The 288,358-nt window shown below is 43.2% G+C and overlaps 1 protein-coding gene across 5 annotated transcripts; it reads left to right on the forward strand.

Moving 5' to 3' along the window:
- Positions 1–22,017: 22,017 nt before the first annotated feature.
- Positions 22,018–185,287, forward strand: LOC148041821 (uncharacterized). 5 transcript variants are annotated; one of them, XR_015691580.1, is made up of 29 exons: positions 22,019–22,500; positions 23,046–23,109; positions 23,203–23,278; positions 23,400–23,464; positions 23,542–23,586; positions 23,755–23,855; positions 23,944–24,085; positions 51,132–51,193; positions 51,312–51,391; positions 51,472–51,542; positions 52,435–52,522; positions 52,615–52,687; positions 52,769–52,864; positions 52,968–53,076; positions 53,286–53,379; positions 114,860–114,943; positions 116,928–117,084; positions 117,168–117,373; positions 117,462–117,506; positions 117,603–117,631; positions 127,636–127,757; positions 127,954–128,001; positions 128,088–128,212; positions 180,494–180,582; positions 180,715–181,834; positions 181,987–182,046; positions 182,132–182,230; positions 182,392–183,050; positions 183,202–185,282. XR_015691580.1 is itself a non-coding variant. In XM_087682805.1 (28 exons), the coding sequence occupies exons 1-28, from the start codon at positions 22,098–22,100 to the stop codon at positions 182,413–182,415; spliced, it is 3,777 nt and encodes a 1,258-aa protein (XP_087538931.1). In that variant the 5' UTR covers positions 22,019–22,097; the 3' UTR covers positions 182,416–185,283. The 5 variants fall into 5 exon arrangements, 3 of the variants coding, with proteins under 3 accessions (XP_087538955.1, XP_087538931.1, XP_087538943.1); XR_015691586.1 differs by having other exon boundaries at positions 180,715–181,001; positions 182,132–182,215; positions 182,392–185,287; XM_087682805.1 differs by having other exon boundaries at positions 182,392–185,283.
- The last annotated feature ends 103,071 nt before the right edge of the window (positions 185,288–288,358 follow it).

Genomic DNA, 288,358 nt, shown 5'->3' on the forward strand with positions numbered 1-288,358 from the left:
GAAAATCTATATTGTAATATCAACAAGCTTTTGTTTCATTCTTTTGAGAACCACAACAAGGAAAAGAACAAATCTTCACGCAGCATCATAGTAGATATCTCCCACAAATTTGATAGAATCAACCATAATCTTCAACATCTTCACAAAATCCATCAATAGAACAAGAAACACAAAAGAATACACCATTTTTTAATGCAAATAATCACATAGTATTCATCTTCATTGTTTTCATAGTTCCCTCTCTCTATCTCTCGTAGAAAGATACGTTGTTTTGATAGAATTGGCTATCTCTGACTCTCTCTCTCTCTCTCTCTCAATCAATCAATCAATCAATAGTACATCATCTCCTCACTACAATACTCAATAATCATTCTCTCTCTCTCTCTCTCTCTCTCTCAATCAATCAATCAATCAATAGTACATCATCTCCTCACTACAATACTCAATAATCATTCTCTCTCTCTCTCTCTCTCTCTCTCTCTCTCTCTCTCTCTCTCTCTCTCTCTCTCTCTCTCTCAATCAATAGTATATCATCTCCTCACTACAATACTCAATAATCACTCTCAATAATCATTCTTAGGTTGTGGATGCACCTCCCAAAAGGCTTAGGAGGTATGAAATGGCACTAGAGCATCTACAGTGTCTCTTCATGGCTCACTACTGTCACTTCACTTCAGTCTTCTCTTCAGTCTCTTCAACTGCTATTTCTTCCATTTGTTTTAGCTCTTTTGAACTTAGATTCATCCTTTCCAAAATGTAGAAAATTTTCCCAAAGTCACACATACATTCCACATAATATCTACAGACGATTTACAGAATAGAAACAAAGTAGGAATAGAGGCTCTACAGAAGGTTAACAGAAAACATCAGAACCTCATAACTCGTACTAAAACCATCCCAAACTATCAAAAACTATTCAATAAGCTTTCAAAAGACCTCAACCTTCATGGATCATCAATCCATGCTCCATACAGAAGAAAATCATAACAAAATAGAAGCTAAATAGAAGGTATTAGAACCAATCAAAACCTCAACAGAACACATGACAACATCACAAAACCTCATATTTCTATTGAGAATCATCATGAGCTTCTGAAACATAATCAATATCATCCAAAACACTCTCAAACACTTCCAAAACAACTAAACATCACTCAAATAACTCATAAATCAACCATTCAAACCTCAAAAACAACAAAAATCAACCCAAAAAATCTAGTCATTTCAGCATTCAATAAGTAGACTACTAATTCAGGTAAAGTATTACTTGTATTAGCCTCAATATCACATGCTAGACAACAACTATAATATTTGATGGTCTGTACACACTATTTTCCACATCCAACACATATAACATGTTTGCCAAATGACTTAGACTTCTTGAGCCTTACTAGATTTGCATGTGAATAGCCTCTAACTTCCAAATGGAAGTCGAAACCACACCTGAAACACAAATTCTTTGCACGAGTCTGCAGTGAAGGTCCATGATACTTTCTTAGCTATTACAAGATCGTGAAGATGGCTTGTCAATTAGAGATCATATGACAAAGATCTCCACAAGTATGTTGCTCCATAGCAAGACTTCCTTGTAGACTCTTGTACTTGTGACTCACGGATCCTTGCTTGGACAAGGCTTTGATACCATAAAAACATAAGGGAAAAGAGAGGGAGCTTGAGCTCTTACATAACACACGATATACAAAGCATGCACTCAAGATAGGAAGTTGAAAACCCTATTCTTTCATCTTTTCTTCTACTTCACAATAGCAATCTAGAAAAACATAAAGGGAAAATACAACATAGTAACATACAAGTGGTCCATGATATGAACATGCTAATTGAAAAGATAACTAGATAGATATCTCATAACTCAAGTAGATCTAGTTATAGAGTATCACTAAAAGCATATGGCAATCCACGCATAACTCACACCAATGATATGAATGTGAAAACATTCATCTAGGCATGTGAGTGTTAGTTTATGTTTAGCTTGACATCTCAATATCTAGTATTTAATGGGATCTTTGGGTTTCATTGGAGGTCTTCCTCTACCTCTTCATAGTATCATGACTAGGATGGGTTAGTAGTTCATAAGGACCATGCTACCTTCATCGTCAAATGTGACATGGACGGAGGTTTGTGTGATTTTCCTCCTTTGCTATCTCCTTCGTACAATGGACCAGTGCGTCAATTGGAGAACAAGTGATGTCAGAAGAGGCTGGTCAAGGAATGCCTAAAGGATTAGGTTTTTCCCTTTTGTATGGTTAGCTTTGCTAAATGAGAGATGGAAAGGCCAAATATGTGTGCCTTAGGTAGTACAATGCCCTAATTCAACTATGGTAAACATTTATTGCATACTAATTTGGTATGGTAAGTGCTTAAGGGATCTATAGCAAGTGGCTCCATGCCTAAAGAATCCATAACGTGTGCATAAACATGGGGGTCTTGAATGAGCACTCAAAAGGCAAGCGATCCCCACCACAACGTATGTAATGCATGTTCTAGTAATATGGTCTAGGCTACTTTAAATCCTTGGTAAGCTTGATTATCTCAAACCACTACTACTTGATGATGGTGAGTCTGGGTTTTGAGTGAAATTCGTCATGCAAATGGTCCTAATGGCAAACACTTAATGCCTAGAGGTGATTAGTCAAGGTAGAGAGCTTGTCTCCTCTTGACTAGCGAGGCTCGGTTGTTTACTCAAGCTTTTGTAGATTGAAGTGGGTTAATATAATCTCTTGAAGGCTCCTATGAATCAAGTTTAGGGTTGGAAGGTCGAGAGGGACTATCTCGAGTGGTTCTAAATTCATTAGTTGAGTTGAGCTATGAAGGTTTGTGCAATACCAATTCAATCGATAGTCAAGGAAGGTCAAGGCATACAAGATGTAGGGATGGTGTTGATGGCAATCAAGGTTGCAATGGTAGTAGCCTTTCCTTTGTCTAGTCACTTGTCTTGCCAACCCGACTCATAGAAATTTCTATGGTAAAATCAAGCAACAACAACTTGCACACAACCCCCACAAACTCTCTGTCTTTGCTCGCAAACTAAAACTCAACAGAGAGCGCAACTTCTATTTTGGGCCATGCCTTATGTATTGGCATGCAATTGAGTGCATGCACTTGAGAGGGAAATTGATTCTCTTGATTTCTTAACTAAGCTATTGTGGGGCCACTTGATGGGATAGCCATGTGGCCACACTAGGATTAATGCATTATAATCGCCTCAAGTGCTGCAACCTTACAATGGCGGCATTAAGCTATTAGTGTGAGTCAATGTCCAATTACTTATCTAACACATGTGCCATACCAAAATTTATTTCAAATCAAGCACTTGTGCACATTAATTTCTAATTTAATAGGATTCTTCTTCCCTCATATTTTATCCTTTAGAGCTTTTACCCTTTTCTTTTTCTATCGTTCATTGGCTTTGTCTCTTATCTTTCATGCTCTAGTGCTCAAGAACTTGAGTACTATTGCACTTGACTAAGAGTACTTGAGTAGGAGCATATTTTTGCTCTATTTGTTTATGCTAAAGCCTAATTTTGCCTTGATTATAGTCATTCCCAAGTTTGAATGCCTCACACAACATCTTTGTGCCCAAATGTTTCTCAATCTCTTTTCCTAAGTTATTTTCTACTAAATTCAAATGCAATAAAAAATCAAACAGTTAGATTTCTTAAAACAACCATTATCATTTCCTTTCACCTCCTACTCTAACCATGCTTGTTTTGGAGGCAAGATCCTATTCCTAGTTAAGTGGAAGAGTGAGCACCTAGGTCAATTGATTCCACTCTTGTCTTGGCAATTGAACCAAAAATGTCGAGGCACTTGTGCACCAACAACGGGACATGAGTGGAGCTCCTATTGTTTCAAGAGTTCAACCTCTTTTGGTTGACCAACTCTCACCTAGTCACTCTCCTCTCCTCTCCAAACCACCAAGTTGAGAGATCATTCTTATCTATGTACCAAATCTTCTTGCTCTTTTGCTCACATCAGCTTCTTGCTTGAATCTATTGAGAGAGAGAGAGAGAGAGAGAGAGAGAGAGAGAGAGAGAGAGAGAGAGAGAGAGAGTGTGTGTGTGTGTGTGTGTGTGTGCATACGTGCAAGAGAGAGAGAGAGAGAGAGAGAGAGAGAGAGAGAGTGAGTGAGAAAGTGACAAGGTTGACACATTCTTGACTTCTCCATATCCATCATTTTCATCATCAACATCTTCTTCTTCTTAGCTATGGAGTGGAGCTCAAAGTAAGGCAAATTTGGATTAAGCTCTTGGAGTAGAGGAGGCTACACAATGATTATGGGACCATATAACAAAATGAGAAATTTCTAAAACAATGGCTGGTGAGGTTGAATGTGCCATGATCAAAATTTATGGAAGTTTGCAATTCCTTTTCTTTGCTATATTATATAATTTACAATGATCGTTCATGGTGTAGAGATGGAAAAGGAAGAGAAGAACAAAGAAGTAACACTTTAGGAAATAAAAAACATAAATCTTATGTGGAAAAATTCATAGTGGCACATGCATCACCTTTACCATTATGAACACTAATATAAGCTTTGTTTCTAGTTGAATGTACTATCATTGATATGGAAGCACCCTTTGAGGTTAGCTCATCCCCTAATCTAGCAATGAGAAAGGTGAAGTGACACTTTGTCCTTTGCAACCCATTCAAAACAAAGCATGTCCTAAAGATTGATTAGTCAAGTGTATCATTATCTAGATTATTAGAGGCATGGGAGGATGTCAATCATGACAAAATGTGGGGGGTTGATTAAGATAGCACAAACATAACATATGATGTCATGGTTCACTTGCCTAGCAACAATACAATGTATGGTTTGAGTCCTAATATTCCATCCTTGAATACCCGCATAAAGGGGACTCTTTTGATGCATTGTACTTGGTAAATAACTTGCTTAAGGATGGGAGAATATTACATTGTCACTGCCATCATGCCATCCATACGAAGCTCATTGAGTAGGTCATGGAGAATGGGCATGGATAGATCAAGTTAGGGTAGAAAGGTTGAACTTTATGCATAACACAAGTAGTGTATAGCGACATATCATGTAAAGAAGGAGATAGGAAGGAGAGGGAATGACTAGAAATAAAGGGAGAAAGATAAGAAGAAGAGACAGAAAAGAGACGAAGCCATGGAAGCTGAACAAGAAAATTGGAGATGAAGAGAATTTGTATTATTGCATGAATGAATGAAAAATTAATCCTCTTACAACTTATACTCATGCTAGTGTGGCTAGAGTGTTTCTCTCACTAAAAAGAATTGCCTATTTCCCCTTTATTACACATCAACATCTATTCTTAGAGATAGAGAGGTTAGTAGTTCTAGTATGTGTTATGCCCACACCCTTTTTATGCTAGCATTTAACAATCTTGTCTTACCATTTTAATACTAACATTAGTCATTGTAGTTGTTTATGCAATTGCATGTCATGCATATACTATTATACATGTGCACAAAAAACAACTATAGAGGTCTCATACCATTAGAATTCCTTGTGGATGAATTTCATTCCAATCAAAACGTAGTTCTCGAATAAAAATACATTCTTAGACATTGCTATTAATTATGGTTCTTAAGCTTATTTTGCTTTGTGTAAGTGGAATGTAGCATAGTAATGCTTTTGGACAATGCTACAAACTTATGCAAAAGAAGGGGACATGATTTTGAATTATACTGCAAGTTGTGGTGATCTTGTATTAGTAGTAGTGCAAGAATGCAAAAAAGTCATATGCTTGTACTACTCCCTTAATGAGAGAAAATTTCTGAGTGAGGTATTATAAGAAACTAAACTTCTTTGATAGTAGTAGCTTATGGTGTTCCTTTTTCCCATCATATTATATATGCAACCTCACATTTTGTTATGTTATCTATAGCTACCTTCCAACTACAAGGAAGCTTCTTGTATTTGATCTAAATTGGGTGCTTCTACATAGACAACTTGAGTAAAGAGGGTCAGTGCTAGTCCTACCCTTGGAATTAAGCAAATGTTGGGTCATCCTATGGCCATGACTCCCCAAGCTCCTTAGAGATCTACATTATTTGTTTGACATTACTATCTCGACCTCAATTAAGGACAACAACTTGAGGGAGCTAATTAAACTTGTAAAGAGGAAATATATAAGTAAAGTGCTACTATATCAATATGTATCTTTGAGTATGGACATGGAAAATGCAGTACAATAGGCTTTCATTAATCCAAGGGAAAGAAGTAAGGGAATTCATAATTTTAAAAATGTTTGTATGATAATGAGTGGTAGTAGTTTACCTTATTTGTGGATGATACCGAGGAGAAGATGCAAAATGAGCTATCAGACTCTTTTATGTGATGCCCATCTTTTGAGGGAAATCTAATGGATAATCTCCTTTTGGATTTTATGATGTTGTATCTCTAAGGATTAGCCGTTTTTCCCGATGGTATCTAGGAGTTTGTTAGAGAAGATCCATTTCAATCTCCATTTACAATGTGGCCTGATGTTTAGTAATCATATTATTTTTGTTTAGTGACTATTTTAGTTACAAAGGTTGTATTAAATTCATCACAATGTGACTTCTATCCAACCAAGGTATACAATTTGTTCTTTACTAATAAGCACCACATGTTTATTTAATGCAAACACGAAGTAGTTTTCTATTCTGATAGACATGAATAGTATTTTCGTCACTTAGATTAAGAAGATGAAAGCAAGCATTGTAGGGAACAAGGTTGAGACATGTGATCAAGAAAGAAGAGACTATATTTGTTTTTCTTGTAAAGTGAGGAGAATAAAGGATGAGAGAATTTATGCTTGATTTTAAACATACGTGTGCCTATAATCAATGGATGCGTGAGTCTAATTTATGTCTCTACCAGAGAGAGAGAGAGAGAGAGAGAGAGAGAGAGAGAGAGAGAGAGAGAGAGAGAGAGAGAGAGAGAGAGAGAGAGAGAGAGAGAGAGAGAGAGTGAGTGAGTGAGTGAGTGTGTGTGTGTGCATGTGTGTGCACGCGCATGCGAGTGCATGTGTATGTGTGTGCATGCACATGTTTTGTTTCACTTATACTTTTTAGCCCTTTAATTGAAAGGGTATTTAGCCAAACTAATTAGTCATCCTTGAAATATGCGCATGTGAGACCATGCAACACACACACAATGAGAGTTTATGATAAGCCATGTGAAGCCACTTTAAAAGTCATATTTGAAACATGCCAAAATATAGGCCACCTACGTTTTGTAAGCATTCATATTAGAAATGTGCAATTAATGAGGTGGAACCTCCCATGAGCTATGATTCAAAGAGAGATGAAAATATAGTCTTGTAAGACATTCTCATCCATACATGCCAATCTAAGTTATCAGGGACACGCGTTTATTCTTCCCTTCTATCACACACATGCATGCATGCATGCATGTAGACTCTCAGATGCATTGAGCACAAAATCCAAACATGTTTTTGCATATTAACATCCATTCTTGCTATCACAACAAATAATCAATAGACACATAAGATATGTGTATGTGCTCGTGTGATGCATTGAGCGTAAAATTCACACTTGTTTTTGTTGATCGACATCCCTTCTTGATATTACAACAAATAATCAATAGACATGCAATATCTAATTTCGAGTTTTTGTTCTCAACCAATATTTTGTGAGCTTGCAAGAGCATGTGCGGATATGAATTGCAAATTGCTAATGGATGACTCTTATGGGCCTCACTTTCATCATACTGCCAGAGAAACTCATGGGCTAGCCAAATGTGTTTTGTGGATTTGCTTGATTGAACATGCAATAAGATACAAAAATAAGGAGCTTTTTTCTAAGGTTATGAAGGCAATCATAATGTATGCTTGTTTTCACCAATTAACACTACCATAGGAAAATAAGTTAGTGTGCAGGGTGGTGGTAGTCTCTAGACGAGCTTGAGAGAACTAGAGGAGGGTCGCACGCTAGCTTCCCTCGTCCCTTTTCAGACCAGTGCAGGGTCACACCTGACCTGCTTGCACACCGACACCTTCCCTCGCGGCTTTAGAATTCACTGGTTGACTTGAAGCCAGCTTGTCCTTCCTTTCTAAGGTGCTTGATTGAAAGAGAGTGCAGGACATAAACATTCCGAGGTCCAGATGGTTCACCAAAAACATATTGCATCTGATCTTCGGTACACCGATATGCAATTGGATTATCATTCATAAGAAGATCAAACACTTCATTGACAATGGCAGGAGTTAACTCAAGACGACCTGCAATTTTACAATTTGAGTGCCGCAAAATATCCATCTGGATTGAAGCATGCACATTCGATGCCCAGCGATCCCAAGGCATACGGGCATAATCATACAACCCGATTTTTTTTAACCATAATCGATGAACCTCAGCCTCAACATTCGTCCACGAAGGGAGTACCAACAGCACTAGGGTTGGAAAGAGCTGAAGCATTCGACGGCATTACCTCTTCATCTCCCTGTTGCACCGGTTTGTCATCATCGCTGGCCACATAAAGGTCATCATCGTCATCCTCCCGACGGCCGCGCTTGGTCAAAGACAACTTCCGGGTTGAAGAGTGATGGGTATGGGTCATGGCGGTGAGAGTTGCAGGCCGAAAATGAGTCGGGAGTGGAGAAGGGGAGAAACCCTCAAAAGAAAACATGCCCTTTTCCATTTGCATGCCAAAGTCCAAGTCCTCTCTCAGTCCACCCTGTTTTGTGCTACATGTCACTTCAACATCATGAGATTTAAACCATTCACACATGTAACTACCAATAACTGATTCTTTTATCCAATTTTGAATGATAACATGAACATTGGAATAATAAGGTTGTACCAATCTCTTAAGCCTAAATCCATTCACTGCTGCAGGTTGTAAAACCTTCCCTTGCAAGTCCTGCAACAAAAAGGTACCCTGACCCATATCTCTGAAAATGACAAAGGGACCTGCATACTTAAGCTTTAACTTACGATGAAACTTGCCAAGGCGAGAGTTATACACTACAACCCAATCTCCCTCCTGAAAATTTTTCTTCTTGACATGTCTATTAACCCATACCTGTCTTCTCTGTTGTGTAACTCCAGTAATATAAGCTACTAATATCCGGTCCTCTTCCAGTTTCAGAAGTTGCTCTAATTGATGCTGCACTGATTCTTCAGGATCCATCTTGCTCAAAACAGCAACTCTCAGACTTGGAACTACAAATTCCATAGGAACAACTGCTTCCAGGCCATAAACCAGCCTGAAAGGTGTAAGTCCGGTTGCAACTTTATATGCTGTCCGGAAAGCCCACAATGCTAAATCAAGTTTAATATCCCAATCTTCCCGATTGTCTTCAACAATTTTCTTCAAAATACAAAGCAAAATCTTGTTGGAACTTTCAGCTTGACCATTAGCCTGAGGATGATAAAGAGTAGACTTTTTGTGGAGAATCATATGCCTGATAGTCAGTTCTATGATCACTTGATTCAGGAAATGCTTCCCCCGATCACTGATCAACTCAATAGGACAGCCAAATCTGGTCATAAATTAGAGTACAAAAACTTTGCCACACTTGCTGCCTTATTATCCTTTAATGCTTGAGCTTCAACCCACTTAGTAGCATAATCAGTACAAACTAAAATGTATCTGTTACCTGTCCTTTTTGCAGCTGGTTTAATGGGACCAACAAAGTCAATCCCTCACTTTTGAAATGGCTCAAATGGCAACATAGGATGATCTTGCATCCTATCCCTGTCAAGTGGTTGACCTTCCTTGAGACACTGTAAACATTCTTTGGCATACTGATGAGCATCTTTCAACACAGTAGGCCACCATAACCCTGCTTGTAGTATTTTCCTGCCTGTAATCTCTCCAAAGAAACGACCTCCTGATAGTCTGGCACGAGCTTCATGTAACACTGCTGGTTGCTCAAACTCAAGAACACACCTTCTTAAGATATTATCAACTCCCCTCCTATACAATGTATTCATAATAACCTTAAACATTATGCTCTTTAGTGCCAACCTCCTCCTGTGATTTGTTGAAAGATATGCATGCATAATGCATGACTTCAGAAAATGCAACATCTGATCATAATATGAATCAGGATCAAGAACATGAACCTCAAAAAGTTTAGCATCAGGTAACTGATCGAAAACTCCAACTTCAAAATCATCATTTTCCAATTGACTTAAATAATCAGCTATAGCATGCTCTTTCCCAGGAGTATGAACAATTTTGAAATCAAACTCGTGTAACAGCAACATCCATCTTGCTAATCTACCTGTCAATTGAGGCTTATTTACCAAAAACAAGAGTGCTTGATGGTCAACATGAAAGATGACGGGGTTGCCCAGCAAATAATGTCTGAATTTTTGCACTGAAAAAACCATTCCAAGTGCTTCTCTTTCAGTTACCGAATAGTTCTTTTTAGCAGTACTTAATCTCCTGCTTGCATAATAAATTGGTCTGTACCAACCAGATACTTTATCCTGCATTAGAACACCTCCCACAGCCAAATCAGATGCATCAACAAAAATATGGAAAGGTAAATCCCATGCTGGAGGTTGCAAGATTGGAGCCACCACCAACATTTTCTTAAGAATACTGAAGGCTCTCTCCTGATTCTCCCTCCAAACAAATTGCATCCCTTTCCTAGTGAGAGTTGTAAGAGGAGAACAAATATGTGATAAGTACCTTAAATACCTACTGTGCCACTTAACTTGGCCCACAAACCTCATGACTTCCTGCACATTACTTGGAGCTTTAGCTTTCTGAACAGCTGCAATCTTTCTGGGATCAATACTCATGCTTTCTTCTGACAAGATATGACCCAACAACACACCCCTTTTAGCTGCAAAAACTGACTTGAAAGGATTTAATGACATACCAAACATTCTGCGTCTCTGAAAGCATAACCTAAGGTGTTTGAGATGCTCTCTCCTGCTACCAAATACACAAAAATCATCAATAAAGATCCTCATAAAAGTTGTTAGATAAGGCTCAAATGTCTTATGAGCAGCTCCCTGAAACTCAGGCGGTCCATTTTTCAACCCAAAGTTCATAAATGTGCTAACATAAGCTCCCCACTCTGTGATGAAAGCTGTCTTATCCATGTCTTCCGGATGCATCCTGGTTTGATTGTATCCTGAAAACCCATCCAAAAAACTATATATCTCATGACCTGCCACATCGTCTAAGAGGGAATTAGTAAAAGGAAGCGGAAAAGGATCAGTAATAGTAGCTGCATTTAATCTCCTATAATCAACACAAACTCTGATCTTCCCATTCTTCTTTGGCACCACAACAATAGGAGATAACCAAGTAACCTCATTGACTGGTTTGATGAACCCAACTCTCAGGAGCTTGTCAATTTCTTCCTTGACCTGTTTGGCATAATTAGGATTCATTCTATACCTCTTCTGAACAATGGGCTTAGCATCTTTCTTCAAATTTATCTTGTGCTAACACACAGCTAGGTCAAATCCATTCATATTTGTGTAATACCAAGCAAAGATATCTCGAAACTCTCTGCACAACTGAATTAGATCCTACTTGAAATTGTCCTCAATAAAAATACTAACCTTGATAGGTTTAGGCTCTCCTTCAATATTCAAGTCAAGCTCCTGAACCTCATCTTCAACAACTCTTGCATATCTTCTCATTGTATGCTCATACCTGAATTCAGCCTGCACAATAGCTTTCTGCCCCTCTTCATCCAATACACCTAAACTGTCCATACCAGCTTGTTGTTTTTCAGGTCCTTCTTGCTGCAAAACTTCGGGATAAACAATGCATTGATCCTGAATTAATTTATCCTGCTCATCCCCTGACCTGTCCTGAAATTCAGGATGCTCCGGACCTTTAGGAAGACCTTATGCTTGATGTCCAGACTGAGTAAGAACATTTCCAGCCACATGAGGCTGCTCCTGATACCCTTGTATAATGCCATCAACATCTATCTCAAAAACTGGAACCACAAAAGGATTTGCCTGAAGAAATAATTCCTCCTCATCATCTTCTACTTCATCTGCAAGGTTAATAGTCTGAGCCACCATAGGTCTAGCTGAACTTTTCAAGATAACCTTATTAACTGTAGATAACCTGATTTCCTTAAGTCCTCTTGGAATACAAACATAATCATTTCCCCAATCCTGCTTGAGTTTAGCCAATCTAAACCACGGTCTCCCCAAAAGCATTGCATAAGAGTCTCCAATTTCTGACATTCTCAGCACAACAAAGCTCACCCTGAACTTTAGACCAGGCACTAAAATTTGTTGATTCATTAAGATACCCAAAGGCTGTAACCTCCTTTGATCCGCCATCTGGACCTGAAATGGGGTTGGTAAAAGCTCCTCCTGCTTAGTTGCCAAATATGTATGTTCAGGAAGTATATTAACTCCTAAACCTCCATCCAACAGGACATCATCATGTTTTCTTCCTACATGCTCAACTTGAATAGTAGGTACTTGGTAATCCACAACCTCCTGTTGAGTTGGTATGATTGCCTTACAATCAGGAATTGCTTGTTCTTGATCCATTGTACCTTGAAGAACTTCTTGCTGCTTCTGCCTGATCTTCAGGAGTAACTTCTCTTTAAACCCTGGTATCAAATCCAAAACTTGCTCCAAAGTCAATTGCAGGGAACACTTAGCCAAAGCTTGAAACAACTCTTCTGAACCTCCTTGCTGTAATTTTTTAACATTTCTACTATCAAGAAACTGTTCCTGATGATCAAGAACCTAATCTTGATGTTCAAGAAGTTGGTCCTGCAGTTCAAGAAGTTGTATGCCTGAAGTCCTTACATCCCCAACTTGATCAAATTCAACTTCTTTAGCAAGTTTTTGCAACTTTCTAACTTGTTTGGTTGCCTTTTTTCTTGTCTTTTCTTGTTCCTGCCAATCAAGCTTCTTGCCAACTTGGCTTCTAGTGACCGCTAAAACCATTGGTTCATCCTGACATTCCTCTACTTCAATACAATTAGAACAATCACAATTAACATGCATACTTACAGCATTAGTGTTACCTAAGACCTCTTTTGCCTCTTCTTGAACCTTTTCTTGGTAAATTTACTGACAGCGAGCAATTCCTGTACCTTCAGGAGTTTGCCTATTCTCATATTGATCAGGTAACTCTATAAGGACTACTGCAAGTGGGGTAGGTGGATGTTGTTGATGAGATGCTCCTGCAGGTCTTCCGTCATTGCGGGATCTTGCTACCGGCATTCCTCTCTCAGTCCTATGCCTTGCCCAAAGCTCACAGTTTGGTCCAACAAAGTGTCCTTGACCTCCACAATAATGGCATGCTCCCGTTTGTGTAGTTTTGTTGTTGTGCCTGAAAATTTCCCCAAGGTTGTCTAGCTTGCATTCTTCTAGGTCCTCTGAAGGGTCTCTGTGGTATAGTGTTAGGAATAATCTGATTCACTGCAGCTGGTTGAATAGGTCTCGGTCTTGCTTGCATCACTGGCATCTGATGTGCCATCCTAACATTAGGATTATACCAGCAAGCCCTAGTTTCATGGCCCTTTCTCTGGCATATCTCACAATGCTTTTCCTTCTTCTTATTTTCAGAAATACCCAAATCCTTTAGCTTCTGTTTTAACATTTTATCTAACTTGCTATCCACTGACTTCTTCCTATCTTTTTCCTTTGCTTTCTTCTTTTTGGTCTTGGCTGATCCTAATTTCCTCTTCTTCTTCTTCTTCTTCTTCCTCCTGCTAAAATTATCTTCATCAGAGTCACTGGAATCATCATCAGAATCTGAGCTATAATCGCTGCCCTCATCTTCACTCTATGTATCAGAATCTGATCCTGAATCTGCCTCAGAATCTGAATCCAAAGAGTCCTCATCTTTACTATTCTTAGACCTAGAGGTACCAAGTCTTTTTTCCACTCTCATAGCTGCCCTAATCATTGTATCCAATGTATCATTCTGGCCCATCTCAACATTGGCAATGAGGTTCCGAATCTTGCCTCTCAAACCCTTCATAAAGTAGGTAATTTGCATTTCAACTGAAGGTGTATCATCAGCATGCAGCCTATTTAGCAGATTCCTAAACTTCTGAGCATAATCCTCCACCAACATAGCCTTTTGCTTGATTTTCTTAATCTTCCTAAGAATGTCTCCTGGAGTTTTACCTTTACGAAACCTGCCCAAAAATGTTATTTTTAAGGCATCATATGAATTTAAGGCTGCCATATCAAAACTGGCAAACCAGTCCATAGCTTTTCCCTGAAAGGTGGCAACAAACTGTTGCATTTTAACCTGATCCCCGTACATTTGATTGAACCCACTGCCTGTCCACCTGGTCTCAAATTGTGCCACATGGCAATCAGGGTCCTCTTTCTTCTTGCCTAAAAGTTTGGATGCACGAACCTTTGGATTAACCAACTGATTTGGATTCATTTCCGGTCTCTTCTTGGGCTTCCTTGGAGGTGGTAATGGGTTAAAATTCAAAACCTTCTAAGGTGGAATTCTATCACTTCTTAACAAAAATGTTCTTCCAAGCACTGCATGCTGTAACCTCTCAAATGCCTGTCTAAGAGGAGTATCATGCTGGTCAAGAGGTAATATGCCCTCATCATCGACAAAGTTGGAGATTCTGATGAAGTGGCAGGAGAATGATAAACTGCTGAGGTACCTGCAGAGGCACCCCCTTCCAAAGAAGTTTGCCCAACATCAATAAACTGCTCCTCATCCAGCCTGAACAAACCCTCTGTTCCACCCCTATCATCCAACCCTGCAACCTGTTGCTGCTGTCGTGCCAAAACCTCCCTGATTTTTTGGGACTTGCTTCTGGTAAGAATAGGATTGGATAGATAAGGGTAATTGGCTGACATAAAGACTGCCCACAAAAGGCACCTTACCCAATCCCAATGCCATCAGCATTTCTATCGCCTGAATCTCCTAGAACCCGATTCCATATATGCACCTGAATCAAGAAATCATGTTCCTGAGCCTGGCAGGGATCGCCAAAGTGTTTTGGCCTTCTAACACATCATGACAGTCACGAAACATCATTCTGCCTGAATACACAATAGTACTGAAAAGAAACTCCTTGAATAGATTTCTAGCCTTCATCTCCACATAATATTCAGGAAATACATTCAAATGCAGAGCAAACATTATGTTCAGCAACATAAAATTACTGATCGTTGAACACAACGCTGTTTTCGTTCACCATAATCATCATTGATTGAATAACATGAAAGAGAATAACATTAACATTCAAGACACGATAAGAAAATGATAGGATCAAACATCAGCAGTCATTCCTGAGCGCTGCCCACAGTCAATTCCATTCATGATCAGAAAACTAACTACTCGAATACAACTGCCTGACGTTTTGGACCTGCGCCCTGACTTTCAGGCAACACATCATATGAAGTATAAAGACTGCTTTACATATGCTGACCCAAAAGACTACATGCATACTAATACTAATGTATGAAATAGTACTAAATAAATGATAGAATCCGAGCCTTAACAGGCGGCATGTAATCTTTTTGCTTTGGCATTGGGTCTTCATATTAATACTTAGAAATCTACTCTACTCTCCTGTACAAAGAATGATTTGTAGGCCTTGGGTTGGAATGGAATTGTGATCCCAAGGGCCAATATAACCAGACACTTGGGATATCCTATTGGTGTGGACGTAGCTCCCCGTGCCTTGTTGGATTGGATGGACTCCTTGATTCATGATAGGTTCATGTACTGGAAATCTCAAAGGTGGCCTCTACATGTCAAACTAAAAGTTGCTCAATGTATTATGATCAATATGATTTTGTTTTTTCTGCCATTGCTTCCCTGGACTAAGAAGTCCCTTTTGGAATTGGTTCAGCCTATCAAATTCATGTTGTGAAAAAATAAAGGCTATCGTTTGGAACATGTGTGGATTTTGTGGCAGCATGTGACTACTCCTAAATGGAGGGGGGGTGTAGCTTTGTTGGATGTTAACTTGGATATGGCTGCTTTGAGGCTAACCCTTTTGCAGGCTTTATGTATACAGAGTCATCCTTGGTGAGATATTGCTAAAAAATTCATAGAAAATACATGTGTCTCTCATGCTAACACAATTATTCATGCTTCATGGTGGCACGTGCTTAATTCCATGAGGCCTATTAAGGTCTCCCAGTCTTTTCTCCTTTCTCATTTGATTGCATCCTGGCAAGAGATGCTATGTTTTCTAGCTTAGCGCCCTCCTGATATTCGTAAGGAGGAGAATTTGTGTAAGGAGAAGTACTGGCTTCCTCAAGGTTAGTGGATTGGCCACATAAAGATTTGCATTGTGACAAGTTTAATCGGATGGCTTGGTTGGGGTTGCAGATAGTCCTTGATGGTGTCATTCCTAGGAAGCCCTATCTTTATTCTTTCAGGCGTATTCATCAGCACTTTTGGGTGCCTCATGGATATAGTGACATTTGGTCATCCATACATGACAGACTTTAGAGGCTCTCTCCTTTGCAGGTGTTACAACCATTGTATCCATAGCTTTCATGTGGAGGTTGCTTATTGGAGGTCTTCCAACTGGGGATGTGCTGCGTGTCCAAAAGATCTCTACTGTCGTTGTGTATTCTGCACTACATGTGATGAGATAGTGCTTTATCTCTTTGTCTCTTGCCCTATTGCTTAATAATACTGGGGCTTTATTTCCCATGTGTGGTCCTTGGCGACTCGGCATTGCATACAAGCTCGTTCGTGGATTATGGGAAATATGTCCTCTATGTCTTCTTTGCATTCAGATTATTCTTGCCTTTTCCATTTCCTTAGATGGACAGCCTTGTGGCATATTTGGCGTACTCTGAATGCCCATATTTTTGATTGAGTATCAGGCATCCATGGTCATGTGGCCCATGTTTGTGGTTTAGTGATATGGTAGATCTCTTCTATGATGTTAGCTGACTTGGTTCTTCATGATATTGTTGCTCCCTGGTTGGCTATTGTTCGCTCTACCCTAGTTGTCCTTTTTGTGTGATTTCTTAGTGCTACTCATGTAGTAGGTTGTTTTGATAGCCTACTGGCTTCATTACAGTTGTTTCCATCCTATTTGGTTGGCCTAAATGCCTGATCTAAATATCTCCATACATTAATATACCCTTGTTCATGAGAGAGAGAGAGAGAGAGAGAGAGAGAGAGAGAGAGAGAGAGAGAGAGAGAGAGAGAGAGAGAGAGAGAGAGAGAGAGAGAGAGAGAGAGAGAGAGAGAGAGAGAACATTTTTAATTCAAATTTCTAAAATAAACCCTTCTTTCTCAAAGTAAAGCAGCATATCCACACACATAAGTCTTGTAGTGGGCAATCTAATTAAAGTTAACATTGGGTAATTTGTTTGGGATAAGCATTTCCTTGTCACCACACCATTATATGAGCATATGCCTTAAAGGGCAACACTAACAAATCTATTACTCGGCAAATCACTCACCTACATGCATACTCATATAATTTATTCTTAAACAATTTAACATGATTAAAAAATATAAGCATACATTACCGATACCTCCACTAATGATAAGAAACAAAATAAAAAAATAAAACAACAAAACACAAATCATATGGCCCATCGTCACTTGCTCAAATATTCCTTACATCTTAGTTCTTACTAAAAACTCTTATTAAAGAAAAAGAAAGGCCTCATGGTAAAACTTACCACATGTTCCATTCTCTTAGACAATGGTGCGGCATCTTGTATGATGTATAATGTATAATGTATGATGCAAGAAGTTGATTATGGTTCTAGTTAGCTGGTCACCAAGATGGATGATGTAATAGGACCACTTGTAAAATTTGCGGTCATACCCTTTGCACATGACGTACCACCAGAGTTAAGAAGGTAGTTTAACTTCACATTTAACACTGTTTTCCAATTTGGCGAAGATGATGCAAGGGCACTAGCATCTTCATTCCATCTCTATTCAAAATAAAAGAGTAAAAAAGCACCCTCTCCCTATACCACGTGTCCCAATTGAACTAGGAAACACAGGATTTCCATGTAGTTATCGGGCCTCCCGTGGTTGATGAGACGCGGTAAACCTGCCACGTGAAAGGGACTAAAAAGACAATCGGTGAAGCTTCCTAATAAAGAAAAAGCTGCGGTAATCGTCTATCTAGGAGAGAAGCTTCGAGAATAGACGTGGCAGGGAAAGAGCTTAGCACTCTGACATGGCTTGACGTGCATTTATGAGGAATAAATGTGACGTGTGCTGGGCCAGAGCGCATGCTGGTTTCTTAGGGTAAAAGACAACGCACAGAAGACATGCATGGAGATGCAGGAGCTCAAGCTAAGGAGTACAAGGTGATACTGCAACAACATGCTAAGGACATGGAACAGGTCGAGAAGGCGCTAAGAAAAGACCAGGAAAAACATAATAATGTATGTAGGGCAAAGGCAACTGAGGGTGCTAGGGTACACAAAGCGACGGTTGCCCTCTCTCATGACAGGGTGCGTGATAGGTATGCCGCTCTCCTTGCCACATGTGTATATCTGTACTTCATGGGGAGACCCTCCATGGAGGATGAGTTTCCTAAGTGGTTTGACTTCACATACCAGGGCAAGGCTCATCTTTGCTAGTTCAAGTTTATTGGTCTTGGCTTTTACCTAGCAATGTTGGGCTCAAGAGCAGAAAAAGAATGGCTCCTTGCATCAACAGTTGGCTATCAGGGCAATCTGGTGTATGCCCTGCATTGGTCGTCTTCTTTTTCTCTTGAAGGTGTTCTCAACCATGAATACCCAGTCTGGATTGAGCTGTCTGACATTCCGCCATGGATGGTCGATGAAACTCCTGCCATTGCGGCAACTCTTGGGAGAATATTATATGCTCCTACTCCAGCAACTCCATGGGGGCTCATTAAGTCTGTTAGTCGTGCAGGAATGAGCCTCCAGAATTCTTGCAATTGCAGGATCCTTCAGGCATGGAGGTTGTACTATCGGTTAAGTTTGCAACTTTTCCAGATGCTTGTTATCATTGCAGGAGAAATGGGCATTTTGCAAGAAACTGCCTGAACAAAAATGCAGAGGTCACTGATAAACCTGCACAGGAGAGTGAGAAAGAAAAGGAGAAGGAGACAACTGCAACTCAGCAGGCAAAGCAGTCGGTGCCTGAAACTATATCTAAGGCCCCGTAGGACCACTTCAAGCCACAATTGGTATTTTCGGCTGGTGATGGCAGTTGTGTTTGTGCCAGGGCTGAAGTCAATAATGAGGAATTTTTTGTCTGCTCAGTTTATGCTAGTAATTGCTTAGCCTCAAGGGCTAAATTATGGGCATTTCTCAAGCAACGTCTCCAAGGCATGAATGTCTTACTAGGGGGCGACTGGAATATGACCGAGAGACCCTATGATAGGTCTCATGGAGGTGGTCAGATGGTAATTGAAGAAAGAGATCCCTGGCAGCTTTTCTCTAAGTCTTGTGAACTTGAGGACCTGGCATTGATGGCAGGAGGGGAAGTAATGCAGAAAATCACATGGCATAATAGACATTATGGCTCGACACGGAGGGCCTGTAGACTGGACAGATTTTACGCCTCCAATGGGGCTTGGTGGTTAAGTGGAGGTATCAAGTACATGACGCTTGATGGCTGTATTGCTTCAGACCATATCCCAATTCTTACCTCCTTTAAGGTCGTTCTGTTAAGCGGTAATGAGCAAGGGCCGCTGCCCTTTGGACTCAACTCCTCCTTCTTGGAAGAGAGAACCTTTGTCTCTAGAATGATGTATGCATGGGAACAGGCCAGAGACCCTCATGTCATGCCTGATTATAGATGGAAGAAATGCTTGTTTGCAATAGTGGAAGTAGCAAAGTGGCATGGTAAGAAGAAGGCTGCCTGCAGGAAGGAGAATCTTGAGAGAGCGACACAAGCAAGAGGATGTTTGTTGCTGGCAGCAAGGAGCACTCTTGATGATGCAGTTATTCATAAGCTTCTCAGAAGCTTGGAGGAGTACCTGCAACTAATGGAGAATGAAGCTGTTCAAGCAGCCAAGGTACAACTCAAAGGACAGTGGGAACTTCTTGGGGATGGTCCTAATGCTTTTTACTTTGCTAAACTCACGGCAAAGCAAAAAAAGGAGTCCATAACTGGGATTATAAACCTGTAGGGTATCATGGTGCAGGATCAGGAATCAATTGCCAAAGCCTTCAGAGAACACTTGGCCTCCATTGTCGAAACACCTCCAAATGAGGCGCCTGGATTCCAAGAGAGAGTGGATAATTTTTTAAGAGGAACTGTAAACAGTGTTCCCATGGATCAAGCGCTGATGCTAGATAGGCCGTTTACTCTGGACGAAATTAAGTAGGTTGTTTTTGCCATGAAAATAGGGAAAGTTCCAGGCATAGATGGTATGCCAACAGAAGCCTTTCAAAAATTGTGGCCAATATGTGGTACAGATCTAGTAGATCTGCTGAATTTTATTAGAGCCTTTGGGATCATGCCTCGCTACGTAAACCAGGGACTCATTAAACTGTTCCCTAAAGCATAAGACATGACACTGCTCTCAAACTGGAGGCCCCTTACCATGCTTAACTTCAGCTACAAAGTGCTTACTAAAGCACTGGCAATGAGAGTCAAATTTCTTTTTGGTAGGATAATTCATTCGAAGCAGTATGGATTTGTTCATGGTCGCAAGATCCATGATGCAGTGTTGAACCTCATAATGTCAATTGATCATGCAATGAGTCTGAAGAAAGACTTTGTCCTGATCAATATGGATTGGGACAAAGCTTATGACAGGGTGAACTGGGCTTTCATCACAGCTGTGTTGTCAGCCATGAGATTTGGGCCAGTGTTTATTGGCATGGTGAATACTCTTTTTAAAGAAGCAACTACTGCTGTTAGCATCAATGGCACTGTAACAACATTCTTTGATTTGCATAGGTCTATTGGGCAGGGCTGTCCCCTAGCCCCGCTCCTATTTGTGCTCATAACAGACCCTTTGCTTAGGAGGATTGATAAAGCAATGCAAGATGGCACTATCAGAGGGCTCCCTCTTCCAGATGGCTCACAAACTGCGGTTCAATTTTTTGCTGATGATAACTCATCAGTGGTTGAAGCTGAAAGGCAGTCTGTGTCCAAACTAATGGAGATAGGAGACACCAAGATAATCTAAAAAATCCTACAGTTTTTTAAGAAGCATCAATAAATTCACAAAAAAAGAGAAACTCATTGCTGCAAGAAATTTTATGATCTCAAGACCCCTTCACCTGCAATATTGCTGGATTTGAAGCACAAATGGAAAAAGGAGTGCCCCATGACAGCAATGACTACTTGGAAAAGAAGAGCTAGTAATGTGTGGAAAACATTGCCGTCATACAGAATCAATGCATTAAGGTGGAGAATTATGGTCAAAAAGCTACCCCTGAGGACTCGACTCACAAAGAGGATTTGAGACTCTCCATTCTGTCCTTTTTGTGGAAGAGATGAGGAGACTGAAAAACATGTATTCTGGGATTGCTTGCATGTGAGGCCAGTGTGGTTGACCATTAAAAAATGGTTTAAGGAAGCTAATCTGAGGTTTGATTTTGGGATGTCAAATGTTTTCTTTGCAGACCGCTCGAATTTTGATGATAATACTTGGAATCTTATCAATCTGGTCTCTGGAGTGGCTCTGAAGTTTATATGGTCTAAGCGAAACAACATGGTCTTTATAAGGAAAGAAGATGAGCTTCCTAACAGGAATTTAGACCAGCTTAGAGCTGAAGTCTTGACTATTACAGGTGCCTGTAAGAAGAAGTCGTGGATCTATAGGCTTTTTTGGAGAAAGTTGAGCATTTTGGCTTGAAGCCTGTTGCATCTTTAAGATGCTGTACTCACTTTATTTCGATTATAATATAACATGACCGCATTATAAAAAAAAAAAACCTGCCACGTTAGAAAAGGTCTCACCACGGTTATCGTTTTGAGCCTATGGTACTTCATCTACGAACTCTTTCAAAGGGTTTGGGCGCGTCTTAGATTACAAGAATCGTTGTAAGCCCAATATTCAATTAGTATAAAGTTATTTTGCGTGTAAATATACGCGCGAGTAGAGAATTTTATAATATGAATATTTAAAAGTTTGAATACTATAGATTTTGTCACTGGTTCTGTCTCGGGCCTCGGCTATACTGCTGGCGGGAAGGTCAGTTGCAGGGGTGATCGATTGATAATGGCAGGAAGCGGGGAATGCAGTCCAGGCAAGTCACATGACAGGGTTTACAAAATTGGAGGCATCAGCGTGGAATTCCCCTACAGAGCTTATGGCTCGCAGCTCGCGTTCATGGGGAAGGTGGTGGCCACCTTGGAGAGGTCGCACAGGCAGCAGCAGCAGCATCCAGATCAACATCCTCATCACTGCCATGCTCTTCTCGAGTCCCCCACCGGCACGGGAAAGTCTCTGGCCTTGCTCTGCTCAACCTTGGCATGGCAAAAACATTTCAAAGCAGCCGCTTCCTTCCCCTGCGTCACTTCCCTGGTCGCCGACTCAGCTCCCTTGCATTCCCTCCCTCCCATCGCATCTGACGATTTCGCTAGGGGTGGTGGATTCATCCCAGAAACACCAGATGCTGCTGGTATTACTTGCTTCTCATAATTTCATTTCAAATGATCAGCTCTTGCGCTTTTTAATGGCGGTTGTATTGCTTCTGGTTTGCTCTATTACATTTCATTTCAATTGAATGAAGTTCGTATCGACTGTTCATCGTCATGTCTTACCTTGGATTTCGTTTCAATTTAATAAAGTTTGTATTGACTGTTTACCACTCTCTTATCTCTTAGCTTGAAGAAAATGCTACAATTGATAATGCAGCCACTTGGGTTGCGAAAGTGCTACTTTGACATCATGAGGCTGATAATTGAACTGCTATGAGTGTTATGGTAGCCTTGAATTTCATTTCACTTTAAAGAAATTTGTATTGACCGTTTATCATTTATCTCTTACTTTCCCTGAGTTGCTGCAATTGATAATGCAGTCACCCGGGTTCTGAAATTGCTACTTTGAGATCATGATATTTGATCTGTGTATGAGTACAGTAGCACTGTGACAATTGTTCTTTATCCAATGTTGGGCATGATGAAATATTCGGTGTTTCTATTGTGGGACATGGTTTTCATTCAGCAAGAAGTCAATGCAGCAAATCAGTTTCAAAGAGGCAGAAGGCTCCCACAATCTATTACGCAACGTTTGTATTCTCACCCATGTTATCTTTCTAGAAACCCATTCAGCTGTGCATTGGGTTTATCTCCAGTAAGTAATGGCTGTTCCCATTTTACAGAAGAACACATTCTCAAATTACTCAAGTTCTCCAGGAATATCGGAAGACCAGCTATAGAGTCTCTATGGCAGTGCTTGTATGTGCCTTTTGCCTTCACCCGCTTCCCAGCTACATAGTCTCTATGGCAGTGTATGTGCCTTTTGCTTTTGCAGGGAGAGGGTGCTTCTTGTTTCGTTAACAAGTGCTTGGTTTTGCAGGCAGCAAGGAAACATTATTGCAATAATAAGCATGTTTGCAAGAAGAAGAACATAGATGAAGAGTGGTAAGATGTCTATTTGTTATGGCATTAAGCACACTTGTTTTAATCTTTGTAGACTTATGAATCTCAAATTGTTTCAGCAAGCTTCTTTTGAAGGACCCAAATCGATCTTGTCTTCAGTTCAAGTAATCCACTCTACTCAGCTGCTTGCAATCCAGGGATGGGCTACAAAAATAAAATTTCTCCTTGTCAATTCTAATATTGTTCTTGGGGACATAGTTTTGTGAACTCTTTTGGTTGTCGAAACTGTCTTGCTGAGCTTCCATTCATAAAGTAAATGCCATGTTTTTCAGAAATGTGCACAAAGTGAAAAACCATTCATCTTTACGCAAGGGGGGAGCTTATGAAGTTCATGACATTGAAGACCTAGTCAATATTGGAAACTCAGTGAAAGGTTACTATGATTAAATTTCTTGATAGCTTTATGGGTTTTCTGAACTGACTTCCAAGGTAATTTAAACAAGTTAGTTGGTGCTATGCAGGGTGTGCCTATTTTGCTGCTAGGTCCATGGCTCTAGATGCTGAACTTGTGTTTTGCCCTTATAGTTACCTGCTGAATCCAGTGATTCGGTCTGCAATGGAGATCAACTTACAAGGTGCCATAATTATTTTAGATGAAGCACAGTACGACTCCTACTCTATCAAAATGTTTGATTTTTTTGTTCCATCAATACAACTTGAATGTTTATGATTAGTTACCTGAGATTTTTTAAATTTGTATGGAAATCTCAACCACTAGCTAGAAGGTACTTGTATGTTTATTAAGCTTAATACCTTGTTTTCTAATTGATATGAAGTGAGTGGAGGCTAGATTCCAGGTCGGTCATTTTGAGTAAGCCCTCATTATTTTACTTGAAATTTGGTTTTTTCTAGCATCTTAGTGTGTTCTTATCCATGTGTAGGACACAAAAATTCATAGCATTTGTAAAATCTTTTTTGTGATTGATTGACTCACCATTACATACAATGCATGGACTATTGGAAGTTGTTATACAGATTCAAAAGTGCTCAAGACTTATTTCTAGCCAATTGGTATGAGGGCATACCAGGGTTTGTTGAGTAAACACAAAGAGTGTATAAATGTGACTAACACAATGAACTCAAACAAAATGCAAATGAAGAAGAAGAGAATAAATGAATGCTGAAAACTCAATGAATAAACTGAGTTTGTGAGGTGTGATATGACTGATGCCCAGGGAGCAGAGGGCTGCCCAAGAACCACTATCTCATTGTAGCGCACTGAGTAACAGATTCCAAGTGCAGCAAACCAATGAAGAAGTTGGGATGGCAAGGATGGTTGAATGGACGCCGCACACAGCAGTTCCTGGGCATGGAAGAATGCAGATGATAAACATAGCAATGTGGAGATGATTGATTGGAAGACAGCTGAATGGCAGCATGAGTGTGGCTGGAAACTGAAAGGTAGCTGTCTGGAGGGCTGGGTCAGCAAAACACAGTATCCTCAAGGTCTTTGTGACAGAGGCTGACGGCTGGCATGCAAATAAAAGCTAGGCTGGAAATTGCAAAATGTAGCTACATGGATGATGGTGAAAGTGGCGACTGATAATGAGTGGGCTGGGTGGCAGCAATTTACAGCCTCTAGGCAAGGCAATGGCCATGAGTAATAGTAGAGGTGGCCCTCCAGGCAGCTAAGTGATGTCCTCCGAAGCAAGATGGCAGCCAGATGATAATCAGATGGTGACAGGCTGAAACAGTAGGGCAACAATATATATATATATATATATATATAAACAACATGTTTCGGGTTTGGATTCCCGTGGCAATGACGGGGTAGATGTGCGTGCCAAAAAAGGTAAAAGGTTTGATGCTGGCCTGGCGGATACTGGGCCTAGTGCTTCACAAGATTCCATGCGCACTTATATGCGCAGGAAAGAAATGTTGTCTTCAGAGCACACTGCTCCTGCTATGGTTTCTTCTGCTCCCCGTAATCAGTCTACAAGGAAAGTATATACGGATGGTCCAAAGGGCCCACCTGCTAAGTTGGCTTTTTATACTAGAGGTAATGTGATTATCCCATGGGATCGTCGTTATCCCCGTTCCATCCCCAAGACAGTGGATATACCGTCTACCTCTAAATTTGGCCGTCAGAACTCTTTTGCCGTGTTAGCTGATTTTTTGGATGAGGGAGTCCTTGACATTCTAGCAGAAAAGGTTAAATCGAGGCAAGTTGTGCCTCGTTCTTGATTTTCTTTTTTGAATACACATGAAGATAGCCACGTGAAATGTGCGAGGCATTTGTTCTCGCCATAAGCAACTGTCAGAAGTGGAACAGCGGTGGAAGCATAAACATGTGCTGAAATAAACTGCTGAAACACAAGACAAAAAGAGAAAAGAAAGAACACGATACAGATGAGAACTCAGATGTATGCACGGGAAATGGAATCCATATATCTGAACACGAGACAGTCGCATACAACAGTGAGTCACTGGCTGCGTGGGCACTGGCACTGGCTCCTCTCTCCACAGAGTCTGCAGATGGTGAAGATGAAGTAACTGATTGAGGAGGAGCCACTGAGTATAAATAGGGTGAAAAAGTGGGGAGCAATAATGCTGGTCGGACAGCATTAAAGCTGGCCGATTGGTGCATAAAATGCTCCACTGGCATAAAATGCCACACCAAAAAAATACCTAAAATACCTAGTAAAAATGCCCAGCCCAGATCAAGCTCAGACTCACACATGAGCTGACAAATACTCTGCTAACAGCAACATGCCATGTGGACTGTATTGCATGAGAATCAGTGGGATGTCTTGTGTGCTGTTGAGCACAAGAGTCACGATGAAGCAGGAAAAGTTGTGGATTGCCATGGGTTTCGCTTGTTTTATGCAAGGACACATGTCATGCATTATTATGGTGTGCTTATGATTGTACATGAGAAATATCAGCCTATTCTTATTAAAAATGATGTACATGGCTGTTTTGTGGTGATTGAAGTTTTATTTGAAGGAGAGATCTTATGGTTGCTGGGCCTCTATGCTCCGAATGACCCTTTATCCCGCCGGGATCTTTGGAATACTTTGCAGACCTCCTTGTCACTTGGCAGACGGGGTTTTTTGATGGGGGATTTTAATATGTGTGTTGATTCTTCACAGTCCACATCAGAGCATTCAGTGATGGACGCTCTGGAAAGTCGTGTGTGGAATGCGTTTGCTCTTGTTGTACTTAAGCAAGATCTTTGGTCTTGGCTACACCCTTCTTCTACAGGGTTTACTTTCCATTCTGCCCAGTATGCAACTACATGGTTGCGGTTGGACCGCATGTACATCATGCAGGATGATGATTTTCTTTTTGAGATGCTGGAAATGAAAGTGTTGCAGCAATATGGCTTGTCGGACCATTTCCCTCTACAGCTTGAGATGCTTGCACAACCCATTGCACCTTTTAAGCAATTTTTGGATAGACTCCCTTTGCGTTTCAACTCGTCTTATTTGAAGCATTCAATCTTTCAGGGCTATATGCAGCAATTGATTGATATATTTTTATTGGACTTCGCCTTTGAGGGCAATGTTTTTTTTGAACGATTGCTCTCTAATGTGCAGCGGGTTGTTCGGCAGTATGGGATCCATCATGCCTCTCTTTGTCGGCGGCATCGACAAGCAGCGGAGGATTTACTGGCTTTGGTTCATTCTCTGTTGGTGGACACTCCAGATGATGTATTTTTGCTGCCACTGGTGTATTTTTGCTGCCACTGGCGATGCGTTTGGCTGATCTTATTAAAGAGTTTCAGTTGAAATCTTATCAGCAGGCCAAATTGCAAAATTTGACTGAGAATTTGCAAGAAAGTGCTTGTCAGACTCATAAGTTCTTTCGAGCTCTACATGTATCTTCTGCTCGAGAAAATATAACTAAATTCCAGGATCGAGAAGGTCGAATGGTCATTGATCCTCAGACTATTGTGAATATGTGCATGAATTATTTTCTAGATCTTCTTGGTTCTTCTCCTTCACCTTCTGACCAAGTTACTCATGCACGCTCAGTTTTCTATGATCTGGTCCGTAATCAGGTTCCACTTGATATGCAAACTACTTTGGAGACAGATATTTGTGAGGCGGAGGTTATGGATGTTTTGTCACACCTGCCCAAGGATAAAAGTCCCGGTTGGGATGGTCTCACCAATGAATTCTTTGAGGTTTTTGCTACCCAACTGGTGAAACCATTGACGACTGTTTCAGCAGGTTTGGGAAACGGGGTTCATGCCTTTCTCATGGAAAGGTCTTATTAAACTGCTTCCAAAAGTTCGTCGTCAATGTTAAAACATTGGAGACCAATTTCTTTGATGGGTTCGATGTATAAAATCTTTTCCAAAGTGATGGCGAATCGGCTCCACAAGCATCTTCTGGCCATTATGCATCCTCTTCAATATGGTTTCATTAAGGGCCGAAACATTCTGCATAATATCTTGAATGTGTAAATGGCTATTGACTATGCAAGGCACTCTAATCAGGAAATGGTATTGATTCAATTGGATCTGGAAAAGACTTTTGATTATTTAGACTGGTCTTTCATTGCAAAACTTATGTCTACTATGGGCTTTGGTACTTGGATGTCTCGCTTGATCTACACCATTAGTGCTGCGGCTTCTTCGCGAGTTATGCTAAATGGTGGTGTTACCGAGCCATTTGTCCTTGCACGTTCTGTGAGACAGGGTTGCCCTTTGAGTCCTCTCTTCTTTGCCCTTGCGACTCATCCGGTTCTTTCGATGTTATCTTATATGGCAGCTTCTACTCGGTTGGATTGTCTCTTCCTTTTGGATAGTACTTCATTAGTCAATCTTTGGCTGATGACAGTTTTATGATTTTGCGTGCGGACAAGGATAATCTTCGCAAAGCATTAGATGTTTAGACGCTCTTTGGTCATGCTTCTGGTCTTCATATTAATGCTTTCAAATCAGCCATTCTGAGTTGCACGGAGTCAAATTTACAGTCATTGGGCTGGCAGGGACAAGTTGTTCCCCGTGGTTCGATTGTCAGGCATCTTGGGTACCCTTTGGGTGTTGATGTTCGGCCAAAGCAACTACTAGAGTGGATTTCACAAAAACTGGCAGCTAAGTTTCTGTATTGGAAGTCGTAGGCTTGGCCCTTCCATGTTCACCTCAAAGTGGCTCAGACAATTATGTTACCAATGCTCACATATTTCTTGCCATTGCTGCCTTGGGCTACTACTACTTTGAATGCTCTTACTCTGCACATTCGTTTCATGTTATGGAAGAAGGATTTCTTGTATGTAGGCATTTCATGGATTTCTTGGTCGCATACATGTACCCCCAAATGCATGGGTGGTGGGGCTATTTTGGATGCCGAAACTCATATGCTGGCACTTCGTTGGTGTCTTTTTCGTGCAATGTGCGTGGATCATCACCCGTGGGTCGTTATAGTCCGTTATTTTCTTGAGGATCACGGGCTTGTACATGGTAATACACAAATTTGGAGCTTCTGGTGGCATGTTCTTAATGCAGACTCTCGATTTTCTAGTCCTTCTTCATCCCTGCTTGCTCATTTGGTCTGCTCCTGGAAATTGGTTCTCCAGAAGGCGCGTTGGTATCCAGCGGAGGACCGCCTACATACTAACTCTTTTCAAGTGGAATTGTTGGCAGTCTCGCGATTACTTTCTTGGGAAGGCAAACATGAGCTCAGACCAAAATTTAACCGCATGGCACGTTTGGGCTTGACTTCAATTGCAAATGCCACCCTTGCCAGTCGCAATGTGTTGATATCGTTTTGTACAGCCAGGAGGCTTTTCAGAATCCCTCGTGGATACCGTGATTTATGGGAACAGCTTTTGTTAGTGCTCCAGAGTAGGCAACCCTTTCCTGCCCTTGCTTTGGATCGTCCTTGGCAGGACTGGGACCTTGCAGGTTGGTTGAATTTGGAAAAGGCCTTAGCTAACCGGATGTATGATCTTCTGGTTAAAGATCGTCAATGGCTGGTTACTAAAGCTAATACTGTATGGGGATTGTGGAAATCTCAGTCATGGTGGAAGGCAACTGTGATGGAGGGCTGGTTGAACAAGACACCTTTCAAATGCAAGGTCTTTCTTTGGAGGGTGATGATTGGTGGTCTTCCTCTTGCTTCAGCCCTTTCCAAGCGTCGAATCTCTAACGGCAATTGTTTCTTTTGCACCACTACTGTGGCATCGGTCCGTCATCGATTTATTTCTTGCCCTCTCGCTAAGAATATCTGGTCGCTCTTGTCAGCGGTTTGGCGAGCAGTGGTTGGTTTCTCGCTAAGCCCTTTTGATTGGGTTTTTGTACGGCCCAAATACCCCACACCAGCACAGTCGCATATGAAGATCTTGTTTCACTTTTTTAGATACTGGGGCTGCTGGCACAATTGGGCCACTCGGAATGCCTTTCTTTTTCATTCAGCCTCTAATGTTCCGGGACATATTGCGAGGCTTAAAGGTCTCTTGCATTCACTCCCTCGGGAGGACTTACTTCCTTGGCATATGGATGCAGATTGGGTTGGTAGCATGTCAGACAAAAGATCTACAAGTGGATTCATGTTTTCCCTTGGTAGTGAAGCACTTACATGGATCAGCAAAAGGCAACCTACCATTGCTTTATCGAGTATAGAGGCTGAGTATAGAGGTGTTGCTATGGTAGCATGTGAGGTGGTATGGTTGCAAAAGTTATTAGGTGATTTGGATGTGCAGGAATATAGTCCAATTGTCATTAATTGTGACAACATGAGCAGCATAGAGCTAGCTAGGAATCCAATGTTCCACGCTAGGACAACACACATTGAGGTGCACTACCACTTTGTGAGAGAGAAGGTACTTGCAGGAGAGATTGACTTGGTATATGTCAGCACACAGGATCAGATAGTTGACATTTTCACAAAGACATTGGGTGCAGAGAAGCTTCAAAAGTTTCGAAGCTTACTTGGAGTTGTAAAGAAAGAGTTTAGCTGGACTTCTCAGAAACTGGCGGCTAAGTTCCTGTATTGGAAGTCTCAGGCTTGGCCATTCCATGTTCGCCTCAAAGTAGCCCAGACAATTATGTTGCTGATGCTCACATATTTCTTGCCCTTGCTGCCTTGGACTACTACTACTCTGAATGCTCTGACTCAGTTTATTCGTTTTATGTTATGGAATAAAGATTCCTTGCATGCAGGCATTTCCTGGATTTCTTGGTCGCATGCGTGCACCCCCAAACGCATGGGTGGAGGAGCTATTTTGGATGCCCAAACTCACATGCTGGCCCTCCGTTGGTCTCTTTTCTGCGCCATGTGCTCAGATCATCATCGTGGGTCGTTATAGCCCATTATTTCCTTGAGGAGCATGGGCTTCGGCATGGCAATACCCAAATCCAGAGTTCGTGGTGGCATGTTCTTAATGCCGATTCCCGATTCTCTTGTTCCTCTTCATCATTGCTTGCCCATTTGGTATGTTCCTGGAAATTGGTCCTCCGGAAGGCTCAGTGGCATTCGGCGGAGGATGGCTTAGATGCTAATTCTTTTCAACTAGAATTGCTGGCAGTCTCGCGGTTACTTTCATGGGAAGGTAAACAAGAGCTTCGACCACAATTCAACCGTATGGCACGTTTGGGCTTAACTTCAGTCGCGGATGCCACCCTTGCCAGTTGCAATGTATTAATATCATTTCGTACAGCCAGGAGGATCTTTAGGATCCCTCGTGGATACATGCATTTATGGAGACAGCTTTTGATGGTGCTCCAGAGCAGACAACCCTTTCCTGCCCTTGCTTCGGATCGTCCTTGGCAGGATTGGGACTTTGAAGGCTGGCTGAGTTTAGGCAAAGCTTCCGCTAACCAGGTCTATCATCTTCTGATTAAAGATCATCACTGGCTGGTCACTAAAGCTAATGCTCTATGGGGATTACGTAAATCCCGGTCATGGTGGAGGGAAACTGTGATGGAAGGGTGGCTGAACAAGACACCCTTCAAATATAAGGTCTTTCTTTGGAGGGTGATGATTGGGGGTCTTCCGCTTGCTTCGGCTCTTTCCAAGCGACGAATATCCAATGGCAACTGTTTCTTTTGCACCACCAGTGTCGAATTTTTTCGTCACTGATTTATTTCTTGCCCTATTGCTAAGAAAATATGGTCATTCTTGTCAGCCGTTTGGAGAGCGGTGGTTGGTTTCTCGCTAAGGCCCTTTGATTGGGTCTTTGTGCAGCCCAAATACCCAACACCGGCACAGCCACATATGAAGCTCGTGTTTCACTTTCTTCGATATTGGGGCTGTTGGCATAACTGGACCATTCGGAATGCTTTTCTTTTTGATTCCGCCTGTAATGTTCAGCGGCATATTGCTAGGCTTAAGGGTCTCTTGTATTGGCAGATAGATTTTCTTCAGCATTCTGACTTACTTTCTCGGGAGGACTTGCGTCCCTGGCATATGGCAATTTCCTCTACATCTTTGCCATGACCTTGTAACTCTTAGAACTAGAACCGTTTTACATGATGGCTTAGTGCCATCATGTATCTTGTAATCAAGTAAACTTGTACTTTTTTCGTAATTAATACAATTACCTTTTACGAAAAAAGAGAGAGAGAGAGAGAGAGAGAGTGTGTGTGCCTGGAGATGCTGTCGCTTGCGTGCCAGGCCCTAATGACGTCCGTTTGATCTGCGTGTCACCTTCATTGCCGTTGCGTGGACTTGTGCCGGCTGTCGGATAGAGATGGGACTTGAAGCGCTGACCTCCTGCCTCGTAACGCTTCGCCACACTGCAGACATAGCCCACCAGATTCGACCGTCCCCTTGCCTCGTGATCGTGCTCGTCCAAATTTGGAGTGGCGCCGCACTGCAGTAAACCCTAGTCAGCAACTAACATCGTTTGAGAAAGGGAGTGCTTGATCACACAGGTCACGTGCATGCATACTTCATCTGCTGCCCCGTCAGCCATCAACACTGCGTCTGCTGCCCTTGGGCGCCTGTAGTGTGCATGTTGCTGTGTCGAGAGTGAGGGAGATATAATCTGGAAGCGCGCGACTGCGACCTTGCACAAATTAGAGAGCTGGCTTGCCCTTGCACACACACACACACACACACACACACACACACACACACACACACACACACACACACACACACACACACACAGAAGCGATGGCGCCTCCTCGCGACCTGCCGCCTCATCGCCATCCGTGGCTTGGTTCCCCCCGCGTACAGACGCCATAGGCCATCGCCTGCCCATCGTTCGTCTTGAAGGCTGGAGTCCCTGTCGTCGCCCGCCTGTATCGCCAGCGTTCGGCTCACGCGACCTGCTCCTCAGCACCGTCCTGGTCCTTGTGCCGTTTACCTGACCACTCCTGTTGCCACGCTTGCAGCCGTCCGTCTGCTTTCGTCTGCCCTGCAGTCTGCAGTCCCGTTGCCCTGTGCTACCTCGGACGCCTGTCTGGTCGTCGCCTGCCCCGTCGCCTAATCCTGACGCCCCTCGCCTGTCCCGTCGCCTGCCCCAGAGCTTGCCCCGTCGCCTGTCCCGCCGCCTGCACTGTTGCTTGCCTCTGAAGCCCCGTGGGCTCTGCGCCTGCGTTTCGCCCTTTCGCCCTGTGCGTTAGGGTTTTTGCTGACGCCTGGCCCCTGCTCTGCGCCCCCGACTGTCCCCCTTTGCCATCGACTGCCCGCCCTGTGCTCCACCCTCCTGCCCCTGCACTGTTAGGGTTGTGCCCTGCCGCGTGCCCTCTTGGGACAGGTCGCGACTGTGGAGGACAAGGTTGCGTTTCCCGCTCTCCACCGCGTGTCAGTCCTCCTTGGAGATCCAATCGTGATACAAGATGGCTGGTCTAGATCTGGATTTCATAGGGCAAACGGTGGCAGCACTTGGCCCGGATTCTGATACTGAGGAACCTGAGGATATGGTTCCGTGCACCGAAGAGATGTCCCTTGGTCCTGACATCCAGCCTACGGGTAAACGTACCAAGCATACTTCGGAAGAGACAGTGGTTCATCAAGATCGTTCTTATGCTCAGGTTGCTTCGGATTCTGTGGACTCTCAGGATGTTGACTAGGAGCATTTGCTGGAATTTGCCAACACTCTGCTTGGCGATTATGTTCAACATAATCAGGAAGTCTTTTCTGACTCTGTACCTGACGATGTTCTGGAAGCCACTGTGGACCCAAAAACTGTCCTACGCTCCTTTTCGGTGTTTTATGATCGCGCTGTGATACTCTTTTTTACTGGTCGAATCCCACTGCTTTCCCGTATTTGCCAGTGGCTGCACAGTTTGCTACAAGGGGAATGTGTTGAAGAGATTTTTGTTGGGCCCCGAGGTTTTTTTGAGGTCCTGTTGAAATCTGAGACGCACCGTGCTGCTCTCCTGTCTAAACTGCCTTTGTTTTTTGATCGCCGGTTGGTTCATGTTGTTTCATGGCGCCCAATGGCAGATTTTCAGCGTCTGCTGCAACGTGAATGCCCTGTGTGGGTAGAAGTGGAAAATTGTCTGGTTGTTTATTGGCCACTGTTGAAGGATGCTATGGCCGCTATGGGCACTGTTCTGGTCCCTCCAAGTCTAAGGGCTGTGAATCGCAACCGGTTGTGTATGTTATGGGACACCGCAAGGAAAAGGCCTGCTTGGTTACGTCTCAATTGCTCTGGCATGCATCTGTTACACTTTCATTTGAAATGTGGCAATTTTGCAGGGCATTGCTTTTCCTGTGGACAATTGGGGCATTTTATGGCCAAATGCCCGGAGCAGCAACACACTTCAGATGTTGGCCATGTTGCGCCGCCCATGGAAGATATGGTGTGTGATGCTCCGTCACTGGATACTATCCACCCACCTAAAGTTTTGGACAAAGCTAAACAACAAGTTTCGGGTCTGGATTCCTGTGTCATTGATTGGGTTGAAGTACGTGCAAAAAAAGGCATCAGGGTTGTTGCTGGCATGGAGAATACTGTGCCTACTACCTCACAAGATTCCATGCGTACCTATATGCGCAGGAAGGAAACGTTGTCTTCAGAGCGCTCTGCTGCTGCTATGGTTTCCTCTGTCCCCCGTCCTCAGCCCGCCAGGAAAGTGTATTCGGATCGTCCAAAGGGTCCACCTGCTAAGCTGGCTTTTGATACCAGAGGCAACGTCATTACCCCGTGGAATCGTCGTTATCCCCGTTCCATCCCAAAGCCAGTAGATATGCTGTCTACCTCCAAATCTGGTCCTCAGAACTCTTTTGCTGTGTTGGCGGATTTCTTGGACGAGGGAGTCCTGGACATTCTCGCAGAAAAAGTCAAATCGAGGCAAGCTGTGCCTCGTACCTGATTTTGTTTTGAATACACATGAAAATAGCCACGTGGAATGTGCGAGGAATTTGTTCTCGACACAAGCAACATGCCATGTGGACTGTATTGTATGAGAATCAGTGGGATGTCCTGTGCGCTGTTGAGCACAAGAGTCACGGAGAAGCCGTAAAAGTTGTGGATTGCCATGGCTTTCGTTTGTTCTATGCAGGGACACAGGCCATGCATTATTCGGGTGTGCTCATGATTGTACATGACAAATATCAGCCTGTTCTTATTAAAAATGATGTACATGGCCGCTTTCTGGTGATTGAAATTTTATTCGAAGGGGAGATCTTATGGTTACTTGGCGTCTATGCTCCGAATGATTCGTTATCTCGTCGGGAGCTTTGGCAGACTTTGCAGACCTCCTTGTCACTTGGCAGACGGGGCTTCTTGATGGGGGATTTCAATATGTGTGTTGATTCTTCCCAGTCCACATCGGAGCATTCGGTAATGGATGCATCGGAAAGTCGTGTGGCATGAGTTGGCTCTTGCTGTTCTTAAGCAAGATCTTTGGTCTTGGCTACACCCGTCTTCTACAGGGTTTACTTTCCATTTTGCCCAGTATGCAACAACATGGTCGCGGTTGGACCGCATATACATCATGCAGAATGATGATTTTCTTCCCGAGATGCTCGAAATAAAAGTGTTGCAGCAATATGCCTTGTCGGACCATTTCCTTCTGCAGCTTGAGCTGCTTGCACAACCCATTGTACCTTTCAAGCAATTTCTGGAGAGACTCCCTTTGCGTTTCAACTCGTCTTACTTGAAGCATGCAAACTTTCAGGGCTATATGCAGCAATTGATTGATAGATTCTTCTTGGACTTCTCCTCTCAGGGCACTGCTTCATTTGAAAGATTGCTCTCTAATGTGCAGCGGGTTGCTCAGCAGTATGGGATCTATCATGCCTGTCTTTGTCGGCGGCGTCGACAAGCAGCGGAGGACCTGCTGGCTTTGGTTCGTTCTCTGTTGGTGGACACTCCGGATGATGCATTTCTGCTAGCACTGGCAATGCGGGTGGCTGATCTTATTAAAGAGTTTCAGTTGAAATCGTATCAGCAGGCCAAATTGCAACATCTGATGGAGACTTTGCAAGATAGTGCGTGCCAGACTCATAAGTTCTTTCGAGCTCTCCATGCCTCTCCTGCTCGAGAGAATATGACCAGACTCGAGGATGTAGAAGGCCACCTTATCCTGGATCCGCAGACTATTGTGCATATGTGGAGGAATTATTTCCGCGACCTTCTTGGTTCCACTTCTCCACCTTGAGCCCAAATTACTCAGGCCCGTTCGGTTTTTTATGACCTGGTCCGCAATCAGGTTTCGCAGGACATGCAAGCTACTATGGAGTCAGATATTTGTGAGGCAGAGGTTATGGACGTTTTGTTACACTTGCCCAAGGATAAAAGTCCGGGTTGGGATGGTCTCACCAATGAGTTCTTTGAGGCTTTTGCTACCCAACTGGCGAAACCATTGAAGGCTTTGTTTCAGCAGGTGTGGGAAACGGGGATCATGCCTTCCTCACGGCAAGAAGGACTTATTAAATTGCTTCCAAAGGTTCCTTCGCCGTCTACGTTGAAACAGTGGCGCCCAATTTCTTTGATGGGTTCTATGTACAAAATCTTTTCCAAAGTAATGGCTAATCGGCTCCATAAGCATCTCCCTGCCATTGTGCACCCTCTCCAGTATGGTTTCATTAAGGGCCGAAACATTCTGCACAATGTATTAAATGCAGAACTGGCAATTGATTATGCAAGGCATTCTAATCAGGAGGTCGTACTGATTCAACTGGACCTGGAAAAGGCTTTTGACTATCTGGACTGGTCTTTCGTTGCTGAACTTATGTCTGCTATGGGCTTTGGTGCTCAGATGTCTCGTCTAATCTACACCATCAGTGGTGCGGCGTCTTCGCGAGTCATGCTGAATGGAGGTGTTACTGAGCCATTTGTCCTTGCTCGCTCTGTCTGATAGGGGTGCCCTTTGAGCCCTCTCTTCTTTGCCCTTGCGACGCATCCAGTTCTTTCGATGTTATCTCATATGGCAGCTTCTACTTAGTTGGCCGGATTGTCGCTTCCTACTGGACAACAATTCATTAGTCAATCCCTGGCTGATGATAGCTTTATGATTTTGCGTGCGGACAAGGATAACCTTCGAAAAGCATTGGATGTTTGGGCTCTCTTTGGTCAGGCGTCCGGCCTTCGCATCAATGCGTTCAAATCAGCCATTCTCAGCTGCACGGAGTCGGATTTGCAGTCCTTGGACTGGTAGGGTATGGTTGTTCCTCGTGGCTCCATTGTCAGGCATCTTGGGTACCCTTTGGGTGTTGATGTTCCCTCCAAAGCAGCTTCTGCAGTGGATTTCTCAGAAAATGGTGGCTAAGTTTCTGTATTGGAAGTCTCAGGCCGGGCCAGCCCTTCCATGTTCGCCTCAAAGTAGCCCAGACAATTATGTTGCCAATGCTCACATATTTCTTTCCATTGCTGCCCTGGACTACTACGACTCTGAATGCTCTTACTGAGTCTATTCGTTTCATGCTATGGAAGGACTCATTGCATGCAGGTATTTCCTGGATTTCTTGGTCGCATGCGTGCACCCCCAAACGCATGGGTGGAGGAGCTATTTTAGATGCCCAAACTCGCATGCTGGCACTCCGTTGGTCTCTTTTCTGCGCCATGTGCTCGGATCATCATCCGTGGGTCGTTATAGCCCGTTATTTCCTTGAGGACCATGGGCTTCTGCATGGCAATACCCAAATCCGGAGTTCTTGGTGGCATGTTCTTAATGCTGATTCGCGGTTCTCCAGTTCTTCTTCATCGCTGCTTATTCATTTGGTATGTTCCTGGAAACTGGTCCTCCAGAAGGCTCAGTGGCATCCAGCGGAGGATCGCTTAGCTACTAACTCTTTTCAATTGGAATTGTTGGCAGTCTCACGTTTACTTTCATGGGAAGGTAAACACGAGCTTAGATCACAATTCAACCGGATGGCACGTTTGGGCTTATCTTCAGTCGCGGATGCCACCCTTGCCAGTCGCAATGTGCTAATATCGTTTCGTACAGCTAGGAGTACCACCCAATTGTCAGGATCTGGGGGCGCGCGACTCTGATCCTGCAGATGTTAGGTAATGGGGCACGACTCTGACCCTGCAGACATCAGGTAACGGCAGCAACAGAATTACACAGAAAGGACAGTTCTGCGCTCCTAGGAGGACTGATGATTACTGTAGATAAGAGGTTGTAGACATGACATTCTCTTGTTGTACGTGCAATCTACCCCTGCACATTGAGACAGAGCAGACCTGCCTCTGTATATATATATATATATATATATATATATATATATATATAGAGAGAGAGAGAGAGAGAGAGAGAGAGAGAGAGAGAGAGAGAGAGAGAGAGAGAGAGAGAGAGAGAGAGAGAGAGAGAGAGAGAGAGAGAGAGAGAGGGAGGGAGGGAGGGAGGGAGGGAGGGAGGGAGGGAGGGAGAGAGAGAGACCTGTTCGCCATCGCCCGTTCGTCGCCTGCGCCTGCAGGCCCCGTCGCCGTCGCCTGTGCCTGCAGGCCCCGTCGCCGTCGCTGAGCACGCAGGAACACAGCTAGAAGGTCGCGATGGGAGGACGCGACGCTGAAGCTGATCGCGATGGCGGGGAGTTCGTCTGCGCTGGCGCCGCCTGTGTCTGACGACCTGCCGAAGGTCGTCTGACCTGCCCGTCCCGCCCTTCGCTTCCTTCTGGGCCCTGACAGTTTGTCTTACCCTGCGCCTGCGAACCTGCGCCCGTCTGGCCCTGCGTGCGCCCGTCTGCCCTCCTGCGCCTGTCTGGCCCTCCTGCCGCCGCTCCTCTGACCTGCGGGCTTGGCGCCGCCTTGCGCGCCGCCCTGCCCTCTCGCCTGTCGCTACCCCCTGCGCCCCTTCGTCGTCCCCTTGCGCGCCGTTCGTCTTTCACCCGCCTGCGTGCTGCGCCGCCCTGCCCTGTGATTTCTTCGCCTTCCTGCCCTGCGTGCCGCCTGGCCTCTTCCTCCAGGGCAGCGCAGGCTTGACTGGATCCTGCGCGAAGCTGGGGACCAGCAATACGTCCCTCCGCAGGATCGACCTCACCTAACCTAGCTCGTCCTCTGCCAGGACGCGTGTGAAGACAGCAGTATGGCTGGCCTGGAGTCGGAAGATATGGTGCCCTGTACGGAGGAGTTACCGCCGAGTTCTGAACAGCCGCCTGCCGGCAAAAATTCCAAGCATACGCCCGATGAGCCAATGAGTTCTCCGGAACGCTCCTATGCGCAAGTGGCCTCTGATCCTGTGGATTCGCAGGAAATTGACTGGGAGCACTTGCTGGACTTCGCCAATACTCTGCTTGGTGATTATGTCCAGCATAATACCGAATCTTTTTTTGTTGCGGGAACGGATGATGTGCTGGAAGCCACGATGGACCCCAAATCAGTCTTGCGATCCTTCTCGGTGTTCTATGACCGTGCAGTTATACTTTTCTTCACTGGCAGGATCCCAGTGCTTTCGCACATTCGCCAGTGGTTGCACCATCTATTGCAAGGGGAGTCTGTTGAGGAAATCTTCCTTGGACCTCGCGGGTTTTATGAGGTCCTGCTGAAATCAGAAACGCATCGAGCTGAGCTCCTGTCCAAGTTGCCGCTATTCTTTGATCGCCGCTTGGTCCATGTGGTGCCATGGCGCCCCATGGCCGACTTCCAGTGTCTGCTTCAACGCGAATGCCCGGTGTGGGTGGAGGTGGAAAACTGTCCGGCGGCCTATTGGCCCATGTTGAAGGATGCGATGGCAGTGGTGGGAACAGTGCTGGTTCCCCCAAGCCTCAGGGCGATGAACCGCAACCGTTTATGTATGCTTTGGGACACGGCCAGGAAAAGGCCCGCGTGGCTTCGCCTCAATTGCTCGGGCATGCATCCTTTGTATTTTCGCTTAAAATGGGGCAACTTTGCGGGCCACTGCTTTTCATGTGGTAAGCTGGGGCATTTCATGGCCGAATGCCCTGAAAAGCAAACGTCTTTGGAGGATGCGTAGGTTGTGCTGCCCAAGGACGACATGGTGCTTGATGCCACGCCCCCGGAAGCCTTTCAGTCTCCTCAGGTCATGGATAAAGGCAAACAACAGGTCCTGAGTGTGGATTCCCGTCGTACTGATTGGATTGAGGCACGTCCTAAAAAAGGTAAAAAGTTGGATGCAGGCCTGGCGGATCCTGGGCCTTCCGCTTCTCGGGATTCCGTGCGCACGTATACGCGCCGGAAAGAAATGGCCACTCCACAGCCGGCTGCGCGTCCTACGGCCCCGTCGGGCCCCCGCAATCAGTCTCCAAGGAGAGCCTATACCGACGGCCCCAGAGGCCCACCTGCCAAGCTGGCGTTCGATGCCAAAGGAAATGTTATTACACCCTAGGATCGGCGTTATCCCCGCCCCTCTCCCAAGGTAGTGGATTTCCCTTCTACCTCCAAAGCAGGTCGCCAGAATTCTTTCGCAGTATTGGTTGATTTTCTGGATGAGGGTGTCCTGGATGCTCTTGCGGAAAAGGTGAAATCGAGGCAGCAGGCGCCTCGTTCTTGACTTCCTTCCTTGAGGATACATGAAGATAGCCACGTGGAATGTGCGAGGCATTTGCTCTCGCCATAAGCAACATGCCATGTGGACTGTCTTGCACGAGAACCAATGGGATGTATTGTGTGCAGTTGAGCACAAAAGTCACGGTGAAGCAGGGAAAGTGATAGATTGTCATGGATTCCGTCTCTTTTATGCAGGGACCCATGCTACGCACTACTCGGGTGTGCTGATGATTGTCCATGAGAAATATCAGCCTGTCCTTGTTAAAAATGATGTGCAGGGCCGTTTTCTGGTGATCGAAGTCTTATTTGAAGGAGAGATTTTATGGCTGTTGGGCCTCTATGCTCCGAATGATCCCGCATCCCGACGGGATCTTTGGTCCACTTTGCAGGGCTCCATGTCACTCGGCCGAAGGGGGTTCTTGATGGGAGATTTCAATATGTGTGTTGACTCTTCTCAGTCCACTTCAGGGCATTCGGTAATGGATACGTTGGAAAGCCAGGTGTGGAGTTCCTTTGCTTTGCACGTGCTCAAGCAAGATCTTTGGTCGTGGCTTCACCCTTCTTTTCCAGGGTTTACTTTTCATTCCGCACAATATGCAACTACCTGGTCGCGACTGGACAGAATGTATATCATGCAGAGCGATGATTTTCTTCCTGAGATGTTGGAAATGAAGGTCTTGCGGCAATATGCGTTGTCGGACCATTTCCCCCTCCAGCTTGAGATGCGGGCACACTCTATTGCCCCTTTTGTGCAATTCCTGGAGAGGCTCCCTTTACGTTTCAACTCCTCTTATTTGAAGCATTCAATTTTCCAGGGCTATATGCAGCAGCTGATTGAGAGGTTCTTATTGGACTTCGCCTCTGAGGGCTTGCCTTCATTCGTACGGCTGCTCTCTAATGTGCAGCGAGTTGCTCGCCAGTATGGGATCCATCATGCCTCGCTTTGCCGCCGTCGTCGACATGCAGCAGAAGACTTACTGGCTTTGGTCCGTTCCTTGCTCCTGGATTCCCCTGATGATGATTTTCTGCTGTCTCTGGAGAGGCGATTGGCCCATCTTATTCAAGTGTTTCAGTTGAAGTCTTATCAACAGGCTAAGCTGCACAACTTGACGGACACAATGCAAGATAGCGCCTGCCAGTCTCATAAGTTCTTTCGCGCCTTGCATGCTTCTCCGGCCCGCAAAAATATGACCAGACTCCAGGATTCGGAAGGTCGCATGGCCACGGATCCGCAGACCATTGTCACTATGTGCAGAAACTATTTTATGGAACTTCTTGGTTCCTCTTCCTCGCCCTCTAGCCAGGTTACGCATGCCCGCGTAGTCTTCTATCATCTGGTCCGCCAGCAGGTTCCAGTTGATATGCAAGCCGCTTTGGAGACGGATATTTGCGAGGACGAGGTTATGGACGTTTTGTTGCGCCTGTCGAATGATAAAAGTCTTGGCTGGGATGGTCTCACTAATGAATTCTTTCAGACCTCGGCCACGCAGTTGGTGAAGCCATTGGTGGCCATGTTTCAGCAAGTATGGGAAACGGGGGTCATGCCCTCCTCATGGAAAGAAGGCCTTATCAAGCTAATTCCAAAGGTCCCTTCGCCGTCAAAGTTGCAACACTGGAGACCAATCTCTTTGATGGGCTCCATGTATAAAATCTACTCCAAAGTGCTGGCGAATCGGCTTCACAAGCACCTTCCAGCTATTGTGCATCCTCTCCAATATGGTTTCATTAAGGGCCGCAACATTCTGCATAATATCTTAAATGTGCAAATGGCTATTGACTATGCGCGGCACTCCGGTCAGGAAGTGGTATTGATCCAATTGGACCTGGAAAAGGCGTTTGATTATGTGGACTGGTCTTTCATTGCAAACCTCATGTCGGCTATGGGCTTTGGTACCCGCATGTCCCGATTGATCTACACCATTAGTGCTGAGGCTTCTTCCAGAGTTATGCTTAATGGTGGAGTTACAGAGCCATTTGCCCTTGCACGTTCGGTCAGACAGGGTTGTCCTCTGAGCCCTCTCTTCTTCGCCCTGGCGACTCACCCGGTCCTTTCAATGTTATCCTCCATGGCAGCATCTGCTTAGCTGGCCGGCCTGTCTCTTCCGTTGGGTGAGCATTTCGTTAGCCAATCTTTGGCTGATGACACCTTTATGATTTTGCAGGCGGACAGGGACAACATTCGTAGGGCATTAGATGTTTGGACACTCTTTGGTCAGGCCTCTGGGCTTCGCATCAATGCCCTTAAGTCAGCCATTCTCAGTTGTACGGAGCCTGATCTACAGTCCTTAGGCTGGCAAGGCCAGGTGGTTTCCCGTGGCTCCATTGTCAGGTACCTTGGATACCCGTTGGGGGTGGATGTACGGCCAAAAGACCTACTGGAGTGGATTTCACACAAACTGGCCGCGAAGTTTATGTATTGGAAGTCGCAAGCGTGGCCATTCCATGTCCGCCTCAAAGTGGCCCAGACAATCATGCTTCCAATGCTAACATATTTCCTGCCTTTGTTGCCATGGACGCCTACTACTTTGAAGGCCCTCACTCATCCCATCCGTTTCATGCTGTGGAAGGACTCACTGCAGGCCGGCATTTCCTGGATTTCCTGGCCACACGCATGTACCCCTAAGCGCATTGGTGGAGGAGCTATTTTGGATGCACACACTCATATGTTAGCTCTCCGTTGGTCCCTTTTCCGTGCCATGTGTGTGGACCATCACCCATGGACCATCATAGCCCGTTATTTTCTTGAGGATAGCGGGCTCCGCCATGGCAACACACGGCTTCGGGCCTCCTGGTGGCATGTCCTTAATGCCGACTCTCGTATTTCCTGTCCCTCTTCCTCTTTGTTACTGCACTTGGTCGGCTCTTGGAAAGCGGTACTCCAAAAGGCCCGTTGGCACCCAGTAGGGGACCGCTTGCAGACTAACTCCTTTCAGCTGGAATTGTTGGCAGTATCGCGACTCCTTTCATGGGAAGATAAACATCAACTCAGACCAAGATTCAATCGCATGGCCCGTTTAGGTGTGACGTCGGTTGCAGATGCCACCCTTACCACTCGCAATGTCCTCCTATCATTTCAGACTGCTCGGCGACTCTTCAAGATCCCGCGTGGATACCGTGCTTTATGGGAGCAGCTTTCGTCGGAGCTTCAGGGTCGGCAACCCTTTCCGGCCTTGACTGTGGATCGCCCTTGGCAGGACTGGGACCTTGCAGGCCGCCTGAGTCTGGAAAAGGCCTCTACCAATCAGGTGTATCATCTTCTGGTTCAAGATCACCAATGGCTGGGAGAGAAAGCTAATACTGTTTGGGGACTGCGGAAATCGCTGTCATGGTGGCAGAAAACGCTGATGGAGGGCTGGCTAAATAAGACACCTTTCAAATGCAAGGTTTTTCTTTGGCGGGTAATGATTGGTGGACTTCCTCTGGCCTCGGCCCTTGCCAAGCGTCGCATCTCGAATGGCAATTGTTTCTTCTGTACCACACCGGCGGAATCGGCCCGACATCGTTTTCTCTCTTGTCCGCTCGCCAAGAATATCTGGTCGCTCTTGTCGCACATTTGGTGCGCGGTGGTGGGGCCCTTGCTAACTCCTTTCGACTGGGTTTTTGTGCGCCCAAAGTATCCCGCACCGCCACAGTTGCATGAGAAGATCTTATTTCACTTTTTCAGATATTGGGGATGCTGGCACATTTGGACCACACGCAATGCTTTTCTCTTTGATTCGGCCTCTAATGTACCCCGACATATTGCCAGGCTTAAAGGGCTCTTGCATTGGCAGCTAGATATCATCCGACACTCCGACTTGCTCCCTCGGGAGGACTTGCATCCGTGGCATATGGCAATTGCCTCTGGGTCGTTGCCATGATTGGTGTATCCTTTTCAGTGCATTACTACGGGGCTTCCCCACACGTTGGCCTAGGGCCCTCGTGTATCTTGTAATCAGAAAAAAGAGAGAGAGAGAGAAAGAGAAAACCTCTTCACATGTTGGCTTTGTGTCATCATGTATCTTGTAATCCTGTAATCTTGTATTTTTTTCGTAATTAATATAATTACCTTTTACGAAAAAAGAGAGAGAGAGAGAGAGAGAGAGAGAGAGAGAGAGAGAGAGAGAGAGAGAGAGAGAGAGAGAGAGAGAGAGAAGGCTTGCCTAGGCTGCTCCATTTCTGACACTGCCTGCATCACCTTGACACTGCCTACACCTTCGATTTGATTTTGTAAGAATGACTTCTCCTACCAGCGACGAAATGGAAAGAGACACTCTAGCTCTGCAATCCAATGGCATCAATATGGCCTTTCTTGATCAACAGATTGGCCAAGGGAATGACAAAGACTTTGCTGATCCTAATGGTGATTCCTCGGCTGATGAACTCGGGCCGTTGTAGGATAGTGAAGAGATGGGCAAATGTCATAGGATGTCAGTCGAAAAACCGGTCTTGGGCCCAAATTTGTCTCAGCTAGAGGTTCACGTTTCGTGTTCACAGCCTGATGGATCTTTACAATTCATGCCAGCCATTGCCAATCATCTTATGTCAGATTATGTCCATCATAATGAGGATAAAGCTAACGCACTACCGGATGGGGATCAAGTAGTTGCGGTCATGGGAACCGACTTGGTTTTACAACAGATAGTAGCTTTCCATGAGAGGGCAGCCATATTTTATTTTACTGGAAGGACCCCTTTGATCACCAGAATTCGTGCTCGGCTGCAGTCTCTATACTTGACAATTTTGAATGGTGCTCTGAAGATATTTCAGGGCGTATGCAGGTCCCCTTGATGGAAGAGATTTATGATGGCCCGAAGGGATTCTTCGAGGTTCTTTTTCGTTCTGCAGAAGTACGGGCTCTTATTATGCAATGCATTCCTTTGTTTATGGATGGGCAGCTAGTTCATGTGGTCCCTTGGAGGCCCATGGCTAAGTTTTAGGAGGTGCTGAGACAGGCATGCCCAATTTGGCTAGAGGTAGTGGATTTCCCTGCGCATCTCTGGAGATGCCTCCCTCTGATTTTGAGAACCATTGGGGATGTTTTGGTGGCACCTCAGTTGGCTTCTCGGAATCGGAATAGGGCATGCATGCTTTGGAATATAGGGAAGCCTCACTCGATGAAGATTCGTTTTGAGGTTCCAGGGTTACAAACGTTGGTGTATGAGTTGAAATGGGGTACTTTTGCAGGACATGTTTCAGATGTGGCCAGTTGGGCCATTTCATTTCGGAATGCGACAAAAATATGGAGTTAGGGCAATGCTTTATGGACCCAGATATGGAAATGCAAGACCACCTCCCTTAGCAGACAAATTAGAAGCCTGTGGCTGATCCTGAGCAGCTTTTCGAACATGATCGTAATGAAGGCAATAAGGACGTTTCCCATGCTGATGGGGAGCATGCTTTGCTTGGGGGTGGGCGGAATTTGCCTCTTCAGGAGGATTCCTGGGTTACAATGGTTTGTTGTCATGCAAGACAGGATTCTCGCTTCACTCCTGCCCATCCTCCACTGCTCCCTATCACTCAAACCTTTCAACATAGAGGAAGGGGGTTTTACATGAAACCCCAATCTTCGTGTGCTCTAGTAGTAGAAGATAAAAGGCCTTCTGATTCTTGTTGATGTTATTCGAGATGAAATGGAGAGATTCCCTGCTGCCAAGGCTATTGATGTAAAAGGGAAAGGGAAAGTGGCGGCTTAGTAGTTCTTCTCATTCGTGATTCATTATGAAAATTGCTCTATGGAATGTGAAAGGTATTTCTTTGGTCAGAAAGCCGTACCGGTTGTGGAAAGTGGTGCTAGTTGGAAAATGGGATGTTTTCTGTGCTATGGAGCATAAACAACACGCTTTGGTTGGATCTTGATATGTATATCAAGATTATGCAGTTTTCTTTAGTGGTCATCCTCGGCACAGATCAGGAGTTATATTGACAGTTAAATCCTCCCTACATCCATTGTCAAGTCCCTCGTGGTGGATTTTTGATTCTTGAAATAATTTCTAAGGGTGAGGTTTTGTGGATTGTAGGCGTGTATCCTCCTTCTAATGCAAGGGAACGTCGTTAGTTTTGGGAAGACTTGCATTGCCTTGCCATGGCTCGTCAAGGCTTTGTTATGGGTGATTTTAATGCCTGTGTTTTTGCAGATTAGGTGACCTCTTCGCATTCGGTTATGGATGGTCTTGAGAGACAAGCTTGGGACGCTCTTGCAGCGGCATCTTTGAAATAGGACATGTGGTCTTGTATATATCCATCACAAGCCGGATACACTTATCATTCTTTTCAGCATCCAGACACTTGGGCCAGATTGGATAGGATCTATATCTGCCAATGTGACTATTTTCTTCCTGCAGTCATCGATATGCGCGTGGAAAAAACAGCATGCTTTGTCAAATCATTACCCTTTGGTCTTGGTAATGAGCCACAGACTTGTTCATACATTTAAGGCTCTCCTTGCCCGTTTGCCTCTTCGGTTTAATCAATCTTTTTTGCAGCAAAATCAGTTTTTGGGAGTTGTTTAGCAATTGATAGCCTCTTTTAGCTTGAGGGTCCTATCTATAGGGATGGAAGCATGGGCGGCGCGAGCGTTATCCCGACAATATGGTATTCAACATGCTTTCTTGTTTCGAGCTGAATTGTAGCATGCTCAATCCTTATTACCTCATTCCTTGTCTCTGTGTCACAGTGGGGATTCCAATGATGACTTGCTCACATGCGTTGAATGGCTGAAAGGCAGGGTCCAATCTCTTCAGGAAGAGGAGTATGCAAAATACAAACTGTAAGCCAGAGTTGAAGCTTTACATGATAACAATTATCAAACTCATCAATTTTTTGCTCGTTTGCATTTGAAATATGCCTGGGAAAATATTGTGTGCTTAAAGAATGGACAAGGTGATATGGTGACTGACCCTGCCTCTATTATTCGGATGACTGTTGACTTTTATAGGGCCTTGTTGGGTCCACAAGAGATTCTTTCCAATGTTGTTCTCTCTGCTCGAATATATATTTGTGACCTGGTTAGTAATCAGGTCAAACTACAATGGGTGAATCTAATGGAGACTGATATTTCTGAAGATGAAGTGGAAGAAGTGCTATCTCACTTGCCTTGAAGGAAAAGTCCAGGCTGGGATGGGCTTTCTAATGAGCTGTTTTCAACCCATGTGCAACTGCTTAAGGACCCATTAACTCGCTTGTGGCAACAGGTGTGGAACTCTGGTATGATGCCTACAGATCGGAAGATTGCTGTCATCAGGTTGTTGCCCAAGGTTCCCTTTTTGACCTCTTTGAAACAATGGAAACCCATTTCTATTATGGGATCATTATATAAAATTTTCTCCAAAATTATTGGCAACAGATTGCAAAAAGTTTTTCCGCACCTCATTCATCCACGTCAATACGGTTTAATTAAAGATCAGAATATAATACACGACATTTTGGATGTTCAGCTCGGAATTGACTATTCCAAAGCTTCTAGCTAGCAGGTTGTTATGCTTTAGCTGGATATTGAGAAGGCTTTTGATCATGTCAGAGCTGGTCTTTCTTGCAGCAATTAATGTCTACAATGGGTTTTGGGCCTAGTATCATTTTTGTAGTTGATACTATCAGTCAGGGTGTTGAGGCCCGCATTGCTCTTAATGGAGGGATTACGGAGGAAATTGCCTTATCTCGGTCCCTTCAGCAAGGCTGTCCTCTTAGCCCTTTGCTGTTTGCTTTCGTAGCTCACCCCATGCTCTCATTACTGGATAAGTTGGCAGCTCAAGGTGAGATAGTTGGCCTAACGCTACTCGGCGGTGAATAGCTTGTGGGTCAATCTTTGGCAGATGATTCTTTTATGTTTCTTAAGGCAGATCGTATTAATGTTAACCGGGCAATGGTGGCTTGGAATCTTTTTGCTTTGGCATCAGGTCTTCACATTAATACTCAGAAATCCACCCTTCTCTCCTGTATGGAGAATGATCTGCAGGCCTTGGGTTGGAATGGAATTGTGATCACATGGGGTAATATAACCAAGCACTTGGGATATCCTATTGGTGTGGAGGTTGCTCCCCGAGCCTTGCTAGATTGGATGGCCTCCTGAATTCATGATAGGTTCATGTACTGGAAATCCCAGAGTTGGCCACTACATGTTAGACGAAAAGTGGCTCAATGCATTATGATCAGTATGATCTCATACTTTCTGCCATTGCTTCCTTGGACTAAGAAGTCCATTTTGGATTTGGTTTAGCCTATCAAATTTATGCTCTAGAAAAAGAAAGGCAATCGTTTAGGGAAGGTATGGATCTCCTGGCAACATGTGACCACTCCGAAAAGGATGGGCGATGCAGTTTTGCTAGATGTCAATTTGCATATGACCGCTTTCAGGCTATCCCTGTTGCAGAGTCGATGTGCTCAGTGTCATCCTTGGTCAGACATTGCCAAATTCTTCATTGAAAAGACTGGCATCTCTCATGGTAGCACAGTTATTCATGCTTCTTGGTGGCATGCGCTTAATTCTACAAGTCCTTTAAAGGTCTCCCAGTCTTTTCTCCTTTCTCATTTGATAGCTTCTTGGCAAGAGATGCTTCATTTTGCAATTTGGCGTCCTCTAGATATTCGTAAAGAGGAAAATTCAATGCAAGGAGAAATACTGGCTTCCTCAAGGTTGTAAAATTGGCCAGTAAAAGATTTGCAGTGAGACAAGTTCAATTGGGTGGCTAGGTTAGGGTTGAAGGCAGTCCGTGATGGTGTTATTCCTAGGCAGCCCCGTCTTTATTCCTTTAGGCATATTCGTCAGTACTTTAGGATGCCTCGTGGATATAGGGACATCTGGTTGTCCATACATGACAATCTTCAGAGGTTCTTTCCTTTGCTTGTGTTACAACCATTGGATCCTTGGCGTGACTGGATGTTTGTGCTTCCTGATGATTTTGGGAAAAGGTTAGCTAATCAGATATATCATCGGATGGTGGAAACCAAGAGATGGGTCATGGGGAAAGTGAATAGGTTATGGCATCATAGCGACGGTAAAAAGAAATGGCAGGAAAGATTTATCCAACTTGGAAGTCTAAGGTCACCTATCATGGAAAAGTGTTTATGTGACGGTTGCTCATTGGGGGTCTTCCAACGGGTGAAGTGCTCCGTGCCCGAAAGATCTCTGCTGGGCGTTGTGTTTTTTGCGCTATGTGTGATGAGACATTGCTTCACCTCTTTGTCTCTTGCCTTGTTGCAAGATAGATTTGGAATTTCATTTCCCGTGTGTGGTCCTCGGTGACTCAGCACCACCTATCGGTTCGTTTGTGGATTATGGGAAATATGTCCTCTATGCCCTCTTTGAGTTCAGATTGTTCTTGCCTATTTCATTTCCTTAGATGGACAGCCCTGTAGCATGTATGGCGTATTTGCAATGCCTTTTTTTTTGATGCAACATCGGGCATCCATGGGCATGTGGCCTGTGTGCGTGGAATAGTGTTATGGCAAATCTCCTCTATGATGTCAACAGACCTGGTTTTTCCGGATATTGCTGCTCCCTCTGGCTGGCAATTGTTCGCTCTACTCTAGCTGTTCCTTTTGTGTGATATATTATTACTGTTCATGTAATAGGTTGTTCTGAGAGCTTGCAGGGCTCTTGTATATATCAGTTACACAGAGAGTGAGAGAGACACAGTATGCTGACCTGATGGTCTGATGTAATAGAAAGTAAGAGATACAGAGAGAATGTTGACCTGATGGTCTGATGTAAATATTCACTATCTAATTCAATTATCTTCACGAAAAAAGAGAGAGAGAGATTAGTCTCCTATGGAGGCCAAAAGAGATTAAGGTCCTATGGAGGCCCAAATTGACCTAAAGGACAAAATTAGATATATCAATCATCATTTGCACATTCCACTTCAGATGCCAAAAAATGCATAATCAATAAAATAGAAAAGTAAAAGTAAGCTATAAGGTCAACCTATCATTATAAGATAGGGGTATAATATGTTGAAAGGTCCACCCAAACATTTTCAGATGCTCACTTCCCTTCTGCCTTGGGTGTTCAAAAATTTGCATTGATGGCTCTACCATGTTTGTTGACTGCCCATTTTCCATGGCTTCAGGTTGCATCTTCTTTAGTGAGTTCTTGTTTCTTGTTCTTGAGCCATCAACTCACACCTACCTTGCTCAAACATGGAAAATTTGCATTGATGGCTCTACAATGTTTGTAGACTGCCCATTTTCCATGGCCCGTAATTCCTGTCCTTCTCGTCTTATATAACATGCTTTCATGATCGCTCATTTCCTCCTCTAAAAACTTCAGGTTAACAAATGCTCTCGCTTCTGCTTTGCTTTTGCACCTACTATTTATGGTTGAGTGCAACCAAATGTATTCATTGACTCCTGCGTGCAAACTTGAAAAGAATTGATGACTAGAGTATTAGTGTGGTTCACCCTCTTATAAAAAACTTGATTGTGTAGAAAGCAGACATTAACTATCATGAAGCTTATGTAGTGCAAGGCACTGTGCTTGAAGGCCACACTGAGCTTTAATTTCAGTCATATGAAGAGTTTAACACCTTTCTGAAGGTAGTTTTCTCCAAGCCTGTGTATCTAGATAAGAATTTTCTTACTAGCTAGCTATCCAGAAGGTAATATCAGGAAAAAATGAGTTGAAGTACAAAGCCTCTATTTCTGGCTTAAAACATTAAAAGGTTCGCTCGCATTTTTAGATTCTGAAGTGTCATATATGATTTACTAGAAAAATGAGATTCTTGCTTGAATTACATTTCATAAACAATCATGTCATTCAAACTTAGAAGACGGAAATTTTGTTTGGATTTCTTTCTAAATTAGTTCTGTGATATGTTTGGCACATGCTTTAAGTTGCCCTTTGGGTTCTTATGCTTGATTCCTTGTACTTTGCTAGCAATATCGAGGATGCTGCAAGAGAAGCTGGCAGCATTGACTTGGAGATGAGCACCTTAGAAGGTAATTTACCTTCGAGTCAAATCATCTTAAGGGCAATAAGTTATGCTGAAAGAATGACAGTTTGCTGGTGACTATTAAATATACATCACATCATAAGTAGAGCTGTGTTTTGTTATAGCTATGCGAATGGAACTGCAGCAACTCTCAGCTATTGGTGTTTCTGCTGAATTCTATTGTCCCTTATTAGATATGGTTCAGGTTTGTCATTTGTTACTTTCTCCTAGATAAGTTATTTATTTCAGTTGTCTAAGCATGATTTTGGACTGCCAACACTGCAGGACATGCTTAGCTGGGTCTACCAAAAGGCTGAGGTTTTGGAAAAACAGGATTTTGAACATTATAGTTCTTGGTAATGTCTTGAAGCCCTTTGTCTCTCTACTGCACATGCATCTTTGCTTGTACCATTTGTGCACATCCAGTCAAAATTTTGGATACTTTTACCTACAGTGAGAGCAGATCATACAAAAAAGGATTTGCATAGTGATGTGCTCACACTTCTGCCATGATTGTGGAGGCACGGTTTGCATTGATTGAAAATTCTCCTGTGTACATTGCTTGATAGGGTGAAGGAATATGATAAGAAAGCTTTGCTCTTGATATCTTAGAGACAAGAAGTACTTAATTATTGTTGAAGTAGCTCTGAAAATGAGGTTGCATGACCAAACGATGCAAAGACACTTCTCTGAGTTGGTTATGTTGATGATATTCCTTAGGGTAGACAACTTTTGCATGCACAGTACCAGCATTTCAGGGGATCTATTCATAAAGCAAGCGAATGGATCATGGGTATATCTTAGTATAATCAGCATGAAACTTTAGAACATGATGCTTTCATTAGAAAGCATTCTGCAATGCTATGCAAGCCAGTCCCATTGGGTATACATACTAAGAATATAGACCAGGGAATATTTCAGCCCTTGCATGGAAAATAATATGCGATGCAGTTGCTGTTTAAGTTTGGGAAACCCCCTCATGTTCTCTATCATGTTTTTGGGGTACCTCTAAAAAAAGAAAAAGATATAATGCGCCTCGACCCTCTCTTATCAACCATCTTATTCTTCATTTTATAGAACATCAATTCCCATGCCATAGTAAATGTATTCACCAAACTCTTGTCTCTTGATAGCAAAGATATCAAATATTCTTCTTTCAGTATTTATGTTAATATGCTTGATGTCGGTCATTCATATTGGATCTCTGTTGATTTTACTTTTATGATATCATCAATACCTTAATGGCAGCTGGTCTGGGAAAAGAGTCCTCCAGGAGCTAGAATCTGCTGGGATTTCTTTTCAAAACTTTTCAATCTTATCAGAATGTGCGAAAAAGGTACTACCCAATTGATTGCATGGTTAGATGGCTTGTCTACTTTTGTGAAGCTCATATCCTTCTCTTTCTAAACTTTTTAAAATTCATGACAGGCTGTTACTGCTGCTTCTGAAGCTGAGTCAAATACTGGTAACTTGAGTGGCTTTTCTGCTGGAGTAATTGAAGGTACATATATCTGAAAATTGGAAAAGGACTATGTATGATGCTGTTTCTAGAGCTATGCTGACTGGGTTCAATGCTTCCCAGGCTTGTTTACAGTGTTGAGCTATATGCTCAAGGACAATGGAAAGCATCTATGTGACTATCGGCTAGTGGTGCACAAGTTTGTGAAACGAGATGAAGGCTTGTGACATGAACTTTAGTTATTTGAAATCATCTTATACATGTGCTGATGGTCTGATGGGAATTCAAATCTTCTGTGCTCACCATGGCTATTTTTTGACAGAAGTTGGAGTGACTGGTTGGATTTGTCAGCTTAGCCTTTGGTGTCTCAACCCGGCAGTTATCTTCAATGAAGTTGCAACCAAAGCACAATCCATCATCCTTACTTCTGGGTAAAGCATTGGGTTGAGAGGATTTCTTAGTTTCTCACTGATTGACTCTGATTTTTGAGTTGGTGCAAGGTTACCTAGATATATTTGGTTCAATAGCCATTGCAACCTTACTCAAAGATGTGGTAGATGGATCATGCCTGTTTCTAACCTTTACAGTGGTGTCTTTAATGATAAAGGTTGTAACTTTGTCCTGTTTTTGGTCTCTCTAGAACCTTATCTCCGATTGGTTCCTTTGCATCCGAGCTTGGAGTTCCATTTGATGTTTGCATGGAGGCTCCTCATGTTGTTGATATGAAAACGCAGGTAGTTATTTGCATGTTTTTTTGTGATTGTGCAAGGGAGGGAGGGTTTAACATCCATAAAATGCCTAAATTAGAATGATTTGATGGGATTTCTGATCCTGGGAAAACAAAAAACAGAAAAATAACTTCATGCATAAGGGTTATGAAATCTCAGCAAAAACTACTCTCTTACTCCTCAAGGACGGCTTCATTTAGCAGCTTAAGTATGTACGTATGCCATAAGGATTGCTTAGGGATAGCTACAAGCAACTTCCATTGTCTCAGGACTGAAAGCAGCAAAGTTGCAAGGGTCTGTCATAATCACAAAACATGGAAGTGGAATACAAGATTGAAAAGCATAGTGATGAAACAAAAACACATGAAAGCATAAAAAACAAGTGTGCAAGTAGTGCACGTGAGCATTGCCCTTTTAGTTGTTTGGGCTGTATGGTATATATAAGTGGGAGAAGATCAGCCCACCTAAAATGGCTGAAATCTCCTCCAAATGGCTGAGAATTGCTGAGAATGGTTTGAGCATAGGTTGAAGGAGATAAGAGAATGTTGTAAAGAGAGAAAATTTTGAGATTTGTCACCAACAACAATAGGAGCATCAAAGACTTTGATCTTCAGGAGAAAGTGCATCAGGAGCAATTGCTAGCTTCCCAAGGTCAAGAATATGCAATCTCCATCACCAAAATGGTCTCCAATGACTGGGAAATGGCCCCAAAAGCTGGCAGCAACAATCCAACACCTCTTCCCAATAGCTTCAAAATGAAAAAACGAGATTTCCCTCTCCCTTCAGCCCTATTTAGCCTTTTCCCCACTTGCATAGGAAAGTTTTGCCAAGTGGCAGCTTTCTTAATCCATTTTCAGCAATTTCCAGCCATTTAATTAATTTTCAGAATTAATTAATTTTGAAAATTAATTCAGCCCTAAATCCATGCCTAGAAAATTGACCTTGTGTATCAAAAATTAATTGGCTAGGCCATTTGCAACCCAAAGTGGTCCAATGCATTAATTGACCCTTGGACAAGCCTAGTGTTACCATTGACACTTAATGGCCAATTAATGGTCCTAGGGGCAAACTGACACCAAAATTCACCTAGAATCTAACAAGTGTAACTTGTTACAACTTTTTCTTTTGACATCCATCTTTTTCACAGGGTCCCTCAGCCTTCAACTGTGAAAAAGTAGCTTGCACCTCACATGTGCAACACATGTGCATCTTTTAATTGCACATTTGATTAATCCTTTAATCAAATGTCAATTAAACATATGCAAAGCATCAAATTTTCACGTCCTCGTGATACTACATGCTAGCACCCTAACTGGAAGAGCACGGTAGAAGTTTTCGCCATGATAGCACCAAGAGAGACGTTGCACCCTCCGCCTTGGGAGGTGAAGCATCGGCCCTCCATGCTAGTAGAAAAGCAAATCTCCTAGGAAGATAAAACCATGAAAAGAACGGGGCGCAAACTAGTGCAAACCTGTAGATTGGCCCTACACTGAAATATAAAACCCTGCAAGAGAGATTAGAATATGTAAAATAGAGGTCAGTAGTGGAAAATGAAAGGTAAATAAAAGACAATGCAATGATCGTGTATGAATGAGTGAATGTAGCGGAAGACTAAGAAGTCGCCATTGCGTACATCATCAGTAGGTCTTTACTAATGAAACGCTTGACGAGGTGGAGAAGTGGTCTTAGATGAAGGTGCAGAGGATGATCTAGGAATGGATGCCAAGAGTGCGATGTGTGGGGAGCTAGCAAACCAATCAGCTAATTCTTCATGTGAGTACTGAAAGATATAGGCTACTGAGGCTCTCTGTGTGCCACATACCCAGAAGGAGCAGATGGGATAGTAGGGGGAGGTGTAGCCCCATTGGACTGCCTAGTCAGAGTGGAGGCAGTCACAACGATATGTTGGGGTTTCTTAGAAGGAAGACCTTGGGCCATATGTCACTCCTCATCCTCATGGCTTGATCTGTGGTTGTGTGCGCAAAACCTATTTTTCTTAGGGAGTTGTTGTCAGATGGATTTTGTTTATTTGGTTTCGTTGGAGGAGAGGTGCCACCCTTGTTTTGGCTTGCCTTCACATCTTGTAGGTTGTTGCCACCTTCCGGTTTCGCTTGTGAAGAAGAGGCAACTAGGCTTCTCTTTGAATAAGAGTATGTGGAGGATTTATTGTGGACTTGATCATGCAGCCCTGGGTAATGCAAGAATCAACACTTGAACTCATAGAAGGTTGGCAATCGGGGCAGCGAGATAATGTGTTGAATGAAATGGAAGTATTTTTATAGCTTATTAAAAAAAAAACGTAACTTGATCATTGTTTGACTTCGGGGAGCTGGTAGTGGCAAACTCAGTGAGTAGTTGTTGATATTCGACCAACTTGACTAATCATCGCCTTTCATAATGAAAAACTCTTGAAGCTCAAAATTGAGATTGATACGTCAAGTGCAATCTCGTGGCGCATAGTGGTCAATGAGAGGACTGTGATGCTTAGATGTGAGGGGGAAATGTTATAACTTAGAGTGAAACTTGGGATGCAACCCTTGCATTAACTCAATATTGGTGTTGGCATTACGGGCTCTCCATTGACGGATGTGATCAGAGTGAGCTAATCGAGTGTTCGCCATAGGCTCGGTACCAATCGGTACCAACCCCTGCAATAACTCAACATTGGCAGTGGCATTGTGGGCTCTCCAATGATGGATGTGATTAGGGTGAGCTAATCGAGGGTCCTTGGTACCAATTGGTACCAGTGATGAGGTCCCAAAGACCTTGAGATTCAAGCACTTGTTGCATGAAACTTGACCAAATGGTGAAATTCGACCCATTAAAATGAGTCTTATTGGTGAATGCATTCTTGGCCGTTGCAATAGGAGTGGTAGTGCTAGGAGATGGACAGGGTGTGTAATGGGGGTAGAGTGGATAGGGAGGCGGAATGGAGTACTCTTGGGAATGAACCCTAGAGTGCCCACCATGCACGCGGGAAGCATGCATAGTGGATCCAAATGTGAGCGTGGGCTGGACGGGCATGGGAATGGGCATGGTAACCGCATGAGGAGCCCATGGAGGAGGGCTAGGGACATGTGGGATAGAGGATGGAAATCTTTGCATAGGAGTGATCCAAGGACTGTGTGGCGATGCACCATAAGTAGATGGAAATTCTTGCGTTTGAAAGGTCGATGAATGGGGATGTGAGTGTGTGTGGGGAAAGCGAGGGGAATGTCCATCATAGCCATACAAGGGTGAAAAGAAGTGCTCACTAGTGGGTATGTGGAAGGCAACGTGGTAAAGGGTGGCATTCCCCCTAATGATGTACTGGGGTACAAAGGGATAGTGAATTGAGGGTAGGTAGAAGATGATGTGGAAAAAGAGAGAGTGCTAGGAGTGGAGATGGAGGATCCAACTTCTAGTGTGCTGGATGTGGAAGTGGAGTACAATTTGAGGTTTTGGAATGAAGAGAGGAAATCGATGTGTGGATTAGAAGAGGGTGGGATGGGAGGGATTTGAGAAGAGTGGTGTACATGCTCAAATGAAACATAAGATGTAGATATACTGATGAAGTATGTCTACTTTGAAAGCCCCCTCTATTGAAGTTTACATACAGAAAATCATCTGGATCGTACACACTCAAAGGAGAAACAAGAGAGGGTTTTGATTTATATGACTCAAAGGGGTTGTATGGACTTGACACTAGGCTTGACTGAGATGAAGAAGATGGGTCGCTAGTCATGCCAAATGTTGTATGTCCTCCATGATCAGAGAGCTAGTCAACCTCACCAGACGGTCTGGATGGTGTACCAAGGCTAGGAGGGGTGTAAGCTCGTAGAGAGAGAGAGAGAGAGAGAGAGAGAGAGAGAGAGAGAGAGAGAGAGAGAGAGAGAGAGAGAGAGAGAGAGAGAGAGAGAGAGAGAGAGAGAGAGAGAGAGAGAGAGAGAGAGAGAGAGAGAGAGAGAGAGAGAGAGAGAGAGAGAGAGAGAGAGAGAGAGAGAGAGGGAGGGAGGGAGGGACGAGAAGCTCGAAGCGAAGCGATGGCGGCGGTCCGCGTCCTGCCCCTGCGCCCTCCAACGACGTCTGCAGCGCCTGTCGCGTCGCCGCCTGCCTGCCTGTGAGGTGAGTGCCCTGCGCGTCCGCCTGTCGCCATCGCCATCGCCTGCGAGCCCGCCCTGTTCGCCATCGCCTGCCCTCGTTCGTCAGCGCCGGCGAAAACCCTGCACGTACCTGTTCGCCCTCGCCACCGCCTGCGCCCCGTCGCCCGCGTCTGCAGGCCCTGCCGCCTGCGTCGGTAGGCCCCGTCGCCTGCGTCTGCAGGCCCCGTCTGCAGGCCCGCCGCCTGCGTCTGCAGGCCCTCCGCCCTCGTCAGCAGGCCCCGCCGCCTGAGCCCCGTCGTCCTAGTCTGCAGGCCCCGTCTGCAGGCTCCGTCGCCTTCGGCTGCGTGCCCGATCTCTTGTCGCCCCTGCTTCGCAGCAAGTCTGTGGCTGACGGTTCAGCCCTGCCGTTGCCTGCTAGCCTTCTTCCTCGTACAGCTCAGCTTTTATTAGCTGTCTTTGCAGAGTACACCCTTGGACAGCGCATCTGTACAAACCAGCGGGCGAGAGAGAGAGCGGGAGAAAGACAGGGTCAGTCCTCTTTCACGATCAAATTGTCATACGATGGCTGGTTTGGATCTGGATTTCATAGACCAAACAGTGGCGGCACTTGGCCCGGATTCTGATGCCGAGGAACCTGAGGATATGGTTCCGTGCAACGAAGAGATGCTCCCTGGTCCCGACATTCAGCCTGCGGGTAAACGTACCAAGCATACTCCGGAAGAGATAGGTGTTCCTCAGGATCGTTCCTATGCTCAGGTTGCTTCGGATCCTGCGGACTCCCAGGATGTTGACTGGGAGCATTTACTGGAATTTGCCAACACGTTGCTTGGCGACTACGTTCAACATAATCAGGAAGCCTTTTCCGACTCAGCGCCTGACGATGTTCTGGACGCCACCGTTGACCCAAAAACTGTCCTGCGCTCCTTTTCAGTATTTTATGATCGCGCTGTGATACTCTTCTTCATTGGTCGAATCCCACTGCTCTCCCGTATTCGCCAGTGGCTGCACAGTCTGTTACAAGGGGAATGTGTTGAAGAGATTTTTGTGGGCTCCCGGGGGTTTTTTGAGGTTCTGTTAAAATCAGAGACGCATCGTGCTGCTCTCCTGTCTAAACTGCCTTTATTTTTTGAACGCCGCTTGGTTCATGTAGTTCCATGGCGCCCAATGGCAGATTTTCAGCGTCTGCTGCAACGTGAATGCCCTGTATGGGTGGAAGTGGAAAATTTTCCGGCTGTTTATTGGCCACTGTTGAAGGATGCTATGGCCGCGGTGGGCACTGTTCTCGTCCCTCCCAGTCTCCGGACAGTGAATCGCAACCGCTTGTGTATGCTATGGGACACTGCAAGAAAAAGGCCTGCTTGGTTGCGCCTTAATTGCTCGGGTATGCATCCGTTACACTTTAGATTGAAATGGGGCAATTTTGCAGGGCACTGCTTTTCCTGTGGACAGTTGGGGCATTTCATGGCTGAATGCCCGGAACAGCAACATACCTCCGATGTTGGCCATGCTGTGCCGCCCACGGAAGATATGGCGTGTGATGCCCCGTCGCTGGATGCTATCCACCAGCCCCAAGTTCTGGCCAAAGGTAAACAACAGGTTTCGGGTCTGGATTCCCGTGCCACTGATTGGGTGGAAGTACGTGCAAAAAAAGGCAACAGGGTTGTTGCTGGCATGGAAAATACTGTGTCTACTCCCTCACAAGATTCCATGCGTACATATATGCGCAGGAAGGAAATGTTGTCTTCCGAGCACGCTGCTCCTGCTATGGTTTCCTCTGCCCCCCGTCATCAACCCGCCAGAAAAATGTATTCAGATCGTCCAAAGGGTCCCCTTGCTAAGCTGGCATTTGATACCAGAGGTAATGTCATTACCCCATGGGACCGTCGTTACCCCCGTTTCAACCCCAAGTCAGCGGATATGCCGTCTACTTCCAAATCTGGTCCTCAGAACTCTTTTGCTGTGTTGGCGGATTTCTTGGACGAGGGAGTCCTGGACATTCTTGCTGACAAGGTCAAATCAAGGCAAGCTGTGCCTCGTACCTGATTTGGTTTTAACTACACATGAAAATAGCCAGGTGGAATGTGCGAGGAATTTGCTCTCGCCACAAGCAACATGCCATGTGGACGGTATTGCATGAAAATCAGTGGGATGTCATGTGCGCTGTTGAGCACAAGAGTCACGGTGAAGCCGGAAAAGTAGTGGATTGCAATGGCTTTCGACTGTTCTATGCAAGGACGCAGGCCATGCATTATTCGGGAGTGCTCATGATTATACATGACAAATATCAGCCCGTGCTTATTAAAAATGATGTTCATGGCCGCTTTTTGGTGATTCAAATTTTATTCGAAGGGGAAATCTTATGGCTACTTGGCCTCTATGCTCCGAATGATTCGTCATCTCGTCGGGAGCTTTGGCAGACCTTGCAGGCCTCCTTGTCACTTGGCAGACGAGGCTTCTTCATGGGGGATTTTAATGTGTGTGTGGATTCTTCCCAGTCCACATCGGAGCATTCGGTGATGGACGCGCCTGAAAGTCGTATGTGGCATCAGTTGGCTCTTTCTGTTCTTAAGCAAGATCTTTGGTCCTGGCTACACCCGTCTTCTACAGGGTTTACTTTCCATTCGGCTCAGTATGCAACAACATGGTCGCGACTGGATCGTATGTATATTATGCAGAATGATGACTTTCTTCCCGAGATGCTCGACATTAAAGTGTTGCAGCAATATGCTTTGTCAGACCATTTCCCTCTGCAGCTTGAGCTGCTGGCACAACCTATTGCACCTTTCAAGCGATTTTTGGACCGCCTCCCTTTGCGCTTCAACTCATCTTACCTGAAGCATGCACTCTTTCAGGGCTATATGCAGCAATTGATTGACAGATTTGTCTTGGACTTCTCTTCTCAGGGCACTGCGTCTTTTGAAAGATTGCTCTCTAATGTGCAACGGGTTGCTCGGCAGTATGGGATTTATCATGCCTCTCTTTGTCGGCAGCGTCGCAAGGCAGCAGAGGATCTGCTGGCTTTGGTTCGTTCTCTGCTGGTCGACACTCCGGATGATGCATTTCTGCTTGCACTAGACATGCGGCTGGCCGATCTTATTAAAGCATTCCAGTTAAAATCATATCAGCAGGCAAAACTGCAACATCTGACAGAAACTTTGCAAGATAGTGCATGTCAGACCCATAAGTTCTTTCGAGCGCTCCATGCCTCTCCTGCTCGAGAAAATATGACCAGACTCGAGGATGCAGAAGGCCACCTTATCCTGGATCCGCAGACTATTGTGCATATGTGTAGGAATTATTTCCATGACCTTCTCGGTTCCACCTCTCCTCCTTCGGCCCAAATTACTCAGGCCCGTTCGGCTTTTTATGACCTGGTCCGCAATCAGCTTCCGCAGAACATGCAAACTACTATGGAGTCTGATATTTCTGAGACAGAGGTTCTGGACGTATTGCTACACTTACCTAAGGATAAAAGCCCGGGTTGGGATGGTCTCACTAACGAGTTCTTTGAAGCTTTTGCTACCCAACTGGTGAAACCTTTGCAGGCTTTGTTCCAGCAGGTGTGGGAAACGGGGATCATGCCTTCCTCATGGAAAGAAGGCCTCATTAAACTGCTTCCAAAAGCTCCTTCGCCATCTAAGTTGACACAGTGGCGCCCAATTTCTTTGATGGGTTCAATGTACAAAATCTTTTCCAAGGTAATGGCGAATTGGCTCCATAAGCATCTCCCGGCCATTGTGCACCCTCTACAGTATGGTTTTATTCAGGGCCGAAATATCCTACACAATGTATTGAATGCTCAACTGGCAATTGATTATGCCAGGCATTCCAATCAGGAGGTCGTACTAATTCAACTGGACCTGGAAAAGGCTTTTGACTATCTAGACTGGTCTTTCGTTGCTGAACTTATGTCTGCTATGGGCTTTGGTCCACGGATGTCTAGTCTCATATACACTATTAGTGCTGCAGCGTCTTCGCGGGTCATGCTGAACGGAGGTGTTACTGAGCCATTTGTCCTTGCCCGCTCTGTCAGACAAGGATGCCCTTTGAGCCCTCTATTTTTTGCCCTTGCCACACATCCAGTTCTTTCGATGTTATCTCATATGGCAGCCTCTTCTCAGTTGGCAGGACTGTCGCTTCCTACAGGACAGCACTTCATTGGCCAATCCCTGGCGGATGATACTTTTATGATTTTGCGTGCAGACAGGGATAACCTTCGAAGAGCATTGGATGTTTGGGGCCTCTTTGGTCAGGCGTCCGGCCTTCGCATTAACGCCCTCAAATCAGCCATTCTCAGCTGCACGGAGTCGGATTTGCAGTCCTTGGACTGGCAGGGTCTGGTTGTTCCTCGTGGCTCCATTGTCAGGCACCTTGGGTACCCTTTGGGTGTTGATGTTCCCCCAAAGCAGCTGCTGCAGTGGATTTCTCAGAAAATGGTGGCTAAGTTTATGTATTGGAAATCTCAAGCCTGGCCTTTCCATGTTCGTCTCAAAGTGGCCCAGGCTATTATGTTGCCAATGCTCACATATTTCTTACCATTGTTGCCCTGGACTACTACGACTCTCAATGCTCTTACTCAGTCCATTCGTTTCATGCTATGGAAGAAAGACTCATTGCACGCAGGTATTTCCTGGATCTGTTGGTCGCATGCGTGCACTCCTAAACGCATGGGTGGCGGAGCTATTTTAGATGCCCAAACTCACATGCAGGCACTCCGTTGGTCGCTTTTCCGCGCCATGTGCTCGGATCATCATCCATGGGTCGATATAGCCCGTTATTTTCTTGAGGGCCAGGGGCTTCAACATGGCAATACCCAGATCCAGAGTTCTTGGTGGCATGTTCTTAATGCTGATTCACGGTTCTCCAGCTCTTCTTCGTTGCTGCTCACTCATTTGGTGTGTTCCTGGAAACACGTCCTTCAGAAGGCCCAGTGGCATCCAGCGGAGGATCGCCTAGCTGCTAACTCTTTTCAATTGGAGTTGCTGGCAGTTTCCCGTTTACTTGCATGGGACGGTAAACAGGACCTCAGACCACAATTCAACCGGATGGCCCGTTTGGGTTTGTCTTCAGTTGCGGATGCCACCCTTGCCAGTCGCAATGTGCTTATATCTTTTCGTACAGCCAGGCGCCTTTTCCGGATCCCTCGTGGTTACAGGCCTTTATGGGAACAGCTTTTGAGGGTGCTCCAGAGCAGACAACCCTTTCCTGCCCTTGCTTCGGATCATCCCTGGCAGGATTGGGACCTACAAGGCCGGCCGACCGTAAGCAAAGCTTCTGCTAACCAAGTGTATCATATTCTGATTAAAGATCATCAATGGCTCGTCACCAAAGTGAATGCTTTATGGGGAATACGTAAATCCCGGTCATGGTGGAGGGAAACTGTGATGGCGGGCTGGTTGAACAAGACACCCTTCAAATGTAAAGTGTTTCTTTGGAGAATGATGGTTGGTGGTCTTCCGCTTGCTTCGGCTCTCTCCAAGCGACGAATCTCCAATGGCCACTGTTTCTTTTGCACCACTGCTGTGGAATCCGCCCGCCACCGATTTATTTCTTGCCCCCTCGCAAAGAAAGTCTGGTTATTTATGTCGGCTGTTTGGCAAGGAGTGGTTGGTCCCACCCTGCGCCCCTTTGATTGGGTTTTTGGCCAGCCCAAATACCCCGCTCCTGCACAGCCACATATGAAGCTTGTGTTTCATTTTCTTCGATATTGGGGCTGCTGGCATAACTGGACCGTCCGGAATGCTTTTCTTTTTGACTCCGCCTATAATATTCAGCGGCATATTGCCAGGCTTAAGGGCCTCTTGTATTGGCAGTTGGATCTTCTCCGGCATTCTGATTTGCTCTCTAGGGAGGACTTACGTCCCTGGCATAGGGCAATTTCCTCTGCATCTTTGCCATGACATTGTAACTTGTAGCACTTAGAATCTCTTCGCATGATGACTTAGATTGTCGTCATGTATCTTGTAATCAAGTAATCTTGTATTTTTTTCGTAATTAATATAATTACCTTTTACGAAAAAAAGAGAGAGAGAGAGAGAGAGAGAGAGAGAGAGAGAGAGAGAGAGAGAGGGAGGGAGGGAGGGAGGGAGGGAGGGAGGGAGGGAGGGAGGGAGGGAGGGAGGGAGAGAGAGAGAGAGAGAGAGAGAGAGAGAGAGAGAGAGAGAGAGAGAATCGCAATGTTAGACCCTGGCGCTCCCATGACCTAACCGGGCTTGCCACCGAACCCTGTCGTCGACCATGGTCGTTGACTCTTGCCGTCGCCTGCTCGCGTACCACCGCCCCGTTGACTCTTGGCCTGCGCTCCACTCTCTGTTGACGCTTGGTACTATGCCGTTGTCTGTTGCACGCTAGGTTGCCTGGACCAGCGCCGTCGCTTCCTGCACCCCGCTTCCTCGTTCGTCTGTTGCGCGCTATTGGCAGCTGGCTTTGGCCACGACTGAGCTCGTCAGGCAGTCCCGTCGCCTCTGCTCGCTTGTTGCACACCAGGTCTATTCGTTAGGCTGCGCCACCTATAGTGAAACCCGGTACACTCTCGGTGCTGTCACGTCTGCGCTCTGTTCTCGGTCTGTTGCTGGTGGGAGCCTGTAAAGACCATCTTGTGGGGACGCGTGCGGGAGAGAGAGACATAATCAGGGAGCACGCGATGGAGTCTTGACACAGAGTACAGAACTGACCTGTCCTGATACAGCGAGCGAGAGAGAGCGAGAGTGAGAGAGAGGGAGAGCGGCCTGCGTGTTTCTGTCTCCCGTGAGATCTTCACTCGGTCTCTGTCCGGTATACGCAGTGATACAATATGGCTGGTTTGGATTTGGATTTTATAGACCAAACGGTGGCAGCGCTTGGTCCGGATTTTGATACGGAGGAACCCGAGGATATGGTTCCGTGCACTGAAGAGATGCCCCCTTGTCCTGGCCTCCAGCCTGCAGGCAAACGCACCAAGCATACTTCGGAAGAGACAATGAATCATCAGGATCCTTCCTATGCTCAGGTTGCTTCGGATTCTGTGGACTCTCAGGATGTTGACTGGGAGCATTTGCTGGAATTTGCCAACACTCTGCTTGGCGATTATGTTCAACATAATCAGGAAGTCTTTTCTGACTTTGCACCTGAAGATGTTTTGGAAGCCACTGTGGACCCGAAAACTGTCTTCCGCTCCTTTTCAGTGTTTTATGATCGCGTTGTGATACTCTTCTTCAATGGTAGAATCCCATTGCTTTCCCGTATTCGCCAGTGGCTGCACAATCTGCTACAAGGGGAATGTGTTGAAGAGATTTTTGTTGGGCCCCGAGGTTTTTTTGAGGTGCTGTTGAAATCTGAGACGCACCGTGCTGCTCTCCTGTCTAAACTGCCATTGTTCGTTGATCGCCGTTTGGTCCATGTTGTGCTGGCAGATTTTCAGTGCAAGCTGCAACGTGAATGCCCTGTGTGGGTTGAAGTGGAAAACTGTCGGCTGTCTATTGACCACTGTTAAAGGACGCCATGGCCGTTGTGGGCACTGTTCTGGTCCCCCCAAGCCTAAGGGCCACGAATCGTAACCGTTTGTGTATGTTATGGGACACTGCTAGGAAAAGGTTTGCTTGGTTACGTATTAATTGCTCTGGCATGCATCCTTTACATTTTCGTTTGAAATGGGGAAACTTTGCAGAACATTGCTTTTCGTGTGGAAAATTGGGGCATTTTATGGCTGAATGCCTAGAGAAGCACCACACTTCAGATGCTGAGCATGTTGCGCTGCCCATGGAAGATATGGTGTGTGATGCTCCGTCGCAGGATGCCACCGAGCCTTCTAAAGTTTTGGATAAAGGTAAACAACAGGTCTCAGGTTTGGATTCCTGTGGCAATGACTGGGTAGATGTACGCGCGAAAAAAAGCAACAAGCTTGTTGCTAGCATGGTGGATACTATGCCTATTGCCTCACCAGATTCCATGCGTACTTATATGTGCAGGAAAGAAATGTTGCCTTCAGAGCACTCTGCTCCTGCTATGGTTTCCTCTGCTCCCCGTCAACAGCCAACTAGGAGAGTGTATTCGAATGATCCAAAGGGTCCACCTGCTAAGCTGGCTTTTGATACTAGATGTAACGTCATTACCCCATGGGATCGTCGTTATCCCCGTTCCATCCCCAAGATAGCGGATATGCCGTCTACCTCCAAATCTGGTCGTCAGAACTCTTTTGCCGTGTTAGCTGATTTTTTGGATGAGGGAGTCCTGGACATTCTCACAGAAAAGGTCAAATTGAGGCAAGCTGTGCCTCGTACTTGATTTTCTTTTGAATACACATGAAGATAGCCACGTGGAATGTGCGAGGAATTTGTTCTCGCCACAAGCAACATGCCATGTGGACTGTATTGCATGAGAATCAGTGGCATGTCTTGTGTGCTGTTGAGCACAAGAGTCACGGTGAAGCAGGAAAAGTTGTGGATTGCCATGGCTTTCGTTTGTTCTATGGAGGGACACATGTCAGGCAGTATTCTGGTGTGCTCATGATTGTACATGACAAATATCAGCCTGTTCTTATTAAGAATGATGTACATGGTCGCTTTGTGGTGATTGAAGTTTTATTCGAAGGAGAGATCTTATGGTTACTTGGCCTCTATGCTCCGAATGATCCTTTATCTCGCCGGGAGCTTTGGCATACTTTGCAGACTTCCTTGTCACTTGGCAGACGGGATTTTTTGATGGGGGATTTTAATACGTGTGTTGATTCTTCACAGTCCACATGAGAGCATTCGGTAATGGACGCGCCGGAAAGTCGTATGTGGCATGAGTTGGCTCTTGCCGTTCTTAAACAAGATCTCTGGTCTTGGCTGCACCCTTCTTCTATAGGATTTACTTTCCATTCTGCCCAGTATGCAACAACATGGTCGCGGTTGGACCGCATATACATCATGCAGAATGATGATTTTCTTCCCGAGATGCTCGAAATGAAAGTGTTGCAGCAATATGCCTTGTCGGACCATTTCCTTCTGCAGCTTGAGCTGCTTGCACAACCCATTGCACCTTTTAAGCAATTTTTGGAGAGACTCCCTTTGTGTTTCAACTCGTCTTATTTGAAGCATGCAATCTTTTAGGGCTATATGCAGCAATTGATTGATAGATTCTTATTGGACTTCTCCTCTCAGGGTACTGCTTTGTTTGAATGATTGCTCTCTAATGTGCAGCGGGTTGCTTGGCACTATGGGATCCATCATGCCTCTCTTTGTCGGCGGCATCGACAAGTAGCGGAGGACCTGTTGGCTTTGGTTCGTTCTCTGCTGGTGAACACTCGAGATGATGCATTTCTGCTAGCACTGGCAATGCGGGTGGCTGATCTTTTTAAAGAGTTTCAGTTGAAATCGTATTAGCAGGCCAAATTGCAACATCTGACGAAGACTTTGCAAGATAGTGCTTGTCAGACTCATAAGTTCTTTTGAGCTCTCCATGCCTCTCCTGCTTGAGAGAATATGACCAGACTCCAGGATGCAGAAGGCCACCTGGTCCTTGATCCTTAGACTATTGTGCATATGTGTAGGAATTAGTTCCTCGACCTTCTTGGTTCCACTTCTCCACCTTCAGCCCAAACTACTCAGGCCCGTTCGGTTTTTTATGACCTGGTCCGCAATCAGGTTCCGCAAGACATGCAAACTACTATGGAGTCAGATATTTGTGAGGCGGAGGTTTATGGATGTTTTGTTACACTTGCCCAAGGTTAAAAGCCGTGGCTGGGATGGTCTCACCAATGAGTTCTTTGAGGCTTTTGCTACCCAACTGGCGAAACCATTGAAGGCTTTGTTTCAGCAGGTGTGGGAAATGGGGATCATGCCTTTCTCATGGAAAGGACTTATCAAACTGCTTCCAAAGGTTGCTTCACCGTCTACGTTAAAACATTGGCGCTCAATTTCTTTGATGGGTTCTATGTATAAAATCTTTTTCAAAGTAATGGCGAATCGGCTCCATAAGCATCTTCCTTCCATTGTGCACCCTCTCCAATATGGTTTCATCAAGGGCCGAAACATTTTGCACAATGTATTAAATGCGCAACTGGCGATTGATTATGCAAGGCATTCTAATCAGGAGATCGTACTGATTCAATTGGACCTGGAAAAGGCTTTTGACTATCTGGAGTGGTCTTTCGTTGCTGAACTTATGTCTGCTATGGGCTTTGGCGCTCGGATGTCTCGTCTGATCTACACCATCAGTGCTGCGGCGTGTTCGCGAGTCATGCTGAATGGAGGCGTTATCGAGCCATTTGTCCTTGCCCGCTCTGTCAGACATGGGTGCCCTTTGAGCCCTCTCTTCTTTGCCCTTGCGACTCATCCAGTTCTTTCGATGTTATCTCATATCGCAGCTTCTACTCAGTTGGCTGGATTGTCGCTTCCTTCTAGACAGCACTTCATTAGTCAATCCTTGGCTGATGACAGCTTTATGATTTTGTGTGCGGACAAGGATAACCTTCGCAAAGCATTGGATGTTTGGGCTCTCTTTGGTCAGGCGTTCGGCCTTCGCATCAATGCTTTGAAATCAGCCATTCTCAGTTGCACGGAGTCGGATTTGTAGTCATTGGACTGGCAGGGTACGGTTGTTCCTCGTGGCTCCATTGTCAGGCATCTTGGGTACCCTTTGGGTGTTGATGTTCCCCCAACGCAGCTTCTGCAGTGGATTTCTCAGAAACTTGCTAAATTTTTGTATTGGAAGTCTTAGGCCTGGCCCTTCCATGTTCGCCTTAAAGTAGCCGAGACAATTATGTTGCCAATGCTCACATATTTCTTGCCATTGCTGCCCTGGACTACTACGACTCTGAATGCTCTTACTCAGTCTATTTGTTTCATGCTATGGAAGAAGGATTCCTTGCATGCAGGTATTTCTTGGATTTCGTGGTCGCATGCTTGCACCCCCAAACGCATGGGTGGAGGGGCTATTTTAGATGCCCAAACTCACATGCTGGCACTCCGTTGGTCTTTTTTCCGCGCCATGTGCTCGGATCATCATCCGTGGGTCGTTATAGCCCGTTATTTCCTTGAGGATCATGGGCTTCTGCAGGGCAATACCCAAATTCGGAGTTCTTGGTGGCATGTTCTTAATGCTGACTCGCGGTTCTCCAGTCTTCATCGCTGCTTACCCATTTGGTATGTTCCTGGAAACTGGTCCTCCGGAAGGCTCAGTGGCATCCAACGGAGGATCGCTTAGCTACTAATTCTTTTTATTTGGAATTGTTGGCAGTGTTGCTGTTACTTTCATGGGAAGGTAAACACGAGCTTCGACCACAATTCAACCGGATGGCATGTTTGGGCTTAACTTCAGTCGCGGATGCCACCCTTGCCAGTCGCAATGTGCTAATATCGTTTCATACAACTAGGAGGCTTTTCAAGATCCCTCGTGGATATAGGCATTTATGGGAAGAGCTTCTGATGGTGCTCCAGAGCAGACAACCCTTTCCTGCCCTTGCTTCGGATCATCCCTGGCAGGATTGGGACTTTGAAGGCCGGCTGAATTTAGGCAAAGCTTCCGCTAACCAGGTGTATCATCTTCTGATTAAAGATCATCAATGGCTGGTTACTAAAGCGAATACTCTATGGGGATTGCGTAAATCCCAGTCATGGTGGAGGGCAACTGTGATGGAGGGCTGGTTGAACAAGACACCCTTGAAATATAAGGTCTTTCTTTGGAGGGTGATGATTGGTGGTCTTACACTTGCTTCAGCTCTTTCCAAGCGACGAATCTCCGACGGCAACTGTTTCTTTTGGACCATTAGTGTGGAATCTGCCCGTCACCGATTTGTTTCTTGCCCCATCGCTAAGAAAATCTGGTCTTTGTTGTCAGTCGTTTGGAGAGCGGTGGTTGGTTTCTTGCTACGCCCCTTTGATTGGGTTTTTGTGCAGCCCAAATACCCCACTCCGGCACAGCCACATATGAAGCTCGTGTTTCACTTTCTTCGATATTGGGGCTGTTGGCATAACTGGACCATTCGGAATGCTTTTCTTTTTGATTCCGCCTATAATGTTCAGCGGCATATTGCTAGGCTTAAGGGTCTCTTGTATTGGCAGCTAGATCTTCTCTAGCATTTTGACATGCTCTCTAGGGAGGACTTACGTCCTTGGCATATGGCAATTTCCTCTGCGTCTTTGCCATGACTTTGTAACTTGTAGTACTGGAGCCTCTTCACATGATGGCTTAGATTGTCATCATGTATCTTGTAATCCAGTAAACTTGTACTTTTTTTCGTAATTAATACAATTACCTTTTACGAAAAAGAGAGAGAGAGATGGTGACCAAGGTGGTCCCTGCAGCCGTGTGTGTGCTGCCTGCCCTTCGTGGCTTTTGCTGTTGCAGGACCTCCAGATCTGCTGCAACCCTACTGCAAATCTGACAGCTCTGCCCTCCCCCTGCCCGAACAGCTTTCATGCTGCCAGTCAGGTGGGGACCTGTTGTGTGAGGAACCAGACTTCAGTGCAGTCCCTGGGTGCTCTTTTACAGGCAGTCAGGCACATATTTTGTCAGGTACACCGCTCCTGCTTCACTTCAACACACGCCTGGGCAAGTTCCTGCAGGGTATAAGCACAGACAGTTACAGGTCCCCAGACCTACAGGCGTAGACTTGCAGTCAAAAGGCTTGCATACAGGAATCTGCAACGATAGAGAAATCTGATTGCAAGTACAGGTCATGTCAGTTTATCAGGGTTTGAAAACAGAGATCATAATTAGCATTAAGCTTGGTTATGGAGAATTTGCAGGAGTCAAATGGTATTGATATGGCCTTTCTTGACCAGCATACATGGAATGGGGAGGATAAAGATTTGGTTGAATTGGATGGTGATTCATTAGCAGAATATTCTGGGCAGTTGATGGATGGGGTTGAGATGGGAAAATGTCGTAAAATGTCTGTTGATGAACCGGGGTTGTGTGCTCAGAATTTGCCTCAGCCAAATGTTCATGCTTCATGTTCTCAGCATGATGGGTCTCTTCAGTTTATGCTGGCCACTGCCAATGATCTAATGTTGGATTATGCTCATGCCAATGAGGGTAAAGTGAGTTCTTTACCGGAAGGGGAACTTGTGGTAGCAGTTATGGGAACAGATCTGGTTTTACAGCAGGTTGCTGCTTTCCATGAGAGGGTAGCCATCTTTTACTTTACGGGAAGGACTCCCTTGATCACTAGAATTTGTGCCCTTTGGTTTTTTGAAGTCCTTTTTCGTTCCCCGGAAGTGCGTGCTTTTATTATGCAACGTATCCCTTTGTTTATTAATGGTCAGTTAGTACATATGGTCCCTTGGAGACCTATGGCATAATTTAAAGAGGTACTTAGGCAGGCATGTTCAATTTGGGCCGAGGTGGTTGATTTTCTTGCACATCTTTGGAGACTTGTACCTTTGGTATTGAGATCTCTTGGTGAGGTGTTGGTGGAGCCTCAGTTGGCCTCCTGCAATAGGAATAGGGTCTTCATTCTTTCGGATACAGGAAAACCTCGCTCCCAAGTCTTGTTTGAGGTTCCGGGATTGCAAATGTTGATTTACAAGTTGAAATGGGGTACATTTGCTGGTCATTGTTTGAGATGTGGCCAATTGAGCCATTTCATTTTTGAATGTGATAGAAGTCTTGATGTTTTGTAGAGTTCAATGATTCTTGACATGGATATGCATGAGCATTATCCCTAGCAAGTGGTTAGCAGTCATAAGCTGATCATGTGCCGCTTGTCCAACGTGGACACGATGATGGAAAGAAGGATGCTTCTCAAACTAGTATAGAGTGTGCATCGCTTTCGATTGGTCGTAATATGCCTCTACAGGATAATTCTTGGGTCACCGTGGTTAGACGCAATGCTAGACAGGAGCCTCGCTTGTTTGTTACCCACCCACCTTTGTAGCCTATCACTCAGAGTTTTCAACATAGAGGTAGGGGTTTCTACATGAAACCTCAACCCGCACGTTCTCCTACAGTCGCTGCTGCAGAGGATAAAAGGGCTTTTGATTCTGCTGTGTTTTGATGCGCGTGGGAGGCTTGTGCCCCCTCGTGATGTTTTCCGTTCTTAGCAATAGCAGTTTTCTTCCCGTGATTCGATTGCTAGTTTGCAGAGAATAGATTTGGCAGACATGATCCGAAGAGAGATGGAGAAATTTCAGGTAGCTAAAGCTATTGAACTGAAAGGAAAAGGGAAAGGATGGTTCAGTAGTTTTCTTTCTTTGTTTTATTGTGAGAATTGCTTTATGGAACGTGAAAGGTGTTTCTTTGGGCAGTAAGCAATATTAGTTGTGGAAAGTTGTGTTAGTTGGAAATTGGGATGTTTTTTGTGGTGTGGAGCATAAACAACATGCTTTGGCAGGATCTACCTTTGTATACAAGGATTATTTAGTTTTTTTGAGTGGTCGGGTTCCACATAAATTTGGAGTTATGTTGGCCATCAAATCCTCTCAACCTTCTCTGCTTTCTCAGGACCATCGCGGTAGATTTATGGAAATTCTATATGACGGAGTGGTTTTGTGGCTAGTGGGGGAGTATGCTCCTTCTATTGCTCGAGAACATAGTTAACTCTAGGATGATTTGCACTGCATTGCCATGGCTCGTCCAGGCTTTGTTATGGGTGACTTTAATGCATGTGTATCTATGGATTAGGTGACTTCACAGCACTCGGTCATAGATGGTCTTGAGTGACAAGAATCTTTGAAACATGACATGTGGTCTTCGATGCATCCTTCTCAGGTCGGATATACTTATCACTCTCTTGAGCATCCAAATGCTTGGGCTCGATTGGATCGGATCGACATTTGTCAGAGTGATTCTTTTCTTCTTGAAGTTATTGATATGTGGGTGGAGAGACATCATGCTTTGTCAGACCACTATCCTTTGGTCTTGTAGCTCAATCACAGACTTGTCCATGCCTTTAAGGCTCTCCTTGCCCGTTTGCCTCTTGGTTTCAATCAATCCTTTTTGTTGCAAAATCAGTTTTTGGAATGTATTTAGCAACTGATTGCTTCTTTTAGCTCCAGGGTCCTCTTTGAAGGATGGAAGTATGGGCTGTTTTTAGGGATAATGCGCAATCGTTATCGCGAGAGTATGGCATTCAGTATGCTTCCTCTTTACGTGCTGAATTGCAGAATGCACAATCATTGTTGACCCACTCGTTGTCCTTGTGTGAGTCGGGGGACTCCACTGATGACTTGCTCACATATGCATTGAATGGTTGAAAGGCAGAGTTCAATCTTTACAGGAAGAGGAATATGCTAAATAGAAATTGTTGGCTAGAGCAGAAGATTTACATGATAATAATTGTCAATCCCATCAATTTTTTGCTTGTTTGTACCAAAAATACACTCCAAAAAATATTGTGTGTTTGATGGATGATCAAGGTGTTATGGTCACTGAACCCACTTCCATCATTCAGATGTGTGTTGACTTTTATAAATCATTGTTGGGCCCACTCGAGATTCTTTTAGATGTGGTTCTCTCTGCTTGTAGATATATTTGCAATTTGGTTGGTAATCAGGTTAAGCTAGAATGGGTTGATTTGATGGAGGTCGATATTTCGGAGGAGAAAGTGGAAGAGGGTTGTCTCATTTTCCTCGTAGGAAAAGCCCTGGTTGGGATGGACTTCCTAATGAGCTGTTTTCGGCTCATGTGGAGCAACTGAAGGACCCATTGTCTCGTCTGTGTCAGCAAGTGTGGAATTCTGGTGAGATGCTTTCAGATTGGAAGATTGCTGCTATTCGCTTATTGCCTAAGGATCCCTCTCCATCCTCCTTGAAACAATGGAGACCCATTTTTGTTATGGGTTCTTTATATAAAATCTGTTCTAAAATCATTGCCAACAGATTGCAAAAAGTATTTCTGCAATTGATTCATCCACGTACGGGGTGGAATATAATGCACAACATTTTGAATGTTCAATTGGGGATTGACTATGCTAAAGCTTCAGTCGAGCAGGTTGTTATGCTTCAGCTTGATATTGAAAAGACATTTGATCATGTTAGTTGATCTTTTTTTCGGCAGCTAATGACCACCATGGGATTTGGGCCGCCTCGTATGATTTCTCTTGTGGATACCATTAGTCAGGGTGCTGTAGCCCACATCGCACTTAATGGAAGGGATCATAGATGAAATTGCCTTATCCCGGTCTCTTTGGCAAGGCCCTTTGCTGTTTTTGGACAAGTTGGTCGACTAAGGTGAGATTGTTGGTCTAACTCTTTCTAGTGGGGCCCAACTTTTGGGGCAATCTTTGGCAGATGATTCCTTCATGTTTCTTAAGGTTGATTGCTCGAATGTCAATCGAGCAATGGTTGCATGGAATATTTTTGCGATGGCATCGTGACTTTATATTAACACTCAAAAGTCTACATTGCTTTCTTGCATGGAAAATGATTTGCTGGCCTTGGGTTGGCATGGAATTGTGATTTCTAAGGGAAACATAATTAGACACTTGGGTTATCCTATTGGCGTGGATGTAGCTTCTTGTGCATTGTTGGATTGGATGTCATACCATATTCATGATCGGTTCATGCATTGGAAGTCTCAAGGCTGGCCTCTTCATGTGAGATTTAAGATTGCTCAATGCATCATGGTCAGCATGATTTCGTTTTTCTTGCCTGTGCTTCCTTAGACCAAGAAGTCTCTTTTGGAATTTGTTCAAACTATTCGATTTATGTTGTGGAAAAAGAAAGGGAATCGCTTGGGCCAGGTGTGGATTTTGTGGCAGCATATTACTACTCTTAAAAGGATGGGGGGAGCAACTTTGTTGGATGTTAACTTGCATATGGTAGCATTGAGGCTAGCTCTTTTGTAGGTACTATGTATAGAAAGTCATCCTTGGTCAGATATTGCAAAATATTTTATAGAAAAGACTGGAATCTCTCATGGTAGCATGGTTATTCATGCTTCTCGGTGGCATGTGCTTAATTCCACAAGACATGTAAAGGTCTCCGAGTCTTTTCTCCTTTCTCATTTGATCGCATCTTGGCAAGCGATGTCACGTTTTGCAGTTTGGCGCCCTCCTGATTCTTGTAAGGAGGAGCATTTGATGCAAGGTGAATTGCTAGCTGCTTCTAGGTTGTTGGATTGGCGTGGTAAAGATTTGCACAGAGATAAGTTTAATCGGATGGCTTATTTGGGATTGCAGACAGTCCTTGATGGTGTCATTCTTGGACAAGCTTGTCTTTATTCCTTTTGGCGTATTCGTCAGCACTTCCGGGTACCTCGAGGTTATCATGACATTTGGTCGTCTATACAAGACAGGATTTTGAGGTTTTCCCCTTTGCCAATATTACAGCCATTGTCTCCCTGGCGTGATCTGAAGTTTGTGATTCTTGATGATTTTGACAAAAGGTCAGCTAACCAAATTTATCATCAAATGGTGGAGGCCAAGAGATGGGTCACGAGAACGGCAAATAGATTATGGCATATTCGGGATAGTAAAAAGAAGTGGCAGGAAAGATTCATCCAGCTCTGGAAGTCTAAGGTTCCATATCAGGGTAAAGTGTTCATGTGGAGGCTGCTTGTTGGGGGTCTTCCAACTCGCGATGTGGTACATGCCTCCAAGATCTCTGCTGGTCGTTGTGTATTTTGCACTACATGTGATGAAGCATTGCTTCATCTCTTTGTCTCTTGCCTTGTCGCTAGATAGATTTGGAGTTTTGTTTCTTGTGTGTGGTTCGCGGCAACTTAACATCGGATATCGATTCGTTCATGGATTATGGGAAATATGACTTCTTCGTCCTCTTTGCACTCAGATTTTGCTTGCTTTTTCCATTTCCTTAGATGCATAGCCTTGTGGCATATATAGTGTACTCGGAATGTCTTCATTTTTAATTCAATATTAGGTATCCATGGTCATGTGGCCTGTGTTCGAGGTTTAGTATTATGGTAGATCTTCTCAATGTTCTCCGCTGATCTGGTTCTTCCTGACATTGCTACTCCCTGGTTGGATATTGTTCGCTCCACTCTAGCTGTCCTTTGTCAGTGACATTTCTGTGTTAAGATTTGTAGAATTCCAATTGCATTTTTTCTTTGCTGTTTGAGGGTTTGATGTAAATATTTTCTACTTAATTCAATTATCTTCACGAGAGAGAGAGAGAGAGAGAGAGAGAGAGAGAGAGAGAGAGAGAGAGAGAGAGAGAGAGAGAGAGAGAGAGAGAGAGAGAGAGAGAGAGAGAGAGAGAGAGAGAGAGAGAGAGAGAGAGAGAGAGAGAGAGAGAGAGAGAGAGAGAGAGAGAGAGAGAGAGAGAGAGAGAGAGAGAGAGAGAGAGAGAGAGAGAGAGAGAGAGAGAGAGAGAGAGAGAGAGAGAGAGAGAGAGAGAGAGAGAGAGAGAGAGAGAGAGAGAGAGAGAGAGAGAGAGAGAGAGAGAGAGAGAGAGAGAGAGAGAGAGAGAGAGAGAGAGAGAGAGAGAGAGAGTGTTTGATATGCAAGCCTCTTTGGAGGCGGATATTTGCGAAGAGGAGGTTATGGATGTTTTGTTGCACCTGCCTAAGGATAAAAGCCCTGGTTGGGATGGTCTCACTAATGAATTTTTTGAGCACTCAGCCACGCAGTTGGTAAAGCCTTTAGTGGTCATGTTCCAGCAGGTTTGGGAAACAGGGGTCATGCCTTCTTCATGGAAAGAAGGCCTTATCAAACTGATCCCCAAGGTCCCTTCGCCGTCAAAGCTGCAACACTGGAGACCAATTTCGTTGATGGGCGTGATGTATAAAATCTTTTCCAAAGTGCTGGCAAATCGGCTTCACAAGCACCTTCCAGCTCTTGTGCACCCCCTCCAATATGGTTTCATTAAGGGACGCAACATTTTGCACAATATCTTGAATGTGCAAATGGCTATTGATTATGCGAGGCACTCCAATCAGCAAGTGGTCTTGATTCAACTGGACCTGGAAAAGGCGTTTGACTGTGTGGACTGGTCTTTCCTTGCAGATCTTATGTCTGCTATGGGCTTTGGGATCCGCATGTCCCGATTGATCTACACCATTAGTACTGAGGCTTCTTCAAGAGTTATGCTTAATGGTGGGGTCACAGAGCCATTTCTCCTTGCACGCTCGCTCAGACAGGGCTGCCCTTTGAGTCCTCTCTTCTTTGCCTTGGCGATTCAGCCGGTCCTTTCAATGTTATCCTCCATGGCGGCTTCTGCCCAGCTGGCAGGGTTATCTCTTCCTTTGGGGCAGCACTTCATTAGCCAATCTTTGGCCGATGACTCCTTTATGATTTTGCAGGCGGACAGGGATAACATTCGCAAGGCATTAGATGTTTGGACGCTCTTTGGTCAAGCTTCTGGTCTTCGCATCAATGCCTTCAAGTCAGCCATTCTCAGTTGCACGGAGCCTGATTTAGAGTCATTAGGCTGGCAGGGCCAGGTGGTTTCTCGTGGCTCGATTGTCAGGCATCTTGCATACCCATTGGGGGTGGATGTACGGCCAAAGGCCCTGCTGGAGTGGATTTCACACAAACTGGCCGCGAAGTTTATGTATTGGAAGTCGCAAGCCTGGCCGTTCCATGTCCGCCTCAAAGTGGCTCAGACAATTATGCTACCAATGCTGACGTATTTCCTGCCATTACTGCCATGGACGCCCAGTACTTTGAAGGCTCTTACTCATCCCATTCGTTTCATGCTGTGGAAGAAAGATTCACTGCAGGCAGGCATTTCCTGGATTTCCTGGTCACATGCATGTACCCCTAAGCGCATGGGTGGTGGAGCTATTTTGGATGCAGAAACTCATATGCTGGCTCTTCGTTGGTCTCTGTTTCGTGCCATGTGTGTGGATCATCACCCGTGGACCATCATAGCCCGTTATTTTCTTGAGGACAGCGGCCTCCGCCAGGGTAACACACGGCTTCGAGCCTCATGGTGGCATGTCCTTAATGCTGACGCTCGATTCTCCAGTCCCTCTTCCTCTTTGTTAGTGCATTTCGTCGGCTCTTGGAAAGTGGTGCTCCAAAAGGCCCGTTGGCATCCTGTAGGGGACCGCGTGCAGACAAATTCTTTTCAGCTGGAATTGTTGGCGGTATCCACATTACTTTCATGGGAAGATAAACATCAGCTCAGACCAAGATTTAATCGCATGGCCCGTTTGGGTGTGACTTCGATTGCGGATGCTACCCTTGCCACTCGCAATGTCCTTGCATCATTTCGGACTGCTAGGAGACTTTTCAGGATCCCGCGCGGATACCGTGATTTATGGGGGAAGCTTTCCTCGGAACTTCAGGGTAGGCAACCCTTTCCTGCCCTGGCTATGGATCGCCCTTGGCAGGACTGGGACCTTGCAGGCCGGTTGAGTCTGGAAAAGGCCTCTACTAATTAGGTGTATCATCTTCTCATTAAAGATCACCAATGGTTGGGTGTGAAAGTTAATGCTGTTTGGGGCCTGCGGAAATCACTGCCATGGTGGCAGGCAACGCTGATGGAGGGATGGCAGAATAAGACACCTTTCAAATGCAAGGTCTTTCTGTGGCGGGTAATGATTGGTGGTCTTCCTCTTGCCTCGGCCCTTTCCAAGCGTCGAATCTCGAATGGCACTTGCTTCTTCTGCACCACTTCGGCGGAATCGGCCCGACATCGTTTTCTTTCTTGCCCGCTCGCCAAGAATATCTGGTCACTCTTGTCACAAATCTGGCACGCGGTGGTGGGGTCTTCACTGACTCCCTTCGATTGGGTTTTTGTGCGCCCGAAGTATCCCACACCGCCACCGTTACATATGAAGATCTTATTCCATTTTTTCAGATACTGCGGATGCTGGCACATTTGGACCACCCGAAATGCTTTTCTCTTTGATTCGGCTTCTAATGTACCGCGACATATTGCAAGGCTTAAAGGGCTCTTGCATTGGCAGCTAGATCTCATCAGGCACTCTGACTTGCTCCCTCGGGAGGATTTGTATTCCTGGCATTTGGCAATTGCCTCTGGGTCCTTGCCATGATAGTTGTAACTTTTTAGTACCCTAGTCCGGGGATTTCCCACACGTTGGCCTACGGCCCTCGTGCCTCTTGTACTCGTGTAATCATGTAATCTTGTACTTTTTTCGTAATTAATACAATTACCTTTTACGAAGAGAGAGAGAGAGAGAGAGAGAGAGAGAGAGAGAGAGAGAGAGAGAGAGAGAGAGAGAGAGAGAGAGAGAGAGAGAGAGAGAGAGAGAGAGAGAGAGAGAGAGAGTGGAGAGAGAGAGAGAGTGTGTGTGTGAGAGAGAGAGAGAGAGTGTGTAGATGGAGCTCGCGATGACGCTGCCTGCGTGCCCTGCCCTGTTGTCGACTGGTTGACCGTCGCGGCCCTGTTCGCCATCGCCTTCGCCTGCGGGACCTGCTCGTCGCGGCCCTGTTCGCCATCGCCATCGCCATCGCCAGCGGGACCTGCTCGTCGCGGCCCTGTTCGCCATCGCCAGTCCGCCACTTGATGCCTGACGCCTGTTCGTCAGCATACCCGTCGCCTGACGCCTGATGCCTGACGCCTGTTCGTCAGCATACCCGTCGCCTGACGCCTATTCGTCAGCGTGCCCCGCCCTGCCGTCGTCCGTCTGGCCTGCGAGCTCTGCTCCTGGTCAACGTGCGGCTGCGCTGCGTGTCAGAGCTCCTCCTGTCGCCATCGGACCTGGGCCCGCTGGACTGTCGCCTGACCCCTGCTTCGCAGCAAGTCTGCTGCTGACGGTTCAGCCCTGCCGTGGCCTTCCAGCCTTCCTCCTCAGCATTCTGGCCTTTGTCGCTGCCCGTTGGCCCTGGGTTTCGCCCTCTTGCATCGGCTCCGTTAGGGTTGCGCCCTGATCCACGCGCTATCTACACCCCCTCGGGATAGGCCACGGCTGAGGCCGACAAGTCTGCGGAACTTGCACAGAGAGAGAAGAGAGAGAGAGAGAGAGAGAGAGAGAGAGAGAGAGAGAGAGAGAGAGAGAGAGAGAGAGAGAGAGAGAGAGAGAGAGAGAGAGAGAGAGAGAGAGAGAGAGAGAGAGAGAGAGAGAGAGAGAGGGCGCGAGTGCGAAGACAGCAGTATGGCTGGCCTGGATATGGATTTTCTTGACCGGACGGTGGCAGCCCTTGGCCCTGATTCCGATGCAGAGGAGCCGGAAGATATGGTGCCATGCACGGAGGAGTTGCCGCCGGGTTCTGAACTGCTGCCTGCCGGCAAACGCCCCAAGCATACTTCTGATGAGCCAACGAGTCCTCCGGAACGCTCCTATGCGCAAGTGGCCTCTGATCTTGTGGATTCGCAGGAAATTGACTGGGAGCATTTGCTGGACTTTGCCAATACTCTGCTTGGCGATTATGTCCAGCATAATAATGAATCTTTTTCTGATGCGGGAACGGATGATGTGCTGGAAGCTACGGTGGACCCCAAATCAGTCTTGCGATCCTTCTCGGTGTTTTATGACCGTGCAGTTATACTTTTCTTCACTGGCAGGATCCCAGTGCTTTCGCATATTCGCCAGTGGTTGCACCATTTATTGCAAGGGGAGTCTGTTGAGGAGATCTTCCTTGGACCTCGTGGCTTTTATGAGGTGTTGTTGAAATCGGAAACGCATCGCGCTGAGCTCCTGTCCAAGTTGCCACTATTCTTTGATCGCCGCTTGGTCCATGTTGTGCCATGGCGCCCCATGGCCGACTTCGAGCGTCTGCTTCAACGAGAATGCCCGGTGTGGGTGGAGGTGGAAAATTGTCCAGCGGTCTATTGGCCCATGTTGAAGGATGCGATGGCGGTTGTGGGAACAGTGCTGGTTCCCCCAAGCCTTAGGGCGATGAACCGAAACCGTTTATGCATGCTATGGGACACGTCCAAGAAAAGGCCCGCGTGGCTTCGCCTCAATTGTTCAGGCATGCATCCTTTGTATTTTCGCTTGAAATGGGGCAACTTTGCGGGACACTGCTTTTCATGTGGTAAATTGGGACATTTCATGGCCGAATGCCCTGAAAGGCAACCGTCTTCGGAGAATGCGCAGGTTGTGCTGCCCAAGGATGACATGGTGCTTGATGCCACGCCCCAGGAAGCCCTTCAGTCTCCTCATGTCATGGATAAAGGCAAACAACAGGTCCTGAGTGTGGATTCCCGTCGCACTGACTGGATTGAGGCACGTCCCAAAAAAGGTAAAAAGTTGGATGCAGGCCTGGCGGATCTTGGGCCTATTGCTTCCCAGGATTCCGTGCGCACGTATACGCGCAGGAAAGAAATGGCCACTTCACAGCAGGCTGCGCGTCCTACGGCCCCATCTGCCCCCCGTAATCAGTCTCCCAGGAGAGTCTATACCGACGGCCCCAAAGGCCCACCTGCTAAGCTGGCGTTTGATGCCAAAGGTAATGTTATTACACCCTGGGATCCGCGTTATCCCCGCCCCTCTCCCAAGGCAGTGGATTTCCCTTCTACCTCTAAAGCAGGTCGCCAGAATTCGTTTGCAGTATTGGCTGATTTTCTGGATGAGGGTGTCCTGGATGCTCTCGCGGAAAAGGTGAAATCGAGGCAGCAGGTGCCTCGTTCCTGACTTCCTTCTTTGAGGATACATGAAGATAGCCACGTGGAATGTGCGAGGCATTTGCTCTCGCCACAAGCAACATGCCATGTGGACCGTCTTGCATGAGAACCAGTGGGATGTATTGTGTGCAGTTGAGCACAAAAGTCACGGAGAAGCAGGAAAAGTGATGGATTGTCATGGATTCCGTCTGTTTTATGCAAGGACCCATGCTACGCACTATTCGGGCGTGCTGATGATTGTCCATGAGAAATATCAGCCTGTCCTTGTTAAAAATGATGTGTAGGGCCGCTTTCTGGTGATCGAAGTCTTATTTGAAGGAGAGATTTTATGGCTGTTGGGCCTCTATGCTCCGAATGATCCCGCATCCCGACGGGATCTTTGGTCCACGTTGTAGGGCTCCATGTCACTCGGCCGAAGGGGGTTTTTGATGGGAGATTTCAATATGTGTGTTGACTCTTCTCAGTCCACTTCAGGGCATTCGGTAATGGATACGCCGGAAAGCCGGGTGTGGAGTTCCTTTGCTTTGCACGTACTCAAGCAAGATCTTTGGTCGTGGCTTCACCCTTCTTTTTCAGGGTTTACTTTTCATTCCGCACAATATGCAACTACCTGGTCGCGACTGGACAGAATGTATATCATGCAGGGGGATGATTTTCTTCCCGAGATGCTGGAAATGAAGGTCTTGCAGCAATATGCGTTGTCGACCATTTCCCCCTCCAGCTTGAGATGCGGGCACAATCTATTGCACCTTTTGTGCAATTGTTGGATAGGCTCTCTTTACGTTTCAACTCCTCTTATTTGAAGCATTCCATTTTCCAGGGCTATATGCAGCAGTTGATTGAGAGGTTCTTATTGGACTTCGCCTCTGAGGGCTTGCCTTCATTTGCACGGCTGCTCTCTAATGTGCAACGGGTTGCTCGGCAGTATGGGATCCATCATGCCTCGCTTTGTCACCGACGTCGACATGTAGCAGAAGACTTACTGGCTTTGGTCCGTTCCTTGCTTCTGGATTCCCCAGATGATGATTTTCTGCTGTCACTGGAGAGGCATTTGGCCCATCTTATTCAAGTGTTTTAGTTGAAATCTTATCAACAGGCCAAGCTGCACAACTTGACTGACACATTGCAAGATAGTGCCTGCCAGTCTCATAAGGTCTTTCGCGCCTTGCATGCGTCTCCGGCTCGCGAAAATATGACCAGACTCCAGGATTCGGAAGGTCGCATGGTCACTGATCCGCAGACCATTGTCACTATGTGCAGAAATTATTTTATGGAACTTCTTGGTTCTTCTTCCTCGCCTTCTAGCCAGGTTATGCATGCCCGCTCGGTCTTCTATCATTTGGTCCGCCAGCAGGTTCCAGTTGATATGCAAGCCACTTTGGAGGCGGATATTTGCGAGGAGGAGGTTATGGATGTTTTGTTGCACCTGCCGAAGGATAAAAGTCTTGGTTGGAATGGTCTCACTAATGAATTCTTTCAGACCTCGGCCACGCAGTTGGTGAAGCCATTGGTGGTCATGTTTCAGCAGGTTTGGGAAACAGGGGTCATGCCCTCCTCATGGAAAGAAGGCCTTATCAAACTAATTCCAAAGGTCCCTTTGCCGTCAAAGCTGCACCACTGGCGTCCAATCTCTTTGATGGGCTCCATGTATAAAATCTACTCCAAAGTGCTGGCGAATCGGCTTCACAAGCACCTTCCAGCTATTGTGCATCCTCTCCAATATGGTTTCATTAAGGGCCGCAACATTCTGCATAATATCTTAAATGTGCAAATGGCTATTGACTATGCGCGGCACTCCGGTCAGGAAGTGGTATTGATTCAATTGGACTTGGAAAAGGCGTTTGATTATGTGGACTGGTCTTTCATTGCAGATCTCATGTCTGCTATGGGCTTTGGTACCCGGATGTCCCGATCGATCTACACCATTAGTGATGCGGCTTCCTCCAGAGTTATGCTCAATGGTGGGGTTACAGAGCCATTTGTCCTTGCACGCTCGGTCAGACAGGGTTGTCCTTTGAGCCCTCTCTTCTTTGCCCTGGCGACTCACCCGGTCCTTTCAATGTTATCCTCCATGGCAGCCTCTGCTCAGCTGGCCGGGCTGTCTCTTCCGTTGGGTCAACACTTCGTTAGCCAATCTTTGGCTGATGACACACCTTTATGATTTTGCAGGCGGACAGGGACAACATTCGAAGGGCATTAGATGTTTGGACACTCTTTGGTCAGGCCTCTGGGCTTCGCATCAATGCCCTTAAGTCAGCCATTCTCAGTTGTACGGAGCCTGCTTTACAGTCATTAGGCTGGCAAGGCCAGGTGGTTTCCCGTGGCTCCATTGTCAGGCATCTTGGATACCCATTGGGGGTGGATGTACGGCCAAAAGACCTGTTGGAGTGGATTTCACAAAAACTGGCGGCGAAGTTTATGTATTGGAAGTCGCAAGCGTGGCCATTCCATGTCCGCCTCAAAGTGGCCCAGACAATCATTCTACCAATGCTAACGTATTTCCTGCCTTTGTTGCCATGGACGCCTACTACTTTGAAGGCTCTCACTCATCCCATCCGTTTCATGCTATGGAAGAAGGATTCACTGCAGGCAGGCATTTCGTGGATTTCATGGTCACATGCATGTATCCCTAAGCGCATGGGTGGTGGAGGTATTTTGGATGCAGAAACTCATATGCTAGCTCTCCGTTGGTCCCTTTTTCGTGCCATGTGTGTGGATCATCACCCGTGGACCATCATAGCCCGTTATTTTCTTGAGGACAGCGGGCTCCGCCATGGTAACACACGGCTTCGGGCCTCCTGGTGGCATGTCCTTAATGCTGACTCTCGTTTTTCCAGTTCCTCTTCCGCTTTGTTACTGCACTTGGTCGGCTCTTGGAAAGTGGTGCTCCAAAAGGCCCGTTGGCACCCAGCAGGGGACCGCTTGCAGACTAACTCCTTTCAGCTGGAATTGTTGGCAGTATCGAGACTTCTTTCATGGGAAGATAAACATCAGCTCAGACCAAGATTTAACCGCATGGCCCGTTTAGGTGTGACGTCGGTTGCGGATGCTACCCTTGCCACTCGCAATGTCCTCGTATCGTTTCGGACTGCTAGGCGACTCTTCAAGATCCCGCGTGGATACCGTGATTTATGGCAAAAGCTTTCGTCGGAGCTTCAGGGTAGGCAACCCTTTCCTGCCCTGGCTGTGGATCGCCCTTGGCAGGACTGGGACCTTGCAGGCGGGCTGAGTCTGGAAAAGACCTCTACTAATCAGGTGTATCATCTTCTCATTCAAGATCACCAATGGCTGGGTGCGAAAGCTAATACTGTTTGGGGACTGCGGAAATCGCTGTCATGGTGGCAGACAACACTGATGGAGGGCTGGCTGAATAAGACACCTTTCAAATGCAAGGTCTTTCTTTGGCGGGTGATGATTGGTGGTCTTCCTCTGGCCTCGGCCCTTGCCAAGCGTCGCATCTCGAATGGCAACTGTTTCTTCTGTACCACACCGGCGGAATCGGCCTGACATCGTTTTCTCTCTTGCCCGCTCGCCAAGAATATCTGGTCACTCTTGTCGCACATTTGGCGCGCGGTGGTGGGGTACTCGCTAACTCCTTTCGATTGGGTTTTTGTGCGCCCGAAGTATCCCACACCGCCACAGTTGCATGTGAAGATTTTATTTCACTTTTTCAGATACTGGGGATGTTGGCACATTTGGACCACACGCAATGCTTTTCTCTTTGATTCGGCCTCTAATGTACCGCGACATATTGCCGGGCTTAAAGGGCTCTTGCATTGGCAGCTAGATCTCATCCGACACTCCGACTTGCTCCCTCGGGAGGATTTGCATCCGTGGCATATGGCAATTGCCTCTGGGTCGTTACCATGATTGGTGTAACCTTTTTAGTGCATTACTACGGGGATTCCCCACACGTTGGCCTACGGCCCTCGTGTCTCTTGTAATCAGACAAAAGAGAGAGAGAAAGAGAGAGAGAACCGCTTCACATGATGGCTTTGTGTCATCATGTATCTTGTAATCAAGTAATCTTGTATTTTTTTCGTAATTAATACAATTACCTTTTACGAAAAAAGAGAGAGAGAGAGAGAGAGAGAGAGAGAGAGAGAGAGAGAGAGAGAGAGAGAGAGAGAGAGAGAGAGAGAGAGAGAGAGAGAGAGAGAGAGAGAGAGAGAGAGAGAGAGAGAGAACTTATGAGCCGCCGTCTTCTCAATAAACTAATGTACTCGCTCGATCGTTTGATTATGATGGCAGATTAAAGTCGAGAGACTCATTCTATCTGTCGAGCTGTTCAGCTTCTTCTTTGTTTTCTCCCAATCCTTTGTTTGATGATCCGAGACAAAAATGCAGGGATTTCCATCCTAGCAGCAGCTGCAATCTCATGGCTCGCCAGCCCCGTCGCCATCGCTTGGTGCTCTGTCGTCATCGCTTGGTCGTCGTCGCCTGCAGCCGCCTTCTTGCCGTCGCCTGCATCTGAAGGCCTGTCGGTTGCAGCTGCGTTCCCCGCCCTATTGTCGGAAGGCCCGTCGGCTGCGTCCCCGCCCCTGTTGTCACCCGCCTGAACTGCGGGCTCTGCGCCTGGTTGTCGCCCGTTCGCCCTCTGCGTTAGGGTTTCTGCCGACGCCTGATCCCTGCCCTACGTCCCCGACTGTCCAGCCCTACGCCGACAGGTAACGCTCAGGTTTCATCGGCTGTGCTTCTAGAATACGCCCCTAGACAGCGCCTCTGTATAGGAGGAGGGAGAGAGAGAGAGAGAGAGAGAGAGAGAGAGAGAGAGAGAGAGAGAGAGAGAGAGAGAGAGAGAGAGAGAGAGAGAGAGAGAGAGAGAGAGAGAGAGAGAGAGAGAGAGAGAGAGAGAGAGAGATTTACGAAAAAAAAAGAGAGAGAGAGAGAGAGAGAGAGATTTACGAAAAAAAGAGAGAGAGAGAGAGAGAGAGAGAGAGAGAGAGAGAGAGAGAGAGAGAGAGAGAGAGAGAGAGAGAGAGAGAGAGAGAGAGAGAGAGAGAGAGAGAGAGAGAGAGAGAGGAGAGAGAGAGAGAGAGAGAGAGAGAGAGAGAGAGAGAGAGAGAGAGAGAGAGAGAGAGAGACCCTGAGAGGGAGAGAGTCGCGATGGTGCTCCTGCGTCGTCCCGCCCTGCCATCGAATGATCTGGCGCGCCCTGTGGTCTGCGCTGTCGCTGCCTGACGCCCTGCCAGACGCCACCCCTCGTTCGCGCCCGCCCAGCCTCTGTTCGTTGGTAGGTCGCGCTGTCCATCGTCGAGGGCTACATCGCCGCCGCTGGTTGACGGTCGTGCCTGCTCACGGAGCCGTCCCGCCGCCCTGTTTCTGCCGCCCTAGCCACGGCAGCCTGCCCCTGCGGCCGTGAGTCAGCGGATCCGCCCCTGCCTGTCTCGCGGAATCATCTGAAGCCGCCCTGTCAAACGCCGCTGGTTGACGGTCGCGCCTGCTCACGGAGCCGTCCCGCCGCCCTGTTTCTGCCGCCCTAGCCACGGCAGCCTGCCCCTGCGGCCGTGAGTCAGCGGATCCGCCCCTGCCTGTCTCGCTGAATCATCTGAAGCCGCCCTGTCAACTTCACCTCTGTTGCGGCTCGAGGCGCCGCCTGCGTGTGCTCCTCCTTTCGTGCCGAGGCGCCCAGTTCTTGTGAAAACCCTGAACCTGACCTTCGTCAGAGAGGAGAGAGTTCGTCCTCTGTGTGAAGACAGCAGTATGGCTGGCCTGGATTTGGATTTTCTTGACCGGACGGTGGCAGCCCTTGGCCCTGATTCCGATGCAGAGGAGCCGGAAGATATGGTGCCATGCACGGAGGAGTTGCCGCCGAGTTCGGAACAACCGCCTGCCGGCAAACGCTCCAAGCCTACGCCTGATGAGCCAATGAGTCCTCCGGAACGCTCCTATGCGCAAGTGGCCTCTGATCCGGTGGATTCGCAGGAAATCGACTGGGAGCATTTGCTGGACTTCGCCAATACTCTGCTTGGCGATTATGTCCAGCATAATACCGAATCTTTTTCTGTTGCGGGAACGGATGAGGTGCTGGAAGCCACGGTGGACCCCAAATCAGTCTTGCGATCTTTCTCGGTGTTCTATGACCGTGCAGTTATTCTTTTCTTCACTGGCAGGATCCCAATGCTTTCGCATATTCGCCAGTGGCTGCACCATCTATTACAAGGGGAGTCGGTTGAGGAGATTTTCCTTGGACCTCGCAGGTTTTATGAGGTCCTGCTGAAATCGGAAACGCATCGCGCTGAGCTCCTGTCCAAGTTGCCGCTATTCTTTGATCGCCGCCTGGTTCATGTTGTGCCATGGCGCCCCATGGCCGACTTCCAGCGTCTGCTTCAACGTGAATGCCCGGTGTGGGTAGAGGTGGAAAACTGTCCGGCGGTCTATTGGCCCATGTTGAAGGATGCGATGGCAGTTGTGGGAACAGTGCTGGTTCCCCCAAGCCTCAGGGCGATGAACCGCAACCGTTTATGCATGCTATGGGACACGGCCAGGAAAAGGCCCGCGTGGCTTCGCCTCAATTGTTCGGGCATGCATCCTTTGTATTTTCGCTTAAAATGGGGCAACTTTGCGGGGCACTGCTTTTCATGTGGTAAATTGGGGCATTTCATGGCCGAATGCCCGGAAAAGCAATCGTCTTCGGATGATGCGCAGGTTGTGCTGCCCAAGGACGACATGGTGCTTGATGCCACGCCCCAGGAAGCCCTTCAGTCTCCTCATGTCATGGACAAAGGCAAACAACAGGTCCGAAGTGTGGATTCCCGTCGTACTGACTGGATTGAGGCACGTCCTCAAAAAGGTAAAAAGTTGGATACAGGCTTGGCGGATCCTGGGCCTCCCGCTTCCCAGGATTCCGTGCGCACGTATACGCGCCGGAAAGAAATGGCCACTTCACAGCAGGCTCCGCGTCCTAGGGCCCCGTCGGGCCCCCGCAATCAGTCTCCAAGGAGAACCTATACCGACGGCCCCAGAGGCCCACCTGCCAAGCTGGCGTTCGATGCCAAAGGAAATGTTATTACACCCTGGGATCGGCGTTATCCCCGCCCCTCTCCCAAGGCAGTGGATTGCCCTTCTACCTCCAACGCAGGTCGCTAGAATTCTTTTGCAGTATTGGCTGATTTTTCTGGATGAGGGTGTCCTGGATGCTCTCGCGGAAAAGGTGAAATCGAGGCAGCAGGTGCCTCGTTCCTGACTTCCTTCTTTGAGGATACATGAAGATAGCCACGTGGAATGTGCGAGGCATTTGCTCTCGCCATAAGCAACATGCCATGTGGACCGTCTTGCACGAGAACCAGTGGGATGTATTGTGTGCAATTGAGCACAAAAGTCACGGTGAAGCAGGAAAAGTGATGGATTGTCATGGATTCGGCCTGTTTTATGCAGGGACCCATGCTACGCACTATTCGGGCGTGTTGATGATTGTCCATGAGAAATATCAGCCTGTCCTTGTTAAAAATGATGTGCAGGGCCGCTTTCTGGTGATCGAAGTCTTATTTGAAGGCGAGATTTTATGGCTGTTGGGCCTCTATGCTCCGAATGATCCCGCATCCCGGCGGGATCTTTGGTCCACTTTGCAGGGCTCCATGTCACTCGGCCGAAGGGGATTCTTGATGGGAGATTTCAATATGTGTGTCGACTCTTCTGAGTCCACTTCAGGGCATTCGGTAATGGATACGCCGGAAAGCCGGGTGTGGAGTTCTTTTGCTTTGCACGTGCTCAAGCAAGATCTTTGGTCGTGGCTTCACCCTTCTTTTTCAGGGTTTACTTTTCATTCCGCACAATATGCAACTACCTGGTCGCGGCTGGACAGAATGTATATCATGCAGGGCGATGACTTTCTTCCCGACATGCTGGAAATGAAGGTCTTGCGGCAATATGCGTTGTCGGACCATTTCCCCCCCCAGCTTGAGATGCGGGCACACTCTATTGCCCCTTTTGTGCAATTCCTGGATAGGCTCCCTTTACGTTTCAACTCCTCTTATCTGAAGCATTCAGTTTTCCAGGGCTATATGCAGCAGTTGATTGAGAGGTTCTTATTGGACTTCGCCTCTGAGGGCTGGCCTTCATTTGCACGGCTGCTCTCTAATGTGCAGCGGGTTGCTCGCCAGTATGGGATCCATCATGCCTCGCTTTGCCGCCGACGTCGACATGCAGCAGAAGACTTACTGGCCTTGGTCCGTTCCTTGCTCTTGGATTCCCCTGATGATGATTTTCTGCTGTCTCTGGAAAGGCGGTTGGCCCATCTTATTCAAGTGTTTCAGTTGAAATCTTATCAATAGGCCAAGCTGCACAACTTGATGGACACAATGCAGGATAGCACCTGCCAGTCTCATAAGTTCTTTCGCGCCTTGCATGCATCTCCGCCCCGCGAAAATATGACCAGACTCCAGGATTCGGAAGGTCGCATGGTCACGGATCCGCAGACCATTGTCACTATGTGCAGAAACTATTTTATGGATCTTCTTGGTTCCTCTTCCTCGCCTTCTAGCCAGGTTACGCATGCCCGTGCGGTCTTCTATCATCTGGTCCGCCAGCAGGTTCCAGTTGATATGCAAGCCGCTTTGGAGACGGATATTTGCGAGGACGAGGTTATGGACGTTTTGTTGCACCTGCCGAATGATAAAAGCCCTGGCTGGGATGGTCTCACTAATGAATTCTTTCAGACCTCGGCCACGCAGTTGGCAAAGCCATTGGTGGCCATGTTTCAGCAGGTGTGGGAAACGGGGGTTATGCCCTCCTCATGGAAAGAAGGCCTTATCAAACTAATTCCAAAGGTCCCTTCGCCGTCAAAGTTGCAACACTGGCGACCAATCTCTTTGATGGGCTCCATGTATAAAATCTACTCCAAAGTGCTGGCGAATCGGCTCCACAAGCACCTTCCAGCTATTGTGCATCCTCTCCAATATGGTTTCATTAAGGGCCGCAACATTCTGCATAATATCTTAAATGTGCAAATGGCCATTGACTATGCGCGGCACTCCGGTCAGGAAGTGGTATTGATCCAATTGGACTTGGAAAAGGCATTTGATTATGTGGACTGGTCTTTCATTGCAGACCTCATGTCGGCTATGGGCTTTGGTACCCGAATGTCCCGATTGATCTACACCATCAGTGCTGAGGCTTCCTCCAGAGTTATGCTTAATGGTGGAGTTACAGAGCCATTTGTCCTTGCACGCTCGGTCCGACAGGGTTGTCCTTTGAGCCCTCTCTTCTTTGCCCTGGCGACTCACCCGGTCCTTTCAATGTTATCCTCCATGGCAGCCTCTGCCCAGCTGGCCGGTCTGTCTCTTCCGTTGGGTCAGCACTTCGTTAGCCAATCTTTGGCGGATGACACCTTTATGATTTTGCAGGCGGACAGGGACAACATTCGAAGGGCATTAGATGTTTGGACTCTCTTTGGTCAGGCCTCTGGGCTTCGCATCAATGCCCTTAAGTCAGCCCTTCTCAGTTGTACGGAGCCTGATTTGCAGTCCTTAGGCTGGCAAGGCCAGGTGGTTTCCCGTGGCTCCATTGTCAGGCATCTTGGATACCCATTGGGGGTGGATGTACGGCCAAAAGCCCTGCTGGAGTGGATTTCACAAAAATTGGCAGCAAAGTTTATGTATTGGAAGTCGCAAGCGTGGCCATTCCATGTCCGCCTCAAAGTGGCCCAGACAATCATGCTTCCAATGCTAACGTATTTCCTGCCATTGTTGCCATGGACTCCTACTACTTTGGATGCCCTCACTCATCCCATCCGTTTCATGCTATGGAAAAAGGACTCACTGCAGGCCGGCATTTCCTGGATTTCTTGGTCACACGCATGTACCCCTAAGCGCATGGGTGGCGGAGCGATTTTGGATGCACACACTCATATGTTAGCTCTCCGTTGGTCCCTTTTTTGTGCCATGTGTGTGGATCACCACCCTTGGTCCATCATAGCCCGTTATTTTCTTGAGGACAGCGGGCTCCGCCATGGCAACACACGGCTTCGGGCCTCCTGGTGGCATGTCCTTAATGCTGACTCTCGTGTTTCCAGTCCCTCTTCCTCTTTGTTAGTGCACTTGGTCGGCTCTTGGAAAGTGGTGCTCCAAAAGGCCCGCTGGCACCCAGTGGGGGATCGCTTGCAGACTAACTCCTTTCAGCTGGAATTGTTGGCAGTATCGAGACTCCTTTCATGGGAAGATAAACATCAACTCAGACCAAGATTTAATCGCATGGCCCGTTTGGGTGTGATGTCGGTTGCGGATGCTACCCTTGCTACTCGCAATGTCCTCGTCTCATTTCGGACTGCTCGGCGACTCTTTAAGATCCCGCGTGGATACCGTGATTTGTGGGAGCAGCTTTCGTCGAAGCTTCAGGGTCGGCAACCCTTTCCTGCCTTGACGGTGGATCGCCCTTGGCAGGACTGGGATCTTGCAGGCCGCCTGAGTCTGGAAAAGGCCTCCACTAATCAGGTGTATCATCTTCTTGTTCAAGATCACCAATGGCTGGGAGAGAAAGCTAACACTGTTTGGGGACTGCGGAAATCGCTGTCATGGTGGCACAAAACGCTGATGGAGGGCTGGCAAAATAAGACACCTTTCAAATGCAAGGTTTTTCTTTGGCGGGTAATGATTGGAGGTCTTCCTCTGGCCTTGGCCCTTGCCAAGCGTCGCATCTCGAATGGCAATTGTTTCTTCTGTACCACACCGGCGGAATCGGCCCGACATCGTTTTCTCTCTTGCCCGCTCGCCAAGAATATCTGGTCACTCTTGTCGCACATTTGGCGCGCGGTGGTGGGATCCTCGCTAACTCCTTTCGATTGTGTTTTTGTGCGCCCCAAGTATTCCGCACCGCCACAGTTGCATGAGAAGATCTTATTTCACTTTTTCAGATATTGGGGATGGTGGCACATTTGGACCACGCGCAATGCTTTTCTCTTTGATTCGGCCTCTAATGTACCCCGACATATTGCCAGGCTTAAAGGGCTCTTGCATTGGCAGCTGGATATCATCCGACACTCCGACTTGCTCCCTCGAGAGGATTTGCATCCGTGGCATATGGCAATTGCCTTTGGGTCGTTGCCATGATTGGTGTAACTTTTTCAGTGCATTACTACGGGGCTTCCCCACACGTTGGCCTAGGGCCCTCGTGTATCTTGTAATCAGAAAAAAGAGAGAGAGAGAGAAAGAGAAAACCTCTTCACATGATGGCTTTGTGTCATCATGTATCTTGTAATCCAGTAATCTTGTATTTTTTTCGTAATTAATATAATTACCTTGTACGAAAAAAAGAGAGAGAGAGAGAGAGAGAGAGAGAGAGAGAGAGAGAGAGAGAGAGAGAGAGAGAGAGAGAGACAGAGAGAGAGAGAGAGAGAGAGAGAGAGAGAGAGAGAGAGAGAGAGAGAGAGAGAGAGAGAGAGAGAGAGAGAGAGAGAGAGAGAGAGAGAGAGAGAGAGAGAGAGAGAGAGAGAGAGAGAGAGAGAGAGAGAGAGAGAGAGAGAGAGAGAGAGAGAGAGAGAGAGAGAGAGAGAGAGAGAGAGAGAGAGAGAGAGAGAGAGGAGAGGTGTGGGAACGATGTCGCCGCCTGTGCGTGAGGCCCTGCCGTCGGTCGTTTGACCCGTCGGCCCTGCCCGCCATCGCGCCTGCCTGCCGTCGGGCGTCAGACCTACGGGTCTGGGTCGCCGTCGGACCTGCACGCCGCCCCTGCAGACCTGCACGCCGTCGGACCTGCTCGTCGCCCCTGCTTGCCATCCGCCCGCCCCTGTTCGAACTGTTCGCCATCGCACCTGCACGCCACCGGACCTGCTCGTCGGCCCTCCTTGCCATCCAACCTGCCCGCTGTTCGACCTGTCCGCCACGAGAGAGAGAGAGAGAGAGAGCTGGCGCGCCCTGTGGTCTGCGCTGTCACCGCCTGACGCCCTGCCAGACGCCACCCCTCGTTCGCGCCCGCCTAGCCTCGGTTCGTTGGTAGGTCGCGCTGTCCATCGTCGAGGGCTACATCGCCGCCTCTGGTTGACGGTCGCTCCTGCTCACGGAGCCGTCCCGCCGCCCTGTTTCTGCCGCCCTAGCCACGGTAGCCTGCCCCTGCAGCCGTGAGTCAGCGGATCCGCCCCTGCCTGTCTCGCTGAATCATCTAAAGTCGCCCTGTCAACTTCACCTCTGCTGCGGCTCGAGGCGCCGCCTGCGTGTGCTCCTCCTTTCGTGCAGAGGCGCCCAGTTCCTGTGAAAACCCTGAACCTGACCTTCGTCAGAGAGGAGAGAGTTCGCCCTCTGTGTGAAGACAGCAGTATGGCTGGCCTGGATTTGGATTTTCTTGACCGGACGGTGGCAGCCCTTGGCCCTGATTCCGATGCAGAGGAGCCGGAAGATATGGTGCCATGCACGGAGGAGTTGCCGCCGAGTTCTGAATAGCCGCCTGCCGGCAAACGCTCCAAGCCTACGCCTGATGAGCCAATGAGTCCTCCGGAACGCTCCTATGCGCAAGTGGCCTCTGATCCGGTGGATTCGCAGGAAATCGACTGGGAGCATTTGCTGGACTTCGCCAATACTCTGCTTGGCGATTATGTCCAGCATAACACCGAATCTTTTTCTGTTGCGGGAACGGATGATGTGCTGGAAGCCACGGTGGACCCCAAATCAGTCTTGCGATCTTTCTCGGTGTTCTATGACCGTGCAGTTATTCTTTTCTTCACTGGCAGGATCCCAATGCTTTCGCATATTCGCCAGTGGCTGCACCATCTATTGCAAGGGGAGTCGGTTGAGGAGATTTTCCTTGGACCTCGCGGGTTTTATGAGGTCCTGCTGAAATCGGAAACGCATCGCGCTGAGCTCCTGTCCAAGTTGCCGCTATTTTTTGATCGCCGCCTGGTTCATGTTGTGCCATGGCGCCCCATGGCCGACTTCCAGCGCCTGCTTCAACGCGAATGCCCGGTGTGGGTAGAGGTGGAAAACTGTCCGGCGGTCTATTGGCCCATGTTGAAGGATGCGATGGCAGTTGTGGGAACAGTGCTGGTTCCCCCAAGCCTCAGGGCGATGAACCGCAACCGTTTATGCATGCTATGGGACACGGCCAGGAAAAGGCCCGCGTGGCTTCGCCTCAATTGTTCGGGCATGCATCCGTTGTATTTTCGCTTAAAATGGGGCAACTTTGCGGGCCACTGCTTTTCATGTGGTAAATTGGGGCATTTCATGGCCGAATGCCCTGAAAAGCAATCGTCTTCGGATGATGCGCAGGTTGTGCTGCCCAAGGACGACATGGTGCTTGATGCCACGCCCCAGGAAGCCCTTCAGTCTCCTCATGTCATGGACAAAGGCAAACAACAGGTCCGAAGTGTGGATTCCCGTCGTACTGACTGGATTGAGGCACGTCCTCAAAAAGGTAAAAAGTTCGATACAGGCTTGGCGGATCCTGGGCCTCCCGCTTCCCAGGATTCCGTGCGCACGTATACGCGCCGGAAAGAAATGGCCACTTCACAGCAGGCTCCGCGTCCTAGGGCCCCGTCGGGCCCCCGCAATCAGTCTCCAAGGAGAGCCTATACCGACGGCCCCAGAGGCCCACCTGCCAAGCTGGCGTTCGACGCCAAAGGAAATGTTATTACACCCTGGGATCGGCGTTATCCCCGCCCCTCTCCCAAGGCAGTGGATTGCCCTTCTACCTCCAACGCAGGTCGCCAGAATTCTTTTGCAGTATTGGCTGATTTTCTGGACGAGGGTGTCCTGGATGCTCTCGCGGAAAAGGTGAAATCGAGGCAGCAGGTGCCTCGTTCCTGACTTCCTTCTTTGAGGATACATGAAGATAGCCACGTGGAATGTGCGAGGCATTTGCTCTCGCCATAAGCAACATGCCATGTGGACCGTCTTGCACGAGAACCAGTGGGATGTATTGTGTGCAGTTGAGCACAAGAGTCACGGTGAAGCAGGAAAAGTGATGGATTGTCACGGATTCCGCTTGTTTTATGCAGGGACCCATGCTACGCACTATTCGGGCGTGCTGATGATTGTCCATGAGAAATATCAGCCTGTCCTTGTTAAAAATGATGTGCAGGGCCGCTTTCTGGTGATCGAAGTCTTATTTGAAGGCGAGATTTTATGGCTGTTGGGCCTCTATGCGCCGAATGATCCCGCATCCCGCCGGGATCTTTGGTCCACTTTGCAGGGCTCCATGTCACTCGGCCGAAGGGGATTCTTGATGGGAGATTTCAATATGTGTGTCGACTCTTCTCAGTCCACTTCAGGGCATTCGGTAATGGATATGCCGGAAAGCCGGGTGTGGAGTTCTTTTGCTTTGCACGTGCTCAAGCAAGATCTTTGGTCGTGGCTTCACCCTTCTTTTTCAGGGTTTACTTTTCATTCCGCACAATATGCAACTACCTGGTCGCGGCTGGACAGAATGTATATCATGCAGGGCGATGACTTTCTTCCCGACATGCTGGAAATGAAGGTCTTGCGGCAATATGCGTTGTCGGACCATTTCCCCCTCCAGCTTGAGATGCGGGCACACTCTATTGCACCTTTTGTGCAATTCCTGGATAGGCTCCCTTTACGTTTCAACTCCTCTTATCTGAAGCATTCAGTTTTCCAGGGCTATATGCAGCAGTTGATTGAGAGGTTCTTATTGGACTTCGCCTCTGAGGGCTGGCCTTCATTTGCACGGCTGCTCTCTAATGTGCAGCGGGTTGCTCGCCAGTATGGGATCCATCATGCCTCGCTTTGCCGCCGACGTCGACATGCAGCAGAAGACTTACTGGCCTTGGTCCGTTCCTTGCTCCTGGATTCCCCTGATGATGATTTTCTGCTGTCTCTGGAGAGGCGGTTGGCCCATCTTATTCAAGTGTTTCAGTTGAAATCTTATCAACAGGCCAAGCTGCACGACTTGATGGACACAATGCAAGATAGCACCTGCCAGTCTCATAAGTTCTTTCGCGCCTTGCATGCATCTCCGCCCCGCGAAAATATGACCAGACTCTAGGATTCGGAAGGTCGCATGGTCACGGATCCGCAGACCATTGTCACTATGTGCAGAAACTATTTTATGGATCTTCTTGGTTCCTCTTCCTCGCCTTCTAGCCAGGTTACGCATGCCCGTGCGGTCTTCTATCATCTGGTCCGCCAGCAGGTTCCAGTTGATATGCAAGCCGCTTTGGAGACGGATATTTGCGAGGACGAGGTTATGGACGTTTTGTTGCACCTGCCGAATGATAAAAGCCCTGGCTGGGATGGTCTCACTAATGAATTCTTTCAGACCTCGGCCACGCAGTTGGCGAAGCCATTGGTGGCCATGTTTCAGCAGGTGTGGGAAACGGGGGTCATGCCCTCCTCATGGAAAGAAGGCCTCATCAAACTAATTCCAAAGGTCCCTTCGCCGTCAAAGTTGCAACACTGGCGACCAATCTCTTTGATGGGCTCCATGTATAAAATCTACTCCAAAGTGCTGGCGAATCGGCTCCACAAGCACCTTCCAGCTATTGTGCATCCTCTCCAGTATGGTTTCATTAAGGGCCGCAACATTCTGCATAATATCTTAAATGTGCAAATGGCCATTGACTATGCGCGGCACTCTGGTCAGGAAGTGGTATTGATCCAATTGGACTTGGAAAAGGCATTTGATTATGTGGACTGGTCTTTCATTGCAGACCTCATGTCGGCTATGGGCTTTGGTACCCGAATGTCCCGCTTGATCTACACCATCAGTGCTGAGGCTTCCTCCAGAGTTATGCTTAATGGTGGAGTTACAGAGCCATTTGTCCTTGCACGCTCGGTCCGACAGGGTTGTCCTTTGAGCCCGCTCTTCTTTGCCCTGGCGACTCACCCGGTTCTTTCAATGTTATCCTCCATGGCAGCCTCTGCCCAGCTGGCCGGTCTGTCTCTTCCGTTGGGTCAGCACTTCGTTAGCCAATCTTTGGCGGATGACACCTTTATGATTTTGCAGGCAGACAGGGACAACATTCGAAGGGCTTTAGATGTTTGGACACTCTTTGGTCAGGCCTCTGGGCTTCGCATCAATGCCCTTAAGTCAGCCCTTCTCAGTTGTACGGAGCCTGATTTGCAGTCCTTAGGTTGGCAAGGCCAGGTGGTTTCCCGTGGCTCCATTGTCAGGCATCTTGGATACCCATTGGGGGTGGATGTACGGCCAAAAGCCCTGCTGGAGTGGATTTCACAAAAATTGGCAGCAAAGTTTATGTATTGGAAGTCGCAAGCGTGGCCATTCCATGTCCGCCTCAAAGTGGCCCAGACAATCATGCTTCCAATGCTAACGTATTTCCTGCCATTGTTGCCATGGACTCCTACTACTTTGAAGGCCCTCACTCATCCCATCCGTTTCATGCTATGGAAGGACTCACTGCAGGCCGGCATTTCCTGGATTTCTTGGTCGCACGCATGTACCCCTAAGCGCATGGGTGGCGGGGCGATTTTGGATGCACACACTCATATGTTAGCTCTCCGTTGGTCCCTTTTTCGTGCCATGTGTGTGGATCACCACCCTTGGTCCATCATAGCCCGTTATTTTCTTGAGGACCGCGGGCTCCGCCATGGCAACACACGGCTTCGGGCCTCCTGGTGGCATGTCCTTAATGCTGACTCTCGTGTTTCCAGTCCCTCTTCCTCTTTGTTACTGCACTTGGTCGGCTCTTGGAAAGTGGTGCTCCAAAAGGCCCGCTGGCACCCAGTGGGGGACCGCTTGCAGACTAACTCCTTTCAGCTGGAATTGTTGGCAGTATCGAGACTCCTTTCATGGGAAGATAAACATCAACTCAGACCAAGATTTAATCGCATGGCCCGTTTAGGTGTGACGTCGGTTGCGGATGCTACCCTTGCTACTCGCAATGTCCTCGTCTCATTTCGGACTGCGCGGCGACTCTTTAAGATCCCGCGTGGATACCGTGATTTGTGGGAGCAGCTTTCGTCGAAGCTTCAGGGTCGGCAACCCTTTCCTGCCTTGACGGTGGATCGCCCTTGGCAGGACTGGAATCTTGCAGGCCGCCTGAGTCTGGAAAAGGCCTCCACTAATCAGGTGTATCATCTTCTTGTTCAAGATCACCAATGGCTGGGAGAGAAAGCTAACACTGTTTGGGGACTGCGGAAATCGCTGTCATGGTGGCACAAAACGCTGATGGAGGGCTGGCAAAATAAGACACCTTTCAAATGCAAGGTTTTTCTTTGGCGGGTAATGATTGGTGGTCTTCCTCTGGCCTCGGCCCTTGCCAAGCGTCGCATCTCGAATGGCAATTGTTTCTTCTGTACCACACCGGCGGAATCGGCCCGACATCGTTTTCTCTCTTGCCCGCTCGCCAAGAATATCTGGTCACTCTTGTCGCACATTTGGCGCGCGGTGGTGGGATCCTCGCTAACTCCTTTCGATTGGGTTTTTGTGCGCCCGAAGTATTCCGCACCGCCACAGTTGCATGAGAAGATCTTATTTCATTTTTTCAGATATTGGGGATGCTGGCACATTTGGACCACGCGCAATGCTTTTCTCTTTGATTCGGCCTCTAATGTACCCCGACATATTGCCAGGCTTAAAGGTCTCTTGCATTGGCAGCTGGATATCATCCGACACTCCGACTTGCTCCCCCGAGAGGATTTGCATCCGTGGCATATGGCAATTGCCTCTGGGTCGTTGCCATGATTGGTGTAACTTTTTCAGTGCATTACTACGGGGCTTCCCCACACGTTGGCCTAGGGCCCTCGTGTATCTTGTAATCAGAAAAAAGAGAGAAAGAGAGAAAGAGAAAACCTCTTCACATGATGGCCTTGTGTCATCATGTATCTTGTAATCCAGTAATCTTGTATTTTTTTCGTAATTAATATAATTACCTTTTACGAAAAAAGAGAGAGAGAGAGAGAGAGAGAGAGAGAGAGAGAGAGAGAGAGAGAGAGAGAGAGAGAGAGAGAGAACAGTATGGCTGGCCTGGATATGGATTTTCTAGACCGGACGGTGGCAGCCCTTGGCCCTGATTCCGATACAGAGGAGCCGGAGGATATGGTGCCGTGCACGGAGGAGATGCCTCCGGGTTCTAAACTGCCGCCTGCGGGCAAACGCTCCAAGCATACTTCTGACGAGCCAATGGGTCCTCAGGAACGTTTCTATGCGCAGGTTGCCTCTGATCCTGTGGATTCGCAAGAGATTGACTGGGAGCATTTGCTGGACTTTGCCAATACTCTGCTTGGCGATTATGTCCAGCATAATAATGAAACTTTTTCTCACGCGGGAACTGATGATGTGCTGGAAGCCACGGTGGACCCGAAATCAGTCTTGCGGTCCTTCTCGGTGTTTTATGACCGTGCAGTTATACTTTTCTTCACTGGCAGGATCCCAGTGCTTTCACATATTCGCCAGTGGATGCACCATTTATTGCAAGGGGAGTGTGTTGAGGAGATCTTCCTTGGACCTCGCGGCTTTTATGAGGTGCTGTTGAAATCGGAAACACATCGAGCTGAGCTCCTGTCCAAGTTGCCATTATTCTTTGATCGCCGCTTGGTCCATGTTGTACCATGGCGCCCTATGGGCGACTTCTAGCGTCTGCTTCAACGAGAATGCCCGGTATGGGTGGAAGTGGAAAATTGTCCGGCGGTCTATTGGCCATTGTTGAAGGATGCGATGGCAGTTGTGGGAACAGTGCTGGTTCCCCCAAGCCTCAGGGCTATGAATCGAAACCGTTTATGCATGTTATGGGACACGGCCAGGAAAAGGCTTGCGTGGCTTCGCCTCAAGAAGCATGAAAAGTTGTGGATTGTCATGGATTCCGTCTGTTTTATGTAGGAACACATGCTACGCACTATTCGGGCGTGCTGATGATGGTCCATGAGAAATACCAGCCTGTTCTTGTTAAAAATGATGTGTAGGGCCGCTTTCTGGTAATCGAAGTCTTATTTGAAGGAGAGATTTTATGGTTGCTGGGCCTCTATGCTCCGAATGATCCCGCATCCCAACGGGATCTTTGGTCGACTTTGCAGGGCTCCATGTCACTTGGCCGAAGGGGGTTTTTGATGGGAGATTTCAATATGTGTGTTGACTCTTCTTAGTCCACTTCAGGGCATTCGGTAATGGATACGCCGGAAAGCCGGGTGTGGAATTCCTTTGCTTTGCGCGTACTTAAGCAGGATCTTTGGTCGTGGCTTCACCCTTCTTTTTCAGGGTTTACTTTTCATTCCGCACAATATGCAACTACTTGGTCGCGGTTGGACCGAATGTATATCATGCAGGGGGATGATTTTCTTCCCGAGATGCTGGAAATGAAGGTCTTGCAGCAATATGCGTTGTCGGACCATTTCCCCCTCTAGCTTGAGATGCGGGCACAATCTATTGCACCTTTTATGCAGTTGCTGGATAGGCTCCCTTTACGTTTCAACTCCTCTTATTTGAAGCATCCAATTTTTCAGGGCTATATGCAGCAATTGATTGAGAGGTTCTTATTGGACTTCACCTCTGACAGCTTGGCTGCATTTGCATGGCTGCTCTCTAATGTGCAGCGGGTTGCTCGGCAGTATGGGATTCCTCATGCCTCTCTTTGTCGCCGACGTCGACATGCAGCAGAGAACTTACTGGCTTTGGTCCGTTCCTTGCTCGTGGATTCCCAAGATGATGATTTTCTGCTATCACTGGAGAGGCGTTTGGCCCATCTTATTCAAGTATTTCAGTTGAAATCTTATCAGCAGGCCAAGCTGCATAACTTGACTGACACATTGCAAGATAGTGCCTGCCAGTCTCATAAGTTCTTTCGCGCCTTGCATGCTTCTCCGGCTCGCGAAAATATGACTAGACTCCAGGATTCGGAAGGTCGCATGGTCACTGATCCGCAGACCATTGTCAATATGTGCAGAAATTATTTTATGGAACTTCTTGGTTCTTCTCCCTCGCCTTCTAGCCAGGTTACGCATGCCCGCTCGGTCTTCTATCATCTGGTCCGCCAGCAGGTTCCACTTGATAAGCAAGCCACTTTGGAGGCGGATATTTGCGAGGAGGAGGTTATGGATGTTTTGTTGCACCTGCCTAAGGATAAAAGTCCTGGTTGGGATGGTCTCACTAATGAATTCTTTGAGAACTCGGCCACGCAGTTGGTGAAGCCATTGGCGGTCATGTTTCAGCAGGTTTCGGAAACAGGGGTCATGCCTTCCTCATGGAAAGAAGGCCTTATCAAACTGATTCCCAAGGTCCCTTCACCGTCAAAGCTGCAACATTGGAGACCAATTTGTTTGATGGGCTCGATGTATAAAATCTTCTCCAAAGTGCTGGCGAATCGGCTTCACAAGCACCTTCCAGCTATTGTGCATCCTCTCCAATATGGTTACATTATGGGCCGCAACATTCTGCATAATATCTTAAATGTGCAAATGGCTATTGACTACGCGCGGCACTCCAGTTAGGAAGTGGTATTGATTCAATTGGACTTGGAAAAGGCGTTTGACTATGTGGACTGGTCTTTCATTGCAGATCTCATGTCCGCTATGGGCTTTGGTACCCGGATGTCCCGATTGATCTACACCATTAGTGCTGCGGCTTCTTCAAGAGTTATGCTCAATGGTGGGGTTACAGAGCCATTTGTCCTTGCACGCTCGGTCAGACAGGGTTGCCCTTTGAGTCCTCTCTTCTTTGCTCTGGCGACTCACCCGGTCCTTTCAATGTTATCCTCAATGGCGGCTTCTGCTCAGCTGGTAGGATTGTCTCTTCCTTTGGGGCAGCACTTCATTAGCCAATCTTTGGTTGATGACACCTTTATGATTTTGCGGGCGGACAGGGACAACATTCAAAAGGCATATGATGTTTGGACGCTCTTTGGTCAGGCCTCTGGTCTTCGCATCAATGCCTTTAAGTCAGCCATTCTCAGTTGCACGGAGCCTGATTTACAGTCATTAGGCTGGCAGGGCCAGGTGGTTTCTCGTGGCTCCATTGTCAGGCATCTTGGATACCCGTTGGGGGTGGATGTACGGCCAAAGGATCTACTGGAGTGGATTTCACAAAAACTGGCGGCGAAGTTTATGTATTGGAAGTCGCAAGCGTGGCCATTCCATGTCCGCCTCAAAGTGGCTCAGACAGTTATGCTACCAATGCTAACATATTTCCTGCCATTGCTGCCGTGGACGCCTACTACTTTGAAGGCTCTCACTCATCCCATTCGTTTCATGCTATGGAAGAAGGATTCACTGCGATTTTCCAGTCCCTCGTCCTCTTTGTTACTGCACTTGGTCGGCTCTTGGAAAGTGGTGCTCCAAAAGGCCCGTTGGCATCCAGTAGGGGACCGCTTGCAGACTAACTCCTTTCAGCTGGAATTGTTGGCAGTATCGAGATTACTTTCATGGGAAGACAAACATCAGCTTAGATCGAGATTTAACCGCATGGCCCGTTTAGGTGTGACTTCGATTGCGGATGCTACCCTTGCCACTCGCAATGTCCTCGCATCGTTTCGGACTGCTAGGAGACTTTTTAGGATCCCGCGCGGATACCGTGGTTTATGGGGAAAGCTTTTGTTGGAGCTTCAGGGTAGGCAATCCTTTCCTGCCCTGGCTGTGGATCGTCCTTGGCAGGACTGGGACCTTGCAGGCCGGTTGAGTCTGGAAAAGGCCTCTACTAATCAGGTGTATCATCTTCTCATTCAAGATCACCATTGGCTGGGTGTGAAAGCTAATACTGTTTGGGGACTGCGGAAATCGCTGTCATGGTGGCAGGCAACGCTGATGGAGGGCTAGCTGAATAAGGCACCTTTCAAATGCAAGGTCTTTCTTTGGCGGGTAATGATTGGTGGTCTTCCTCTTGCCTCGGCCCTTTCCAAGCGTTGAATCTCGAATGGCAATTGTTTCTTCTGTACCACTACTGCGGAATCGGCCCGACATCGTTTTCTTTCTTGCCCGCTCGCCAAGAATATCTGGTCACTCTTGTCGCAAATCTGGCGCGTAGTGGTGGGGTCCTCACTAACTCCTTTCGATTGGGTTTTTTTGCGCCCAAAGTACCCCACACCGCCACAGTTACATATGAAGATCTTATTTCACTTTTTTAGATATTGGGGATGCTGGCACATTTGGACCATGCGCAATGCTTTTCTCTTTGATTCGGCCTCTAATGTACCGAGACATATTGCCAAGCTTAAAGGGCTCTTGCATTGGCAGCTAGATCTCATTCGGCACTCCGACTTGCTCCCTCGGGAGGATTTGCATCCTTAGCATATGGCAATTGCCTCTGGGTCGTTGCCATGATTGGTGTAACCTTTTTAGTGCATTAGTACGGGGATTTCCCACACGTTGGCCTAGGGCCCTCGTGTCTCTTGTAATCATGTAATCATGTAATCTTGTACCTTTCTTTCGTAATTAATACAATTACCTTTTACGAGAGAGAGAGAGAGAGAGAGAGAGAGAGAGAGAGAGAGAGAGAGAGAGAGAGAGAGAGAGAGAGAGAGAGAGAGAGAGAGAGAGAGAGAGAGAGAGAGAGAGAGAGAGAGAGAGAGAGAGAGAGAGAGAGAGAGAGAGTCCTGCGTGTTTCTGCCTTCCATGAGCTCTTCACTCGGCCTCTGACCAGCATACGTAGTAATACAATATGGCTGGTTTGGATCTGGCTTTTATAGACCAAACGGTGGCAGCTCTTGGTCCGGATTCTCATACCGAGGAACCAGAGGATATGGTTCCGTGCACAGAGGAGATGCCCCCTGCTCCTGATTTCCAGCCTGCGGGCAAATGCACCAAGCATACTTTGGTAGAGACTATGGATCATCAGGATCGTTCCTATGCTCGGGTTGCTTCTGATTCTGTGGACTCTTAGGATGTTGACTGGGAGCATTTGCTAGAGTTTGCCAACACTCTGCTTGGCGATTATGTTTAACATAATTAGGAAGCCTTTTCTGACTCTACAACGGAAGATGATTTGGAAGCCATTGTGGACCGGAAAAATGTCTTGCGCTCCTTTTCAGTGTTTTATGAACGTGCTGTGATACTCTTCTTCACTGGTAGGATCCCACTGCTTTCCCATATTCGCCGGTGGCTGCACAGTCTGCTACAAGGTGAATGTATTGAAGAGATTTTTGTTGGGCCCCGAGGTTTTTTTGAGGTGCTGTTGAAATTTGAGACGCACCGTGCTGCTCTCCTGTCTAAACTGCCATTGTTCGTTGATCACCGTTTGGTCCATGTTGTGCCATGGCGCCCAATGGCAGATTTTCAGCGCCTGTTGCAACGTGAATGCCCTGTGTGGGTTGAAGTGGAAAACTGTCGGCTGTCTATTGACCACTGTTAAAGGACGCCATGGCCGTTGTGGGCATTGTTCTGGTCCCCCCAAGCCTAAGGGCCATGAATCGTAACCATTTGTGTATGTTATGGGACACTGCTAGGAAAAGGCCTGCTTGGTTACGTATTAATTGCTCTGGCATGCATCCTTTACATTTTCGTTTGAAATGGGGAAACTTTGCAGGACATTGCTTTTCGTGTGGAAAATTGTGGCATTTTATAGCTGAATGCCTAGAGAAGCACCACACTTCAGATGCTGAGCATGTTGCGTTGCCCATGTGTGTGATGCTCCGTCGCAGGATGCCACCGAGCCTTCTAAAGTTTTGGATAAAGGTAAACAACAGGTTTCGGGTTTGGATTCTCGTGGCAATGACTGGGTAGATGTACGCGCGAAAAAAGGCAACAGGCTTGTTGCTGGCATGGTGGATACTGTGCCTATTGCCTCATCAGATTCCATGCGTACTTATATGTGCAGGAAAGAAATGTTGTCTTCAGAGCACTCTGCTCCTGCTATGGTTTCCTCTGCTCCCCGTCAACAGCCAACTAGGAGAGTGTATTCGAATGGTCCAAAGGGTCCACCTACTAAGCTAGCTTTTGATATTAGAGGTAACGTCATTACCCCATGGGATCGTCGTTATCCCCGTTCCATCCCCAAGATAGCGGATATGCCGTCTACCTCCAAATCTGGTCGTCAGAACTCTTTTGCCGTGTTAGCTGATTTTTTGGATGAGGGAGACCTGGACATTCTCGTAGAAAAGGTCAAATTGAGGCAAGCTGTGCCTCATACCTGATTTTCTTTTGAATTCACATGAAGATAGCCATGTGGAATGTGCGAGGAATTTGTTCTCGCCACAAGCAACATGCCATGTGGACTGTATTGCATGAGAATCAGTGGCATGTCTTGTGTGCTGTTGAGCACAAGAGTCACGGTGAAGCAGGAAAAGTTGTGGATTGCCATGGCTTTCGTTTGTTCTATGGAGGGACACATGTCAGGCAGTATTCTGGTGTGCTCATGATTGTACATGAAAAATATCAGCCTGTTCTTATTAAGAATGATATACATGGTCGCTTTGTGGTGATTGAAGTTTTATTTGAAGTAGAGATCTTATGGTTACTTGGCCTCTATGCTCCGAATGATCCTTTATCTCACCGGGAGCTTTGGTATACTTTGCAGACTTCCTTGTCACTTGGCAGACGGGATTTTTTGATGGGGGATTTTAATACGTGTGTTGATTCTTCACAGTCCACATGAGAGCATTCGGTAATGGACGCGCCGGAAAGTCGTATGTGGCATGAGTTGGCTCTTGCCGTTCTTAAACAAGATCTCTGGTCTTGGCTGCAGCCTTCTTCTATAGGATTTACTTTCCATTCTGCCCAGTATGCAACAACATGGTCGCGGTTGGACCGCATATACATCATGCAGAATGATGATTTTCTTCCCGAGATGCTCGAAATGAAAGTGTTGCAGCAATATGCCTTGTCGGACCATTTCCTTCTGCAGCTTGAGCTGCTTGCACAACCCATTGTACCTTTCAAGCAATTTCTGGAGAGACTCCCTTTGCGTTTCAACTCGTCTTGCCTAAAGCATGCAATCTTTCAGGGCTATATGCAGCAATTGATTGATAGATTCTTCTTGGACTTCTCCTCTCAGGGCACTGCTTCATTTGAAAGATTGCTCTCTAATGTGCAGCGGGTTGCTCGGCAGTATGGGATCTATCATGCCTCTCTTTGTCGGCGGCGTCGACAAGCAGCGGAGGACCTGCTGGCTTTGGTTCCACTTCGGATGATGCATTTTTGCTAGCACTGGCAATGCGGGTGGCTGATCTTATTAAAAAGTTTCAGTTGAAATCGTATCAGCAGGCCAAATTGCAACATCTGACGGAGACTTTGCAAGATAGTGCGTGTCAGACTCATAAGTTCTTTCGAGCTCTCCATGCCTCTCCTGCACGAGAGAATATGACTAGACCCCAGGATGCAGAAGGTCAAATGGTCCTTGATCTGTAGACTATTGTGAATATGTGTAGGAATTATTTCCTTGACCTTCTTAGTTCCACTTCTCCACCTTCAGGCCAAATTTCTAATGCTCGTTCAGTTTTTTATGATCTGGTCCGCAATCAGGTTCTGCAGGACATGGAAGCTACTCTGGAGGTAGATATTTGTGAGGCGGAGGTTATGGATGTTCTGTTACACTTGCCCAAGGATAAAAGTCCTGGCTGGGATGGTCTCACCAATGAGTTCTTTGAGATTTTTGCCACCCAACTCGTGAAACCATTGACGGCTTTGTTTCAGGAAGTGTGGTGTGAGAAGCCTCCCAGTTCTCTGGGACCACTCTATCGTAGCATAGACCCATCGAGGGTTCCGCCCACCTGCTTCCCTTGATAGCTTTAGTTTTCTAATTAGGTCCTATCACATTTATGTGTGACATTTAAATAAGCTTCATTAATTAAGCCTTTTAAGAAACAAGGTTCATTCGTGTAATTTATGGCACAAACACGAATACAAAGCAAGCAATCCTTTGACAAACAAGTTAAAAAATTTTCCTTAACTTATCTTCAAGTTAATCTTTGTCTCCTCCCCATACACAAGAAATTATGTATCCCTTCCAACAGAAGTATCCGGTCCAAATCACATGGCACCATACAATTTTGGGCTCACGGTAGTCTATAACTATGTTCCGGACTAGGCAAGGGATGTCCAAAGCTCCACCTAACCCCAAAGTAGCTACTACAGTGGATTTCACAGAAATTGGCGGCTAATTTTCTGTGTTGGAAGTCTCAGGCTTGGCCCTTCCATGTTCGCCTCAAAGTAGCCCAGACAATTATGTTGCCAATGCTCACATATTTCTTGCCATTGCTGCCCTGGACTACTACTACACTGAATGCTCTTACTCAGTCTATTCGTTTCATGTTATGGAAGAAGGATTCCTTGCATGCAGGCATTTCCTCGATTTCTTTGTCGCATGTGTGTACCCCCAAACGCATGGGTGAAGGGGCTATTTGAGATGCCCAAACTCATATGCTTGCACTCTGTTGGTCTCTTTTTCGCGCCATGTGCTTAGATCAGTATCCATGGGTCGTTATAGCCCGTTATTTTCTTGAGGATCACGAGCTTCTGCATGGTAATACCCAAATACGGAGTTCTTGGTGGCATGTTCTTAATGCCGATTCTCGGTTCTCTAGTTCTTCTTTATCTCTGCTTGTCCATTTGGTGTGTTCTTGGAGACTGGTCCTCCAGAAGCCTCAGTGGCATCCTGTGGAGGATCGCTTAGCTACTAATTCTTTTCAATTGGAATTGTTGGCAGTCTCGCGGTTAATTTCGTGGGAAGGTAAACATGAGCTTCGACCAAAATTCAACCGCATGGCACGTTTGGGCTTAACTTCAGTCGCGGATGCCACCCTTGCCAATCGCATTGTGTTGATATCGTTTCATACAGCCAGGAGGCTTTTCAGGATCCCTTGTGGATACAGGCATTTATGGGAACAGCTTTTGATGGTGCTCCAAAGCAGACAACCCTTTCGTGCCCTTGCTTCGGATCGTCCCTGGCAAGACTGGGACTTTGCAGGTGGGCTGAATTTAGAAAAGGCTTCAGTCAACTTGGTGTATCATCTTCTGATTAAAGATCATCAATGGCTGGTTACTAAAGCTAATACTCTATGGGGATTGCATAAATCCCGGTCATGGTGGAGGGTAACTGTGATGGAGGGTTGGTTGAACAAGACACCCTTGAAATATAAGGTCTTTCTTTGGAGTGTGATGATTGGTGGTCTTCCGCTTGCTTCAGCTCTTTCCAAGCGTCGAATCTCCAACAACAACTGTTTCTTTTGCACCACTAGTGTGGAATCCGCCCGTCATCGTTTTATTTTTTGCCCCCTCGCTAAGAAAATCTGGTCATTCTTGTCAGCCATTTGGCGAGCGGTGGTTGGTTTCTCGCTACGCCCGTTTGATTCTGTTTTTGTGCAGCCCAAATATCCCACACCGACACAGCCACATATGAAGATCTTGTTTCACTTTCTTCGATATTGGGGCTGTTGGTACAACTGGACCATCCGGAATGCTTTTCTTTTTGATTCCGCCTATAATGTTCAGCGGCATATTGCTAGGCTTAAAGGTGTCTTGTATTGGCAGATAGATCTTCTCCGGCACTTTGACATGCTCTCTCGGGAGGACTTACGTCCCTGGCATATGGCAATTTCCTCTGTGTCTTTGCCATGACTTTGTATCTCTTTGGTCGTCTGGTTCTTGTAGAGAGTCAGTGTGTACACATGATGAGGTAGAGCCATCGTGTATCTTGTAATCATGTAAACTTGTACCTTTTTTGTAATTAATACAATTACCTTTTACGGGGAGAGAGAGAGAGAGAGAGAGAGAGAGAGAGAGAGAGAGAGAGAGAGAGAGAGAATTTTACACACGTTGGCCTAGGGCCCTTGTGTATCTTGTAATCATGTAAACTTGTACCTTTTTTTCATAATTAATACAATTACCTTTTACGAAAAGAGAGAGAGAGAGAGAGAGAGAGAGAGAGACGAAGAGAATTTTGACCTGATAGTCTCATGTAAATATTTACTACTTAATTCAATTATCTTTACGGAAAAAGAAAGAGAGATATATTGTTCGCTCCACATCAGTTGTGCTTTCAGCGTGACATTTTTGTGTTAGAGTCATTGTAGACTTTCCTTCATGTCTGTTATTTTTAATGCTGACATGATGGTTTCATGTAAATATTTAGTACTTAATTCAATTATCTTCACAAAGAAAAAGATGGCGAATGTGAGTTCCTGTCTGTGGAGATGCTCCCCCTGACCAGCAGTCATGTGTTCCTGCTGCGCGCTGCTTCACACCTTCGGTCAGAGACCAGCGCAGGGTCTATTCTTCCTTGCTTGAGCTCTGCCCTGACCCAGCTCTGATCAGCCGCTCAACCTGTCCTGGAATGGGTATCCCTGGCGCTGACCAGAGCAGGGTTTCGTTTCAACCTTCCTGTCCAGTCGATTCGTCTCCTGTCCCTGACTTCCAGACACCTGTCTTCCGCCTGCAGGAGTGTGCTCAGTCCGAGCTCCTGGTAATCAGCGTCGACCTAATCTGACATCCCTCGAGGGTGTGACGATCTGCTCTAATCGGGGTAAGACAGACTGTGAGTGACAGAGATTGTAAAAGGTCTGTTTAATCTGAACAGCAGAGTTTAGATTGGGGCTGTGGTCCTGACATACAACGGCCTATTGAAGGAGACAGGTTCAGTTCTGTTCTGTGAAAGACAGCCACAGTTGGTTTCATCTGTGTAACCAGCAAAAACCTTGGATATGGCGAATTGGCAGGAATCTAATGGTATTGACATGGCCTTTCTAGACCAGCATATTGGAAATGGGGAAGATAAAGACCTGGCAGAATCAGATGGCGATTCGTCAGCTGAAGATTCTGGGCAGTTAATGGAAGGGAGGAGATGGGTAAACATCGCAAGATGTTGGTCGAAGAACTAGATTTGCGTGCCCTGAATTTGCCTCAGCAAAAGGCTCAGGCCTCGTGCTCTCAGATTAGTGAGTCTTTTCAGTTTATGCTGGCCTGTGCTAATCATCTGATGTTGAAATATGCTCAAGCTAATGAGGGTAAAGGGAGTTCTTTACCACAAGGGGAACATGTAGTCGCTGTTATGGGTGCTGATCTGGTTCTATAGTAGATTGCTGCCTTCCATGAGAGGGCTGCCATCTTTTATTTTACGGGAAGGACCCCATTGATCACCAGCATCTGTGCATGGTCGCTATCAATGCTTGCCAATGTGGAGATGTGTCCGGATGATGTTTTAAGGCAAGGTTAGGCATCCCTTTTGGAAGAGATCTATGATGGCCCGAGGGGTTTTTTTGAGGTCCTCTTCCGCTCCTCGGAAGTGCGTGCTCATATTATGCAACGTATCCCATTGTTCATGGATGGTGAGTTAGTCCATATGGTTCCTTGGAGGCCTATAGCCTGATTTCAGGAGGTACTGAGGCAGGCATGCCCAATTTGGTCAAGGTGGTTGATTTTCTTGCCCATCTTCGGCGATTTTTTCCCTCCGTTTTGAGATCTCTTGGTGAGGTGTTCGTGGAACCTCGGTTGGCCTTCTGTAACCGGAATAGGGCATGCATGCTTTGGGATACAGGGAAGCCTCGCCCGACTAAAGTTCATTTTCAGGTTTTGGGGTTGCAAACTTTGGCCTATGAGCTCAAATGGGGCACATTTGTTGGACATTGTTTCAGGTGTGGACAATTGGGACATTTCATTTCAAAGTGTGATAGAAGCCAGGAGGTAATGCAACCATCTTTGGATCGTGATTTGGATATGCATGACCATCTTCCCCAGCAGATGGCTCAGCAGCCTGAAGCTGCTTCTGAGCAGATTGTCCAGCAGGAACAAGTAGATGTCAGCATCCTGAAGTTGCTTCTCAAGCTGGAAATCAGTGTGCATCGCCCTCGGTGGGTCAGAACTTGTCTTCTTAGGATAACTCTTGGGTTACGGTGGTTCGCCGTAATGCTAGACAGGAACCTTGGTTTGCTATTGTTCACTCAGTTTCGTAGACTATTACTCAGACGTTTCAATGGCGAGGAAGGGGGTTCTATATGAACCTTAATCTATAGTTGGTGCTAATGAAAAAAGGGTCTGTGATACTGCATTGCACTTTGATTTGCGAGGGAGGATGGTGCCTCCTCGGGATTTTTTTAAATGCCCAGCAACAACAATTTCCTTCTCGTACTTCGATTGCTAGTTTGCAAAGGGCAGATCTGATTGATTTGATTGGAAGCGAGATGGAAAAATTTCAGGCAGCCATAGCTGTTGGTGTTAAAGGGAAAGGGAAGGTGGGAATTCAGTAGTTTTTCTTTTCTATAATCCATCATGAGAATTGCATTATGGAACGTTAAAGGTATCTCTTTCGGCAGTAAACAGTATCGGTTGTGGAAAGGTGTGTTAGCCAGCAATTAGGATGTTCTTTGTGTAGTGGAGCATAAACAACATGCTTTGGCAGGATCATCTTATGTATATAAGGATTATTTTGTTTTCTTTAGTGGGTGTGTTCCACATAAATCTGGAGTAATGCTGGTTGTCAAATCTTCCTTGCAACCATCTTTGATTTCTTAGGATCATCGAGGCAGATTCGTGATTTTGGAAATCCTATATGAGGGAGAAGTTTTATGGCTGGTGGGTGTGTGTGCTCCTTCTAATGCTCATGAACGTCGTCAGCTTTGGGATGACTTGCATTGCCTTGCCATGGCCCATCAAGGCTTTGTAATGGGTGATTTCAATGCCTATACATCTCTAGATCAGATGACTTCTCAACACTCGGTAATGGATGGCCCTGAGTGACAGGCTTGGGATGCTTTTGCAGGCTAAGTCTTTGAAACAAGACATGTGGTCTTGGTTGCATCCCTCACACTCAGGATATACTTATCGTTCTCTTCAGCATCCAAATTCATAGGCCATACTGGATAGGATTTATGTTTGTCAAAGTGATTCGTTTCTCCATGCAGTCATTGATATGTGGATTGAGCGAAAACATGTCTTGTCCGATCACTATCCTTTGATCTTAGAAATGACACATCGACCTGTTCATGTCTATAAGTCTCTCTTGGCTCGCTTGCCTCTTCTTTTCAATCACTCCTTTCTCCTGCAAAATCCGTTTTTGGAATGTATTCAACTAATAATTGATTCCTTTCGTTCTAGGGTCCTATCAAAAGGAACAGAAGCATGACCTGTTTTTAGGGATAATGCACGTATGTTATCCCGACAGTATGGTATTCAGCATGCTTCCATTTTACGTGTTGAATTGCTACATGCACAATCTTTGTTGGCCCATTTGTTGTCTTTATGTCAGTTGGGGGATACCACTGATGACTTGCTTACATGCATTGAATGGTTGAAAGGCCGAGTTCAATCTTTACAGAAACAGGAATATGCTAAATACAAATTGCTGTCTAGAGCAGAAGCTTTGCACGATAACAATTGTCAATCTCACCAATTCTTTACTCGATTACATCAGAAATATGCCCGGGAAAATATTGTGCGTTTGAAGAATGAGCAAGGTGTTATGGTGATAGAATGTGCATCCATCATTGAGATGTGTGTAGATTTTTATAAATCACTGTTGGGCCCTCCATAGATTCTGTCTGATGTTGTACACTATGCTCGTAGATACATTTGTGATCTGGTTAGTAATCAGGTTCAGCTAGAATGGGTAGCCTTAATGGAGGCGGATATTTCAGAGGATGAAGTGGAAGAGGTATTGTCCCATTTGCCTAAAAGAAAAAGCCTTGGTTGGGACGGGCTTCCTAATGAGTTGTTTTCAACCAATGTTAAGCAACTTAAGGATTCGTTGACTCGCTTGTGTTAGCAAGTTTGGAATTCGGGTATCATGCCTTCAGACTGGAAGATTGTAGCCATTCGGCTATTGGCCAAGGTTTCCTCTCCTACTTCTTTGAAACAATGGAGACCCATTTCTGTTATGGGTTCTTTATACAAAATCTTTTCAAAAATCATTGCCAATAGATTGCAGAAAGTATTTCCGCATTTGGTTCATCCACGCCAATACCGTTTCATTAAGGGTCGGAATATAATGCATAACATTTTTAATGTTTAATTGGGGATTGACTTTGCAAAAGCTTCAAGCTAGCAGGTGGTCATGCTTTAGCTTGATATTGAAAAGGCATTTGATCATGTAAGCTAGTATTTTTTGAGGCAGCTAATGTTCACCATGGGTTTTGGGCCGCTTATGGTTTCTTTGGTGAATACTATTGGTCAGGGGACAGTGGCTCGTATTGCTCTCAATGGAAGGATCACTGATGACATTACCTTATCCTTCTCTCTCTGACAAGGTTGCCCTCTCAGTCCTTTGTTGTTTGCATTAGTTACTCACCCGATGCTTTCTTTGTTGGATAAGTTGGCCAATCAAGGTGAGATAGTTGGTTTGTCTCTTCCCAGTGGGGCCCAACTTGTGGGTCAATCTTTGGTAGATGATTCCTTTATGTTCCTTAAGACTGATCGCTCAAATTTTAATCGGGCAATGGTTGTGTGGAAACTTTTTGCTATGGCATCGGGACTTCATATTAATGCTAAAAAATCCACTCTACTCTCTTGTACGGAAAATTATTGGCAGGCTTTGGGTTGGAATGGTATGGTGATTCCTAAGGGGAATATAACTAGACACTGGGGTTATCCTATTGGGGTGGAGGTAGCTCCTCGTGCCTTGTCGGATTGGATGGCATCTCGTATTCATGATCGATTTATATACTAGAAGTCACAAGGTTGGCCTCTTCATGTGAGACTTAAAGTCGCACAATGCATTATGATCAGCATGATTTCATTTTTCTTGCCACTGCTTCCTTGGACTAAGAAGTCCCTATTGGATTTGGTTCAACCTATCCGATTCATGTTATGGAAGAAGAAAGGAAATTGCTTGGGTGAGGTGTGGATTTCATGGCAGCATATGACTACTCCTAAAAGGATGGGGGGAGCAACTCTCTTGGATGTTAATTTACATATGGTTGCTTTGAGGTTAGCTCTTCTGCAGACTCTTTGTGTACAGACTCATCCTTGGATAGATATAGCAAATTTTTTTATAGAAAAGACTCGCATTTCTCATGGTAGCACGGTAATTCATGCTTCTTGGTGGCATATGCTTAACTCCACAAGATCTATTAAGGTCTTCCAGTCTTTTCTCCTTTTCCATATGATAGCATCTTGGTAGGCGATGCTACGCTTTTCGGTTTGGAGAATTCCTGCTAGATGAGGTATTGGCATCCTCCAGGTTGTTCGATTGGCTTGATAAAGATCTATAGAGAGACAAGTTTAATCAGATGGCTCATTTGGGGTTGTAGTGAGTCTAGGATGGAGTCATTCATGGGCAGGCCTGTCTTTATTCCTTTTGGTGTATTCGTCAACACTTTCGGGTGCCTAGAGGGTATCATGTTATTTGGACGGCCATACACGATAGACTTACGAGCTACTATCCTTTGACCACATTACATCTTTTGTCTCCTTGGCAAGATTGGATGTTTGTGATTCTTGATGATTTCGAGAAAAGGTCAGCCAATCAGATACATCATTAGATGGAAGAGGCCAAGAGATGGGTCATGGATAAGGCAAATAAAGTATGGCGTATTCGGGAAAGCAAAAAGAAGTGGGAGGATAGATTTCATTTAGCTCTGGAAATCTAAGGTTTCATATCAGGGAGAAGTATTTATGTGGAGGCTACTTATTGGGGCTCTTCCTACTGGGAATGTGCTGTGAGCTCGTAAGATCTCTGCTAGGCGATGCATATTCTGTACTATATGTGATGAGATAGTGCTTTATCTTTTTGTCTCCTGCCTTGTTGCAAGACAGATTTGGAGTTTTATTTTCCGTGTTTGGTCCTCGTTGACTCGACACCGGATTTCAGCTCGTTCGTGGATTTTGGGGAAGAGGACCTGCATGACCTCTTTGAGTTCAGATTATTCCTGCCTTTTCCATTTCCTTAGATGGACAGCCTTGTGGCATATTTGGCGTACTCAGAATGCCTTCATTTTTGATTTAGTATTTGGTATTCATGGTCATGTGGCCCGAATCCGGGGTTTAGTGTTATGGCAAATCACCTCTATGGTGTCTGCTGATTTGGTTCTTCCTGATATTGCTGCTCTCTGGCTGGACACTGTTCGCTCCACACCAGCTGTACTTTCAGTGTGACATTTCTGTGTAGACTTTCCTTTATGTCTGTTATTTTCTGTTATTTCTAAAGCTGACCTGATGGTCTTATGTAAAATATTTACTACTTAATTCAATTATCTTCACGGAGAGAGAGAGAGAGAGAGAGAGAGAGAGAGAGAGAGAGAGAGAGATCAATTGTTGTCAGGTATGGGCAGCATCAGTTGCCAAAGGACCAGGAAATGTACCACTGAATGCGAGCTACAAACATGCAGATGGTTATGCTTTCCAGGTTTGTGTACTAGTATTCACATTTTCTTTTGTAATATTCACTCTAAGCACCACTGAATGCTAGCTACAAACACGCATGTGGTTATGCTTTTCAGGTTTGTGTACTAGTATTTGCATTCTCTTTTTTTAATATTCATTCTAAGCAGTGTATGAAGTGGAGAGAGAGAGAGAGAGAGAGAGAGAGAGAGAGAGAGAGAGAGGACCAAACGGTTGTAGCTGAGTTGGTTAAGTTGAACAGAGTGGTGACTAGAATGTCTTCAGTTCAACTCCTACATCCTGCATGGCCATTTAGTATAGGCGTTACAGAAGGGAGAATTGAACGCGAATCATTGGGTTAATTTAAAAAAACCAGTGGCTTTCCACTTGGGTAGCTACTTGATTTATTTAATGTTCAGAAATTTGACCAATGTGAACTCATGGTCAGGGAGCCTTTTTGACAATGTCTTGGCTTTTTTGTTGGCTGAGATTGTTCATCTTCTAAATTCTGATGTTGTTAGGGAAAAGTTCTACCATGTTACCGGTTTGTGGTCATCACAATGGACATGATGTCGGTGGGGCTGTCATATTGGATGTGTGATTGCATGTCAGATTCATCTTTGGCACTGTTTTGGGCCTTTTGTTTATATAGCATCCTTGGGTATTCATGGTTAGAACCTTTGATTGAGCAGGTTGGAATAATTAGTGGTAGAACCTGTATAACAGCTATGTGGCCAAGTGTTGACACTTGATATATTAGAATCTCTAGCTTATAGACAGATAGCTAATGGCTTATTAGATGAGTTATTGGCAATCTCTATAGATTGGTGTGGGTAAAAGGATGCCAGAGTATAGTTTATTAGGATGACATGCTTGGAGTGGTGCACCTTATGAGTGTTCTCATGCCTTGTAGGGCACAGCTTTCATCTTTCAAGAATAAGGTGCTCTGAGCCTACAACTTGTTTAGGATTGCTTGACACCATGAAGTCTCCACTTTGGGAAAACATTTGATTGTTAGAAGCATGAGAGCTATTGGCTTCCTAAAAGAGCCATTTATGCAGGGAGGAACTAATGAATTTGCATGTGCCTTTCGAATCCAAAAACACCAATGGGGCATTGAAGTCAACAAGTTTATCAGGCTTATCCAAGGACCCTTTGTGCAGAGAGGAACTAATGAATTTCCGTGTGCCTTGCAAATCCAAAAATACCAATGGGGTATTGAAGTCAACAAGTTTATCGGGTTTGTATCCAAGGATAAAAGAGTTGGATGAAATTCTAAGAGAGAATTTCCTGATCTAGCTACACAACAGTTTTTCTCACATTAACATTGAGGATGTATTTCAAGTACGGAAAAATGCTACAATATTCTTGACTCCAACCATGAAAGGATCTGAAAACTTTGTTTTCCCAGATGCTACTTATCACATGGTGGAAGGTAAGTGTTGTAGAAAAAGCGAAGTAAGATCTGGAATATGATATGCCAAGGATAATGATGGAATGACCAGATTCTTAAATACTTGGGCTTCCAAATTCCTTTGAGGGTAAGATGCTTTTATGAAGACTTAAGGTGTGGTGGCCTCCTCGTGAATCTGAGGAATGGGCGGAGGGAAAACATAGTCACAGGCCCAGCATGTTTTGTATGACTTGGATAGAGACGAGTTTGCATTTAATCAGTCTTGCCTAGTGGCCTGTATGGTGTTGATTGTAGTTCTGTTTTACCTGATACCATTCCACGACGACTAATGATTGGCTATTTGGATGGGGAGGACGGGACTGAACTATCATGTAAGACATGCATTGATTTTTGTTGCAGATAGTTTCTTCGTTTACCCTTATTGTGTAGGAAGCCCTAAAGTTGCACATTTCTTCTGTTATATCGACAGGGTGTGACATGCATTTCTACTCGTATGAATATCTATTATTTCTTTTCCTTTTGGAACCCTTGTTATCAAGTTGGACATCTTCACATTGTCTTCTAGAGTATCTATGATCCACTGTTTTGAATGTAGGATGCTTTGGGAAGTGCCTTGGAGGAAGTTTTTAAAGTTTCTCCTGATGGTGCTTTGGTATTCTTCCCAAGCTACAAGCTTTTGGAAAAGCTTTGTGATCGCTGGCAGTCTACTGGTCAATGGGATCGGCTTTCTCAATTGAAGAAGCTGTTTATTGGTATAATAGTAAAGCTACCTAGGTTTGTGTATTAACCTTTAGCACATATTTTGATAAACTACTGTTATGTTGCCATTTGCTAGAACCTCGAGGCAAGATGGAAACTTTTGAAACAATGCTGGATGACTATTACACAGCAATAACTGGAAAACCGAAAAATATGGATCAGAGTTCAAAGTCAAAACTTTTCCGAAGTCGTAAAAGAAGTGCAAAGGAGCAGCATATCAATATATGCTTGAGTCAACAGTCGAAGGGTGGGGCAGCATTTCTTGCTGTCTGTAGAGGCAAGGTAATGTTACTGGAATTGGACTGCCTCTATGTTCACTATGAAAATTAGGTCAAGAAAATTCTGAATGTTCTTGTCTCTAAGTGGTCAGGTTTCTGAGGGCTTGGACTTTTCGGACAAGAACGCTCGTTTAGTGGTATCCAAACTTCTTGCTTCAAAAGAACACTACGCCTTTTACTGGCTTGTTTATTAATTACATTAAGAATTTGCTCTACCTTGACTTTAAGAACAGGTTGTTGTTGGAATTCCATTTCCAAACCAGTAAGTTTTCACCCCTTCACCAGTGTGTTGGAGCAACAGTGCGATAATACGATACTTTACTTATATTCTATCCTTTTGAGTGGTTCTTTTTGCCTTTGGGAAATAAAAATCAGCCGACTTTTAGCAGACCTACCACTTTGTTTTAACGGTCAAAGTTGCGATTTTCCTAATTTTGAATGCTGGACCTGTTGTTGTTCCTTTAGCAGAGTTGAAAAAAATGGACAACTGTTGCAGATGTTTCCTGTGTAACGAACTACAAACACAACAAAACTTGAAGTGCGATTTACTTGATAATTGGGTTGTGATGACTCTCCTGGACTTTGAAATGCAGTTTGCATAAGCATGGGCTTGAAAACACAGATTTGACAAGGTTGGAAGTTAATTTGGCACACTAACTACTATCAAACTGCATGATGGTGGATGGGGACTCAACTCCATGGCTACAATTGATCCTGCTTGGGCTGCTCTTTTAGAGTAGGCACTTGTTATTTATATGGACTTTGTCTCCCAAGAAATGATAAGAATACTAACTTGTCAATTTCCATAAGGCCTTTGATACAGTACATTGAGCCAGGCTGCTACACCAACTCTAAGATATAACAGACAATGATAGACAGGGCCTGGGCCCCATTTTAGATGGCTGAAATCATCGAAAGAATGATCTAAGTGAAGTAGGCGGCATGGTAGACAATGATAGGCAGGGTTTGGGTCCCATTTGGGACATCTGAAATGGTCCCAAACACAATTGAAGTAAAGTAGGCTTGAATCTACACTCTTTGGACTAGACATTGATGAGATTACTGATACCCTGGACAAAATTGATGGTCCAAGAGCAGCCATTGTAGGAGTCTTAATCCCTTGAGAATACACAGGATTCTGGTTTGTGTGGTTGAGGGACTGCGGGCATCCAAATGGATGCACTACCACCACTATAGTACAGCTCAGATGCACTACCAAGCAGCTCACTGAGCTCAGGCATGCCGAGCTGAACTGAGTCATTGGCATGGACATCACCAACATACACATTGAGAGGACATGAATTTCACCAACAGCATCACGTACCATTTCTCATTTCATCTCTTTGGGTACAGATTTGTCTCAGCAAACTAGGATACATGGACATGCATATGCCATTTAGGATGAAGGTCAATGTGACTTGAGTTGATACAGGTTGACACTTTGGAGAGGCATGAGAGGACAAGATATACCAAGAATGCTAGATGTAGGAGGTAGAGAGACAAGGGTATTTTATATTTAGATGCACTACTATGAAAGATGGGGTTGCCACAATTGCCTTTTCTAGGAGAGATTTGGCCCGAAGTGTCAAGTTATGGCATTCCTTGACCAAAGATGCTTTGGACTTGATGTTTTGGAGATTCATAGGCATTGAGATTCACTGAGCTAGCTTTGAGCATCAGTGCTAGAAGGTGTGCATGTCATTGACAGTGGACATTGATAGAATTCAAGGCATAGCATCACAAATGCAAGCTTGATCACCAATATCAGCTTGACCAGGTGGAGGACCATTGGGCGTGACCATAGACAGTTACAGAGCTATGCAAAGCCAAGAGGCCTTGTCCCCAAGCCAATGGACAGCTAAGAGATCATTTGAGGATTGAAGCTATCATCTCTCACCACTGTTGGATATTCCTGAGGTGATATACTTTAGCAGACTATCATGGAGGAGCTGAGATCACTCCACCATGATTCTACGATGATTGTGTAGGATGGTAGGAGGGAGATCTACCAATAGCTCTTACTTTGTTGTGTTTCATATATTTTCCTTTGTTCAGCCATTAAGAAAGAATCCGTAGATTAGTTGCAATCATTGTTTCGTCTCGTATATCACTTTGGCCTCTAGTAGTAAGCAACCCAGTCCTTGAGATCTCTCTTTGTTTTTGGGATGAACATCAGAGGCAAAACTTGAAGGCTGACTATTTGATACTGTCATTTCTTCTGCAGTGCAAATGCCTCTACCTTTTGATGAAACTACATCTATAAATGTATTGATGATTTGGAAGATGTGCAGCATCTGAGGAGGAGAGATGATCTTGTAAAGTTACTCAGCCATTAAAGGAGTTGTAATCCCTCGAGAATAACTAGAATGTGGTTTGTGTGGTTGAGGGACTGTGGGCTCCAAATGGATGCACTATGACCTCTAAAATACAGCCTAGATGCACCACCAAGCAGCTCAGCCACACTGAGCTGAACTGATGGATTAGGATGGACATCACCAACATACACACCAAGAGGACATGAATCTCACCAACTGCCATCTGCCATTTCTTGTTTCATCTCTTTGGGGACAACTTTATCAGCAAAGTAGGATTATTGATAGATGGTCATGCATATGTAATTTAGGATGAGAGGTGCTAAAAAGCCAATGCAACTTGAGTTGATACAGGTTGACGCTTTGGGGAGGCACTAGAGGACAAGATATACCAAGAATGCTAGATGTAGGATGTAGAGAGATAAGAGTAGTTTATACATAGATGCCCTACTATGAAAGATGAGGTTCCCACAATTGCCTTTTCTAGCAGGGATTTGGTTCAAAGTGTCAGGTTATGGCACATTCCTTGACCAAAGTTTCTTTGGAGTCTGGACTTCATGTTTTGGAGATTCACAGACATTGAGATTCATTGAGCTAGGTCTGAGAATCAGTACCAGAAGGTGTGCACGGCATGCAACAACAGACAGAATTCTTCAAGAGCATATAATCACAAATGCAAGATGGATCACCAATGTCAGCTCCAGCTAGTAGAGGACTATTGGGTGTGACCATAGACAGTTACAGAGCTACACAAAGCCAGGAGGCCTTGTCCCTGAGCCAACGGGCATCCATCAGATTATTTGAGGATTGAAGTTGTTATCTCTCACCACTGTTGGATATTCCTGAGGAGATATAGTTCATCAGATTATCATGGAGGAGCTGAGATCTCTCTACCTTAACTCTATGATGATTCTTGTACGATGGTAGGAGAGCCACCAAGAGCTCTTGTTTTATTGTGTTTTATGCATTTTCCTTTGTTCATCCATAATGAAACAAGTGGATTAGTTCTTATCAGTATTTGGTCTCGTATATCACTTTGGCCTCTAGTGAAAGGTGAGAAGGATCGAAGCTTGCTTGGAAGTGAGCTATGGCAGAGAGCAAGAGCAAGAAGAGAGAGAGACACAAATGGGAACTCCAACAGTCACAATGTGTGACAGGGCCTCTTTTATTCAAACTGTCACTAAAAGAATAAAGAATAAAGTGACAGCGATGGGCGCTCGCCACTTGCAGTGTGCAATGGCGGGTACTGTAAGTGTAGTAATACACGGGCGGCTAGGCAGAGGCGCCTTTATTCCCAACAACTTTCCACTTAAAGGTGAATCTATCCCCGTGAGGAGTGAAAAGAAAAAGAAAAGACAATATAATGTACACATGTACAATAGGATGAGGAAAAACGTCATCTCATCCAATGCCCATCAATCTCCTGAGAAAGGCAAAGTGCTTAGTAATGAGGCTTTTCGTGAGTAGATCTGCGGGATTTTTGTCAGTGGAGATCTTGACAAGGTCAACAGACTTGTCCTCCACGACCTCACGTATGAAGTGATACCTCACCTCAATGTGTTTCGTCTTCGCATGGAAGATTGGATTCTTGGCTAGTTGAATAGCACTCATAGAATCCGAATGCAGCGTAGGTATAGTATCAATCCCAAGGTCATGAAGCAAACGACCCAACCATATGGCCTCCTTGCAAGACTCAATGGTTGCAACATACTCGGCCTCAGTGGTAGAGAGAGCCGTACACTTTTGAACCTTGGACATCCAAGAAACAACACCTCTAGCATAGGTAAAGACATAGCCGAAAGTGGACTTTTTACTATCTGCATGTCTTGCATAATCGGAGTTTGTGTAGCCCACAACTCTTGTATCCTGACTGCCATAGCAAATACACATATCTGTTGTGCCCTTTAGGTATCTCATGATATCCTTTACGGCATCCCAATGCTTTTTGCCATGCGTAGCCATATAGTGTGTCACAACACCAACTATAAAGGCAATATCTGGACAAGTGGCTATCATGGTATACATCAAACTGCCCATGGCTGATGCATAAGGGATCTTGATCATCTCGGCCCTCTGCTCATCCGTGCGGACAATTAGCCTGTGAAACCTTCACATAAGAAGGTAATGGACAGCCGATAGGCTTTATGTCCTGCATGTGGAAACACTCAAGGACTTTATGAATGTACTCCCTCTATGAGAGGTAGAGTAGTCCCTGATGCCTGTCGCGCTTAATGCGCATACCAAGAATGTGAGAGGCTTGTTCCAAATCCTTCATTTCAAAGCTCTTCTTCAGTTGAGATTTAAGAGTATCCAGCTCATCATGAGTTTTTCCTGCTATCAGCATATCATCCACATAAAGTACCAAAATAAGCAATGAGCCATCACGGGCTTTCTTCGTGTAAAGACACGGATCCATAGCACTTCTGCTGTAGCCCTATGACTCCGTAAAGGCATCAAACTTATGAGACCACTTCCTAGGTGCCTGCTTCAAGCCATAAAGACTTTTCTTCAACTTGCACACTAGGTACTCCTTGCCAGGTTTTGCAAAGCCCTTAGGTTGCTCCATGTATATCTCATTATGCAAATCCCCATGCAAGAATGTAGTCTTGACATCTATCTGGTACAAGTCCAAGTCAAGCTGCGCGACTAAGGTCAAAACCAAGCGTAGGATGGTCATCTTGACCACATGAGAAAAGACTTTATCAAAGTCAACTCCATGCTCCTATTTAAAGCCCTTAGCGACAAGTCTTGCCTTATAAGCCGGATTGGGGTTTCCAGGGATACTTTTTAGCTTGTACATCCATTTGCATGGCAAAGCCTTCTTGTCCCGAGGCAGTGTAACCAAATCCCAAGTCATATTCTTGTGCAGGGAGTCTATCTCAGACTGCATAGCCCTCTCCCAGGAGTGACTGTCACCCCTGCGCATAGCCTCATCATAGGTGAGAGGCTCTCCTGCATCCGTAACCAAGACATAATGCATCGAGGGCTCAAATCTATCAGGTGGACGTCTATCTCTAGTAGACCGTCTCACGGCAGGCTCTGCGGCCGGTCCAACACCGTGGCCTCAACTGCTACTGTAGGTTGTCCAATTGGCTCTGCAGGAGCACGTGGCTCCTCCTGAAATATAACACTGCGTATCTCTACCACCTTCTCAGGCTGCCCATGCATCTTGTCTTCATGGAAGACTACATTATGGCTGTAGATGACTTTCCGCGCTTGCGGATCCCAGAGGCGATAACCCATCTCGCCTGCATCCCTATAGCCAGGGAAAATGCATTTGACACTTTTAGGATCCAACTTAGTACGCTTGTCTTTGGGCACATGGCAGAATGCCTCACATCCAAATACACGTAGATGCACATAAGACGAAGGTTTTCCAGTCCATATCTCCTTTGCAACCTAGAAATCCAAACCATTAGAATGTGATCTATTTATGATATGCACAGTTGTACTGACTGCCTCAGCCCAAAAGCTCTGTGGTAAGCCTGCATGGCTAAGCATACTGCGTACACGCTCTTGGATGGTTCTATTCATCCGCTTAGCCAAACCATTCTTGGGTGGGGTATAGGGGGTGGTCAACTGACGCTTAATATCCCTCTCGTCACATAGTTGCTCGAAAGCACGTGACACATATTCTCCCCCATTGTCAGTTCTAAGGCATTTCAGCCTATGCCCAGTTTGGTTCTCAATCAATGCAAGCCATCTCTGAAACACAGCTAAGACTTCGGACTTAAGCTTAATGGGGTAAGCCCAGACTTTACGCGAAAAATCGTCAATGAACGTCACAAAATACTTTGCACCACCCATAGACTGACAGGGCGTGGGTCCACAGACATCCGAATGTATCAATGCCAAGGGCTCACTCATGTGTATCCTACCAGACTTCTTATGCGTATTCCTAGTCTGTCTGCCATAAAGACAATCCTCACATAAATCAAAACATGCGTAGTCAAGGGGCGATAAGTAGTGCAAACTAGAAAGCGCTTTCATTTCCTTCAAGGACATATGGCCCAAACGGGCATGCCAAAGAGATACATGTGGGATGGAATCCACTGACAAAACATGGTCAACAGAGGACCCATCAACTACAAGAGGATAGAGGTTGCCAGCTTTGGCACCTTTAGCAAGCACAAGTCTGCCCACGGGTGATCTTCCAGGAAGAATTTCCAAAAGAAATATGAAACCCATCATCATCAAGCTGCCCTGTAGACATAAGATTGCGTGTAAGCGCAGGTACATGAGGTACATCTTGTAACAGAAAACTGCAGCTGTACGTTTTCAATGCCAACAATAGCAAGTGACCTGTCATCACCCAAGGGAACTGAACCAGAGATAGTGTGGTAGGAGTGGAACCACTCACGGCATGGTGTAACATGAAATGAAGCATCAAAATCCAAAAGCCAGCACTGCGCATACATAGAGTGAATATCGGTCAACGACGTAGCATCACAAGAACTAGCTGCAAGTATGGTGTAACATGAAATGAATCACCAAAATCCAAAATCCAGCATTGCGCATACACAGAGTGAACATCGGTCAACGATGTAGCATCATAAAAACTAGCTGCAAGTATGTACTCCTCATCGGAGTCGTCAGTCTGCATGACATTTATCTCCTCGATTTTCACACTGGATTTCGTAGGCATAATACTACGATCAAAGGACTTTTTTGTACGTTGTCTTTTCTCTTCTCTTTGCGCTTCTCATTGCGCAACTCATGACACTATGGGCGGATATGACCCTTTTTGCTGCAATGATGACATGTCACATTAGCATTTCTCCCACGAGACTTGTTGCGCGACTTACCATGCGACTTAGACCTAGATTTCTGCAAGTCTCTGCCACGGTCATTTCGACGGTCATTCTTGCCATTACCATCTCTACCTCTAACAGTCAAATCGTGCGACACACGAGAGGCATCCAAGTTCTTACGGTTGATCTCTTTCTGCAGAAGAGCACTCTCTACATCAGGCAAGCTCAAAATAGTAGCAAGAGCGCATAAGGCAGTGCGGAATACATCCCATGACTCACTTAGAGTCCCAAGTAAAAACAATGGAGTAACCTCATCATTAAAGGTAATACCTTGCGAAGTCAAGTTCTGGAGAATAGCATAGAATTGGCTCAAATGAGTAGACATTGTCATATACTCCTTCATGGGCAGGAGCATAAGTTGCTTCAGCCAATACATTTGACTTTTTGGACTTTTCTTGTCATAGAGGTTCTTAATTTTATTCAAAAGCTGCCAAGCACTCTGTGCTTCCTCAACCACATTGTAATGCACCTGTTCAGTGAGACACAAGATGAGGGTGGACTTGCATAACTCATCCAGCTTATCCCATTCGTCATCAGTTAGAGTTTCAGGTTGCTCGCCATGCATCCTTAGTGGCTTTATCTATGATTTTTGCACCAATACCTGTCAAACTTCGCTCTTTTAATAGGCATAATTCGTACCATCAAGCTTAGTGATGTGGAAGATAGCACTGCTAGTGAAAGAAGAACCCATAATGCAGTCCAAAACAGTGCAGACAATTCAAAATTGCTTGCTGTTTTTTGCTGTAAACAGCCAAAGGATACTGCCAAAACCAAGGCAAAATGACGAGGAACTGATAGCTAATGATGCTGCCTACCAAGTACCATCAAAAGTACATAAAATCAGGATGATTCAGCATGAAAATTCCACATTAGTCCATACGTAAGTGCTTGCTGTAGTAAATTACAGCCAGGTACAATGAGAGCAAACTGTAGGCAAAATCAATGCACCAAGTCAACCACTGACTGCCAAAGCATAACCAGCATCAAGTGGGCATAAATTAGCATATGACAGCTATACGGACATCGAGCAAACACCCAAGCATGTCAAACGAATCCGTCAGTAAGCCGGGACACCCCCTGTGTAATAGGGCAAAGTGTACACAACACTGGCAAGACCTGACACAAAGAGGTGTATGCTCAGTAAGTGCAAAGACCAAATCAGTCCAAGTACATGTATGCGGACCATGACATATCAACCATGCAACATCTAAGTGAAGAAGATCCCAGTCTCAGAAGACTCAAAGCTCAATAGCATAAACCACATGCTCAATGTTTGTCAAACATCCAACGATGCCCCCACTGGCACAAAAGCCATATGGATCAAGCCAAGAAGCTCAAGAGAGCCACATGAGAGCACTAATAATGAAAGATCCAAGACCAGACATCAATAAGACATCATGAGTATATAGGCTCTGTAGCCTCCAAGGATAGCATCGATAGACATCAACTATATCCCAGATACAACTCTGGCAAGCCAAGAAATATTCCAAGTAAGTTCTGGGAAGCCCAATGCAAGCCAAGTCAAGGCACTAGTAGCAATCGGCTCCAAACAATGTAACTAGCATGTAGTAGTAGCATAGGCCAAGCATGTCAAGACCGGTCAGACATAGGTAACATACATGCCATATGTACATCCAAGATGGAGCATCAAATGCATTCCAAAGCCGAGCTTAAGCTCAAATGAAGATCCGGAACCAAAGACAAGCTTGATGTCGTATCCCAAAGGTCAATACTTTATTGCATATCCCAAAGACATAGCCTGAAACCAATAGGCATAACCAAGCTGGAGGTAAAATAACCTGTCAACCAAGGTACCATAAATCCCAACCAACAACGAAATGTCCGCATCCAAATCAAGGCTCAATAGCTCTCAAATAGCATATCCGGGTATAAATCATGATGACCAAGCATCAATACATCCAACAAGACACCTGAATGTCAACAAAGAGCATTATGCATAAGCCGTTCCTGATAAAACCTTGCTGGCCAAACAATGTACAACAGTAAATCCTTGCATAAATCGAGCTATGGAAGCTCAAACCAAGTCCCAAAGCATCTCAAAACATTGGGCAAACATCCCCAAAGTATTTGGGCATCAAATACCAAGCCTCGGGAGCATCACATAAGCTAAGAGCATGACATTTTCTTGTTGTAAATCAACTCAGATCTGTTGCAGAAAATGCTGTGATCAGAATTTGGCAGATTTGACATCGTTATCTCGTCCAGAGCGTGCCAAAACCCGAAGTTGAACTCTTACCTTGCCTAAATCGGGTTTTGGATGCCCGAGATATGAGAAAAAATGGGATTTTTGAGCCAGATTTTGAAACAGGCGCAAAAAAAACATGAGCTGACTGTGGGGCCTGCTAGTTATGCTGAGGATAAGGGGGCAAATGGTGGCATACAAGGTGCCCAATGAAGCCAAGGAACACCTGCAATGAGCCTATGAGGGTCGGGAGAGGCAGGGGATGAAATCTTACCTCGGGGGGAAGAAGCCATGGTTGGCATTGAAGCTCCAAGCTCTAAGTCTTCAATCCGGGCTGAAGTAATGCCGGGCCAAGCTCCATGATCAAGCTCTAATCCAAAGCTCTGATAGCAGTTGAAAGGTGAGAAGGATCGAAGATTGCTTGAGCTATGGCAGAGAGCAAGAGCAAGAAGAGAGAGAGACACAAATGGGAACTCCAACAGTCACAATGTGTGACTGGGCCTTCCGTTATTCAAACTGTCACTAAAAGAATAAAGAATAAAGTGACGGTGACGGGTGCCCGCCACCTGCATTGTGCAATGGCGGGTACTGTCAGTGTAGTAATACACGGGCGGCTAGGCAGAGGCGCCTTTACCCCCAACATCTAGTAATAAACAACCCAGTCCTTGAGCTCTCTCTCTTAACTCTGGGATGAACATCAGAGCCGAAGATGGAAAGGCCGACTATTTGATAATCAAGTGTTACACATATTTCTGACTGCATGAACGTTGTGTTCAACTATGAATGTAAGTTTCAATGTCAACAATATATGCCTTTTAATATGATTAGAAACCAATTTGTTGACTGTTCTAGTTATTATACTTTTATCCATGTAGATGAATGCTTGCAAAAAGAAGACTGTTTTTATGAGTCTATTGATTGTATACTTAATTTCTTACAGGAAAGATCTTCAGATTAATATGAAGAAGCAATACAATTCTCAGTATAAATCCTCGAAAAATCTTCTCAGTGGTGATCAATGGTACTGTTACCAGGCTTTCCGAGCACTTAATCAAGCAGTGGGTTTGTACTCTAACTATTCTTAGGCTGCATTTGCAAGTAGACAAGCATTTGAGTCACATAGTTTCCATCATGAAATATGAATAAAGTTCATTGCCTATCAAAGTATGCTTAAAATTGAGAAATACTGATGTACTTTGTTGAAGCTTGAAAGCAAAATCCTGGCTAATTTCGGCTGATGCTTTTGCAAAATGAACAGGACGCTGCATTAGGCATCGCAATGATTATGGTGCTATATTGCTATTGGGTATGCAAGTTTGGTCAAAAGTATAATTTTGTTGAGCCTTTGTACATTCATTTTGAAGTTTTGAGCCTTTGCATATAAAACTGCAGATGAGAGATACAAGAGAGCAGGCAATTCAGAGTACATGTCTAAATGGTTACGAAATTCTATCCAACAAGTGGAGAGTTTTGGACTCTCTCTCAAAGGGCTACGATCATTTTTTGGAAGGTTTGAGGTGATCAATTCTTGCCTTAGCTTGGTCCTTTTGTTGTGATTCTTGATTCATTAAAAATTATAAGGGACAAGATTCTAGTGTAATAGTCGGTGACTCATATCTAGTATATGTGGGTAGTTACTCTATATGATTTTGCACATTCATACTTGAGCAAACCAGTGTTAGATACATACATGAAAGGTGACCTATCCAAAGGTATAGTCATCTCATAAGAAAAAGGTTTGCCTGTGTGCATTTGTGTGTGTGTATACATTCATTAGAGTACAATTTTTGATGACTTGCAGATCAAAAGTCATGTCATCCATTGAGGATGCACAAACCTATTTTGCCTTCACCATGGATTGACAAGCATGGCAATGCACTCTGGCACCTGGGCAAATCCCTAAAATGTTGGAAATCCAATCTTGGGAAAAATTGGCAAAGCAAAGTGTTTCCTTGGTACAAAAGTTGGCCAAATGCTGCATTACACCACCTGCATGTTTAAGATGTTCAGATGCATGTGAATTAGTACCACATTTATTATGGTACTGCATAGAAATTAGGTTTTTTTGGGATGGCCTTTCTGGATATAGCATGCTAGATTTCCAAGCCAATGATTTGGGAAAATTTTCTGGCTCTTTGAAGGATATTCTAATATTCTGATCGCTTCACCAGTTGAGACACTGGGCTCTCTTTGTTTAGACTCAGAAAAACCATGCTTTTACTGGCAAACTGTCATTTCAACCTTAAACCTAGTTTTTCCTTATGTTGCAGCAATCCTTATGTGATTGCTATGATGCTGGTGATCTAGATGCTATTGCTATGGATGCGTTTTACAAATTCTTTGGATTTTTGGAAAAGGTTTTTCTATGAAGTCTTTGTTGCCTGTACATTATTGTGAGGTAATGAACAATGGTTTCACAAAACAGAAGAAGTGTGTACTTAAAAATGCACACCAAAAGTTCGAGGCCTTATTTTTCTCTTGGATGAGATTTTAGACCCTTTGGATCATTTGGGAATGTTGTACTGTTGATACTTTTACTTTCTTCAAGTGAACTTTGCAGCCGTCCTTGTGCGACTGCTACAGACTTCAGGAGACATTCTGCCTGAGCCTATTGAGCAGGTGTTATCGATTCTCAGGCTCCCTTTTTTGGCACTGCCCTTGAGACCTCTGATGCAACTACTAGAGCATCACTGGCTGCACTATACAGAGAGGAGAAAAGTCCAGTCTGCAGATGGGTGGGATGCCTATTGTCAGAGCAGAGATTGATGCCATGAAGGAAGCCAGTTCAGAGTACATGTTTCATGTGAGACTTTCTTTTTGCACTTGGTCTGAAGATGAGGTTAACAGAGATTTATTTCACACCACAGCGCTGAAACACTGTAGACAGGGTGTATGAAGACTCGGGAGAACTGAGGGATCCATTGCACAGGACTCTCACGATTCGGGACAGGTGACTATTGTGTATTACATAGCTTTGTTAGGCTCTACAACTAGACCCTCGTGGCTATCAAGGCAGATGGCTATCGAGTATTACATATCTCTGCTAGGATCTACAGCTAGACACTTGTGCTATGAGAGGGACAATGAGATAGTATGGCAGAGCACTAGGAGGGTGGTTGTAGATGGATGAACAGATATCTGATGGCCCTTTTTACAGAGGAGGAATTAGAGAGAGCACTTTTGGCACTGCCCTCAGGCAAGTGTCCTAGAGAAGATCGTTGGATTGGATAAGTCCTTTTTGAGCTACTGGGATTGTTACGAGGACGTGGAATTTTATTGCTTTGCTTAGCATTTGATTAAAAGTCAACCAAATGTGCAAATGTGACTTGCACATATGCAAGGTTTTCACATCCGATAGCATCCGATTAGTACCATCCGATACTAGTACGGTACTAATCGGACTAATAAATCCTGGACTTATGTCCGATGAAAAAAAAACATATAATTTAAAGTCCATGCTTAATGTTTGGACTTGAAACATAAACTTAGAGATTCGAGCCAAAAGTAAGTGCAAAAGAGAGTTGAAACAAGACTCAAGACCCAAGAGTAGTATGATTTATGACTCATGATTCTTGAATAATGAAACCAACAACTTTATTGTGAGTCAAATTGGTAATCTCATACAAAAAGATACACAAAAATGGATTGAGATAAAAGCCATGGCTCAATCTGAATCAAGATACATAATCAAATGACAAATCCTTGGGCTCTAAGCACTCATATCACTATCGGCATTAGAGGTAGAAGCATCGTCGTCGTTGCTTGAGAAGCCATCACTCTCCTTAACAAAATCACTCTCACTAATGACATTGCCTCCTCCTTATACTCGGGCTCTCTAAGCTCTATGTGAGAGGTAATGATAGGTATATTCTCATGGGCCGAACTAGGAGTGCTTCTCGAGCCACTCCCCTGCCTCATATAGCATCTAAGGGCCTTGTGAGTATCATGGGTAGCTGATATGGATGCTAAAGTAGAAGCTCCACTACTAGCGGTGGGAGGGCAAACAACACTGGCTCGGTATGCACGAGCGCGAGAGACTTGCCGGTCTATCTTCTTGAGTTTCAAATAAAGCTCCCTAAATATTTGCTTCTCCTCCAAATCCCTCTCGTGAGTCACACTTTTAAGTGTGCTAGCAGAGAGCTTGAGCACATCCACATTTACTTGTACATTTACAAGATGAAAAACTTAGATTAGATAAGTGAAACATCTCTAAATATATTACATAATTTATGAATAAAGTTATGGATTAAAAAGTATAAAAATATGGTAAACCTGTCTTGCCATAGATATCTCATGCATATTATGTAGCATGTGTAAATTGGAGCAACGGTAAATTAGTGGCTCCAATTGCCGTGTGCTAAGCTTATTATGAGTTTTGATGTGCACGAGGGAATAGGTGGATCAATTTCTCTCATATACACCCGGCGAGCAATCCTAAACCATGGAAGAGAAAACAAGTTTAAACTTTAAACTTGCAAGTTGTAACTAGAATCAAATGAAAAAAAAGAAGAGATTTTCAAACCTATGTAAGAGTACCCAAGGCCCTTTTTTTGAGGCGGGGCAATTAGTAGCCAAATGGCTTTCATAAAAAAAGAGATATCACCAATGATATTCACTTCCAACAAATGGTGCATACGAAAGCGGTATCCCTTAGATCACTATAATTTATGAGCCCTTAGAGAAGGCACCATGGTGCTCTTTTGCTAAAGCCTTTGAAAGAAAGGTGCAAGGACATTGGCATTTATAAAGAGAGAGAGAGAGTTTGTTGAAGGCAGGATGCAAGAGTGCCGCGAAACCATGGATGGGTCGCTTCATCCAGTCCCATCTCTTATTCGTCAAAATGAGAATATCATCTCTTTTAGGGGTAGTATCTACAGACAATGTGAATCATAAATGCTAAAACTAAAAAGAAGCATGAATCATTAACAAAATTAAATAAAAGGAATACCATGAAGAAGAGGCCTCTTCATCCAAGATGATCGATGATTGTATCTTTTCCGTTGCGTCCGCCATAAGATGATAGAGGAGGCCAATAGTAGTCCCCTCCACGTCGTCATGCGAAGCACCTTGTAGATGGAAGTGATGGCAATGACAATGCCTCTTATGTCCATCCGAAATTCCTCCTTTAAGCAAAGCTGTATAACAGCCTTTGCTATTGCTCGGCTTGATGTGGACTCACCTTTAAGCCGCTCCTTGAATTAATTTGACACGACCATTTTTTGGAGCTTGTTGTGGATGTCATAGAGAGTCGATGACAAGTCACATGATCGCAAATCGAGTCTTCGAAGGCTTCTTCAACTCCAAGTTTGAGTACGAGTGATAAATTGTAAGAACTCGGATCTAGGAGTTGGCCGTTGTTGACAGTCTTGGCCACCCACTTCAACTTGCTTACAATCTTCCATAAGAGGATCTAGACAATGTGTAGTGCATAGTGTCTATACTATGGATGGAAACTCGGCCTTGATTTTTGGTTCCATAGATGCACAATTTGAGTTGTTGTTCGTGATAGCTTACACAACATTTTGCGGAATAATCTACAAGATTACACATGATGAAGTTAGAATAGATTTGGGAGGTCAACAGAAAAGAGAGATTGCAAGATAATGGATTTAGAAGCATTACCTCAATGATGACTTGCCGTATGTGCCAATACATGAAGGAGCTTGTGGTTGACCTTCTCTTTGTGTTGGCATACACAGCTTGTAGGAAGTATGTGCCAAGTGAGCAAGAGACGAGGATGTTGATGATCGCCCTTTATTTGCAGTTAGTCCATACACAGCTTGTAGGAAGTATGTGCCAAGTGAGCAAGAGACGAGGATGTTGATGATTGCCCTTTATTTGCAGTTAGTCCATACATATGACAGGATAGAGGATCCATACTTCACCCAAGTGGCACGCACAAGTGGCTTGCCCATCCTGTCTCTCTCCTCATCAAGTTTCTCAATACTCATGTCATTGTATGTGAGATTGTACCATCCCTCTCATGGACAAACACAACAATAGCTTTTACCATCCACTTCCATCAATCCACTTTGAGGATATGGAAATAGAGATTGCACTCAATTATGGTGTGTGCAATATCTATTTTTGCTTGCCTTTGCCTCTCCTTGAGAAAAAAGAGGACTAGAAACTTGCCCTGTTGCTTGGGCAAGAGTGGCTTGCCTCTCGTACATAGTTGCACCACTCGAATGGCTTTTTCTAGATGGGATAGAAGAAGCCCCTCCAACGGAGGAAATGGAGATGGTTCTTCTTCCATATCTGAGACCTCATGATCGGGAGAGACCACCTCCTCTCTCGCCCTTGAAAGGCCTTTGCATCACTTTACTGGCAAGTATTTCTGACGACAATCTTAATAGATATCATTAGGAATATCGGGGTATGGAGTGGCATTCCCTACTAATTTGCGAGGGTGGATGAGAAGCGAGTGATGGATGAGATTTGGAGCTTTGGGCAATACTTGCATTGCCACTTGCAAGTATTGGATTTCCCCTTCACTCGCTTGAAGTAGGCACAATGCAAACAAAAGGCCTCATGAAGAGGGGGTCTTGTTGATGATGTATGGAGAGAGGGTAAGGGGTGGAGGGGGAGATGATTGAAGATTGGAGTGGAAAGGGTAGAGAGCTTGAGGGAGTAGAGAGAGGCTAGAGCTTGATGGAGGAGGAACTTGAGAAGTTGAAGGAAGGAGAGAGCTTGAGAGAGTAGGAGGGATGGAGAGCTTGGAAGGAGGAGTGGAGAACTTGAGCTTGAGAGAGAGAGAGAGAGAGAGAGAGAGAGAGAGAGAGAGAGAGAGAGATTTCAAAATTTGACATTTGAAATTTGAATGGTAGCCCATGGGAGAGAATGGTCACATTGTGCCATTGTGTGTATGAGAGAGAGAGAGAGAGAGAGAGAGAGAGAGAGAGAGAGAGAGAGAGAGAGAGAGAGAGAGAAGGAGCATTCATCATCATCGTTTTAACGACAACAGCGACGATCGCCGAAGACAGTGCAGCCCAAATTCAAAGCATGGACAGGAAGGAGGGAGGCGAGCATGTGCAGTCTGATGGGGGCCGCCTTTCCAGCACCATCCTACCTCACATTCTTAATCTGTAAGAGAGAGATTTTGGCTCTATGTGTTGTTTCGTACCTGTCTTTGAGTCTGCCTGGTTGGCTAGAAGGCCCTTTGCAAATTTTTCAATTCAGTGATTCAAACTTGAGAGAGAGAGAGAGAGAGAGAGAGAGAGAGAGAGAGAGAGAGAGAGAGAGAGAGAGAGAGAGAGAGAGAGAGAGAGAGAGAGAGAGAGAGAGAGAGAGAGAGAGAGAGAGAGAGAGAGAGAGAGAGAGAGAGAGAGAGAGAGAGAGAGAGAGAGAGAGAGAGAGAGAGAGAGAGAGAGAGAGAGAGAGAGAGAGAGAGAGAGAGAGAGAGAGAGAGAGAGAGAGAGAGAGAGAGAGAGAGAGAGAGAGAGAGAGAGAGAGAGAGAGAGAGAGAGAGAGAGAGAGAGAGAGAGAGAGAGAGAGAGAGAGAGAGAGAGAGAGAGAGAGAGAGAGAGAGAGAGAGAGAGAGAGAGAGAGAGAGAGAGAGAGAGAGAGAGAGAGAGAGAGAGAGAGAGAGAGAGAGATGATCGCGGGGAGGTCGCGCCGCCATAGCCTGCCGGGTTCACGTTGTCGCCTATAGTCGCCGCCTCGCCTTCGTCCGCGTCGTCGTCCGTTGCCCACCGCCCGCAGGCCTGTCCCTGACGATCCGTCGCCCGCCCCTGACGATCCGTCGGCCGCAGCTCCCTGGCGCCCAGTCGCGTGTCTCTCACGCCCCGTCGGACGTGACTAAGTCCCCCGCCCCGCTGCTGGCTGGCCCTTCATCAGCGGTCCCCGCCCTGCTGTCGCCCGCCTGAGTGGCGGGCTCTGCCTAGTGCCTTGCTCGTCTGCCCTCTGCGTTTAGGGCTTCTGCTGGCGAGGCCTCTGCCCTGCGCCCTCGATCATCCCGCCATCCTCAGTTCTGCCGCCCTATCCACAGTAGCCTACCCTTGACGCTAGGCGCCCAGCGCCTGTGAAAACCCTAAACCTGACCTTCGTCAGTTAGGCAGCGTCCGGGATCGCGTGCCATCTGCTCTATACTCAGCAAGAGACAGCGAGAGAGAGAGTGCCGGTCAGGCCTTCTGTGAGATCAGTTCGTCATACACGATGGCTGGTTTGGATCTGGATTTCCTAGATCAAACGGTGGCAGCACTTGGCCCGGACTCGGATGCTGAGGAACCCGAGGATATGGTTCTGTGTACTGAATAATTGCCCCCGGGTCCTGACATCCAGCCTGCGGGCAAACGTACCAAGCACACCCCGGAAGAGATAGGCGTTTCTCCGGATCGTTCCTATGCGCAGGTCGCTTCGGATCCGGTGGACTCTCAGGAGGTGGACTGGGAGCATCTGTTGGAATTTGCCAACACTCTGCTTGGTGAATATGTTCAACATAACCAGGAAGCCTTCTCTGCCTCTGCTCCAGACGATGTTCTGGAAGCTACCGTTGAGCCAAAAACTGTCCTACGCTCCTTTTCGGTATTTTATGATCGCGCGGTGATACTCTTCTTCACTGGTCGCATCCCGCTGCTTTCCCGTATTCGCCAATGGCTGCAGAGTCTGCTACAAGGGGAATGTGTTGAAGAGATTTTTGTTGGATCCCGGGGTTTCTTTGAGGTCCTTTTGAAAACAGAGATGCACCGTGCTGCGCTTCTGTCTAAACTGCCTTTGTTTTTTGATCGTCGGCTGGTACATGTGGTTCCATGGCGCCCGATGGCAGACTTCCAGCGCCTCCTGCAACGTGAATGCCCTGTGTGGGTAGAAGTGGAAAATTGTCCGGCTGTTTATTGGCCGCTATTAAAGGACGCTATGGCCGCTGTGGGCACGGTTCTGGTCCCTCCCAGTCTCAGGGCGGTGAATCGCAACCGCTTGTGCATGTTATGGGATACCGCACGGAAATGGCCTGCATGGTTACGCCTCAATTGCTCTGGAATGCATCCGTTACACTTTCGTTTGAAATGGGGCAATTTTGCTGGCCATTGTTTTTCCTGTGGACAGTTGGGGCACTTTATGGCTGAATGCCCCGAGCAACAACACGTTTCGGATGCAGCTCATGTTGCTCCGCCCATGGAAGATATGGTGTGCGATGCCGAGTCGCTGGATCCTACCCACCCGCCCCAAGTTCTGGCCAAAGGTAAACAACAGGTTTCGGGACAGGATTCCCGTGCTACTGATTGGGTTGAAGTCCATGCCAAAAAAGGCAACAGGATTGGTGCAGGCATGGACAGTACTGGGCCTACTACTTCACACGATTCCATGCGAACATATATGCGCAGGAAGGAAATGATGTCGTCCGAGCGTTCTGCTCCTGCTATGGTTTCTTCAGTTCCCCGTCATCAGCCCGCCAGAAAAATGTATTCGGATCGTCTCAAGGGTCCACCTGCACAGCTGGCTTTTGATACCAGAGGCAACGTCGTTACTCCGTGGGACCGTCGTTACCCACGTTCCAACCCCAAGCAAGCGGATATGCCGTCAACTTCCAAATCTGGCCCTCAGAACTCTTTTGCGGTGTTGGCAGATTTCTTGGACGAGGGAGTCCTCGACATTCTCGCCGACAAAGTCAAATCGAGGCAAGCTGTGCCTCGTACCTAAGTGTGTTTTGTATACACATGAAAATAGCCACGTGGAACGTGCGAGGAATTTGTTCTCGTCACAAGCAACATGCCATGTGGACTGCATTGTATGAGAATCAGTGGGATGTCCTGTGTGCTGTTGAGCACAAGAGTCACAGTGATGCCGGTAAAGTGGTGGATTGCCATGGCTTTCGTTTGTTCTATGCAGGAACACAGGCCAGGCATTATTCGGGTGTGCTCATGATTGTCCATGCCAAATATCAGCCTGTTCTTATTAAAAATGATGTTCATGGCCGCTTTTTGGTGATTGAAATTTTATTCGAAGGGGAAATCCTATGGTTACTTGGCCTCTATGCTCCGAATGATTCGCTATCTCGCCGGGAGCTTTGGCAGACTTTGCAGACCTCCTTGTCACTTGGCAGACGCGGCTTCTTCATGGGGGATTTCAATATGTGTGTGGATTCTTCCCAGTCTACATCGGAGCACTCGGTCATGGATGCACCGGAAAGTCGTATGTGGCACGACTTGGCTCTTGCTGTTCTTAAGCAAGATCTTTGGTCCTGGCTACACCCGTCTTCTCCAAGCTTTACTTTCCATTCGGCCCAGTATGCCACAACATGGTCGCGGTTGGACCGCATATATATCATGCATAATGATGATTTTCTGCCTGAGATGCTCGAAATAAAAGTGTTGCCGCAATATGTCTTGTCGGATCATTTCCCTCTGCAGTTCGAGTTGCTTGCACAACCCATTGCCCCCTTCAAGCAATTTCTGGAGAGACTCCCTTTGCGTTTCAACTCCTCTTACTTAAAGCATACAATTTTTCAGGGCTATATGCAGCAATTGCTTGACAGATTCTCCTTGGACTTTTCCTCTCAGGGCACTGCGTCATTTGACCGATTGCTCTCTAATGTGCAGCGGGTTGCTCGGCAATATGGGATCTATCATGCCTCTCTTTGTCGGCGCCGTAGACAGGCAGCAGAGGACCTGCTGCTTTTGGTTCGCTCCTTGCTGATGGATACTCCGGATGATGCATTTTTGCTTACACTGGCCCTGCGGGTGGCCGATCTTCTGAAAGAATTCCAATTAAAATCATATCAGCAGGCCAAATTGCAACATCTAACAGAGACTTTGCAAGATGGTGCATGTCAGACCCATAAGTTCTTTCGAGCTCTCCATGCCTCTCCTGCGCGAGAGAATTTGACCAGACTCCAGGATGCACAAGGCCACCTTATCCTGGATCCACAGACTATTGTGCATATGTGCAGCAATTATTTTCGTGACCTTCTCGGTTCCGCTTCTCTTCCTTCAGCCCAAATCACTCAGGCCCGTTCGGTCTTCTATGACCTGGTCCGCAATCAGCTACCGCAGGACATGCAAGCTACTCTGGAGTCAGATATTGGGGAAGCAGAGGTTATGGATGTCTTGTTACACTTGCCCAAAGATAAAAGTCCCGGTTGGGATGGTCTCACCAATGAGTTCTTTGAAGCTTTTGCTACCCAACTGGCAAAACCTTCCCTGTTTCAGCAGGTGTGGGAAACAGGGATCATGCCTCCCTCATGGAAACAAGGACTTATTAAACTGCTTCCAAAAGTTCCCTCGCCATCTAAGTTGACACACTGGCGCCCCATTTCTTTGATGGGTTCCATGTACAAAATCTTTTCCAAAGTAATGGCGAATCGGCTCCATAAGCATCTCCCTGCCCTTGTACACCCTCTTCAGTACGGTTTCATCAAGGGCCGAAATATCTCACACAATGTTTTGAATGCCCAATTGGCCATTGATTATGCCCGGCACTCTAATCAGGAGGTGGTGTTGATTCAACTGGACGTGGAAAAGGCTTTTGACTATCTGGACTGGTCGTTTGTTGCTGACCTTATGTCCGCTATGGGCTTTGGTGCTCGGATGTCTCGTTTGATCTACACCATTAGTGCTGCGGCGTCTTCGCGAGTCATGCTGAATGGAGGTGTTACTGAGCAATTTGTCCTTGCCCGTTCTGTCAGACAGGGGTGTCCTTTGAGCCCTTTATTCTTTGCCCTTGCGACACATCCAGTTCTTTCCATGTTATCACATATGGCCGCCTCTTCCCAGTTGGCCGGACTGTCGCTTCCTACAGGACACCATTTCATTAGCCAATCCCTGGCGGATGATACTTTTATGATTTTGCGTGCGGACAAGGATAACCTTCGAAAAGCATTGGATGTTTGGGGTCTCTTTGGCCAGGCGTCAGGCCTTCGTATCAATCCGCTCAAATCAGCCATTCTAAGCTGCACGGAGTCGGATTTGCAGTCCTTGGACTGGCAGGGTCTGGTTGTTCCTCGAGGTTCCATTGTCAGGCATCTTGGATACCCATTGGGTGTTGATATTCCCCCAAAGCAGCTTCTGCAGTGGATTTCTCAGAAGATGGTGGCTAAGTTTATGTACTGGAAGTCTCAGGCCTGGCCTTTTCATGTTCGCCTCAAAGTAGCACAGATAATTATGTTGCCAATGATCACATATTTCTTGCCATTGTTGCCCTGGACTCCTACGACTCTGAATGCTCTCACTCAGTCTATTCGCTTCATGCTCTGGAAGAAGGACTCATTGCATGCAGGCATTTCCTGGATCTCGTGGTCACATGCGTGCACCCCCAAAAGCATGGGTGGCGGAGCTATTTTAGATGCCCAAACTCACATGCAGGCACTCCGTTGGTCCCTTTTCCGCGCCATGTGCTCGGATGATCATCATCCATGGGTCGCTATTGCCCGTTCTTTCCTCGAGGGTCATGGGCTTCGGCATGGCAATACCCGACTCCGATGTTCTTGGTGGCACGTTCTTAACGCGGACTCACGGTTTTCCAGTTCTTCTTCATCGCTGCTTACTCATTTGGTGTGTTCCTAGAAACACGTCCTTCGAAAGGCTCAGTGGCACCCAACGGAGGATCGTCTGGCTACTAACTCTTTTCAATTGGAATTACTGGCGGTCTCACGTCTACTTTCGTGGGAAGGTAAACACGAGCTTAGACCGCAATTCAACCGGATGGCACGTTTGGGCTTGTCTTCAGTTGCGGATGCCACCCTTGCCAGGCGCAATGTGCTTATCTCGTTTCGTACTACTAGGAGGATTTTCCGGATCCCTCGTGGATATAGGCCTTTATGGGAACAGCTCGTGACGGTGCTCCAGAGCAGACAACCCTTTCCTGCTCTTGCTTTGGATCATCCCTGGCAAGATTGGGACCTACAAGGCCGGCTGCCTTTGAGCAAAGCTTCTGCTAATCAAGTATATCATCTCCTGATTAAAGATAATCAATGGCTAGTTACTAAAGCGAATGCTTTATGGGGATTGCGTAAATCCCGCTCGTGGTGGAGGGTCACTGTGATGGAGGGCTGGGTCAACAAGACACCCTTTAAATACAAAGTCTTTCTTTGGCGAGTGATAATTGGGGGTCTTCCGCTTGCTTCGGCTCTTTCCAAGCGCCGAATCTCCAATGGCACCTGTTTCTTTTGCACCACTGCTATGGAATCCGCCCGCCACCGATTTATTTCCTGCCCCGTCGCTAAGAAAGTCTGGTTACTTTTGTCGGCCGTTTGGCGAGGGGTGGTTGGCATCACACTGCGCCCCTTTGATTGGGTTTTGGGCCGGCCCAAATACCCTACTCCTGCACAGCCACATATGAAGCTCATGTATCACTTTCTTCGCTACTGGGGCTGTTGGCATAACTGGACGATTCGGAATGCTTTTCTGTTTGACTCCGCCCATAATGTTCAGCGGCATATTGTGAGGCTTAAGGGCCTCTTGTACTGGCAGTTAGATCTTCTCCATCGTTCTGATTTGCTCTCTACAGAGGATTTTCGTCCTTGGCATATGGCAATTTCCGCCGCATCCTTGCCATGAAATTGTAACTTGTAGTACTTAGCACCTCTTCACATGATGACTTGTATTGTCGTCATGTATCTTGTAATCCAGTAATCTTGTATTTTTTTCGTAATTAATACAATTACCCTTTACGAGAGAGAGAGAGAGAGAGAGAGAGAGAGAGAGAGAGAGAGAGAGAGAGAGAGAGAGAGAGAGAGAGAGAGAGAGAGAGAGAGAGAGAGAGAGAGAGAGAGAGAGAGAGAGAGAGAGAGAGAGAGAGAGAGAGAGAGAGAGAGAGAGAGAGAGAGAGAGAGAGAGAGAGAGAGAGAGAGAGAGAGAGAGAGAGAGAGAGAGAGAGAGAGACGAGGACGCGATGTCGCCGCCTGAGCGCCCCCCCTGCCGCCGGCCGTCTGACCTGCGGGCCCTGGTCGCTGTCGTCGCCTGTCTGTCCCGCGGGTCCTGGTCGCAGCTGTCGCCGTCAGACTTGGGCGCTGTCGCCTGTCCGCTCGCCACAGGTAACAGATTCCCCCAAGCCTCCGCTCCGTTGCCTGCAAGCCCCGTCGTCTGAGTGCCCCCTCACGCCCCGTCGCCTGAGTGCCCCGTCGCCTGCGCGCCCTGTCGCCTGAGCGCCCCGTTGCCTGCGCGCCTCGTCGCCCACGAGCCAGGTTGCCCTGTCGCCATGTCGCCTAGTCCTGTCCCTGCCCTCGCCTGACCTGCGCACCCTGACAGTGCGCACTGTCGACGCCTGGAGCTTGCCCGCCTGTCCCGCCCTTGTTTGCCTGTGCCTGTCGGATCCGGCTTGCCTGACGACCGCCCACCTGCGCTGCCTGTGCTCGTTTCCTCTGCGTCAGTGTGGCTGTGGCCCCGTCGACGCCTGAGAGACGCTGCCCTCGCCAGTCAGCCCCCGTGGTGGTCGCCCCAGACTTTTAATGCCTGCAACCTGTTCGTGTGACATCCTGAGGGTCGTCCTCCGCCGTGTGCGAAACCCGCTTACAGGGGTGCAGATTTCTAACTCAGCCGACAGTGATCTGCACTGCGCGTCAGTCCTCCTTCGAGATCAGCTCGTCATACAAGATGGCTGGTTTGGATTTGGATTTCATAGACCAAACGGTGGCAGCACTTGGCCCGGATTCTGATGCTGAGGAACCGGAGGATATGGTTCCGTGCACTGAAGAGATGCCCTCGGGTCCTGACATCCAGCCTGCGGGTAAACGTACCAAGCATACCTCGGAAGAGATAGGTGTTATTCAGGATCGTTCCTATGCCCAGGTTGCTTCGGATTCTGTGGACTCTCAGGAGGTGGACTGGGAGCATCTGCTGGAATTTGCCAACACTCTACTTGGCGAATATGTTCAACATAATCAGGAAGTCTTCTCGGACTCTGCACCTGACGATGTTCTGGACGCTACCGTCGACCCAAAAACTGTCCTACGCTCCTTTTCGGTGTTTTATGATTGCGCTGTGATACTCTTTTTCACTGGTCGAATCCCGCTGCTTTTCCGTATTCGCCAATGGCTGCAGAGTCTGCTACAAGGGGAATGTGTTGAAGAGATTTTTGTTGGGTCCCGAGGTTTTTTTGAGGTCCTCTTGAAAACTGAGACGCACCTTGCTGCTCTCCTGGCTAAACTGCCTTTGTTTTTTGATCGTCGGTTGGTTCATGTGGTTCCATGGCGCCCGATGGCAGATTTTCAGCGCCTCCTGCAACGTGAATGCCCTGTGTGGGTAGAAGTGGAAAATTGTCCGGCTGTTTATTGGCCGCTATTGAAGGATGCTATGGCTGCTGTGGGCACAGTTCTGGTCCCTCCCAGTCTCAGGGCTGTGAATCGCAACCGCTTGTGCATGTTATGGGATACTGCAAGGAAAAGGCCTGCTTGGTTACGCCTCAATTGCTTTGGCATGCATCCGTTACACTTTCGTTTGAAATGGGGCAATTTTGCAGGCCATTGCTTTTCCTGTGGACAGTTGGGGCACTTTATGGCCGAATGCCCAGAGCAGCAACACATTTCAGATGCGGGCCATGTTGCTCCGCCCATGGAAGATATGGTGTGTGATGCTCCGTCGCTGGATACTATCCACCCGCCCCAAGTTCTGGCCAAAGGTAAACAACAGGTTTCGGGTCTGGATTCCCGTGCCACTGATTGGGTTGAAGTACGTGCAAAAAAAGGCAACAGGCTTGTGGTTGGCATGGAGAGTACTGTGGCTACTACCTCACAAGATTCCATGCGTACATATATGCACAGGAGGGAAATGGTGTCTTCTGAGCGCCCTGCTCCTGCTATGGTTTCCTCAGCCCCCCGTCCTCAGCCCGCCAGGAAAATGTATTCGGATCGTCTAAAGGGTCCACCTGCAAAGCTGGCTTTTGATACCCGAGGCAACGTCATTACCCCGTGGGACCGTCGTTATCCACGTTCCAACCCCAAGCACGCAGATATGCCGTCTACTTCCAAATCTGGTCCTCAGAACTCTTTTGCGGTGTTGGCGGATTTCTTGGATGAGGGAGTCCTGGACATTCTCGCCGACAAAGTCAAATCGAGGCAAGCTGTGCCTCGTACCTGATTGTGTTTTGCATACACATGAAAATAGCCACGTGGAATGTGCGAGGAATTTGTTCTCGACACAAGCAACATGCCATGTGGAGTGCATTGTATGAGAATCAGTGGGATGTCCTGTGCGCTGTTGAGCACAAGAGTCACGGTGACGCCGGAAAAGTTGTGGATTGCCATGGCTTTCGTTTGTTTTATGCAGGAACACAGGCCATGCATTATTCGGGTGTGCTCATGGTTGTCCATGCCAAATATCAGCCTGTTCTTATTAAAAATGATGTTCATGGCCGCTTTTTGGTGGTTGAAATTTTATTCGAAGGGGAAATCTTATGGTTACTTGGCCTCTATGCTCCGAATGATTGGTTATCTCACCGGGAGGTTTGGCAGACTTTGCAGACTTCCTTGTCACTTAGCAGACGGGGCTTCTTCATGGGGGATTTCAATATGTGTGTTGATTCTTCCCAGTCCACATCGGAGCACTCGGTAATGGATGCGCCAGAAAGTCGTATGTGGCATGAGTTGGCTCTTGCTGTTCTTAAGCAAGATCTCTGGTTCTGGCTACACCCGTCTTCTACAGGATTTACTTTCCATTCGGCCCAATATGCAACAACATGGTCGCGGTTGGACCGTATCTATATCATGCAGAATGATGATTTTCTGCTTGAGATGCTCGAAATAAAAGTGTTGCAGCAATATGCCTTGTCGGACCATTTCCCTCTGCAGTTCGAGTTGCTTGCACAACCCATTGCACCTTTCAAGCAATTTCTGGAGAGACTCCCTTTGCGTTTCAACTCGTCCTACTTGAAGCATGCAATTTTTCAGGGCTATATGCAGCAATTGCTTGACAGATTCTTCTTGGACTTTTCCTCTCAGGGCACTGCGCCATTTGAAAGATTGCTCTCTAATGTGCAGCGGGTTGCTTGGCAGTATGGGATCTATCATGCCTCTCTTTGTCGGCGCCGTCGACAGGCAGCGGAGGACCTGCTGGTTTTGGTTCGCTCCCTGCTGGTGGACACTCCGGATGATGCATTTCTGCTTGCACTGGCCATGCGTGTGGCCGATCTTATTAATGAATTTCAGTTAAAATCGTATCAGCAGGCCAAATTGTAACATTTGACAGAGACTTTGCAAGATAGTGCATGTCAGACCCATAAGTTCTTTCGAGCTCTCCATGCCTCTCCTGCTCGAGAGAATATGACCAGACTCGAGGATGCAGAAGGCCACCTTATCCTGGATCCACAGACTATTGTGCATATGTGCAGGAATTATTTCCGTAACCTTCTCGGTTCCGCTTCTCCACCTTCAGCCCAAATTACTTAGGCCCGTTCGGTTTTTTATGACCTGGTCCGCAATCAGCTTCCGCAGGACATGCAAGCTACTATGGAGTCAGATATTGGTGAGGCAGAGGTTATGGACGTCTTGTTACACTTGCCCAAAGATAAAAGTCCGGGTTGGGATGGTCTCACCAATGAGTTCTTTGAAGCTTTCGCTACCCAACTGGCGAAACGATTGCAGGCTTTGTTTCAGCAGGTGTGGGAAACGGGGATCATGCATCCCTCATGGAAACAAGGACTTATTAAACTGCTTCCAAAAGTTCCTTCGCCATCTAAGTTGACACAGTGGCGCCCAATTTCTTTGATGGGTTCAATGTACAAAATCTTTTCCAAAGTAATGGCGAATCGGCTCCATAAGCATCTCCCTGCCCTTGTGCACCCTCTCCAGTATGGTTTCATTAAGGGCCGAAATATTCTACACAATGTTTTGAATGCCCAATTGGCCATTGATTATGCCAGGCATTCTAATCAGGAGGTAGTACTGATTCAACTGGACCTGGAAAAGGCTTTTGACTATCTGGACTGGTCTTTCGTTGCTGAACTTATGTCTGCTATGGGCTTTGGTGCTCGGATGTCTCGTCTAATCTACACCATTAGTGCTGCGGCGTCTTCGCGAGTCATGCTGAATGGAGGTGTTACTGAGCCATTTGTCCTTGCCCGTTCTGTCAGACAGGGGTGCCCTTTGAGCCCTTTATTCTTTGCCCTTGCGACACATCCAGTTCTTTCCATGTTATCACATATGGCCGCCTCTTCTCAGTTGGCCGGACTGTCGCTTCCTACAGGACAACACTTCATTAGCCAATCCTTGGCGGATGATACCTTTATGATTTTGCGTGCGGACAAGGATAACCTTCGAAAAGCATTGGATGTTTGGGGTCTCTTTGGTCAGGCGTCAGGCCTTCATATCAATGTGCTCAAATCAGCCATTCTAAGCTGCACGGAGCCGGATTTGCAGTCCTTGGACTGGCAGGGTCTGGTTGTTCCTCGTGGCTCCATTGTCAGGCATCTTGGATACCCTTTGGGTGTTGATGTTCCCCCAAAGCAGCTTCTGCAATGGATTTCTCAGAAAATGGTGGCTAAGTTTATGTATTGGAAGTCTCAGGCCGGGCCCTTCCATGTTCGCCTCAAAGTAGCCCAGATAATTATGTTGCCAATGCTCCTATATTTCTTGCCATTGTTGCCTTGGACTACTACGACTCTGAATGCTCTTACTCAGTCTATTCGCTTCATGCTATGGAAGAAGGACTCATTGCATGCAGGTATTTCCTGGATCTCGTGGTCGCATGCGTGCACCCCCAAACGCATGGGTGGCGGAGCTATTTTAGATGCCCAAACTCACATGCAGGCACTTCGTTGGTCTCTTTTCCGCGCCATGTGCTCGGATCATCATCCGTGGGTCGATATAGCCCGTTATTTCCTTGAGGGCCATGGGCTTCGGCATGGCAATACCCAAATCCGGAGTTCTTGGTGGCATGTTCTTAATGCTGATTCGCGGTTCTCCAGTTCTTCTTCATCGCTGCTTACTCATTTGGTATGTTCTCGGAAACACGTCCTTCAAAAGGCTCAGTGGCGTCCAACGGAGGATTGCTTGGCTACTAACTCTTTTCAATTGGAATTACTGGCAGTCTCGCGTTTACTTTCGTGGGAAGGTAAACATGAGCTTCGACCACAATTCAACCGGATGGCACGTTTGGGCTTGTCTTCGGTTGCCGATGCCACCCTTGCCAGTCGCAATGTGCTTATATCGTTTCGTACAGCTAGGAGGCTTTTCCGGATCCCTCGTGGATATAGGCCTTTATGGGAACAGCTTTTGATGGTGCTCCAGAGCAGACAACCCTTTCCTGCTCTTGCTTCGGATCATCCCTGGCAGGATTGGGACCTACAAGGCCGGCTGAATTTGAGCAAAGCTTCTGCTAACCAAGTGTATCATCTTCTGATTAAAGATCATCAATGGCTAGTTACTAAAGCGAATGCTTTATGGGGATTGTATAAATCCCGGTCATGGTGGAGGGCAACTGTGATGGAGGGCTGGTTGAACAAGACACCCTTTAAATATAAAGTCTTTCTTTGGAGAGTGATGATTGGAGGTCTTCCGCTCGCTTCTGCTCTTTCCAAGCGACGAATCTCCAATGGCACCTGTTTCTTTTGCACCACTACTATGGAATCCGCCCGCCACCGATTTATTTCTTGTCCCGTCGTTAAGAAAGTCTGGTTATTTTTGTCGGCTGTTTGGCGAGGGGTGGTTGGTATCACCCTGCGCCCCTTTGATTGTGTTTTTGGCCAGCCCAAATACCCTACTCCCGCACAGCCACATATGAAGCGCATGTATCATTTTCTTCGATACTGGGGCTGTTGGCATAACTGGACCATTCGGAATGCTTTTCTGTTTGACTCCGCCTATAATGTTCAGCGGCATATTGTGAGGCTTAAGGGCCTCTTGTATTGGCAGTTAGCTCTTCTCCATCGTTCTGATTTGCTCTCTACGGAGGACTTCCGTCCCTGGCATATGGCAATTTCCTCCGCATCCTTGCCATGACATTGTAACTTGTAGTACTTAGAACCTCTTCACATGATGGCTTGGATTGTCGTCATGTATCTTGTAATCAAGTAATCTTGTATTTTTTTCGTAATTTATACAATTACCTTTTACGAAAAAAAGAGAGAGAGGGAGAACCCATTGCACCTTTCAAGCGATTTCTGGACCGACTCCCTTTGCGTTTCAACTCGTCTTACCTGAAGCATGCAATCTTTCAGGGCTATATGCAGCAATTGATTGACAGATTCTTCTTGGACTTCTCTTCTCAGGGCACTGCGTCATTTGAAAGATTGCTCTCTAATGTGCAGCGGGTCGCTCGGCAGTATGGGATCTATCATGCCTCTCTTTGTCGGCAGCGTCGCAAGGCAGCAGAGGATCTGCTGGCTTTGGTTCGTTCTCTGCTGGTGGACACTCCGGATGATGCATTTCTGCTCGCACTTGCCATGCGGGTGGCTGATCTTATTAAAGAATTCCAGTTGAAATCATATCAGCAGGCCAAACTGCAACATCTGACGGAGACTTTGCAAGATAGTGCATGTCAGACCCATAAGTTCTTTCGAGCTCTCCATGCCTCTCCTGCTCGAGAGAATATGACCAGACTCGAGGATGCAGAAGGCCACCTTATCCTGGATCCGCAGACTATTGTGTATATGTGCAGGAATTATTTCCGTGACCTTCTCGGTTCCACTTCTCCACCTTCGGCCCAAATTACTCAGGCCCGTTCGGGTTTTTATGACCTGGTCCGCAATCAGCTTCCGCATGACATGCAAGCTACTATGGAGTCCGATATTTGTGAGGCCGAGGTTATGGACGTCTTGTTACACTTGCCCAAGGATAAAAGCCCGGGTTGGGATGGTCTCACCAATGAGTTCTTTGAAGCTTTTGCTACCCAACTGGCGAAACCTTTGCAGGCTTTGTTTCAGCAGGTGTGGGAAACGGGGATCATGCCTTCCTCATGGAAAGAAGGCCTTATTAAACTGCTTCCAAAAGCTCCTTCGCCATCTAAGTTGACACAGTGGCGCCCAATTTCTTTGATGGGTTCAATGTACAAAATCTTTTCCAAAGTAATGGCGAATCGGCTCCATAAGCATCTCCCGGCCATTGTGCACCCTCTACAGTATGGTTTCATTAAGGGCCGAAATATTCTGCACAATGTATTGAATGCTCAACTGGCAATTGATTATGCCAGGCATTCCAATCAAGAGGTAGTACTGATTCAACTGGACCTGGAAAAGGCTTTTGACTATCTGGACCGGTCTTTCGTTGCTGAACTTATGTCTGCTATGGGCTTTGGTCCTCGGATGTCTCGTCTAATATACACCGTTAGCGCTGCAGCGTCTTCGCGGGTCATGCTGAACGGAGGTGTTACTGAGCCATTTGTCCTTGCCCGCTCTGTCAGACAAGGGTGCCCTTTGAGCCCTCTATTTTTTGCCCTTGCGACACATCCAGTTCTTTCGATGTTATCTCATATGGCAGCCTCTTCTCAGTTGGCCGGACTGTCGCTTCCTATAGGACAGCATTTCATTAGCCAATCCCTGGCGGATGATACTTTTATGATTTTGCGTGTGGACAAGGATAACCTTCGAAGAGCATTGGATGTTTGGGGCCTCTTTGGTCAGGCGTCCGGCCTTCGTATCAATGCGCTCAAATCAGCCATTCTCAGTTGCACGGAGTCGGATTTGCAGTCCTTGGACTGGCAGGGTCTGGTTGTTCCTCGTGGCTCCATTGTCAGGCACCTTGGGTACCCTTTGGGTGTTGATGTTCCCCCAAAGCAGCTTCTGCAATGGATTTCTCAGAAAATGGTGGCTAAGTTTATGTATTGGAAATCTCAAGCCTGGCCTTTCCATGTTCGCCTCAAAGTGGCCCAGACAATTATGTTGCCAATGCTCACATATTTCTTGCCATTGTTGCCCTGGACTACTACGACTCTGAATGCTCTTACTCAGTCTATTCGTTTCATGCTATGGAAGAAGGACTCCTTGCATGCAGGTATTTCCTGGATCTCTTGGTCGCATGCGTGCATCCCCAAGCGCATGGGTGGCGGAGCTATTTTAGATGCCCAAACCCACATGCAGGCACTCCGTTGGTCGCTTTTCCGCGCCATGTGCTCGGATCATCATCCATGGGTCGATATAGCCCGTTATTTCCTTGAGGGCCATGGGCTTCTGCATGGCAATACCGAAATCCGGAGTTCTTGGTGGCATGTTCTTAATGCTGGTTCGCGGTTCTCCAGTTCTTCTTCGTCACTGCTTACTCATTTGGTGTGTTCCTGGAAACAGGTCCTCCAGAAGGCTCAGTGGCATCCAGCGGAGGATCGCTTAGCTACTAACTCTTTTCAATTGGAGTTGCTGGCAGTCTCGCGTTTACTTGCATGGGAAGGTAAACATGAACTTAGACCACAATTCAACCGGATGGCCCGTTTGGGCTTGTCTTCAGTTGCGTATGCCACCCTTGCCAGTCGCAATGTGCTTATATCTTTTCATACAGCTAGGAGGCTTTTCAGGATCCCTCGTGGATATAGGCCTTTATGGGAACAACTTTTGAGGGTGCTCCAGAGCAGACAACCCTTTCTTGCCCTTGCTTCGGATCATCCCTGGCAGGATTGGGACCTACAAGGCCGGCTGAATTTAAGCAAAGCTTCTGCTAACCAAGTGTATCATATTCTGATTAAAGATCATCAATGGCTCGTTACCAAAGCGAATGCTTTATGGGGATTACGTAAATCCCGGTCATGGTGGAGGGAAACTGTGATGGCGGGCTGGTTGAACAAGACACCCTTCAAATGTAAAGTCTTTCTTTGGAGAGTGATGATTGGTGGTCTTCGGCTTGCTTCGGCTCTTTCCAAGCGACGAATCTCTAGTGGCCACTGTTTCTTTTGCACCACTGCTGTGGAATCCGCCCGCCACCGATTTATTTCTTGCCCCATCGCAAAGAAAGTCTGGTTATTTTTGTCGGCTGTTTGGCAAGGAGTGGTTGGTTTCACCCTGCGCCCCTTTGATTGGGTTTTCGGGCAGCCCAAATACCCCGCTCCTGCACAGCCACATATGAAGCTCGTGTATCATTTTCTTCGATATTGGGGCTGTTGGCATAACTGGACCATTCGGAATGCTTTTCTTTTTGACTCCGCCTATAATGTTCAGCGGTATATTGCGAGGCTTAAGGGCCTCTTGTATTGGCAGTTGGATCTTCTCCGGCATTCTGATTTGCTCTGTAGGGAGGACTTACGTCCCTGGCAGATGGCAATTTCCTCTGCATCCTTGCCATGACGTTCTAACTTGTAGTACTTAGAACCTCTTCACATGATGACTTAGATTGTCGTCATGTATCTTGTAATCAAGTAATCTTGTACTTTTTTTCGTAATTAATACAATTACCTTTTACGAAAAAAAAGAGAGAGAGAGAGAGAGAGAGAGAGAGAGAGAGAGAGAGAGAGTTTTTAAACTTGTTTAAACTTAGTATTCTCTTTGTGTGAGAGAGAGAAAGAGATAAAGAAGAGATAAGAGAGAAAGAAAAGAATAGAGAAGAGAGAAAGAAAGAAAGAAAAGAAAGAAAAGGAAGTGCAGAAAAAGGAAGAAAAAACGGTTTGGAGACCATCTTGGTGAAGGCAGCTGCATATTCTTGACTAGGGGAGGTTAGCGATTGCGGATGATGCACTTTCTCTTGAAGATTATAGCCAATGATGCTTTCTTTGTTGTTGGTGAATCCATTCTAGGTTGGAAAACCGGGTTAGCAGCTCGTTTTCACTAAATTCTTGTGACAAATCTTTGAATTTTCGACAACATTCTTTGTCTTTTTGCAACCATTTTCATCTTTATAGCAATTCGACCATTGGAGGTGGAAATTTTGGTGAATCTTTGCTGTAAGCCTTGATTTATAGGATTCAAGATGTCAGCTAGCCAGCATTGAATTTGGAATTGATTTATTTTCTAAGGAGCATGGGTGGAGGCCAATCCCCTAGCAAATCAAGGGGTAAATTGATTTAAAGATTGGCTAGTCATTTATGACAGCAAGAGGCACTTGGATTAGTGGAGGTTGAAAAATCTCTTGTATTCTATCCATTTGCAATACAAGTTAAAGGAATACCACAAGGGGCGCCAAGTTTTGGGGCCAACCGGGTGTCGAATGTCTGAGATTAAGTGGTGAAGTGTGTATTTCATTTTATGTGAGTTTAGTTCTTGCTATAATTAAGTGATTATCAGGTCATTGCCACTCTATTCGAAAAAGGGAGGCTGATTTCATGGTTCCATTGCTAGGATACCATCAAATCCCTTGACTTAGTGGGTCTAAGGCACTTGATTGAAGGTGAAAAGCTTTGATCTAGTGCTGAAATCGTGTTGAGCTGAGCATTTATCACAAGTATGTCATCTTATAGTGAGATGGGATCAAGCAGTGATGATACATCTCATTCTGAAAATGCACATAATGAAGGGAAAAATGCAATGCCTAATCTTGGAATAGGCTTACAACATGGGCAACAAGGAGAAAGTGTGATTGTTGATCAAGAAGCGGATCCTTTAAGGCCACAATATGCTAATGACCAGCAAGGTGATGAAGAATATGATGACTAGTTCAAGGCTGTGTTGAAGGCAACAATTCATTCGATTGGCCAAAGATCCAAAGTTTGAGAGATTTTTGAATTCTTCCAAAAAGGACAATGAAGGCAAGAAAAAGATGTTATCTTGAAAGGCCTTTGGGCAGCGTGAAGCTTTCAAAGGAATTGCAACTGCAGCTTAAAAGGTGCACCCAAGGTTGGGGATAAAAAAAAACAAATGGTACTAGTAGGATTGGATACCCAAATGCAAGGCCATCTTGGTAGTGCCAATCCAATGGGTTTTGGACAGTTAGGCATGTATGCAATGATGGGGTAGCTAGGATACTTTGGTGATGGTACTATTATTCATGCTATGATGGGTGAAGGACAACATATTGGAATGTATAGCATATGTTTCAACTACTTATAGTATACAATAACCAATGCATGGTGTCCAAGGCCAAACTAATCTTGGTATGTCTTGTAATATGTGTAACTCTATATATGAAGCATTGGCATGGTGCGTGGGGTACACAGTTGCATGTTTGGTAATGCATCTGTATCCCTAGGTGCTTATGGGGCTCAAGCCATGAGCGTTGATCAGGCAAATGCTTCTTTTGGTGTTAGTCATGATGTAGATATAGCAAATGCATCCTTTTGCAGTAGCCAATGTATGACAACTTGACTCCTAAAGGGGTAGCAAAACACTATGATGATGGTGGAAAAGGGTGAAGTTTGAGTGCTTTAGTGTTACACAAGATGGGTTGAAAGCCTCAACTTTTATGTAACAATTTGATGCAGCTTGTTTGTTGGGGGGGGGGGGGGGGGTTTGGGAATCCTCTAAGAGTCAAAAGATAGCCACTTTCTTGAAAAGGAATGCATTGCAGTGGTGCCACGCTCTTAATGCAAGGTAGAGCACTGTCAACATGGTACAATTCAAGCTAATGTTTGCATCGAATTGGTTGACTAGTACATTTGAGGCAGACATCATGACAACTTGGTACAAGAACTTGGAAGAGTATAATAAGAAGTTTTGCGATGCCTTGTTGCCAGTAACTTCATATCGCCCAATTCCTCTTTATGAGCGAGTGGAAAAGTATGCATGTGGGCTGCCTAAGGGAATCATGGATTTTTGCATTAAATTCACCATGTCTAGCATGTCTTAGCTCATGGAGATTGTTGCTATGGTTGATGCATTGCCATGTGGGAAAGACTCTGGCTTTCAAAAAAGTGGGGAGAAACCAAATAAGTTGTCAAAGGTTGAGAAAAGGGGAAGATCCAAAGATCAGCCCAAAAGGAGGTCAAAATAAACAAGGAAAGGGTTGGAAATCAGTCGCAAAACATAGGAAATTAAGGGCTACAAAGAAATGCTTTCTTTGTGAACAAGAGGGTCACATGGCTATGGGCTGTCCCAATAGAAAGCAAGCTGGAAAATAAAAAAATTACGGAAATCCCAAGGGTAAGAAGCCCAAAACATTAGTTGGATTGATACTAGATGTTGTTAATGATTAGCCCAATGATGATGCTAGTGAGTTTTGCAAGCGTGGGGCAAAATCAGAGATTAGCATGCTTTGATTTTCTTTGACGATGGAGCATGTGCTAGTTTTATCTCCTCAAACATGGTAGTCTAGGCATCAAAGAGGATGAGATGAGATCCATAGGAGAAGTTAGTATGTCATGGAAGAGCCATGTAGAGCTTGCCACACTGCTCATTGGAGTGCTTCAGCTACACATTCAAGGATATATGGATAGTGTAGAGTTCTTCGTTGCTCCACTTGACAGTTGTGATATCGTGCTTGGTATACCTTGGTGCCATGGTTTATATGCAGTGATTGATTTGCATGCTAAAGTGATTATTAATCAGCACAAGGGCAAGACCCATACTTTGGATGTAAAGTTGAAAGGGAAATTTGTTCTTGTTGTAGTGGTCCCTACCATTTCCAAAGTAATGAAAAATTATCTTTTAGCATACTTAGTTTTTAGTAAGGATAATGTTGATAATGAAAATGTTGTGAACATGTCAAAGTTAGTGAAAGATTGTGTTTCTTTTTGTGAAAATATATGTTGATTGCTTTTCTCAATAACTTTTGGGACAGCTATTGCTTGAAAGTAGCCCACCTAATAAGCCACCCTATAGAGTAAGTGCAGCCCAGTAAGGAGACGTAATGAGTTAGGTGAATGAGCTGTTGGAAAAAGAGTTGGTTCAGCCCAACTCATCTCCCTTTTGTTCACCAATGCTTTGAGTGTAGAAAAAGGACGGTTCATGGCATATGTGCATTGACTATCGTGCTTTGTATAACTTTGGTGGCCTATTAACGGATATTGATGAGGAGGAGGAAGAGGCAATAGCACTTGCTTACCTGTGCAGAATAGTCATTGCCCAACAAACACATATCTTCTACGCATTGATTGATGAGGGAGCCGATTTTAATATCTTAACTCATGATCATTGGATCCAAATTGACCGACCACAACTAAAATCCAACAGCGCTAAACTTAGCTCATTTGGGAGCCGATCGTATGCCCTTTTAGGAAAGTGCAAAGTCGCAGTCTCTATCGAGTTTGAAACCATACCCCTAATCTGTTATGTGCTACCGAACACAAAAGATGGCGGTAAGGAATCGTTGTTAGGCCACTCATTTAAAAAGCAAGCACATTGTAATGTCGACTATGAGTCATAGCGTATTCACCTTGCTATCATCAATGTACGAATAGTCACGGCTTTCAACAAGGGTAGCGCAGCTCCATCAAAGCTAGCAAGACCACCGGTAGAGAAACCCACCACCAAGTCTAAGGAGAGGGATTGAGACTTGTTACAACCCGCCACGCCACACTGCCAGCAAACCGCTGAGATCAAAGCTAAGGCCCCTGAAACACGGCTCAATCGGGTGCCTAAACATCAAGAATTGCCACTTAGGAGCATACGATGACGACCTTGCAAGCCTTGGAACTCATACTCGAAACCCATGAGACAATGAAGAAACTATAAGCATTGACGAACAGTCAAGCCGCGGTGGGTCCCCAAGACCTTATTGCAAGCACAAGGCTATTACAAGAGCAATGCTTGGATATGGGTGCCTAAAACCAAGGGGGCCGGCAACACTATTCAAATGCCATCCTCAAACTCAACCACACAAAGGCCACGAAAGATAAGGCACTAAAGTTGCAAAAGACTGAAGCTGTGAAGCCCATAGAGCCCAACATTGTTAAGCTTGCAGCGCCTCAACGAGTCTATTGACCGAAACCGCAGCTTGCCGATTGCAAACCAACCCAACCTAGCACTGAAAGTACCCCTAAAGCCTCACGTACATCTGACAACACACAGTTAGAATCTCAAACCACGCTTAGCGCAGAAGAGGCTAAACCGCACACTCGTGAGCAGCTGTAACAGCAGACATCAATTTGCAACCACAGACGTCAGTTGCTGAGTTGTCAAGTCTAGTCAACAAACCCTAGTCCCCATTAGATCTTAAACCCTCTTATGAATGATGATCGATTCTTACCTTGATTGCAGATTTAGTTGAAAATATAGGGGATGATTTGGTTGGTTGCCTTCATTGTCACTGAGATTTCTTGCGAACAAGTACACAAGCAATGCCTCATTACATCTGATGACAAGGGCATGATCCTTGCCATTGACGAAGAAATTGAGGAGTTGAAATAGTTGGCTATCAACGACTCCTCTTTCTTGGGACAATGGTATGTTCTCCGACTTCAATGGGAGCAAGAGGGCTACCAAATCATGACCAACACTGAGCAACTAAGACCTCAAAATACGACCCAACTTGTGTAGCCCCAACCTCCTATAGGGTGTTGATCACCATTCGCAACCAGCCCCTTGAAGAGCACATCATGACTCATTTCTATCTAGATCGCATTTTGACAGAGGAGGAGTTACACATTGCCAACATAATAGGCTCCAGTGATTTCCTAATGGATGTCCTTACCTACATCACACTCATGTAAGCATCTGACTTGTTGACATGGACCACTATGCTAACACGGAGTATAACATGAATTTCTATTCTTGGCTCATGCGAAAGTGAAACATCATGAGCATCCTGAATGGCCTTAACCTTCAACCTCTAATCCTAGGAAGGATTTTTTTCATTTTCCAAGGGGGAGGGGGTAAGGTGGAAAAACATACTTTAAGAAAATTCTCATGGACCTTCATTGGATTGTGCGAATTGTGAAGAAAAATTCCATTTCTGTACTTAAGCTTTTCATTTTTCTATGAGTATAATCACTCTCTACTCATTATCTTAAGAAAACTAATGGTGAGTTGTGGTGTTATAACATGGACCCACAATGGCAGGTCCGGAGAAGAGCAGTAAACTTCCGTTCTTGGAAGAGGAACAAGCTAAATATGGCCTCTCAGTGGAGACAAGGGCTTTCAACCAGTTCAGGTTCAGGCATGTCTTGAACTTGGAGGATGTGGCCATGGAAGAACAGGTCGTAAATAGATTGTGAAGCAATGCAGTTTGCAGATGTACGTGGAGAAAGTCGGGTAAGTTGTGGACTATGAGAAGTGTGCGGAATTCCTCCGAACCTTCGACAGGAATTGTGGCACGGTAACAATGCACCAAGAAAAGGAAACCCTTGAGGTGGAGGTCGGAGGTGAGCCTTGAGTTGGTGTAGAGAGCGTTGGGCTTGCCCAACAAGGTCGAGGGATGGCCCAAAAGAGATGTATATGACATGCTGGGAATGAACAAGATCCTAGTCCACACCAACGACTGCATTAGTCTTGTCAACATCCCAGATCCAGAAGTCGAGCTGCTAGCAAAGATGGTTTATGTCTTGTTCTCCAATCATAGATACAATGCATTGACGAGCCGAATCAACGTACCTATTTTGGAAAGCATTGCAGCCAAATCCTTGGACGAAGTAAACCTAAATGGCTTTGTGCAAAAGACAATAGAAACTTTAGCAAAAGTACTGGCTATAGGTGGAAGACCTGCGGGTGGAGGATCTTGGTCTCCAAGGCAAGGAAGAAGTCGTTGTCCAAGGCCTCAACCATTGGGTTTGGAGGGGTATTGACAGCCATCATCATAGAGGCTTTGGGGGAAGCGTAAGAAGATGAGGGAGTTGGCGAGACACCAGATAGGTCCCCTCCCCACCAAGAACAGGAACAATCTAGTGAGAGGACGGAGAGTGACGAACAAGAGAGCAGGAACAAAGAGAGAACAAACTTGCAAAGAGTCTGAAGAGAGTCCAAAAATGCCGAAGATAGAAGAAAGAGACAAGAAAAGGAGGAGGCAAAAAGGATAAAAGAGCCATCCAAGAGGGTTGAAGAGGAGAGAAGAAGGAAGGTAGAGGAAGAAGCCGAGGAGTTGAGGAGAGAAGAAGACATAACCCTGGCCATCCGCCTATTAGTGGAGCAGCCCTCAAGGAAAGAAGAGCTGGCTACCCAGATATGAAGGCCGAAGTTTTAGCACCCAAGTGCTAGAAGTTGTAGCACCACCTATTGTGGAGGGCAAGGATAAAGGTGTGTTGCACCCACTTCTAGCGAGTCTAGTGCTGACCACCCCAACAACCACAACTACCCAAGGCTCTACACCTAAAGTTGATGCGAGCAACATCATGACCTGGGTGCTATTTTTGGTTAACAAAGAAATGGTCTAGGAGGGAGATGGAGTTCTAGTGATAGGGACGAAGAGATTGGTAGCAACGGATATCGAGTCGAGGCACGATCCTAAAAGACAGAAAATTGAAACATCACAACCACTACCCCTACCTCATTCCACCGTCCAAGAACTACGATGACTAGGTTAAGGAAATTCTATCACATCTTGAGAGAGCAAAAGAAGATGGTTGTTGTTGAGTTAGAGGTTGAAAAGGAGACTACGACAGCCTTTCAACTAGAAAAAACCCGCTAAGTGGCCATGTGTCAAAGAAATGAGCTAAAGGAGGAGCTCAAGGCCAAGGAAGGAGGAGAACAAAAGGTGGGAAGCAAAGCTCATTTTGAAGAAACACATGCTCGCATGAGCATGCAACGATTGAATGAAGAGCTAGTAGTGATGTACGAAGAGCTGTAAGGGGACATGAAAAATGTCCCGGATGCCATGGAGTGTTTGGAAGGAGCGAGAGAAGAGAGGGTTGGAAGCTATCAAGAAGACATAGAAAATTTGAAGAAGAAGGTGCCTTAGAGCTAGAAGAGCAGAAGAGATTAGAAATGGGAATTGAGGAACAAGAGCGGAGGCTGATGATCCTAGCTCAAAGGCAGGGAGAAAGCTTCCAAGAAATGAAAAAGAACGCAAAAGAATAGGCAACTAGAAGTTAAAAAAGAGTAAAAGACTTGGGATGTCGTGTAGCTCGTGTAGAAGGGGACAAGGCGCCCGTTGAGAGAAGGGTAGTGGCCACACAAGTGAGCTTAGAGACCCAACAACGTACCTTCCTCAACATTATCATGGACGTCACCCAAACGGAAGAAGGGGAGGTCATTGATTCATTGAAAAGAAAGCTGGGGATTGCTTGCAAGGCCTTGAGACAGGGGATGCATATGCCACCACAAGCAGTAGGAGTCAGCCTAAGCCTACAAGACCAGAGAAACTATTTGTTGAGAGCACGCTTGATGATGCAAGAAGTGGATGCCCTGGGATTCACCGAAGGAGCACCACAGGAACGCATGGAGGAGGAAGAGATAGAACACTTTGAAATGGGACAACAAGAGGAGGGGCTAGTCTCACAATCTCCTTCCCCACGACTTGACGTGCAACAGTAGGTGGACACCCCTATTAACAAGAAAGCCGAGCTCAAAAAGAAGAGAAAGCAGATGCTAGAGCAAGCACAAAGAAGGTTAAATGCTCAACCGACAGTGGTGCCAGGATCGCCCATCCCGCCAAGGGAAGATTGCATCCCGGTAAATTATAACGTTGAACTCATATTGTGGGAGTAGAGAGAGAATAACTGTGAACCTTTCGACTTTGATTTCCGATTTCCCACCGCATTGAGCAGGGTATTATCAACCAAGGTGGTGGAAGAGGTGATCAATGTCAGAAGGAGGTTGGGAGATAGGTGGACCTTTGAGAGAGAGAAGAATCCTACCCAATGGGAAACAGAGGCTCCAAACTATTGGGAGAACAAAGTCTATGAAGTGCCCAAAATAGTGAATGGTTATGAGTGCCAACCGAAGTGGAGAAGGAGCATCTGGGAAGGCAACACGAACACCTGGATGTCGTTTTGTAACACCCTACCCTTCGAAAGAAATAACCCTACTTTCATGCCATATCCAAGAAGGGTAGGAGTGGATTACAATCCAGATATCCACGGTCAATATGACTTCCCCAGAATATACAATGTCAACGCACCAAGCCTAAGGAAGCTCTCACTTTCACACTGCAAGAGCTATACGACTCAATAATCCACTTCATTAACAAATTCACTTCGTGCCCAAACCTAACCTTCTTAACTACATGTAATTGTCTTAGATTACTTAGGGTACTATTAAAGCCAGAGCCTACATCACAAGAGTACCGGCTACCGCCACTCTTTTTGACCCAAATGGCATAGATAGTTGCACTATGACTAGGTTAATGATGTGAGCTACCTTCCTTCTCTCTTTTTGCGTAGCTCTCTTAGAAGATATGAATGATAGCCGCTTCACTCATTGTAATCATCCATTTCTTTTCACTACTCCTCTCCAAGCGCACGAATAAACCTTAAAGGATATATGCAAAGTTGGAGATTCCTTAACAAATCTCTTAATTTCCTAACTCCTCCCTCTCATGACTTTGATGATGAAGATTAGATTTTCGTCTATTCAAAAAAAAAGGAAGAAAAAAGAGAAAGAAAAAGAAAAGAAAAGAAAAGAAAAGAAAAGAAGAGAAAACACAAAGAAAAGAGAGAGAAGAAAAATAATAAGAGATCATGAGAAGAAAATCATAGGAGAAAGCAAACGAATCATCTTACTATATGTAGGCCACTATCACTGCACCTAAGGGTCCTCAAGTTAGGTGTGCCCGGTGGCTTTGGTCGGTCGGCTTTCTTTCTCGGCTTTGTTCTTAACCCCCTAGTCTATTTTGATTCCCCATATCACGCTTAGGGCACATCAAGGGTAAGACATAGCTAGGGAGGTCACCCTCGCCTATGGTTAGACCTCTCCCTAAGCCACACTCACCGCACCTCCCTTAGGCAAGAACTGGATCCTCAATTGTGGGACAACACCCAGGCTTGCTTGTGGTTCGAATTAGTTCCACTAGCACGAGCACAATGCACCACATGGTAAGGTAGACACATCCCCTAGGTAGTGCACATTTTTTTTCTTTACAGGTAAATACAAATACTAGAAACCACCAACTTCGGAGACCCCCTCATTCACTTAATCCACTCTCAGTCTCCACTACCTTAAACATGTGATCAGCTTCTCCCTAGGATCAATCCCCAACCACAAGGCCCTATCATCATTGACTCATATGACCACCCTTCAAATCATCAAACCCTCATCATCTTAGACCTGCAAGTGCCATGGGATTGGTACTCATCTAGAAGCAGGTAATGTTAATCCCGATGTAAGACAAGAAAATGAAAATTCAAAAATATGGAATAATGCCGAAAAAGGCAGCCAAGCAAAGGAATAAGAGAAGAAAGGCCAAAAGCGCAAGGGTGACCTCAAGGGCCAAGTTGAAGACAAAGGCACATCTTAAAATGCAAGGGCATCACTAAAATTTTGTAAAAGAGTGCCAGGCTTCCTCTTGTGTAAATTGTGAAGTCTAAATGGGCATAGGTGAAGTGATAATGCAACTAGAAGGGAATAGGGAAAGAGGACCTTTGCAAGATGCCCGGTCATGTAAAAAAGGGGATGGGTGTCCAAGGATTTAGGGCTCGTATATAAACTCAAAAAGTGAATGAGAAGCTCATTCTTTGGTATGTGGCAAAAGTGGTGACTTTTTTTTTTCTTCTCTTTTTCTTGCTTGCTTGTGTGTGCTTGAGAGAGGGAGTACGAGAGTGTGAGGGAGTGAGTGTGTGAGGGCTAGGGATCTTGATGAAGAAGCTCTCCATCGTCTCCTCTCTTTTTCCTCTCTTCTCCTCTCTTCTCGTGTCTCGCGCAGGGCCATGGAGGATGGAGCTTGGAGATGGAGGCTTGAGGTTACTTGAGCTTACGTCTCGAATCGTGGAGCTACCGGTTTACTTAAGGGAGGAGACTACTCATTTGGGCATCAAGGTGAGCTCACTACATCCCCATAGGATCGAAGGCACGCCGGTTATGTGAGAGATAGCCATTTGTGCTCACTTGAAACGCTTGAAGCAATAAGTGATCCGTGGGTCTTGGCAGATAAGCGTGAGCTTCCACTACATTTTGGTTCAGTTGTCGAGACCAATGGATTTAAGCTTGAGCACTTATGCGTCTCAAATCGAGCATCGAAGTAGGTTTTCATCATTGAACCGGTGCTTGATATAGGTAGGAGATTACAACAATAAATAAATGCACATAAAATGAAATACACACTTTACCATAACAATCTTGGACAGTAGACACCTTGTTGGCCCCAAAATTGGCGCCCCTAACGGTATTTCTTTAGCTTTCATTCAATTGAAAGGAGTATAACTTGAGATTCTTCAATTTCATATTGCTAATCAATTGCTGTCATAAATGACCAGCAAGCCTTTTGGGTCATTTGCCCCTTGATTCATCCAGGACTTCTTCTCCAATTTGACCCTTGGCTGGCCAAATGCTGTCCCAAATCAATTCGGGATAGGCTGGCTCCTGAAATCCCTTGATAATCTTCAATTATCAGCTGTTGATTTCAGTCCCTTGAGCCTTCAATCTCTAGCATGGATCCCAAGGTGGCTGCTAAACCCTAATTTCTGTTGTAAATTAGGGCTTACTGTAGAAATTATAGATCAGCCCACATAAAATGGCTGAAATCTCCTCCAAATGGCTTAGAATTGCTGAGAATGGTTGAGCATAGGTTGAAGGAGATGAGAGAATGCTGTAGAGAGAGAAAATTTGGAGATTTGTCGTGAAGAATTGATAAAAATCAGTTGTTGCCTTGCTGTACTAGCCCCAAACGGATGCACCAACAACAATAGGAGCATCAGAGACTGTGATCTTCAGGGGAAAGTGCATTAGCAGCATTTGCCAGCTTCCCAAGGTCAAGAATATGCAATCTCCATAACCAAAATGGTCTCCAATGGCTGGGAAATGGCCCCAAAAGCTGGCAGCAACAGTCCAACACCTCTTTCCAACAGCTCCAAAATGAAAAAAACGAGATTTCCCTCTCCCTTCACCCCTATTTAGCTTTTTCAGCAATTTGCAGCCATTTAATTAATTTTCAGAATTAATTAATTCTGAAAATTAATTTAGCCCTTAATCCATGCCCACAAAATTGACGTTGCTCATCTTGAAATTAATGGGCTAGGCCATTTGCAACCCAAAGTGGTCCCATGCATTAATTGACCCTTGGATAAGCATTAATCCATTAATTAATGCCTAGTCCCTAGTGTCACCATTGACACTTAATGGCCAATTAATGGTCCTAGGGGCAAACTAATACCAAAATTTACCTAGAATCTAACAAGTGTAACTTGTTAGAACTTTTGTCTTTGACACCCATCTTTTTCATAGGATCCTTGGGCCTTCAATTGTAAAAGAAGTAGCTTGTACCTCACATGTGCAACACATGCATCTTTTAATTTCACATTTGATTAATCCTTTAATCAAATGTCAATTAAACATAAGCAAAGCATCAAATTTTCACGTTCTTGTGACAATTTCAGTATTTGTGCATCAAATTTTCACATTTGATTTTTGATTGAGAGATTGAAGCGAAACGCTTTAGGGTTCCTGTTGTAAAACAGGTCCAAACAGGGCACAAGCAAGGGAAAAATGGGAAAAAAGAGCGCTTAAATGTGTTAATGCCACAATTGAAGTGATTGGAGAGGTCAAGGCTGAGCGAAACAAGGGTATAAGATCCTAGAGAGCAAGGGGGAAGCTCATTTTCACCTTTAGCATTGAGAGAGAGCTTGAGAGAGAGAGAGAGAGAGCTTGAGAGATAGAGAGAGAGAGACCTTGAGCTTCCAGCGGATCCATCATCTTCCACAGGCGTTGTTTGCGCACACCAGGCATATAGAATTCTTCATTTGTGTCCTTTCTGGTATTTTGGAGCTCAGTGTATGTTTGTGTGATCAAAATCATTGCGGTAATTTGATTTTTCCACATCATTTTTTTGCACCGCCAGAATCGGACAGGGCTCGCAGGGTCGGATTCTTGGAATTGGACACTCAGACGTTTGATTCTTGGCAATCAGACGCTTGGACTACCTTGGCTTGTGTGATCTGACGCTACCTATCCGATTTAAAAAATCGGACGATGACCTACAATTGGATACCTCCAAAATCGGCTTTGGACACTCTGCCATCGGCCACTCGAAGAGACGATAATCGGACACACTACAATCGGACGCTAGAATTTGACAAGTCAATTATTTCACAATGTGGGACATTAGAACCTTGAGATAGGAGTTGGTGCCAAAGGCAAAAGTTGTAATGAGTTATGGTTGACAATTACTAGGTGGTATTGGGTGTCAGAACTTGGCTTTAAATATTTAATTAGCGATTAGTGTTAGTGGTGACACTAGGGAATCGACACTAACTAATTAATGAATGCAAATTCCGTGCTTATCAGTACTTAGGATCACTTGGGTGATAAATCGGCCTAGGCAATTTAATTGTTGGATGGTTAGATTATATTTTAAGGCATAGAAATAATTATTAAATTAATTCTCAAGATTTATATTTTGAATATTAATTTAATGGGATGGATAATGTTGGAAATTCAATTTGGAAGATTGTCACTTGTCAAAACTTGCCTATGCAAGTTTTGGAATGTTGAATTGGGGCTAAAGAAAGAAGAAAATCTCGTTTTTGCATTTTGGAGCTGTTGGGAAGAGGCATTGGGATGTTGTTTGCTAGCTTTTGGGGCAATTTCTCAGCCATTGGAGAGCATTTTGGTAAAGGCAACTGCATATTTTTGACTATGGAAAGTTGCCGATCATAGATGATACACTTTTTGCTGAAGATTATAGCATCTAGTGCTCCCTTTGCTGTTGATGAATCCATTTTGGATTGAAAAACTAGATCAAAAGCTCATTTTCACCAAATTCTTACAACAAATCTTTGATATTTCTCCCTCTACAACATTCATTTTCTTATTGCAACCATTTTTTTCAGCTTTGCTTTATAGCAATCGAACCTTTGGAGGTCGAGATTTTGGTGAATCTCTGTTGTAAGCGCTAATTTAAAGTAGGGATTAGGGTTTGCAATCACCTCAGGAAGTGTGCCCAGATTTAAAGGCTTTGTACTTGAATTTTTAGAGCTGAAATGAATGTATTTCAGGAGGATTCAAGAGGCTAGCCAGTCAACATTGAAACATTGGAGGTGGAGATTTTGGTGAATCTTTGTTATAAGTCTTAATTTATAGTAGAGATTAGGATTTGGTGATCACCTTTGGAAGTGTGCCCAAATTTGAAGGCTTTGTACTTGAATTTTAGAGCTGAAATTAGTGTATTTGAGGAGGATTCAAGAGGCCAACCAACCAACATTGAATTTGGGGCTAATTTAGTCATTTATGACAGCAAGAGGCACTTGGATTAGTGGAGGAGGTTGAAGAATCTTTGTTGTAGTCCATCCATTTGCAATACAAGGTAAAAGAAATACCGCAAGAGGTGTCAAGTTTTGGGACCATCGATTGTCCAAGATTAAGTGGTAAAGTGTGTATTTCATTTTATGTGAATTTGCTTCTTGTTGTGATTAAGTGTTAATCAGGTCATTACCACCCTATCCAAAGAACGAAGATTGGTTTCAGAGATCTTATCAGTGAGACCTCATCTAATCTTTCTAGGAGATTATGGTATGAGGGAATATGCAAGAGAGACTTTCTGAAGGAGTGATTCACCTCATTCGCAAAGCAAGTGGAGATAGAGTGGAGATCACGTAGTGGAGGTTGATCAATTTGTTTTGAACCGCTAGCAAAATCCTTCTGAAGGGCGATGAATCTCGGACTAGCCCCATTCATACTAGACATTATGCATCCCATCCAAACTCATTTTGTTCAAGAGCACAACATCTTGAACATCTTGACCTTTTGGAAGTCCACAACTCTTGCTCATTCTATGAACCAAGATCTTATTGTGCTTCTTCTTGACATCAAGAAGGCATATGACCATGTGGATTGGGAGTTCTTCGTGGCCAAGCTACTAAGGATGGGGTTCCTAGAGCAATGGGTCAAGAATGCTATATTCTTGAGAGATAGATCCATGGGTGTCAAATACATCAGGTTACCCATCCTTGAGTTAAGCTTCTTGATGTGGAGTTTGTCGATGACACAATAGTTTTTTAGATGGGGACATAGTTGCCAAGAAATCCTTTCATAAGGTTAGGAAACTTGTTTCTGGGTGTTTCATATAAACATATTAAACTTCGATAGTGAGTACTATCGTCAATTCATTTGATATAAAGACATGGATTATGTTAATCATTGGTATTGATTGGAAGAATTTTATGTAAGCCATTGTCCATCCATGCTTGTATATTTAGAATTAATGTTGGTCATGGATAATGGACCATGATACATATAAATGTTGATGTTATGTTGAATGTGGATTTGTTTAGTATAAGAATCATAAATCATCATCAATCTATTCTAACTATGTTACATCAGTCATACTCTATAGGTGCATGAAATTGTGAGATGGAGAGAGGATTGAAGCTCAGCTCGGAGTGCAATAGAGAGTGTGGAGAGTGAAGTACGACACCCAATGCAATAGATTGAAAGAGTGTAATTTGAAAGTACAAAGTACAACCCTTAAACAATAGGATTTTAGGAGGTGTTCACACCCGAATACGATAAGTGCTCGTAAGTGTGTGTTATAAGCACATACGAAATAAGACCATAAGTATGGGGGAAAAAACCTCTTATACCGAGAGTAAAAAGTGCCCCAGTGTCCTATTAATCACCGACACTCCTATGTGGCGTAAGCGTAAGCGAAAACCCAACAAACCCCCCTGGAGTGAAGAAGGATCAAAAGTACAAGAATCATCCACCACCAAAGGAGATCAAATTTAAAGCATTGCAAAATGCTTCAATTTTGTCACGAGGAAGAGCTTTGGTGAAGATGTTTGCCACATTACTGATGGTAGGACAATAAACAAGGTTGATATCGCCTGTATGTAGCCTCTCTTTGACAAAGTGATAATGTATCTCAATGTGTTTCGTGCATGCATGAAACATTGGGTTCCATGCCATTGCAATGGCACTCTAACTATCAGTGAACAAAGGAGTCGGCTCCGTAATAGATACATCCAGATCAGCTAGCAAGCATCTAATCCATACGCATTCAACTGTGGTAGTGAAAGCTGCCTTGTATTCAGCTTCACATGACGATGTGGCAACAATGGATTGTTTCTTGCTAAGCCAAGATATGCAAGATGACCCAAGAAATAAACGCTTAACAGCTTGCCAATGTGACATGCGTGGCTGATGCATATATCTGCTTAGGGCTGAAATTGCAAACTATATATCTGGCCTAGTGTTGTATAGGTAAATAAGACATTCAATTGTTGGAGCATATGTGTGTATATCAAACAAATCACTGTCATGATCGGCATGGATCCCCCCTCTTTACATACGTAAAGGGTATACTCAGATGAGCTGTTTATAAACCCTTGGCTGAGTAAAAAGGCATCTATCTTTGCATACCAAGCTCTAGGAGCTTGTTTCAAACCATATAAAGTTTTTTTCATCTTGCAAACCAAATGTTCGGATCCCTCAACTGCAAAACCAATGGGCTGTTGTACATATACTTCCTCATTAAGTCCCCCATGTAAAAATGTAGTTTTAATATCCAATTGATTTACAGTTCATCCATAATGGGCAGCCAAAGCAACCATAGACTTGATGGTCGTTATCTGGGAGGTAGGAGCAAATGTCTCCTCATAGTCAATGCCTTTCTTGTGTGCATAGCCTTTAGCTACAAGCCTTGCCTTATATTTGTCAATGGATCCATCTACATTCCGTTTCAGCTTGTGGACCCATTTGGTTCCAATGGCTTTCTTTTCGAAGGGCAAAGACACTAAATCCCATGTTTGATTTTTAGTGATAGAATCCAATTCAGCTTGCATTGCTGCCATCCAATGCACACTTTGTTGTGCATCCTCAAAACATTCAGGCTCCTCATCATCAATTGTGCTTGTTGCCATAACAAATTCCATGGTATGTGTAGTATCATGCATACGAGCTTGCCTTCTAGTACGACCAGCCATGGGTGCATCTAGATGACTATCTTTCATAGTCTGTAAATACCATCTAGGCATTTGTCTTGCCTCTTGATTGTGCATAAGCTCTTGTTGAATTTCAGTTTCAGCACGTTGCTGATTATTCAGATCAGCCAATGGCTGATTTTCTGCATTTTCCAATGGACCAGCTGGCTGAACGTTAAGTTCACTTGTTGAAACTCCATCTGATTATATCATAGGCAGCGTGATGTGTTAAAACCAGCAAGGGACAATTCAGATTTTTCATCAAATAGTACATCCCTATTGACAAACACCTTTTTAGAGACAGAATCATAGTCTGTAGCCTTTGCTCTCACTACTATATCCCACAAAAATGCACTTGATAGCCTTGTTATCCAACTTTTTTCCGAGTACCTGTGGAATGTGTGCATATGCAAGACACCCAAAGGTACGAAAGTGGCCAACAGAAGGTTTCAGGCTGTTCCAAGCCTCAAAAGGTGTAATTTTCTTTAATACTTTGGTGGGGCATCTTTTTAAAACATGGCAAGCATACATTACGGCTTCTATCCAAAAACTGTGTGGCAAGCTCTTTGCTTTAAGCATATATCTGGCCATCTCCATGAGTGACCAATTCTTCCTCTTTGCAACCCCATTTTGCTGTGGAGTATAAGCAGTAATGAATTGATGAACAATGCCCTTCAGCTTCAAAAAAGAATTCAGCATACAGGACATATATTTTCCCCCTCGATCAGAATAGAGAGTCTTTATTAGAAAGAAAATAGGCTGTGTGAAAAGCCAAGTACGAAGGAGGTAATGAGTTCAATGTAGTAGATATCAGTTGTGCATTTGAATAGTGCTTATCGACATTCTTTTTTTTTTTGCAAATAAAGTGTGGCTAATTATATTACTTTAGAAAAAAACCCGAATACAAAGAAGTGCTCTTGCTCAACTGACCAAGCTAGAGTTGGTGAAAGTCACAGATACATTATATATACAAGCCTCTCAAGGTAGTTTGGGGGGGATAAGGGCAAGAAGCCATGGAGGGGGGGTGTATCGTCATCTGGGCCTACCTGCGTGCATCACAAAGAACAGTTCTTGGCCGCCCCAAGTGCGCATGAAATGACCTCGGAGCTCGTGACGAGCCCTAGACTTGCCCTGCACCTAATCCCATCGGCCTCGAAGGGAGTGGATGATGGAGATCCAGAGCTTTGCTAAGGTCGCCTATATTGAAAGTCTCTCTCCGCTGCTGAAAGCCACCTGATACCACGCCTTCCAGATTTGCCAACCAGTAAGACTCCCTATGATTTCCCATACCTCAGAGCGGTCTGCTATGGGCTCCAGTACTTGGTGGATGGGTAGGACCTCTAAACCCACCACTGCACACGACCCTACCTCGATAATGAATATCGTATCTTGCATCCCGGCCTCATATAGAAGGTGACGGTCCTGGCTGACCGCCTACCAGCAGAAAGCACCCCAAGAGATACATCCAAGGCTGGGTGCTATGCGGCGCAGGGTGCGGCATACTCCTCTCCACACAAGCTGTGCCGCCTCACACGACCAAAGGCAGTGCTTTGGGGTTTCTATAGACTATTTTGTGCAGCACTTACAAACTTCCTCCTGTATTTGGGCAAGCCAGCTTCCCACCACCAATCCTCCATGTGCCACCAGCCATAAAACATACGATACTCTCCTCGGCCTCCAGCTATCCCATGGGCAGCGCCAGAAGGTCCGTCGGAACGGCTCCGTGATGTTGTGCTCCGTCCAGTGCCTGCTACGTGATGGCGCCCAATCCACGTCCTCCTGCATCAGTCTGTGTCTTCCAATCCTGGCGGTGTACTCCAGGATCCTCGGTGGCTTCTTGGCAACCGTAGTGGCTGGCCAAAGCCACTCTCCTGGATCCCACTCCAGCTCATCAAGTGGCCTTTCTTCCCAGATCCAAAGGCGCCACTCCTTGAGCTCATCAAGTGGCCTTCCTTTCCAGATCCAGAGGCGCCACTCCCTGAGCTCTTGCCAAAAGACCAAAGGGTCCAGCCGCCATGTCTTCTCCTGAAGGCCAACCATTCGGATCCTCTTTCATGAAAGGACAGCTATCCCCTCGTCCTACTGCCCTCTGTCAAGAGCGAGACGTCCCCCCTCTTGCACTGTGAAAAAGATCCCAGGTGGAGCGCCACCCACTCTTCCTACCACCTGTAGGGGGATGCTTGCTGGTGAAAACCTAGCGGCCCATACCTCTCCGGGCTCTATCGGCTCTCGGATCGGGGGTGCAAGCCACTCTTGAGGTATCGTTGCATCTATCTCCCTTCTCCTTGGCTCCACTTCTCGCTAGCAGCCTGATACTTGCTTCAACACCTCCTCGTCCGCCATCCTGTACACCTCCTGCCGTGTCCTGATGGTACGAGCCGGGCCAGCCTCCCAACCAGCCCACTGGATGTGGGGGCGCTCGTCAATCTGTGCCCCTTTCCGGTCCCTAACCTGGGGGTTCCAAATCACCTGCTAACGGTCTATCTCCTCCTAGCAGCGTGGGGGGCTCTGGATTAGGGCCTTATGGAGGCCTTGCCACATGTGGAGCAAGCTACGTAGGAAGGGTGATCTAGGGGGGGTGATCTGGGCTGATGTGAAGATCCATCTCAGGGATGGCCTCCACTCACCGTCAAGCCTCGGTCTACAGTTCTAAAGACCCTCCTACAATAGGGCCTTCCAAGTTTGCCCTCTCGGTGTGAGGCCGCGGACAACTAGCTTGCCCAGGAGGGCCATACTCTGATACTCTAGGTCTATGATCCCAAGCCCTCCCTCTGACCAATGTCGTATAATGGTCGCCCATGCCACCTTGGCCCTAGAATCCTTGGAGCCGTCTGACCCGCACCAAAGGAAATTCCGCACTAGGCGGCGAAGTTGCATTATGGAGGAGGAGGAGAAGCACCAACATGAGGTGATGTACCAGGCCATCGCTAGGAGGACTTGGTTAACTACTAGGGCTCGGTTGGCTAGTGAGAGGCGAGCCGTACTCGAGTAGGTCAGCTTCCTCCGAATAGAATCGAGGATTGTAAGAAACTGCTGGGCGGGAGTGATGTCGAGTCCCACCTGGAACCCTAGGTACTGGACGGCCTGTCCTCTGCTCACCTATCTAAATCCCAGGTGGACGCTCCACTCCGTACTAGAGTCCGGGTCTGTGAGGAAACCAACCGACTTTTGCCAGTTGATTTTTGCTCCCGGTGCAGAATAGAACACCTCAAGAGCCAACCTCACTCTGCCTAGCATCAACTCGTCATCCTCTATATAGAGCGCTCTATCATCTACATACTCTGAGTCTGACAACTCGTTCTCCTCTCTTACTGGAAGTCGAAGGCCACGTAAACCGCTCACACATGACCTGAGGAAGTGAGACATCGCCTCTGCAAAGAGAAGGAACAGGTACGGGGCTAGGGAGCAGCCCTGTCGACCGATCTCTCCAGCTGAAACTCCTCCCCTCGCCTCCCTCCTATGAGAACCCTGGTGATGGCCGATCTGTAAAGTGCGGAGACCTTGGAAATCCAAGCCCGGGGAAAACCCAACCTCACCATGGTCCCCTCTAGGAAATCCCAGTCCACCTTGTCATAGGCTTTCTCAAAATCCAAGAGTAGTACGGCCAATCTCTGCCCGCCGCTGTACTGGGCCCACTCTATCGCCTCAAAGAAGGTGAATACATTGTCCAGGATGCTCCTATTCTGGACAAAGCTTGTGTGTGTGTCATGAATGATGTCTGAAAGCAAGGGACGTAGTCACCTACCAATCATCTTCGCTAGTGCCTTATAGACCATTGACAATAAGGTGATTGGTCTCCATTGGGAAAGCTCCAACTGGTCTCTCCCTTTGGGGAGAAGATTGATAAGGCCTACCGATAGACTCCCTGGCATCTACCCTGAAGTGAAAACCTCTTGAAAGGCCATCAGTAGGGGGTCCTTCACCACTTCTCAGAAGGCAGTGAAGAAAGCCTTAAAGAGGCCATCCTCTCCCGAGCATTTGTGCTTGTCCTGTGCATGGAAAGCCTCCTCTAGTTCCTTCTCTATGAAGGGGGCTAGGAGGGAGCGTCCCATCTCCTTTGTGATGAGGGACGGGATGTTATCCCAGACCTGTTGTCTACATAGCTGTCCTCTAGCTGAGGCTGTCTCCTACTAGAAGAGGCGACTATAGTAGTCCATGGCAATTTCCATCACCTCGTCTGGGCTAGAACGGGTCCTCCCATATTGATCTCGGAGGCTGCGTATCTATTCTCCTGAGGTGCGAGGTTGGTGCACCTGAAAAAACTCCTTGCACATCGTGTCCCCCTTCCGCGCCCAGAAAGCTGCTGAGGTGCGGAAAGAAAACTTAGAGCGCCTGTCCTCTAGGCCAGCAATGGCTGCTCGCGCATGCACCTCTTGTGCGTGGAGAGTGGGATCCCCTGGTTCCTGCAAGGTCTCGCCGGAGTGCTCTCTCCTCCTCCCAGCTCTGCTACTTGGCCTGTATGGCTGCCTCTTGGCAGATTCTGCTCGACTCAGCTAGGGCCTCTACAACCTCCTCTGCGATCTAGTCCCTCTTGCCCCACTCTCTGGTCCAAATCTGCTCTATCTGTCTCATCACCTCCTCCCTACTGTAGATCGAGTTAGGGATCCGACAAGATCGTGTATCTAGGGCAGATGTTGGGGGATCTAGTGTCAGGAGAACCGGGCAATGATCGGACAACGTGGTGCCTGCCAAGTGCCCCATCTGGCCTCCCCACTCTCCCACATAAAATTTGTCCAACCGCTTCAGCAGGACTCCACCTAGCCGCCTGTATCCCCAAGAGAAGTCCACCGACCTCTCCCTCCTGCGGAAGGCAGGATCTCTCCAGGCATCACATGCTCCTACTGCCAGTAGAAACACCTCCCATGCCTCCTACTCCCCGGCCATGCCTTGGTAGTTTCTCCCTCTGCCCTGTTGGTTCTTCAAAGCCTCCAGGTTGTTGAAGTCTCCTCCAACAATCCAGGAGTCCACCTCTAGGAGTCCTTCCACGATCTCCACCCAGAACATGCTGCGTGTCCTAACCTTCGTAGGGGAATAGATATTAAGGACTCCAAGGCACGAGTCCCCAATATCCAATCTGATCCATAGAACCCTCCTTACCACTATCATCTCGTGGTCTCGAACACAAGCGGCAAGACTCAGACCAATAGAGGTGTATACGCCTCCACTCCTACCGTGGGCACCTATGGTGTGCTCCGAGTAAGTGTGCGAGCTGCTTGGGAGTACCTTCCTTACCCGCTGGGCCTAGGTGGGGGTGAGCTTGTGCTCCTGTAGAAGTAAGATGTCGATCCGTGCGGCAAGGGCAGGTTGCAACTCATGCCGAATAATCTATTTCCTGGAACCACGTGCCCCACTGTAGTGGAGGCTATTCACATTCCAGGATGCAAGGTGTAAGCCCATGGGGAAACTTGTGACTACCCAAACAGGCATGTGTTTGGTGTGGAGGCTGCTGATGACGAGGAGGAGCTATGAAGCATGCAGGTACGCTTTTGCCGTCAGTCTGGACGGGGAGCTCCATTCCCCCATGGTGGCCCTCGGCCAGACCATAGGGGTGATAGAAGTTCCAGGTGGTACTATCAATGCATCTATTAGCCATGCTGAGAGTGGAGACTCTATGCATTGGTAGAAATGGGCCATCTGTGCCGCGGGCCACTCGATCACATCCCTCGGAGCTCTCCACTGTGGAGGGGCTCGAAAGATAATGCTCAGGTGAGGGACCTCGGCACCAGCCCACCAGTTAATGTCCATTATGCAACCAGGCCATTGCTGTGCAAACAATGCTAGTCCTTCTTCTCTCATCCACTGGGAGATGTGGTCCGCCACTTGACTCTTCAACTCTTCCTCTATTTGTGTCGTCCACTCTCCTGAGTGAGAGGACTGAAGAAAAAAAGCATAGTTTGGTCCATCTGGTGGTGCTAGTAGATGGACCTTGCCCCTCCTTGACTTACGAACCACGAAGATCCCCACCTCTAGAGATAGTGGGAACTCTTCGTGCTCCGCAACTCTCAAGTAGAACCATGGGTCACTGCGGAAGAACTCCTGTGGCAACAGGTGTGTCTGTCTCGAGAAAGTGTGACGGGCTGCATGGGTGGATGAGCTGGTGGCTGTATGGGAGGGGGAGGACTGCTGATGCGAAGAGGATGTAGGCATGTGTGGCTCATCACCTCCTGTGGGAGGAGGGGGGGTGGGTCTGGGGGGGATCGCCTGAACTAGGTGCGGATCAGAAGGGGTGCTCGGTACGGGAGGTGGTGGGGGGGAGGATGATCGAGGGATGGTGGGATGGACGGAAGTACATGGCGGATGTTTGGGGGGGGGGGGGGGGGGGGGGGGGGGTTGGTGGTCCTGGAAGTGGGGGGCTGTGGGCCAAGGTCAGTGGGGAGGGGAGCATGGGATGTGGAGGGCGGTGGATGTGGGGGTTGTGACTCAAGAGAGGTAGTCTGTGGCGTGGGTGGTGGATGTGGGGCGTTGCAATCCTATCGGGTGGGGCGGGCTGTGGAGTGCTCTGTCGAGGGGGCGTCACACGCCCACCTGCTCCTTGCTGTCGAGGCTAGGTTTGAGACGCTGGCTGCATCCCACCCCCTGCCGTCTCCCTCTCTGTCGTCTCTGGACCCATGTGAAGCTATTAGCGTCCACCTGCGGGCTTGTCGGCAGAGCCACCTTGGCTCCGAAACACGTGCAACCTGCTGCCTGATGCCCAAAAGTCGTGGCAGTGCAAGCATTGCCCTGGCTGCCCCGTCACAATGACCTGCTGCCTAAAGGAGTGCCCGCACGTCTCAGTCTTTAGAAATTGTGGGATATTCTTGACCTCTTTCACTGCCACCCGTACCTTTGGGACTCCTGCAGCTATCACTGCATCCGCGAAGGACGTTGGAAGGATAGTGTCGAAAAGCCATCCAAAGTCTTTAACTGGCGATACTCAATCGCCAAGCCGGGGAAGAGAAGGGTGACCAGGTGCCGAAGAAACTTGTTGTGGAGTGCAAATGCCACCACAATAAAGCCCTTGTACCAGGGGACCATGTGTATGACCCCCTTCGTGGACGCATATGGTGAGCTGGCGAGTAACTTGCGAGCTGCGTCCGCCGAGCTGAGCTGGACCCTGAAGATCCCTTGGCCCAATAGGACTGCCTCCTCGATCTGCGCTGTCTCAATGCACAGCATGGAGTGTAGCTAGTTCCGAAGCTCAGCCTTGGTTGGAGAATGTCCTACTACCTGACCATAAATCGTTGTTTCCATTAGCTCCAGCTCCTTAGCTCGGACGGCTAAGAGCTGTGCCTCAGAGAGGACTACGCGCAAGGTGTTTGATTGGGGGCACTCGCTAAGTGCGCCGACGTCTGACCAAAGGTTTCCATTGCACGTCCCTATTGAAAAATGTGCCGATCACACTGTTGAACTGCTGGAGGGGGGGAGCGTTGCTACAAATGGAGGGAGCAACCGGGGTGGGGTGGGGGTGGTGTGCGATGTTGATGAAGGGGGGGGGGGGGGGGGGGGGGGGGGGAGGGGTTCTGTTTTCTGATGGTGATGGAGGCACCGAGGGCCACAAAAGATGTTTCCAGACTGAAGTCGTGCGGGTGAGGGGGCTCGAGCTGCTAGTTGAAAGGGAGGGGGGATAGCGCGGGAGTTGGGGGGGGACTGGGCGTCTGATTGGGGGTCAACGCAAGATTTTGGGGGGGGGGGGGGGGGGGAGAGCTGGGCGTGTGCTCGGAACCAGGGCGGAGGGAGGTTGGCACGAAGAGGTTTTTCTGGCGGAGCCAGAGCTGGGAGGGAACGGGTCTGGGGTAGTGCTATTGAAAGCAGCTCGATGGCACGGGGGGGGGAGAGGCACAACGCATCGCGGGAGGGGACAGGCGGATGGAACGGATGACATTCATAAGTTGCTCAGGCAAGTCCCGAATTTTATTCAAGTGATCTTGCATAGAATCACGCTCATCCATCTTCAATGTCTCAAGCTCTTTCTTTAAGAAAGAGATACGGGTCTCATTCTTACCACCAAACATCTGCTCCAAAGTTAGCCAAGCTTCTCGTGAAAAAGTTGCCGGACGAATGTGGGGGATGATGGACCGCTAAACTGCCAATGCAATCAGCGACAAAGCGTGTGCATCTCATGTATCCCATGCTTTTTGAGCTACTGATCTTTGGGGAAGTGGCTGAAGTGGAGTAGGTTGAACAAGCTGAGGTGCTCGTTGTCCACATCCTCCTTGAGGAGGAGTAGCAAGAGCCACAACTCCAGGCCTAATTTCTTCTCCATTGATGTAGTCCCAAAGATTTTTCGCAACAAGCATGTTCTTCATCATGAAGGACCAAAGTGAGTAATTGTTACCATCCAATCTGTCCTCCTTGGATACATAGGTAAATACATCTCCTTGATTTGCCATGATAATCAATACTAAGAGAAGCAAAAGAGCAATGTCCAAGCTGGACTAACCTGGAAATCTCAAAATTTCCGGAAATTACAGCAAACAGCTTGCTGCAATTAGTACACTGAGGTACACTCTGTCAAAACTGTCTGTAATGCACGCAGTCCAAGGTGCATTCTGTGTTGAGCAACACTGTATGAGCAAAAAACCCAAATTTTCTTTGCCCCAAAATTGTCCAAAACAGTCTATCTCTGACTGAGACTATAGTACATGTGCCAATGTCTTCAAAAAACTCAAAAGCCCCAAATTTTTTGATAAATTTCACATGAAATTTGCATCAACCGTGTCCCAAACACGTACTCAGAGTTCTGTGCCTGCCCGGGCAGAAGCCCCCTTTTCTAGAGATTAATTCAGAATAAAAAAGTAATTTTTACTTGAAAAAAATTTGTATCTGACACAGAAACCAGTCACGCTGGTGGCGAGCGGCCTGAGCAAGTGGCGGACAGTGGCCGACTGGTGGTCTAGGCGTTGAGGCTGCAGGGGCATCGCTGGCCACAGACGAGCGTCTCAGGCACAGGCCGGGCTACGCTCGTCAGGAGTAGCAATTAGGCACAGTTGGCGGGGCAGCTAGCACTAGCACTGGTACAAGCTGCAGGTCGTTGGCTCACAGGCGGCGCTGGGCATAGCGTTTGTATTTTGCAGACGAGCTGGAGGAGGCGCTGGGTGGTGCAGTTGGCAAGAGCTACGGGTTGGGCAGGGCGCTGCTGTGGTGAACCTGGGGGGCAATGGTGATAGGGACCAAAGTTGGACGAGCAAGAACTCCTGGAGGTCGAGCAGAGCTAAACTGAGCTGAACTCAGCTCTGATACCAAATATGAGATGGAGAGAGGATCGAGGCTCAGCTCAAAGTGCAGTAGACAGTGTGGAGAGTGAAGCCCAACACCCAATGCAATAGATTGAAAGAGTGTAATCTGAAAGTACAAAGTACAACCCTTAAATTGTTTTGGCATGCATCCTTTGCATTTTCGCTTGAAATGGGGCAACTTTGCAGGCCACTGCTTTTCATGTGGTAAATTGGGGCATTTTATGGCCGAATGCCCTGAAAGGCAACCGTCTTCCGAGGATGCGCAGGTTGTGCTGCCTAAGGATGACATGGTGCTTGATGCCTCGACACAGGAGGCCCTTCAGCCACCTAATGTCGTGGATAAAGGCAAACAACAGGTCCTGGGTTTGGATTCTCGTAGCACTGATTGGATTGAGGCACGTCAAAAAAAAGGTAAAAAGTTGGATGCAGGCTTGGCGGATCCTGGGCCTAATGCTTCACAGGATTCCGTGCGCACGTATATGCGCAGGAAAGAAATGTTCACTTCACAGCCGGCTGCGCGTACTATGGCCCCGTTTGCCCCCCGTAATCAGTCTACAAGGAAAGTCTATACAGACAGCCCCAAGGGCCCACCTGCTAAGCTGGCGTTTGATACAAAAGGTAATGTGATTACACCCTGGGATCGGCGTTATCCCCGCCCCACTCCCAAGACAGTGAATTTTCCTTCTACCTCTGAAGCAGGTCGCCAGAATTCGTTTGCAGTATTGGCTGATTTTCTGGATGAGGGTGTCCTAGATGCTCTTGCGGAAAAGGTGAAATCGAGGCAACAGGCGCCTCGTTCCCGACTTCCTTTTTTTGAAGATATATGAAGATAGCCACGTGGAATGTGCGAGGCATTTGCTCTCGCCATAAGCAACATGCCATGTGGACTGTCTTGCATGAGAACCAGTGGGATGTATTGTGGCATATACGAAATAAGACAATAAGTGTGAGGGAAAAAACCTCTCGTATGGAGAGTAAAAAGTGCCCCAGTGTCCTACTGATCACCGACACTCCTATGTGAGCATAGGCATAAGTGAAAACCTAACAGAAGTAACATAGTTATTTTCCATCTCGAAGGAAACCTGTTTCTAATGCTTTATGAAACTTGTATAAAACCTATGAAAGCCATTTCATACCTCCCATTTCAGAAACCCCTAGCAACTATGGATGGGGATGAAAGTAACTTTAGGGCCTTTTTTATAGCAGCCATGGAGAAATTTTGGAGAGTAGTAGATGCCTTAATTAATTGGCACAAGTCCTACGGATTTTGGATATGTGACACTTGGTTGTTAGAATGGTGACTGCAGGAGGACTTCACCTTGGTTCCCCAATGCGTTGAGCGTCATCGAACCGATACAAATTAAAGTACGCTGTCCATTTGGCCAGTTTTCATCTCATCACATTTCTTCTTCTTCCCTTTAAAGGGATGAGGTTGAAATCGAAGAGGCAACATCCTCATGCTATAGATACAAATGGAAAATGGGGAGTGTGGAGTTCGGCTAAGTGGTGCTGCATTTTTTTCACTTGAGCTTGGAGAATCACCACATTGGACGAATCTCCTTTGGATTTGAAAGAAGAAGCAACTATGGGATGTTGTCCATATGTGTGTTCAGGTTCGGAAGAAGCAAGATGGGCATTTTGGTTGGATAGGTGGTGGGAGGTTGAAGGCCTAGCTTTAGTCTTTAAGTTAAAACTAAAAAGAACGGATTGAATGAGTGGGTATAAAGGAGGAGGGTTAAATATAATGAGGTTAAGTGTTCACACACGTTAACACCTAAATTAAGTAATACAAAATGTGGATAGTCGTTTCTTCTCCTCTTTAATCCATGCAGAGAGATCGTGGCATTTGACTAATTGGTCTCATCAACAGCCATCACATCATATGTTAGATTATTGTCAATGGAAATTCTCTGATGTTGATTCAGGCCACAAGGTTTTCAGTTTCCAATGATGGTTTGCCATAGCCTTGAAGTTGCAACTCCCTGGACTCCTCTAGTGAGAACAACTGAAATAACACTTGTGCTCCAGCATCATCCCAACACAAAACTTGAGCATGGGAGGAAACATACCTTGCTCTCACACCCACCACTTGCAACATGTGCCCCCCATGCACGCCTGTCTCGCCAGCAGTGTCCCATACCGCCCTTAATGAGAAAAAGGCGTACTTATCGAACACGAACCATCACAGTTTTGTGGAACTCGCCGAGTCTGGTGCCCAATTGCAGGTTGATGCTTTGATACCAATAATGAAATGTCTCCCTAGGATCCAACCTACACACGAGACACAACACAAGCCAAACTCAACCTAAAAGAGATTGCACATTAGACTCACCTCCAAGCCGTAGAGCCAAACAGGCTCACCCTTGAGCCTAAGATCCCGAAGTGTACTTGATGCATGTCACTAAGTCACTTCGTAACCACTGTGGCCAACGCTACTAGCACCCATTTGGATGTCCTGGGATGCACCCTCCCCACCCTGGCCCCCATGGAGCCGCGGATAACATTTGAGCAGGATGCCCACTTCAGATTACTCCGAGGAACAGTGAATCTTAGGACACTATCACAGATTGTGGCGGATTGCAAGTATTATATACTCGTAAATTTGGACAGCGAGGTGCAGCCATGCTATAGACCTTCAGGATGTATCCACAACAGAGAGACTTTTAAGGATTTGGACATAGATCATCCACACTCTTTGTGGGAGATGGGAGAGGATGCAGGGTGACCTTGAGAGGAGGAGAGAGGCCATTTTGCGGACTTGAGACTCTAGCAACTTCCTCAATACCACCCCTCAGATGGTCAAGCATTTTAGCCCACCAAGTTGGTTGTTCATAATCACCATATTTGTGATGTACTCAGCTAGTCTTTACAGAGTTTCTTGTATTCTGTAGTTTACCTTGGGTGGATTTTCTCTGATGTTTTATTAATAGAACTTTCTTTTCTCTGTGTCTTTTCCTCAGAGTCAACCATGTCCATGCTAATTTTGAAAGATATCAAGATTGAGAAGAAGTGCTTGTGTGATAGAGAATCAGGAGTTGTTCTTCGTAGTTCTTGTTGTATAGAGACAAGAGCGAGTTCCAATTTGACAAAGCTTACTTGGATGATCTTCTGGCTAGTCATAGAGGGTACATTGAATAAAACTTTATAGGACATCATGGTTTACTGTTTTTATCCACACATTTGCTTGAGTATGCAAAAGTGCAAATGTATGTTATTTTCAGAGTATACTTGATGAAGACATTCTTGACTCTCTCTCTCTCTCTCTTTTTTTTTGGGGGGGGGGGGGGGGGGGGTTTAATCCGTTGGAACATGTTTGTGGCTATGGGAAGTATGTTCAAATGAAATATAGTTGTCTTTTTGACTCCGTTGTATAATCTGTTTGTTGTTTCTTTAAAAGTGGGTTTTTTCTTGCGTGCTGTGTGGCTGTTGCAAACTCTGTGGTTGTCTACAGCCATGGTTTTCAAACTGTGCAAAATAACAGCTTTGAGGCTGTTTATGGCTATTACTTAACCTTCTCTCTCCAAAGGGCTCTGTTTTTCATAATATTGGATATATTGTAAAATAATCAGGCACACATAAGACTGTCTGGTTAACATGCAAGTCCTATGTCAGTGATGTAAGAGAGGTACACCAGTCACTCTACTATCCTTGATTACATGAAACAATGGTTGCAGCTTGTCTTTTTCAATCACCCTAGGTGGTCCTGAGTCCTAGGGAACAAAGTTCCTGGAGTAGTAATCCTTGAACCCTTGCCATATGCGAAGAAATGCCCACTGCAGGATAAACAACAAAGGCGTTTCTTGTCAATCATATCTGCTATAATCCCTACCGGTGTACAGATTGAGAAAACATCTTTCTTTTATTCTTCTTTCAAAGGGCCTCCTGGAAGGCATTCAAAGATCTAATCTCTTGGCTTCAAAATTTGATGACTTCCCAGAGATAAGACCATACCTTATGAGCTATTGGGCATGACTCAAATAAATGCAATGTAAGTCTCCATGCAAGTTGTATAGAAGACACAATAACCATGATTAATCTTCCTTTTGCTCATCAATTGATCACTAATTGGTAATCCTCACATGAGGAGTCTCCATGCAAGTCGCATGGAAGACACAATATCCATGATCAATCTTCCTTTTGCTTGTCAATTGATCACTAATTGGCAATCCTCCCAAGAGAAGTCTCCACATGAACACTCTTCCACTAGCATGCCTTGATGTTTGAGCTTCCAAACCTTATTTGCTCTTAGTTATTCAATGCTTATCTGGCATCAACACGGGATAGACCATATCAGCAGATTGACCATAAGGGCCTGGCCTTTGAATCCTTAAATTTTCAATCGGTCCATGGTTCCTGCTTCTTAAGGGGACGAATGGAACCTAGATTCTGAATTTGCTGAATCAAACAGTCTTCCTGAGAGAGAGCAAGTGGGCTTTGTGAGCCAAAATAGCATCTTTAGATGCACAACTCCTAGCCTTCCCATTCTACAGAGCTGCTCCAAAGTGCCGCACCCTAATGATTTTGACTAGAATTGAGGGTGACATGTTTTAGCCTGAGGCGTCCAAAAATGTTCAAAACATTTATATCTGAATTTGCTTTGTGTATGATAAAAACTGTGTTGGACATGCTATGTGACAAAACTTTGTCAATGGATTAATGTACATAGCTGCTCCAAAGTGCCGCACCCTAATGATTTTGACTAGAATTGAGGGTGACATGTTTTAGCCTGAGGCGTCCAAAAATGTTCAAAACATTTATATCTGAATTTGCTTTGTGTATGATAAAAACTGTGTTGGACATGCTATGTGACAAAACTTTGTCAATGGATTAATGTACATAGACACAGCAGATCAGTTGAACATTCTTATGTAATGCTTGGCTTTGGGTGTAGGATCTAAATTTCATGATGACTTAAGCATAATGGTTGAAGCAGGTATCACATATTGAGGGTAACAGCCAGAGGCATGTAGAGGACGTGTGCTTCAGTGGTAGTGCTTGTCCCGGTTCCTTGATGAAGCCTAGGTATGTTAAGCTCAAGCCTTTTCCTTCATGTTTCTGAAATCTCGGAAAATGTTGGTTGGTACTCAATACCTGTTAGAAATTCTCGAGCTGGTGAAATATTTACAATTTACTCTCAGAGCTTGTGTCTTGCAGATCAGTGAAGTGCCTGCAGTCTGACAGAGGTGTTGGTTGTGATGATGAAAGGCGGTTGTTTGGGGATTTTACAAATAAAAAGCCTGGCAATAACAAAGAAAAGACTATGAACCTTTGCCCCATTGGAGCTGTCTTCAACTCTGAAAACAGCAATTTCCCTGCTGGAGCACCATGTGCATCTGCACATGAACAGTCTCCTGAGACAAGATATAGATCAACAACTGTGGGATTCTCAAAATCCCCCAAGACAACCATGCCGTGGGTGATATCTAGAACTCCATATGCAGGTGATGTTGAAAGCTCTTGCTCAAGAGATGGTTATGCTTTTACTGAGAAAAATGCAGAGGTGACTTCTCAAACTTTGACATTGACAAAAGCATCAATGCTTGAGACACCTCCTGAGCAGTCTTCTCATTTGGATTCTCAGTTTGAACATTCTGCAGTAACTGGGTTTAGAACTTGTGAAGAAAAATGTGCCACAGCAGCTTTCTGTAACCCATTTGAGAAAGTTGAGCAAATCACAGTGAAAAGCACAGCCTGTAAATCGAGTTTAGAGATGGCATCTCATCTGGATCTACCTGTGAGGAGATTGTCATCTGATTTTGTGGCTTGTGTGGAGTCAGTGGGACAGATTGACCGCAATAAATTTAGTGGTTCAAGTTTGGAAGAATCGGTGGGTAAAGCATTGTCAATTGAAGACGAATTATCATCAGAAAGGAGATTAAGTATCAACGCACAAAACAAAAATCTTGAACCTGACATGCTATGTTCCAGTTGTGGGATGTCTCTGTTGAAAGCAGGATTGCAGAATAGCAGTTTTAGTAGGCAGAAGCTTAGAGTGAAAAAACTATTTCTCCTTGATTTATTTAATTCTTTGAATGCCTCCTTACCTGTGAGTTACGTTGAAGTAATGGTTTATCAGATGTCATTGCTTCATCCAAGCATATGGGAACCCAAAAATTCATCAGAGAGCGGTAATCATTGTACCAAGTCTTCACAAGGTGTATGGGTGGAAAATGATGGATGTGTATTTAAGACACTTTTCTGTCCTTGGTGTGATCGTTGTATTGGTGCGTATGTAGTCGCAGCCAATCTTGGCAATATAGAGTTAGTAAACAAGGTACAGTAGAGAATTCTTGCCATCTTCTTCCTCCTTTTTTTCCTTATTTTTTCTGGTTGGTTTTTCTGGGTTTTTTGGGGGGGGGGGATGATGTGAGTTTGGTTTCATGATTCTGTTCCTCAGCAGCCTCAACATTTCCTGTGCTTCTGCAGGCTCTGCTGTTCAATGAAGCTACTGTGTTGAACCAGGAAATGCCTAAAATCAGTACTGAAGTGAGTGCAATGTCAAACAAACAGTACTTAACTTTGAGCTTACAGATAGCTTTCTCAAAAACTAAAGTTGTGGTGTACTATTCAGGGAACAAAAAATAATGGCCAGATTGATTGCAAAACTATGGCCAGAAGCAGCAGTCAGGCAATTGAGACATCTGTGAGACCCAAGGTGGAGGTTTTAGGGGTCACAAAACTTTTCCTTCATAAATCCCTCTAATCTTATTTGTTCTTTTTCTGAATTCTAGCTAACTGGTTCTGTTTGTATTTTTCCTGCTACTGTTGTCCTTTTTTTTTTTTTTCCTTTTGGTGGTGGTGGCGCGGTTTGTGGGTGTTGCTGCTGTGCAGTTAAAGCTTCCTAGACACGATTGATGTTAAGCTTCTGCTGATGTATCATGGAACGACTGAAGTTTGATGCCCTAGCAACTATTAGTTGCATCCCCTCTAGCTAGGTAATTGATGTCATGCTTCTGGTGATGTATCATGAAAGGAGAGTGATCATAAATTTTCACACAATTTGTGAACAAAACTCACATGGTTCTGCAGTGCACACGAGGGCTGCAATGCAGCACTTCTTGATGGCTTGCTGAACATATTTCATCTTCTCATCATACGGTTCTTGAATATCTGGTTTACTAATGTTTTTGCCTTGTTGACTTGATAATGAAGTGGCAGTTAATAGTGGCAGTTAATAAAACATGTCTCTCAAACTTTCAAGGTTGATGTGAAGCTTTCAAGTTGGGATCTCATAACATACTCTCTCCTCGAGTTGTGAAGTCGTTCCACCAATGGTTGCTGACTTATGAAGTGTCATAGAGAAGATGTGTCTAAGTATCGCTCAGAGCATTACAAAACTAATTCATGAAAAGTATCAGAAGCATGATACAAGGCAGTTTCTAATGACAATTCCATCCAAAATGGGTGGTCTATTCAAGGTAGCAAGGTAGCCATTCAAGAGAGCTCAAGAGTGATCAAGACCACCTACCTACTGTCTTCCCATCATTCAAGTAAAGGCAAATATCCCTTCTTGTATGTCACATTGATTCTGCCATTGAATGGGATGTGAACCAAAGGAGGGAGAATGCTCAGTGAAGAGATTTTTCATATTTTCATATTGTTTTCCCTTTTTCTTTTTGTGGGGATTTGGGATTGATGCAGGAAGGCTATAGATAAGTTATAATCAAGTATAGGAACAGGCTTACTCATGAGGGATTTTGAGAAGCATGATACAGTTTCTACTGTCAACTCCATTCAAAGTGGTGTTTTTCCCTTGGAAATACTCGAGGCAGTGATTTCAAGAGCAATCAAGAGAACAAAGAATGCTCTCCTAGTTAATAAACCTATTTCCACGTCATGTTGATCCAGAGGCTTGAAGGGAGGAACTTATGAGTGACTACTATGTTCAGTCCTCAAGAATTCTGGTGATGGATTAAGTCTGGGTTTATCGTAGTGGTTCGATTGGGACAGTGCGATTCCAAATATGTTTATACTTCTGAGGCAATGATGCGATCCCACATTTTCAATAGCTACTTAGGGCTCACAGGGAATGAAGATCATGAAGACCCTCTGTAGACTCTGGATTGCTCGTCTGCCTTCATGTGAGATGTTGACTAACACACGTTGTTAAATGCTCATACAAAGTTGATTCCCTGTTTTTCAAAGGGCTACTGCATAATAATGGTAGTCTTTCATCTTGGCTTTAACCTGGAGAACTTGCCTCTGGATCATTGATGGGTGTGGGGTGGCATGGCTCTTGCAGTTTGATTCATGTTGTGGCTACATCTTTGCTCATGAATAAATGGTATAGATCCCAATATTGTGCCTCCACATATGCCCAACACTTAACTGTGAGTCAGGATCCTCATTTGCCTATGGGCCTCCCACTCTGCGATGACCCTAGTCCTCTCTGGATCCAGAGATGTCTATATAGGTCTTTGCACTCACCATTGTACCATCTGTTTTCGGGCATGGTCCCAGGCCTACAGACTTTGCTAGTGTGTGAGGAGTGTGGGAAGCTCTAGAGAGTGGCTGAGTCTAGGATGGAGGTGAGCGTGTCTAAGGAGGTGGTATGCTCAAATTGTGTAAGCCCATCATAAACTTGATGGTTGTATATGTTGGCTAGCTCATGCATGAAATAGAAAGTGGTGGGCTGTGTTGGCTTAAAGGTTGCATGCCTAGCCGCCTACATTTACTTGTATATAGACTTGCACACCTATACATTACAAGTGGCGGGTATCCATCACTGTCACTTTATTTTTTATTCTTTTAGTGGCAAATAGAATAAGGGAAGGTAGGTCTTACATTGTAATTGTTGGAGTTCTTACACACTATTCTCTTTCTTGCTTTGACTTGTACACAGATCTAGGATAGACGTTCCTTTACTTTTTGAGCTTTGTTGATGCTCGTATACTTAATGTATTCTTGAATCATTTGTGTGTGCATTGAGGTGATATTTGGGATGTTTTGAGCTTGTTCAACAGGGTCTTTTATTACTGTAACAGTGTGGATAGCAAGTTTTTTCGCTCAGAACATTTATGCTTATGGTCCCTACATGGTATTTCAAGTATACTACATGTCTAGTTGATGTCTAGCATTGATGTATGCATCAGGATATGCTTATGACATGTTTTGGTACTTGGATTTGAGCTACCTTTGATGCACTCGGGGTTTGGTTAGCTACTTTGAGCTTTAGTGATTACTCACTTATGAGCATTGAAGATTCCTTGGATACTTATTACTCTCGAATGTATATTTGATATAGTTGGGCTTTCTTGATGCTTTGATGTATATGTCTTGAGCTTTGTTTGCTTTGCATTTCGGATTTGCTTTGAGGGGGAGATACTTGTACTTAGTTGGTAGAGCTTGCTCCCTTGAGACAATGGGACACTCTTGATTGACGCTTATGCTTTTATGTATGCTACTTGGTGCAATGATTTGTGCTTGTGGGCTAATTTGATTGCATATGCTTTAGACACTAGCACTTATCACTATCTGTACTTTGTTAGTGATATGCATAAGCATATTTATTATGTATTGAGTGCCATTGCTCTTTGCTTAATCCATTGTGCATTTGGTAGATCTCTGTAGTTGCTCTTGAGATCTTTTATATCCATGATGTATATACTTATGGGATGTATGGTTTCTTGACACTTTGAGTTCGTGACAGTCTTTGATACTGTTGGTCTATACTTATTCATTGCTAGTTATATTTTGTATATCTTTGTTGCTACTTGGATATCCTTAGAAGTGACAACTTGCTTTTTTGTTTATTTCTCTACAGTTGGATTGATATACACTACTATATTTATTATAGTAGTGTTGTAATTACTATTTTGAGCATTCTTTTACAACAGAGTAGATATTTAGTTTTAGCACTCTTTTCATCACAATTTGTGAATATTTATTCTCATTTGTTGTTATTTCTTTACTTTTTTTTGGGATTAATTTTGTGGCTATTTTTTAAGCTCAAAGAGAAACACCAAGAAAATGGAGAATCAATTTGTAAGAAAATCTATATTGTATCATCAATAAGAATATTCTTTTCAAATCTTCACGTAGCATTATATAACAATTCTTCCATGGGTTTATTATAACAAAACTTAAAGATATTTTTCATATTTTTTATCAAAAAAAGAGAATATAAAGGAATGCTTAACTTGAAATGAGAATCATTACATAACATTCATTTTCAATACTTTCATTGTTTTCATAGTCTCTTATAAAATTTTCACTTATAGATATATTATTTAGCATAAAAAATTGGCTCTCTTTTTTACACATGCTTTTTTTGAATGGTACATTGGAATAATGAAAAATCATCCATAATTTCTCTTTGATCGTGGATAGTCTTCTTAAGAGATGTTTGATATGAACGGTCACCAAAGTCACTACAATGTTTTTTTGTAGCTCAATAGTGGCTTTGTCACTTCACTTTTTGCTTGAGTTTTCAATAGCTATTTTTTTCATTTCTTTGAGCTATTTTTTAGCTTGTATTCATTTCTTTTCAAGGTTAAAAAACTTTTTCTAGCTACATTCTCACTTAACAGAATATTTACAGAGGTATACAGAACAAGAGGAAAATAGAGACCTAGGTTGTACAAAAGCTCAAGAGGATTAATAGAAAGTCAACAAAAAGCATTTGGCTAAGGTGAAATCATTCGAATTCATTAATAACATTCAATGAGCTTTTAAATCATCTTAAACTTTATTAATCATTATTTTATTTTCATACGTAAAGAAAACAAAACAAAGTAGAAGCTCAACAGAACAAAGCAAAACTAATTAGACATTATCAAGACATCAATACAATATGTTAAAATATTATAGATTTTTAAAAAATTATCATGAGTTTTTGAAATTGAATTAACCTTATTTAAAACTCTCTTAAATACTTTAAAATCAATTAATCAACATACAAATCATACAAAAATCCAAGAAATTTAATTTAAAAATTAAGCCATTTCGATAGGCAATATATGTTCATACTCAATCAAGGAGCATCCTTGTGACTATTGAAAAAGAGAATAAAAGTTTAAAATATAGCTTAGGTTGATCTTTGATAGCATATTCAATAAATGGAATCCAAGCACAATCTCAACTTATAACTTGCGTTTAAGAAAGAATACAATGAAAAGAAAAATAACTTTATTTATTAGCACAATTTAAAAACAGAAAAATAATATAAACTTATAAGGGATATAAGGAATTTTACATCTTGAGCTATCCATTCATCATTTTATTTTCATAAATCTTTAAAAAGATAGCTTTTTTATTCTATCACAGAGCAAAATAACTTGTATATGTATACACACACATAAAACATAAAACAATCGTTTGAATGGTATCTCCAAAAGAGAGATTATCATGAATCATAAAAATATATCCACGTGTATTAATGAAGATGATTTTGCTAAAAACTTGGTAATCATAGAAATGTTCAATGGATAATGATTCATCTACAAAAATCTTAGAAAGATTTTAAGAAAAGTATAAATAATGTATCATTTTCACATGTATAAGATATTGATTAGCTAAGCAAAGGGTATGAAAGTACAATATATCTAGTTATTGGAAATTGATATTTACATTTGTATTTATGCACAACTTTGGGATTGACTTTTGATCGTTATGTGAATGTCGGTGTATGTATGTATAATATTAAGCAAAGTGACCAACGAGTCTCATTAAAAGATTTGAAGATTGAGAATATTGTTAAGCAAAATACAAATAATTTTTAAAAGCTTGGATAGTAGTCATCTATTTCCTTGAAATCAATGGTGGCCAATTTAATTGAGGTTCTATAAGAGAATCAATTTAGCTCTATTTTTATCGTTTAGGAATGTTCTTATCAAAGCATCTATAACCACTAATCAACTAAGGGAGATGAGATATGAAAGTAGTAGGAGAGGGAAGATGAACAAATAAGAGAAGATAAAGGGATGGATAAGTAAAATCATTAAATGAAGAATAAAGTAAAGAGAGATTAATTGAAAATTTAAGAGAATCAGTTAAAAAAGATGTTAATAAGTATGTTAGAAAAGTGGAAAAAATAGTTGTAGATGGGAAAGTATAATAATGAGAAAAAACACGATCCTTAATTAAAAAACAATAAGTGAATAGGAATCTAAGGAGCACCTTGGGATTGAAATAGAAGGGATAAAATAACTTGTGGATTAGATTGATAAAGTGAAAGATATATTTAATATCCATGGGTCGTTTGTCAATAATAAGATAAACCAGGCATTGATGAACCTAAGACAACTTTGCGATGAAAAATGAAAATGAGATTTTTTAAAATTAGTTGTCAATTTATTTGAGGTGTTGTAAGAGAATATGTTAAACTCCATTTCCATCGTCTAAGAATCTTTTTATCAAAGCATGTATAACTACTAACAAACTAGAGAATAAAAGGGGTAGGAGAGGAAATAGGAATAAGAGAAGATGAAGGGATGGGTAAGCAAAATTATTAAATGAAAAACGAGCTAAATAAAGATTAGTTGAAAATTTAAAAGAATTTGTTTAAAAATATATTAACAAGTATGTTGGAAAAGTGAAGAAAATAGTTGTGGATGGGGATTGACAAGGAGAAGGGAAAAAAGCACGATTCTTAATAAAAGAAATCTCAAGACAGTCCGTCACTTTGAAAGAATGTTTGGAATATTTGATCTATTTGCAACTCTAAATGCTTGACACACAAAAATAGCTTGTAATATATTTCCTACATGCCAAGCTAAGTCTTTATCATTTGGGATTAACAAGTCATGTTCCAAGTACATGTAAGACATATAAAATATTTGTAGATAGAATTCTAAAAAACCATTCTGATCACTTTACTCAATGAATCAAAAGACCAAGCTGCACTTTGAAGGTAAATCCATCATGGAAAGCTTAATATAAAATGCCAACTTATGTTGGTGATAATGCACACATTAGTGATCTAAAGGAACAAACTCTTGAAATTGCTCAAATGAAGACTACAACAAGTCCATTCTTGATGGAAGCCTTTTCACCTTAGCTTGGAATAAAGGACTTAATGTGGCATTTCTTTGAAGGATAGCTAAATCTGTAGGAAATAAGTAAGAAATTGGTTGCACATAAGGACTTTGTGAAGCAGAACGGGATTGAGTCAATTGTTCCTTGAGCTGTTGAGTGAATAGTTGTAGGTGATTTGAGCTTTTCTATCTGGGCAACTATCAAAGCTTTTAGTTCTTGAGCTTTCTTTAATAAGCCATCTCTCTCCTCAATCATAGTAATAACTTGGGATTTAGTCTTTGCCAAATGAGCTTGGAAAGAAGAGATCTCTGTTTGGGTATCAATCATCTTAGTGTGTTGCTTCATTTTATATACACAGGTCAGAGAAGTTCTCTATAGAAGAGGCTAGCTCAATATTAGCTTTATTCAACTCCTCCTTGGATTGTTGTATCTCTTTATAAAAGGAAAAATAAAGTTGTTGGATACAAGCAACAACTCAGAGTTTAATAGAGCTATAGATGGCTTTCCGCAAAAAGAGAAGTGGATCTTTTGTACTAGAGACGTTGCACAGAAAGAATGAAAATATTCAGAGTATCGTCTTTATGTGCTTTGAAAAAAATTGGTATGTTAAGGAAAGCAGATAGCTGATTACAAGATTGAATATGAATTGAAATTGGAGGAGTGGAAACTAGTATTGCTTGAGCCACTCACTTAAGACACTTTCTTTGAAGAATGACCATATGAGGGGAAGGATCAATATTCTTAATGATAACATCATCATCTTTAGTAGGATGAGGAGGAACCTTTGGAGGATAAACTAGTAGTACAAGAATTTCCTTTGTAGGGGTAAGATACGTCGAGAAAATATAAAGATAAGGACCAAATGTTACATTAGTCGTATTATCCCTTGTGGCTTTGATAAAATAGTGATCCATTTTAGCTAGGAGATACTCCAATCAATGGTGATACCTTTTAGCACTATGTGAGAAGTTGTAAATAACTCCTTCAAAAGACAATTAGAAGGGATTTTGACAAGCATAAATCTGTCTTGAAGAAATTGGTACAATTGCTTTTAAAAAGGATTGAAAATAATGGACAAACTAACTCTTAAAGTAGTGATATTCCACTTAGGATCTAACACATCTTGGGTTTGTTTTTGTAACAACTTCAAAATATCCTCATTAGAGAACCATTGACGTGCAGTAGAAAAATGTTTTTCATGGTATAGTAAAGAAATAGCTTTGCCCAGGCTCTTAGGCGTCATGAGGATAACTGTACCATGAACATGGCAAGACCTCTTGTTGTAAGAGGTTAATAATTGATCACACATGTCAAAATCATCTAGGACAAGTAGTAGAGAAAGTGTCACAAATTTGGATAACCCAGCCTTAGCAATAAGGTCTAAATCCAACAGTAGCGAATAATCATGTGATACCAAGGGAACATACTGGACTGGGGAAGGAGTACAAGCCGCCATTTAGATGGTTCACACACACACATACCATACTCACACACAATCACAAGGAATGTCTGCAAAACAATAAAATAAAAACAGTTAAGATATCGACAAAAAAAATAACTGACATGGACTTGACTAATTGACTGATCATCCCCAGAAATTCACATCTTAAGAAAAATTCGACATGACCTCTTCATTTATGCGATCAAAAGCTTCATATATGCATATAAATAGGCACTCAATATCCCCATATCAGGCAATCCAAATAAAATATAATCAAATCAATCGTATCCTTGACTCTAATCAAATGATCAACGAAACAGGGACTAAGAAAATGGAGAATCAACTGCAAGAAATTCTATCTTGTATTATCAACAAGCATGTTCTTCATATTTTAATCAAGTACAAGAAAAACAACACTAATCTTCTCAAATCTTTGCGTAGTACCATATAACAATTATTCCACGGATTTATTATAATAAAATTTAACACATTCTTCATATTCTTTATCAAAAGAACAAGAGAACATAAAGGAATTCTTCACTTTGAATGGAAATCATCATATAGCATTCGTCTTCAATAGTTTCATTGTCTTCATAGTCTCTCTCATGATTGCTCACTTATAGATATATTGTTTTGCATCAAAAATTGACTATCTCTCACTCTCTCTTTTTCTTACACATGCTCTCTCTCAATGGTACATCAGAATAATTAATAATCATTATCCATAACCCCTCTTTGGTCGTGGATAACCCTCCCAAGAGGTATATCTTATATGAAGGGTTACCACAGCCACTACAATGTCCTTTCATAGCTCAACAGTGTCATTGCCACTTTAGTCTTTACTTGAGTTTTCAGTAACTACTTTCTCCACTTCTTTAAGCTATTTTGAACTTTATTCATCTCTTTTCAAGGTTATAAAACTTTTTCAAGCTACATCCTCATTTCACAGAACACCTATGAAGGTGTATAGAGAACAAGAGCAGAATAGAGACAAAGGCTCTACAAAAGCTCAATAGAGGGTTAACGAAAAGTCATCAAAAAGCATTTAACTAAGGTAAAACCATTCAAAACTATCAAGAATCATTCAATAATTTTCCAAATAATCTCAAACTTCATCAATCATCATTCTATCCTCTCATACAAAAAGAAAACATAACAAAATAGAAGCTCAACAGAACCAATCAGAACTAATTAGACAGTATCAAAACATCAACAAAACATGTCAAAACATCATATCTCCTCTAGAAACTATCATGAGCTTCTAAAACCTAATCAAACTTATCTAAAACTCTTCCAAATACTTCCAAATCAACTAATCAATATACAAATTATAAAAAAATAACAAAAAGCAACCAAAATATCAAGTCATTTCTACTGTCAACAATTTTGTTGTAACTACAATAGCACATACTCTTGTCATTTACAATCATTATAGCAAGTGCTTTTCATGCATCAATCAATAGTGCTATTTTCGACATTGAAAAGTTTGATGGTAATACCTTGTAATATTGGAAGATGCAAATATGGTAGGTCTTTGTGTAGAAGCAGGTTAGGCTATTGAAGACAAATGGTATAAAGCCAAAAGTTTGGAACAGAGATGATTGGGATGAGCTTAATGAGTTACGCAATTCCACTATCATACTGTCTTTATCAAAGCATGTGTATTTTAATGTTATCTCTATTGAGGATAGTACTTATGAGTTATGAAAGAAGATCCTTGATCTTTATGACAAGTAGAGTCTTGTATCTCAGTTGTATTAGTTAAAGAAGCTTGTGAACCTTTGCATGAAGGAGAGCACGCTTATGTCTACTAATTTAAATGAGTTCAACTCTATTTTCAGTGAGCTTGTTTCATTGGACATTAAGTTTGAGAATAACACAAAGTATTTGTTTTTGCTTGTCACACAGTTTGAAGGATGGGATACTTTTCGTAGTACTATGATGCTAATCTCCTTGAGAGTGATTTTAAATGCACTCATGCAGAGAGTGCTCTAATGAGAGAAGAAGTAAACATAAAGAACATTGATGCAACTTGCACTTCTTTATGTATTGATTGTTAAAGGTAGTAATGGTGGAAATGGTAATAATAACAACGCTTACAATCTAACATGGGTAAGTCAATCCTCTTAGCAATTTATAGTAAGTCTCGTGATCGTGAGTCCTTTTTGACATGTCACTATTGTGGCTAGCAAAATCATATTAGTTGTAGTGCTAGAAAGGATCTAATGAGAAAGGCAAGGGGAAAGTATCAGAAAATGCAAAGTTCATTGAGATTGTATCTAAGTTTTATGTGAAGATAGAGGAGATAAACATATTAGAGTATACTTCTTATGAATACATCCTTTGAGCTTCATCTCTTGATGCCATTCGGTTTATTGATGAACCATGTTCTTATTCTCAGTGTTGGCTTTTTGATTGAGGGGCTTTTTTTTATATTACCTTGTATCACTGTTGGTTTTACAACTATTGTACCTCACAAGTTCAGTTAGATTGGGAGATGAAATTGCATTGGATATCATTTGTATATGTGATGTTAAGACTATAATTTTTTATATTAGTGCTCTATTTATATTCATAATGTATGTCATGTCTCAACTTTGACGAAAAGTCTTATTTAGTTGAACAATTAGATGATGACATGTACCATGTATCCTTTGGTGATCCTTCATGGAAGGTTTCCAGCTGTAGTCTTGTTTTGCTAGAGTTGCCAAGGTTGACACTCTCTATCCTTTGTTTATTTCTGGATATGTTGACCATGTATTGGTTGTGATTGATATTTTATATGTATCTTTATGTTATCGTCGGCTTGGGCAAGTCTTTTAAGGAAAAGAAACTATTGATCCATTTGCAATATCTCTCATCTTTGGATTACTTTTATTTTAATTCATACAATTATTGTCTTTATGGCATGCAAACTTGTAATTCGCATAAGAAGTTTGGTTCTACACCCTGTCAGTCCTTGGATGGTGCAAATTCTTTGTTATGTTCATAAATGATTTTTCACATAAGATTTGGGTCTATTTCATTAACTAGAAATAAGATTTTTTGTCTACATCATCTCAGTGCTTTCTCATGTCAAGATTGTGGGAGAGAAGGAAGGAGTCTCACTTGTAGCTTTCTTGCTTGCACAATGGGGGAATACACACAAAGGTGGAGGCTGAAAACAGTTTTTCCTCTTCTTAGTTGTGTAAGCCAAAAAGAACTCAAGTACAAAGAAATAGAAGAACCCTATATATGGGTCTCAAACCAAACTCAACTAACTAAGGTGGCATACTAACTGAGCCACGAACTAGAGTAGATAAGGATAGCTATCATGTAGCTATTATTCATGGGCGGTGTACCAACCGCGTCTGCAACTGACAAGTCGGTGACATAAATACACAACGGTCACCCTAGCGTATCACGAGTGGAGCTCGATATCTCAACACTCCCCCTCGAGCTCAATCCCAATTTCTGCACACCAAGCAGGTCTCTGAACTTGCGCAGCTTCTCTGCGCCCAATGCCTTCGTGAATATGTCAGCTACCTAATCCTCTGTGCTGACATAAACTAGATCAATAAGACCTAGTAAAACCCTCTCCCGCACATAGTGATAATGCACCTCAATGTGCTTTGTTCTAGCATGATAGACTGGGTTATTTGCCAAGTGTATACTACTCATGTTGTCACAATAAATGACAACTGGCCCATCTGTAGGCTGATGCATATCATAAAGTAGCTTATGCAACCAAGCTACCTCACATGCAGCCATTGCTGCGCCCCTGTACTCAGCCTCTGTGCTGGATAAGGCAACTATAGGCTGTTTCCAGGTCCACTAATATTTTGTGACTGCTGCTGTGAATTCTGTGCAGCATTACCATTTTGTGCATCTACATCATCAATCACATTTACTGGTTTATACCAGCTACTCATCTCATCAAAAACAACATCTCTGCTCACTGTAAACTTACGAGTAGAAGGGTTATAGCATCTATACCCTTTTTGCTGCAGAGAGTAACCAATAAGGATGCACTTCTCAGATTTTGGATCCAACTTGGATCTCAACTCATCTGGCACATGTACATAGGCAATGCAACCAAAAATTTTCAAATGAGAAATATCTGGTTTCCTACCAGTATACCTCTCCTCTGGAGTCATCCCATGTATTGCTGCAGTGGGAGTCCTGTTCATTATGTAGGCTGCTGTAGCAACTGCTTCAACCCAGTAAAAATCTGGCAAGTCTTTTTCATTGAGCATGGCACGAGATACCTCTCCAATATGCCTATTTTTCCTTTCTGCAATTCCATTTTGTTGTGGGGTATGACTGCATGAATATTGCTGCTTTATGCCATGCTCCTGCAGGAACCTTGCAAACTCATTTGAAAGGTACTCTCCCCCTCCATCTGACCTTAGGCATTTTATTTGCAAACCGGTTTCTTTTTCAACCATAGCTTTAAGAGTTTTGAAATGCCCAAAAACTTCACTTTTCTTTTTCATAAAATACACCCAAACTTTTTTGCTATAGTCATCAATAAAAGTGACAAAATAATGACAGCCTCCAAGAGATGCATCTTTAGTAGTCCACACATCAGAGTGGATTAATTCCAATGGCTTCTTACTCTCTTGAACATGTCTAGGAAATGGTTTTCTTGCCTGTTTTCCAAATTGACAGGCTTCACATATCTTATGCATTCCTGCAACCTTAAATTTGGGCAATCCTGCAATAATATTTTGGGCCTGCATTGATTTAAGTCGCTGTACATTAACATGACCAATGCGTTTATGCCAAATATCAATATCTGCAACTACACCGGTCCCATGTGCAAACATTGCTGCACTCAATTCAGACATGTCTACATCCAACGTAAACATTCTGCCCTTCTTCTTTCCTTTTGCTATCAAGCGACCTTTATTTTTCATATCCTCAACAAAGCATCCATGAGGATTAAATCTGACCTGCAAGCCCTGTTCAACCATTTGACCAACAGAAACTAGATTCTTGGTGATATTCGGGACATGAAATACATCGGACATGTATTTCTTTTTCCCATCCTGCATAGACAAAGGAATTTTTCCAATCTGCACAATAGGATGTGCAGTATCATCACCAGTCTCCACAAATCCTGGTTTTTCTATTTTCCTTGCATCCTCCATCCATTCTGCATGACCTGTCATGTGGTTTGATGCACCTGAGTCAACATACCATACATCATTGCTTTCTTCTGCACTTGTCACAGAATTGTTCATGTGCTGCACCATGAACAAATGCTCATTTCTGTCATCACCCTGTCTACTAGAAGATGCATAATTCCCTTGTTGCAGTTTTCCATTCATGATGTCATTCTGCTTTTTATAGCAGTCTTTAGCCATATGACCCATTTTACCACAGTAGTAGCATTCAACATTACTGTTTGCATTTTGGCCTCTTTGCCATCCACCACGACCTCTTTGGCTCCCCCTGCCTCTAGAGTTACCACGTCCTCCTCCATAGGACTGGTTTTCTTGAGTTTGCTGCATATTCTGATTTCTACCACGGCCTCCAAATCGGCCTCCTCTACCTCTGCCTCTACCTCTTCCAGCATTTGAGTAGAAGACAACTTCTTTTGAAGTTCCTCCTGAAGAAGATGCACCACCATTTCTCTGCTCCTCAGAAATTAGAAGAGCAATCAACTCCTCAAAATCAGGAAATCTTTCACGAACTGAAATGGATGTCCGAAACTGTGCATAATCCTTTCCTAGACCATTCAAGGTCACAGAAACTAAATCATCATCTTCCACTGGTGACCCAATGGAAGCAAGTGCATCTGCAATCTTCTTCACCTTCATGTGGTAGTCGTTGATGCTCATATTTTCTCTTTGCACATTGTGCAACTCTTGCTTGAGCTGCATTTTCCTGGCTTGCGTATTTGTGCTATACATTTTTGACAAAGTATCCCATGCCTCCTTTGGTGTACTTGCATCTTGTATATGCACAATCATAGAGTCTGAAATGCTAATAGACAGCCTGTACATAACTTTCTTGGCTCTCTCATGCCATGCTTTAAATGCCTGGATTTGCTGTTGATTGGGAACATCAGGAAGAACTGGTTCTTCTTCATTTCCTGCAACAAATTCCCAATATCCTTTTCCCATAAGGAAATTCGTCATTCTAAACTTCCATGCTTGGAAGTTGTTCTTGTCAAGCTTTTCAGTGACAATCTATGAGAGAGAATCAGACGCCATTACAGAACACTGCAAAAAGTTCTATCACTGCAAAGAACACAGCTTCAGCCTCACAAAGGCAAATCTGCAAAACTGACAAAAGTGGTATTTGACCACACAGTCACTTCCTAGTGATGATTTTGCATCAACAGGCAACAGGGATGATTCTGTAACTCCCAATGTCTCTGCGCACAAGCATACGATGCAATTTCTACAGTAACTTTTCACCGACCTGTAGAACAGTGGCTACACAGCATAAAACTGGACCTTTTCCTGAGTGCGTGCAGAAAACTTCCGCCTCCAAAACAGGCCCCGAAATGGCCTCAAATCAAAAAAACAAGGTTGCCAAGGGCTAAATCCCTCTCCCGCAGCATATACTGCCGTCTTGCTTCACCGCAAAGGGCGTCTCAACCTGAGACAATGCACTCCTGCACTTTCCGGCTGTGCTACCTGCAGAGATCTGCTCCCAAAACAGAAAATGAAAGCAACACTGCTCCTCTTACCAGAACACCGCGAGCTTGGCTTGCTTTCTTGAGCTCCTTACCACGAACAAGGCTCTGATACCATGTCAAGATTGTGGGAGAGAAGGAAGGAGTCTCACTTGTAGCTTTCTTGCTTGCACAATGGGGGAATACACACAAAGGTGGAGGCTGAAAACAGTTTTTCCTCTTCTTAGTTGTGTAAGCCAAAAAGAACTCAAGTACAAAGAAATAGAAGAACCCTATATATGGGTCTCAAACCAAACTCAACTAACTAAGGTGGCATACTAACTGAGCCACGAACTAGAGTAGATAAGGATAGCTATCATGTAGCTATTATTCATGGGCGGTGTACCAACCGCGTCTGCAACTGACAAGTCGGTGACATAAATACACAACGGTCACCCTGGCGTATCACGAGTGGAGCTCGATATCTCAACATCTCACCCTTGCTGAGAACTAGTTTGGGTATAGGTTGAAATGCCTACAATTTGACAATGGGAATGAATGTATCAAAGGCTTTTAAACAACTGTGCAATGAGAGAGGTATTAAGTGTTATTTGATTATGTTATATATCTCATCCCAGAATTATATTGCAAAGTGCATGAACTGGATTATTCAAGAAAGAGACCATAGTATGTTTAGTCAAGTAGGCTAACTACAACACTTTTGCGTTGAGGCAGTTATCACTCCTGTGCATCTCATTAATAGATTGCCATACATTTTTGTTGGTAGTAGAGTTGCAGAGGAGACATGGTTTGGGAAATCTCTCATATATACACTTGGGACTCTTTGGATGTGAGGATTTTTACCATATTTTCAAAGACAAGTGTAATCAGTTGGATTTAAAGTCTGTCAAATGCATTGTTCTGGAATATTTGGATGTGTGTGAGATGTGCTATCATCTTTGGGATTCATCTGTTTGGAAGGTTGTTTGGAGCTATGATATCATCTTCCATGAAGATAAGATGCATATGAGACTAAAACAGGTGATTAAGATATGTAGGGTAATCTCTCATGAAGAGCCTTCTGTCATTGTACAACCAAGCCTAGTGAGACAAACTAATGTTGTTAATGATGTAGTTCCCCATTGTCTGCATGTTGTGGAGGATCATGATGTTGGACAAAGAGGACATAATGTACATGTTCCCTAGAGAGTTTTGAGGTACATTAGAGCTTTATATTCTCTTGATCCTTGAGTCTTTTATGGATTATGTCATGGTGATAGACTTTGTTGAGCCACTTACTTATGAGGAGGCCATGCATAGAGGTGATTTTTACTCCTAGGAGAGGGTTATGTAGTTTGAGTTTGATTTGTCGCAAAAGAACCATACATGGGATTTAGTTTTTTGGTCTAATGGAATGTGTACATTGCTATGTAAGTAGATGTACAAGTTGAAGAGTACTTATGGTCACCCTAGGATAGTATATAAGGCCAAATTGGTTGCTAAAGGCTTTAAATAGAAAAAGGGAGTTGGTTTTGATGAGATATTCTCTCCTGTGATTAAGATACACTTGGTCTTAGCCTTCTTGGTCAATTGGATTTAAACCTTTAATAGATGAATGTTAAGATGACTTTCTTACATGGAGCCCTGCATGAAGATATTCATATGCAACAACCTAAGGGCTTTGTGGAAAAAGATAGGGAACATCTAGTGTAAAAATTGAAGGGGAGTTTTAATGGGCTTAAGTAAGCACCTAGGAAATGGTACCATAAGTTTGATACTTTCATGCATTTGTAGGGGTATTCCTACATTGATATGGATTTGTGTTTACACATGAAGAAGGTTTGTGATGATAACCTTATTATCTTGGTACTTTATATTCATGATATGCTTATAGTTGAGAATGCTCATGTCGAGCTGGATACTAGAAGACTCAATTCATGTCGAGCTGGATGCTAGAAGACTCAATTCAAGAAGAGCTTTGAAATAAAGGACATGAGATATGTCTCACACATACTTAGTATATGCATTATATACAATCGCTTAAAGGGAATTTTTCACTTATCCCAGAAAGAGTACATGCACAAAGTAATTGAGCGATTCCATATGCTTGATGGTAAGCTTACTGGTTTTCCTTTACTTTTTTATGTGAAGGTTAGTCATATCAATGATTATGAGAGGGTACATATGGTTAAGGTTTTTTATGCATCTGTAGTGGGTAGTTTAATGTATGCCACGATAACTACTCATCCTGACATAACATTTATAATGGGAGTTGTGGTATATTATATAGTTATAGTTGATAGTAGGTGACATTGGGATGTCATAAAGGGTATCATGGAACACCTTACAGGAATTGTAGATATGTGCATTTGCTATGGTAGCCAAGATAGAACACTCGTGGGTTACACTAACTCAGATTATGTATGACATGTAGACAGTAAGAAGTCCATCTTTGGGTATGCCTTTTCTTATGTTGAATGTGTTATTTCTTGGATATCTAGGGTGCAAAAATGTACAACCTAATCTACTAATAAGGTTGAGTATATTGTAGCCATTGAGGTTTGCAAAGAGGCCCTATGGTTAGGTCATCTGATTGTAGGTTTTGGTATTACTATGACTACAACACATTGAGGTGTGATATCACTTCATCAGGGAGGTATTAGAGGAGAAGTCCATTGAGCTTGTCAAGATCTCTACGAATTCAAATCTTGTAGATCTACTCATGAAGAGTGTCCAGTAGAATGATATGCCTTCCTTTAGAGATTGATGGGCATAAGATGAGATGGCATCTTTCCTCATCTTGTTGTACTCTATGTACATGTATTTTTCTTTTTTATTTTTACTCCGTACTGAGGCACATTTGCCTTTCAGTGGGAGGTTGTTGGGGTTTAAATGCCCTTGTGCCTAGTTGCCTAGATTTACTTGTATATAGACTCACACACATGTACACTATAGGTGGCGAGTGTCCAAATTTATCACTTTATTTCTTATTCTTTTAGTGAAAAATAGAATAAGGAAATCTGGGTTACACATTGTGATTGTTAGAGTTCCCACACATTGGTCTCTCTTCTTGCTTAAACCTTCATAGCTCTTGCTCCCTTCTTGCTTCTGCTTGTGCTTTCACCTTCCCCTCACCTATCAAGGAGACGAGATCTAGCACTTGTGGGGTGGAAGGTAGATATGGTGAGAGATAAATAGGTATGTTCTACTTTAATCAAGAAAGGGGGGATGGTGATGAACGATCGAATTAGTCCCATCATCTCAATGAAATCTAGTACATAATCGACCATGCTAGAGCTAGTGGGTTGGAAACAAGTCAATGCTCTAGATCTAGGCTTATTTCTCATCCCATTGTAGATAATGAGATGGTGTTGTAGCTCTAGCTTTAGTAGGTATTGGCCATAACAAATATTATTTGCCTCTATATGAGTTGATATCCTATATGTGTTCGCCTCCTCTACATCCATCACTTGTAGCTACCTTGGATCCTCAAAGTCATGTGTCACTTTTTGCTTTGTATCCTAGGGTTAAAGTCTCCTACCAAGATAATATCTCCCAATCTAGAACAATATACAATCTCAGTTTTGAGAGGTTTGTGAAAGGGGATTCTCCTTCTCCATCTCACTTTTTCTCCTATTGCTCGGGCTCCTTGGTAGCATATCTCTGCCCTTGCAAGGGAAAGTAATAGAAGGCAATGTATAGCAACTACTCTTGAGAGATCTCCACTTTGATGCACATGTATCATGTGTGAGTCTCGTGCCATGATGGAGACTCTATTTTTGAGCTCCTATCTAATCAACACCTCCTAATCCTTGGGTGGTACCTTGATGTCTTGTGTAGCTCTTATGTGTGGACTCCCAAACATATCCCTATACTCTAGGCAGTTCCCTCTCATGACTTTGATGTGTCCTTAACTAGGATCAGCTCATGGCTCTCCATCACTTTCATCCTCCTTGGATGTGTACATAGTCTACCATTATAGTTCCATAGTGTCATTCATATTTTTGATATATTTGTCTCATAGATTGTGCATCCATGTTCAATTGCCTTGCCATTAATGATGACTCAGTTATATCTATACATTTCTTTTTTCCCTCTTTCATGGCTTTGATTGTTTTGGGCATACTTGTGCACTTGTGCTCCACTTGCATCGAGGTAAGATCATCATCCAAGCAGATGGGATCCCTTGGGAGTCCACATTGAACATGTGTGCATTAAAAATTTTGGTTTCATTGTTGAGTCACAATGGAGCTCTTTGCGGCACTTTAGTACTTCATTTTGTGGACAATAGTAAGTGCTTTGTACTACTTCTTTGCATACTCTTTTAGCTCAATTTTGGGGCTATTTGATTGAAATTATAGCGTCCCGTATTCTCTTTATGTTGAAGTCATTATGGCAAGTGCTTCTGGGAATAATGCTATCTTTAACATTGCCAAGTTGGATGGCAATAAATTTAACTATTAGAAGACATAGATTGGCAAGTCTTGGTCCAAAAGAAGTAGGTTAAGCCATTGAAAATGCAAAGGCATGTACTCATGGGTATGATGTTTATCCTTTATACATCGATGAAATAGGGGGTGAGGTGATTGCAAGTATTGGATTGAGATTTCTCTTTGATGCAATGAGCATATCACTTAGAAATCAATGTGGATAGTTTACGATAAGGTTGTAGATGTGTGAAGAAGAAAATCAGACTAAGACAAATAGAAAAGAGTAGGTTCATATTTTAAATCCATTACAAGTTGGACCTTGTTCTCTACAAAATGAGTATAGGGTTGTAGATGTTGAGTGGCTCAAATAGAAGAAAAACTATTTTTGTGATCAAATTTACATTATCTACCAACACAATATGTCATAGTATTCCTTAGAAACCTTAGCTTCTATAATAAACATCCCAAGCCTAGTCTCAAGTGGAGTTTGTTGAGGATCAATCCAAAATGTATCTATCATTACACTGAGCACTTTGCGAAAAGTAAGAAACCTTCAAATTTAATGTTTATCCAAGACCAACATTGATATGATAGTAGTACCCAAAATACTAAGTCTACATACCAAAGACACTCCAATTTCAGTTATTAATTATCTACTTGCTAGAAATAGGAAACACATGAACTCCCTATTTATTTACTTAAGACAATGTAACTAGTGCTACACACATACATATAGAATGCCATTATTATGTGATGAATAGAAAATAACAATGAAAATAAACAAAGTAAATAAGCAATGCTTAATATTCATAGTAATAGATCAAGTATCATAACATTGCTTGGGGATATCCATGTTATCGACTTTCATAATTAACCTTAAATTGATAACACACAAGAGAGTGAGGGTATAAGAGAGAGAAAAGCACACGATAAGAAAATGGGTACAAACTTTCCACGTGCATGAGTGAGCACCTCTCTCATATACGTATTTAATTATCTTTTTTTTAATCGTGTTAAAATTTTATTAAAATCATTGTTTTGGGATTTTTTATTTCCTTGTTGAGCGACTTATTTTGGCAAATAATTTCTAGGTCTATCTAGTTTTTATTAAGTTCTAAACTATGAATATAACCTTATGAGAATACAAAGGTTATAATAATAGAATATAATATCACACATAAGCACACAAATAGATCCATGTAATACTAGCATTCAAAATAATAATTCCATGTAGCAAAGGCACTCCATTGATGAATACAAAGACTATAACACCTATATTAATCAAGTTACTAAAAATATGCTTTATCAGAAAAAAAAATCACAAAAGTTCCCTATATATCTATTTGGAAAAAAGATCGCATCAATTTCTTATCTATCTATTTGGGAGAATTGGACTAGAGATATGCATACATGTTCAACAAGCCATTATTATTGGACATATAGATAATAATAATACTAATCCATAAAATAAATAAGGAATGTTTTACTTCTATAGTAATAAATTTAGTATCATAATATTTCTTAGGGATACTAATATTATCTACCAAGGATTGTGATGACATGATTACAATTTTGTGATCTTGTAATAATAACACATTATTTACTTTGAGGTTGTATGTTAATAATGTTAAAATAAATATTAAATGCATACAATTCATTATGTTGGTTAATGCACTGAGAATATCTCACAACTTGATGGGTCATTGGGCCTTGCATTTTTCCTAGTAAGCTTGGTTGGCTATTGAAGAAGCCCACTAGTGTGCCAAACATGGAAGAAAACCTTTATACCTAGATAATCTTGACTATATTTATCTTTTTCCTAGTTGTTAGGTGAGTCTCATGGAAAGGGAGTCTGTCTTGGGTGACGAACTCTCTTATGAGACAAAGCTTCAGGAGTATCCCATGCATTGAGTGGATGATTCTGAAAATCTTTTAAAAGCTTGGTTGCATTCTTTATATATAGTTGATTAAAGGCAAAGAACCAAAGTGTGTGGCAAACAAGATTGGGTTTTTTATTTCAATGCAAGCAAGAGGTAATCCTTGATTGTTTGGTAGTCTTGATTTGTGTTTTTTAAGAGACTTTGGGACAATCACAAAGTGCTTTATATCTTGGATATTTTGTCCTCTTTTGGGTTGCACTTATGTTAGAGATGAAGCATTGGGTTAGACAGTGGTAGTAAAATATATACAATATTTTTTTTATGTATCAATGTTCTAGCTTAGGAAATGTTAGTTCATCGTTCATTATTGCTTAGTGTTAATTGGACTATATTATCTCTTATTGTGCAAAAATAGTTCACTAGCATTTGTTGATCATTACTTTAACATGTGTTTTAATATCACACTTATTAATTGTTAGTTGCATTTGATTTTATCATTTAGTTTGGAACATATTAGGCCTTGAATAGCATTATGTTCAAAGCTTATATGCATATAAATATAGTTACTTAATAATATAAATATGTGTATATACACATGTTAGTGGATTTTTGTAAGGTGTAAAATAATATTAGATTATTATTATATGTTTACTTGTGCATAACAAAATCCATTCATGTCATGCACTAGGCATTTATGAAAATTGGATAAAAGATTCAAAATCAAATTATTTTCATTTTTCATAAGTGAGTGTAAATATTTTGATCTTTTATTGTCCTTAATTTGGCATATTTATTGTTAAAGTTTAAATGATTGATTGTTCCATGGATTCTTTATTGCTTGTTTGTCTGTTTTGTGCTATTATGAACATTCAATGTGGCTAGTATCATTATACACATTGATGATCATTGATCATTACATGTTAGCTCCATGTATATTGCAATATTTGAGAATATGAGGCCATTGATTTCAAAGCTTTCAAAGATGATTGATGCTTCTTCTTTTGACCATCAAAGTGTAAAGTTAGGTCCCATGTGTAAAAAGGAGCCATCATGGATAGAATAGCAATGTGAAAAAAGCTTATTAGGTGGGTATATGCATTGGGGGTGCAATTTTTGTCAGATCATAAAGTTTGGGGGTACACCTTGCATTAGGTTTTGCTTTCTTAGTAGTCTAAAGAAGTCCATGCATATGTATCAACACTTAGTCGCCAAAAAACTAGCCAAAGCCATTTTGAGCACTATGAAAGTAAGAGGGATTCCATTGCAAAAGTGTCATGCATTGAGGTGGATATGTTTGGATCGCATAGTGGCATTGTCAACCATGAGAATGTTGCATGTCTCAATAAGTAGACCTCCAAGTGCCAATTATGTAATACATCCCATACTACTTGGAATTTAAACCAATTAGGTGCATTTAAAAATGCACGTTTTAGTTAGTCTCAATAAACAAATTACTAAATCCAATTGCGAATATATAGAGATACAAGTCACGTGCTAAACTGATCAGATTCACGATCAATTTATGTAACATAGATGAAAAATGCAAGGTACCATTAAACTCATAGAGACAATGAAAGTTCTCAAGTTGTATTTCCATTATGTTTTGTTTGACAAAAAAATTGGGGCTCGTTACAAGGCATGGGATAGGGTTTTCCTAAGATGTACAAGAGGTAGTGTGCAGCCATTCATGGCAATACATTTTTATGCCTAGCCACATTGGCTATGGTTTCTTTGGCATATTTGGTGTATTCTTGTATTTTCTTTTCCAATTATTTTGTTTGCTGTGAGAATTGCCTCTTTTACATTGGTATCAAAGCATGGACTTTGATCCATGGAAAGGGTCATTTTCATGGTGGATCTAGTCACAGACTTGGTACAAGGTCACTCGGAGGACAAAGTTTGGTCATAGGACTAGTTACAGTTCAAACCGTGACTAGCCATGGCTATTTACATCAAGTCGTCACTATTTTGGAGGTTCATGGAGGCTTTATGGTAAAAATAGCAGCTCATGGTCAACTCATAGGTCATTTTGGAGGGAGATTGGACTAACTAGAGTTAAACAAGGATTAGGGAGGAGTAAACAGGGTTACTTTTTGTTAACCAAGGGTTTCTTCTTCTCTTTCCTCTTTCTCTCAAGCTTCCCTACAAGCTACCATGGAAATCTCTACTCATATCTCCTTCCAGGAACTTCCATCCATCAAATGGCTTGGTAGGATTTTTCTACAAGTCATGAGCTTTATGTAGAGTACCCATATGGTATATTTGGACTCCATTTGATGCTTGTTGTAGAGGAGTATGTCAATGGCAGATTTGCACCAGTTTTCAACATGTCTTCTTACTACATGATCAAAACAATTTGATGTTTGAGGCCTTGAGCACCATGGCAAGGCTAGTTGGAGCACTATAGTGGCATCAAAGGCATCCTCCTTTCCCTTCTCTTCAAGATTGAAGCTTATCTCTGTGGGAGCTTTCGCTCAACCGCCAAGACCCTCGAACCGGTTATTGTTTCAAGCGTTCCAAGCCGAGCACTAATGGCTACCTCTCACATAGTTGACGCGCCATCCATATCTATGAGTGTAGTGAGCTTACCTCTATGCCGATCGAGTTACCTCCTCTCCCACACACTCTGGTAGCTCCACGATCCAAGTGCAAGCTTCAAGCAAGCTCCACGCTCCAAGCTCCATTGCCACGAGCAAGAGAAGAGAAGAGAAGAGAAGAGAAGAGAAGAGAAGAAGAGAGGAGAAGATGGAGAGCTTCTCCTCCCCGGGTCCCTCACCCTCACACACTCACTCCCTCACACTCTCACACTCCCTCTCTCAAGCACAAGCTTCAAGCAAGCAAGAACAAGAATAAGAAGAAGAAGAGGAGAGCTACTTTTGGCCACACACAAGAATGAGCTTCTCGTTCACTTTTCAACTTTATATACAAAACCCTAAATCCCTTTTGGGCGGTCATCCCCTTTTCCCCTTTTTTACATGGTCGGCCGTAGCCTAGGCCCTTTTTCCCATTGTCCTTCTATCTTCCTAGCTTCCTTTCCACCGCATATCTACATTTACAAATTGCACGGGTGAGAGCCCAGTGCTCCTTGAATTAAACCATGACGCGCTTGCGCTCTTTTACTAAAGTATTGGCTTGCACTTTTCCTTGCGCACCTTTCTCCCTTAATTAGGGCTTTTCTCCTTGTGCGTCTTTGTCTTCTGTTTCTCTTTGCCTTGACCTTTGTCTTTGTCTTCTGCAGCACGAAGACTTGTGTCATCCTGCATCCACTTGTCACTTCATGAGAGTATATGCAAGTCGCATGTGTCAAGTACAACGAACAAATGCAATCATGTCAAGATATAACTTTTCAAAATCCTATGATGGTGATTGCAATGCCTATTCCAGTGCTTGTTAAAGACGTGGCATATATTAACGATAGGTAAGGGAAGTGTGTACAAGTGGGGAGCTTGCCCCTTTAATCATCAAAAGACAAAAAGTTGTGGCAAGATGGCTTGTTAAGCTGCTTGTATATCATAGGGGCTACTCGATTTGCGCAAGGCGAGGTGAGTTCGGGTGGTCAGGCGACTGAGGCTCTGTTGGTGAGGGGCTCCTGTGAGGTTGGGCACGGAAGATGTCGGCCGGGACCTGAATGGTGTAGTCTCTGGCCGCCACCGTTTCCAAAATGATTTTGAACAATGCATCGAATTCTTCTTTGTCTCAAGCTGCCCTTTCTACCTTTGAGCACATGGTGTTCGAGCGTCTGTTGGGAGCTTGCACAACCGGTGTTGCCACACCTTGTGTGCTTCTTTGAGCTTCTACTCCCTTGGCCTGGGGATTCTTTGGCCTACGTTCGGGATGGTGTTGATTGGGACCTCGTTTCTTTGCATACCTTTTGAGGATAGGCACGTAGCGCACCGGCGGAGGAGCTTGTGCTGCATGTTTCCTTTGACAGCAGAGAGTGTCTTTGCAAGCCAGCTGCCCTAGGTGCTCCATGTCTTCCTCGTAGGGGGACCTGCAAAATGCGAACCAAGGATTAGGCCTTGATATAGGATAAAACCATTCGCATGAAAAGGGATTATAGTGTGGGTTATCAAGCGCATATGACGAGAAGGGGAGAGGTGAGGCATGCAGTGGTTGTAGTAGAGGGATGGCCCCTATGATTATGTTCGTTTGGCCTCTAGGCCATTAGCAGATCTTGGCTTATGCTAAGTTACGTGGATTGGTGGTCATGGAGTGGGGCGGGGCTCATCCTCGGAAGGATAGACCGAAAAGGGGGAAAGGTGTATAGAAAGGGATGGGTACCCCATCTACACCATCAGAGATGTTGGTCAGGGCTTCCTATGGTGGTAATGAGGGTTGCATGCCCTCCACCTGGAGGCGGGAACGGTCACCCAACTTCTAAATGTGTGGTGAGAGAGGGACCTGAGGAGCTTAGCCTATTGAACCCAACTCTTCTCCCTGCGCTTGACTATGATTGCTTGTGTGCATTGATATTGTCTATATAGGGTCACAAAATTCATTGTTTATTTATATACATATCTATGAATCCATGTCACTTCACGAGGATAAAAGCCAATTGTAGAACTCTGGATTGTACTGGAGCGTGGCACACACATCTAGTGCTCGTGGCAGCTTACTCAATATCGATAGATATTTTGCAACATCGAGTAGCATGGAACCTTGTCCAAGTCTAGTGGCAACATATAACTCCTCCTCAGTGAGAACCTTATCAGACAGAGAGTTCTCTTGGCTAGTTTCAGCAAAGTTTGTACCCCGAATGGCAGTCAGCACTCGAAACGAAGTTGGTGCCATAGGTTGGGTCTCTTTGAGACAGCAATTTGGCCAATTGCTCCTCTGAGACTGTCATGATCTGGGCTCCTAGTTTGGCCATTGCAACGCGTTTTCACACCAACGTTGTTCAAATTGACTTCGACCCTCTGATAGTCGCTTTAGTTGCTCTATCTCTAAGAGATTTGGTTGGCAGAGCACATAATTGAATGTGACAGTTAAGCGCATTTTGTCGGCTTCCTCGTCAGAGATGAGTTGCATGCATTCATACAAAAGCTTGTTATAGTGCTCGTCAAGATGTTCTTGCTCTTCCCAAGTTAAGGGAAATGGCAAGTATTCTTCGAGCTGCTCTTTAGGGAATGCACCCATGTCTGCTATAGGACATAGACATGTGTGAACATCGAGTTACCTCCTCTCCCGCGCACTCCGGTAGCTCCACAATCCAAGTGCAAGCTTCAAGCAAGCTCGATCCTCAAGCTCCACACTCCAAGCTCCATTGCCACGAGCAAGAGAAGAGAAGAGAAGAGAAGAGAAGAGAAGAAGAGAGGAGAAGATGGAGAGCTTCTCCTCCCCAGGTCCCTCACCCTCACACACTCACTCCCTCACACTCTCACACTCCCTCTCTCAAGCACAAGCTTCAAGCAAGCAAGAACAAGAATAAGAAGAAGAAGAGGAGAGCTACTTTTGGCCACACACAAGAATGAGCTTCTCATTCACTTTTTAACTTTATATACAAAACCCTAAATCCCTTTTGGGCAGTCATCCCCTTTTCCCCTTTTTTACATGGCCGGCCGTAGCCTAGGCCCTTTTTCCCATTGTCCTTCTATCTTCCTAGCTTCCTTTCCACCGCCCGTCTACATTTACAAATTGCACGGGTGAGAGCCCGGTGCTCCTTGAATTAAACCATGATGCGCTTGTGCCTTTTACTAAAGTATTGGCTTGCGCTTTTCTTGCGTGCCTTTTTCCCTTAATTAGGGCTTTTCTCCTTGTGCGTCTTTGTCTTCCGTTTCTCTTTGCCTTGGCATTTTTCTTTGTCTTCTGCTTTAGCTTTTCTAGATTTTCCACCTTTGTTTGTTTGAGGGTTAACAATCTCAAACCCTAGCTATTGCTGGAAATGGACATCATGAAGATTTCAAGAAATTTTTAAAGTATTGATGGGGATTTCAAGATCTATGGCTTCCTAGAGATGAAGGCAAGCTTCTATGCTTGAAATAGAACCGACATTGGAGCTCTTTGAGGAGATTTGAAACATTCTTGCTCTCTTGAATTGGGACAAACAGGGGCAGCCACTCAATTCTTTGAAAATTTTGGTCTTATAAGGTTCAAGCCATGGGGCTTTTGTGCTCTACAACTCCAAGAAGGTTTGATTAAAGCCACTCCATCAAGAATCGGTCTACATTGGGGCATTTCATCAAGATTGAGAGCATTTTCACTCTCTTGAATGCTTGAGTGTATGGTATCTTCATCCATTCTTGATTCTATCAAGAATTTGGATTCTTCAAGGCTCAAAGCATCTTCTCCTACAAGCATTATGGATATTTCTTCAAGCATTGGATTCTCTTGAATCATTGGAGCTCTCTATTGGAAATAATGCTTATGCTACATGGAAGCAACCATTATGAGACAAATTTTTTGCTTGAAGTTGAGCCTATACCTTTCAATTTGGATCAATTTGATGATGGATTTTATGGAGTATTAACCGATTGTGGTTCATCTACCATTCTTCAACAACAATCAAGAGGTAATTCTTGTTCTCTACTCTTAAATTCCCTATTAATCCACTTATTCAAGCCTTCCAATTGCTAAAAGGGAAGAAATTAAGAGTAAATCATTGATGTCATGATCATATAGTACCTTACCTAGGGCTGATTGATTTTGTTTACTGATTTCCAGCTCTATCCATTCATAAATTGATGCCCAAATGATTGCATAGAGTGATTCATTACTCATATTTTGTGCCTAACTTGTACTTGACTTGGTTGAGCTAACATTGATGCTTAGGATTGAAAAATGCCAGTGAAAATGGTAAGTGGGATATTGTAAAAGCAGTGAGTCACTGCAAAGGGTAATTCCCTATCCATAGCTCTTTCAATTTTAGCAAATTTTCCCATTTTCCACTTGCATTTTATCAAAGAATCAAAGGCTTTTTCCGTCTATGCATAGCATCACTGTTTTCTTAGCCTAGAGTGTACTTGCCATGTTGATACCCGCGAGGAAAAGCGGATGCCAAGCGAGTTGGGAAGATAAAAGAGAGGTGACCCTCCCTTCCCGATTATGACCCTGACGGGGTGCACAACCCGGCACGTGAGGAACTTTGCACACCTCCCGTAGTCTCAGAGCCCACTTTTCAAGTTTAGGTGCAGGTGCAGGTACATCCATTTGATAGTGATTGGCAGATACATTTCAGTTACATCAGGGAATTACAGGTGTTAGAAGTTCTATTGGCACAAACAAGAACAAGGCATTTCATACTCTCTTGATACCTACAGGGTCACAGTTTTTTACAGGTTTGTACATCAGGTACCCACTATTTACAGGTCATTCTTGAGCCCTACAGGTACCCCAATACCTTCTCCAATTACCTATAGGGATTTGCAGGGTTTATTCTTACACAGGGAACTCTTACAGGTCCAAACAGGGCACTTACAGGTTGTTAACAAGTTGCAAAAAATTCCAGGATAGCAGTAAATATCTTATTACAAAAAATTATGTATAGATTCATAATTGGAGTTTGATAGCTTGTTGGGTAGAGGGCATAATAAGATTTGATTTGAATCAAGAAGTTCAGCGATCTGACATCTGTAGCTCAAGATATTTTAGTTTTAGTGACAGTGGGTACAATTGGACAGCACCTGGACAACATAACAAGGACTCACTGTTTTTTAGTATTTCACCTAAGTTCTTTATCCCAACTTGAAATCTCTTCAAATATGGTATATTTCTACATCATAATCTTTCTTTGGAGCTATTAAGTATCGGGATTGAAGCAATACTTTGAGAGATACAAGGGATTTTGTGATTGACAATCCATTATTAATGCAACCATTTCCAATGGCCAAAGGTAAAAGGAAAGACCAAGTGATGGAGGCGATTCAAGAAGACATTAGAGAGTATGCCAATCAACAAAATAACACTATTGAAACCCGAAATCAAGACCAACATGATGATGGTGTAAGTGTTGGTAATGCCCATAGTGTGCAACTTGGAAATGAAGAGAACCAAGCATTCCATGAACCTTTTGGGGATCCTACACTTTCAAATGAGTTACATATGATGAGCATTGGAATGCATGATGGATTTGAACAACTTTCTAAGTCAATGGGGAATATGGAAAAGACAACCAATGCAATGAATGAGAGTATTCAACAATTGGTCAAGTTCATGCAATATGGGTTTGAAAATATAGTAGCAAAGACTATGAAAAATGGGTTTGATGAGGTATTATCAGCCATCAAGGTTCAAAATACACCCTCTTCTCCAAATAGACCTACTACTCATGGTGAAAATAGTTCAACCCAACCATCTAATGTGAAAGGGAAAGGGATTGATCAACCAATAATGTCCACTTTTGAGAGAGGAGAGCCTTCTACATTGAAGAATACCTATGGTCAGCATCAAAGTATTATGCCTGTCCACATTTTAATCCAAGACATGAGGCAACTTATGTAGGGGATGAAGACTTAAGAGAAATGGAGAATGAAGAGTTCCATGGAAGATTTGAAGAAAGAAGGTCGTTTTTCAAGACATCACTAACAAAGAGAACACAATCTATGGTCAGCCCACTAGTGGACAGCATCATTCACTTGGATTTAATCAACAAAATCAAGGTGGTAATGCTTCTAGGCCAAATTCCTTTGGAAGGGATTCAATGCATAGAGAATCTTGGAGACAACCATCTTTTGGACAACATTATAACAATTTTCAGCCAACATATAATGAGAGGGAATACAAAGAGAAAATCACTATTTCCAACTGCAAGGGGAATAATGCATCTTCAACAGAGTTAGAAGAATGGATAAACAAACTAGAGATGTACTTCACTCTTTTCCCTCACCATGATGAAGCTAAGATCTACTTTGTGGCACTCATCTTAAAGGGTACGCTCATACATGGTGGAGATACATGCAAAGAGTTGGTCATACTTTTGCTTCATGGGTAGATTTTAAAAAGGCAATGTTTGAGGTGTTTGTTTCTCCAATGGAAAAGGAAAAGTTGCAACGAAGATGGTATGATCTTCAACAAAGAGGCATGTCCGTGCGTGACTACTCCAATATGTTCCTCAACCTCTTTATGTACATTGATAGAATTGATGATATGGTAAAATTAAACAAATATATCTTTGGTTTAGATCCGGTCCTTTCTTCAAAAGTAGGTGCAATGTAGCCCAAGAGCATTCATGATGCTATTCAATATGTTGAAAGGTATGGACAGAAATATAGGAAAGATTCAATGGGTTTTCAGCCTAAAGGTGCAAGGTATTCCTCATCAAATTATTCCTCTAAGTTTGGAGCTTATTTCAGCTATCCAAATGACACTTTTAGGCAAGAAAATAGAGGGTATAACAATCCCAATAGTTATAACAGCAAAGTACCAATCTTTCCTACTGTTTATACCTCAAAACAAGGTGGAAATTATGCACAAAAACAGGGGCAAAATTTCAAAAATATAGCTGAAGCAAAACAAAGGGCTGAAAATACACAAAAGGGATCTCAATACGACACTTATAGCAAGGTCCTTTCTAATGATCAAATTCGGGATATGTGGGCCAAAGCTTTATGCTTTAAGTGTGGTGAGAAGTGGACACAAGACCATAGGCTGAAATATAAATCTAAAAATAGCAAGCTCAATTTTGTCATCATTGATGAACCGGATGAAGATGAAGGACAAGAGAATGAAGAGGCAAATGTGTTTCAAGTGGATGCAAACCCTATGGTTGAAGACATGCATGATGAGGATGGTGGAACCAATGATGAGTTTTATGACATTGCGGACAGCTTTCCTTTTGATTCGGGTGGTTCTTTATGTGTCATTTCTCATGATGCATGGACCGGTTGTAAGGGAGAAAATACCCTTCGACTTGAAGGGCTAATCAATGGCAAAGTGGTTCATCTCTTGATAGACATGGGTAGCACCCATAGCTTCATAAATACCAAATCTTTACATGGGCTAAAATTGTTACCTCAAAAAATGCAAGTGCCATTGAAGATCCAAGTTACGAATGGAGCTTATGAGTCAAGCAATGAAGTGTGCCTACAAACTCTTATTACTCTATCTCCTTCATGTACCATACAAGTGGACTTGATTACTTTGGAAATGGGACCTATTGATATTGTCATTGGCTGCAATTGGTTAAAGTCTATTGGAAAATTTTCATTGGACTTGGAGAATATGCAAATGGAGTTCAAATGGAATGGACAGCATATAGAATTGAAGGGCATTGGTAAAAAACAATTGGAACTCATATCCATGAAGAAGTTAAGAAAAGAAATAAATGCACGATCATGTATCTCCACTCTTTTTCTTACGAAAGTAGATGAAGGGCAGCCACCAAATTGGCCATCTTCTTCTTCAAAGAAAAAGGATCCAAGGTTGGAAGAGCTATTGGAGGAGTACAAATATTTATTTAAGCCACCATCATCTTTGCCTCCAAAGCGAGAGATTGACCATCCTATCGACTTGTTGCCTAATACCAAGCCCATCAACAAACCTCCCTATCGCTTGTTAAAGTTTGAAAGGGAAGAGGTGGAGTGACAAGTCAAAGAGTTGTTGCAAATGGATCTAATTTAGCCAAGTCAATCTCCGTTTGCCTCTCTTGTGCTCTTGGTAAAGAAGAAGGATGGATCTTTCCGCATGCGCATTGATTATAGAGGGTTGAACAAGTCCACGGTGAAGAATAGATACCCAATTCCACATATTGATGATATCTTGGATGAACTTAAGGATGCAAAGGTCTTCACCAAGTCTGATCTTCGTTCATCGGGCTATCACCAAATTTGAATGAAGGAAGGAGATGAGTATAAAATAGCCTTTAGGACCAAAAGAGGGTTATACCACTTCTTGGTCATGCCATTTTGGCTCTCAAATGCCCCTGTCACTTTTCAAGCTCTCATGAACAAAATATTGCAGCCTCTCTTATACAAAACAGTCCTTGTATTTTTTGATGACATTATCATTTATAGCAAGTCCAAGGAGGAGCATTTGATGTATGTATGAGAGGTCTTTGTGGTGCATAGATCGGATGTTGTAAGCGCACGTAGTGAGCCTCAGAAGGTCCCTAAGAACAAAATAACTCTACTTTTTGCACACAAATCAATGTAGAAAGCTTGCACGACATGAACAAGAGACCAATTGGGTGCAATCTCCCCCCATGCCTTGTGTGAGCGCTCCACAAAGCATGTATTTCATATATTAATCATCTTTAAGCTCAAATAATAGCCCAAATTTCATATATTAATCATCTTCAAGCTCAAATAATAGCCCAAATTACAAAATAGCACGCTTTAGCTTTTGAGTTTGCTTTTGTGCCAAATAGAATTAAAGCTAATGGGTGCCCAAGAAGTCAGGCGGTACCCAAATACAATGTCCAATATAAATATCTAAATCGTACGCCCATGCGCATACAAAAATAATAAATAAGTACTTTGATAAATAAGCGTGACAAAATATAGGCGCCATGCCTAAGGTATGTGCCCATCAACATATTGACGATAACTTTGAATACACGCTATCCTCCAATGCTTTTCACTGCCACCGCTGCTATCTCTACACATCAACTGAAGCATTCACAATTGTTAGTAAAATAATACAATTAAATCGACAAAAGTGAATACCTAGCAGTATTCAACTACATAAATAAATTGGTTAGAAATCAATCCTAACCTTAATTTATCACAAGTGTGCACTCTAAACTCATAAAAGTTTATTAATTTAAATATGTATTTTGCAGAATCACCCGCTATGAAATCACCCATGTACACATAAAATTAACAAAACGCCCGAAAAAGATAGGCATCCCCATCAACTTCTCTCACAAAGAATCCACTTTGTGTATGAGCCCCGGTAATAAAATCTTACGGAATCCACCGTAAAACCTCATGGAATCCACAGTGGCACGGAATCCACCGTGGAATATGCCTCCTGGCATCATATCCCTGGGGTGGGATAGCAATTTTCCTCAATTGCTATTAGCTCAATGTGGAGATAACAGAGTGGGGAAAGCATTTAAGTACGTAGCGTGCATCCATTGGGCCTCTTCAACAGGATGGTTTTTAAACTTGACCAAATATCTAGAATATCTACGGTCAGTTCTAGTGGTCATAAAGTCAGTATCTATAATAGTTTCAGGCTCAAGGATTTCAATTTCATCATCTAATAAAGGAGGGTTTTCATAGACAGGGTGTACAGGTAATTGGCCTCTAAAGGGTCGTAATAAGCTGATAGGGAAGGTGTTGTGGATTTTCCAATGTTGTGGTAGTTCTAGTTTAAATGCATTGTCATTGATTTTGTGTATGATCTTGAATGTTCCATAGAATCTAGGTGCTAATTTCACAACTGGGTGTTTATCTACAGTTTGTAATCTACGTTTTTCTATGCGTAACCAAACATAATCATCAACTTTAAAATTCATAGCCTGTCTTTTTTTATTTGCTTGTTTTGTATATGATTGCTGGGCTTTGGTAATCATATATTTAACTTCATCAAAAATAGTGGCATGCATGTTAGCAATATCATCAGCAGTTTGAATTTTGTTTGATAATGATGCAATAGGTGTAGACAATCTATATCCATAAATAACTTCAAATGGTGCTTTCTTTGTAGCTGTATGTGGTGTATTATTATATACAAACTAAAATAAATGTAGATGTGTATCCCATGTGTGTGGTTTTGAAATGGTGTAAGCACGTAAAAGATCTAAAGTAATACTGTTAGTAGCTTCTGTTTGATCGTTTGTTTCAGGATGAAATGCAGATGAAAAATCAATCTTTGTTCCTAAGTTAGCAAACAAAGTAATCCAAAAATTATTACATAATCTAGAATCACAATAAAAAATAATAACTTTTGGTAAACCATGATTAGTAAACACAGTTTTCAAAAACAATTGAGCAGCTTGAGATGCAGTTAAAGTTTTCTTGCATGGAATGAAATATGCTTGTTTGCTAAACCTGTCTACAATAGTCCAAATCATATCATGATTAGCTTTAGTGTTAGGTAAACCAGTAATAAAATCCATTGAAATATGCTCCCATGGTCGTGATGGAATAGATAGTGGCATCAGTAAACCATATTGTTTACCATGGTGTCTTTTAACTCGTTGACAAACTAAACATTCAGATACAAAGTTAGATATATCAGTGTCCATATGTGGCCAATAAAAATCTTCAGTCAATGTGCGCAAAGTAGATATAATACCTCTATGACCTTGGTATGGAGGACAATGAATCTCATGCAAAACAAACGATCGAAATGGAACTGTTACACATAATCTCTTTTCATAAAACATGAATCCATTATTGTAAGACAGTGAATCAATAGAAATCCAATTATTTACAACTAGTTTATTCCAATCAACTTGAAAAGTAAGATCCTGATGATAAGTATCTTTCATAGGGATAAGGGAATCAAATGATATCACAGAAATATTGTATAAGGGGATGAAAACTTTGAATAAAAGCTGCCCATTTAATGTGTTGGTCAGATATTTGTGGTTGACTAAGGAGATATCTAATGCTTTGTTGGTCAGTTTTAATCATAAATTCAGAACCCATTAAATAATGTTTCCATTGACGTAAGGCTCATACTACAACTAGCAATTCTTTATCATATGTAGAATATTTAAGTTCAAATGGTTTGAGTTTACAGCTTGAGTAGGCTATGGGATGATTATCTTGCATAAGGACGGCTCCTATTCCAGATCCACTAGCATCAATAACTACTAAAAAGAATGGTCTATTGAAATCAGGTAGTTGTAATACAGGAGCATGGGTTAATGCATGTTTCAATAAATCAAAAGACTTTTGTTGATTGTCAGACCAGTTATACACAATACCCTTCTTTAAAAGTTTTGTCAAAGGTAAGGCAAGTAATGAGAAATTTCATACAAACTTTCTGTAAAAACTAGCAAGACCTAGAAAAGAATGTAACTCATGCACATTTTTGGGTATGGGCCAATTTAAAATTACTTCTATCTTTTTAGGGTCAACTTTAATACCTTCTGATGAAACAATATAACCTAGATATTCAATTTCTGTTTGAAAGAATTCACTCTTTTCTGGATTAGCATATAATTGATTGTCTTTTAACAACTTAAAAACTAAAGACAAATGTTCATAATGCTCATTCTCATTTTTACTGAATACTAATATATCATCAAAGAATACTATGACACAATGCTGATGTTTTAGAAATATGTGATTCATCATACAACTAAATGTAGCTGGTGCATTAGTTAGACCGAAAGGCATAACTAGAAATTCATAGTGTCCAAATTGTGTTCTAAATGCCATTTTGAATATATCAAATTTATCCAATCTTACTTGATGATAACCAGATTTAAGATCTATCTTACTGAGTATGGCAGATCCTTGTAGTTTATCCAAAAGATCATCTACCCTAGGAATCGGATATCTATTCTTAATAGTAATTTTATTTAGGGCACGATAATCAATGCACAAGCGATAAGTATTATTATTTTTCTTTACTAATAAAATAGGTGCGCCAAATGGAGAACTACTAGGTCTAATTAATCCTCTATTAAGCAATTTCTCTATTTGATTTTGAATTTCTTTATGTTCAATTTGGTTATGTCTATATGGTGCTTTACATGGTGGTTGTGTTCCAGGAATTAAATCTATTTTGTGATCTTCAAGACGTGAAGGTAGTAGTCCATGTGGTAAATCATCAGCAAAACAATCTTGGAATTGTGCAAGAAATTGTGTATGTCTAGGATGCATTTGTTTTTCTTTAGCTTGAAGTTCATTCACCCATATTAAATAAGATTTGCTACTTTTACGTAATGCACGTTTAGCATGAGTATGAGTAAGCAGTGAAAAATTATTGGAAGCGTGTATACCATGCAATGTGATTTGTTTTCCTTGAAAATAAATTTTAATTGAATGCGTAGAATAATCTATGTCAGGGTTATATTGATGACGCCAAGGCATTCTTAAGATAATGTCACTAGACTGCAAAGGTACAACTAGGAAATTCCTTAATTGAGTATATTCACCAATTTTAATTTCTAAATTATGCATCTCTTGTGTTCCATTATATCTTGTGTCTAGGAATGCAGCTTTAATGTGATAATGTGTAGAAACAGTTTGTAATTTCAATTCTTTCACTAACTTTGCAGAAATAAAGTCATGTGTGCTCCCATCATCATGTAAAATAGTCTTTTCTTTACCATGCACAAAACATTTCATTATGGGGAGTTGGCATACCTGGCAAAGTATTCGAAGTAGTACCAATGTCGTCATCATCTTCTGTAAAGTCAAGCATTTCCTCACGTTCTTCTTCTTCCATTGCTCCAAGATAATTGATATGGAGAGGTGGCTTTTTGGTTTGGCAATTGGCTGCTAGATGTCCAAGTTGATGGCATTTGTAACTATCTATGGGTTTTGCTTTAGATACATTATTGGTAATGGCAGGAAGTTTAGGAATGTTGGGATTTGGCTGTGAGGATGGCTTAGGGTTTGGATTGGTATTTGATGGCAAAGCAGGTGGTCGTGTCCAAGACTTACGGAATGAAGATGGAAGAAAATGACTTTGATTGAAGCTTTGAAAATTTGAATTGAATTGTTTGGAATCATAGTTACCATTAGTTGAAAATTGTTGTGGTCGCTTGTCTCTTCCGCAAATTTTTTCTTCAGTGTCCTGAGCCAAGGAAATAGCATCTTCAAGGGTTGTTGGCTTGAACATATTGACTTTAGCATAGAAATGTCCAAGTAGGCCAGACATAAACTTGCGTTTGTGAGTCCTTCAGGTACATCTTCGAGCATGCATAGTTGTAGTAGGGCATTCCAGAAACGTTCAGTGTATTGGGAAATAGGTTTGCGATCTCTTTGCTGTAGAAGATCCCATTGCTTGATGGCTTTTTCATGGAATTGAGGAGGAAGGAAATTCTGCAAAAACTTCTTTTGGAAAGTCTCCCATGTAGTAGGGCAATCAGCGCTCTTGCGAACCATAGTCCACTATAAAGATGCTCGATTGACTAAATGGTTAGTGACACATTTAATTTTGTCTTTCTCAGCATATGTTTCTTCATGGAAGTAATCATCAAATTGACTGATAAATGCAAGTACAGTCTTTCCATCTCGAAATCCATTGAAAGTACGAAATTTGAAGTTTCTTTTACTTATCTTTGTTTCTTTGTGGATGGATTGGGCTTCAAGTGTCACATCAATGGTACGTCGTATAAGATCTTCAGGTTGCGATCCATCTTGGTCGGTGGTAGATCGTTGCAAATTGGCCAATTGAACTTGCAAAGCTTGTCAGGCTCTTCGTTCTTCATCAAGTTGCATCATAATCAAATCCAACTTTTGCTCCATCGTTGGTTCGGGTAAATCACTTCAGCCATAAAATCGTCCATGTTTTGTTCAGTCATCCTGTAAAATCCAAAAAAAAACCTCACACTCTCGAAATCTTATTAGCGGGATGAGCGTAGCTCAAAGGTGGGTATACAAGACTTGTAAATTTTTTGTTTGGCTTTTATGGTCTTTGTCCTTTGCAATTGCGGTATTCGTTGTCACAACCATCTTCGTAGAAACAGCGTATAATCTTCGTATGACCTGCGTATGACCTTCTACGTTTACTGAAACTGGTTCAGCAAGTCTGCAAGTGTGAATAGAGTCTACCAGAGAGCAATAGACTAGTTCGTAAGCTTCTGCATGTGAACTGCCTTTATGGGAGTTGTTGAATAAGTCTTTTATGGACCTTGTGACTTGCAGGAATTAGTAGACTTGGAAGACTTGGGGTAACTTAGTAGTTTAGGAGCTTTGTGATCAAGCGTGGATTTCGTGGACTTCAGGACGTCCTCAACGGATTCGGCGGCCGTCAATTCATACTGACACCGCTAACGAAAAAAATCGTGGGGCTAAGCTTTTTGTTAAGCTTACTATTAAGCTTTTTAACCTTTGAGATAAAGCTTTTTAGCTTTTTAGCTATGGAGCTTACTGTTTCTCTGTTTGAAGATGACTTGAAGAATGAGCTATCCACATGGTCCTTCACCTACACAGACTGGTCCTTTGCGATCAAAGGGTGCAGATGGGGGTTCTTGACCGCCAGGAACACACTGGTATTGACCGTTCGCGACGAAACTGACTGTAGAGCTTGATTGTTCTAGGAGCTCCGCCTTCGCGCAAGATGGTAAGCGATTGGAAGCTCTCGATCTCAGCTTTGCTCTGATACCACTGGTGCACAGATCGGATACCGTAAGCGTGCATAGTGAGCCTCAGAAGGTCCCCAAGAACAAATGAACTCTACTTCTTGCACACAAATCAATGTAGAAAGCTTGCATGACATGAACAAGAGACCAATTGGGTACAGTCTCCCCCCATGCCTTGTGTGAGTGCTCCACAAAGCATGTATTTCATATATTAATCATCTTCAAGCTTAAATAATAGCCCAAATTACAAAATAGCACGCTTTAGCTTTTGAGTTTGCTTTTGTGCCAAATAGAATTAAAGCTAATGGGTGCCCAAGAAGTCATGCGGTACCCAAATACAATGTTCAATACAAATATCTAAATCGTGCGCCCATGCGTATACAAAAATAATAAATAAATATCAAGCGCTTTGATAAATAAGCGCGACAAAATATAGGTGCCATGCCTAAGGTATGCGCAACATATTGACGATAACTTTGAATATACGCTATCCTCCAATGCTTTCCACTGCCACTGCTGCTATCTCTACACATCAACTGAAGCATTCACAATTATTAGTAAAATAATACAATTAAACCAACAAAAGTGAATACCTAGCAGTCTTCAGCTACATAAATAAATTGGTTAGAAATCAATCCTAACCTTAATTTATCACGAGTGCGCACTCTAAACTCATAAACGTTTATTAATTTAAATATGTATTTTGTGGAATTACCCGCTATGGAATCACCCATGTACACATAAAATTAGCAAAACGCCCGAAAAGGATAGGCGTCCCCATCAACTTCTCGCACAAAGAATCCACTTTGTGTATGAGCCCCGGTAATAAAATCTTACGGAATCCACTGTAAAACCTCATGGAATCCACCGTGGCATGGAATCCACCGTGGAATATGCCTCCTGGCATCACTTTGACATATTAAGAAGACACATGCTCTTTGCCAAAATGTCAAAGTGTCATTTCATGGAAGAAGAAGTGGAATATCTAGGTCACATTTTGGGAGAAAAAGAGATAAGAGTGGATCCTAACAAAGTGAAGTGTGTCAAATAATGGCCTACACCGACTTCTTCTACCTCTTTGCAGGGATTCCTTGGATTATCATCATTTTATAGAAGATTCATAAAAAATTATGCTCATGCGGCAGCTCCTTTAATCGATAGGCTAAAGAAAGAGTCTTTCTTTTGGGAATCCATAGAGTTTCAATGAGTTGAAATCTCTCTTAATTTCAACACCTATTCTTGTTTACTCGGATTTCTCTAAGGAATTCACTATATGTGTGGATGCTAGTGGAAGAGAAGTTGGGGTTGTTCTCTATCAAGACCATGGAGTTATAGCATATGAGAGTCGCAAGCTTGATGATAAGGAGCATCAACTACATGTCTATAAACAAGAGGTGTTGGCAATTTTGCATGCTATTAAAAAGTGGTATCATTATATATATGGCAGCCATTTCAAGGTTAAAAGTGACCACCGTATGCTGAAATATTTCCTTTCCCAAAAAAATTTGTCTCCTAAACAACGGAGGTGGCTAGCTACTCTTCAAAGCTATGATTTTGAAATATCCTATATGGCTAGAAAAGACAACATTGTAGCGGATGCTTTATCAAGAATGTGGGCATGCTCCATCTCTACAATTTCAATTGTGCATAAGGATTGGATCAATGATATTCAAGAAGAGTATTTGCTTGATGAGCAAGCATCAAAGATGATGAAGGAATTTTAGTAAGGCAAAGAAGAAGAGTATTCCAATTTCAAATGGCATAATGGTCTTCTATGGTATCATGGTAGAGTCTACTTGACACCACAATCTTCTTTCAAATACCGTATTTTGCATGAGATGCACTCTTCGCCTTTAGCAGGACACCATGGGCTATTCAAAACCTTTGATAATATCCATAAGAGCTTCTATTGGAAGGGTATTTGGAGGGATGTTAAGAATTTTGTTATGCAATGTCTTCCATGCCAACAAAACAAGGACTCTTCTCTTCTACCCGGTGGCTTACTTCAACCACTTCCTATTCCTCATGGTAAGTGGACTGATATTACCATGGATTTTATTGTAGGATTACCTACAACAAAGCATGGATGGAATAGCATTTATGTGGTGCTAGACCGGTTGACTAAATTAGCCCATTTCATCCTTACCAAAGCTCAATTTACAACAAAGCAAGTGGTTGAACAATTTATGGAATCTATCTTCAAGCTTCATGGAATGCCAATGAAGATTGTGTCCAATCGAGACACTAAGTTATGGGCAGCTTTTGGAGGAGTTTATTCTCTTCAATGGGGACTCTATTGACTCCTAATACAGCATACCATCCGCAAACCGATGGGCAAACAAAAAGAGTTAACAAATGGTTAGAGGTATACTTGCGGCACTTTTACCGTGATACACAAAATGCTTGGGACCATTGGCTTCACCTTGCGGAGTTTTGCTACAACAATACTTATCATATGAGTATTGGAATGTCTCCTTTTGAATCTCTATATGGTTACAAAGTGCAAGTACCCTTCGCCTTATATCCATGAAGATGTGAATCCACAAGCTGTGAGGAGTTAGAAAAGATGGAGGCTCTTATGAAGCAATGCAAAGACAACATTCGGAAAGCTCAAGAGACCATGAAAGCCTATGCGGATGAGAAAAGAAGACATGTGGAGTTTGAGGAAGATGATTGGGTATTCTTGAAGGTTCCCAAGTCACGATATGCTTCTCTCAAAGGAGGGCACAATAAACTTGCTCATAGATTTTATGGTCCTTACCGCATTGTCAAACAAGTTGGGGATCTTGCTTATCAGCTCAATTTACCTTCAAGCACAAGAATTCATAATGTTTTTCATGTGTCTCAGCTTAAAAAGTATGTTGGTCCTCAAATCCAAGTTCTTGAATAACTCCCTCCCTTGGATGATGATGGTTTGATCATCTATGAGCCTGAAAAGATTATTAGTAAGAGGGAGAAGGTTCTAAGGAACCAAATTCTTGTGGAATACCTTATCAAATGGAAAGGTTTGCCTATTGAAGAATCTTCTTGGCAACAAGCATCATACTTGGAGCAATTTCCATGGGTTTTACAAGAGGACAGTTCAAGAACAGAACAGTAAACAGCTTGATGTAATAATTTCCCGTCAGAAAGTTAAGTGCCTTATCTTCATCAAAATTTGATTTTGAAGGCATGGTTGGATACCTCATGTTGTCCTCTACATTTCTATATATAAGACATGAAAATCGGACATTTCTAGCTCAAGATATGGCCAATTTTGTATACAGCTTATTTTGGACAGCTTACAGCAATGTGTTCCATTTACATGGTCATTTCTTCATCAACTTCTTGATTCTTCATCAACATAAGCTCTACTTCAGCATGATTCCATATGCTTCAAGCTATCCTTGTAATCATCCTTATAATTTGTTCCCAATTCAGCTTTGAGGACAAAGCTCTTCTAGGCTAGGATGGCTTGTAATAAAGCATAAAATACCTTAGTCTAGGATATGCTAGGGTTTGGTATAGAAGGTGGAGATGTAACATGTGAAGGATCTTTTTGCCATTTCAAGAATACAAGATTGAGGGATCCTTCCTCCCACCTATCATAGGGGTGTGTACCTACGTCCACCATAGCAAGAGGTGAGTATCTTGTTGCAACATTCATCTTTGATTCTCAGCCATTCATAGCAATACATTTTCATGCCTAGCCACCTTGGCTATGGTTTCTTCGGAATATTTGGTGTATTCTTGTATTTTCCAGTTATTTTGTTTGCTGTGAGAATTGCCTCTTTTACATGGGCATTGGATGAGACGACGTTTTTCCTCATCCTATTGTACATGTGTACATTGTACTATCTTTTCTTTTTCTTTTCACTCCTCACTGGAGCAGATTCGCCTTTAAGTGGGAGGTTGTTGGGGGTAAAGGCACCTTTGCCTAGCCGCCCGTGTATTACTACACTGACAGTATCTGCCACTGCACAATGCAGGTGGTGGGCACCCGTCATTGTCACTTTATTCTTTATTCTTTTAGTGATAGTTTGAATAAAGAAAGGCCCAGTCACACATTGTGATGGTTGCAGTTTCCATTTGTGTCTCTCTCTCTTCTTGCTCTTGCTCTCTGCCATAGCTCACTTCCAAGCAAGCTTCGATCCTTCTCACCTTTCACCAACCATCTCCATCAGCATTCTTTTCTTTTTCATCATCAAATCTCTCAATTTCCCTATTTTCTCATTGTTGTTTTATTGGACAGTATTCAATGTCTTCCTCCACTTTTAAGGTAAAGAAGAAAGCCATGCGAATGTTAAGTTGAACAACTATTAAGAAGGATTGATTTTCTCTCAATCTTACTCTCATCTTAAAAAGAAATTAGGTGTGGTGTGTATGTGATGCATGTGTACATATACATCTTTCACATGATCTTGTGAGAGTGAGAACTACTTCTCCTTGCTCTCAAGTTTATTATAATGGAGCTCATTTCTATGGAGCTTGGGTAGAGCAAAATCACATTCCTTCGAGGGGAGAGGAGTGCCTTGTTTTTTTTGGGGGGAAGGGGGAGTTCTATATTGTTTGATTGTTTTTGCTTTTGGGGAGAGGGGGGAGCATCTTCGACCCTCAACTTGTCTCCATTTCTTTATGTGTCCATGGTTGTAACTATCTAAATAATTACTATACCCAGCTTCAAGTATTCATTTTGTCTATTTTTCTTGAATGGTTACACCCTCAAAAATAAGCAAATATTTGAATTGTAATCATATTACGTTGTTCAAAGTGTTTGCACATGGAGGGGGATCTTCGACCTCAACTTGTCTCCATTTCTTTCTATGTCCATACTAGTAGTTTTCTAAATAATTATGATATTCAGTTTCAAGTATTCATTTTCTCTATTTTTCTTGAATGGTTAAGCCTAAAAAATAAGAAAATATTTGATTTGTGACCATATTACATTGTTCAAAGCGTCTACACTCGAGCTGGTCTCGAAAACTCTATTATGAGTGTTGCAAATGTGTTGGTATGGTGTTTTATGCAGCCACCTGGCAATTTGCTGCCTATGGGCAAGGCAAAAGATTATAAGGGAGGTGGAGCAACAACAAAATTTGAATTCAATCTAAGGATAACTATGCAAACAAAGGGCTTGCAAATGTGTCATTCTCAAAGATATCATATGAAGATTGGCATTCAATAAAGCAACTCCCCCTGACCATTTTGTAGTAGTAATTTGCCACCAAGATATCCACACATGACCCAAATGATTGCCTTTCTTTTTCCATAACATAAAGCAGATGGGCTACACCAATTCCAAGAGAGACTTCTTACTCTAGAAAAGCAAGGGTAAAAAATAAGAGACTATACTAATCATGACAAATTGAGCCACACATGAAGAGGCCAACCTTGAGATTTCAAATAAATAAACTTATCATGAACTTGGGAGGACATTCAATCAAGAAATGCTTGAGGAGGGCCATCCACACCAATGGGATATTCCAAATGCTGGGTTATATCTCCTTTAGAAACAACATGTCCCTACTAGCCCAATTCTTCCAAATCAATCAATGTAGATTTTGAAGCATTAATATGAAGGCACGAGGCCAAACCAAACAAACTACAAATAGCCATTGCTCTATTGACATTGGTTCAATCAACCTTAAGGAAGATAAAGGAATCATCTACCAAAGATTGACCTGACAATTTGGAATCACTAGGTAGAGATAAACCAATAATCTCCTCATCATCCAACCTATCCAACAAAGAGAGCATGGGGTAAGTCACGAATGCAAACAATAAAGGACTGAGAGGGAACATATCACTTGCTAGTTCATCAATCACATAATATTCTCATGGGAATATTTCTAGCATAGACAAGCAAAAAAATGATGACTTTGACAATTATTATCATCCAAAGCATCCAAACAAGCCAGCAATTTGAACTTAACATATTCTCCCTCTTGAAGAGCTTGAACTTTGCATTTCAGCCATTTGGAACACATGACCAAGTCATCAATGGTACACCCAGCTTGTTGCATACTGAGACTAACAATTCCAACAAAGAGTGCAAATACTGCAATTCAGCATGAAAAGTAGAGGCATGCCGAATACCATATTGTTGGGACAAATCTCATCCATTATTCCTAAAACCAGGCCATGCATCAATACCCCCAGATAGAACCTATGTGCTAAACTCACCAATCAACTTTTGCATGCACCTAAAAAACTAATCATTTAACTAAAAAGACTCATTAAAATGTAACAGCAAGCAAGAAAACAAAGCCTTGAAGGCATGCACTAGCCGATGAGTCATTTCCAAAACCAAGGGGTAATGATCAGTCTTCAAAAAGGACATGTTGCAAAGGTACATTTCGTCTCCAAATAGGCCCAAGTTTTCGAATGTTGAAGACATCGATATACAAATCCACACTTATAAGGATAAATCCATGACCACATGTTATGTTTCAAAGCTAGGGCAGCCATAACATCCCATGATTGACACTTAGTACCATCCATAATGGAGTGTGGCAAAGTCACCTGATCCATTAACACACAAACATTAAATTCACCCATAAGAAGCCCCTGATAGGCCATGGAAAGGGGTTGCAAATCTCCCCAAAGCTAACAATTGTCTCGGGACGTATTAGAGAAACATACACACCCACCAACCACAGGACCTCCCCCTCATACATTATCTCCACAGCTAGGAATTTGAACCAAACATCATAATGGACCACCAAAGGCTATAATTAAGACCACACAACCAACATAACTTTGGATTTATGAGGAGCCCGACTACTAAAGAACACGTTAAAATCCATATAAACATAGATATAGAACCAGCCAATGGATGCTGCTTATACTATATTGCACAAAAATATCCCAATCATTGTCTTCAATGTGAGTAGGCTATGTTTATTGAGGATACTTCTTTAGGAGCTGATTCAACAACATGTTGGTAGGAGAGTGGGCTTTATAGGCTTAATTCCCCTTCTCTTATGCATGGTCCTCTAAGGCAGTTGTCTATTACTACACCCATTCTTGCTTGTGCACCATCCATTCCATAGGTTCCTTGCCATGAGGACATGTATTTTTGCAAGCCTCACTTAACATGTGGATTAATTTTTAATCACATGTTTAAGTAAATGTTGCACAAGTAAGGTGCAGCTGAGGTTAGTGCAAATTAATGAGCTTGAGTCCCGAGGGATTCGGTAGATGTCAAAGGCAAAAGTTGCAATTAATCATGTTGCAAAGATACTAGGTGGTATTTGGTACCAATTATTTGCCTAAGTAATTTATTCGGCTATAAGTGTCAATTGTTGGCAATACTAGAGATGTAGCATTTAATGGTACTTAACGTCAATCTAATGGTCAAAAATGGCACAAGGACACTTGGGGGATGAAGTGACCTAGCCAATTTAATTACTGCCTAGTTGGACTATTTTTTTGGGCATCTTATATTAACTTTTAGTAGTTTTAGACTGAAAATCAATATAATAATGTTGATAATGCTAAAACCTTCATTTGGAAAAGTTGCAACTTGTTAAATTTTCCAAAGGGAGGCTAGGAAAAACGTGGGGAGGTTGGGAGAGTAAAAATGAAGGCTTAGGGATAGAGAGAATCATTCGTTCTGACTAGAAAACACATCCTAAGCAATTGGAGTAGCCATCGTGAGCTAAGTTTTAGTCATTACTAGCAAGTGCTTGTAGATTGGAGCAACTCATAGCTACATAAGATCCTAGGTAGCTCAATGACAACCCAAATAATAGGTGGTGGTAAACCCACGTAGTGGATTAGAAGAAAGATGTACACACTTTCACCTATCTCACCCTGATTGGGCACTGATGACCACAACTCAAGCATGTCAATGCATGACTTGCGAACAAAAAGAATTAATGTGTTAGCATGTAGGCTAGTTCCATCCAAATAGATAATTACAATCAACAAGATGACATGATCATGAAAAGTTTACACAATGTGCATATGAAACCAACCTTCCTCCTTGGATAGGGTGGTAATGACCTGATTAATCAACAATTACAGTAAGCATAAAATTCACACAAACTGAAACTGCACACTTTACCACTTAATCTGGGACAATGGACAACCTTTTGGCCCCAAAATAATGGTAGAATAATGTTAAAAATTAGGTTTAGAAGGTTGCCACTTGGCACAAATAACCATGCAAACTGAGAAAACGTTTTTGGGCCTAGTTTTATCCATTCAAACTAGTTTTCAGCTAGAGAAGGAGAGAGAGAAGGCTGTTGATCCATTTTTGAGCAAGGAACAATAGATTATTGCAAGCAACAGCCATCTGGAGCCATCTATAGGCAGACAATAGCAAAAGAAGACCTAGTAGGGCTTGGCAACAACATCTGGAGGTTGGCAACAGTCATTTTGGGTAGCTTTGGTAGTGGTGACTACATTCTGGGCAATTTTGATAAACAACAGCCATTCTAGAGGGTTTCTCCACAAAGAATCTTTGAATTTTCTCCCTCCGACATTCTCTCACCTTCTCCAACCCATTCTCAAAAGATCTCAAATTATCTCAACCATTTGGAGTAGATCTTACTCAAATTTGGTTAACAATAGAGGAAATTCTACTATTAACCCTTATTTTTTGCAAAGATTAGGGTTTAGCAATCACCTCGGAACCCACACCATAAGTAGAAACCATCGCACACTGAAACCAACACCTTAAAATTGTAGATTTGTCATGAATTTCAGATGCCAGTCCATCCATTGTAAATTTGGGCCAGCATTTGGCTAATCGGTTTTGTAATAAATCCATTTGCAATTAAAGATAAAGAAATATTGAAAGGGACACCAGTCTTGGGGCCAACAAGGCGTCCACTATCCAAGATTTTGAAGGTAAAGTGTGCATTTCATTTTATGTTTATTTTTATTGATTATTTTAATTAAGTGCTTGATCAAGGAATTGCCACCTTATCCAAGAAGGAAGGCTGGTTCCATGGTTCCATTGCTCGGATACCACTCAATCCCTTGATTGGGTGGGCCCACGACACCCTGGTGTTGATTTGTGCTCTCAACTCAGAGATTAGAGCAAGATATCTTCATATAGTGAGATGGAATTAAGCAATGATGATGCCTCTCAATATGGACATTCACATGGGGAAGAAGGAAATGCAATGCCTGATCTTGGACAAGGTTCAAACCATGGACAACAAGTTGAAAATGTTCTATCGGGCAAGATGCATGGCCATCAAGGCATAATGAGGCTGATGAACTAGTAAAGTGAAGAGAAATTTGATGACTAGTTAAAGAATTGAATGAGGAAAACAACAAATCTCTTTGATGTATTGTCAAAGGATCCTTAGTTCACCCGATTTTTGAATGCTTCTAAGAAGGACAACAAGGGCAAGAAGAAGAAGTCATCTTCTACACCTTTGAGATAGCAAGGTGCACTGAAGGTGACGCCAAACCCTTCACTTGAAGCTCCTAAAGAGGCAAGTGAAGCAAAACAATTGGTATCTACAAGGCAAGGAATGCAAATGCAAGGCCAATAGGGAAGTGCCAATCCAACGGATTTTGCATAGCCGAGCATGCATGCTATGATGAGACATCCATAATCAACTGTACAGACTTGAAAAGTGGGCATCATCAGGTACACACTAGACTAGAGGATGTGCCTAAGACAAATTTTAGGACATATTTTGTGTTGTACAAGTTTCTTGTCATGCCTTTTGAACTTACGAATGCTTCTACCACTTTTAATCAGATGATGGATCACATCTTCAAGCTACACGAAGCATTTGTGGACACTTTATTTGATGACATGATTGTCTATTCAAAAAATGAGGTAGAACATAGAAAACACTTGGACATTGTGTTCAATGAGCTCCATAAGCACTGCTCATTAAAGAAAAAAAAAAGTGAATTCTTTTTGTATGAAATCCACCTTTTGGTTTGCAGAAGAAGAATGTGCCATGATGGACAATAGTGAAATTTTTAGCATTTGAAAAGTTGAAGGAAAATATGACTTCAAATCTTGTTCTTGTGTTGCTAGATCTAAGAAAGTCCTTTGTGGTTCAATGTGATGCATGTGGTAACAACATTGAAGCTATTCTTAGGTAGCAAGTGGCCAAGCTGTGGTTTATAAGAGTCAAATTCTCCACAGTGCAAAAGAAAGTTTGTAGGTGTTGAGCTAAAATATGCTTTACAAAATTGATTAGCATTTTTAAACAACCCCAAAATACACTTAATCAATGAAAAACCAAAATTTTGTGTGTGGGTTGAGAGAGTTTTAGTGGTCTCCCAAAACCCTAAATTTTTGGGGCACCCTTCAACATCTATAAATAGACGGGTTGCCAACCATTCAGCCTTATCCTTTTGTGTAGGTTTCTCACTCTACCATGCAGTTTTCAACCATCAACCACATACCATTTGTTGTTGTCTAGCCATCATCGATTGTAGCCCATCACTATCTAGCCCTAGACGAATTGTTTTAAGCCATTGCCCTGCTATTTGGAGGTCTTTGTCTGTTGTACCATCATAGCACTTGATTAGCCTACATTTTCAACATCTAGTGCCAGGCGATAGGTTGCTGCTATCTCTCCCATTGGGCAATTGCTATAGTACCTGCGTTTTTGTTATCCAATAGGCTATCTACATTAGAAACACCTCTCTTGTTATCACCGAACAATTCTCTGCCTCGGGTGATCAATTTTCAACCTTTGTCTGGTGGTACACTACCACATTTACTAGATTTCAACCTCCGATTGCTATGGTTTGGTGACCAGCCTGTTGCCCTTCATTATTCTAGGCTCTCTCATCTCCAACTTGTAGTTACTATACTTGGGATCCGTCTCCAGTGGACCTCACTCTCTGACACTACATTGCTCTGCCTTTGGACATTGTGCACACTCTTACATTCATTCATAGCATTCATTCACTTCAAAGTTTCTTCTCTCTATGTTTGTCTTTGTGTTTGAGTTTTGAGTTTTTGTGTTTTACATTTTGCATTTAGGGTTTTAGTTTTGCTTGTCTCTGTTGTCTGAGTTTTTTTCATTCAATCTTGGTCATACAAGCTACATTTTCTCAGTGCAAACTCTAGCATATCTTCACATTGTATCAAAGCTAGTGCTCTTCTAAAGAGTATCCTACCGTGATTGTGGAGGCTAGTTTTTGTGTGAGAATCACATGTGACTCGATTTTGACTCATAATGTCTCAGGAAACTTCTTCTTATGAGCTGATGATGCCCTATCAAGCTTCTCCATCATTGGAGGCTCTGAGAAGGCATTATGGTCTCAAGGAGGAGGTATACACACCTTCACCTTCACCATCTTCTTCTTCTCATTTTGGACATCTTACAGATGAAGAGTTTGAGGAGTACTTGAACATCACATATAGTTTGGTTTACACTCCTCCAATGAGTGCTACTATTCCATTTTGACTGATTGGTGAGACTAGCCATCACCCTGATCTTGAAGGGACCACAACATTCAATGCGACTAGCATTCCATCTCCTTTATCTTAGCCAAGCCTTGTGTCAGGTTTGTATAACCCTTTTGAGTCATATGAGCCAAAACCCTCTCCTATTTCTTATTTTGTTGTGTAGGATCTAGAGGATGATTTTCCATATGTTAACTTTAATAGAGGAGACTCTCAAAGTAGATACCCTTCATCAAGCATATCTCTACCATTTGTTTCATTTGAACAAGTAAAACCACACTTCTCAACTCCCTCCCATCCCACCACTATCTTCTCCACATTCCAATCTACTCACATCCTCATTCTAAAATCTTAGATTACATTCCACTTTCGCTCAAAGCACATTAGGGTCTGGATCTTCCATCTTCGCTCCTAACACTTTCTCTTTCTCCATACCGCAATCTACCTACCCTCCATTCACTCCACCTCTTGGTGCATCATTAAGGGGAATGACACCTTGTAACACTGTACCTTCCACATACCCCCACTTTACCACATCCTTCCACTCTAGGATGCTTGTGACAATGCACCTTCCACATACCCCCACTTTACCACATCCTTCCACTTTGGGATGCTTGTGATGGGCATCCCCCTCACTATCCCTAGACACTCACAAACCACCCACATGACCTTTCAAACATAGGGATATCCATCCTCTGCATATGGATTGTCATCCCACATCAAGAGGTGAACTATAATCAGTGAGAATCTCGAGAATCTCAGGTAAGAGGCATGTTTGTGGTGCCCTTTAACATTTAAGGAAGATAAGTAGCCCATCCATCTAATGCTTGTGGAGCACTATTGAGTGTTAAATACTTGAAGCTTAAATCAGCAGCAAGCACATGTGGATCAATCCTGAAGTTGCACATGTTTCTTGGAGGAAAGCATGGCCAACATTCAAACACTAGAAGGGCTGCCATACCTAGCCATTAATTGATTGAGACATTACTTATGTTTCACTAAATATTTGGCATTATTGTGTGACATCAGAGGCATCATTTGATGCTGGAAACAACATCAAACCAAGCAATTGTAATCCATGTGGAGAAGTTTGCATGAATGTAGGGAATTGTGCCTGTCATTGGAGCATTGCATGAAGTACTTGGTAGCTCATTTGGAAGCTAGAACAACATAGAAATTTGAAGATCCTCCTAAGTATTAGCACCAAAGTATGTTGGTTATGTAGTGGAGTATCCCTTGAAGTGGACTAAAGGTCATCTATTTGATGTATATGACAGACTATGTGCTATCATAAAGTTTGCAATAGTTATACTTGTTGGTTTGGAGCTCACTAGAGCTTGGGTTGTTGGCCATTAATGCTTGGATGATGCAACATGGTTGATGGATGGTTATGGATGCTTATGAGCATTGAATGCTCAATTTTGGATTCATATATAGCTGGATTAATAGGTTTGTTGGCTGGTAACACCATGTGAGAAACTTCTTAATCACTCCTACTTGATGTATGTACAAGTATTGATGCTCATATGTCCATGTACCGACTTCCAGAGGTTATAACACTTGTCTAATATGTCTAGAGGCTATTTTAAGTAGAGAATACCTTGCTTATGTAGAGATTTTACTACTAATTGCTTCAAACTGCTTATCTATTAGTGGACATAGGAAGGTTCTTCTTCTTATATGCATAATGCTTTATGTAGTGAATGATATCTACATGATATGCTACTACTTATAAATGTTATGGCAGATGTTTGGAGATGTCTTTGTATGCTTTTGAGCTAAAATACATTGGTTGTTGTAGAGTTTTCATTGTCATTTACTCTAGGACTGAAATTGTCTTGTTTGAAAAGTGGCACACCTATGCTACTTGAGTGAAGGATTTTGGGATTCTAATTGAGGAACTGATACCTATTGCATGTCCAAGAATGAGTTGGGATTGAACTGGATATACTGAATACTTATAAGTGTACTTGTGTTGCTTGAATGGTATGCAATCATTTTATCAGTGAAAAGACATCTTGGTCTGTAAGGAGTCAAGCATTGATAACTTGAATATTGCATTAAACACATAGAATTGCAAACATGGAAAATGCTAATAGGACAAACAATATCACATAGATAGTGGGTGAAAAGCTGTATAACAACAATTATGCAATACAAATATTTCATATGGAGAATTTCTTGATTGAAAAGGATATTGGGATCTAATTTCAGGTGATGAGGCTAAGAACCTAAGCTTCCAAAAAGAAATCCCACTGTTGAACAACAGAGAGTGTTAAAAGATGCGGATCTACAGCATGGCAAGGAGCTATGGTGGATGGAAGATGAAGACCAAACTCATGATGACATAGACAAGTAGAGACCAACTGTTACACAAGTGAATTAGGTTCCAAGATGGTAGCTTGGACTCATAAACACAATCTTGTGTATTGGGCTGACAAGTACAAGACTGACACTAATTGATAAAGAAAAGCATCATCATGTATTCATTCATATGTGTGTAAAAGTGGTAGTCAAGTACAATGAATTATAGTTGTTGGATGGGTACAGTTTTCCCTCTCTGTGCATATGGGATTCCTGCAGCCTGCATGTCCTAAGCCCAGAACTGCCTCATACAAAGAGGCCACAGTGGGTGTGATTGTAAATATCTCAATAGAGAGCACATTGTGTGTGGCTTAAATGAGCTCATAGAGTCTTGCAGTAGCTTTCAATATGTATCTCTAATGCAATAGTTGTGCACATCATGAATTGCAAGTCACCAAAAGATGCATGGGACATCTTGATGTGGTTCTATGGTACAACTACAAGTGCATTGAAAATTTAGCTAAAACATAAGTTTAACACCATGGATAAGAAAAGAAAATCAATACAAGACTATGCCATAGTGATAAAGACCATTGCTAATTAGCTAGCATCTGTTGGAGCTGAAGTCGATGATGAAGATTTGGTTGTAGTTACCTTGAATGGCCTTGGACCACAGTATAAGTCATTTGATACATCTATATTAGTATGATAAAAAATGCTTGAGTTTAATGAGTTGGTTGCTTTGCTTGTTTAGGCAGAGGTTAAGCTTGGATTAGCTATAGACTCAAGTAGCTCAAAAGGTAGAGATGCAAACTTATACTCAAATCAAAGAGGCCAAGGTAGTCGTGGTTGAGGGACTCATTAGAATGCATCTCAAAATGTGAATAGTTAGCAGGTATAGAATGCTAGATGTGGTGGATACTTCCGAGCAAGGGGAAGATCCAACTCTAGAGGTAGAGGTTCATGGCAATCTCTGAATATGCACATGGGAATGCAGATAAGAATAAGGACTGCCACTACTGTGGAAAGTATGGCATATTGTTAAAGAATACTAGAAGAAGCAACCAAATTAGAGAGGCAAGCAACATGGACATTATGCTACATCTAGTCCTACTGAGGATGCTACTACAGATAGGTTGTTTGCTATGACTTATGTTCAAAAGAATATCACTAAGGTTGATAAGTTAGATGATATATGGTACATTATTTGATGCATCCATAACTCTAGTTTCTTAGCCGTTCCAAGTGTCAATCATAGAAAAGCATTAATTCAACATAAACCATGGTTGAAACTGTCAATGGCATTTACTAACATGTTGTGTTGAGCATAAACTGATCACTTTGCTGAATTTTAGAACTGATCACAAGTTGCTACAAATGTAACCCCAAAGTTGTTGCAAAAATTGATTAGTAACTTATGCAAAGACTAATGCAAAAATGATCCCAAAAGTGACCATAAATTGTCCTCAAAATTGATAAAAATTTGAGTTGAAACTCATTAGAATTTTGTCTCAAAACTGAGGCAATACCTCATGCCAAATTGATCATAAACTAATGCAAAAGTATTGTTTCAGTGCCCAAGTGAAATTCATGCTTATTTGCATACATCTGACAGTGACTAGTACATTGAGTAGTGATCTCATGGTAGACATACTGTTAGCACAATACCTTGGATGTATGTTAAATACATCCAAGATCCACTTCATACGAGAGATGTCCACAACTAGTGGAGGTGGAAGTGCTACCTCAAAGTCCCTAAGCATAGGCATTGCTCAAGACCCATGCTTTGTTAAACTTGACTGAGTGCAAACTAAACCTAGCTCTAATTGAAAGGCATATAGGTAAAGGTGTAATAACTGAAATCTCATCCAACTCCTCAATCTCAAGCTAAATTTCAACAAATACATTCTCTAGCACATTACCACAAAAGGCCTCAACAAAATAACATGAAAGCTAATGTGGAGGTAATTTCAGCCGATATGCCATATCGCTAATTATTTCCGACACTTGGAAGGGCCCATAATATCTCAATACTCAACTTTGGATGCAATTCCTCTCTTCCTTTCATCTTTCTTAGTCTTGCCTTTTCAAAATGTAGCAATATGCCCATCGCCTCTATAAATTGCAAACCACGTCTATGGCGATTAGTTGCCCTCTTTTGAACTTTGAAGTGCATACTTTATCTTGGCATAGGTTGCATCCAAATTTTCCACATAGTGATCAGTCTCAAATATTTTATCCTTAGTATGCAAGATAGGTGGTACCTTCTTGCCACTCTCAACCACCTCAAAAGGAGCTTTACCAATGGAGCTATTCACAGTGTTGTTGTAAGCAAACTCAACCAATGATAAATGCTACTCCCATTGTGTTTTGTGGTTTGAAACATAGCACCTCAAAAGATCCAACACTGTGGAATTTGCTTCCTTAGACAGACCATCTGTCTACGAATGTAAGGATAATGAGAATTTCAACATGATACCCATATTGTTAAACAATCCCTTCCAAAATATACTGATCATTCAAGGATCTCGATCATTGACAATTCACTCTAGCATACCATGATACTTAAAGATGTGTTGCAAAAATAATCATGCCATATGATTAACCTTTATTTTCTTTCTCATCGGAATAAAATGGGCTTGTTTGTTAAACCTAGAAATAATAGTCCATATCCCATCATTCCCTATACGTGTCCTAGGAAGCTCAAAAATAAAATCCATTGCAATGCTTTGCCAAAGCTTGTTCAGAATAGGCAGGAGCTATAACAAATTGAGCATCTTTTGCCTATCATGCTTTACCTTTTGATATACAATGGATGTCCTAAGAATTTACTAGCCAATAAAAGAAGTGCTCCACCACTTTGACTATGGTATCGATACCTATAGGTCATGCATATGAAGGAGCATGACTTTCAATAATTACTCTAGGTCTCAAGTTCTTTGTGACACGTAGTCATCCATGCATCATTAGAAATCCATATCTAAGCACAAAGTGCTCATGCTTTTGGCCATTGCAAAGCTGATCATAAACATTAGCAAAGTCTAAATCAGCAGCATATTGCTCCTTTATGGTATCCAACTCAGTGTGATAAACCATGTTGATGGCTAAATTTTGTGGCTTATGTGACAGTGCATCAGCCACAACATTCTTTTTACTATCAATGTGTGTAATCTAAAAATTAAACATAGAGAAAAAATTTGCCCATCTCATATGCTTTTTTGACAACTTTGCCTACATAAAAAAGTATATCAATGTCTGATGGTCTATTTGCACTATAAATTAGCCCCTAACAAGTAATGTTTCCATGTCGATAGTGCTTGAATTATATAGCCAAGAATTGTTTCTCATAGACCTAATGTGAAGATATGCTAGAGTTTGCACTAAGAAAACACAACATGTATGACCAAGATTGAAACATAAAGATTCAGACATAGAGACAACACAAAATACAAAATGCAAAATGCAAAACTCAAAACTCAAACATAGAAAGAAGGAACTCTAAAGTGAATGTGTATAGAATGCCCAAGGGTAGAGCAATGCAGTGTTAGAGAGTGAAGTCCACTCTAGAGACAAATCCCAAGTGTAGTAACCAATAGTCAAAGATGAGAGAGTATAGAATAATGAAGGGTATTAGGTTGCTCACCAAAACACAGTAGTCAGAGGTTGAAATCTAGTAAATGCAGCAGTGTATCACCAAAGTAAGACTAAAAACTAATCACTCGAGGTAGAGAACTATTATGCAAAAATAGGAGAGGTTTTTCTTGATGTAAATGGCTTGCTGGACAACAAAATCATAGGTACTACAATAATTGCTTGGTGGGAGAGATGGCAACAGCTTGTCGCCTGGCACTAGATGTTGAAAATGTAGGCTCATCAAGTGCTATGATGGAGCGGTAGATAGAGACCTCCAAATAGGAGGGTGATGGTTGAAAACAGATCATCTAGGGCTGAATAGTGATGGGTTGCAATTGGTGATCGCTGGATAGTAGATAGTAGACGGTGGATGATGGCTAAATCTGCATGGTAGAGTGAGAAACCTCCACAAAAAAGGATAAGGCTAAATGGTGGGCATCCCATCTATTTATAGATGTTGAAGGGTGCCCAAAAAATTAGGATTTTGGGACCATTGAAACTCTCTTGAACCGCGCACCAAATTTATGTTTTTCATTAATTAAGTGTGTTTTGGGATTGTTTAAAAATGGTAGCATGTCTTAGCTCAACATCCCTCTCAGCCTAAAATTAAGCCTAAAAAGAAAGGTCAACAATGTTTATCCCAAGGCATCCCACCCCAAAGCAGCCAAGGCATCGAACAAAGGGCGCATGTTGCCTGCCCAATGGCCTATCAAGACTACAAAGGCGATGGTTATCTTACCAAAGGAGTCCAAATAGTCATCCTAGAGAGGACAGGGCATTGGAAAAAGGTTGCACATTAGTTGCCTAGTGGCCTCTACAAGCCCTACAAAGGTGGATGGAACCACATTGAAATTTTTTTTGTGGAAAGTTAACTTTAAGGGTGGCACAATGATTGATTAAGTAATAGAGACTCAAAAGATGGGAGTAGGGATGATACACCCAACACATCACAAAATAGTACAAGCTGACCCATTAACTCAAGGACATTGATGACAAGGGAAAAGATAATGAAGTATCATGTGAAGAAGCATGTGGTGTAATCCATTGATGGAAACAACTTAGGATCTGTCCAGTGGTGCTCTGCACAATGGGATGCATAATATGCTATATGTTGAAGAATGCTCATGTAGTAGGTGCCACTTGGATAGTGTCCCTCATGGGGAAATTGTTCACTTGCATAAGCACCCTAGTACAAAGATGATGAAATCATACAATGCATAGGAGAAGGTACAAGAGGGGGGAAAAGCCCATGTTGAAGACAAGTACCGAAACCTGTAGAATACCAAGAAGGGTAGGAACCCCTCTCAACCTAGATGTTGATGCCGAAGAAGGAAGAGGAGCTTGAAGATGGCAGTCTTCATGTGGTGCTGAGAACCATGTGGATGAAGATGATGAAGCATCCTTATTGGAAGAGCTGTTGAGATGGCAAGCTCAACATGTGCGGACATTGATGATGGATCGCCTGGCTAGATGGGTTCGCACATCTACACTTAGCACATTGGTAGTCATTAAGATAGTCACATGGCCACTGACTTATCACTTATTATATTTAGTTTATTACACCTACCTACAGTTGGCAAAGACATAGCGCCAATCGATTAGTGTAGTCGGTTATGCACTGTTTGACTTAGTAAGCCACTTTCCTTTATGTTGTATCTGATCTATACTTTGTGTACATTGTATAGTGTGTGGAAGAAGAAGAAAAAACCAGCAAGAAAACATTTTGGCCTCCATCTCTCTTCTTGTGTTCTTGAGTGAGCTTTCTCTTGTGTATACAGTGTGTGTTTGGCACAGCAGTTCAAGCAAGTCCCCCCATCACGTGATTCTTGACATGGTATCAGGGCCGCACCACTGAGAGAGGCTGAATTCGAAGGTTGAAGTGAAGGATAAGAAGCAAGGTTTGAGCAAGCAAGCAATGGGTAAGAAGCTCTCCCATTCTTCCACTCTCTCTCTTGGATAGTTCCTGTGGAGGCACCGGAAGCAGGGTGAAGCAAAAATTTCAGATTGCTATGAGATTTGGTGTGCGAGCAGAGTACTCTATATTCTATAGATGCAGAAGACTAGCTTGCTATGTTGTATCCTTGTTTGTGATAATGACAGAGAAAAGTGGAAATCCCATTATTGAGAAGCTCGACAAGAACAACTACCCTTCATGGAAGTTCCGTGTGATGAACTTCCTCATTGGAAAGGGCCTTTATGAGTTTGTTTCAGGTGAAGAAAAGGAGCCAGAGCTGGGTATCCCTCCAACTGTAGATGAGTTAAAAGCAAAGAAAGAATGGAATGCAAAAGATAAAAAGGTGATGTACTGGTTATCTGCAGTCATTGATAATACAATATTGGAACATATCAGGAATGCAGAAACTTCACATGCAGCTTGGATAATTTTTGAGAACATGTTTTCAGTAAATACAAAGGCACGAAAGATTCAACTCAAGCAAGAGTTGAATGCCTTGAAGAAAGGGAAAATGTCTATCAATGAGTATGTATGGAAGATGAGGAGCATTGCAGATGCTTTAGCAGCGATTGATGCAATGTCGGATGATGATGATTTGGTTTCATCCACTCTGAGTGGCCTTAACAATGAGAAGACATGGAAATCATTTGTTACTTCAGTATATGTACGGAAGCCATTTCCAGATTTTGATGAGTTGATCTCTCTCATGTTTACTGAAGAGATCAATATGCAGGGTGATTCGTCTGAAAGAAATGGTGAACAAGTCCAAGCATTTTACTCGAGTTCAGGAAGGGGACGTGGTAGATCCTCTTCAAGAGGCCGTGGTATGGGACGTGCTGGCGATAACCAACAAAACATGTTCAATCAACAATTTGGTGAAATGCAGGTTTCTGGAGGTAGAGGAAACTTTAGAGGTAGGGGGAGCTCTAGAGGAAGAAGTGGATGGCAGAACAGAGGCTCTAGAAATTCTGCTATTGTTTGCCATTATTGTGGCAAAACAAGCCAGATTGTAGCCCATTGCTATGCAAAGAAGGATGATGATATTCGCAGTGGTAAATTGCAGCAAGGAAATTATGCATCGTCTTTACGACAGAATGAAGACAAAAATGAGCGTTTGTTTGTTATGCAATGTATGATGAATGCAATTACAGGAAAGGGAACACATGATGATGTATGATATGTCGATTCAGGTGCATCTAATCATATGACCAGTCATGTTGAATGGTTTGGAGAGATGTAGGACTTACAAAACCCAGGTTATGTGCAGACGGGTGATGATTCATGCCACCCAATTTCACACATTGGAAAGGTTCCCTTGTCCTTGTATGATGGCCAGACAAAGAGTCTGACAGATGTATTACATGTGCCATCAATTACAAAGAATCTAGTGTCTATTGGCCAAATGGTAGAGCAGGGGTTGCAGGTTCGATTCAATGCAAAAGGTTGTTTTGTAGAAGACTTTAATGATAAGTGCAGGTTGGTTTCAAAAGAAAGTAGAGTTGGCCGAATGTTCACTTTAGATGCTGGAATTCTTGCAATGGACGCTGTTATGTATGCTAAAGGAAAAGGAGTAGTTGCAGATATTGAAATATGGCATAAACGTATTGGACCTACAAATGTGCAAAGGCTAAAATTGATGTAGTCCAGAGGATTGGTTACAGGGTTGCCTTCTTTTAGAGTTGCAGAATTGCATAAAGTCTGTGAAGCATGCCAATTTGGTAAGCAGGCAAGATAACCCTTCTCACATGATAGAGAAGTGAGCAGAAATATACTTGATGTAGTGCATACAGATATTTGGGGGCCTACACAGAATGTATCTCTTGGTGGTAGTAAATACTTTGTCACATTTATTGATAATTGTTCAAGAAAGTTATGGATATACTTCATGAAGGAAAAAAGTGATGTGTTTGAGAACAAATATTTTAAGGCAGCTGTTGAAATAGAAATAGGCTTAAAAGTAAAGTGCTTGAGATTAGATGGAGGGGGACAGTACCTCTCTAATGATTTCAATGGCTTCTTGAGGACTCATGGGATAAAGAGGCAATTTACTTACATGTATATCCCACAGCAAAATGGTGTTGCAGAAAGAAAAAAGAGGCATATTACAAAAGTTGCACGTGCATTAATGGCTGAAAAGAATATGCCCAAACATTTTTGGTCTAAGGCTGTCCATACTGCTGTTTACATTATGAACAGAACTCCCACAGCTGCAGTTCATGGGATGACTCCTAAAGAATGCTTTACTGGCAAGAAGCCTGATGTATCGCACTTGAAGGTATTTGGCTGTGTTGCATACGTTCATGTGCTAGATGAGCTACGAAAGAAGCTTGATCCAAAGGCAAAAAAATGTGTTTTTATTGGATACTCTTTAGAGCAGAAAGGGTATCGATGTTATAACCCTGTCACACAGGTGAGTTAAGTGTGAGTAAGGATGTTATCTTTGATGAGATGGGAAATTGGTATAGACCTCCTAGAGATGTTTTGGATGATGATAATGATCAAGATAGCTATGTGCAAAAAGATAAACAAGAATCATGAAGTCTTAGTGGACCAGAAATATCATTTGGTACTACACCTACAGTGAGCCCTTAGTCTGGGAGACTAAGGAGTAGCCCCACATCTTTAGGTGGATCTATAAGTGTTGTAGGGAAGGACAAAGGAAATAAGAAAGTGCTAGATAGTAATGATGCATCTACCAGTCATTTGGGATTTGATGGAGATTCTAGTGGTTTGGAGAGTTTGGATGATGAGCTTGGCATTCCTTCAATTAGGATGCCAAGTGTACAGAGAGCTCATAGTAATGTAAAGGCTCCATTGAGTGATCCAATGGTACGCAGATCTAACAGGGTCAGATACCCTGTTAAAGATTTGGTTTTGAAGGTTATGCAGCTCACCATTATGCTTATATGGTGAAACTAGTTGAGGATGTTGAGCCCACTTGTTTTGAGGATGATGTTGGTCATGCTCATTGGGATGCAACAATGGATGAGGAGATGGCTGCATTAGAAGCCAATAAGACTTGGGATTTGGTACCCTTACCTAAGGATAAGAAAGCTATTGGTTGTAAGTGGGTTTACAAAGTCAAGTATAATGCAGATGGTTCAGTTAGAAGGTATAAGGCTATGCTCAAACATATGGCATATATTATGAAAAGACATTCAGTCTAGTTGCTAGGATGGCAACTATTAGGTGTGTGATTGCCTTGGCAACAGCCACCAAAGGTTGGAGTTTTCCGCAAATGGATGTTAAGAATGCCTTCTTGCATGGTGAATTGCAAGAAGAAGTGTATATGGAGCAGCCAGCAGGTTATGAGGATTTAGAGCATCCCACACATGTGTGCAAGTTAAAGAAGGCGCCCTATGGGCTAAAGCAAGCACCTAGAGCATGGTCTGACAAGATTGGAGAGTATCTTGTCAATATTGGATTTTGTATTTCTGATGTTGATCACTCACTTTATGTGAGAAAGGGAGATGCAGGTTTGGTCATCATAATCATCTATGTGGATAACTTGATTATTACAGGTGACCGTGACAATGGGATTGCTGAAGTTAAGGACTTCTTGAAGAAGAAGTTCGAGATGAAAGATTTGGGTGAGCTGAGATACTTTCTTGGTATTAAGGTGATCAGATGTGATGATGGTATATAGCTATCCCAAAGGCAGTATGGCTTGGATATGTTAGCCAAGTATGGTATGACAGCATGTAAGCCTCTTTCAGTACCATTGGAGCAAAATGTGAAGCTGAGTGCTGATGTTGGAGATGAGATAGAAGACCCTACTATGTTCAGGAGGATAGTAGGGAGTTTGATTTACATGACTATCATAAGGCCATACTTGAGCTACGATGTTGGTCTTGTCAGTCAGTTTATGCAGATGCCTAAAAAGCCTCATTTGGATGCAGTTAGACATATATTGAGGTATGTGAAGTCCACTTTACATTATGGACTTTTTTATGAGGCAGATAAGGACGTACAGGTCTTTGGATACACAGATGCAGATTGGGCTGGTAGCATGCCAGACAGAAGATCTACAAGTGGATTCATGTTTTCCCTTGGTAGTGCAGCAGTTACATGGAGCAGCAAAAAGCAACCTACAGTTGCTTTATCGAGTATAGAGGCTGAGTATAGAGGTGCTGCTATGGCAGCATGTGAGGTGGTATGGTTGCAAAAGTTATTAGGTGATTTGGACGTGCAGGGAGATGGTCCAGTTGTCATTCATTGTGACAACATGAGCAGCATACAATTAGCTAGGAATCCAATGTTCCATGCTAGGACAAAACACATTGAGGTGCACTACCACTTTGTGAGAGAGAAGGTACTTGCAGGAGAGATTGACTTGGTATATGTGAGCACACAGGATCAGATAGCTGACATTTTCACAAAAGCATTGGGTGCAGAGAAGCTTCAAAAGTTCCAAAGCTTACTTAGAGTTGGAGAGATAGAGTTGAGCTTGAGGGGGAGTGTTGAGATGGCAAGCTCAACACTTGCGGACATTGATGATGGACCTCCTGGCTAGATGGGTCCGCACGTCTACACTTAGCACGTTGGTAGTCATTATGATAGTCACATGGCCACTGACTTATCACTTATTATATTTAGTTTGTTACACCTACCTACAGCTGGCAAAGACATAGCGCTAGTCGATTAGTGTAGTCGGTTATGCATTGTTTGACTTAATAGGCCACATTCCTTTATGTTGTATCTTATCTATACTTTGTGTACATTGTATAGTGTGTGGAAGAAGAATAAAAAACTAGCAAGAAAATGTTTTGGCCTCCATCTCTCTTCTTGTGTTCTTGAATGAGCTTTCTCTTGTGTATATAGTGTGTATTTGGCGCAGCAGCTCAAGCAAGTCCCCCCACCACGTGATTCTTGACAAGAGCAAGGATAGAAGCCACTGCCATGATAGCATTAAGAGAGATGCTACACGATCTATTCGTGGGAGGGAAAGCCTCCATGATGGTAGAAGAGAAAAACTCCAAGTAGATGGAACCATGAAAGGAACGATCCACATCTCTTGTCTCTAGCTCAAAAAGGACTGGTGCAAGCCTACATGTTAGCCCTACACTGAAATACAAAACCCTACAAAAGAGATAAAAATTTGCAAGCATAGATGTGAGTAGTGAGATGCTCCAAAAAAAAAAATTGCAAATAAAATAAAAGAAAACAAAGCTAAGTGCAATGCAATTAGTATGTAAGTATGCAGCAGAAGTCTAAAATAGGAAAGGCTGTGTGTGGCCACCATCGAGTACGACGAGGTGGGGAAGTGGTCCTAGAAGATGCAGTGAATGTCCTAGGAATGGATGCATAAAGAGCAATAGGTGAGCTGCTAGCAGACTAATCAGTCAATCCTTTAGGAGTAGTGAAGGAGATAGACTATTGAAGCTGTCTGTGTGCCACATGTCTAGTAGCCATTGGGGTAGATGGTGAAGCAAGCGGAAGGCGTAGGCCCATTGGACTTGCTAGGTAGAGTGGAGACAATTGTAGCATTTTGTTGTAGTTTTCTAGGACAAAGACCGTGGGCCTTGATACGATACTCCTCAGCCATATGGCCCGACCTCTAATAGTGTGTTGGAAACCTATTTTTCTCAAGAATTTGCTACCAAAGGGGTCGTGTTTCTTTGGTTTTGTCTTTGGAGAAAGTGTTTTCATCCATGTTTTGGCTTGCCTTCGCATCTTGCGAGTTCTTGCCATTGGTGGTTTTCCCTCCTAAAGAAGAGGCAACCAACCCTCGCCCCTCTAAATGGATGTGTGTGGAGGACTTCTTGTGAACTTGATCATGCACCCTTGCATAATGTAAGAATTGATACTTTAACTCATAGAAGGTTGGCAATCTAGGTAGTGAGGTAATGTGCTAGATAAAATGAAAGTAATTGTTGAGCAACGTATTCAAGAAGAGTGTAACTTGATCATCATTTGACTTTGGGGAGTCAGTAGTGGCAAACTCGGCTAGTAAATACTGATACTTGGCCAACTTGACTTTTAGATCATCCCCTTCCTTAATGGAAAACTGTTGAAGCTCAAAATTGAGATTGATATGTCGAGTTTGATGTCAAGCCGCATAGTGGTCAATGAGATGACTCCAATGCTTAGATGCGAGGGAAACATGTTGTAATTGAGAGTGGAACTTAGGAAGCAACCCTTACATTAACTCAACATTGGTTGTGGCATTGTGGGCTTTCCATTGTTGATAGATGTGATCGGGGTGAGTTAATCAAGGGTCATCCTGCATGGGCTCGATACCAATGATGAGGTCCTAGATTCCCTGAGATTCATGCACTTATTGCATGAATTTTGACCAAGTGGTGTAATTTGACCTATTAAAATGAGTCTTATCATGAAGGCTTTTTTGGTCATTGCAATAGGAGCAATAATCCTAGGAGATGGAGAAGGTGTGCAATGGGGGTAGGGTGAATAGGGAGGATAGAAAGGTATAGTGAAGTACACTTGGGAAGTAATCCCAAAGTGCCCACCATGCATATGAAAAGTATGCATAACAGATCCAAATGTGGGAAAGAGTGAACGGTATGGGCATGGTAACTGCCTGTGGAGCCCAAGGTGGAGGGATAGGGACACAGGGAGTAGAGGATGGAAATCCCTGTGTAGGAGTGACCTAAGGCTATTATGCTTAGCAAAACCTACTTTGATACAATGTTAAAGGATGGGGGTGAAGACAGAGGCAATGACTTGGAGAAAAAAACATAGTACTATGCTCTCATCCATCTTCTTCTTCATTATTCTTCATAGTCTTTCACACACATAATGTACACACAATAGTGTTGTAATCTAGGTCTACGATTGACTAAGATTCTAACCGTAGTTGAGTTACTAACTCAACTTATTGACCACACACACACATTGCACAGCTAAGCTTTATCTAGATAAGTTGGGTGAGTTGAATGAGCTTGATCCTCAACATACAATAACCTTGTCTATTATGTAGCTCATAAGTTTCCCATTACTCCAAGAGGTATTGATGACCTACTATTATTTATGCAACCATTGTGAGATGTTAAAATTATCGGTGAGTATATTTGGGTGCACCCCCATGCCAAATAATTATTTATCATATTTTTTTATGTGACTGAGTATGCATAGTATAGGTCTATGCACTTTTGTGAAATGTTTTTAATATAAGAAAACATGTAAGTGATATGTACAAGATCAAGCACTATGCCTCATATCTTTACCTACGAGCAAGTAGCTTATGAGCCACTTTAAACACTTGCACCTTTTTCCTCAAGTACTCAAAGATAACTAGGCTATCTTGTCTAACTAACTTAAACATCTCATCAATAGTACTTTTCCTTTCCTTCCTCATAGGTATCCTAGTCCTATTATTCCTAATGTTCTTGATGGCTAATACCCTGACCACATTCCACAGTTTTCAGGTCTCTTGATTGAGTTGTCCTTGATCTCCAAATAGGGTTGTCCACATTTTAATCTAGTCATTCATCCCAACTGCTTTGAACCAGTCCCTAATCTTCCTCCATGCTGCCATCGCCTCTCTACACGACCAAAAAATGTGCTTAACAAAAGTTGCACAAAACACACAATTTGTGTTGATAGCCATCAATCTCCCAACCCTATCCTTGGTAGGTAATTTATTGGATATAACCTTCCAAAGCAAGAGGTTAAGTTGTCTACTCCATGTAGCTTTCCACACTCTAACTATCCTTAACTTCCATGTCTTCACACTAGCATGGGGATAATTCTCATTTCATTTTTTCTGGACTTTCAAGAAATTCTTAAGCTTATCCTTTGCAAATCCCTTCTTGCTTTTAGCTTAATTGTTGGTTTCCCTTTTTTGTTCCCAAAGGTGGATGGATGGCAATCACTCTTGGGCTTTGGCTTGAAGAATTTCCTCAAGTCACTGCTCCTCTTCAATATCCAAATCGAATGAGCCAATCATCTCGTGGGATGTATATAATTTAGCCCTCTCCTCAAACTAGGCATTAATCCAAGACCCTTGTTGGCCACTCCAAGAGAGAGTTTGGAATTCCTATATCCGGGGGACTTTGTCACTATAAGCTTGTGGGAAGGTCAAAATACATTGTAGAAGTGCATCCCCCTTCCTCATGTTCTCCTTCCTCCACTTGAAATCTTGAAGCTACTCCTTCCATCCTTTGATTAGCATCCTAATGGTTTTATAGCCTTTGAAGGCCTCCTTAGTGGTTAATGCAACAGTTTGTCCTCTTTGTCCTCCCAAGCTAGCATCTCCCACTTCCCTCAAGCCAAAGTTGATCCACTCAACTTTGCCTTAGTGATGACCATTCATGGCTCCTACTCCTCCAATCTCAACATTAATTTGGATGATAATCTCCTCACACTCAAGTCCCACTCCTCCATTGTACTAAGAGTTGGTGAATAGTACTCGATGCCAATAAGTGCCACCTTTTCTTTGTACATGAGTTCCATAGAAATGAACTCATCAAATTGTCCACCTTCACACATTGTTTCTTGCTAAAATAGGTGATTACAACAACAAATTTGGTTGTTTTGATCATGAATTTTTTCTACCACTACCATCTTACCAACAAATGAGAGTGGCACTTAACTATCTTAATCTCCATCCTATGTAGCTGATTTGGGGGATCATCCAATTCTAGGTAGATCGACTATGATTTTGGCTTGCTAGCTACATATATAGAGACCTCACAATATTCCTCATATACTTGGAGAAGCCTTTTTACATTTTCTTAGGCTATCACTACTATGTTTGAGTTTTCATCAACAAAGAGCTAATTTTAGATTTGTGATCTATCTCTGAGTGATAGAGCCTTTAATGTACTAGATTCCACCTTGTATTGAAGAGCCTTGAGAAGAAGGTCTATAGCCATTATGAACAGTAGTGGGGCCAAAGGACATCCTTGTCATACAAACCTATGTAACTAAAGGTGGATATGACATGAATCCATTCATTCCCACCCTAATAGAGGCATTTGAAGAATGTATGGCCACCAATTTGTAGAAATTTATCCAAAAACCCAACCATCTTTCTAACTATTGTTAGTAGAAAATCCCACCTAAGCCTATCATGGGCCTTGTCAAGTTCCATGTTTTTTAGCACAAAAGTTACCCCCCATCTCTATAGCATGCTCAATGGCAATCATGAAGTTCAAAATGGTGTCTTGTATTTTGCAACCATGCATAAATCCATATTGGGCTTTGTGTAATACTCTCATTGGAGGAACTTATTCCTTAAAGCTAACGCCTTGGTCATTATTTTATATGTTACATTTAGAATTGTTAGTGACCTTCATTGAGAAGGCTTAGTTCTTACCACTCCTTTAGGTAATAATTTGATTCTGCCCTAATTGACCTCCAGTGGGACTATTTCTCTCCCCACACATGAATTAGCAAAGTTGATAATATCTTGACCATATGTAGGTTGCAAAGATTGGTAAACCTCAACAAGTATACCATTCAGTCTTGTCACTTTTCCCCTCTTTATTTTGCTAACAAAAAATTCCAGCTCATCAATAGAGAAGGAGGGGGCCAACATAATTGCCACCTCTTCATCCACTACTTGCCAACCATGGCAAGGAATTGGTGACGTTTCTCTTGATAGATCCCCTCTTGGATTGAGGCCACACCAAGTATATTTGAAAGGTGCCCAGCAAGGACATGTGCTATGGATGCATCATTAGTATGTCTTGCTCCCCTTCATCTTCTATCATCGAGATAAATTCTCTATTTTACTTAAGTTGGAGGGCTTTTTAAAACCTAGGAGTAGAATCATCTCTTTCCATGTAAAATGACACTCTCATTTGTGTCTATGGAGATAAAATTCTCTTCCCCTCTTCCATTTTAATCAAACATTCAATTCTTTGTAGGAGCCACATAAGATGTTAATCATTAAGGAAAAGGCCAAGACAAGCTAGCACATTAGTTCAACTTCTAATAGTTGTGTCACAACTCCTTCTCTTCCTAGCCTTAGCATAGCTATAGCACTTGCTAGCTTCGATTATTGTAGTTGTAGCCTTTCTCAAATTTTCTTGAGGGGTCATTACTTTCTTTCCTAGCCTCAACCCAAACTTGGGTGAGCTTTTGGACCAACGGCTTGCCTTGGAGAAAGGTTGTGTTGAACATGAACTAAGGAGGACCACCTAAATAGCCATGCATCAAAGATACCTTGCAAGTAATCTACATGGGGTATGGTCTAATTCCATGACATTGGCCAAAACCTTCAAGGATGGTTGGGGTACAAGCCACCAACCCCTCCCCCTAGATTAACATATCCTCTATCTAGTATTGCCACACACCAAGAGCTATCCTTGTGTCTTTGTGCCAAGTTAAAGAGCAAGTGCCTTCCTCGACAGTCATGTGTGCAAAGTCCAACAAATCATGTTGGTGACACCAATTGTTCTACCAATCTCTCTCTAGACAAATAATAGTATCACTTGTATGTGATCTATCAATTTGTGATGTGGTCATATTCCAATCACCAACTATAATGATGTTTTCTTTCTTAAGTATATCCTTTAAGATCTACCACAGCTCCACTCTCTTGGCCAACACATGTGATGCATAGACCAAGAAGACATTTATCACACCTCCAACCAATAAGATCTGAATGCTAAGGGCAAGTCCATCCTGCTCTTTCCATATATTTGCTGATTCAAACTTTTATCTTGGACCAGCATCATGATCATAGTATCTCCCCTCCCTCTCTTCTTAGTAGCTAGGAATGTGGTATATCTTGGAACCTCCACATTTGTGGTATCTTCGTGTCTAAGCTTCACCTCTTGCAAAGCAACTATGTTATGCTTCTTGCTCTTTATTAATCTCTTGCCTACTACTTTCTTATCCTTAGAGTAGTAACATCTAATTTTCCATGATGTTACATTGATCTTTGTGTGATTATTAACCATAGTGGGCATTAGTGTATATTTCCTAGAAGTCCTCATTTTCTTTTGACAATGGAGCATAGACATTTCTATCAACCAAAGTTGTCCTTGCCAACTTCTTGAGAGAGATGCTATTATTTTTGTCCCCCTTTGACTTAGGCTTGTATCTATTTGTTGGGTGATTCTCACATTGCCATTTACATGCTAACCCTTACCTCTATCCTTGCCCTAGTCTTTCCCTTGGAATGCCTTAGCCTTGTTGCTCTATAGGTCTTACTGCTTAGCCTTCAACTCAGAATCCACCACTTCCTTTCCCTTGGTTCATCATACTTGGATTTCAGGGTTGATTTTCAAGGTGGTCCTCCACTCTCTTGCTTGTCTTGTCCCTTTTTCTTGCAACCCCTTGCAGAATGACTAGTTTGATGGCATAGCTACCATGCATCAAGGAAATGACTAAGTTTGACCTCAATGCATACCTTGAGTCCATTTGGATCATACACTTCTAGAAACTTGGGGATTTCCTTTTCCTTATTCCATAGGGTATTGTTGCTGACAAGGGGACAAAGGTACGAAAGGTACCTATCTCATTCTCACTACAGAAGATCAAGAAGAGGTATCATGATTTTAGTGCATGTTGGTTATACTTCTATTTCATGGGAAAGATCTTGGATGAGGATGAGTTTGCTAGATGGTTCATGCAAACCTACCATGGTAGGGCTATGCTCAATCAGTTTAAGTTTGTTGGGTGAGGGTTTTATTTTTCTCTTATTCATATTCAACAGGAAAGAGATTGGATCATTGCCTCAACTATGGGTTTTAGGAGCAACTTTGTTTGTGATTCCTTGGACACCTTGTTTCAACTTAGATAACTTTTTGTAATAAGGACGCATTATTTGGGGTCTTTTTGCTTAAGTTCATATTTGTTTGTGAGGTATAATAACTTATGATTCAATAGATTGGTCAATCTTATCAGTCAAAGGTGAGTTCACACTTAGATCCATCGAATGATTGGAAGTAGCCTTGATTTTAGTATTTCTACCTGTGCTTTGGACAATGCTCTTAGAGGGAGGTTGTCAATATTTGGGTGTTTTCTTGGATATACCTTGTGGATTCTTCTTACTTGATGTTATTGGATATTTTATTTAGGCTTGTGTAGCAAAGTTTCTTTTGGTTAAAACTTCTATGGGTTCTTCTTTGTCAACATTCAAGGGCTCTATGTCATTTATCAATGGACTATCTCTTCCAATTGGAGGAGCATCACAAGGAAGTGGCTGCTTTGTGTCCTCACTTTTTATCAAGGATTCCTTCTTAGATACCGGAGGTTCCTCATATGGATTACACTACCTCAAGTAGTTTCTATTTTGAGAAGTCCTTGATGTTCTATCAAATTTGTTTCTCCACTTGCCCATACCCAACTCATGATGTCTCATAGTAGTAGCTCTACAAAACAAGAAAATCCAAGCCTATCATATTATCCTCATTTGTAGTCCTCCTCTTTAGCATCTCTACATTAGCACCACCCTCAACATGTCATTTCCCCAATGGAGGATGTTGCATGAGCCACTAGCACATGTCATAGTGGCAATATAGGCTCTTAAATGGTAGTTAGTGCCCTTTATTATTCATGTATCTACTCTCCCATGATCGTTTTCCCATGACCTCTGGGACTCTATAATTTGACTTTGTTTAAAATAATTATGTCAAAATCCCTAACATCATATGATCAAATGGTGGCTTGCACACCATGTCTATTAGCACTGATTATAAATGCTAAAATCTCCCTAATTGAACAGACCAATAGTGGTGTATCTTAGCACATGCTCTACCAAGGCCTCTATATAATTTCCCAAATCAAGAAATAAATTTCATTGCTACCTATAAATACTATCATGCTAAGCCTTAAAGTAGTTAAATGGCAGTGCATGTATAGTCACGAGAAAGATGGGTGTGTAAGAGTCCTTACTAGAATAATGAAACCTCAATAAATTAAGGAAAAAAAAACTAGTTAAAATGTTGATTTAGAAAATATTTCATTTAGAGGTTCTTTCTTCTTTCTCCTTGTCACATCAAAAGCATTGCCACCCATCTTGATAAGAAGCCACTACCATGTTGAGAATCAATGCAAAGTTGAACACGAAAGGAAGAGAGAGATTAATGAGCTAGCATTGCCACTCCTTTTACTGTCATTGTCATCTCTCACATCAATGATAAGAAGAGACCAAACTGGAGTGATCATAGGCCATAAAGGCTATCATGTGCGGTTAACCCCATAAGGGTCACCACCAAGCGGAGGGGACTCCACTTGGTGGTGACCCTTATGGGGTTAACCGCACATGATAAGCACTTCAATTAGCCCAACTATTGTAATATTTTCACACAATCAAAAGTTAGTTGGTTAGTTTAAAAATTAGTTAGTCAATTAATAAGTTATTAAGATTGCTAACTAAAGACTAACTAAAGTAAAAACTAACAAACATTAATAACTAACAAATTTTATTTAATTAAAAATATATGTTACAAAAATTGAGAGTCGTAATCCGATATGTTTCTCGGATTGACAAGGACCGTAGCCACCCTTCACGGAAGTACAACGTGAATCTGCAACACCCTCCTTTGGGCTTATCTACCCCCATATGCTATAGCATCACACTACTTGAGATGCTATATAATAGCCCTTGGAATGAGGTTGGGGGGTTGATCACCCACTTCAAAGAAGCACATTGTCAATTGAGAGAGAGAGAGAGAGAGAGAGAGAGAGAGGGAATTTCCAAAAGGAGCATGCCCTCCCATGATGAGACTATTCCTTGCATGATGAGTTATCTTATGATTGATTAGAATAGCATCACTCACAATGATAGAATGATTATTTAATAGCAAAAGAAACCTATTGTAAATGATACAGTTGATGAAAGTTAGGTTAAATACTTAGTTTCTCTTAAGGAAGTTATGGTCAATGGGATGTTAGGTAGTGGAGGTTAATAAGCTGTTAATTTGAACATAAAAAGGAGAGTTGGGTTTGACAAGGTTGAATAACCTTGACATTGCTTAAATAATCCATTTTAAATAAGTCCTTATCCTTGGAAAGGATTTCTTAGTAGAGCACTATATCTTTAACTAAGATTATTGTTCCCTTGAACTAGTTGAATAACCCTAACATTGCTTAAATGCCCATATTCAATAAGGCCTTCTCCTTGGAAAGGATTGATTATTAGAGTAGTATATCTTTAACTAAGATTGTCATTTATTTAAACTAGTAAGGCATTATCCTTATTATAAAGCTTTAAAAATAAAGGTAGTTGAAGATGGGTTAGTTTAAGAGGAGGTTAGGAGCCAAACACTTAGAACATTTCCTTCTAAGATCTCTTGCTAAGAAGATTTTTTCCATGACTTTTGGAACAAGTCATTGTAATGAATCCTTATAATCTCAGAAGAAAGTTAGGGGCTAGTGGAAACCTAAGACCTCAATAATTTGTCAAATTGGAATCCAAGAATGGATGAAGTTCCAAAAGAAGGGAACTAGATTCAACTAGGGATGCTAAAATTACTATAGCGTTGGCTTTTCTTTTAAGGAGATAATCTTAGGCCTATAACAAGTTTGTGACAACTTAAATAATAACAAGTGGAACCTCATGCTAAAGGGGATGGCACACGGTATAGATTCCTATGCATAAGTTTTATTTCAACAATTGCTTTGTGCATTAGAAAGAATTGTTTGAATGACTATGTATTCCAAGTTAAGGTTATATCAACACAGGTTGAATTTTGGAGATGTGTCCTAGACTCCCCCAAGGTTAGTTGTGGAACTCTTCACCAAGGTCTACTTTGAATGCTAAGATTGCTAGCACCAGACATATGAGGTCTCTCCCTAGGGACTAGGAGTCAGCTACTAGGATGTGCTAAGGAGCTAGGGGGGCTTTGGCTATAATTCCTTGGGTGCTAGCCTAACCCCTTGTGAGCGTGGGATAGGTCTCCCAGAAGGCCTCGATGCTAGTTTAGGGTGGATTGTTTGTTCTTGCCTTCAAAAAGGAGTTCTATAGATGGACTAGAAATTGATGTAAATAATATAGTGATTGTTCAACTTTGAAATAAAGTCTATGTTTTGCAAAAAGAACTATTTTCTATTGCTTTTCTATTCACGTTAATATTGCATAAAGGAACATTGTTTAATGGGTTTAATTAAGAAACCTATTTGTATTAAATTAATGTAGTAGATAATTTCAAAACTAAGCAAAAGCCATCTCGAGTGGGAGTAGGAAGGCAAATCCACGACACGTTCGTTCTATGGTAGGGTGGTCTTAGTTAGTTGAGAGGTTTCCCACACAAAGTATTAGTCTAGAAACTTCTAAGAAGAGCTTAACATTGACCATCTTAGAGTGTCATCTTAGATCTTGACTTAGTGTCACTTTAGGGGATCAGAGTGAGACTTTACCATACAGGTAGAGGGGTCAATGCATCTAGCTTCACCTTGTTTCTCATTCTCTTTGAATCGAAGTGTGACATGGGCTTGCTTAAGTTTGGGTCCTCTTGTGAAGGTAGTTACTTGTAATTGATGCTAGAAACTTCATTATGAGACCTTAGAGTTAGTTACATACTCTTTCATAGGTCAATCCTCATGGGAATGAGGTGGAACTTTCTATGTGAGGGTAGACTCAAGCGATCCTAGGCCATGAATTTTGGGTATTCTATGGGAGTTCTAGATGGAGTCACCTAGGTATATCTCTTGATGGAGTACTAGAATCGTGCTATCAAGGATCCGTAAGATAGGTGTGTCACACTCTAAAAGCTACAAAAATGTCTAGGACATAATCCACTTTGTTGTGAAGGCAGCCATGAGCTGCCTCAAAAAAGAACCATCATTAAATTTTGCTAGCCACACCAACTCTTGCAAAACATATCAACACCAATAGTGGAAAAACAAAAATGAATTTATACCACAAATAGATTGTGGAACATTTTTCTCATGAACACTATATTTCATTGCTTATCCTTTAGGATACATCAGACCAACGTATATTAGAATACATTGTATTGAATATATCCTACTCAATTGGTAGATGACAATGGACATGACTTATGACTCTTGACTTCTCAAGATGTGACTCCTAACTCCTTGACATTTGGTCTACATGTTGTCCATTGGCACCCAAAAGTCCCTTGGTTATTGACAAGCTCAATGGGTTAGCCAAAGCATGAGACGACTTGCTCCCATAAGGATTTAGCCATGGTTTTGGCACCATTCTTTCATGTGGCCCTTACCTCTACCCACTCGGTCATGTAATTAGTGGCTACAATAATGTAGCATGCTTGCAAGTATTGGGCACATGAACGATGGGTCCCATAAAGTCTATCCTCCACTTTGTGAAGGGTTGATGGTGATTATAAGGGAGAGATCCATTTTTTTCTATTTGATTGGAGGCTTAGTTTACATTCATTGCATTACTCAAGGACCGAATGGGTTAGCCAGGGATAGCCAAGGATAGTACAATCACTCTAGACTTTGGAACAAATTAAAGTAGTTATAGGGTGATATCTACCTATTTCAAATCCATCAAGATGAATGAATTCTATAGCATTCATCAACTTCTGATCTTGGAAGGAAATTACTCAAAGTTTATGAATTTTCACAAGTATGCATAGCTAATGATGGTAGCTCAATAGATTACAAGGTTCTACCAAAGGGTTAAATCCACATCTTGAAACTTGTCTTGCCTTAATGAGAGCAACAATCCTTGAGTATTCCCTAATGCAAGCAAAGCCCATAGCCAAATAAATTAAATAATATAATTAAAAAATATTTTTTAAAAAACAACTATGAAAGGAACTATCCAAACCATGGACCTAATATAGGTAATGCCATTAGTCAAGGACCAAATGGGTTAGGCAAAGGTAGTGCTACAAGTATTCAAGGACTAGATGTCTGAAAGCTAATTGTCCAAAACATCCTTAGAACCCTAATCCAATAGTTAGAAGAGGCCATGGAAATGGTAATGACAACTAAGATTATGGATGTGGTAGAGCAGTCGAAACTTGGGTAAACACAATGATATGCCATCCCAAAGAATGAACTCTCAAAGAAGAAATTCAAAGAGGATCCATATGTAGTGTTGTTATAACTTTAAAATACCACCACATTCCTGTACAACAAATTTATACATATGGAAAATTGTAATTTGCATTATTTTAATAACAACCCAAATATTATTAAATGTGTTGTATCCAAATATAGCTTCTATTTTCTATTTTTGGTAGAGCATAGATCCTTCAATATGTATATACCCTTCAAATTTTGGCAAATCTTAAGATATGCAAACTAGCATAAATGAAGAGACTTCCAAATTCATATGCCTTACATAATTTGAATGAGGAAGCATACATCCATCACTACACTATATATTAGTTAATAGATAAGGTCCATCTAGAGTAGTTTGGCACCTAGGCCAAGGTCAAGGTCGAGTATGCTTTGTCCACTGAGATTTGTGGTTTGGCTAATGTTAAAATGAAGTGAGGTAGTGGCATTAGAGTTATTAGTAAGCTTTGCTTGGGGCTCAACTCAATTATGGTGAGGTAGTGGCATTAGAGTTATTAGTAAGCTTTGCTTGGGGCTCAACTCAATTATGGTGAAAGAGGATAGTGTGGAACCTCAAGAGGGCCATCAATTACTCATTAGAAATCTATGCTAGTGCAACTCTTGTACCACACATTTGCAATAAATTGGGTTCGGGGATTGGCATATTGTATGCTTGTTCATTGTTGCTAGTCCCACGACTTGCTTTTGCCAAGTGACTTGTATCACATTCACCACCATTAGAGCAAGATATTCATCAAGCCAATTGATCACCAACTCAATTAGTACTATAATATTATTCCTTCAATGCATGCAATTCATTAATTTATCCAAAACATCATTTTAGATAATGCATATTAGCTCTACTTCTACCTTGTGACTAGCTACATTGACCAATGATGATACATTTTCATCTATGGCATTGCTATGGCTAGTTGATTCAATAGTCGTTTCTTGATTTTCTGTTATTTTAATTCGTTCTAAGCTAAGTTCATTTCAATAGTATTAGAGCCTTGAATTCGATTCTTGGCAAGGTCATTTTCAAACCTAGATCCAGTTATATCAACACCATCCAAGGTAATTGGAGTTCAAGATTTGGTTATAGACGATACAATTTAAATTGTGACGAGCTGGGGTTTTTTGTAGTTATTCTTCACTATTTTTGGAGCTCTTGGAGAAGATCTAAAGAAGAAATGGAGGGATCTTGGATATTTTGGTAGCCCGTGGACAAGAAGAGGCCCATTTTGAAGGTTTTAGGACTAATTGAGGTTAATAGAGTTTAAGAAAAGCTTAAATTGGATTACTTTTTACTAATCAAGGATTTTTCTCTTCTCTCTCAGTCTTATCCAAAGCTTCCATGGTTTGAATCTTTTTGAAACCTTTCTTTCAGGCCAAGATTTTCTTCATCTAAGTTTAGAACATCATTCTTCACTTCCTCTTTTGGTGCATTTTGAGTAGCATTATGACCATAAAATAGCTAAGAAGCAGCCACATGGAAGCATCAATAACATCATTGAAAATCATACCAAAAATTGCAAATAGCTACAAGTAGTCTTTTCTAGCACCTATCACCTCTCTCTAGCATTAAGCTTGGTCCCTCTCATCAAAGGAAAACTCTCCAACAAGTTGGCAACACTCTTCCTCAATTTGAAGGATGGCTATGGTGATTTTCTCTCTCCTCCTTGCTAAGTATTCAAGATAGCAGTGAATCTTTACAAATTTCTTTAAGATTCCATGGGGCTTTCACTTCTTTAAGCTCTTGGAAGCATTCTCTTGCTCTATTCTTTAGACATTCAACCATTTCCTCCTCTTGAAACTTCTTCCAAACCCTACCCCTAGAGTGCATGGTTTATCAAAGAACAAGGATCAAGTGACTATTTAGAAGCCTCCCATTTGTACAATATGGTGGCCATTTACACCATCTAGTTCTAGGAAAAAAGAATTCATAACTATATTAAGATAGGGCTACTTAAGAAGGAGAGGGGAGGACATATGCCTATTGGAGGGAGGGTGGGTTCTTAGACGATTTGAGTTCACCTTCATATAGTTGATTCCAATGTTACCAATTTGAGATTGAGTTTACACGCTAGATCTTAATTATCTAGATACACTACAAGGGAACGAAGACATACAGACGGTCATTTTATGACAAAAATTAATAGGGTCATTATCTGCGATGCAAAAAGTGTTACAACAAGCATTGCTATTCGTCGTTTTGGGAAAAAAATAGAGCCAAAAACCCGAGTGTGGCATTTTGAGGGCAACAAAATGAAAACGAGCAAAAGAGAGAGGGAGAGAGCTGAAGCTTAGAGAGAGAGAGAGAGAGAGAGAGAGAGACTAATGGACACCATCATTGTTGCCACCACTACCACCATTTGCAAGGCAAGAGGAGAGGAGCACAAAGGAGCAAAGGGAGGGAAGCGGAAAAAGCAAAGGGTTTCTTCTTCGAGCCCTTGAGGTAGGTGCATTGTTTCTCTTCTCTTTATTTGTGTATTCTCTTCTCTTCTCTTTATCTTCTTGTTTGTAAAGAGATACATTGAGAGAGAGGGAGAGAGCTAGAGAATTTAGAGAGAAAGAAAGAAGAAAGAAGAGAAACAAAGAGGAAAAGATAGGGAGAGAGAGGAGAAAGGGAGGAGAGAGAAACAAAGAGAGGAAGAAAAGAGGGTGAGATTAAGGGAGGGAGTGAGTGAGTGAGAAATGAATAAAGGAGAGAGAGAGAGAGAGAGAGAGAGAGAGAGAGAGAGAGAGAGAGAGAGAGAGAGAGAGAGAGAGAGAGAGAGAGAGAGAGAGAGAGAGAGGCAAAGAAAGAGGAGAGAAGAGAGAGAGAACGAGAGAAGAGGATAAAAGCCAACACAAAGGGATGGGGGGTAGAGAAACAATGAGCTAGAGAGAGGGGAAGAGATAAAAATAGAGAGATAGATGGAGGGTAATAAAAATAGAAACAAGGCAAGAGGGGGAGAGAGAGAAATAAAAATATAGAGAGGAGAGAGGGGGAGAAACAAGGAGAGAGAGAGAGAGAGAGGAGAGAGAATGAGAGAAGCCAAGAGAAAGGAATGGGGGGTAGAGAATCAAAGAGGTAGAGAGAGGGGAGAAGAGAGGAAAATAGAGAGATGGAGGGATGGAGAGAAAGAGGAGGAACCAAAGAGATGGGGAGAGAGAGAAATAAAAATATAGAGGGGAGAGAGAAAAATAAAAAATAATTGGATGGATGGAAAGAAACAAAAGCAAAGAAATAAACATTTAAAAAATAAAGAGAGGAAGGAGGGAGAGAAACAAAGAGAGAGCGGGAGGGAGAGACATAAATAAGCATGCAAGGAAAGAGGGGGAAAGAGGAAGGGAGAGAGAAAAATAGAGAGAGGGGGGAGAGAAACAAAGAGAGAAGGGGAAAAATAAAGATGCAAAGGAAGGAAGAGGGGGGAGAGAGAAAAATACAAAGAGGGAGAGAAAAATAAAGAAAGAGGAGGAAGGGAGAGAGAAAAATAGAGAGAGGGAGAGAGGAATAAAGAAAGAGGGGGAGGGAGGGAAAGAAATAAAAATAGAGATAAAAAATAAAATAAAAGTATAAAAACAAAAATAAAAAATATATAGAGAGAGAAACAAAGAAAGAGAGGAAAAGAGAGAGATAAAGAGGGGGAGGGGGGAGAGAAACAAAGAGAGAAGGTGGGGGAGAAAATAAATATGTGAAGGGAGAGAGAGAAATGTATTGTCTGCCACCATGAAATAGAGAAGATAGACAATGATGGTTGCCACATTCGAGATTGAGAGGCATATCTCAATCAAGATGTCCCATATATCTATACACTCAATGCAAGCCTGCAATTCAATGAAAATATTTCTTATCTATAGGCCACATGCGACATTCATCGAGTTCCAATCGAAAATTATCGATCAAGAGAACTTAGACTTTGACTTGACGGTGAGAAAAAGTGTGTATCGTTTATGCTTTGCAATCAAACCCTAATTGAAATAAATTTCAATAATAATGAATTAGCCCTACAAATGTACATAGGGAGGTGCCAATCCATCTCAAGCAATGCACGTATTACGACCTGTAAGAAGAGTTCGTGTGGCTATATAGTGGAAGGAGTACTTGAGCTGATAAACCTGTTAGAGGGCACTCTACCAAGTGCACTCTCAGTACTAGAAGACATAGTGAAGTTTGAGCAAGAAAGTCGATGTCATGCCATGGATCTGAACATTATATGGATGAGATAAAGTATTTTGGCAACTTGCAAAATGCTCTTTTAGTAGATTACCATAGCTTCTCTATGATCATATTCGATGTACAATGGTTTAAAGTAGTATTGGAAGGAACATGGGCAACTATTTGACAAGAACCCTCTAGATTCTTGGAGGTAGACTCCAAGAAAAGATGGAATGATCTACATGATATTTTGTCTTGCTAGATCACTGTGAATAGATAATCTGCTACCCAAACCCAAGACAACCTCATTCTTTGCACGAAGCTATCATGATATATTATTGAATAGGTAATCTTCTACCCAAACCTGCAACAACATCATTGGTGGTATGTTGTGCCATTGATGCCTCAGAGGGCTGGAGTGTATGATAAAAGCAATGTTTCTAGCATTGCTAATGAGAGTATGTAGATAGAGAGGTCACTATTGTAGGGGGTGGAGGAGGAGGATGGCTTGTAGTGTGTAGATAAGACAACCAGGGGAAATGTAGATGAAGAGTTTGGAGTACATAAATACTTTGAGAATGAAGTAGACTCCTCTTTTTGTGGTCGAGACCTATGCATGGACCTTTCACTATATATGGAGCTATGCCAAGAGCTTGCCATGGAGCCATAGGACCAATCATATTTGTGTTTTCTTGTTAAATTCATTAACTATTCACTTTTATTGATATTTTGTCATATGTTTTTTTAACTAACATCCTTCTTTGCAAATATATATTATCGTGCTTCACCTTCACCCTTATATCAATTATGCTAATATCTTTAATTTAGTTGTGTAGGTCACTGTAAATGATCTACAGAGCAGGATGAGTCAAGGAATGACCTATGAGGAGCTATAGAAGATCTTCACATGCATGTCTCTAGATCAGATTGCATGCTTTGGAGATATGGCAAAGCAGGAGTTGTCTTGATCATCATATGGGCATTTAGCACGTTCTACCTCGACACACTTCAATGCATCAATTTCTAGCAGGCATAGTCGAGGCTCTAAGCTAGCCACATAAGGGACTCATGGATGCCTTGCTTGACCAGTGGAGGTGGTGGTTGTGGTGGGTGCCTCGGAGAGCCATATACTTCCTCTTCTCCTCGTTCTAGGGGTGTTCTTGAGGGGTGTTGTGGAGATATAGATGTTGTGACCCCACAGTCGGTTGTTACTCCTCACTTCCACACTGACTCTAGGGTGGCTCAAGTGTGGATGTTGTGGAGACACCAATGCAGTGTTTCCATCCCATTGGTCGAGTGGATGCTTATCACCTCTAGTATCTGCTACACCTATAGGGATGTCCACTCCCTTGACTCTAGGTTTCATAGCTACGACAATTGTGACAACAACATGAGGCAGTAAGAGCACAGCTAGAGGCAGGGGTCATGCATCATCTTAGTAGTGGCAAACACAAAACTTATTTAGAGGATTTTGTAAGTTTTCTTTTGGTTATGTTCACTTTCTTATTTGATGTAGTACTTATACTAATAATCTTATTTCTTACAATGCTACTTTGTTTTCCTTATAGCACTCGATCATAAACCGTGATCCCATAGGATTGGAGACTTGGTATGCAGAGAAGCACAATCTCACTTCTCTTACATAGATTGTATGCGTGGTAAGTCATGTCTCTCTCCTAATTTCAATTTCTAGTTATTTTGTGATCCATTATGTTATGTAGATTAATCTTTGGTTGTTTTATATTATAGAGTCCATTTAATGCTCCATTGTATCAGGACAAGCTCTCAGATGGGGAGGACTTGTAGTAATGAATTCCTGGAGCACACGTCCCTTTTGTTTTTTGGCCCTATAGTCCATGTAGGCTCTTTCTATGTCACCCTCCTTTGATATATTTCACATCTTTTGTATAGACTCACATTTTGTGATATTTATTGATACATTTGTCTGTTTTTGGATTTTGCTCCCTATCAAACCATGTAGTTTTATGAGATATCTTTTGGCAATGTTGTACTTATTTGGAAATTAAATCAAAGAACATTTTTTTTCTACCATCTCAGGATGTATGTGTTTGGACAACAATTATATACTCAACCTATAAATGATTTATGAAACTTTTTTCAGCACATGTGATTGGAAGGGTGGCAGGGCTTTGTGCCCTGCCACCCAAAAAGAAAACTCTGTAAAAACATTGCTAATAGCATCGCAAATAAACCTACACACATCGCTATTAGCATTGCAAATAGCTTGCACACATCACTATTTGAATCGCAATGTGTCACTAATAGCGATGTATATTGTGATAATTTTGTAGAGACATGTATACCAATGATTTTAATGATGATAAGGACAATTCTTTTAATTAATACTTTCATCACTTTAAACATCGCCATATTGCCCGTATCTTGTAGTGATAATAGCTTGAATTTCTCATATTCTTCTATAGAGAGAATTTCAAGAGAACATAGGCAATTCTCTATATATAATTCCTACTATCAAAAGTGGGGAATCACATTCTTGCATTCTCTTATATAGGGTTTTTAGAGAGAAATGGAGAATTCTCTGTAGTGACATTTAATTTCCAACTATTAGAAATATGGAACCTTTAATTTCATACTATTAAAGAGAATGTAGGAATTCTCTATAGTGACCTTTAATTTTCTACATCCTTGTATTCATTTATGCAAGAAATTTTGCAAGAATGTAAGAAATTTTCTATATTGACTTAGAATTACCTACTATGAAGTGTAAGTAATGTAATTTCCTAGTTATACATGGGGAATAAATGCATAAATATGTAGGAAATATTGGAGAAATCCCTACATTTCACAAAATTTCTTATGTAAGAAATGAGTAAAAGTTCCATGTGATTGATTAGCATACCCTCACTACATGCCTATTCAAGAATCTCTCTAGTTTATCATAGCATTGCCCAAGAGGAACACCGTTCAAGGCTAAGTTGCCTATTGACTCACATTGCACTAAGCAACCTGAGGGAGGGAGGGGGGAGGAGACAAGTGCCCATGGGTCATTATGCCCACATCATGCATTGTTGCCTACTCATAGCACACCAAGTGACATTGTGCCAACTACTACCATCAAGCCATGAAAGTCATCTAGCTACAAACATGTGCTACTATAATCGCGTTGCTACCTCTACATCGCACACAAGAAACCCTGCTAGGAGAGCACAAAATTTGTGATGCCATCAAGATAGCACCAACTTAGGCCTCATCGTTGACAAGAAACCCATAGTGATGCCATGTGGGAAACAATGAGTCAAGAGTATGAAATGTGAGGAAATGGTGTTGACTCAATCAACACATCGTTCAACAATCCTTATTCAACCAATAAAAAATTGCCACTTGGACTAATCAAGTGCATCTAAAGGTGGTCCAATGGTGGCCAAGATAAGATAAGATGATAGAGAAGAAGAAGAAAAGCAAGAAGAAGAAGACATAGAGCTTCTATGACCCTAACTTCTACAAAATGGATGCACCAAAAGGATAAATACAATTAACACCTCCTACTTTTATATAGACCAAGATTAAGGTTAAGATAAGGCCATTTTCTATAGGGTAGTTCTCTATTTTCATTCTAAGGTTTGCATCTCGTTTGTGTTTTAGGGTTTTCATAATTCTTAATTAAGATTTGCACCCTCTTTTGAGTATTTTACCCACTTTGTGGGATTGAAGTTGATCATTCCTTGAAGTATGATTATTCCTTAACCTAATTAGACCAACCCTACATGATTACAATTACAAATTTCTATGCACAACCCATACAACTACAGGTGATGATACAATTTGTATGAATGGAATGAGCTAGATTCTTATAAAACAATACAACCATGATAATGTAATGTCCATGATATACAAAAAGTAATACAACGACCCAAAAATAATACATTGAAGCTTTGTAATACTATCCTTACAAAAATAATATCAGCACTTGCACTTTGAGTTTGCTTTGATCTTCTTTGCCTCTGCCTTTCCAATTTATTATTAACATATAACCAATATGATCTACACATATCTTTCATCCAAGTATGCAGTTTAATATAGAAACCAAGAGCCCTCTTCTTGACAAAGTAACTTCATAGGTATCATCATGCTTACTATATAACCAATACAAGCAGCCATGAAAATGCAAGTATGGATTTTAATTTCTCACACAAAACAATCCAAATCCAATAATAAACCTTGAAGCTCATGATACATCTACTACCGTTCCGAAGATGAACATGGCAATGTAATATAGTATAAACTAATATTACTACTCTTTAAGGGGCCTACATGAATATTGAATGAGTAATGAACTCACTCATCTTATTCTACTTGCTCATGTTTGCAATGAAGGCTGAGCTAATAGGAAAATTAAACATTCAAACAAAGGATGCTAAGAGGATAGGTTTGCAAAACTTAGACTCACAAACACAAACTAATCTCCACCGCAATATTATCCAAGTTAGTATTGCCGCAACCTTGCTTGCCTTGAACTACATAAAGATCTCAATAGTGATAACAAGTGAGGTTTTTAAATATATGGATACCTCCCTTACCATACAACTATGAAAGCTCACAAGATATGAAATATCATCATATACCTTGTGGACCTATATTATGCATAGTCATTAAGTTTAGACCACCTAATGTTTTCTAACTATCACAACACCTATAGTAGAAACAAAACCACATCTTGATTTGCTCTCAAAGCCACTCTACAAGATGCCTATGAAAACATCATCCAACAACACAAAAGGCTAGTATGATTCAATGATTTCTATCTAGGTCATTAAATTAAATGTTTATTCTTTAACATGTTACTACAATGAGTATGATTTAGATTTGAGAGCCCAACCAAATCACAGTGAAATCATACTACATTGAGCACTATGATTTAGATCCAAGAGCCCAACCAAATCATAGTGAAATCATACTACATTGAGTACCAACTCTGTGATCTCATGGTAAATGAAGAAAACCTCAAAATACACATTACCGAGTATATATAAAGACATTTGCTAGCCTTAGACCACACCCACTAGCTAATGAATATGATCATTAAAGATAATCTATGAATATTTACAATATCTTCAACATCAACAAAGTGCATAATAATATTGCATCAACATGAACCAACGTGTTACATTTTATAAAAGAGTTCAAAACAATACATGGTAATTCTTTGATAATAGAGCAACACACAGTATACAACCAACTCATCAATGCAATATTTGGTTTGCAAATATTAGCATCACACCAAGTAGTGGAAAAAACTTTCTCATACACTATTATAGTTACAACTTTATTGCCAAGAATAAGAGTGTGTTCTTGACAACAAGTACTGTCAGAGAGAGAACTAGGGAGAGAAGAAGAGGAGAGAGAAAGACTGCAGTGGAGAGAGAAAGACTGCAGGAAGAGAGAGAAAAACAAGTACTGTCAGAGAGAGAACTAGGGAGAGAAGAAGAGGAGAGAGAAAGACTGCAGTGGAGAGAGAAAGGCTGCAGGAAGAGAGAGAAATAGAGTGACGAGGAGAGAGAAATACTAGAATTGGAGAGAGAAAGACAGGAAAGATGAAGAAGCCATGGAAGCTTGGAGCAAGAAGGGAGAGAAAGATTGTAATTGTATTGATATGTCAAAAAGATATGAAAATTTACAACTTCTCTCCTTATATACCAATGTCAGTGTGACATGGCATATTATCAACATTTCTTACACTAATTCCTTATTCTCAGCTTCTTACAATCCATCCCTTCCCAAAAGTTTTTGTCCTCAAAAACAAACCTAGAAAGAAGCTAAAGAGGAGATGGATAGAACAGAGTACTACTCTGTACAGCATTACAAGGGATAAAAGAAAAGATTACCTAATACTCAATAGTAGTACTAATCTATACAGGAGGTCAAAATCAGCCTGTAACCTCCCGGATCAAAAGGAAAAGTTATATCTTTGCCATGCATAGGATCAACTTTCATAAGATCGAAATCAAATATTGCTGGAAATATGATCATCATGATAGTACTCACTAACAAAGTCTCCATTGCATGATGGTCTTCCAAGTCCACACGCTGTCCATAATCTGCCTTCTTGAACTGAACTTCTTGTTGTTGAACTTCTTGTTGTGGACTCATACCAGAATGGTCTTCAACAAGATGTTCTTCATCATCTTCAACAAGATGTTCTTCATCATTTACATCATAATATTCAAATAGCAAGATTATTTTGGCAGACTTTGCCCTACATGTGGCTTGGTGATTACAAGATAGTGGCTTAGCACAACGATAGCATAAGCCCGCAGCATGCAGTTCCCGTATTGTATCACTAGTAAGGTGTCTAACACGTTTAGCTTTAGATAGCAATTTACACACCTGTTCATCACCATTGGTCAGCTCTATGATAGTTTTGACATGCTGCTCATAGTCATCTTGCTGTTCATGTATAATAGATGGATGTCCATGCTCAACATGTACAACAGATGGCTGTCCATGCTCATCATGTACAACAGATGGCTGTCCATACTCATAACCATATTGCTCATGCTGTTCATACTGCATATGGTGATAATAGCCCTGCTGCACATCAGAGGAACAATTTGGTTGAGCATATGCATTTGCTTCCACTGATGTTTTCTGCTCACATTCATAAGCATGTTGCCTTTGATCATTGATCCCACTGTATTGGTCATAATCACTTGCTTGCTGTTGATCAAAGCTAGAAGTGTACTGATAAGCATAACCATTTCTGTTACATCCATAAGAACTATTTTGCTGAAGAGATGGATGCTCATAAGCATAAGCATGTTGACCATAATAACCATTCTGCTGCCAAGGTTCAATGGAATGATACTCTGCATTATGATATGGTACATCATATTTATAAGCATTAACATGCTGTCCAGATGTACTTGCATACTGCTCATATTCATTTGCATGTTGTTGCTGTTCATATTCATAAGATACATGTAGATCATAGTGTGTACCATCAGCATATAAATGCTGTCCATAAGCATAAGCATTTGATTTAGGTGTACCATCAGCATATTGATGCTGGCCATGAGCATAACCATTTTTTGGAATGCTTCTTCTTCCAATGATCCCATCTCCACAACCATTTTGGTTGGATGGCTGAAGTGGGACTGAAAGGTCACTGTTTGAACAAGCCTTCTCACTAACTTCTTTTGATGCCATTCGCAACTGCATAAATTTAGCAATTTGTGCCATGAGTTGCTCGTTGGATTCTACCAACTTATCAATAGAAGCCTTGGTCTGATCAGTAGATTGAACCATCTGATCCATTCTTGACAGGATGGCCTCATGTCGTTCCCTATGTCTCAACTCATGGGCACACAAAGTATCAGTGAGTATACTGATTTGCATCCCCAAAGCCTATATATCCTCAGATGGTGGTTGGTTCATGGATGTTTTCCACAAGAGAGCTAAAACATGTTGATTAGAATTCTACAAGTTCTACAGGTTCAGCGATTGAAAAACAGGGATCTGTTAATGAGGCTTTGGTTACTACTCAAGCATGTCAGGTCTATTGAGTTGGCGTCTGTTACAGCTCTTAGCAAAGTGTCGGAAGAACTAGATGAGTTGAAAGTTAAGCAGACACATGCTGCAGAAAATGAGTTATCTTCAGGATGTCTGTTGCCACACTTAAAACTCCGAGCTCTGCGTATCAGAAACCGAATGACAGAAGGTGAGTTGCAGAGCAAGCTTTCTGAGATAGGAAAGCCAGCTCTCTCTGGATAGGCCTGTGGTACAATGCAGTCAGAGCCTTCTGAAGGCACTTAGTGGGAAACTGTCCTGGGGAAGCCCACTGGCTATATGACTGAAGATGAACAGCATAGGACCATGTCTGCTGCTTGCAAACTTCTCTCAATGAAGTTGCCAGCAACAACGGTTCAAGCAGCACTTCAACTCTGTGCTAGACTGACCAAAAGCCATATAATAGCCATGCAGTTTCTTGATGCAGGTGGTCTGTCGGCTCTTCTTTCTTTGCCAAGCAGTAGTCTTTTCCCTGGTTTTGAGAATGTGACTGCAGCTATCATCGGCCACCTCCTTGAAGATCCTCAAACTCTTCAGCAGGCCATGGAGTCAGAGATTCGTCATTCAACGGCGGTCCCAGGCTTCTGGAAAGCTGAGCAACTGACAGCAGTCGACGGTCCCTGGCGTCTAATATGCTTGATCAGAAAGATCAGATCTGAATTTTCAGGAGCTTCAATTAACTGTGCCACACGATCACCAGCTTTTATTTGGAATGGTTGATCAGAGAGGTTAAAGAGGATGATACCAACAGAATGGAAGGGTGCCAGGTCAGAGAGATGTTCTTAAACATTAAAAGATATAACTCCCCTTGTAATCAAGCTTGAGGTTTCAAGCCCTTGTTTGATTTTGCAAGAAGCCTTAAGTGCTGCCTGTCAATCTTGTCATCACAGCTAGGAAAGCAGCAGTCATCAATAATATCATCGATCCCTGTAGTCAGGTCCTTTTGACCTCCCTATTGTTGTCCAACATTTGTAGCTATCAAAAGCCCAAGAAGATAGTGACCAGACATGATTCCTGTTCTGCTTGCTTCAAATAGCTTCTCAAATGGCTGCCTCAGTATACTGACTATCTTCTTGTTTAGCTTCCACCGATGGCGATTAAATGTAGTTGGTAAAAATCTTGACCTTCTCAAGGAAAAAGGCTGGAGTCATTATGCATCGACGTTGTGCCCATTGTTTGTCGTCTAAGCTCACAAGGCCATCGCCTGCCAAGTCTCATGAGTATCAAGCCTTCTCCCTTGCCATATGCAATTTTCTGTGATTGGCGCGATCTCATACATTATAGTACTTAAGTGATCGGACGCAGCATGAATCGACAGCTTGCAGGGCATCAAGAGGAGGATCAACAGGCGCGATCTCATACATTATAGTACTTAAGTGATCGGACGCAGCATGAATCGACAGCTTGCAGGGCATCAAGAGGAGGATCAACAGCAACCAGCAGTGCCTTTCCTTCCCCGAAGTGCAGCACTAATAGTCTGTGATAAATTCAAGCAGAGCATCTTAGTGGCTTGACGTTGCGAGTCATTGAAGTATGCAGGCACTGTAACGACTGCTTTCTTCACTGAATCATCCAAAAATTTCGATGCATCATCAACCAGCTTCCGGAGAACCTGTGCCGATCAAAATCACCTGGCCGAGGCGGATGAGTTTGAGGACAAGATGAAGGAGCTGAAGATCACCTGGCCGAGGCGGATGAGTTTGAGGACAAGATGAAGGAGCTGAAGAGCGTGGGAGGACTCTTTCATAGCTTCGAAGTCCGCTATGGAAAGGACGAAGTACAAGCCGAGGTTGAAGTGAAAGAAGCAGTCGGAGGACTCTTTCACAGCCGGATCTCTTACCGATGTTCCTAGATTCTCATTCTTTCAATGACCTGGACTTTCAAGGCCCCTACTAAGGTTGGCTAGAAGTAATGCCTTCAAAGCAATAGCAGACATTGCTGAAATGAGCCTGATCTCAATCGAACTTGGCGCTGAACGCCTGCTGTGAACAAAAGTTTTCACTTCCAACAAGTATGGCTAGCAAGTTGTCCCCTGCTACTCCCCGACCTAAGCTCCAGAGGGGTCCAGGCTTGGAGGTAGACAGAACCACCCCTCCTGCAGCTAAGACAGGTACCAGTATCTTTGGAGAAAACAGTCCAAAGGCAGGAGCGGAGAGGAGGTCTCTCAGGCCTTTCAGCACAGAGAAGCGAACAACTGTTAGTAGAGGGGCGGAGCTTCACCAAGTGCAAGAAGATGTACCGAGATCAACAAAAAGTCTTCTGCAACAGTCCAGGCTGCAAGCAAGTCTACAGTTACATCAAGAACAGCTACGACTGGACCAAGACGTGTAGAAATAGCTGGATCAACGGCTTCAACTAGCTCTCTCTCATGACCATTGCTTCTCAATCTAACAGCAGCAGTGTTGATCGGTCATTTTTATCTTCGAATGTCTTCAAGAGATTGGTCGAAGCAAAATTCTGAGAGGCAGCATGCGGTGATTCCTGGAGTTCCGTGTTACCAGGGAGGTCTCCTCCAGGTTGAGATCCGTCGACACGCAATCAACTTCCTTGTGCAAGAGCTCCTTAACCGCCGCAGCCGTAGACGAGACCTCTGCCAGGCCAATGTATTCATGCTCCTTGAGCACGGACCCGCTCTGTTCTGAGCTTTCTCCACTCAAGGTATTGTCTGCCTGACCTCCATTGGAGCTGCCTTCGGAAGGGAAATGATCACAGAAGAAGCACTAGCGCTCGGCTCTGAGGATGCATAACCGGTCTCCAACACAAAAGGGGGAATACATTGGAAGATTAAGGCCCGTAGTCAGCATAAAGAAGAGGCAAGGGAGGGCCTGTTGTAAGACATTGGAAAAAAAATGAACCGTCATTAACACATGATTAAAAGGAAAGGAATGTATCCACTAAAATTTCTGATTCATCATGTCTTGAAGCAGAGATGTTGTGTAAACTCCCAAGAAAGCTGCCATTAATGCTTCTGCATGCAGTCCTTGTGGTCAGGAGGTGTAAACTCCCAAGAAAGCTGCCATTAATGCTTCTGCATGCAGTCCTTGTGGTCAAGAGGTGTAAACTCCCAAGAAAGCTGCCATTAATGCTTCTGCATGCAGTCCTTGTGGTCCAGAGATGCTTTGGAAACTCCCCTACTGTTCCCGTACTTGTGTACCTTCAATTTTGCATAAAATTTGGTGACGTCCAACCATTTAAGCCTTTATCCACCATATCTGACCTTGGATATCTCCAGATGTAGTCACTTGCTAACTGTAGTTGTCCTGTAGCACTCCACTAGTCACTGTCTTGTACCATTTTTGTCTGAAATTGGTTTTGAAATAGGAAAATGAGAGTGAAAATGGAAGAAAATAATGGATCAAAGACTGAGGCTCTGATACCACTTGTCAGAGAGAGAACTAGGGAGAGAAGAAGAGGAGAGAGAAAGACTGCAGTGGAGAGAGAAAGACTGCAGGAAGAGAGAGAAATAGAGTGATGAGGAGAGAGAAAGACTAGAATTGGAGAGAGAAAGACAGGAAAGATGAAGAAGCCATGGAAGCTTGGAGCAAGAAGGGAGAGAAAGATTGTAATTGTATTGATATGTCAAAAAGATATGAAAATTTACAACTTCTCTCCTTATATACCAATGTCAGTGTGACATGGCATATTATCAACATTTCTTACACTAATTCCTTATTCTCAGCTTCTTACAAGTACAATAGCAGTTGTAGCTAGACTATGTAGTCTCTCCACCACAATCCATTACTAATTTAAGATACCAATGCATGCACAACATTATCTAGCATCATGATAGAGATGGATGAGTGCTTCATTGAAATAAGAGAAAAATACACAATCATCATTGACGAGATGTCTATGTTAATACATACAACATGCAACATAATAGTGTATCAAATAGTTAGTGTCTACCAAGGGTCTCTACTCAATCCATTTAACAAAAAGCTCATGATATTATTTGGCAATCTTGCACAATTGTCCCCAATATGCAACAATCAAACCAAGTTGTGCCAACAATGTTGCGTCACCTCATTAGCATACTTGATACATGGACCACTACATCTTGCACACTTCAATCAGACATGCATATGACCTTATTATTTCTACAATTTCTACAAAAGTGATTAAGCATTGATATCCAAGGAAGGAAGAGATATAATAATGCTATGTGAGTGCATCATTGATGAGAAACACATCTTAGATTTTGTAGAACAAACAACAACAATCATGTATACACACAAGAAAGTGCCCATACGTACAATAGGCTACTTCCACAAAAATATTACACATTCAAAGACATCTACACCATCAAACTTCAAAAAAATGCAATCAAGGAGCCAAAATTGCAACACTGGCTACAAGATAATAACTTCCACAAGATAGAAGAGATAGCAATTGGAGCAACTATAATGATAACAGAGAATATCAAATTGACCATAGTTATGCAACATGTAAAATCAATCACATTGAAAGAACAAATGATAAATTGATCTCTAGAATCCAATTCATAATCTAGTCTACCAACCAACTACTCATGTTTGACATAGCAAGTTGTCAACATAAGGTATTGAACTAAGCGGTACCAAAAATCCACATTCTCATTGATACTCAAATATGCAATCATCGGTCACAAATCATAAGGAGCTACAATCACCCAAAAAGTACTTTTGCACATAAGGAGTGCATTTATATTCAAACTAATATATATGATGCTCCTTTACATAATCAAAATAAAGAAAATTCATAAAGTCAAGCTTCCAAATCCATCTTAACACCATGACTCACATATACAAATAACACCTTACAATATAATCGAATATAGACCAACCATAGCACAATGTGTGATAGAAATATCTCTTATACTTCTTCTAATATGAAAAAAACAACTTTTTTCTTTCTCTACCAAAGATTATCACTTTTATTATAATTTGTATTAACATATTGTCACCATTTCTTTTACTTTTTTCTACAGAAAAACAACATCCATAGATGCAAATATGATTCCATACAAAGTATGCACAAATAAATAATAGCCTATATCTATAAACATGTAACAATATAAATTCATCTAAACACATCAAAATATGTATGCAAATGTTCAATGTATATATATTCAAAACCATTGGAATGCCCAACACTAGATTGAGCATCGTCCTATCAACCCGCAACATCACAAGTACCTAATAACAAACCAGATGAGAATGAAAAATGTCGTGAGGCAAAGATTATTGATATACATTGACAACTCCCCAAACTATAATGACCTCCAAAATTCAATGGGTACATTCAAAGCATATACTCAACAATTATTCACCTAGAGAATATAACAAATTTGCAAACGATGTAAACTTGCTATAATCTTCAAAACCTTGATTTTATAATCTAACCAACACAAGCCCATTTTATATGTAGGACTCAAAAAAGAAAAATAGACACAAACAAAATGGCATCTAGACCTAGTGCTTCTTATGCATAGACAATTAAAAGCCTCTACTCAAGCAATGGACCATAACCATGGATCTATTATCCTATCTTGCCCAAAACCCACTATTTGATTCTACCTTCTTCAATACTTACTCTCACCATTCTTCCCTAAGCATCACTGCTCCTTCCCTCATTGTACTATCAATAGTTTGCTATAAAGTCTATATTCCCTTATTACAACCTCAATCTCAAGTTCTTCCATTTTCAAAAGGCATACAATGTAACATTGTTGAATAGCCTTGCAGCTTATGAAGACTTTAAGTCAAGGAATAAATTTTGAATGATTATTGAATCTCTAAATAATGACCCAAATCTTGTCATATCCTTGAGACACTCTTCAAATACTTGAGATGAAAGAAGATCATGTGCTTTACGAAAGATGCTACTATGGGGGAAATGTAGTATAATGATATTATATAAAGTTATTTCCTTTGTTCTTGTTTTTCTTATGTGGTGCTATCAGAAGATTAAGAAAATTCTTGTTGTTGTAATAGGATAGAACTTCTTACCATTCTTTCCCCATCTTCTTGGTATTTTCTTGAGAGCTCCAAGTTTTGATGTATAGCCAAGGAGACTGCCATCCACCATACACTCTAACGAGCAAAAAAAAGAAGGAAATGGCACTATTTGAAAGAAAAGAAAGAAATTGAAAATAGTAGAAGCCCTACAACCATGATCATGGAAGTTCACAAAACTAAGGAAGAGAAGAGTTGGAATCTCCTAGTGGATTCACAATAATAGGATATGTGGGACATGTGGTGCACCAACTTTCTATTCATTCAAATAACAACTCATTAGAAGTTGATGGATCATGTTTTCTTCACAACCTACACTATTCCAACCTTTAGAAGTTGGTATTACCACAATGATAGCACAATGGCTATCCTAAGGTGGATGAACTTTGAGAAATTCAATTCCCCCCCTCTATAGTTGTATAGAGGCAGAATTTAGGGATTGTGAGGAAGGAAGAAGTTGAGGAAATGTTGGCTATTGAGTCCTCTAGAGATTAAGGAAGGAAAAAAGCCCTCTATTATTTTTTGTTGACCGCTGATAGGAAACATAGAGGAGAAAGAGATATCCCAACCTCAACCTCATACTCTACATCTCACGCTAGAATACTGTCAAGAGACCTTGACCCCTAGGAGCCTAGATTTCAGGTCGATCCTAGTGGGTTTGGCCCCGCGAATGCTTCATTGCGAGGTGGACTCAGAAAACCCTAGACAAACCTCAAAACATTCCACAGGAGTACCGGTGGCAATGCTTAGATTCGTTTCTCGATGGACCGCTAAAAACATGCTTTGATAGGCATGTTATATTTCTTGGTAACTTGACATGTTCAAATTTTACCCTTTGGCAATTTAGACATTCATTGACATACTTAAGTACATCACCCTTGAGTCTTTGCAAGTAATAGTGTTTCCTAATAGCATTAATAGTTTTTGCATACCCCGTGTGTCATGAAAAAGGAGAGTCGTCTACTTCCCAAAGTATCCTTCTCTTGAGAGTCTGACTTGAAGGAATGCATAGTCTCATTTTGAAATAAACAAGTCCTTCATCTTCATCTGTGGAGAATTCTTGATACTTAGTCTTGAGTTTGGGATTATTTTTTTAATTCTGAACTTCCCAAAACAATTATTGATAGTATGGGTCCTTATTTGCTTCATCCTTAGTCAACTCGATGATAGGATTAGTTAGCATTGATACCATTGTAGCCAGATTTTCTGTCCTAGATGGTTCTTCAATGATAAGAGCATTAAGGAAGGCTTTACAACTAAAGGCATTTGTTATTACGTTTTCTTTACTATATTTGAACTTAATTTCAAAGTCATACTCTTGTAGAATTTCGATCCACTGTCGTTGCCTCATATTAAGATCATGCTGAGTAAAAATCCACTTAAGACTTTTATGATATGTGACTAAGGAAAACTTATTTCCAAGCAAGTAATTTCTTCATAATTTGAGAGCATGAATCACCAGCTAACAACTCGAGGTTGTCAATAGCATATCTCTTTTCCTGGCCTTTCAATTTTCTCAAAGAGTAAGCTATAGGGTGACTGTCCTACATTAGTATGCATCCTAATGCAAGAGAGTTGGCATATGTGACAACTTCAAATTCCTTGCTTAAGTCAGGTAGCCTTAAGATAGGAGCAGTTATCAAACTATGCTTTAGTTGCTCAAAGCTAGATTGTTCAATTGGTATCCAAATAATAGCAACTTGCTTTTTGAGTAGGTCTGTAAGAGGTACTGCAATTTGGGCATAGCTTCTAATGAATATTCTATACCATCCTGTTAGACCTAGAAAACTTCTCGCTTCCTTGATAGTGGTTGGGGGTGGTCAATCTTGAACATCTTTGACCTTGGCAATATCTACTAATATACCTTCAATAGACACTATGAATCACAAGTACTTAATCTTGCTTTTGAAGAAGGCACACTTCTTCTTCTTGGCATACAAGACAATGCGAAGATGTGGTTCATGATCTTCTTTCTCCTTAGAATAAGTTAGGACGTCGTCAAAGAACACAAGAGCAAAATCATAAAGATGAGGCTTGAAAATGTCCTGCATTAACCCATTGAAGGTAGCTAGGGCATCTGTCAACCCAAATGATATCACAATGAATTTGAAATGACTGTATTTTGTGTTGAAGGCGATTTTAGAAACATCTTCATCCTTGATTTTGATCTGATAATATCCTAACCAAAGATAGATCTTAGAAAATATCCTTGCTCCTTGTAGATGATCAAGAAGCTCTGAGATCGGGTACTTATTCTTTACTGTTACCTAGTTTAGCCATCGGTAGTCGATACAAAGACAGAGAGTTCCATCTTTCTTCTTTTGGAATAATACTGGGGCTCCCCATGCTGAACTACTTGGCCAAATATACCCTTATTCTAGTAGTTTTTGAGTTGCTCTTTTAGTTCAATGGCTTTAAGAATAGACATTTTGTAAGGTCTTCATGATCAACTTCTCTTTCCGGAGCTAAATCAATTAGCTCTTCAGGAAATACATTGGTGTATTCTTTTAAACCATGATGGTTATTCTTATGTCTAACCATCTTGATTTACCTTGCTAAGCTTGATCAAGTAAAAAGATAATCCTTTCTTCAAGCCTTTCACAATTCAAGAAGCTTTTGCTAATTGAACTTTAGGTTTCCCTATTTCGCCTTGTGTAGTTGCTATTTCACCGTTCGATTCCTAAAACATGATGACCTTTTCCACAATGGATATGAGCATCATTGGGAATCATCCAATCCATTCCTGGTAAACATTCATAAGCTCATAAGTTCATTACTCTGAACCTCATACTTGAAAGGTTTTCTCCTAGGTTAAATTTTACCTTAGTAGTTTGCTGTGTAGAAAGTATTTCCTTTCCATTTGCTAATTCCACAACCAATTTTGATACATTTACTGTATCTATTCCTAACTTCTTAGCACACTTGGGTGAAATAAATGAGTGTGTACTTCCACAGTCAATCAAAACTTTCAATGATTTACCTCGATGACTAAGCTGGTGTGTGTATTACCAAATATTGACGATTTGGACCCTTCTTGTGGAATGCAACATGAACAGTTACTTTTTTAATATCTTCTTCCATAGTAGGGTCTTCCTCCTTATTAATCTCATTAAGGATAATATTTGATGTTCTTCCTCTTGCCATAGATACTTGATCACGGCCTTGGGTAGCTTTGCCTTGACCTCGAAATTGGCCTTGGTGATGGTTTCCACCAAGCTTTGGACAATCTCTTTTGAAATGTCCTGGCTCATTATAGTGAAGGCACCTAAAACTATTATTGTTTCCCTGGGTAGGTTCATCTGCTAAATCGGAATTGACTTCCATAGGAGGAGAAGAAATAGGTGGAGAAGACTATTGTGGAAGAGGAATAGGATCATGCACTGGAATGCCACCTAGGTTAGGTGCCAACTAAATGATTTTCTATAGAAAAACTCCATAAGACACATTACTGAGTTGACCTTTCATGAATTGTTGAAAATGTTGATCCATCTTGGCCAACAAAAAGATTGTCCAATTAAGTTTAGCCCCTCTAGGATCCTGACAGAGGCCGTGAAGAGTTCTCTAGACAAACACTTTGAAGCAGGTTTGCCTGACATGAATCTGTCTTGGAGGAATTGGCATAATTGTTTCTGTAAAGGAGAGGTAATATGTGCCATTGATACTCTTGAACTAGTAATAACTTTATGTGCTACCAAAGGAGTAGAGGTTTCCTTCTGCAACAAGGCAAGGATCTCCATAGTGGATAATAAGTGATTAGCACTAGGCACAGGGAAAGCTGCAAAAGGCAAGAACAAGGCCTCATTCATAGCAACAGGAGATAGGCCAAATCGATGGCCATAAACCAAGCCTGATTGCTTCTTGTAAGTCTCCACAAAAGAATGACAAAGATTTGCATCCACTGGAGGGAACTTCAAGGCCACAAAAAGATAAAGGCAAGCCTTTGAATACATTCGGCATCCAAGAGAAGGGAATAGTCATGAACCGGTAATGGTACATATTGGATAACAAGTGGGGGAGTGGAAGAAGATGCCATTTAGACCACACTAGAGTGTCCACACACACACAAAACCAGGAAAATGAGGAAGGATTCCTACAAAACCTGCACATAACACTACTGAAATAAATAATAGGGAAAACAAAAATAGAAACAATAACACATTGACTGGACTAGACCACACCTCCCCAAGCATTTATCCTACGAAAAATTTGACATGACCTACGCACATATGCAACCGAAAGCTTCATGCGATGCATACATTCAACCACCCATAAACCCCGTATCAGGTACTCAAAAGGGAATAAAAATCCATGCAATCCATATCCCAGACACAATACACAAATCAAGACTAAACCACCATAGACTTTGACCATTAATAAATATAGATAAACAATATCTTATCTTTGACCAAGAAAAATCCCAATCCCTGTAAACGTAAGGCATATACTTATGGTGCGGTGAAGTGGGTGAGTGAAAACTACATGATTCATTTTATTAGATGATCAATTAAGCTCAGTTCATCATTAAATTAATCTGTTAATGCACGATGAGTCATTTGTGTAGCCCAACCCCAACTTATATTGACTTACTAGATTGGGGGTCTCTACAAATGTAATTCATTTTTAAAAATTTATATAATCTTTGGCGCAAAGTGCATGCATGCATGACTCTGGGGGTTCATTATCAATTACAAATTAATTTGTGTATAGCATGTGTGCACATACCAAATTAAATGAGTTATGGTGCAATTGTGCTCGTGCAACAGTGGGGTTCCTTTTATAACTTAACAGCCAATTCATTTTAGTTTAAAATTTAAGATGTGCATTCTATTAATTTTGTGGATGCAACGGTCGGTTGATATTTATTACAATTACTTGTGTGTGACAATGTATATGAAGAAGGGAAAGAGGAAAACCTGGCGGCATGTGGACACTTGTAAGGTCTGTTGTGCAAAATCCCACTTGAAAACAATCCAAAAGATAGGAAAATCATTGTACACAACCAATAAGGCGACCAAGGAGCAGTTGAGGCCTCCTAGCATTTACAAAAAACCACATCCTAATATAAAAGCATTTGAATATTTATGTGTTGTGTTTTAGTTTTTTTTTTCTTTTTTGTGTTTTTTTCTTTTCAATGGATTTTCATAACTGTGGCATTATATGTGATAAGTTGGTTTTTTTAATTTTTATTAATTTGCTTTTTTTTCTATTTATGAATAAATAAATAAAGGGATAAATGAATGGGAGTACCCACATGGTAACAAATATGAGAAATATAAAAATAATTTGGTTGGAATGTTTTAAGGCATGAAAACAACCATGTTTTGAAATTTTTGCAATCAATCATTTCTAATATGTTTGTTTATTGTTATGTATTTTTAACGGGTCATAATCATAATGTAAAGTTTTTGAAATTTTATTATGCTATTTTTATTTTTTAGAAAATTTATATGATATATTAAAACACGCACAACATGGTCCAAAACCCTGCACGTGAACAGACGTAAGGAAGGGGACATGCTCACAACAACAGAAAAATGGATGGTCATGCACAGAAGGGGGAAAGATACGTTGGGAGGCCAAAAATCGAGGGGTGGGGATAGGGGGAAAGGTGGTGCGTATAGGGTGTGTGTTTGTTTTTCGATTGTTGGGAAAATGGAAGATGAAGTGTGTGATTTTGTGTGTTTTTTATGTTTTTTTTTCTCCCTTGTGTTTTTCCTGTTTTTTTTGTGCGTGTTGGGATTTGTGAAATATTTGTTATTTGTGTACTTTTTTAAAATAATGGAGAGGGAATGTGTTTTATTGGTTATTATTTTTTTTGGTTTTATGGGAAATTGAAAAAAAGGGGGGTTGTACCTTCGTGGTGGGCTGGCGGGGGAAGTCCGGGGGGGTACGAATGGGCAGGGGAAGGGGGTATGGGTAGGTGGGCAAGTAGGGTCCTTAGGGGGGATAGGCAAAGGAAAGAGCGGGCGGGATGCCGCGAGGGCAATGGGACCATGGCCAACATAGGCAGGAAGCAGCACAACGAGCGGAGATGGGGTGGCAAAGCGACCGGTCCAGCACGACGGCGATGACGTCAACGATGGCCAATGTCGGCTACGCTGGCGTGGGCATTGCGGGCAGGAACAGCATGGGTTGGAGGTTGACAAGACCGACAGTCGGGGGGACAACAATGCCAGCGACTCCTGGTGACAATAGCGGTGGTGTGACTCGGCAATACCGGTGGCAATGGCAGCTTCATTGCAGGCAACGGGCGGCATTCGAAGAAGAAAAGGGGACGGGGGAGGAGAAGGACAGGAATGTATGGAGGAGGGGAGGGGGAGAGGGAAGATTGAGGGGAAGGGAGGGAGGGAGCAGGGATACACGGGTGGGGGAGGGAGAGAAGAGGGAGGTGGAGGGGAGGGTTGGTGGAAGGGTGGAAATAAGGGATGGGGGGGGGGGGGGGGCATGGGAGGGGGGTGGACACATAGGGGAGAAGGGGGTCACATAGGAGGTGGTGGAACTTGGGGGGGGGGGGGGAAGGGTATCACTAGGAGGGGATAAATATCATGCTGCCTGAGGAGTCTGATGGTGACTACATCTTAACAGCCTCTTCATATGATGCCTCTCAGCAGCAGCTAATTGAGGTTAAGTCTATACATGCACAATGTTGGCTCTTGGATTCAGGTGTGTCTTTTCATGTGACCCCCTACCGTGAGTGGTTTCATACCTATCGTAGTGTATCTAGTACTGTGCTCTTAGGTGATGAGTCTCTTGCTATTGTTGGCATTGGTAATGTCACTCTATAGTTTCCCTCTTTGGTAGCACGTTTGTTCTATATAATGTACGTCATGTACCCACCCTGACTAAAAGTTTTATGCCTGGTGGGCAGCTTGATGATGCAAGTTATCATATATGCTTTGGTAATTCTGCATGGAAGATAACTCATGTCAAGCTTGTTCTCGCAAGAGGTACCAAGTCTGGTAGCCTCTACCCTTGGTTGTATCTGCTAGTACTACTGACCATCTTTTATCAGTGGGTTCTATCCCACATGTATCTCTCTAGCATGCTCATCTCGGGCATATGTCACTTAAGGGAATGAAAATGCTTAGTGCTTTGCAGTGCCTTCCACCTTTTGAGTACTCGCATTTTGAGTCATGTGATCATTATTTATATGGCACACAGACCAAGAATTCGCATAAAATGTCTAGTATTCCACGTGTGGGTGAGCCTTTCGCTCTTGTGCATTCAGATGTATGTGGAACCATGCCTTGTCAGTCATTAGGGGGTGCAAAGTACTTTGTCACATTTATGCAAGGTTTGGACTTATCCCGTAAAGTAGAAATCTAATGTCTTGGCAGTATTTTAGCATTGGCTTGCTTTAGTAGAGAACCAGTCTGGGCATAGGCTGAAATGCCTAAGGACTCATAACGGGGGTGAGTACATCTCACATTCCTTTGAGCAATTTTGTGACGAGTGCGGTATCAAGCGTCACTTGACCAACCCTTACACCCCTCCTTAGAATGGTATGGCTGAGCATATGAATAAGACTATCCAAGAGAGGGTTCACATTATGCTTAGCCAAGAAGGCTTACCACAACATTTTTGGGGTGAGGCAGCTTCTACTACCGTGCATCTCATTAATAGGTCAGCTTGCAATGGTATTGACTTCTAGGTTGCAGAGGAGGTATGGACAAGAAAGCCCCTCATATGCTCATTTGTGTGTCTTTAGATGTGAGGCCTTCTGCCATGTGCCCAAGGACAAGCGCAATAAGCTGGATCCTAAAAGTGTGAAATGCATTTTCCTTGGCTATGGAGATGCAGGTGAGATGGAGTATCGCCTTTGGGATCCGCAAGCACGAAAAGTGATCTCATGATGTGTTCCATGAGGACAAAACACATATGCAATCTGAGAAAGTTGTTGAGATACGCAAGGTTATCTTTCAAGAGAAGCCCCCTGCTCCCACACAACCAGCTAGATAGCCTACACCAATAGCTGATCCTCATGGCCAGGATGTTAGACAGGATGTTGGATAGGCAACATAGCTTGCATTGAGGCATTCTACTAGACATAGATGACCTCCTAACCGTTATGAGCCCTCCATAAATTATGTCTTGGTTATAGATGTAGGAGAGCCTCTCATCTATGATGAGGCTATGCGCGAGGGTGATAATCACTCCTGGGAGAGGGCTATGTAGTCTAAGATTGACTTGTTGTATAAGAATCGTACATATTTGGTTTCTTTGCCTAGTGGCAAGCGGGCTTTGCCTTGCAAGTGGGTGTACAAGTTGAAAAGTACCCCTGGACATCCCAAGCTGGCATACAAGGCTAGATTGGTAGCAAAGGGTTTTAAGCAAGAGCATGGTGTTCCCTTTTGATAAGGTATTCTCTCTTGTAGTTAAGATGACCACCCTACGCTTAGTCTTGGCTTTGGCTACACAGCTTGACTTGGACTTGTATTAGTTGGATATTAAGATGGCTTTCTTACATAAGGACTTGTATGATAAGATATACATGGAGCAGCCTAAGGGCCTTGCAAAGCCTAGCAGGAAACACCTAATGTGCAGATTGAGGAAGAGTCTTTATGGCTTGAAGCATGCCCCTAGGGAATGGTACTACAAATTTGACGCATTCATGCAGTCATAGGGCTACAGCCATAGTGTTATGGATCTATGCTTGTACACGAAGAAAGCATGTAATGGTTCATTACTAATTTTGGTACTCTATGTGGATGACATGCTTTTAGTAGGGAAAGCTCATGATGAGCTAGATGCTCTTAAGGCTCAGCTCAAGAAAAGCTTTGAGATGAAAGATCTAGGACTGGCCTCTCATATACTTGGTATGCGTATTACGGGTGATAGGTCTCAGGGACTACTCTATTTTTCACAAAAAATGAATATATCCATAAAGTCCTTAAGCGCTTCCATATGCAAGATGTGAAGCCTATTGGATGTCCATTTCCTTCTCATGTGAAGGTATCACAGGCCGATTGTCCACAAAAAGATGAGTAGAGAGCCAAGATGGCCAAGATTCCCTATGCATCCGTAGTGGGAAATCTTATGTATGCCATGATAGTGGTGCGCAAATCAGATGTCGTATACGTACGTAGTGAGCGCTAGAAGGTCCCCAAGAAGAAAGAACTCTACTTTAAGCTCAAAATCCAAGAGAATAGACTTGCATGACATGAAGCAAAAAGACCATTTGGGTACAATCTCCCCCCATGCCTTGTGTGAGCGCTTCACAAAGCATGTAGTTAATATTTTATTCATCTCCAAGCTCAAAAATAGCCCAAATTTACAATTAGAATGCTTTAGCTTTTGTGTTTGCTTTTGTCCAAATAAAGAATAAAGCAGTTGGACGTCCCAAGAGTCGGACAGTGCCCAAATATAATGACCACCGCCTACTCTACACATCAACTGAAGCATTCACAATTGTTAGAAAATAATAAAATTAAATAAACAAAAGTGAATACCTAACAGTCTTCAACTACAAAATAAATAAATAGGTTGGAACTCTGTCCTAATCTTAATTTAATACAAGTGCGCACTCTAAACTCATAAATTAAATATGTATTTTATAGAATCACCGGCTATGGAATCATCCACTTGCACATTAAATTAACCTGATGCCTGAAAAGGACAGGCATCCCCATCAACTTTTCGCACAAGGAATCATTGTGTACAAGCCCCGGCAAATAAATATATTTTACAGAATCCACCGCAAAACCTTACAGAATCCACCGTGGAATATGCCTCATGGCATCATACACCTGGGGTGGGATAGCAATTGTCCTCAATTGCTATTAGCTCAATGTGGAGCGAGCAGTGAGGGGTAAGCACTTAGGTCACGAGCATGCATCCATTGGGCCTCTTCAACAGGATGATTTTTAATTTTCACCAAATATCTAGAATATCTACGGCTAGTTCTAGTGGTCATAAAGTCGGTATCTATAATAGTCTCAGGTTCAAGGATTTCAATTTCTTCTTCTAACAAAGGAGGATTTTCATAGACAGGGTGGATAGGTAATTGGCCTTTGAAAGGTCATAACAAACTGATATGAAAAGTATTGTGGATTTTTCAGTGTTGGGATAGTTCTAATTTAAAGGCATTGTCATTGATTTTGTGAATGATTTTGAAAGGTCCATAAAATATAGGAGCTAACTTTACAACAGGGTGTCTCTCAATACTTTGTAGTCTTCGCTTTTCAATGCGTAACCAAACATAATCATCAACTGTGAAATTCATAGCTTTTCTTATATTGTTTGCTTGTTTAGTATATGATTGCTGGGCTTTCGCAATCATATCTTTAACTTCATAAAAAATAGTAGCGTGCATATTGGCAATATCATCACCAGCTTTAACTCTGTTTGACAATGAAGCAACAGGTGTAGGCAATCTATATCCATAAATGATTTCAAAAGGTGCTTTTTGTGTAGCTGTATGTGGAGTGTTATTGTATGCAAACTGAAGTAAATGCAAGTGTGTATCCCATGTTTGTGGTTTTGAAGTTGTGTATGCACGTAAAAGATCCAAAATTGTACTATTTGTAGCTTCTGTTTGCCCATTTGTTTCAGGATGAAATGTAGATGAAAAATCAATCCTTGTTCATAAGTTTGCAAACAAAGTAGTCCAAAAAGTATTGCAGAATTTGGAATCGCGATCAAGAATAATAACTTTTGGTAAACCATGGTTAGTGAAAACAATTTTCAGAAACAAATTAGCAGCTTGAGATGCAGTTAATGTTTTTTTGCATGGAATGAAATATACATGTTTGCTAAATCGATCTACAATAGTCCAAATCATATCGTGATTAGCTTGAGTGTTAGGCAAACTAGTAATAAAATCCATTGAAATATGTTCCCATGGTCTGTCATGAATTGGTAAAGGCATTAACAAATCATTATGGTTACCATGGTGTCACTTAACTCTTTGATATATGAGGCATAGGAGTTGATGTTGTACACATCACTTACATTTTTCTTATATTTTAATAAATTGACTGCATTACAAAAAAGCTTCACACGTTATTTTAATATATTGACTGCATTATAAGAAACACTTCACACCTTACTTCTTACAAAAACTAATACTATGCATGTTCAAGCAATTTTTTGCAAAATACAATGAGAAAACCTATGTTGTGCATACAAATAATTGTTTGGCATGGGACTGCACCCAAATATACTCACCGATAATTTTAATGTCTCACATTGGTTACATAAATAATAATAGGCCATTAATACCTCTTGAAGTAACGAGAAACTTATGAACTACATAATAGACAAGGTTATTGTCGAGTCTCAAATAATTACACATATTTACATTTGTTGCTTAAGCAAATGTAGTCTTCCCTCATTTTATCACATGAGAAAATGTTAGTAAATAAAATTCATGTTCTTGACATTAAATTTTTCATAATATCTACATGTATATTTCAAGGTGAAGGAGAACTTAAACATTAAAAAGTTGATGGGTACCTTTAAGCATAACTACGAGTATTTAATGTAAAAGTGTCAATGTATCTACATACAATACTTGGAAGAAATTCACATGCTTACCATGAACATGTGCATATTACCTCTATAGACCTTTCAGATGTACAATATGCTCCAAGAACTATTTGAGAATATCTAATTTTATAAATTGAGAGTGGAAAAACTCCAAACATGAACAAAAAGCTCCAAATTAAGAGCTCACTAAATAATAATCCTCCTAGAGTGGGATAATAGACATAGTTCTAGATGGAAAGTTTGCTACAATGCAAAACTGCTATTGGACAAGTCATTGATGGTAGACACAAACCATGTGACTAGGTCTAGCACACTTGTAAGGCACACCTTATGTAGCGAATCTTACTTGGGCCCTTCTTTGGCTATCCTACCTTTTAGGCATGATCTAGCAAACTTCTAAGATGAGTATTAGTCTTTTCAATCTCAAGCCATGTGGCACAACTAAAGGGAAGTTTAAGATCTCTTTACCACACACACACACAAGCCTAAGCCTACATGCAATGCAACAACCTTTATCATGCTCCCACATGCACGCATGCACGTACACATGAGGAGAGAGAGAGAGAGAGAGTGTGTGTGTGTGTGTGTGTGAGAGAGAGAGAGAGAGTGTGTGTGTGTGTGTGTGTGCGTGTGTGTGTGCGTGTGTGTGTGTGTGTGTGTGAAAATTTGACATGGTATGCTTCACAACATAGAGAGAGAGGTGTATATGTCTAGTTATTGAGAGTGGTGGTGCAGACACCTCGGTTTCCAAGATAGTCACCAAAGTAGGTCACAAATGAAGGTGGGAGTTGGCAATTGTGACCTCCTAGGTGGGAAAATGGACTAAACACATAATGGTAGGTTCTAAGTACCATGCCTTCTTTCTCTCTTTTCTCTTCATCTCCACGATCCATGTACTTAACATTTGATATGCTATGCTATCGATTTCATATTTGTCAACCCTTTGAGTAAACATCAATGTCTTATATAAATTTGACAAATTCCTTATCGAAAAATGTGTATTTAAGGACTATATTAATTGGCATGTAGACCTACATGAACATAGTTCGTAACCATGGGGTCTCACCACCCAACTTTGCCAACATATGCATGTGTGGAACCAATCTTACTTTCTCAAAGCTCGTGACGTGCTAGAGATCTATAATAGCTAAAAGCATACATGCTAAAGTAGCTCCTACAAATATCATAGAAGCTAATTGCCCCTAGCATCCACTTGGTAGCCTGAGTGTTGACTAAGAACTCAAGGTGTGTAGACATAAAGGGAAACATGTTTTGAAGAACAAGCCAAGCACTTGACCACATCGAGCACACATGGATCCGATTTAATTATTGTTCTTCTTAAGTCTATCCCTTATTAGTGTGTAAACAAGGCAAACAAATCTAAGTGGACAAAGCTGTGGATTTATTCTACTCAGGGCCACTTGTGTTTCTTATGCTCATCTTTGTAAGAAATAGCATAAATAAACTCATGTGTAGGGTTCGATGGTTGTGCCTATAAAGACATGAAGTCTGCTTGTATAATAAGTAGCTTTTATCCAGATAAACGGATCTTGTTGTCTTGAACTTTATATTCTCTTGTGAGGTTGATCTTATGCTAAAAGCTACAAGGGAGAGTTGAGTTGCTTCTCCTTCATTCCTCTTCTTTTCATCATTCTTCTCTTTTCTCTTTTGCATGGCACTGAAAATAAAGTGTAGACATGGAGAAATCATACACAAGGTGTATTGGGCATGCATCAAGGTAGCTTTGAATGAAACCAAAATGAAGAGAGCTTTGAGGTGAGTTTGTTCTTACTTCTCTATGCTCAAGTATCTCTAGCTCACCTGACACATGAAAATAAGAGCCAATATTGTATGAGGCAAGAGATCAAGTATTTGTGGTGTTTCACTCTCACTCCCCATCGTAAGAGGATTGATGGATATAGCCTCACAAGAATCACAAAGTTCATGCTCTATTAACTGGCTTAGCTTTCTCAAGAGTGAAAGTGGGGGGCGGGAGGAAATGAAAGGAAAGGACCACTTCAAACATGTCTATTCCCCCATAATTAATTCTATCGATGTGTATATTGTCCTTGATAGTATGTAACATTAAATCACTATGCCACTTTTGGTTAGGAGTTTTACACATGCCAAATGACTAAAGCAACATTTGTGAGCCTCAAACTTAGCTTTGATATTAGAATATGGTTGGATAAGGATTTTTTTTAATGGATTAACTAGCTACCTCATCACAATTTATCAAATGACACCCTTGAACATGGATTTTCTTGGATGTTGAGAGAGAGAGAGAGAGAGAGAGAGAGAGAGAGAGAGAGAGAGAGAGAGAGAGAGAGAGAGAGAGAGAGGGGGGAGGGAGGGGGAGAGGGAGGGAGGCAGGGAGGGAGGCAGGGAGGGAGGGAGGGAGGGAAGGCGGGAGGGAGAGAAGGGGGGAAGGGGGGAAGGGAGGGAGGTAGAGGAGGGGGAATTATTCTACTTCTTCAACATACTACTAACTCTTTAAAATATTAAACTAGAAATAATAATTGGTTTGTTAGCATTTTGCTATTGGGCATATAGTTACACAATGGTGTGATGATAAGGTGGTCCATGTCCCCCCCCCCCCCCCCAAAAAAAAAAAACCCACCATTAACTTCATTTAGTCTTGAAATGTGTGGATATCTTGCTTTTTGAGAAAGGAGAGCTTATTTTAGAAAATCGAAGAAAAAGAGTGCTCTCTCTTGTAGAAAAAAGGGGAAATACTCTTGCCTGTGATAGTGCACCCTTGTTTTCCATATCTTTGAAGATTTACATATTGCAAAAATGCTTTAACATGCTTCCAATGTATTAGGACTGTTGGGAATAAAGGGCCATCGTGCCCGCACCCACACTGGATGTGAATATCCCTTTATAGGACATTGCACTATATACCTATCTGAAATGAATAAGTGGTATACATTGAAGTACCCAAGAAGATAACTATGTATGTGTGTGTGTG

Source organism: Lygodium microphyllum, chromosome 1 (assembly GCF_053477565.2).
Source record: "Lygodium microphyllum isolate KBCC chromosome 1, Lygodium_microphyllum_v1.1.10, whole genome shotgun sequence".
NCBI classification, from domain to species: Eukaryota; Viridiplantae; Streptophyta; class Polypodiopsida; order Schizaeales; family Lygodiaceae; genus Lygodium; species Lygodium microphyllum.

What these genes read in the sequence shown, in the direction of transcription:
- LOC148041821 (XM_087682805.1), top strand. Translation starts at nt 22,098, where the DNA reads ATGGCAGGAAGCGGGGAATGCAGTCCAGGCAAGTCACATGACAGGGTT. An exon ending in GGAGATGAGCACCTTAGAAG is followed by an intron (nt 51,194 to 51,311) that starts GTAATTTACCTT and finishes GTTTTGTTATAG; the next exon opens with CTATGCGAATGGAACTGCAG. An exon ending in ATTGAAGAAGCTGTTTATTG is followed by an intron (nt 117,085 to 117,167) that starts GTATAATAGTAA and finishes GCCATTTGCTAG; the next exon opens with AACCTCGAGGCAAGATGGAA.